Raw genomic sequence first — 224,955 nt, 5'->3', positions numbered from 1 at the left:
TGTCTTGGTCTGCATTGCTGAAACGGAAGAGAATCTCAACCCAATGACTCACTGTCAGAGGTTAAGGCTCTAAAATGACTTGTAGATGAATCACCTCAAGTGTTGAGTAATCGAAGGGCGAAGTGAAAAGAAAACGGCCCGAGCAGGTCAGAGTTCTAATCTTTAATCTATGTTCCATGATGCAGTTTCTTCAAAAAACTTTTTAGAAGCATAATATGGGAGAATACTGTAGGAAGCACAAACTGATATGTTGGGTCAATGCTTATTTATGTTTCTTGAGGTAATGTTCGGTTCTGACTGTTATTAACGATTTTGACCAGTAGGAGATGCTGTAAAACAGGCTGGAAAAGGTCGTAGTTAAATGGATCACTACACATTCAAATTTAATCCACATAAATTAAAATGCATGGCACTCCTTTATAAGTAATCTGTTTCTTCAACGTTGCTCTATTTTTGTCTTCATCCATGTGACTTCATGATCTGCAGCATGATGAACCGTAAACTTGTGTTTTTGCTTCTGTGATGTGAAAAGCTTGATTCTTTTAAAATGTTTGTCTCCAGAACCGAGGGAAACATTTCTATCCTACTACACATACATTATTCAAATGCATTTTCTTAAACAGAAGACATCTAAATACATTTATTTTTTATTTTAAGTAAACCCATTCAAGAAAATCCCACACGTTGGGAGATTTGTTTTCCGGATTGACAGTAAAACTACACACAAGTCCAGAATTTGTGACCGGCAATCATCTTCAAATATGATTTTACATTTCAGACACAGAACATGTTTTATTTCTCTGATGCTCTTTCAGCTCATGCTTACATCTGTTCATTCACACAAACACAATCACACCCAGCACACAGGAGAGCACAGTGACCTGTCATCAGATATCAGCACAGTCCTCCTCTCAAGTGGTCTGTGATGATACCACCACCGACCACCGGCCCCTGAACATCCCTCGTCTGAGTGATGCCCAATCTGAGAGCTTTTCCTACATGAAGGGAGAATGAGGTAGGTGTCAATGTCTACAAAGCACAGCATTTAAAAGTTGTAGATATACTGTGGTATGTGAATGCTGAAACTGGGGAGAGGAGAGCAGGCATCAGGACAGTCCAGCCCTCGGTGGGTGAGGATGATCGCCGTCCACCATGATGAGTTCCAACAGCCCCTGTCTGTCTCCGAGCCTCCCTCGCAGGTCTGTGCAGGTTTTCACAGTGGGAGAGGATGAGACAGCTGGGTCATCATCCGGCTGGTGAGTCAGTGAAGAGGATTTGCTTTTGCCTTTCACCACATAATATATTTAAAATTGTGTTTTTTTTAATATGACACGATTTTTAGATTTATTTGATTGTTTGAGTGATTTCATGTTTGGGATTGATCAAATTATTTTACACAGATTTGCTTCATGAAAACAGCAGAAGCAATAAATGTATAATCAGACTAATTGTCAACATCTGCCTCCCCCTTAATGTTGAGGCTTGTTAGTAAGACTAACTACCTCTGATAATATGCAGATCATTAACGACGGGCAAACTACGTCTCTGCTTCAAAGTATTATTTATTATACAAACGCTGCAATCTCAGTCTAATAAGAAAGAGATTGGAAATAATTATTTTACCTCAGCATTATTCAATTTTTTTTTTCTTTTCTTCATTCTAATCCATTTCAATTTGGACCATTGAATGTGATGTTTTCATCCATACTTTTCAAATTGTGTAAAAGTACCATGACCGATAACAATGTACTAAAAGTTTGTGGAAAAACTTGTAGAAACTGAATTTTGCTTTCAAATTTTTTTTCCAATTTGAGCAAAGCGCTATTATATAAACTAAAAAAAATCTGCCAAAGCTTAAAAAGGTGATAATTTCTCAAAACAACGGTGTCATCACATACTTCTTAGTACCTACACCTTTAATCTGATCAGGATTAGTTGAAGGTTTTGAGAGTTTGATTGTTATTTGAGTCATTACCTGTTAAACTGTGGATTTATAAAGATGGACGACCCGTCTCCACATCAGTAAAATGACAGAAACTATTAGCCTTCCATGAAAAACATTATTTGATGTGTACTTTGACTTTTTAGTTTGATCCATGGCCCCTGAAACCCTAGATACAGTCTATATAATGTTGTTAACACACAAAATGGAGGAAATCATTCAGTGTTGGAACCAACCTTTTGTGGTTTTTTGATGATGGTGACTCAAGAAGTCAGTGTCGTCACACTTTGCCATAAACAAAGGTGACACACTGTACATCACAAAAAGTGATGTGTCCAGTCCTGTGTCTCCTGCCAAGAAGAGTCACAGGGCTTTTATAATGTCACAGTAGTCCACAGGATGAGCTGATAGCAGATAAGAGGAAGAACAAAAGCGCCACAGTAATTGCTTTCTATCTGGGAGCTGTAATTCACCAGATCAAGGCGCTTCCAGGCCGCGGTGCATCATGTGCAACACTGACCAGGTCTGAGCACGTCTGTTTTCTTAACATCAAGAATACGTCCATGTGCGTCCTGATTTTCCACCTTTTCGAGGGGTCACAGCGCTTTGGAGATGTTCCAGTAAATTATGACAATCAACAAAGAGACGTTGTGAGAGTCTGGGAGCGAGCGTAGGCTGCCGGAGGGGAAAAGAGAGCAGCAAAAACAGGATGGACAAAAGAAAGGAGGCCAAACACAATCTTCTTCCACTGAGAGACAAATTCCTTGATAGAAGAGGAGTGGATTTAGGGATTAGACTATAAGAAAGTGCTTAGTTGATGGAGGTGAATCCCATTTTGGTTGGTCACATCTTTCCAACCTTTTAAAAAGTGATTATGCAGCGTGAATGTAGCCGAGCAAAGTGTCGGCCAGGTGGTACATTAAGTCCTTGATATTAACAAGAGCAAGTGTGTGTGTGTGTGTGTGTGTGTGTGTGTGTGTGCACTGCTGAGGCTGTCAGCAGTAGAGAGCAGGTGGCTCTCTGAGAATAATTATTGCTATTTTAGATAATTGTGGGTATTTGGTTGCCTCATCTTCCTCTGTCCCTTTCTCTTTCTTTCTATCTCTTGTTAAGTGTATTTACTGAAAAAAAACAGGAAGAAAAGGTCTGGCAGCCTATCCATCCATCCATCCGTCCGTCTGTCCGTCCATCCATCCGTCCGTCCGTCCGTCCGTCCATCAGATGGCGGTATACACCCAGGACAGGTTGCCACTGCATCACAGAGCCAACCTATGGTCAAATGTAATGTTCTATCAATCTCCATGTCTTGAGCAAAGTGAATGTTCTACAGATGCTTGACTTCAACTGTGCATTTGCTCCTTAAGGCCAAACTACAGTCTCTTCATCATGAGGAGCATCTCTCACTCCCCCCCCGCTCTGATGGTTGATGTCAACAGTTTTCACAGCAGCTCTCTGACACGCAGCAGTGGAACAAATACACTGTTTATTAGACCCAGGGGTGTTTTCCATGTACTTACCTACCTCGCAGCAGTATATCGTCTGTCCAGAAACCAATGTATTGAACGCTGTCTTGTGTTCCAATGAGGCCTCAGCAGAGTGAGTGTGGTCGGCTGTGTGTGTGTGTGTGTGTGTGTGTGTCAGCTGCTGCCTCTGTGGCTGTAAGCTGTCATATCTGCTTAACAACAGGCAGCAGAGAGAGATTATGTATGTAGCCGGCTTTCATAGTTTTCCTGAGCTAAAGGAATCTTCATGTAGCCTTCCATCCCTCAGGGTTTTCAGATTAAACACGTAAACTATTTCCCTTTGCTCTGACCAATTACAGATGTAATTGTAGATTCATTTCTGCACTGCCTGATGTTTTGATGCAAAGTCATAACAAACTGTATACCCTTTGCATGGTTTTAGCAGAACCCCTTCCCCTCCTGTGAGTCTGACGAGCCTCTGGGCCAGACAGCTTCGCACAGTTTCACTCTGCTTGCTTTGCTGTCTGCCTGTTTGCCCAGCTGCCCCCTGAGGGTCCCACCCACTGTCTTGCTGCTGTATATCCCTGTCTGCCTGGTTATATTCTTGCTGGCTTGGTTTCCAGACAAAAAACTGAATTCACCATTTATTTAGATTTATTGATGTTGGACATTTTAGGAAATATGTCAAGTGTTAAATGAGATGATCGATATATGTCCGAGGAGGATTATCTTAGCTCAGGATAAAGACAAGACGAGTATTAAAATGCAAAATGAACACACACAGGTTTCTTTTATCCTCACTAAAACTGGAGAGTGAAAACAAATAGAAATTGTTTTAGGACATTTAATTTGGACGGCTTCTTTCTTTACAAGCATCCTCACAGACATGACAAAACTCCCAGAAGTCACTGCTCCTGGATAAGAATGGTTACTAGATATTGAGTGAATTTTCATTTTTGGGTGAACTATCCCTTTAATCCCCACAAAGCAAATACGTATATATGCAAAACAAATAAAAATTAAAAAAAGTCTGACACTGAACCAGACACCAGGAAAAAAACTAAAATCTCCAGTTTCTCAACATTCACCAGAACATCCAGGTGTCAACGCTAGCAAGCTAGTTCTGGCAGCCAACTCAAGCTGCGCTGCTCCAATCATGTGACATACATCATGTGACACACATCATGTGACATACCTCATTCTCCACAATCATCTCTGATACACACCCACCTTACCTATGACAGAGTGTGAATCAGGAGTCCAGCATCTGCATCATATCTCCCGCAAATCAACCTCTCGGCTGTGTGGCCTGTGCACCGCTTCCTAGAAGAGCTGTGTGCCCGCAACGTTCATCCATCAGGCCTCAACTTCTTGAATCCAGAAAAACTTAACAGGGCGTCTTTCTCTCTGGGAAGAAATATGATTCCTGAAATACTTTTGTCCAAAAACTGGATGTGATGGGCTGAAAATCTGGTCTGATTCAAATGTAATCATTGTTCAACTGTCTGTTCCAGCTGCTCGTGTTCTGTTCCAGGTCAATATGTGTATGAGGGAAGAGGCACATTACCTTCAGTGTGTACATGTTCGAGTCTCTTCGGTCAAGATAAGACATTAACTCAAAATGTGTTGTGTGATTTCTCTAAAGAATCAACAGCACAGATGCATTTTCTCATAACTTCATCTCTCTGGGTGTTTTGGTGAGCTCTCTGTGTTATTGCGGCCGTTGTTCGCCATATTGTTTTTCTTTTAGCTTTGCAGTGGAAAATGTACTGGCCACTGGAATCAGACATATAAATGCAATGTGAGTAATGTGATGTTTTCTGTTGTTTGTCTGGACGAGAGCCCAGAGCTGAACATGTTCCACGAGTTGTAAGAAAAGGCGGCAGGCAGAATCAGCAGTAGTTGTCCAGAGGGGCGTCTCATGAGGTGCACACTTTGATTTGATTTGATCAGTCCTGATGTTTGTCATGCAAAGCTTTAGTACATGTGCACTGCTCTGCACTGTTTCACCCATCAAACTGTTCATACAGCACAGCAGAACATCCAGAGGTAACCTTCATTTCATGTACACATGTGCAGTGACTGAATTAACAACTTGCAGCCCCATCCATTTTAACAAGTGCTTGAACAATCTAATACCGTGTAGCATGCTGAGAGTTCTTTCATATTGTCACATTTCTTGCTGATTTTTTTAACAATCCACTGTAAATTAAAGTGTTTAAGTTAATACATATTTTCATTACAATCACAATGGTAAAAATATTTCTTATCTGTGTACCTGCTTATTGCAAAGGGAGGAAAACTGCTGTGCTTAAAGCACCATCCCTTTAAGAGAGTCACAGAGACACAGTATGTGTAGGCTGAAGCAAAACGGGCTGGAATCGAACTGTGGGATTTCATTGTGAAAAGTTGTTAAGATGAAGAGGGACATGTGGACTAACGGAACTTTCGAAAGTTATAGAAAATTGCATGAGATCAAATTAAAAAAAAAGATTTTTGAAAAACATCAGGTGATTTTCGGTCCCTTGTGTATGTCAAGCTGCAAAATTGCTTGATTGTACATTTCCCATAATGCAGTCGTGCACTTGTGTCACTTTTTTATTGGACCCTTCATGCCTAATGAAAGCCCACATCTGTCAGCTTTTATGCCCCCAGTTTGGAATCTGTTGTAAATTGCAAGTCTTATAAACCAAGCTGATGACATCAGTATGACATCACCAGGGACATTTAAAGACCAGCTCCGCCAGGCCACACAGAAAGTCATTGGTAGCTTCACTTATCGCTATGGTGACATGGTGTTGTTTTGTGGAGCTTTCATCCAGATTAACACACTTATTTGTTTTATGGCAGCGTTATGAGGGAAGACTGTTATGACAACAGCAGATAACTGACGGCTGTAGCTTTATATTAAACAGACGTGTATGAGAGTAGCATCGCTCTGACCAAACTCAAATAACCAGCTGTGGTCGTCATCGCTACAATATGTCATCAACATGACCGGCAGATAACCTTTGGCATGTTTTTCATTTTAACAGCAGCTAATACATTTTCTGTTAAGATGAGTTACTGTTGTTGGTTTGTAGTTAGTCAGTACCAAATATGATGATACCGAATAATGAAAAATGTGTTTGTGGCAAATGATCTGATCTTAGAGAACAAAATGAGTTTTATTTATCGTTATGAAAGATTTTCTGGTTATATGTAGGTTTATAGCAGTTTATTGATTGTGGTTTACAGTGACTTGATTTATATATCATGTGTTTATTTACATTTAAATAAACCTCAATCTCTCCCTGATCTCTAAAGTTGAGTGCTTGAGTCAACTGTTGCTCAGGAGGAAAAGAGGGTCGTCCACTATCTAAAAGCGGATTAGTTTGATTCCCAGCCTCTGTTCTACATGCTGAAATGTAGTTGGGCATGACCCGGAACCCCGAATATTTCCTGGTGGCCGACAGTGTGTGAGCGATGTGTGATAGAAAGTGACAGATACACTGTATGAATGTGTGTGTGAATGGGTGAATGACAAAATTGCACGAAGCAACTTTCAAGACCGAACTCAATCCACCACCTAACTCCACTGCTGATAGTAAATGTAGTGCTTAATGGGCTGCAGCACTTTTCTAGTCTTATTGATCACTCAGAGCTCTTTACTCTACAAGCCACAATTACTACTTCCCACATATGTTCATACAAGACTGTGCACTTTTCTATCACACACCAGTCACAAGCTGTTGGTTCAGCTGTCAGGGGCAATTTGGAGTTCAGTATCTTCCCAAAAACACTTTGGCATGTAGGCTGGAGGAGCCGTGGATGAAGCCATGATGTTCTAGTCAGATGACGACCACAAGAAAGTTTAGAAGAACATGAACACAACTTTATGACAGACACGACTGGCTAATGATGTCAAACCTGTTATCAAAGTGTTGACCAGTAAAGGGGAATAAGTGTGTTATCCAAACTATTTAAGATTTAGTGTTTTCTACATTTGTTTTTTTTTACAGTGCATTGTCCGAGGTTAAGAATGAACTGGTGGTCAGCAGTTGTCACAGATTTAATATATTCTAAGTCCTCACGCCAAGTCATCATCATTATTGTGCAAATATAATATTCAAACAAAGATTTGCGCACAATTATTTCTCTGATCGTGATCCAAATGTTCCAGATACATTTTTGTGCAGCTCAGAGTCCCGCCTCTCTTTAATTCACCTCATGGCTGAGGTGAGTATCTCTCTTGACCAAACACTGTAGCACCAACACCTCCAGGGTGAAAACAAAGGCATCTGACTCTGTGTGTGTGTGTGTGTGTGTGTGTGTGTGTGTGTGTGTGTGTGTGTGTGTGTGTGCGCGTCACTTCAATAAATAAATATGAGTTAGTTTCAGCAGTTTACAAGTTGAGCAAATATCCACTGGCTTAGAAACACAAACCACATCTGCCTCATCAGTGTGTTGTTACACACATAGACCATTAAGAATTCATCTCTTTCTCAGGGTGCAGTGGTATTCCTCATTATCTCTGGGAACTGCAAATTCCTTTGCGGGTGTGCGACTATGCAGACTTCTACTAATATGTCAAACCACATTCAGTGTTTATTCCTCTGTGTGTTATGTTTCCATTTCTGAGTATTTTTTCCATGAATAGATCCAAAAATTGGATAAACACTTCAAATGAATCTCTGGATATTAATATCTCCAGAAGCTGAAGTTGGGCAAGAAGCAGGGTACACCCTGAACAGCTCACCAGCACATCAGAGGGCCAAAGTACAAACACAAGTAAGCCTTCACACTCAGTCAATGTTGAATTAGTCTTAACTGCATGTGTTTGGACTGTGGGAGGGACATTGAGATAACCCTTGCAGACACGAGGGCAACACGAACCCAGAAGATTCGAACCCACATTCATGTTTTCATGAACAAATATGAAAATGATATAAATGTTCATATCTTTATATTGATAAGAAAGACAAAACAAATGTTTTTCTATTCCTTAAATAATTCTGAAAGCAACTTGAATGAAGTTGAAGTTTCCCCCACTTGTGGATATCAGTCCCCTAAATATGCCTGATTCTTCTCATCAAGATCCACAAATTATTTCCAGGCATAATAAATGTTTGTCCCGATCCTTGTCATAAGTTTGGAAGTGTCTTGGCCCGTGTCCCATCCTTCCATCAAGTTTCAGACAAAAAACAACAAAAGAAAGAAAGAAACTAAACCATAAACTTGATCATCTCAAAGAGAGATTAAAAGCACATTGCTATAATATTGATATTGTTTAATTGCCCAGCTTCACTGTTCCACTGTCACACTCCTCTCCTCCTCAACTGTGGAACTTCCAGGAGAAGAGGGGTGGGACGGTGGGTTGGTCTGTGGGTCGGGCCGGAGCAACATGAGGCACACGATTGGCCGAGAGGCAGGAAGCACACTGCCGTGATTGGCTGTGAGGCCTTGGAGCTCAGAGCTTTGTTCCCTCCTCCTTACTTCCAGAGAGCATCATCAGTCAGTGAACAGCAACGGAAGAAGAGGAGGAGGAGTGGAATCTCTGTGTGTGTGGTGGTGGGAGATGAACAACACACACTTAAGTTTGTTTTGGTCTCTTCTCTGATTGGGAGCAGACAGGGACGCAGTGGAATAAGTCAACTCTTTCTGGAAGTTTCTCCAAAGGACATAAAGTAAGTTCACAGAGTCTCTTTATGAACTGTCAGAAGTAGTGTGTGTGTGTGGGGGGGCTATTGGAGGAAAAGGGACACATCACTGTTTTAACTGTGACATCAGACAGAAAATACACACATCAGCTCCTCCTCTGCACAGTTTGCATGCACACACTCAATGTGCAAGTGAGAAGTGTGTGTGTTTACATGCAGGCAGCATGTGATCAGTCAGAGTACGTGTACGTCTTTCAAAGTGTCTTGTCTCTGTCCATAGCAGCCTTGTGCTTCAGGGGTTTGGAGGGAGCGGTGCAGTGCGACTTCAAGGTGACAAGAAGCTCATCAGCAGCAAACTTCTTACTGCAATGCTCCTCACTGACAAACGAGCTCAAGGACCCCCCCCCCCCCCCTCACCTCCCTTAAAAAACTCTCCTGCTGGTGTGACTTTCAGGCTGCAGGCTGCTGCTGCTGCTGCTGGTGATGGCAGTGGATAGTTGGCTATAAATAGGCCTGCTCCAAATTGTGCTGCAGTCACGCATAAATTCAGGGAGAACGAGACGTGACACAGCCATTGTTTGCATTAGAGTCTGACTCCAGTGTAAACAAAGATTAATACATCCTGATGCCCCCTCTTTTATACCCTGAGGGGAGGGGAGGTGATGGCACACACAGAGAGGGGGACAATAGAAGTAGGCGCGCCATGTGTCCGTCAGTGTGTGTCTGTTTTGTGTGGAGGTGAAAAGTGCTTCCATGTGTCACTTTTTTTCATGTCAAACTTCCACACGTGGCAGAAACGGTTCCCTTTAAGAGGGTTATCACCTCTGCTGATCAGTCAGAGAGCAGTTCCCCCCCGATTTCCACACACGCTCTTATCACACCAGCAGTCAAAGCAGCTGGTTAATTCAAACAAGGAAACAGGCTTTTGCTCGTTGTGATGTATGTGATGGAGAGTGAGTTTAAAAAGTTCTGTGACGCAGAATTGGCAGACGACCTGATAACAAACACATGGAGCATGTTTATATTTCAAATGCCAGCCACCCTCTCAGACGTGCTCAGATGCCAAAGCTATGAAGTTTGTTTCATAAAAACCAGTTTGCCCCGTCAGCTCTTCGAATCACATTTTTACCTCCACAAAGGAGGTTATGTTTCCCCCTGCTCTGTTTGTTTGTTTGTGGGTTGGTTTGTTTGTCAGCAGGATTACGTAAAATCTACTGAAAGGAATTCCACTGAACTGGGTGGAAGGAAGGGACATGGGCCAAGAAAGAAACCATTACATTTTGGCAGGGATGCGGACAAATGGGCAGATCCAGGAATATTTTTATCTCTTTCTTTTTACAGGAAATAATTGATAAAAAAAAAGTCAGGCATGTTCAGGGAACTGAATTTAATTTATATGCACTCAAACTTCTAGTTAACATCGGTTTTAGTCAAAGAAATAGTTCAACATGTTCGACACGTTTTCTTCCTTTCTTGCCAAGATGAAGATGTGAGAAACTCTCATGTATGTTCCTTGTATCACAGTACACAGGAGACAGGAGGGGATTCCTCAATGCGATGGCAAAAAAAAAGATAAACTGATTAATTGAAGATACATTGAAATGTATTGCAGGGGTGTGGGTTTTCTCAGCTTTTGTTCATTAACAAATATGTTTCAAAATCTGTAGCCACCATGTGTGTGTATGTGTAGCTGAGATGATGTGGACTCAGTCAGGAATGGTTAGTTTATATAAGATAAGACAAGATAAGACTTTATTCATCCCACACTGGGGAAATTTGGACATTACAGCAGCAGAAGGGCATTAAAGGTCCAGTGTGTAAGATTTAGGTGAAAGGGAATCATTGGTAGAAATTTAATGTAGAATAATCCTCATGATCCTCACTAGTTCATCTAAATTGTATGAATAGTAGTTGTCTTTACCCCAGACAAGACCCTTTATATTTAAATACTTTATATTTACATCGAGGGGGTCCTCTCTACGGAGGCCGCCATGTTTTTTACATTAGTCCAGACTGGACAAACTAAACACCTTTTGAGTTTTCATGACAACTGAAGCTACCACAGGTTCTTTTTCATGTTTGGAAGGAGAGGATGAGGGGTGTTCAGCTGCAACATTCAACTTCACCACTAGATATCACAAAATTCTACACACTGTACCTTTAAGAAAGAGAGAAAAATTAACAAAAATAAGAATAAAAATATACATATATATATAGATATAGATATAAAGAAAAAAGTAAACATCCATGTTCAATAGTTTTACAACTATGTCTAAATGAACAAGATGGATTTGGTTTGGAACCTATGGGGACTGGGTGGAGGTGTGTGCTCTCCTGAGTGATATTCTATTTTATTTAACTCAGATTGAAGAATATGCCCCAAAAAAGTTGGGCCTATGACGTCCATCATAAATGTCCAAACAAGCATCTTTCTCCTGTCGTTTGTTCCTCAAAGCATCAGCCAGTAGTGTCTATAATCTACCTGTCCGCCTATCTGTCAGCCTGCTCATCTCAGAGCTGCCTTATTGCAGTGTACGACACAGGGAGCCTTGTTTGGACCTGACCTCTACTATGCAAATATATGCTGTCAGATTGCCAGCCTGCACTTCGAATCCACGTGGATGAATCTGTGAGAGCGGCACACTGAGCTCATTGTTTCACCTGAGCATCACTGGCTGTAATCATGAGCCATGAGACTGACCCTTGTGACAGGGTTCGACTGTGCTCTCCTCCTCAGTGTGTGAGGAAGGGTCTCCTCTGCAGAGATCAGACCGTGTTAGACTGAAGTCTGAGTGAGTGACGTGTGCTGAGTCAGCAGCTTCTTTAAAAACCACACAGCATCAGAGAAGAGGAATCAGGAATCAGGGAATCTCAGCTTGTATTGTTGGTTGTTTTTCTGAATGAGTGTCGCTGTTTGCCTTTGTCAGTCAGTGGGAGGAGAGAGTAATGAGCTTGGCTCCATGTACACTGTGTGTGTGTGTGTGTGTATTCGTACAGTTATCTTTGTGAGGCCATTTTGGGAAAAGTCATGACATTTTCACTGGTCCTCACTCTCTGACCCGCTTTCAATGAGTTGTTTGAGGTTTGTTTATAGGTTTTATGGTTAGAATTAGGTTTATATTAGTGATAGGCATTTAGTTGTAAATGTTAGCGGTAAGATGTAAGGTTTGGTTAAGTTTGAGTTGTGGTTAAAGTTAGGGATTAGGTTTGGTTGAGGCTTTCCAAAATGAGCGACACTCAATGCAAAGTCCTAACAAGGATAGCTGGGCAAACCTGTGTGTGAGTGTGTGGTCCAGGTATTTATAGTGTTGTGGGGACCTACATCTGTGTACGCAGTGACATTATGGGGACTTGTCTCATGAGAACAAAAATAAAGTCCCCATTATGTAAATCATTCAATTTTAAGATGAAGACACATTTGAGGTTTTACAGTTAGATTGAGATTAAGGTCAGGTTAAGGTTAAAGTTAGGCAAGTAGTAACTATGATTAAGGCTAGAGTAAGTCTCCAGGAAGTCAATGCAATGTCCTCTGAAGTCAAGGAGACGTGTGTGTTTGGATAAAAAGCATCTGCACTGCAATGCCTTAATATCAATCTGCTGAAAAAGCATCTCTGCAGCTGCATGTCTGTGTTTAAACACTGATGTTTAAACTTACAGTGACAACTGCCTCACAAGTTTTTATCAGGCTTTGTCGTGATCAGATCCGTAAGCAGCAGTTATGACTGATATAGTGAGTGATGCTGTGATGCGAGCATGTTGAAGCTCTGGGTCAGGGGTCAAGCAGCAGCAGAGGGCTGCTGTGTTTAGTGCCCAAAAAGTCAAATGTCACAGGTTTCCCTGAGCCATTCCTGGCATTCTGAGTGGGGGTCAATGGAAAAATTATATAATTTGCTTCTCAAAGCAGATTCATTACTGTAATAAAGGCAGTGTTTGTTTCCCCCTGTTTTTTTCTGGCAAGGGAGAGTATGCAGAAGTCCTCTAAAGCTCTCGTGCAGAGGCACACACACACACACACAGACACACACGTTTAAGCAAACAATGCCAAAGGCATTTAAGTATTTTTTTATTGGAAACTCTGTTCTCATAACAACAAGCAGGACTGTCTCCATGCGCTCAGGGCTTTTAGAGGTCATCCTGGGACTTTGCTGCTCCTTCCAACTTCACTCACTTACTGGCTTGTTCTTTGTTAAAGTCAAATCCCGCTCTGTCATCTCATCCTTTTCAAGAGGATCCTCACTTTCACCGATTAGTTTAACATCTGTTTTTACCTTTTAAAGTGACAGGAAGCAGATTTTCTTTGGAATCTGCCTGGTTTGTTGCTGAGGTAAAAGATGTTCCCTGCCATCAGATGTTTGGGGAAATTGCCACAAATCCTGTGATGGATGTGCTGTTTGCTATTAAATCCAAGGACATGTGTGACTTTTGAACCTTTTAATGGAGTGTCTTCCCTCTGCAGACCCTTAAAAGGCAGCGTGCTGTCATGCCTTGAGACTGTCCCATGATATGAACATAATGAGTTACATAGATGTCCAAAACAGCACAGACAACAACGTCCTCCTTCCTTCCCCTCTGTGTCTCCTCCACTCTGCTGCACGGCCCAATGCACCATCATTCTGCATAGCTGGACGGTATCAGGAGAGCTGCAGCAACAACAATGTCTCAGGATGAAGCCACAATGTTATGGTCAGCATCGGGCAGATTTAGATTCTAATTGATGTCATGTACAACAACATTAGCTGGGACGTGACGAAACCGATGAGGATGCCTGAGCGGATCTCGGCTTTATCTGCGTGTTTGTGCGTCCTTGTTACGTTAGGCAGGAAGAATGATCTGCGGGGAACATGAGGCAGGAGTGGAAGAAAAAGCAGCTGTGGCCTGGGGTTCACTTGTACTTCCCTTTCCATTGTTTCACTGGAAGTCCTGCCATTGTGTTAAGTTAATAGTAACAGCTTACACTGCTTTTACAGACACTTGAGCAAGTAATCTGGGATCTGAATTGTGGAGGCAATGGGTGTGTGGGGTGTGTGTGTGTGTGTGTGTGTGTGTGTGTGTATGTGTGGGGGGCTTAATTTTGTCCTTCGAGAGTGATGGTATGCACTCGTCATCGTTTGGTCATCTCGTGTAGCAGTGCACATCCTGGTGCCTTGTTTAACAAATATAAAATACTTTTGTTTTTCCTGTGCCATGGGAAAAACTTTCCATAAACAGTTGCTGACCCTTGTCCAAATTTCTATAATTGGACAAGGGTCACGCTTATGTTACTCTTAAAAACACAGGAAATCCTGAACTCCACTTAGAAAAGTTAAGGAGCAGCAAAATAAGAACATTCAGCGTTTCAAAGACCGTGTAACAGTGAGACAAAAAGAGTAACAACTGGATCAAGATGCACTGCAACATGTTGGCTTGTCTCTCACTGAGAGCTGGTTGCGTTGCTCGGATTGGGCACACATTGCTGAGTAATTGGATTTAAGTGCCATTGACAGCTAGTGTTTGTGCAAGGAAGGGTTGAATAAACATCAGGGGCGGGACATGGATTTTTCGACTCTTTATCCCCCTGCAACAGCTATTAGACTTTTTTTCACAAGTGCCAAAAAATGACTCACTTCAGCTTATAGTCTTTACAAAATGTACGTTGTGTGAGTGACATCTACGTCACACATGCTTTGTTGCCAGAAGGAAGTGTTTGCCAGTTGACATGAGGCTATATAAAAAGAAGGGCGTTTGGTCAGGTGTCCTGTTTAATTTATCAGCTCGAGGACCTGATAAGAAACCTGCTCATCCAGGATGTTGCAAATAATTCCTGCCACACTCATGTCAAACACCCTTCTCTCTGAAACACTTATTCAGTGCACCTTCAATACGTTTGTCTATTTAAACTCAGTCTGTAAACTCACCTAACAACAATCCAGTCATGTCAAAGGGCAGTTTTTGGTGTTTCCACTGTTGCTGCTTTGAGTTTTTTGCCTCCTGAAATAAGGGTGGAGTTTTGGGGTCGGCTTGAAAAGAGCTAACTCATGTTGTGTGCCCGTATCAAAAGGCCAAAGAGAGTATAGCCATTACAAACAAAAAGCCTGCTGCACACTTTCAAACAGACAGCTTTACATAGACATCGATATTCAGATGTTAACCTGATCAAAACAACAGTCTGAATAAGTCACTTCCAAGAAAACAGCATATTCTGACAACCTTAACCAGAAAAAGTACAACTGAGAATAAGAATAAGCAATAATCAAAATAAGACATGTATTTTGACCTTGGTCACATTATGTAGACGTGTATATCTTAAAGGTAGGGTTGTCTGAAAGAGAAAAAAGTTGCAGGACTGTTATAAACACAACCAATGATTGGTCTGCATACCTGTCACTAACTGACCTGCCTGTCTGTGCGCACCCTGCCTGGACTCTGCAAGTTAGCGAGCGAATAGTTGGCAGTTGCTTGTCAGTGCACGTTCATGGGTTTTAAGGGCATAACTTTGATGAGAGAGCCGATGTGAGGGGTTGGAATGTATAGTTTGCCTTATTTTCAATGTGTAACCTGCTTTTTTTTTTTTAGCTTTTCCAGGATTACCAACCTTAGCTTTAATCACACTATAAAGTCCAACGTTTCCGAGCATTTTAAGACATCAACATGTACGACAGTAACCAACTGCTTGATGACGCATGAGCTGGATTTGAGTGTAAACAACTCCTGGGAAATAATGTTGATGTGAGTCATAATCAGACTACGTTCTGTGACATCTAACTGGAATCTGAATGGACTTTTCTGTAAATATCCTGTGTGATAATAGAAATAATGTCTCAGGAAAAGGTAAATTGTCGGGTGCCTAAGCTGAGTCAATGTCTGTTCTGCCCAGTTAAATATCAATAAGGGAGACAACCCTCTGGACAGGTTCTGATTTTTTAAAGCCGTTTTTCTTGCATCTGTTATCTGCTATTGTCGCCGACTTTCAACATAATCTTAGCGATTTAGTGGCATCTAATGGGGAAGTTGGATATTGCAACTAACTAAATACCCCTCACCTCACCCTCTCTACCAGGCACATATAGAGAACCTTCAGGTAACGTAAAAACGCCCTCTCTAAAGCCAGTTTTTGGTTTGTCCATTCTTGGCTACTGTAGAAACGTGGTGGACTGCACAGAGGAGGAGCCGCTCCTGATGTAAATATGAAAGGTTCATTCTCAGGTCAAGAAAATACCAGAATTCAAAATTTCATTATGTTCCATCTGTGCTAATAGTTTTCCATAAATCCCCCACACTGTCCCTTTATTTATGAACTATTTTGGAATTGTCTGATCTTATTTGACTTTTTCTTTTCATGTATTAAGATGCTTTCATGCTGTTGACTTATAGAATATGATCATTCATGTTTGAGCACCAAGATTTAAAAAAACCTGAAAAATTAGTCTTGAAATTTGACATTTGGCACTTTCCTCTAATAACAATAACTTTATTTGTATAGCACTTTTCATACAAGTAATGCAGCTCAAAGTGCTTTATATTTAATATAGATATTATAAAAACATGTTCAAATGTTATACAAAATAACATCTGATCAGCTGTTGGCTTTATGCTGCTGCTACTCTGTCAGATTTAATCTTATACATGAGGATCTGCGTTCATAACATTGGTTAATGATTACCTGCTGTATTAGTGGAGTCTGTCAGCTGCTGCCTATGAGGGGGGGTTTCTGGATTTAGATAAATCTCACTCATCTCACTTTACAGTTAATTCTCTTCTGGGTGTGGAGGAGCTTTATCGGGGGAATGACGACATGCTGATGGGTGTTTGACACACAAATAGATTCCACATGTCTCTGTGCGTAATGTGGGATGAGGAGACAATTAAAATTGTCACTCCCTGTTCTTTTCTGAACTTAATGTGGTGTGTGAAAGATGGAGTCAAAGCCAGAGACATGACACCTCCCCAAAAGTGGTGCCAAGGATCACCACCTGGTGGCTGGCTGCAGTATAGGACAAAAATCCCACCTCCTCCATGTAAGTGGATGCATGGACCAAATTAAAAAGTCAAATACATTTTTCTCAATGATGGTTTCTGTCAGTTTGCTGGGTTCTTATCACACATCGTCATTTGAAGCTATAAAAACGTGAAAGGTCATGGTTGACAGCTGGGACTGACTCAAGATTGGTCGAGTACATGTATTAGCACGACCTTGCTACCACGGCTCCAGCCCCTGATCGCAGATGTACAGATTCTGGCTCCAAATGTTCAAGATGGCAGTGTTTATATCTCTTGGCCTAATTTCCAGACAGTGGGAGGAAGTAGAGATGCGTTGTCCTTCTCTATTTACAGTTTATGGTCAAAACCTATAAATATGTAACCAAATATTTCTTCATCTTCAGAATATTAACCCCTAAATTACCCCTGATGGCTCTTTGAGTGGTCAATAAGACTAGAGAAGCAATATATAAATAAATGCAATCCATATATCATATGATAGTTCTATTCCATGGTAAATGTACAAACACAATGTTTTTGTTTCCTTTTGAGAGCGGATTTGATGAGAATCAAATTGTCACCTTGCAATAATAGTTAACAATCACTTATACATTACCTTCTTATCCTCCTCCTCATCCCATTTATCTCTTATTTATCCATATATGGATATGAATTATAAATTGTTTTGATTATTTTTTGTCTGTTTGCTCCTGGTTTCATTTGTCTCCTGCTGCAACCATGATAAATGCTCTCTGCTCTTAAATGTCACCATCTTAATTTGCCATCTTACTCCCACTCCCTGTTTCTTCGTCTCACCACAGTGGGTGGGGGAGTGAAGTCAGGTCTCAGGGTCTAATTCTACGTAACCATGTAAGGATGCCGTCTCACACGCCTCAGGCAGAAACTAAATGAATCTTGTGTCCCTTAACATGTTGATCTGTAGCATGAAGATGGATGAACACTCGGCTCCATCTCATAAATCAGGCGCACAAATGTTCGAGCTACAAACGTATTGTACCGCGCGTAATTTAATGGATAGACGCATTTACAGTATGAGCTGTGTGCTGTGAGGTCAAGTTTCTACTGAAATGAGCTTTTGTGAAGTCTAGTGAACTTCTCAGTTGACTTGTTGAGAAAAATCCATCTTTACATTATTATGCACCAATTACATAGTTTAAATAACCGAGTGCATTCCAGCATCTGCTGGAAAACACTTGGTTTTATGGTCGTCTGTTATTGAACATTTCTCTCTGGTTTTGGAGCCTTTTCAAACCAACTAAATCTGCTCATTGCAGAGGTTCACTGGAGAAATCAGCCCTGCCCTCCCTCCTTGAGTTTCTGTCACTGGAAATGTTTTCATAAAAATAAGATTTCAGATATGGATCAGCTTTCTGGCTCCGCCTCGTGATGCAGGACCAAATTAGGGCTCAGAGGACACAGGGATTTTTTACATAACATGACGAGAGATCAGAGAAGACAAATCACCTCAGAGCGGCAGAGTGGTGACAGATTTAAGCTCATCTTATTGGTTTGTCTGCTTTGCTTACCTTTACCCAGATTAACGTCCACATCACCCACTCAGTGGAGGTAGCTCCTCCACCACACGCACCATCATTTCTGTGCACCATATTTTCCAGGACAGCTCAAAGGAACTGCAGTACAATTACAAAAGGTTGTGTGGTTTGCTGTGACTTCATTTTCCACACAAGAAGGTGGACAATGCTCAAACTCTGGCTTTGAACATGGTGTTGTTAATGTGTGTGGATCCCCAGGGACTGAAACACTATATTCTGCCCTCACTATGTGTAGACGCATAATCAGCTAAACACACTTAAAATAACGACAGTCGCCTCTGAAGTTCAAAATGGAGGCAGTTGTGAAACTGTGAAAACATTGTTGCCGCATCAAGTTATCAGAGAAATATGAAATACTACAAACAAGATGTACACAGAAAAATATTATTAATATGAAAACTGAATTTTAAAGAGTAATAATATTAAAGATAGAACTGTATTGTTTGTAGTGCATTTTAAAAACTGCCATTTCAAAGTGCTTCACAAAGAGGACAACAGAAAATACAAGAGAACAAAACATCGAACATAATAATATGATAGAAGATTAAAATCAAGGACAACAAATAAAATAAATAAATAACATCATTAACGTCAAAGGAAAAGGATAAAAGAAACATGCTAAAACCATCAAAAAGTAAAAGCCATTCTGTAAAAATAAGTTTTGAGAGATGATGTAAAAACAAATTATCGCCAATAAAAATTTGCTTTCTCATGCTCCAAACTCTCTCGTGTCTTGTTTTTAACATACAGGGAAATGAGTCCAGGTTTCTGAGCAAAGGCATGAAATATTGTGGGAGAGAAGAAAATGTAGCACGGACAGAACAGGCACATTTATACAGGAGCTTTTGTGCCGAGGGACAAATCTTACACGGTCACCCTGGCTGGTGAGGTTCTGATGTGCTAAGATGCAGAGTCAGAGTTTTCTGTGTGTGTGTGTGTGTGTGTGTGTGTGTGCGTGTGTGCGTGTGCAGGAAACCTCTGATGATTGGCCTGTACTGTGAGCTTCATAATAAGCAGCAAAGACACTTAACTAGATTTTGTCCTTGTTTATTATATGATGACAATGTCCTGCAGTTGGTTTTGACTTGATTGAATAGGAAGGGCTTCCAATCGTTCTTAAAGCCTGAATAATGTCATCCCCTAACAAAAATGCATCTCTCTTACGATCTCATATAAACATATGGAAAGAGATGCTGAGGCACCCAGCTTTAAATAAACTGCCAGTCATTCTCCAACCAGGTCATTAGCTGGGAAGAAAAACAGGTTTTCAAGACCTTCACGTTGAACAGCACAGGAAACTGCGTTCGCTCGGTCGTCAGCGTCCACGTTGAATCACATCTGATGGGAGAGATTCAGGCTGGGGTTCAGCTCACCGCTGCGTGCCTGCTGCCAGGCATGTGTGGAGAGTGGGAGTGACTCATCCCTCCAGCTCTGCAGGGCCTGCCACTGTCCTGGGTCACTGATGTCATCAGTATAGTAGGCCACGTTTAGGAGGAGGGGGAGAGTAGACAGTGTGTGTGTGTGTGTGTGTGTGTGTGTGTGTGTGTGTGGTATGGAAACAGAAATTCATTACAGTTCAAGATGAGAAAAACATTTTTTAGAAACACTTTAGAAATCCTTAAAACTGCAAGTTCAGCTGAGCTATAACTGCTGGATGTACAGTATAATTCATTATTATTAATTGTATAATATACATTGATCTGTGTTTGCGTCTCCTAATCCCATTTGTTTTACTTAGATTATTAACGTGTTTATTTATGACACATTATAATCTGGAAAGGTGTAGTGAAATGAAATTATTATTATTATTATTGTTGTTACTATTTATATTCTAAATCATCATTATTTAAACAGATTTTTTTTAATGTAGTATTATTTACCATTTCTTTATTGTTGTGTACTAGGAGTAATATCAAATATAGCTCTCTGGGGCCCCCTGCTGCAACTTCAAAGCAGTGCAGCCAATTGTTTTCATCCATCTTCAGAATTATTTCATTTGAACTGTGTGAGTCTTTAAAATTTAATAAGTACTTCGTTTTTCTGATGTTGAGGAAGTTGTTGCTGAGTGTTTGTTTGCACTCTAGTGTTGGTGCACAACGCACTAATTCTACTGACAGTGGCAGTGTGTGGTAATTTAGTGCAGGCTGTTCACAGCCCAGCTTCTGGTTTAACTGGTCCACGGTGACTAATAAGCTGCTGCTGACACAAAGACTTCCTTAATTTTCAGTCAGCAGTATAAGACACAAGTAGGACAGAATAGAGTCTTAAAGGCCACAGACAACAGCCTCTTTCATCCAGAGGGCTGTTAAATTGGCTTTTAAAAGAAATGGCAGTAAAATTTAATGTGGAATCTTGCTTAACGGGCAACACTTCAAGTCCAAACTAATTAAATTACAGTAGAATTGATAAATGGTTTTGTGTAATCCCCTATTTTTAAGTCTGAGAGTTACCTCTGTTAAGGAGGTCATGTTTTTCCCCTGTCTATATGTTTGTTTTTTATTAATCAACAGGATTATGACAAATCTACTGAGTAGATTTCCATGATCTTTGATGGAAGGTTTGGGCATAAACATGGGCAGGAAAAGAACCACCAAACTTTGGCATGGTCCGTACAAAGGGGCACATCTAGGAATTATAACAACATTTTTGGTTATTTTAAGTGGACTGTTATACTAAGTCTGATAATATATCAGAGTTACAATATATTGGACTGATATTAACCCTGTTTTTTTGCCCATGTATCTTGAAAAGGTTTTATTGAAAGTGTTGACAGCTCGATGGTTACACATTCAGCTAATGTGGATCAGCAGTCATTTGAGCTTGTGTCCATCAGGCCAAGGTTAGGTCACATATCCAAGATATATCTCCTTAGGTGCTGTGTTGTCACTGTGTTGTTGGTGCAGTGGATGTTGTGTGCGACTGGTTTACCTGAGAAGAATTAAAGAACAGTAACACTGACAGTAACACAACAAACTGTGAAATCTAAAGAGTCATCTGTAGACCTGCATCATTTCTGGAGACATTCATTGGTGTTAAAAATAAGATAATGCTTCTAATCAATGCATCCGATTCTTAGATATTCTGACTCTAAGTATAACTCCAGAGCCTGATGAATGTTTCTGTCTTTTAAAGTCCAACTCTGGAAAACTCCATCCAGAGTCCCAGAGAATATTATACAACTGTTTCCACCTGATGAGTAATCTGAACTTCATGTGTAAAACATTGTCAGTACAATGAGCCTTTGATATTAGGAGGGATTTAATAATGAAGGCTTGTGTGTGATTAGTTGTGATACAAATTGCCAAGATATGGTGGCAACAAGAGATAGAATTTAAAAAGTGATGGCACAAACTACATGACAATTAGCAAAACAGCTGTAGAACTTTCTTTTGACTTAATTCATGAATTCCAGTGTAAAAAAAAGTTTCAAGGAAAATGTCCACCTGAATGTGTAAATGGTCTCAGTAAGTGGTGAGAAGATGTGTTTCTTTCTCGAATCTCTATTATGGTGATGATACAGGTGCAGCGTCACCACAATTTATTCATTGCTCAACAGGTGGTTTGTGGGAGTTGAATACTGAATACACAATAAGGTCAATGTGTAGACAAAATAACCCAGCAGTCATTCTCAACAATCATTTTTATTTTTATAGTCTTCCTCCTTGAACTATTTATTTTTCAAAAGACAACAGCGAAAAAACAGACAGTGTTTATTTCTTATTTGTCAGATTTTAGTGAGAATTACAGAAATTGAATCCATCTACGTTCCGAGTGGTCGAGTAAAATGTCTGAAGAAATTGGAATCTAGGTTATTTTACTCAGATCGAGCTTCATTATCGACCCCCCGACATCTGATGACCCCAATTTCACTGCACAAAAAAAGCAAACAATGAAACGCGTGACTCACACTTGTGTCTGTCAGACAATAGAAGGAATATAAGACAATTATTTTCAAGGAGCCTGTAGGTGCGACAGCCAATTTACATTTCAAGTAAATGTTATTGTGTCTTCATGCCTGGTCCAGTCGCCGTGAAATTGTTTCGAGTTGCTACAAAGGGCTCGTCACTGTCAACAAAGTGTCATTGGAGTGAATGGAGAGGAAATTGAGCTGTTCAGCCATTTTCAATTTGTGCACACTTGAGGGTAAATTATACAGCCACTGCATGTGTTCAAGTGTGGAGTTTTCAAGTGTAGAATAAGAACTGTCATAATTCTTTCCAATGCAGTGACAGCACTCATCTATTATTTGCAGGGTGCATTTCAAGGACGTGTGTGTGTGTGCGTCCACACATATATGTTGGTATGCCTCGGAATTCCAGTGCATGTGATTGTCTAACAGGAGGTGACAGTGGTCTGATGGCAGCTCATTTTTGTGATGAATGGATGGAGGAATTGCTGTGGCACCGAGGTGGTCCTCGGGTGTAAAGGACAGGACAAGGTCAGCAAAACAAAGGTGGCGGCTGCTAGAGATCGGGCTCGCGGTTCTCTCTCACCACACAGGAAAATATCAAATGAAGTTGAGAGTCCTCTTTTGTTTTCTGTTACTTCTACTGTCCTGTCTAGTGGTTGCAGCACCACTTGGAGGAGCCACCGCTGTTGTTTTGGGCCCAGTCGGTGGGCGTGCAGCCTGCCGCTCTCTTCTCAACACCGAGGCTTCTACACCCTTCTACAGAAGCAGAGTTCTTAAAGCTTCAATCAGCAGACAAAATACAATTAATGAATGTGATAATGATTTTTCGCTGCCATATTTAGATAAGTGAAAGAACTCCACGAATCCACTTCAGTGAAAGGCTGTGATGAATGAGGCTGATTGGATGGAGCATGGACTGAGCTTTTAGCGAACGTCAAACAAGTGTTGCTGCCTATTTATGCTGAGAACGCTGCGATGTATGGGCTGTAATTTATTTTAATTTGAAGAGTATAAGATGGAGCTTTACAGCGGCGTTGACTGATTTGTTTACCGATCGTTGCATTTAAGCACTCAGAATCTGAGCTTGTATGTTAATGTCGCTGATGTATAATTTTCAGGTTACTTTCCTCCAACCAGCTGCTTGACAAATTGAAAAATTTTTTAAATGCATCAATGGTTCATATTGTCTTTGCAGATCTGTCGACAGGGAGAACAAAAGTCTCTCTTTTCAGTGCGACGCCCGCTCATCTCAGCTGATTGAATGGCCACAATAAAAGGCTGAGATACTTTTTGAGCGATTATTCAATAAGCAGCTGTGGGAGCTCGACAAGTGGAAAAGAGACGTTTCACACGGCAGCTGAAATTTAGAACACATTAGACAGACCTGACCTTCTACCGCCGGGTGAGGAGAAGCCATTGCTCAGCTGATTTTTTTGCTCACTGGTCTAATGTGATCACACAGGATAAAGTCTCATCGCTCTCCTAAAGATGGCAGGAAGTTAATTGAAAAAGCCAACAGAGGATGTATCAAAGGGACAGGGTGGGGGGGGGGTGGCATCTGCAGCAGGCAGTTTTTCCCTGTAGTTGGATCGCTCTGCTGGGGGGGATCTCTGGCCCTATTGCTCGAGCCCAGACAGAAATCAACCCCCTGTGGATACCCAGTGGAACCACACCCCACCACACTGATCCATCACACACAAATAACTCCTGTCAGCACAGAAAGACAAAACCCATCTGCTCTTGAAAGAGAAAGTATTGTGGGACTGATTATTTAGTCTAGAAATGTGTTTGTGTCATTGAAAGCCCACAATTGCACAAACACTCTTTATCCACCTCACATCCCTCTGGCGGAGAAGATTGAAAAAAAACTTGAGCAGTCATCAGCTGCAGTTTTAATTGAGATTTTGAATGCCAAAGTACATTCATCCTCTGAGTGCACGTTCCAGGAGAAGGTAAAATAATATAATAATGGCTGGCTGAGATGAGGAGTGTGATGTTGTTTATTCATCTACCTCTCCCCCTGCAGTGCTCTCTGTATCCGTGCCGTGTCTCCAGCTGTTTTCGCTTATTATTTTAGCAGAATCGTCACAGGTTTTGGAGCCTTTGGCCCAATCATCGGTCATAGATGGAAAAGGAGGATATGAGTCGGCATTTATTTCATTTCCTTTTGTTTAATTCAAGCAACAATAGACCTTTTAGCAGCTGTCACGAGAATGAAGGGCAGTGTTGCTTAACTGAGACTTACCCTGGGTCAGCAAACAGCAGCTAGCTCCGATCGAGAGTGGCCAGCCCTGATGGCACAGGACATCAGTTTGCAAAAACTGGTTAAAGATAACAGCTGCTCCGATGTTGAGTTGTTTCTCTCTGTCACGGTTGTTCAACATCAGAATCCTACACTGGGTCACCTGGGTTTTAATTGATAACCCCCACCCAGTACCAGCGAGCCCGAAAAACAGGAATGACTAATCTGACTAGTAAAGAGCCTAATGCTCAAACCAACACAGCTACCAGGAATAACTTATAGCCGAATCACAACTCTTTGTTTGATAAGTGGCTTGTGTAACGACAACAAGGTGGTGTGCACTAAGACACAAAGTACCTGGAAAGTTTGCATCTCTGTCAGTTTCCTCATAATGTGCTCAGCGTACAATCCCGATAAACTGCCTCAATACTGCTGTCTGGACAAATTCTAAATAAACAATAGCACTTGTACCTGTGAAGGAAGTGTCAGGGACCTGCATTATTATTATTAACACTTAATGACTGCAGAGGGGTCATAAATGTGAGGGGAATACAAATGTACATATTTGCACTGATGTTGCATTTAAAGTACTTTTTGAGAAAAATCAGTTATGATTATAGACCCTGCAAATAACTGCAGTTAAGCATAATGATTCATAACTGTCGGAATATGAGCATAGAGCAAGGCTGTGGTTTGCCCAGAGGCCATCTTGTGCTCTATGTGCATAATTATCTGTCTTGTTGCATTAAACCTTTTAGATTTGTAGCTTTTTTTTTTCCGACTATGTGCACTCCTGACATAGTCCATAGAAAAGTGCATTTATAGTAAAAGACCAAATCGGTATATTCTCATTGTCCTCCCATGATTTTTTGTGCTCTCCTCAGCCTGAATTCATCTGTTCTCACCAGCTCAAATCAGCAAAACTAAAGGATGAACTGCTGCAAACATGAAAAACAAAACATGAAAAACAAAATCTTGATAATCAGTGGAAAGTCAATGAAACAACAGAAAGTATGTTGAGTAAGAAACTCAAATAACATAACAGGTAATGCAAACATTATTGCCAATGTTTAAGATGTATAAACATGATGATAATAGTGCATGTGCATGCATCTGTGCATTGCATGTTCTGGCTTCTCTACATAGTCATGCACACGATGCTCTTTCAGATGAAACATTTCTCATGATGAAAGACATGGCAACATCATGCGGAGCCCGTGCCAATCTCTCCTCTTATCTCCTCTCCTCTTCTCTCCTCTCCTCTTCTCTCCTCTCCTCTTCTCTCCTCTCCTCAGAGCCCAATCGATGGATTTCTGTCTGTGGTAATTACCTGGCCACATCTATTTAGTGGGGATGTGCCTGATTCAAAGAGTGGAGAGAGGGAACAACGTGTGACCTGTTTGGCTGATTTCTCATTGAAAATACATCCAGTGCTGCTGATCAGTCCTGGGTAGAGGGATAGAGAGGTTGGTTTCGTTTCCAAGCTCACGGACCTAAATGACGGCTTATGTAGTTGATGGCAAGTGGCATGCAGCTGTATGTGGTGCTTTGCATGGGATTGGCTGATATAAATCCATTGCTTGCCTGTGCATCACGACTGTGGAACACAGACGACCTCACTGTTGTCTGAAAACACATTATACAAGATAAAAATAGGCCTATATAAAGAAGACAGGGGCCATTGTTATAAAAAGCAAAATGAGGATTCCTGAGTTCTCTGCCTATTTCTCAATACTTGATCACAAGAGAAGAAACTTGAGACGTGACAGGAAGGCTTAGATAGACGTAGACTTCCTGTGTATGGTCCAATCACACCACACACAGAATATGATTATTTATCCCTTTGAAGCTGGACAGGATTTTCCATGTGTCACAATATTTTACACTGTGTGAAAGGTTATGAACATCCAGCTCAGCACAATTGGTCTTGGCTATATATCTGTGTGTCTCTCTCTCTCTCTCTCTCTCTCTCTCTCTCTCTGTGTCTGTGTGTGTGTTAGTGTGTCTCTCTCTGTGTGTGTGTGTGATTGTGTGGCAGGGCTTTGGGTTATTAGGCCAGATAAACAGAACAGAGTTGCGTAACTCTGGCTGATAATTCACTGACCTTTACCTTTTACACCCTAATGCACTCTAATGAATCAGTGAATCCCAACATGACACCTGTTTAACAACACACACACACACACACACACACACATACATGTATTCACAATTACTTAGTTGTCAAGGAGATCAAAGCTTTTATTTTCTGAAACCGTAAAACCCGTGAGAGGTATAAACATACCTCAGCCTGTCAAGGTAGTTCTAGTGGAAAATAATTTCAAACCCTGCAAATGAATTCTTCTCTCTCTGTGTTTCTGTTTGTTTGTCAATTTGTGCCAGAAAAATAAATGAAGTAACTTAAATCTATATGCAGCAGACGTATCGATATGCTTTTCAAGTTTGGCTAAATAAAAAAGTTCACCTCCAAACAACTGTTATTATTATTATTATTATTATAATATATATATTTTTATTTGTTAGTTTTCTTTCTGATGAACTCTCTGTCCATTGCCTGTTTTAAAGGTGGCACACACCATGCAAAGAAATGACCGGTCCGGGGACAGCCAGCGGGAAAGTGTAAGTTAAAACCATCTCTTGTTCATCTTCTATTTTCCCTTTTACTTTCTTTTAGCTTTTTTCTGTTCACAACTTCATCACCCTGAAAGCCTTGTTTTGTGTTATGTAGTTTGTCAATACTACTTTTATGTTATGTGTTTTTACGTTATATATTCTATTGTACAGAATTATTCATATAATTATGTAGGGCTCTGTGATAATGTATATTTACACAACTGTGTAAATCTTGTGCGTCTTCATTCATATTATGTTTCTGGCATTTATTGGTAACTTTAACATCTAAGCTATGATACAGATAATAACAGAACTGTTCGGTCATTTCTGGGAACTCAGAAATTTACACCAGTGTCAGTCATTAGTGGTGAAATTCGATGGAAATCCCCCAAACTTGACACATAGAGAAGAAGAATCTTATTTGGAGCAGACTTGGAAATACACCTGAACTCTCTCTGCTGCTCAAAAGGAAACTGAGATATTCTGCATGTAGATCACTGCTTCATTGAGGGGAAGTCTTCATTTTGCATGGTTATCATAAAAAAACCAAAACATTACAATCTTGTATTGATGCGCAAGAAAAGATGGTCTGCACAAAGTTGGAATATGATCATATTGTCCCTGTGAAGAGACTTCGAATTTCATGTGCATGGTTAACGTATCATTACTTAATCAAACAGGCAGGATTGTATTGCTCAAAGGAAAAAGCTTTATTTTTATGCTTCTTAGTAAATTGTCTTTTATTTCTGATAAATGTTCTGTTGGAATGATTATAAATACCTTCAGTTGTGTTTTTTGAAGCACATTATTTTTTCTGTCAGTTTTTATTTGTGAAGCCTGAGACAGATGCTCTTTGTTTGCAATTTAATGTAATATGTAAAAGGTTTTGCTGTTGTCTGACAAATGTCCCATCACTACAACAATATTTTCTTATAAATCGCCTTCAGTATGTGATTAATAGTTTGGTCTATAAGAGATACGGAATATCTCAATTTGTCAAAATCTTATTTAAATTGCTTGTTTAGTCCAAAGCCCAAATTAATTATTTCACTGTTGAGAAGCTTAAAGGTCCAGTGTGTAAGATTTAGGTGAAAGGGATCTATTTGAATATAAATGAATCCTAGCAATGTCCTCACTAGTGTGTTTGATCTAAATTGTACACATTGCTGTTTCTTTACCCTAGAATGCCCCCTTTTTAAATACTTTATATTTAGATAGATAGATCGATACTTTATTGATCACGAAGGTCATTCAACAATTTACACAAGGAAGGGGTCCTGTCTACGGAGGCCGCCATGTTTTGAACGCTACCACAGGTTTTTTATGTTTGGAAGGGGAGGGTAAGGTGAGGGGTGTTCAGCTGCAACTCACCACTCACCAACTCACACATGGAAACTTTAAACAAGTCAATGTCTGAAATTTTTTCTTGAAAAAAGCTGAAAATATAAAAAGATTATCAAAGGCTGATTCATTTTGTGTCAACTGACATATTGATTAATTAGCTAATCTTTGCAGCTCTGCATGACAAAATCAAAAACCATCAACAAACTACATCTCAGATTTTTGCTGTGTTTTCTTTCTCATTAAGAATTGCATGACATGCATACATGGGGTACCCCGATTTGTTTTAATTTAGCACAACACTGTTTTATAACAACCCCACAAAAGTTCCAAAATGATATTTTCATTTCATTACATTCTGCATCTCCTCCATCACCCATCCCCCACAACAGCTACACCACCATCAACATCATACTGACTGTATGTGGGCTTTCACACGAGAGTTGAGTGCAATCTGTCCGTCATCCGCCACTATCCATCTGGATTTAATAGGCAGGTTCTCACAATCCTCCCATGCATGAATAGGAGATTCAATCATACACTATACGGCTGTTGACCTTGAGTTTAAGTTCAACAGAAGGGCCAGTGTTCAAGTCTTTTAAATGGGCTGGCATCACGGAGGAAATAAAAAAAACAACTTTTAATATCAATCAAAATATGAGTGACAGAATGAAATTGGTTTTGTGTAGGTTTTATTTTTTTTCCTTTTCTACACAGCCATCGTTAACATTAACAGCTGTTTACTTACCGATCTAGCAGAAATGATGCAAGTTTGGAATCAGTTTCTTTTCTCACCAAGAGCTGTCTCCATCCATGGAAAGCAACTCAAATGTTAGCTCTTCTTACATCGGCCCCAGCCACTTGGTTTGTTCATTGGTTTATTTGTTTGTTTGTCAGCAGGATAACATAAAAACTCCTGAGCAGATTTCCCCGACGCTTGGTGGAAGGATGCAGCGTGGGTCAGCTGTATGCGACTGAAAGTTATGAGTCTTTGGAATTTGTGTCTAGATCCAAACAAAAATGTAAATCTAGTAAATTTTAACAAGGGGACTGTTTGGCCTTGGATGAGTTATACGTTGACTGTCTGTTGGTTGGTTTGTTTGTTTGGTGTAATTAGGATTACGCAGAAGCTACTGAATGGATTTCCACAAAAGAACTATGGGAAAGATTCAGACAAAGGGGCGAATCCAGGAATCTTTTATTTCATCGATCTTTAACATTGTGAGATATAACTCATTTTCCTCAGTTTCATTTTCAGCAGTTTCCCAGGTAATACTGGATGTATCTTGAAAAATCAGGTATATTTAGGAGCCATATATCCGCGGAATGTTCGTGACATTAGTTTTGCTTCTATTTCTATCATGTCTTTGCTTCTGCTGCTAACCAGTTAGCCCTGGGCCAGTCTCGTCACTTTCCGATATTGAATCACTGTCGCGTCCAGTTCGCCCTGAAGACGTGCTGCTGCTCAGTTTTAACCTTTTGTATTGTAAATGCAAAGATGGCTGACGGCACTCTTGGCACGCGACCATCACCGCCACCTGCTCCTGGCGACAAACTGCTTTTGGCAGCATGGGGAAATTTACATTTAGCTTCTTTTAACAGAGGGAAACAAGTAGATGTATTTTCCGTTCTGCTGTGATTCTGTCACATGATCCACATTCCTGCGTGAATCATTGTGAAGGAACAGACAGAAATGTCAGACGGGCCATTACAGCCTGGTGCTGAGGTTCCCACACATTTTCACTCTGTCTTGGTGTGTACAGAGACCATATCATTATCTCTTGTATTGTGCAATGTTTTGTGCAGTGGGTTGATATAAGGTAGATGGTGGGCGTAGCAGGCAAGGTACATTTGTTTAAGATGAATATTTAGAGTCCACGTTTGGACTCGGTGCAGGGATCAGTGAGCATGAGGTTGTATTTAAAGGGACTTTAAATACAACCTCATCGCTAAGAGAATGGGCTGTGATTGGTGGGTGACTGACGAGCAGCCATAAACCTATCAGTAGCTGACAGCTTATGACAGCTCTGTGTCCTTGAATGCAATGCTCCATATAGAGATTTTCACTGATGACGCTGATGAACTCTGTGTCTCCCATGGGGAAGCACTAAAGCCAGAGGTCACCATGCAGGAGGAAAACATCCAAAGAAAAAAATAAACCAAAGGAAAACTAGGCTACTTTGTCCTCGTATACACATTATTAACTTCATAAGTGTAAATCGTTATTCAAAAACTGAAAGCGACAAAAATGGAATAAAACCACTATTAGAGTAACACATTGTGACTGATGATTCTCATCCATGTCTCTGAACAGGCAAGGCATTCTAGAATAACACAAAAGTACATCACTAAATGTCCTGTGGGAAAATGATTGAATTTTAAACTGTAGCTGAGAGATATGAGATGTGTATCAGAACTAGATGTGATAAGGTGAGCAAAGGTTCATGTCAGATGTGCTTGCGATTATCGTCTCCATCAATTATGAGAGAGCAAAGAGAACAACGTGAAGAGTGGAGAGGAGAGACGAGTGTTAGTGGAGGTATGGGTGGAACGTTAGGAGAGAGCGGGTGGGGGGGGGGGGGGGGCTAAGACAAGCGTGAATGTGGAAAACAAACTGAGAGCAGCAGTGACGCTCCCTCGTCGTCCTGGGGGGCATATTGAGGTGGAGCGGGGACACAGGCTGTGCTGATGAATAAGTTTTGCAAGGCTCTCTGGGGCTGTCCAATCAGGCAGTGCCGTTGATGAATAGTCATGAGTCACCTTATCAGCATCACCATGGTTACGCAGTTGTGACTGTGGCCCTGTGAATGTGATGAGGGAATAGAAGTGGGCCAAACGCCGCTCCGTCTTCTTCCCACACACATCTTGATCACCAATTAGAGCCCAGCAGAGGAGCATCTAGGACTAGGTCATATGTTTGGGCCTCTCTCAGAGAGTGAGTTTTGAGAGAGGTGATTGGACGTGGGGAGGATAAGGACTATGACTGGGAATCGTTGTTGATTTTTGCAAAGTTATTCAATTTTGATTAACAAGGTCCTAATTTGATTCGATTTTTGATTTGATTTAATGTCGATTCAGGATATTTCAGCTTTAGTTCCAAAAATAAATAATAAAAAGATGGACAACTTTTATTCACTTCCTCTCACGATTAAAAAATGAAGCCGAAATATCCTGGATATGATCACTGCCATCTTGCTTATTTGGAGCCAGAGACTGTGCGGTAGCGGTTGGGTGATAGAGTTGTGGTATCAAGGTCCTGCCAATACACATGCTTGACCATCAGAACTAGCTAGAATGACAGAAACCATCTCGGAGAAACATTTATTCAACGTATATTTTTACTTTTTTATTTTTCAGTTTTAGGTCATTCAAATGAACAGAGTTGAATCAAAAAGTCAATGTTTTTACACTAAGCCATAGAGATGAAGGGTTTTATAGAGGTAATGCTTATGTAGTGTGCATGAAGAGAGGAGGAGGAGGAGGAGGGTTTTAGATCTGGTTTGAAAAATTTGATGATTTAAATTCACATTAATCACCACTAAAGCCAGTCAGTGCCTGGCACATGCAGGTGAGGGCGGGGTGATGGGGAGAACGGAAGTGGATGACAGGATATTAAATGAAAAGTGCTGGGAAATTAGATTGAACAGGATCAGAGAAGTGGGGGGGGGGGGTTATGAGAGAGATGGAAAAGTGACTGAAGGATGAGTAGGACATCAGACGGAGATAAAATAAAAGGGATAATGTAATAAATGGCCGGGACAGCACGTAATGATTCCCCAATTCCCAGCTCTCTCTCTCACTGATGTTTCACTGGAAGAAAAGCAACGACACAAGGTGCAGGTTAATGATATGACCAATCCCCCAAGAGCCTCTTCTCCAGCTCTAAACACTTGTTGGAATCCTCTTCAGGATAGAACCATTACAAATACTCATCTAAAAACAAACATTGCCAAACAATATGTTTAATATTTTAGGCAGCTCTCCTCTTCATCCACCTTCCTCTAACTTTTCCTCACTTTGTTCTCAAATGAACATTTTACTGCATCACACAAACAGCAGAGGTCATTGTTATGATACCTGATGTAATAATTGCTGCCATTTTTTGGGCCTAGTGCAAACAATGTTAATTGTATCTGAGCTACTGCTTATCTACCTGTTTATTTATTTATGAGAGTGCAACAATCTCCTGCATATATTAACCATGTAATTAGATTAGCAGGCAGCTCCATGCAACAGGGACATACTCAGGCACTCAGGGAAATCATATGTCTTTTTTTCACTGCCAAAACTCAACTGGTGCAAATTTGTTTTATCTGTCTGGTGCCATGTACTTGTCAGGGTCTGCCTGTCTGTTCCATAGTTTATGTGGAGCCTGCACTTTATAAGGCAGCCAGGTGCACAATGATGCACACACCCAGGTAGGGAGGTAGACAAGCTTGATATTTATTTATTCCTATACACCTTGTATAAAGAAATTACCAGCAGCTCACCATTCTCATTTCACAGCCTGTTGACTGCATTTAAAGTGTGATTAATCTTGCATGAGGCATTTGGCAGCGTGCTCAGCATGGATGTGGAGTTGATGCATGAAGAGTGATGTGTGAACTCTGCCTGGGAAGGTTGACATGAAGGATTCATCCAAGGATGAATCTCTTGCTATCCTGTTACTGTCAAAAGTTATTCAAATCCATTTTTAATTCATGGATGACACATGTAGTTTATTTTTCTTTTTTTTTGTTATAAAACAATCCTGACTCTAATGCTTCATCTTCAGAGCAGCTTGAGGCTTGATGTCCACACTGCTATGTTTTTGTTAGAAAATTAATCTTCTCTGCTACGGACATGCCTGGCGTCCACAATACTGGGAATTTTAATGTTGCTAAATCTGAGAAGTTTGAAAACTCTGTTGGCCATGTTTTAGTTTGAAAGGACTGTGCATTTTAGTCGGGCAGAAATGGGGATGATTTGGAAATGATGATGTAGACACTCTCACAACCAGGGGCGTATAGCACAAGATTCTGGGCCCTATACCTGTAAAAAAAACTCTCTCTCTTTCTCTCTCTCTCTCTCTTGTTGTTGTTTTTGAATGAGACTGAACTTGATGTGGAAAAATAAACGGACACCGGTCACCCTGGTTCAAGTCCAAAATGTTCAGTTCTATGAGCTCTCAGTAAAGGGGAATTAAACACTCGACTACATGAACATCAGACAACTGACCACTTTGGGGCCCTTGGAAATCGGTTCCCATCACATGACCCCCTTCTGGAAGAAAACAACCAGAAGAAAGCATGAGCCTCAGCTACTGATGCTATGATGATGTAATGCTTGTGTAGGAGCTGTTATTCAAGCACCTGCAGCCAAATGCCATGTGTACGTGAGCGTTCAGACGTGTGGGTCTATAGACTGAGATCCAAACTGATATGAATTGTAAATGCTTGTGTGGACAGAGATGGCTTTGCACCAGGAGTGGTATGAATGTAGCCTTTATTTATGCATAGACCCGTGCATCACAGAGCTGCAACCAAAGCCAAGGAAGACTCTCTATCATGGCCCCTACTAGACATTTGTTCTCCTGCCTCAGGCTACTATAGGAGGGGGTGCTCTTTGAAACAAATTGATTCATTTCCCTCACCTCCAATATAACACTTCAGTACACAGCTGTTACTTTTTTATCACCTGTCATGTTAGTTTCCTTACACTTTCCACACATCTCATTTTTCCTCACATTTTCTGCTGAGATAAATATAGGAAGCAGAGGATATGTGAGTGTCTTCTGTGTTTGTTTTGCCTTTGCACTTACCTTGTTTTATCATGTCGTGAAATTGACGACAATTTCATTTTATCCAATGCATGTTGTGCCACATACAATAAACATGTTTATTCAAATTGTGCTCAAGGGGTCATGCAAATACAAAAATAAATGTAAGACAGCAATGCTTTAAAAAGAGGGAACAAATGGTATCATGTCTGTGGTAAAAACGTCAAAGAGCAGAAAGGTAATTTGCATATAACAACCACAGCAGATACCTACAGCTGAGGCAGGGAGCTGCTCGATATCATGCATAGCTGTGGGTAAATAACAGGGAGGATTTTGAATTTACCCAGTGTGGTGCAGCTGCATGCACGGTTTATGTTTCACACAGTAAATGTGTGATGACTGATGGGGACTATAGACCTTCAGAGAACCAACAGAAGTGTCAATTATTTACTGCTACTCTCAGAGAGGACCTCTTTGTTGTATATGGTGTGCAATAAAACAATCATCCAGGCATCACCGCCCTGCATTATCCTTTTCCTCTGCAATACTGTAAATCCCCAGCAATCCCAAGATGCTGAAAATAAACTTAACACATCATGTCACAATGCAATTTCCAAGCTTAACAGGTACTCCCCTATTTTTTATTTATGCGGTGTATTGTACTATGTCTCCAAAGCGAAACACTGCTCCCATATATGGAAATTATCAACCGTAATATTAACCTTTCTATCTATTCATAGATTTGGGACAAAAAGAGGAGTTAAACATTATATTATTTCCAGTCCAAACCCACCGCCCTTCCTCTCTTCATCATTTGACCCCGAACCACGTGAAAGCTGCTGTGTACTGTAGGAGATGAACTGAGTACATTTTTATGATAGCACTGGATGCCGTGTTTTACAGCTACGTGCACCACCAGATCAAACAGTAAAAACACACAGGCTGGCTGTAAATACCAACTCTCACCATGGAGTTACAGATAAACCTGTGTTGTTGCAGCAACTGTTTCACTAAGAAAGCATCTGCCACACAAACCAGTGACTGTCATTTGAAAATCGGATTGTGGTGTAACATGAGGTATGCATATCAAATATTCCTGAATAAATCAGGTTGCGTATCACATCAGTCTTATCCATGCAGAGGAGAGTTAGGAGACAGTGAAGGAAGCTTTCAATGCCTATAGATAAAACCTCTTTCTCTCTGTTTTGTTTCAAATAAAGTTTTTGCTTCCAGAAAGACAAAAACTGCCTATATACCGACTGATAAATGGGACGACTAAATTGTTTTTTCAACCTTGTGATTTACTGCATCTCACCAGATAGCAATCTTTCTTTTTCATCTCCTCCCTCAGACCCTCTCTCTTTTCCTCTCTTTTCCTCCCTTTGTCTCCGTTAACTTCTTTGCCAGTCACTTCTGTTGTGGCTCCTGGCCTCTCCCCAGAATCCATTTAAGATTTATTCTCTGATAAAAATCAATTGCTGAATTCAGAGCAAAGAGATGAATGATGGCAATGCTGATGAATGGATGCGCATCCCGAGTGTGGCGCAGATTGTCCCTGGCTTGGAGTGAAGATGGTGCATTCCCTCAGTTTAATCTAAGCCGCTAAACATTTCAGGATCATAGCAGTTTTGTTAAGTAGCTCATGGTGAATCCACTGATGAGTTTAGTGTTGGTGCGATACCATGTCCTGATCCAAGATCAATTCACTCTGCTTTTTGGAACATTTTATCATCATCATCGTCGTCAGATTCTTGGCACTGTAAAATTATTTTATATGTAATTATTATAATATCATCAAATTCTGAAATAATGGTGACAGTTTTGCTTAGAGACAAAGTAAGGGAATGCCTTTCATCTCACCTCAGGTGTTGCGCTGACTCTCAGCAGATGGTGTTAGAAAGATAAAGAAAGATGCATTATGGAGAAGAAGCTATTTCAGATGTCAGCACGTGCTCTGCATACATCACACCATTATTTTCCTGAACCTGTTCTATATGAGCATCACCACAAAAAGCACTGACAGGGCTGAGGTCCTGTCCAGATGTGACCAAAACTTGAAAGGCCAAGCAACACCCAGCTAATGTTTGGTGGTTAATCTCTCAAAAGGTCAACAGATAAAAAAAAGGGCTAATGAAAAATTCTGTTTTTAAAGAAAAGGGGTTGGATTCTTCGTTGCTAAGAAAATTGACTTATTGATATGGATGGTAAAATATGATGGAGGGAGTAGCTTTCAAACCTGTAGCAGTTCAACCCCCCAGAGATGTAGCTTGAAAAGGGAGACAGGTGGTAAACAGAGATACCTGTTTGATGAGCAGCAGCACCAGTACAAGGTGCAGCAGTGAAAAGGTTTAATCACAACATCAATGCCGACGGAGCACCACCTGCATTTTTAAGAAGCCTCACATTACCAGTCTTTATCAAAGGCTACAACCCCCAAAAGAAAAGATGGTGAACACTTTTCTTTAGTCAAATAAATTAAAATTATAAATAAATTAAAATAAAACAGAGCAGAGTGTGCACTGGTTTTTCGATACTGATAAATACCTTTTTTATAACAGGTGCAAATATTTCAGTTGTGCTGTCATGATCAAAGTATCCTCAGACGTCTTTGTCTCAGGGTAACTCATCTCTTAGATTCTTTCAACGAGCAAACACATGTCAGCTAACGGCTCAAGTCAAAGCAAGACACATTTTGAATTGATACCAAACCAAAACCAAAGTGTCCACCGAAACCACATCTTTCTAAAGTTAATGAAGTACTTCTTCACTATGTGACATAGAGGTAATTACAATGTCTGAAGGCTGATTGATAGACCTGAAGTGTTGCTTTACCTACACCATGGAAATTTAAAAACTCTGAAGAAATTCTGTTGAAATATGGGATTATTTCTGTCTGTTACAGAAAGGAAGCAAATTTGACTCAAAAGCCTTGTCCCTTTTCTGTGATTTGTGTCACCAGCGCTGCCCCTATCGCTGTCACCTAGCTACAGTGCAGTTGGACATGATGAGAAAGTTTTAATGGCCCTAAATAGTTATTCACAGAAGTGCAATGAATCCTGGGATAGTATTTTAGCCCCAAGAAGGATCCATCTATTGGAGCCTTCGTTGCCTGGGGGTGAAAGGCTCTTTTGTTGACTGGATTTGAAGGGGCCTTCAAAGTGGGATAGCTGTCCTCACATGCAGCCTCCGAAGTAGGCAGCTCCTGAAGTGAGACTCAACATTTTAGGAAACTAGCTTGCCATGCTAAATTTACAATGTGCCAAACCCTTACTCCAAATAATAGTTGTTAAGACATAGCATAAATCCAGCTCTGGATTTCGCCAGGTGGACTTAATACTTCGTACCGTAAATAATTTGGACCAACATGTTTTATCATGTACACCTCCAAAATAATATCCTAAACCCAGCAGTATAGCATGTGATAAACACAACTGCAAACAAAACAATAGCATGCCATTCCAACTATAGCATCCAATCTACCCTAAAGTTACCAAACATTATTTTCTTGGTAAGGCATCAAAAGCTGACAACCTTACATCATTTTGTGGCCTTTTGTTTGAAAAGGCCTGTTTAGGACTGGAACCTCTACTGTATTTTTATTTACAGTCCATGATTTGACCTGGATGCTACAATATCAAAGGTTAACAAAAATAGATCTTGCATGTTGTTGGGTTTGATCATTTTACTTTCATCGGCCCTATCGATAGTTAGATCTCATGTTCAAAGCTCTTTCCTCTTTAAATGCATACTTTAAATGCATACTGAGCATATTGTTTCAAAATACATATTGTTTCAAAATACATATTGTTTCAAAATACAAACAATAAAGTTTAAATCTAACCTTGTGTTTCCATGTTTTAACCACATCACAGCTGATTAGAGAGAAAGTAGCAACAGATGATTAAATTAGTCGGCAGCCAGTTAATAGTTGAATAATGTCTAAATTGTCTAATTGTAAACTGCATGTCAGGGCTAACAGCTTGAATCCAGTTTGTTTAAATACGGAATAAATAATCTCATCCTTTGTTAACCTTTATGCTTTGCCACGAAACTAAAGAATATTTAAGAAACAGATTCATTATATGTTAGTTTTTTACCCTGAGGGAAAATCTGACCTGTGCCCAAAGAATAGGACCCCGACCACCGCTGGATTGGCACATGAAGTAAACAGAGCGCACAGGAGAGTCACAGCAGACCAATTAACCTTTCACTGATCCCACTTATCATAAAGAGCCACTTCTGCCATTAGGAGAGACGGGACGACTGAGTGAAAATAAAGGATCGTGTGTGTTATCGACAGTGGAAAATCAGACACTCACACACTTAGATGTCCTAACCTTTGTATCCTCTCCAGTCTCTCGTGTCCTCACCCATGGTCCTTGATGTGACTGAAATCTTTTTTATTGTGGCATCAGTTCATTAATTGAAATATCATAATAACATTTTTCACCACAGGACACAAACAAACTAAATCTTTATTTTTGACGGTTTGTGTGAAGCAGAATTTGGTTAGCTAAAGAAAGGTGAAGGTGGATGTGTTTTTCCTTCTCTCTCAGTCAGTTCCACTTCTACTGACATAAGGATACAAATTCAAGTAAAAAGCAGAAAGGGGAGTAATTATGATTTGAAGTGCATAAATGGAGTGATCTTATAGAGTGGTGTAATGTATTATATAAGATAAAGAGTGTAAATATAGCATAAGTGTCACTGTCAGGATCACAAAAAAGAACAAAAAGCCCTTAGATGAGTTGTTTAGTTGTCTGTGAAAATTGTTAATACAGACGTCACTGAGTCGTGATCGTATACCTGCTCCCACCCCCCCCCCCATGAGCCTCCATGTATACAGCAATGAGTCTAACACAGGTAATTATGTAGGAATGAGGCTCGACGGCTCGATGGCTTCCTGGATGAAGATTGGCATTTTGATGGATGCAGGTGTGGAAGGGAGGGAAGGAGGGAGGGAGGGGTGCTGAGGTGTTTCGGCTGCACGATGGAGGTCGAGGCATGAACAGTCACGACAAAGAAGGTGAGGAGAGACTCTCATGCATCGTACGCAAACAGGACATTGCATTGTTTTACATTAATTTCCTGCAGACAAGCCAAACCTTAAACCAAACATAACTTTAACTTAAATTATGCCTTCACCATGAAATTGGAAGATTTACTTTAAGGAGACTTGTCCCTTGAGGAAGACAAGTTTAATGTGACTATATAGGTCCTTGCCACAAGACCACACACGCACACACACACACACACACACAGCTGAGTGCTTTAAAACGTCTTCCTGGTCTAACAGAGATGTATAATGCTGTAAGGGCCAGCGTATAGTGCTAACTGCCAGGATAATTCATTTGTTATGCACTTGGAGGGTGAATAGGTGTATTTATCCAGCAGGTTGCCCCAGGCTATGCATTCACCAATTGAGCGCCTCTGCTTGCCACAGCAGATCAATCGACAGTATGTAAACCTGCAATACATAAAAAAGGCCCAGAAATCTAGAGAAAACAGGGAATTAATTTTAGCTCACTGTTAACTTGATTATTATTGGTAAAGCTAAATTAGCTAGCACAAGCCTAAGGGCCTCAAACAGCCTAAATAGCTCCAAGTCCTTTGCATGTCAAATGGTTTTGGTCATTCGATTAACTACTGCAGTGCCTGGTTGAAATTGGCCTGTCAGGGCTGATTACAAGGAATCTTTTCCGGACTGCATTGTGTGTGTGTGTGTGTGTTTGTGTGTGTGTGGTCAGTGGGTCTCATGTGTTGCTGCTGGAGTTGGGTATTCTGCTCCAGTAGTGCGTGGATGATGGAGTAGAAAGCAGATGAGTTCCACAGTACATACATTACACAGCTACAGTCATTCTTTTTTATCGTGCAGGAGCCCCTTCAGGTTATCTCCACCACGATGCTATTTGGCAAAGATACTGTGCTCTGTCTATCTGGGATTCTATATGTGGAGCAGGGTGAAAAGGGAGGCCCTATAGCTCTACTCAAACCAGTTACATATAATGTGGGCTTATTACCTGTAAATGTGGAACTTAAATGTCAGTGATTAACCCTCAGTTAATGGGAAAGCCTTGTTATTCATGCAGAACATATAAGAACTCCTTATAGTTTGCGGCAAGATTAATGACTCAGAGTCTGTCTCTATATATCATGCTGTCTCAACCAGCTCACTCCATAGGTGTGCGGTGCTTGTGTATTCAAGTGAGTCCTGAATCAAAGATAGTCCTGCAACCTCTCAATGCACAAATAACTGATTACCTTAGAAACTGAGCTGTCCAGCTCTGTTCAGCAGAGTCTTAGGTGTATTGTGTGTTAATTAAAAACATGGTAATGGTGAATAGAGTTTATTAATGTTGTGTTTATCCAGTCTCTTCGTCACATTCACCCATTCATACAACGCTATGACCTAGTCAGTGGACAATTCTTTTAACCTCCAAATCCACAGCTGCCCACTAGATATTTTTTCAGCATATCAGTTTGGATAAAACAAAAAAATACAGTAATCTGCACTAGGTATTATCTTTGGTCTTTTTAAAAATCAGATCGATATCGGCAATCTTGATTTACAGATGCAAAATAAGATCCTCAAGCGTTTGATTACAGCGTTGGAGACATTGTGTTGAAGCAGTCCTGTTTTAAAAGGAAAGGCTTTTCTCTGTCATCTCTGCAGCAGCATCAACTTTTTTCTGGTACATCGACCCCCTGGTGTGTTTCCTCCAGGTTAACGTGCTAATGTAGAATGAGTTTCTCTCCTCTCACTGGTTTCACAGTCTCAGCTTTCTCTTTTCGTTGTCTCAGTCTTCAGCTTTCTCTGAAATTACTTCTGGTCATTAGATTTTTTCTTCTTGTCTCTTGACGTGATGAGCCCTGTCATTATCAGATTGATCCTCATCCTTTTCTCAAGCTGGTGACTTTAAGTCCTTTGTGCTGGTAACATCCAACAGTATGCCAATCATCACTTCTTTTTCTTAATGTCTTATTTCATTTGATTGATTGATTTTCTAATGTTAATTATCACTTACCATCAACATTTTTCCTGTTTTTGTCTCTTTTGGGAATCCGCGGCCCAGATGTTTCACAGAAAAATCTTCATATAACATTCATAAAGATGCATAAAAGATTAATTTTGTTTCTGTGCACTTGACAGCAGATATGTAATAAAACTTGATGGCCTAGATAGGATACATTCAAATAAAGATTTACACTTGTTTTATTTGTACCATCAAAAAACAACATTACAAGGTAATTTATTGAGGGCTCTCCTCTTGACTTCCTCTCTGTCTGGAACTAAGGTGTCATCTTATCATGTACTGCATCTCTTTGTTGAATGAGTAAACCAAATGTGTGAAAACAACCAGTGCTGTAAAATGCAGTGTGTGTGCTGTTGATCAGTGGCACAGTAGTAGGCTAAAAGTGTGTTTTTTAAATGTGTCAAATAGTACACGGTCACATACTAAAATGAAAAAAAAGAAATGTTATCAAGAGAATTGCTATTTGATCAATTCTACAAATAATTTTAACATGAATCAATCGCTTGATCAGACCAATCTAATTTTGTCTAACAGCTAGCTAACACTGAACAATGTTAGCAATTTATAGAGTAGTTTCTTTGACTGATCGAGCAATATATACCATCATGAACTGTGCTCTGGGCGGAGAGACGAGAGGAGAGAGGGCAGCACGAACAGTCCGACTTGTCGTACAAATGGAAACACAAGCATCACGCAGCACAAACTGAGACTCTGTTAATTATGGCCATTCAACATGATTTTTACCTAAAAGTATTAATACTTAAAAAATAAACCTTTAAAATATATTATGGGAATTTTCACAGGCTGAAGCTTATAGAAGCTTATAAAAGACCCATGTAGTGAACTAGGCATCAATTCTTGAGAAATGTGTATAATCAGGTCTATATCTGCTAAATGCCTCACTAACAGGTAATTGTTAACTTTGCTGGTGTGACATTTGTTTCTGGGAACATAGAGTTTTTTTGTCATTGAGAACAGCTGAACATTATGTGTATTTGATTGGTTAGATTGAACAAAAACAATGAATTTGTAAAACTTGGCTGTAAAAAACCAAAAGGCGATTGGTTGGTTTTTTTACATTGAAGTTGCAGCTTGACTGAATTTAATGGGACAGTTGGGTCTTGGAGGAAATATGCGCTCGAATGAGTGTAATTCTCTGCTGGTTTCACCAATACACACTGATGAGCAAGCCCTTTTTCACTTTCCAGCTTCTGATTTAATGACCTTTAATTTGATTTCAGATTTCATCTGCCCTTCATTTGTCCTCATCCAGGTCTCAGATGATTCATCTGACTCTCCCGAGCCGGGGCCGATCACCTGCATGGAGCCCTTCCTGGTGCGGAGGCTGTCTTGCCGGACAGTCCAGTTGCCTCCTCTGGCCTTTAGACAGGCAGAGCAGTACTACTGTGATCGCAAGCTGGAGCCAGACACAGTCACAGTCCCACCACGGCCCACCACACTGCCACTACGCACCCCACCACTCATCGCCATCACCTCCGCCGACACCAGCAGGTAGACAGCTATGGGTTTGTGTGCTTGTGTGTGTGTATCTATCTGTGTGTTCTCATGGACAGAATGTTTTTCAGTGGAGTGGGTAATTAGAGTTAGGGTAGCTGAGTAGAGTGGACTGGTTTGGTGGATCAATACAGTAGCTGTCTGAAGGGACTGAGGACACATCACACACTAAGTACCTGACACTGTGCTTACAGGTTGGAATCAATGTGTTTTCAAGATAAAGGTGTTTGTTCAGCGTTTCAACTCATCTAATACTTTGTGTAGTTTACAGGATGGCAATCATTATCCGAAGCATACCACACATTTTGACATGTGCTTTTTGTTTCCGAGTCATGTCAGTTCAGTATAAAAAATGAGAGAGCCTGTTTTAAACTGATCTGCAGTGTTTAGGTAGAGTTCATTTTCCTCTTCGATTAGTCTAATTGATGTTAGAAAGTTTCAGAATATAAAGTCACTATAGTCCCAGACTAACTCTCGACTGTAAGAGCCATGTTTCCCTGGCAACAGTCAGTGACACATGACCAGTGCCACCAAATGACAGAATAATAAGAAAATGTGTTATAAATGTTATAACAATGTTGTGTAACAAGCAATAAGGAGGGACACCTGTGGACACTGTTTGTCCAATGAAACCATCCTGACCTAGACTTATAAATTAGTATAGTAAAAATACAGCACATGCAGTCGTGTCCCATTATGAGCTGCAGCATCTCAGCTGATGAGATTTCATGTTACTTGTATTGTTTTTGTATCTTTACACTCTTTGTTGAACATTACCAGTAAAATGTGCTGTAGCTGATAGGGTCGTACATGGATCATAATATTGGTAGTTCAGTTTCAGAAAACATTTAAGATATTGTGGCCAAAGATGTCTGCCAAATGAATTTTAATGTGATATGAAAGGTAGTTAATCAACAGTCAAGCCTCATTTTGTTGATGTCCTCACAACAGCACAGGCAGCTCGCTGTTTTTATCTGCCATATGATCTTAAAAAAACAAAATGAAATCCTATACTCCCCATACAGGCGGCAGAATGTTCATTATGATGGATTACCTACACCACACAGTTAATTTAAATGTCTGTACAAAGTAAGTTTCACACAGAGAAATAAACAGAAACAAATGGCTTCCTGAAAAGGTAGAAAATCAATTACATTTAATTACATTTATGGCTTTATTTCTAACTGTAATTATCTAAGCTTTTGTGTGACATTTTGTTGTGTGGTACAGGCTGCAGATTACGAACACATGTAAGAGATGTGATCAGCGCTCACTGCCTCTCTGTGCACAGAAAACATGACCATACTGCGACTGAGAAAGAATCACACTCTGTCTGGAGAGTGCTGCAGAACGTATCAGAGTGGTTTAGATGAAATACAGTTTGGCGGAGAGACGGGCAACTAAGACTTCGACCGGCTTGGCTCTCTGAGGAGTGACAGACACAAACATATACCAAACAGCATTCTGTATAAAAAGCTGTGGTCCAGCAGGAAAGTCATAATTCAGCGTAGAGCGAACGGCTCAGGAATAAATGGGGACAGTTGGAAATAGCTTAAATATTCAGTGGTGAACCAGATCCCTCATTGGAAAATCCCCATCATACCAGGTTAGTATCGTTCACAGAAACAAATGATAGAGGTCACTTGTCAATCAAAGAGAAAGCCCAGCTCCTGTAACCTGTCTTTCAAAAGCCACCATATCTCACTCATTGCCGTCATGCTGCCTTCACAGCACTGTTCAAGAGTTCGTCATGTGCTGGGCGAGAAACAAAAAAGCGCCGGCTTCCTCTTGAGCTTTTTCCTGTCTTGTCCTTCTCTCTCTTTACCAAAGGAGGAGGGGACCGGCTGTGTCTCACCGAGTGAATAAACAATAGAGAGAGGAGAGGTGAAGTGCAACTTATTAATAAGGCCTAAGCTTGTTAAAAGAGCTTTAATTAGAGAATGTGTCAAAAGGCACAGACTTTAATCGAGAGAAGTGTTATTGACTTGTCAACTTCTTTATAGAGAAACAAGAAAAGCTGGCGACACTTAGTTTTAAATTACATTTTCAGACAGATCGATTCTGAAGCCAATTCGTGTCTTCTGATTCAAACGTACTACTTAGCATTTTTTTTACCTCATGTCATGTTGTCATGCCTGTCAGTTATGAAACATGATGGAGCAATGTGGTAGGAGTCGGGTCAGATCCAGATCAGGGGGCAGATTCTGGATTTTCTTTTTTTAACATTGTCCACAGGGAATATTTCATGGATCTTGATAGAGAAAAAAAAACAGGCATGAATGTGTTAAGGTTGGTACAGCTTGATTTAATTTAAGGGGACTGTTGGGTCTTAGCGGAGGTATGTGCTCCACTGAGTGACATTCTAGTTGACTTTTGTTCCTCACATTTCTGTCTAACTAGGTGTGTCGCCCATTGTTCACAACCTTGTCTACTGTGTCACAAAGAAAAGCTGCCACCCATGAGAAACACAGTCAATACTGAATAATATACAGGCACTCGTTGTGATAATGCCAAAAAAAAGGTGTCAGGCATTAGAGACGGAGGCAGCTCGTCCTGTCTGGGTAACTGTCAGCAAACAGCAAACGTGAACTTCTGGAAAGAGCAAACTATTCTCAAGAGGGCACAAGTGATCCCTTTTTTTGAAAACCGTGTCACAGTGGCTGGATGAGGGTGAAGCAATTTGAAAATGGATTGTGTGATTAATTTAAGTAAGGAAGACAAAGGCAGAGCAGACCTGTCACCGACTCCTGATATTGACTATTTTCAGTGATGTGACTTTTCTTGTCTCCTCTTGCTCTTTAAGGATCACTTCAAAATGTAAAGTGTTTTTTACCACTTTACATTTCAGAACTATTGCCTGCTGCACCCAAACAACAACACCTGATGTGAGATCGATGCGTTTTGCTGTGTAATACAGTATATGCACAAAAATGTATCGAGGCTTTACACAGATTAATTGTTAATCAGCTCTTTCAAACAGTTACAATACATTGTGTTACCACCACATTGAGCAAATCTGACTGTTTTCACAACAAAACATACTAAGTATGAGCAAAAAAACTGCAGGCGAGGAAACGGGGGATTTGTAACAGGTCGTACATCTCAGCTTTGCTTCGAGCCTGATTCATGTATAATTCAGCACATCGGTGAGGGAGAAATATGCAGTTGCGAGGAATTACGGATGAAATATGTATGATACTAAATGCTGCAACTACAACTTTTGTGTGAGTTCGCTGACATTAACTTTGTAAGTGGCTAAATGAGACTGCAATACAATACATGAGTGAAGACGTAGAGTAAAAACAGTGCTATATACGTACTCTAATAATGTGAAAACAAAACATTGATTCTGTCCATTAAACTGTGGCAGCGCTATTGTCTTTCTCTGTGACCCAGGGCTCACATAAGAGCACAACTCATTACCAAAACACCAACAAATCAACTGACTGATGCTGTCCACAGATGTTCACTCGGATGTTAATATGTGACAAAGTGTTCAGATTTAAATTTACCCTGACAATGGCAGCACCAGTATCACAGACATGAGGGAACGTAGCAAGATATTTCTTATGTTCAAAACGGTGATCCCAGGAGTCTCATGTAGTATTTCTATGGTTGGAATTGATTGGTTTACGTGTGCAGGGTAACATGAGGCTACAAAGTAAAGACGTGTGTCTATATTTAAAACAACTGTGTTGAGAGAGAGAGTGTTTAATATGAGTTGACCACGTTTGATTGTTTACCTGCTCCGGTAAATAAGGTTGGTGTTTGCGTCGAAAGCAATCAGGTGGAATCTCTGATTATTGAACGCTCCTTATCTCAGCCATTACTCTCTCATTTCAAATTAAGAGCCTAAGTCAACACAAGTAGAAAGGATAATACACCTGAGATTAAAGAGCTCACATTTTTAGATTTACATGTCAACAGTTGTTTAAGGTTCACTGGGGTAAGGATTTATACTGGGTATGCGAAATAAATAAAGTTGTACATGTGTGTTGTCTTGTGTATTGTTTGGTGAAGGTAAATCCCAGTGCATGCTGGGATGCAGTCCTCCCGATGACCTTGTGTCTGTATCACTGCGTCTCTGTCCACATTTTCATAAAAAAACAATCTCAGATTCAGCCCTGAGGATGAGTGTGCGGAAACGAAGTCGTCAAATGAGGTTGAACATCGAATGCGGTTCTATTGGTTTCTGTTGCGTCTGATGGCTCAAATGGGAGAAAGTCAGCAGGTCCTCAGATTTGTTATCGTTGTAGAGTAAGGGCCTGGTCACACAAAAGCGAAGCCCATAGCGTGGGTCAAAGTTTAAAGTTGAATTTCAATTCCAAGTTTTTGGAAATTTGAACCTTGTAGGAACTGTTTCAAAATATCTTTTCCCCTTTTTTTCAGCCCTGAAAAGTGTATGGTTAACATCATTGTAGGTAAAGTTGGACCGACACAAAGTCTCTCACTCACACCCGCGCACATGTGCAGGCATGGGCTCCGAATCTCATAGTGTGTGTGTTTTGTCCGTCCACCGTTACACTTACCTGCCACTTCTGTTTTCAATCACCTGGTTTCTGACAAGATTGCATTTCTGCTGTTAAAGCTGGAGAGATTTAATTCCCCACACTGTTAGTGTCCAGAGTAATAGACTTGAGCTGCGAGGGAAGTGTGGAGGAGAGGAGGGAAGGAGAGCACTCCTCTCTTCAATCACAACCGAGGAGGAGAAGTGTAACAAGGCAGCTGGGTGTTTGCACTCCTATAGACATCACAGCCACAGACACACAACATGTAAAATACACTCAGTTTAATGTATCACTGCAGAGATGAGCTTATTTTACCTGCAGTGTGTTCAGTGGTGGAGCAAGTACCCAAACATGCTGAGGTAAAAGTACTACATTATTTTTCTCCTTAAGGCGATATACTGCATCATTATGGCTGAGTCTCAGCGGTGGCCTCTGTGCTTCTGCAGGTGTGTTCTGCTCTTCTTGAAGGAAGTGGAGTCTAATGTTACCTGTCTTCACTGAATGGATGAGTGGACCATGTAAAGTAATTGTTTGCAAAAATCTAGATGAGTAGAAAGTACAGATATTTGCTGATGTATGTAAATCAAGTACAGTAACAAAGTAAATGCGTTTAATGTCTCATTTTGAAAATACAGTCCTAATTTGGACAATTCATCCAGTGTATTTCCACTTCTACAGCCCTACAAACCTTATATATTGGGATAAACCTGGATTAAATTGGGATGATTGGATCAGACGACTGGTTCCATGCTGTTATGGCTCTCCACCCACTCCCACCTCCTGCTTTACAGGGGAGGTGCTTTGGGTGGGTCCCTCATGTTTAATGCATTATCCTGTTCCCTATATCCTGTCGCCGCCTGTTCCTGCAGGGGACTGGAGAAAGGGAGGGACGGTGTTGACATGACTGGGCGGTTTTACACATAGCCCACCGTGCATCAAGTTAGGTGACAGCCGCGGGGGCTTCACGGAAGTTTGTGTCTTACTGCGTGAAAGGACCCATCCCGCCGCGTGGACTGTCCTTTGCACTGCAGCACCAGGACCTTGCTGAAATGGGCGTGCACGGAGAAAACTGGGAGCACTTGGACACCAAACTCAGTATTTGAGAGTTCCTCTTCGTCACGGAGGCTCTAGCTCGTGATGCCTAAGTGGACTCCTGTTTGTCTCTGTGGGACAGAGACGATAAAGTTGATGGAGTTGGAGTCGGTGCGTGATTTACAAAAAACAAACTGGACGTGAAGCACGCAGAGTAACTTATAAAAAGTTCTCTATCACTTCTGCGGTTGTACTTTAACCTCCGGGGTGTTTTAGAGGTATTACGCACGCTTCGTATCACCTTTCCCCCCGGGGTCACCAGATTTGAGAGCCTTTAAAGTAAAGTCTTTATTTAAAAATAAAAAACAAACAACGTGGTGAGGAGGATGGAGCCGGTTTGCGGGAAAGTGGGGTCGGGGTCTTTAGTCGCCGGCGGGGGAACCGGCGGCGTGAGTGGTGCGAAGGCGCCCAAACATCTGTGGCGGCAGCAGAACCAGCCTGCGCTCTCTCCGCTCCACCACCACGCGTTGGTAGTGCGCAAGAACGACCGCGTGAGACAAAGAGGCTTTTCGGACACCGAGAGATATCTCAACCCGAGGAACATGGATCGGACTTACGCAGTGGACACCGGGCACCGACCCGGGCTGAAGAAATCCAGGATGTCGTGGCCGTCGTCCTTTCAAGGTCTTCGACGGTAAGGGCAAAAAAGGGAAACTGCCTCTTCCTCCTCCTCATCTTCTTTGCTTAATTTCCCTCGATGAAGATGGGCGTTGTTTGTATGACTGACGCGCGACAGTGGTAAAGTGGTTTGGCTCGTATTTAGTCCTGTAACTTTAAAGATTAGCTTATTAAACGTATTTGTCTTTGCCTTTTGCTCGACCTCTGTTTTTTCATCACTTTTTTTGCATCACGGAGGCAAAAGCGTTGACTGCGCGCACTGCTGTGGTGCTGAGGAAGGATGGATAAACTATATGTGCTCGTCAGTCGATGATAAACGATAAAAAAAAGGAATCATATTCATAAGAGCACTGCCTTTGATTCCTCTTATCACACTTAAAACTCCTCATACTGCAACTTATGTGTTAATGGACCCTTTTAATGTGGGTCAGGAAGGTGTGAACCCGAAGAAGATGGCTTTTATATCTCAAACAAGGAAAACAATAGAGCAAAGTCAAAATAGTATCAGTCAGGAATATATGTGCAGTTATCACAGGCTTTTATGTTCATGCTCATGTCTGTTCATTAGGCTGTATCTGGCAGCAGGGGCAGAATTTAAATTTCAAAGCAGTGTGTGAGTGTGTGTGAGTGCGTGTGTGTGTGCGGGGGGGGGGGGGCAGTTAATACAGACACACATTCTCTAATGGGCATTTTTTCTTTTCACCTGAGGTAGAAAAAAACAACAACCATGTATTTAGATTTTTCTACATTTTTCTCATTATTATCATAATTTATGTAGTGATATTGAAATGCATGAATGAAAAAAACCAAACCAAGAAACTACTGCTGTTCTCTGACTAATGTAATTACAGCCTACATAGGGTTTCTGCTATCTCTTCTTTAATAACATGGATCTGCTAAAATGGTGAAAAAGCCCTACATGCTATATATTTTTTTACAGTGACAGACATTGAAACTGTAGTGCAAGGGGTCAGTAATGTCATCCCATTCAGGCCATTATTATATCATGTTAATAAGTGAACAGAGTATCTGGTGTAGCCTTGGCCCTATGCTCAATGTGGAGGTGCAGTTTCCGGTGCACTCTCTTTCTCTCTTGCTCAGTCCGAATAAGAAATAAAATAAATTGGATGAAATGCCCTATTATTATTCGCCAATATCAAGGCAAAGTCCATGTAGAGAGACGGGGCCGGCAGTGCTGTCAGTGTGATCACCACATACTGTATGTGCGAGCCACAGTAGCTTTGCAAAGTAGCAGTCACACACAAGAAGAGGTAGGCGGTGTGGCACAAAGCTTTCATATTAGTGACAATCAATTAACCAACTGAACTCCCCATCACAATAGGATCACTGGTGTGTGTTATTTAGCAAGCTAGCTTGTGAAATATGAGGAAAACAAGTAGAAAAGGCAAGTTTTTTTATTTTTTTAAATACCACTAATACTGCACAAAGTACAGAGGTCATGCCCTCCCATTCCCCCTAGGAATTACACCCCTGCCAGTTGATTGACAAAAAGACAAACTGAAGTTAGAGGTAGGTCCCAGAAAATTGACCCTCCTTGTTGATTGTGTTCAGTGATCAATACTTGGTTTTAGTGTGTCTGGCTAGCCCTGTGTTCATGTTCCCAAGTGAAATTAAACTGCTCTCTGTGAGGGAAGGATACAGTACATCAATGCTAACGCACAGTGACCACATTTTCTCAAATGACACTCACAATATTATGACTCACTGCACATGGCAACATGGATAATCTTAGCGCATGTATTAAGATCGCCCGGTTCCTCAGCTTTTGCACACGAGCAACGAAACCAGAGCAAAAGCTCTTAAAGATGAAGACGGTAATGTTTGCAATAACAGTTTTATTGAAGCCTGCCTGCATGCAGACAGGCACAAAAGCAGCTCTGCACTCAGACAGCCTGGGTGTGTGGGGAAATGTTTCTGCTCTAATTACTCACTTGTTCTGGGAAGAGAGAGAGTGAGAGAGAGAAAAAAAGACCAACTGAAATGAAATCTGAGAAGGTCACCTCAGCTCCCTGGCTTAAGTGACTGTTGTGGATGTAAGTTTCTGTCAGACGGCTCCTCGACTCGTTTCGTCTTTTCATATGTTTTTGTGTAGATCTGAGCGACCCTCACCTGTAGGCAGCCAACTATATGTGCTGTCTGTCTGTCTGGCTGCAAGACAGAATGGTCCCTGTCACAGTGGCAGAACAGTCACATGAAAGAGAAGCGAGGGAGGGACGGAGGGAGGGAGGAGAGCACAGATGGAAGTGACATGGCAAAGTGGTTTGCTGGACTAAAACACCCATGTGATGTTAAAGTATTGAATTTAATGCTTCATCCCCGAAACAGTCAAGTGTAACAGGAGATGCTCCTGCAGTTTAACCGCAAGGATTGTTCAAGCATGTTTCGCGTTTGCTTCAGGAGAATAATTACACGTAGATTAACCCAAACAAATCACATTTCACACAGGAGGCTAATCACGTAAGGGCCACATTGCACTCCAGCATATATACAGGAACAGTAACACCAGGCTAAATCAAATTTTGCTCTTTGTACACCGCAGCTGAGCACACCGTTATACGCAGTTGTTCATTTGAATGTTTTTTATGTGCGCCTGAGGTTTGTGTTTGCTGTTAACAGTCACAATATAGATGATTATTTGATGCACATCATATTGCAGGACAATCTGAACAGCAGCTGTTAGGTGAAAGCTGAGCAGATGCAGTTGAAATTTGTGCTGTAAAGGGATGCACCTCTTCCTTTTTAAATAACATTAATCTGAAACCTATAAAGTAGCACATTAGCACCTAGAGACAAATGTAAAATCCATGATCCAGTCACAGTGTTTCATAAAACAATATTTCTCAGTGTAATTCCTTATTGATTGTACCATCCAGACTCCAGTGAGTTTACCCTCCTGGCATTTACTCACATTGCTGTGTTAAAAAGCCTTTCAACAATATTTGCCACCGTGATCTATAGCTGCTTAACAAGGAAAACTGCTAACTCCTCCTCTAGACATGAACGTTTAGGTTCTCAGATACTCTTTACACAGAGCTGTAAAGTTGAAAAGTGTAAATGCTCATGTCAGTCCAAACAATGACTGAAATATCCAAACGTGGATTGATGGTTAGAAATCCATTCGTCCATGGAACCAAGACCAAGTGAGGTCGATAATGGCCCAAGAATAAAGGCCAGAGAGTTAAAATACTGATGGATCAAAGCAGAAAAACGGTCGAGTACCATACAATACAGTGATAACCTTTAAGGTATGAACAAGAAACCATGTCACTTAGCCATTTTAAAGCAGAGGAGGGGAAAATGATTTCCATTCTCTCCGGACAACCCTTCTTGCTGTGACCATACCAACCCTCAGGGCTTATTGTAAGGGGGAGAAGAGCAATTGGAGCGACCCGATATCTTAAAGACACTTTCAGGGATTGACTGTCTGCTATATGTTGCTGTACAAATGAAAAAATGTCATTGCAGTAACTCTTAAGCAAGAAAAAAAATGACCTGGGGTCCTGTCATGAGACTTACATTTATCAGAGGTAAAAGAGACAGAAGAAAAAAATTAATTTAGTCTAGGAAAATTGCAGGCAGTGGATGACTTTAAACTGAATAAGTTGAAGTGTGGAATTGATAGATCACGCTTTGAACCCATCCAACCCTTTAGCCCATAACTCAACCGAATTCCCCTCTTCAGTATTCTTAATCCATACCTCTTTAATATAGGGAGCTGGGCTTGTCAAAGAAAAAAGTGAAATTAAGTTTGGAGAAAGGGGATCTAGTCATAAAGCCATAAAAGTCATGCTCTTTGGGAAACCTATCAAAGTAAGATTTTGACATTTCTAATTCGTAGATGGCAAAAAAGTGACCAAATGATAAGGCGATAGAGGTAATTTCATATCCAGATAACGATACACATCCATTGCTCGTACCATTTTTTTTGACCATGTAAATTGTAGTCATGTGTTTGTACACAACAGGGGCCACTATCTCCTTCCATCTTCGTGATTTGTGCTGTGAGTTTGGAGATTGTTTTGTTTTGTGGCTAACATAGACTCTACATAAAGTTGGACATGATTTTCATACCCAAACTATTTCAATGAGTCGTCCTTCAGGAACTCCTTGTTTGTCTTGGCTGGACAGAATGCTCCTCCCGTTGGGACTTACCCCAGCCTGTGTCATGTTCACTCTCCTCCATGTTTGTTTGGTTGTCTTGAAGAAGCACAGTCCAAAGTGCAGCACTAGCAGAGGGATCAGGGTTAGGACATCGTCCTGAATCGTAATACGAGATGTGTGTTTGAATCATGGTTTCTATCTTGGTCGCAAAATCGGTGCATTCCTACAGGAGAGAGAGGAAACTGAAAATGAATTTGAGTAAAACTGTTAATGAAGAGATCCTTGATAGTATGTAGGTCTGACCAATGAGAAAAACAATGCCCATCAAGCCAAGAGGGGTTCTCAAATATAGGAGCATAAATGGACTGTTCAGAGATGCACAACCTTGATGTGGCTTAGAATATAAAATGAGCTACACAATCTAGTCATTCCTCAGTTTTTGGCTGGGTAAATTTGATTTGGGTAGTAAAATGGCCATTAAGGCTCTTATAAGTAATGCTGCATTACAAAACTCAATTTCAGGCCAACTGGCATAGAGGTAGTTCATCTGCCAAAGCTGGAGCATGACTCCAGAAGACAGTTGCTGTAGGCTCAGGCCAACTTTAGGCGTGGGTTTCTGGAAGTGCACCTTCGAGACATGGGGGTGATTGTTCGCCCTGATTGAGAGGACTATGATGGAGTCTATGGAAAAGAGGTTTCAAAAAAAGAACAAAAAAGTTTAAAGGAATACTGCCAACTTAGAAATATTCACATGACCTATTGAATAAAGCGGGAAAGTAATTTTATTCTTACTTATCAATCAAATCCAAATAATGAAGTTTAAAATTTAATTTTGTTTCATGTCATCTTAATCCCATCATACAAAAAATTAACAATGGAAATTCTGCAGTGTAGATTAACAAGAGTTTCAACATCAAGGCCACGGGGTTTTAACAAACTTTTTCCCCAAAATGTCCCAGAAGTTTTATACGATCAAGAAGACGAGTGAAGGGTGTCCTTTTTTCTGTCAGTAGCACATCATCCTTGTACAAGAGACCTATCAGGACAAGTCAAAACTGAGGATTTGGGACCAGCATCAAAAACAGAATTATGAATAAAGTAAAATTTAAAAAAGTAGAATTTTCCAACTGGCAAACATGTATCGATTCTCTGTCAAAGACATGCAGACTATCCACAGAAATGACGACACAGTAGAGTGGATTTGTTCAGTAGACAATAGGGTGAGTGACTCCTTTGGTGATATGAGTGTTAGAGAAGGGGACTCTTTGTGGAATGAAACCTGTCTGGTAGGATTTATGTAGAGCTTAGGGTCAGTCATCAGCTGTCCGTTTGAAGAAGAAGTGTCCTCCAAGGTAGATGGATCAGTCTTGACGTCAGACACCTCAGCCTGGTTCTTTAACAAGCTCATTGGAGATGGAGTGAATGCTCATTACAGCTTGGAAGGATTACTAAAAGATTACATTTGTGACTGCACCATTTCGATTGATAAGTCTGAAATCTGCTACTTAATTCTGAAAAAGATTTTCTGAATACAGAGAGTGGTAAAATTTCCAATGGTAGACAGAGAGAACTTTTGATCAACGTAATCAACGTAATCAACTAGAATATAATAAATTCTGGAAAATCCAATATGTATGAGAAATAGGAGGTTCTCAGACAAGGGCTGAAGCCTCTAGATGTCAAGTGTTTTCACAAGATTATAAACAACTGGCACTGATTTTAGTGGTGGGGCCACTTAAGATGAAGATCTGTTCAATCAGTGGTCAAAATAACAATTAAAATCCCCAGCAGTAAATGTATTATAATTATTGTGTCCAGCAACAAAATTAAAAAGTAATTGTTGGCTGGATGTGGGTTTTCTGTGAAAAATAAACTCTTATCAGATGAGATTAGTTTATATTTTAGCTGTGCCTTTGATAGACTTTTTAAATTAACAAGGTTGCAGACTGTCACATATCCCTGCATGAAAAATTTTGCAATCAAGGGTTTGCTGATTACAACAGACATAAAAACTTCTGAGGAAGTGTCTCTGTAGAAAACTAACAAGAAGAGCCAGCTACTTGCTCAAAACGTCCACTTGATTTTAATATTGCGTATAGGGAGAGACAGCCGAGACCTTTCCTCAGAGGATTGCAGACGTTGCTGTGTGCCCGAGCAGCTGGTTTGGCGCAAGGTCCAGCAGCCCCAAGGTAAAACACATCACCCAAATGTGTCACAGTGGAGGCTGGGCTTAGATGCCGCTCAAGGCTTCTGTGAGACCTCGGCAAGAATCTGGAGCACACTTTGATGGGGAGATGGCAGATCTCCAATTGCTCTTCGGCTGCTTGCCCGTCTCTGCCATGGGGACACTGCAGGGGGTGGGGGTTTCTTTATCTGTGGAGAGGTTAGTGAGGAGAGCGATCAAGATTTTGGCGTTGAAGTGGAAAGTGAGACGGAAAACGAAATATCAAAACAAAAAAACCCCATGTAAGCAGGGAAGAGTTGGAAGGTGCTCCATCTGGACGTTTTGGCCCATCAGCAGCATTCGATTGGAAAAATACCCCCTGCCCTCACACTCTGCATTGTATTGGTTGATTTACAGTTGATTTTTCTGTGGATTTTTCTCCTGTGTCCTTCTCCTCCTACTCTGACTGCCATTGCCAGAGTAAGGTTTTTGTACGGTATGAAGCGTGAACCCCCTGGCGATGTCATTAGATCCCAAGGGTGCTAGTGAGCGAGGCAGGAACTGACATTGGGTATGTGGCTATATATAACCCCACTCACAGCTATAATCACCGTCACTGCATAGGCCGCTATAGAACTGGCACAATACATATCGACTCAATGGCTTTACTTGCAGGAATCTGAGAGATATCCAGAACCTGCTAATGAATACATCGCTGACATGACGTGCTAAACTTTCCATCATTACCAAACGTCATGAAGCTCGTGTAATGAAAAGGGTCATGAGTAATAATTTCAGACTCTGTCAGATATCGTGTCTCACACAATGGAAGGTGGGAAGGGCTGCTAATTACATGAATGCTGGTCCCTTGTCTGGGTCTTATTGACCTGCTCATTCACATAGAAAAAAGGAAGGTGTATTGACTATGTTCTTCAGGTTTGCTCTGTGACTGATGCAGGCTTTGAAAGATGAGCATGATCATTAGGAAGTTTTATACATATTGAGGTGGGAAGTCAATTTTTGTTCTGGCAAACATGGATTAAAGCCACAACTATATAATGTCATCCATCATACAGAATGCGTTAGATTTAAGGGGAATCATACTGCAGCCGTGATGTTGATGTTGTAAGTATCATGGCAATAGCTGTACAGTTAATATCAATACTGAGGGGATGAGGATTTATATTTAATTCAGAAATGTATATAACTATGAATTTCTTTAAAGCTGGGATTATATTCATTCTATCTCAGGTTATATACACAAACAGTACTTAATCATTACATAGAATTTCCCAACATGCATGCAGAGTGTGGTCACATAGTTATATTCCCATCACTGAGTGAATGCAACCTTACCAAAACACTCTTGAGGAAACCATAAAATCCCTTTAGCCACTCGGAATCCATTAGCAAGTCCATAGTGTTTTACTGTTATCCAGTTATGAAGTGACATTCTTTAGCTGTAATTTGATTGAAAAGTTACCTATAACCCCTCATCAACACCCAGGCACGCACATAAACACTACACCTCTCTTAAGTGTCTATTGTTTTGTGTTGAATTTACTGTGTACTATCATTAATGACTGCATTTGATCCATGGGTTAAATGAAGATTTTAGACGGTGAACGATTTCTGGAATTAAATATTATAATACATTGTGCAAAGTATAAATAATACTTGCCATTTTATGTGCATGTACATTGTAAGTATGTGGAATTAAGGTTGCTTTAGCTGTGTTATACATTTCTAGTGGCTGTTCTTATTCATTTGTATTGAAGTGGGTCAAAAGTATTGGTAATTATTGTTATGGTGCCAGACAGAACACTGTATTTCTGTACAGGTAAGCTACTGTATGGTAGCACTCCAAACATTTACAAGGCCGGCACATTTAAACATAAATGTAGTGACAGTTATGCAGCTAGTTCTGTTCTTTTATGGAGCTTGAGGCGACAACACAAATCGGTTTCTCTGACTGCCAGCAATTTCACTGTCATAACAAAGACAGCGGCAGCAGGAATAGGTTCTTCTGCTTTCAGGTTGAGACGGATGGTTTTTCTGTGATCACCATTACATAATCCAGCCATTTAAAAATGCATAAAGAGGCCAAAAATACAACTTTGAAGGAGTCACGCCTTCCACCAAAGCTTATACTGACAACTGGGAAAATAAAAGTTGTAGATAGGTGAAATGGAGAAATGTAGACAGCAGAAACCTCAGGCTGGTGTGTGTGACAAGCTCCTTTGCTTCATGAAGGAGACTAGCTTGGCTGAAATGTTGATACCTCGAATAGAAGCAGTGTTCCAGCAGCATTTGCGTATGCTGGTATATATATGCTTTTGTTTTTTATAGCATCCACCGCTCCTTTTTCTTTGCTGGTCTTATCTGCTCGGCTAATAAAATGCATGAAAACCATTTCTGAAGGACAATCTTGTAAAGGGCTTTGAGCCAAAGCCTCTCTAGATTCCCTGCTTGATGCTGGGTGATTCCCTGAGCTCTTGCCTGCCTGTGTGTGTACTGATCATATTACACACAACAAAGATTCTCGCTGTGGTAGCAACTGGCTGCTTTACAGTTTGCCAGTAGTTTAAAGAGCGGCCATACAGGTTTCTCAATTAGATTTTGTTTTGTTAGGATATGTGTCAAACCTGGGGAGAGAACTGTAAAAACAGAAATTTCCCGTAAGCATGTATTTACATTTTAAATGCTTGTGGACTTGACATGACAGAACTCCACTGCATCATGTTTCATAGCCATCAATGTTACAGCTGTGTGATGCCATAAATTAGGTCTATATTTCATTTTTGTTGAGTTGTTACTTGATGAATCATGGAGTGGAATCAGAGCTTTGAAAGGTTGTTTTTGGACATATTCAGGCATGTAAATGGTTGAATTTATATAGCGCTTTTCTAGTTTTGATGACCACTCAAAGCACTTTACACGATTCACCCATACATACAGTGCATCTATTTGTAGCACTTTTTGTTGTTCTTTGGGGCAGTTCAGGGTTCAGCATCTTGCCCAAGGACACTTTGGCATGCAGATGGGAAGACTGCGGATTGAACTTACGACCTTCTGGTTGGAGGACGACCGCTCTACCCCTCAGCCACAGCCACCCTAATGTATGAATGTACCACATGTACATTCATACATTATTAAGTTTAATAAATCCAAGCTCACCAGGGTGTTTCTATAATTCTTTTAGTGTCAAGTACATTTTGTGAGTGTATATTTTTTACCACCAAAGCCCAATAGTGTCCTTATGAAACCATGTTTAAATCCCGTAGATCTGGATTTTTATCTGTCATCTAATGAAAAATAATGTAATTATCTAGAGAAAGTAAAAAATCTGCTACAAAAGTTGATGGGTTCTTCCGTGGCCTACACCTCACCTTTCCACCAAGTTTCAAGAAAATCGTTTCAGTAGCTTTCTCATCACTCTGCTATCAGAACCAGACAAACAGCAATGAGAACAGATCCTCCTTGTCTTATTTTCCCTGCAGGAATCCGCTCTACAACCGCACGCTGTGTTTCAAGCGGACAGGGGCGAGATTGAAAAACCATGTCTTGTGCAGACCTCTAATGTATGCTGCCTTCTTTCAGGGACAAGCTTATCAAGTGGGAACAACATATTCCTTTACATCCACTGACATCACAATTAGAACATGTGGTTTCACCGAATTGCTGGAGCTGAGCAGTTTAGTGGCAACGGATATTAGGTTATGTCAGCTAATGGGTATCACATGCTTGAAGAGATGGCCTCATACTAACAACATAACGACAAGTTGCAAGGCTCCATCAACATGATTGGGATCTCATGTACTGAGCTGTGATGAAGGGTGCTGCTGTGGGAGCTGTCACTCACGTCAGGCTTCAATACATAATGCATGATGTTTGGTTTCCCTGATTATTCACCTCAGCTTTTGATTATACCTTGCCTATTTTCTTTCCTTCTCTTTCAATCAACGCGTTCTTCTGAGACAAATTTCCTCCATCTCCTGATTAACTGACACAAACAGGGGCTCAGGTCACAAATAACAACATTGCTCAGTGCACACGGGTTCAGTATGAACCCGTGTGCACTAACTCACGCACTCACGCACTCACGCACTCTCACTCTTGCTCTCCCCCATGCTGTTAACATTATTGATTTCCCTTCGCCTTTCAGCTTCTTGGTCCTGAGTGATTTGCTTCTTAGGCCCACATGTCTCCTGCCACATCTGTCAGCTCTCATCTGAAGACCTGCCGCTCACACATGAGAACCAGCCCGCTCTGGACATGAAAATGTCGAGTTTCTTTCCCACCACATGAACAACTTCTTTCCTCCAGCTCTACATCACTGCATTGTCATAATTACCAGTTAACGTTGGAAAAAGAGAATTAACTCACAGCAACTTTTCTTGCTGGAGTTGACATTGTGAATCCATCAATATGACAACTTTCACTATTCCATTTGCTTTTTCATTGGCTCTGTTGCGTGATATATGCTTTAGTGATGACGGAGTCTTAAATTTAGTTGGAATAGCATTTAAAGACTGACTCACGAGTTAATGTCACATCACTATGGGATATGTCTGACTAATAAATCAGCCCAGGACCATTTGCTTATTAACATGAGATGGATTTCATGATAGACCCATGGGGAAGGATGGGTGGGGGGGGGGGATGGGCTTGATGGCTCTTATTACAGAGCCATTAGTAGATCTCTACATGTTGTGCGGCAATCTTTGTTATGTCATCATCAGAGACGATCTGATGTGTGCAAGTCAGATCAGAGTGGCCCACATTGATTATCCAGTTTTACTTGGTTTATCATCACTTATAATTATCTTTACAAATTTTTTTTGTGGACAAAATTAAGTTTATAACATTCACTATCATTTACAGTCATTGACTTCGGCCGGTGAGGTTATATTTTCTTCTGCATTTGTTTGTTAGCAGAATTATGGGAACACCACTCAACTGATTTCTGTGAAACTCTGGTAAGTGGTGGGACATGACTCAAGGAAGAAACATCACATTACTGCAATTCAGCCTCTGTGTAAAGTTCATGGGAAATCCTTTTCAATTGTTTTTTGAATCCTCAGTGAGAATTCATGTATCATTATGAAAACAACTGGCATATTTAGGTGACTGATAAAAATCAGGATGTAGTGAATTTAAATGTGCTTTCATAAGGCGACTGTTGGACCTTGGATGAGGTACGTGCTCCACTGAGTGCCATTCTAGTGACAAGATGGTGAATATCCCTTCTAATGTCTTCAGCAGTAGCTTGATGAGAAGTTGCCAACCACCAGCAGATGTTGGTGACACATTATTTTTGTACCTCAGCCTCATAGCTTGTTTTGGCTTTTTAATCACAACACACCCTTTGCCAAGGAAGGCCCTCAACAAACTGATCAATCCTGGGTGTGGATCCCTAACATCTTGGGGCCCAGTTGGGGTCTTTCCTTCTGATCCAGAACCATTGGCTCCGGCCCCCTACAGTCCCTGGTGTTTCTCTTATAGTCTGGTGCAGGGTTTGTCCGTGGATTTTTGGCTCTTTGAGCAATCTGGTGGTGGATGTTGCAATAAAGCCCCCGCAGCCAACCTCCACTGGGCCAACTTTTGCTCTCCAGCCTTGTTGTTATGCCTCAGATGCCTCTTCCTCTCATTCTGTAGTCTTGGATTTTCAGGTTCAAAATTATATTTTTTTATTGTGTTATTGTATAGATTGTATCTTTATTGTCACAAGTATTTGTAAAAGCAAAACTCTTTTCACAAACGCTGAGAAAAACAGCCCATTTCTGTTCCATAATGTGCATTTTGGGATCAAATCTGTCCTGTGCCATTACACTGCTCAGGGACAAAAACTAATATATTAGCATAGTAATGTTTGTGTCTGAGCAGCTGCTTGTTCCCTGATGAGTCACACATGCATAAAAATAACATTGAATATATTCTTGCATATAGTACAGTGCAAGTGAATCATAGCTGTGTGTCCTTGAAACTGTAAAAATGTCAAATGAAACAATGACATCAGTAAATACAGTATATCAATACACTGTTTTATTTGGCTCATTTAACTGTGTTTTAATATCAGTTCTGCTAAATTGTTCCTGGTTGACGGACAAATACTGTTAATGGAGTTTTCTTATAGGCCTCATATTGCTGCCCCCTTTGAACAAACATCGCAGGTTATTAATGTCTCAGTATTTTCAATGTTTTCTTTTGGTATTGGTTTTTCTTTAGGTGTATGGTTACTTTGCGCACACACACACACACACACACACACACACACACACACACACACAGAGAGATATATTCAGAATCCCTCTACAGCTCAGTGGCTTTGGACTGTTGGTTAAACTTTTTGCTTTCTCAGTTTAACCTCTGCACGGCTCCGTCTTTAAGTTTCTCAAACAACCTTTAACATCATAAAGTGTGACAGAGTAAAGACTGTAGCTTTCACCTTTTAGTGCTTTGACACTTGACTCCATCTGTCAGTGTTTGAGAATGGCAGCGACAACAGCTTTGATGGCCAATCTGTCAAAACCGGTGCAACCCCCGAGACCCCATTGGACAACTTAATGTTATCAAAGGCTTCCCCTCTAACAATTCTATGAACCCCTTTACTTGTACTGTTAATTTGCATGGCACAACTTGAAGGTCAGTTGTACATTATATTAGATTTATTAAGTATGAAATAGATCTGTCCTCTTTGAGTGGATCATAATTTGCTTGCATTTTCCCTGAATGCATTCACAGAAGGTCACCTTGCTCATTTAGAAATAGTCTCCATGGCTACATTAGTTAGATGGGTGCACTGATTTCATTAGTGATGAGATCTCATGAGGATGTTTTGAGGACAGTGAGGATAGGAGAGCATGATCAGGGAAATTGGGGTTTTCATTAAACTCTTACTTATAGGTGCTATCAACATGGTAGTTTACACTGGCAGCTGTTTTTACAATTTATAATTTGATTTATAATTCCTCTGCCATCAGCATTTTAGAAATATGCATTTATAAATCTTCCTTTTTTTCAAAGCTGCTCATTGCCAAACATTGTGATATTTAACTGGAGTGATGTGAAATGCTAGTGTTGCTATAGTGCAATGTTTTTATGTGGTCGGTCCCTATTCCTTTTTATTGTGTGTGTCCTCAAGGGTGCACTTGCATGAATTCTACACTCCTGCTGCCAGTTCAGAGTTATCATACTAATCCACAGTTAGTGGTGCTAACATGCAAACAAGTGCAGCAATGCGAGAAGTCTGCAAGTTGAATTTTTAGAAAATATCTGTCAGAGTACCTTTAAGAAGAGAGGAGCTCACATGTTTGTCAGGCAACATGGATCACACATTACATGAAAATATGTAAATGATCTTTGTTTCCAAGATAACACAACAGGGAGCCTTTTAATTGGCTGAGTAAATCACATAAATACGAGGCCAGAAAGAATCAAAAAAAGCTTTTGTTGGATTGGCAGCCACTTGATTGCAAAATGTTGTGAGCTTGGCAACCAATGCAGCAGGCAGAGAAACACTGATGTGTGCACTAAACATCTGGAAAATTATGACACGACTTGACCAGTGTGTCATGATAACAATGTGATAATTATGAAAAATTGTTTGCAGTTGGCTCATTCCATAGCAGGGTCATTGATAACAGACCTGGTTTGTCCTTAGCCTGATATTTGCCACACACCTGATGGGTTTATGAAAAGAAAAGATCGTCCCTCAGCGGGAAGAAGTCAAGGAAATGGCCCACAGTGGAAATATGGAAGCTATGGAGGTACTTTTTAATTTGGTTATATATGCACACAGTGAGGTTGGGTTAGGGAAAATGTGGTTTTAACATGTGAGCTGTATATTCTCTAGTTGCAGCAGTTATTAAAAAAATGTGATGTGTCTGCAGGGCATCCTCACTGGATGGCTGTGCCCTACTTCCATGCTTTCCCTCTGGCATGCCCTACCTGCCTGTGTGCATCCACATCATTTAGCCCAAAACCATTCAAGTCTCAACTGTCACGTATCAGATATTCATATTTCAGAAGCTGCAGGGTAGAGATGAACAATTCATCAAAATATGATTAAAATTGCAATGTGGCTAAGCGGAATACCCAAAATGCAGGAGCTGCAATTCTTTGATGAAAGCAAAATGAGTCATAACGGACGATCATAAATGAAGCATGTGTGGTGCTAACAACACAACCTGGCTGAGAAATTATATTGTCATGACATGAGGGAAGATGCTGCTGATGTTTGTCTGTATATTAGCAGGATTAAGCAAAATATACACAACCATTTGTATGAAACTAAGGGACTGATATGATAAGTGTGTGCAATCTGCAAATCTGGATCTAGTGAATTGTAATGTGGTTTCATAAGATGTCTGTTGTGCCTTGGTGGAGGTATAGTGCATTTGGGTTGTAAGCTAGTTTTGGGTAACACTGCATCGTGTACTTTCTACAGTATATAGGGTTAATATAACTTAAAAGTGGCACTGCAGTATGTCCTCCTAGGATTAGCTTTGCTCAAGGAACATGCTTTTGCTTGAGGTCATGTAGGAGGTTGTACAGCTGTGCACCATATGGGACTGAAATCTCACTGAGATCTAAACCTATTTGTCTTCTCTTGTCTTGTTCCATTTATCAAACACACCCACTGTCAGCACTTACACCATAGCTACAAATGAGCAAAGCTAAAGAGGAAGCAGTGCAGAGAAAGAAAGAGGGAGAGGGAGGAAATTAGTTTGATTTCCATCACATTGTTAAAGATCCAGTACATTTAAATGGAGAATATAATGCACACATAATTAAACAAGATATATCTGAGAACTTGCTAAATGATAAATGTGCTTTTCAAGTCTGCACTCATCCACTGTGCACAGTTGCCTATAAAATGTGAGCTGCACAATTGTGTGTGTGTGTGTGTGTGTGTGTGTGTGTGTCATAATGAGTGAGGTATGCCCTCAAGTATATTTCCCCAGAGTCAGTATTTAATGAAACCGCTGGTCTGTCTATCAAATTCAGTCACTGTGTTCTGGTCCCAACTCTGATTCTATATACGCTGTGAAATCCATCATACTCCTGGACTGAATGACTTTTTTCTTTTTACTGTGACTACCTTCCATGTTAAGAACCAAACTGAATCCTTTCTTCAGTGCAGTTGTATCTGAAATATGTATAAACATAAACAAAACACATTTTTCACTGAAAAATATCTCATATTTCTTCCTATATTTTTAGTTTGTCCTTGCTTGTTTAATTAAACTGTCCTGATGCAGCTTGTTTACTTTAGAACATTTCTAAATTCTAAAATTGTATATGAAAAAAAACATGTTATCAGAAAATGTGCCATTTACCTAAGTGCACACTGACCTTTATGAATCATTGGGCTGAATGGGAAATATAGAGAGAGAGACAAATGACATTATGGAAAGATTTTTATTTCATTAAATGTTGTTCAGAGTGTAAATCTCTTCAGCTCAACAAATAAAGTAAGTCTAGTCTTGACAATCTGCTGTCTCTCACTGCTCTAAGGTCAGATTTGTGTGTGCGTGTGTGCGTGCGTGGTCTGGGGGAATCTTCACATTATCTCTTGGCCACAGTGTTCAGACTGTCCGGGTTTTGCTGGAATCTGAATTTAAGTCTTCAATACATTACATGCTTACTATAAACTGCCTTAGACTTAGTTATGTTGATGCTCACTCAACGTGACTTTAAAAGTTTGTATTTTTTAAAAGAGAAATGTTTTGGCAACATGCATAGTTTGTTTCTCAATGAGATTAGATATCAGTAATAACACTACAAACAGGACCAACACGGAACTGATTACTAATTGTCCACTAACACATGGTCAGAATTTATTATATTTGGCTTGGTCGTGGTCTATGACTATGGACACCTACAGTCTCTGCCTGTAATTTGCAAGATGTATCAAAGGTTATTCTGTTCTCGGCTACTATACCTTATAGAAGTCTAAGTAATTATGGGACTCAAACATCTGTCGTACATGACCCAGATCTTAAGTTTCATTCATTATGGTCTTTAAAGTCTCTCTTGTTGAAACTCTGGAGTAAATAAACCCAAATGAATTGATAAATAATCATTATATGCAGTATTTACTTCATAATGAATCATTTAAAATTAATTATCAAGACCAAACATATTGAATGAACTGTTCTAGTTCTGGTATGTTCACACTCAAAGCGTGAAACACAAATTTGATGGAGCATTCTATAACAGAAAAGTTACCTACCTTTTTTAGAGGATATGTCATATTGGCTGTTGAGCTGTGAAATGCTAACTGCTGTTTGCCAAGTTTGACTTTTTAAACGAAATGCAGCCACACTGATGACTTCTTTGACATGATGGAAATTATTTGGAGCTGACATCAAGCAAACGTTTATCCATCCGTGCGTCTCTCCTATCCTCCACGGGTCTGTGGGTCCTGGCGCTAATCCCTGCTGACATTGGGGCGAGAGAAGGTTTACACCCTGGACAAGTCGCCAGTGTATCACAGGGCCAACATACAGACACAGTCAACAATACAAACGCACATTTTTTTTCATGGGCAATAAAAAATCTCCATAAGTTAGATTTAGAGGCCGCCATTAGGTTGGGCAAATTCAAAGTTGAGTCATCAGGTAGTCTGTCCCTGGGAGACCACAGCAATAATGGACACTGACGCAATGATTCACACACATTTCCTATAAGCCACAATTAAAAACATGAGCTCTACACTCTGACCGTGAAGACAGCACCTCTTACTTTCCTCCTGTCACTCGAGTGAGAATCCTCAGCAGTGATGAAGGGGTGTCAGAGGTGGAGGATGTGCTTCAGTAAGATGAAATGCTTCCAGACTTGTGATATCCTTTTTATATTGTGGAGAAATCTACTCTCTTCGGACAACATGTTGAAATTAGCTGCATTAGTATGCTGCATGTGCACAGAGTTGGATGCTGAATGAGCTTTTCTGTGCTCAGCAAAGCTCGATCCTGTGCATGTGTGTAGTTTCCGTGCCTTTGTGTTTTAATCTTGACTTTGGCCTATGATTAATATGCATGATTTTTCAAGTTGATATTTTTCTTGATCATTTTTCATCTTATGGTGGTTTAGAAATATTTTGAAAGTGTCGTGGTTTTGGAATAGAAAGTGGTATATAACGACATTGCCATACTGGCCAATCAGGGAGACCAATACAAATCCCAGTAGGCCACTGCATTTGTAGGCCATTGGGCAACCAGGAAGTTTGTCTGTCTGTTTCTTTACTGACCCTCTGAACATCTTTACCCTTTCTCTTTGTTCTCTTCCGAACTTTATTGAAGTGGTTGTAATCTTTCTATATACCTCTGATATTTACTGACCCTCTGCTGCTCTTGCTCCCTCTCTGAGCAACCGACTTCTCTGCCTCTGATGTCTCTTCCTCTTGCTGTCTGAGAATCTCGGGTTCTCTCCAGAGAGAAGCTGTGTGTATAACTCTTCCTCCAGTATCCGTGTGCCTCTGCTCCTGTGACTCTGAGCGCTCTCTGGTGATAAATTGAACTCCGCAGGTCTGAGAGGAGTCAAGATTTAAACTGCACCAAATCCTCAGCGGCTTTAAACCACTGTCCCTCTGCTGCCGTTTTGAATAGTGATGTGGGTCTGACTAACATGTAGAACATCTACATTGCTCATACTTATGATATGATTATGATACTCGATATACTGTATTTGATATAGAATTTATTTAGAAAATCCATCGTACAGTGATAGATGCTTACAGGAGCTAATTTCTATCTGCGGTGCAATGGCTGGAATAGGGGTTGCATATTTTTGTTGGTTTCTTTATCTTTATGGTTCCTCTTATTGCAAAACCAAGTTTTAAAGTGTATTTTTTGTAACTTTTGTAAGTGATGAGACAGATACAGACCTAAACCCAATAAGAGCCTGTCATGTGTCTTGGGTTTTTGCCTCTTACGTAAGTTCTTAGATTTGTTGATTAGCATTTTGTGTCCTCAGGCCGCAATTTTCTGTCTGGACCTGACTGAGCCAGAGAGATAACTAACAGAGGCCAACCTGAGCCAAACTGGACTTCTTGTTTTCCGTGTCCCAACCTGACCCAAGAACAATGTTTTTCCCAATTACAGACACCTGCAGCATAGAAAATCAAGTAGAGGTCAACCAACTCGACCAAAGCCGACCTGAAGCTGAATATCATTTCAAGGTCCTGACGGGCAGCTAACCCGAATAGAAACATTTAAAATCACAGAAACAAACAAAATGACTTGCTGGAGCTTTGTTGTTGTCCAGTAGGATTCAAAATATAGAAACATGTAAATTATATTTGCTCAGTAAACGCTCAAATGCAAACACCAAGAAGCAGAATAAAACAGCCTTGAAACTTCATTCAGTTTACAATATCTGATTATTTTGTATGTTGAAGCCACTCAGGTAGTTTTGTGTGATTTGGAGAGAAAAGTTGAGTGGCAGCAGTGTTATGTTTGAACAGTGAAACCTCAGAGTGTGCTCCCACCCTCAGAGAGCTGAACTATACCGGAAATTGAGAACTGGCTGATATCAAAGTTGACTCTAATAAATGTGTTTGCTGAATGATGGTAAAGTGGAGGAGCCAGTGGACCCGTTCAGGGAACTAACTTTCTCTCTTTGATGAGTGTCTGGCTTCTGTAATTGGAAACTGCCTCATCAGTGGTGATGGTCTGCAGAGGGAGGCGGTGAATTGTAGCTTTCTTGTTAGAAAAGCTCAATAGAATGTGTTGCTTGGTAAATCATACATTGCTATGATGGAACATTGATGTGTCTTATGTGAAAGTATGTGAGAATTAGAGGCTTTATAATTTAATAATATGATTAAAATCTTTATAATTGTCACCTTGTCACTAAGTGTTTCTGTAGATGTAGACACTTTGTTAATCAAGTTTGCTAGTAAAAGCTAAAACATTGAGTTAAAGGTACAATATGTAACTTTGGCCACTGGGGGTCTCTCGATCAAAACTATAACAAAACACCCTAGTTTGATGAACTGGTGAAGCAGCAAGGAATCATGGGAGTTGTTGTCTTCACCACCATCGTGGATGAGGTAATGTTTTATATGTTTTATTCACATTACACAGCAAATGACAATAATCGTGATTCATTACGAGTGACCAAAACAAACAGTCCCATGAGGCAAATTGGGTTTTCTGAATACAGGAAGGAAAAAGCAGCTGAATGGCTAACGGTGTGTTTTCCCTTACGTATATGTTGTTTGCCCGAGAAATTACAGAAGAGATGATCAGAGCCACAGTTAAAGCGGATATAACGCAATCAAAAGTCACCCATAATGGAACTTCCCTTAGCTTGAATGAAATTGGAGATTTCTTCGGTTTGAACATTGTTGGAAAGGTCAAGAACATATGTTACAAAGGTTTTTAGACCTTTTAATGAAGAATTGTTACTAATGATACCTTCAAGTGATACAAACACCTCCCTCAGATGGCATTCAGTATATATTTAAAAACTATTTTACATTTTCACTTATGTGTTTGTTTTGTTCTTATGGTTGCGCTATCATTTCATTTGCCTCTGCTGCTGCCATGGTTGTTGCTGTGACCGTATCCTCACCCAGACGTCCATTACCACTGCAAGTGCATTCCAGTCATGTCCAGGAAAATGGACAGTTAAATGCTTTTAGAGGCCCCCCCCCCGTTTTGTTCTACTGTTCTCGCAATCAAAAATACGCTTCTACAGTTAAAACGTGGAAAGGTTGGTCTCTTGATGTCTCTCAGTATGTCACATATTTTTGCTGCTGTTTCTAAGTGGTCTCTGCGGGGTTAATCCTGTCGCTGCCATCTGGCCTGAGTAGCTGAAGTGTTGCGAGGTTCACTTCTCTGCAGATGTCTGTCGCCTGATATCTGCTGCACTAGTGAGAGGGCTACCTGTCAGTGATCAGCCTCACTGCATGCTCGCAAAGCCAGAACGAAACGCACCAATGACTTGATTTGTTTTTTTTGTAATAAGACATATGGACTGAGGAGAAATCAGCTGCGGAACTGTGTCTCTGTGATGTGCTTTGTTTCACATGGCTCTAAGTTACATGAATACTAATTACTTTATGCTAATGAGTTCAAACTCTTTTAAACTCTGAGTTCTGAACCAGTGCAGCACAATTACTGAACACTTCTAAGATATCATGTACACTAAGTCCCTAATGGACTGCACCGCAACACACAGCACTTGTGTAACGTTGGATCAATTTGTTTATGGCAACAGCAAAGATGCAAAGCCAGTTGCTGATCTAATTGCAGGCCCACATAAACAGGCAGCCAATCATGGGCCAGCCTCTCCCTCCGCTGATGACCTCAGCTGTCTGTCATTGCTTTGTTACCGATGGTTATTGTTGATTTGGTTGTGAGGCTGATGGATACCTTCAGGGACTGCAGTTCTAGATTAGAACCCCTCCGGGATATAGTTGTTAAATGTTGTCATCAGAGGCAGCTGCCGAGCTGAAAGCTTTGTGGAGTTTTTGAAAGCCAGTGCTTCCCCATAGCAAACAACATGTGGTAATTAGGCTTGATTTCCTCCAGCAATTATTGAAAGAGAAATGTATTAGAATCAGTAATTTCATTTTATGCATCTGAGTAAAACACATTACGCAACTGCATCAAACTTTCTTCTGAGAAGTTGATCATTTATATGATACTTTTAACCAATGCAAACTTCTGCAAGCTACCTATTCAAGTTCCAATGTAATCATATATATACTGTATACTGTCTCTCAATTATTCCAAGGTTTATGTCCATTGACTCTTCAGTGACGGATACACAAACTTTAAGCTGTTCTAGTTTCATGTCTTATGTTGCTTTTAAATGTGACCTGCACCATGATCTCATATAAACTAAAACCTGTATTATGGAAGTGACAAATAAAGTGAAATCTGAATCTTTATTTCATGTTAAGTGCTTTCAATGTTTCAGTGCAGTCAAACCCAGTTCAGATGATCCAGAATTTGGCCACACATCTGGTTTTTGGATCCACCACAAAGGCTCATCAACCTCCACTCACTCCCCATAGCTTCCTGTATTAAATCCACTAATATTTACCCACACACTGACTTCTGCATTTACACCCTTATCCTATCTTTTGGCAACCGCCATCCCTGCACACAAGGCATTCTCAGCCTTGACTGAATGAAAAGATGGAAGACATGACACCTCCCTAAAAGTGAAACCAAACTTTCTTGATCGCCACCTGGTGACTTGCTGCAGTATAGGTCATAAATCCCACCTTCTCCACATTAAGTAATTTTTTCTCAAAGATGGTTTCTGTTATTTTAGGTAGTTCTTATCAAACTGATGTGTCCAAATGTCCTTTTTTCCTGTAAGTTTGGATTTAATTAGTCATTTGATCCTCTAAAATTTGGGTGAAACGTCATTATTGACAGCCAAGACTGACGCGTGAATGGTTGTGCATGTTTATCACCGAGACTTTGCTGTGGCGGCTCCTTCCCCCTGATCCCTACTGCGCAGACACTCGCTCCAAATTTGCAAGATGGCTGCATTTGCGTTTGATCGTTTGGCTTCATTTCTGTATAGTTGGCGCTACAGGAGACACAGAAGAGCTTATTATAGAGTGGTAGTGTCAACGTGTTGTATTGTATCATATGCAATTACACGTGGTGCACACAAACTCATTTGTGAAGATAACGAGGTGCCCGACGCTGGGATCGCGAGCAGGATCGTCCGCCAAATTAGAAAATATAAGGTTTTTGAGATGCCCTGCTGACAGTTACATCCACACAGTCCAGGATGAAAATATTAATCTAATTGTATGGAGGCAGTTCTTACAATTACTTTATTCACACCTACAGAGCATGGCTTCACTTTGTATCACCTCTTATCTCAGGGAGAAGGTGACATTCACAAATGTTATATGATAGTGATGAATAGGGGGATGCCAGCATTTGTGAGGAGAGAATGGCTTTGTATAGGTTGTCCTGTGAGGGCTGGCTTCGAGGTGAAAATATGCCCGTCATCGCTACACAAAGATTGAAGTGAATGGACACGTCGTCATGGGAGTTAATGTCAGATGAGGTCATTGTAAAGAGCTTGTGCAATTCTTCGCTTCGGGTGATCAAAGCTGTGTGAGACACATTCGCGTTTATTGACCAACACAGATCAATTGTGGCCATTGATCATGTTAGGGCTGCTTGAACACTTGGACCTCTGTGTTTATTACAGATAAATGTTGTTGCTGAACACAACTGTATCTACTGCAGCATCTCTAGGGTGCAGATTATTAACAGTGCCCCGGGGAGCTAATGTATACAGGGTATAGTAAAGGAGAATGAAGGGTGTGTGTGTGTGTGTGTGTGTGTGTGTGTGTGTGTGTGTGTGTGTGTGTGTGTGTGTGAGTGTGTGAGTGTGTGAGTGTGTGTGTGTGTGTGTGTGTGTGTGTGTTTCGTGGCTCCTCTTGGTAACAAATTCCCCAGTCGAGAAGAGAGCAGAAACACCAGTCAGCCACCTAACAAAACACATACACACATTCACTGAACAAGCTGCCAGTCAGGTAATTCACCATGTGCCAAAAATCTTCAACCGTTCAACAAGTGGCGTTTTTCCCCGCTCTTTCACTGGGCAATGAAATAAACATTTCTTTCTATTTGTGTTGTGATAAGCTACATTAAATGCCTCAAACGATGGAGCCACCGTTGTGCTCTTTTTTTCCCCTCGGCTCAGCAGCCCCGTCCATGTCCGTGCATGCTTACATCTGCCCTCGTATCATCCCAGTGTCACAAATATAGACGCTGCAGCTTTTTACGCTTCTGTTACTGTCCTCGCTTGTGTCTCTATTGATCTACAAGGAAAGCATGGCCCAGAGTCTCGCTGACAGTGTTGAATGCTACACACATCAGTGCTTTCAGAATGAAGAACAGTGACTGGTATATACTGTATACCTTGTCTTTTCTCAACAGATATTATTGATTGTTATTATTTATTTATTTTTGAACAAGGCACTTAAGATCTAGATGTATCCAGGAAAGCTGCCCAGTAGCTAAAATATGACGGCTGCAAGGATGAATCCATCAGATTAGACGAAGAATAATTGCAGATTAATTTGTTTAAATAGGGAAGTTGCTTTGCTGGAGCTTTTCTTTCATCTTTAACTCATGTAGTGTTTTGTACTTTCACTTGATCAATCTGTATTTGATTTCCCGTGTTTTTATAGTCACAATTTTATTGAGATAATATTTCACCCGAGGCTAAAAGTTAATTTATGAAGGGAAAAAAACCTAAATTTGTACAAGTCTGAGAGATGTGATCAAGCTTGGAATATTCTCAAAAGGGGTTAAAAGCAAATCTTATGAATAAGTTATGCACCTAAACTAAAATACTGTACATGCATTCACTAATAGGTTATACATCAGAGACACCCGTTAGAAGATGTGGTTGTTATTTGAAGTGGATGAGAGACAGTTAAATGCCTTATAGCTTTACACCAATAGATGAAAGCGCTAGTGCTCTTAAGTGACTCCTCGGTAACAAGCACAGAAAAATACATCTGAGCAGGTTGGAAGAGTCTGTAGAGTTTCTCTATACAACACCAGTAAGTGCACTTGATTTCCCCCTGTGTGTGAAGATTAACTTTCTGAGTCTCCTCCTTGATCTTTTGTGCTTTTGTCATTTTCTGTTATCTTTTTGTAACTTTTAGAATTGCTTTCAAAATGGGAATTTTAATCTCAAATGAAATATTCAGTCATTCAGAGTGTATTTCTTAACGCTCTTCTGATTTCTGTTTTCGAACGTCTGGTTTACCACTCTATAGAAGTCATTGAGAGCTTTTCATACAAAGTGGTTCAAATGAGACTCTCGATGGTGGAAGTGTGTTTGGGAGGAGACCTTGAGACGGTCCTTGGTTTGACAGGAGAGCCTCAGCAGCAGGATGTACGTATGTGTAGTAAAGATCCCTGCATTCTCCTGTGAATTTGCAATGAGATGATTAGGCCCAAAACGACTATGCACACTAAAGTTTGACCAGTACTGCCCGGAGCAGTTGCTGAATTTTAAAATGTGCTTTATTTATGAAGCTAATTAACATTTTGGGAAATATTGTATGTTTATTTGCTTTATTGCAGAGAGTTAGATGAGAGCCAGCAAAAGACTGAAAGTAGGTGCAACCACTACTACAACCACTCCGAGTGTTAAACCACCGTGACGTCGCCCATTGGCTTCTGAGCGGCTGTTTTTAAGCCTCAAGTTTGACATTTTATCTCATGACATCTCGGTTTTTTGAGGCCAGAAGTAACCATAATTGGAAGAGAAGATGGTAGGGTCTAATTGAGTGCTAGAGGACACTTCACACCCACTTACACCCACCGCCTGCACCCACTGGACTGTATTAGCTGTCAATCAAATAGTATCCACGGCCCAATGCAAAGCTTTATCTATTTAACTTCAAACTAATAATAGAAAATAGAAATATCAGGCTGTGTTGAAGAAAACTTGAAATTGGATTGGGACCATAATCTCTTTAGGAAATGTTTGCCGAAGTCATAAATCAAATGAGAAGTAGGGTCTTTTTGCCTCATAGGCCAAACAGACATCTTTTGTCAACCAGTTGAGTCGCCCTCTGCTTGACATTCAAGAGAATAAAAAATGTTTCAGGCCCTTCTTCTTTGGCTTCACTTTCAGGACCTGAAGTCCGGTTTATGCTGGAATATAAACAATCTGGTCCAAACCAAATCTGCCCATCCTGGAGTCTTACCTCTACTGTGAGGGCTTTAGGAAACTCCACAACTTTAACTTTTTCCACTCATGCTTTTTTATGATTTAACAAAATTCAACAGGAGAGAGAAGATGTAGTCTTCAGATGTAGTAATTGGCAGGTTTTTTTTTTAAACTGAGTACATCGCCAGGCTAGCTATTCATCCCTTTCCAGTTTTTTTTTCATATAGCTGTTGCGTATGTATAACGCACAAACATGTTGTGGTATTATAGTATTGGTCTTCTCATCGGCCACCCTGCATGCAAGAAAGTGTGTTTTCAGTACAATACAGTAATCGAATAATGATATGTTCGACACACAAAAATCAAGGACCCATTTTATTTCTATTTTTGATAATTATGACCTTATGAGGATATTTTATATTTGGAAAAAAATAGTTGGAAAATTGCTAAACTACCTTGATATTTTTTCCGTAGTTGCTCTTTGTTCAACAGCTGACATGATTCACAGAATTTCAAATAAGGTTTTGTTGCTTGATATTTGATGTTTACTTCATTTTGCTATTTTGGATCATAAAAAAGGCTTTTACAATTCATTTACCAACTGTAAAACAAAAATAACCCTTCCATTAAAACTCGTCTAGCTCAGAACTATGAGTGCAACAGCACAGCAGGTATAAACAGCAATTAGCCTGTGATTGTGGAAGGCTCGTGCACATCTGAGAAGACTGTGGTGTCAGGGGCGGCTGGCATGTTCTCTGCCTAAAGGGAGCACATAGGAGTGAAAAGGGACAGCGGCGGAGAGGACAAAGAGCCCCATCCTCCCCCACATCCACATCCACCGCCATCAGCCTTTGAAAGGGTCACACCAGCCATGTTCTCTGGGGCCACTGGAACGACAGACTGCATGATGGGAGGAAAACGAGTATGAGGAGAAATGGAGAGGAACGGTGGGAGGTAGAGTGGATGATGCTGCGCTTTGAGGCTCCGAGGAATCAGGGGCTAGAGAAGACATTGTTGCGCTCACAATGAGACGTGGTTAACTAAACAAAAAATTAAAATATGACTGATATAAAGCGATCCCGACTGTGAGCGTGTGTGGTCAGAATTAGATTAAAACCTCTGCACTGTCTCAGAGATGGTATTTATACGGGATCCGGTATAGACTATCCCAGAAGAGTTGATGATGCTTGATCGTGCTGTAGATAATCATTTCATACTAACTCATTTCTGCCTAAGGAGAAATATGATCTAGACTGGGTGGAAGAAAACCTATTTTCTTCAAGGCGCCCCAGAGGTCCCATTCATTTTATGGATTATTCTCATGGCGGCAGGCATAATGCACACAGCCAACTATCACCTAAACATTATACACTTTGTGGTTTGGTCTCTTACATCTTCCTCACTCGCACAAACTTCTCTGTTTGTTTGACTTAAACAAATAAATGAGTGCAATTGGGAATAAATTGGAGCTTTGATGAAAACAAAACTAAAGATATTGGTCATGGCCAAGGTCATTTAAAACAAATTTATTATTTTTCTGTTTACTCAATGGAAAAATGCATAATTCTAAGAATGCTTATGTAAAATCCGTCTGTCCTTGATGGTAAACCAGTGCCTCGCCACCAGCACACAGGTCTTTCTCATCAAGGAAAGAAAATATATCAATTAATCTACAGCCACAAGATGTGGAAGATTCAATTAATCTAAAATGTTCAACCCCTAATGTTCCACCTGCATTACTTTCCTCATGGCTTTTAACAGTCCATCTCATGCAGTGTTCATAAGAAATAAATTGTGACTGCTGAAAATGATTTAACTTTAATCGTAAAAACACATCTTTGCACAGTTAATTTAACAGATTCAAGTCGTGTGTGTAGTCATCACCAAGTGCAGCCGTGTTTCCAGAAATATTTTTACATCATACATTTTGCATGATGGTAGAACTTGATTCTCTTTTTTATTTATGTTATCAGGCTGTGGTATATGCACAGTGCCATAAGGCCTAAACTTTGAAATGAACATGCTTTCAAATGTTGCCAGAAAATCTATGGAGACACTGAACAACACTGCTCTGAGATTCAAGTGTTTACAAAGAAAGCTTTTCTCAAGGTGACTAATTATGTACTTGATTAGATAGAAGATGATCCCATGTGAAATGTCTTGATCTCAATGCAGTTGTTCATTATCAGTGTAATTATTTCAAAACATTAAAATTAATATGTGTTTTTGAGACATGGGGGTCTATAACACCTGGTGCAAAACCGGCACCAAGCACAACACAAGTTTCCTTTTCCCGTCCAGCGCCCACGTTGTTTTAACACCAAATGCATTTGGGCCCACTTAAGCACCCATGAGCATGTTGGTCTTAAAATGAGTTGTGGTCAGGTGCATTGTTGAAGCAAGAAATGAAGCAAAATATTCTGGTACGAACAATGCCGGTCTGTGCAGTAGCGTTCAGGGACGGAGTGGTGGTAGTGAGGTCATTGGGACAGTCTCATTAAAAACCAAAGTCACCCAATATCACTTCTCAATATGCTAAAAACAAACTGAAGTGAAGAAAAGAAAAAATGATTTCACAAGTACTTTGACTTCTTAGTTTGGTCCATTTAGCACTTTGTAGTTGTTTTCTTTAAACAAGTTGTACTTACTTGATTCTTGTTGTTCTGAGTTGATTCCCTCATGGTTGATGCACTTATTGTAAGTTGTTTTGGATAAAAGCGTCAGCTAAATGAAATGTAATGTAATTTCCCATCCATGAACATTGAGAGGGTGGGATATAGTATGGGCTATACTGCAGCGAGCCACAAAGTGGCACTCAAGACTCTTTGGCTTCACTTTAGGGGAGCACTCCTGTCGTTCATCTTTATAATCAGTTTATGATGCATAGTTATCTTAAGGCAGCAGAAGATGATTGTGTGTCTGACCAACCAAAACCTGGTCTGAAGGCAGTGGTACAGTATTTTAAGGGCGTATTACCAAGGTCGTGATACATAGGTGGGTGCACAACACATATACAGTCTGCTCCTTACACACACAGGTGTTCCGCTCATGCACTTTCACTTTGAGCAAATGTGTAAGAGAGCCTTCTCTCTTACTGCAAATCCCCCTTTATAATATCAATCCACCTTGGTGCAGGCTCCCCAGACCTTTACAGAGAATTGATGATGGCGCTCTGCTTGGTTTATTACACCAAAAACAACCCATGATTAATTAAGAGACTAAGCACAACCATTTTGAACCATGTGCCTGGTGCAGGGACCTTTTCTTTTCCACCATAAAATGTGCAAAAAGAAGGTCATTGGGAATAACATAAATAAATTGGTGTCGGTCTCTTTGACTGGCCTCATTTTCTCCACTGTGATGAGATCAGCAAAAATAAAATGTCTTTGAACTTAATTTTTCCCATTTGCTTTACTTCTATTCCCATCACTTTGCAGTTCTCACAGTCCTCAGCTCTGCTCTTTGTTATGCCAGTGTGGCTTGGAAACTGTTGGTGAAAGTGCTTTGCCTTGCCTCATGTCAAAACATGTGACACACCATTACATGGCTGTGTGAGGGACTAATGTGTTTGCTTGATATTCAAGGTTTCCCCTCTGTCTCGCTCTGACTGCAACACAGGAGAAGCAAGAGACATTTAGAAGCTGGTGGCTGAACTGGGCAGTGAAATCGTTTGAGGTTTGAATCCATACCAAAGCGATGTGTCTTCAGTTAAGCCTCATTGAAAACGGGAATAATATGAAATTAGTCTCTCTTAGTGAGAGGCTCTTTACTTCATTCACAGACTTGTAGTCTCTTGAAGAAAAAGATCATTAAGTGCAAAAGCAGAACCCCTTTTAACAGTTTTTATTAAAATTCAAGAAGTTGAAATATTTTTTTAAATTGAGCAGTTTACAGCTTCAGCTAAAATGAAAAAAATATATATTCAGTTCCAGTCGGAATGATTTAACAGTTGGTTGATATAAGCCTTTCAGAAACATGTCAGCATCTGTGTTAAGATAAAAGTTGTCCTATTGATGCATATTGGTAAAAATGAAGTGAGTAATTATATTTTGTGTTAATTATAGTAAACTGTAAAATATTGAACTTGACTTCCATGTCTTTGTCTGATAACGACATCTTAGGAATCATTGCTTATATCAGCTGATATATCGGGCAAAATGTTTTATTCCCTAATATCAACATTGCCTCTAAAAATCAATATGGTTTGGGCTGTACTTTCAGCTGAAGAAAATAAAGCCTTGAAAGTGAATGCAAACAATTCCCACAGCTGTCTCCACTTTTGTAGACTTACAAAGCCTGTCTGTGTAAAGTGTTGGAACAAACTGTTATGTACCCTCTCATGCATCATGAGGACAATACTGTGCTGCAGGAAGTAGTTCTGTCAATGGCTGTCAGGATAGTGAGAGAAAGACAAGTAACAGAGGAAGACAGATTGCTTGCTCAAGGGTTCATTGTACAGCAAGATGACGAAAAGAACAAGACAATGACTTCACATGATGGACGATCAGCAAAGTCTCCAGAGTTAAACCCATGGAGCTGGTTTGGGATGAACTGGCAGAAGGTGAAAGCAAAAGTGCAAGTGGCTGCGGATCAGGATTGAAACTTAAATTCAGGATACAAGATTCGATTATGACTTATTATGGTCTGTGCTTTAATTCATTAGAATATGGGATATTTCAGTCACTGGAAAAGATGAAGGATTTAAAATGAGGAAATAAGTTATTTTTAAAGCACATTTAAAATAAGGGATAAGAAAATGCTGAACTAATAAATGGGACAATAGACAATGTTTTCATGATATTGCTCCTTACTTCATGTGATTATCACTCACAAAATCACGTTATTTAGTTAAAATATCTGATTGTCTTTTGTGGTGTGCCATAAAGTGTTCTTTTTTAAAGGTAGTATCCATTTATCACTACAGTGTTGCCTGAGTGTAAACATCAGGGTTAGGGTTTAATCTTTAAATCAAGACACCAAGATGACCTTGTCATCAAGAACTTGAAACGAAATATCTTAGACTTTTTTTTTTACAGCGCTTTGACTTTTGATAATTGGAAAACCACAGGTGTCTCTCACAGCATCGACAATAGACTCTGTTCTATTCAAGTGTCTCAGTCAGTCAGTGCCACGACCGTTGATTGTGAGCCAGCACCAAGAAAATATATAAAATGAAAAAGCACTCTTTTGCAAATCCTGAGACTCAGTCTGGTGTTATCAAAAATGATTCACCGTCGTATTTTAGGAGTTATTCCCTCTGCAAATTCTCAGTATCATCATCCTATTAGTTCCCCATGACATGAGCCAAATTATAATACAAAGTTTATCGGTAAAGAGTGCAGTATTTTTCTTGTGTTGACCTTAAATACTCTCTCTTGCATATGCGTGTGTGTATTATCTATCCAGTATAGCCTGTGTATTCCATGAGCAGTAATCATTATGTGGTACAACAATGAGATGTAAAGCTTGCTGTCCTTTACTGAAATCCCTTAGGGACAGTGTTTCTGCAGCCGCTGCAATGTCGTGGACTCACAATTGCACAACTCTGCAAAGTGCTTTTAATTTGAAACAACGTGCACAGGAGGTCAAGGTTGGCAAGTTTATGCAGCCGCAGCTCAAGGCGAGAGGGGGGAGAGAGAGAGGGAGAGTGCATACAGAGAATAAGAAAGAGAAAGTGAGAGCAGGGAAGATTTAAACATCAGGTTAGTTATCTTTTTATTACATATTGATGTTTACTCAGACCGCAGCAGCGTGGTTACCCAGACTGCCCATCGGGACCAATACCAAACAACTCTGTGAAGGTGTGTCAGAGAGTGAGGACCTGCCACTGGGATCACTTTCTCTGAACGCCTGCATCCACACAGTTATAACTCAAACTGGGCTTCTTCACAAAGATGAGGAAGGGAACAAGTTGTGGGAGCACAGGTGCACACACACACACACACACACACACGCACACACACACACACACACACAAAACACCATGTTTACAACCTCAAGTTATTTCTGGTGCCACTCTGTTCTTAGTGCCCATCCCCCCAACCACCGCGCCCCTGTATCCCCTCTTAACCCCTGTTCCTCATCCCTATGGTCATTTGTATTCATCCACTTTCATTTACTGTCACCCTGCGTCAGTTGCAGGCTGCTCTGAGCTCCTTCCTAGCTTGGCAAGCTGCTGCGCTTGTTTTCTTTCTCTCCCTCTCTCTCACTTTCTCCTCCTTCCCTCTCTTCTGCCTCCCCTTTGCCCATTTCCTCTCATCGTGACAGGCTGTGTGCATGCCAAAGTGCTGCTCAATAAATAACAACCATTGCCATGCTCCAAAATAAATGCAACTGAGCATAAGACATATACTTGAAGGCCGCTTGTGAACGACAAGCACGCTCACGTGCACACATTTAATCAAAAGCTCCAGCAGAGTATTCTAATGGATCCTGGCCAAGGTCTATATTACTTCTTTCCATGGCAGCGAACCCAGTAATATCTGAAGACTCCCTGAAGTTTTACCTTTAGTGGGTCATTGCTCAGTCTTGACGCACATTGGGTTTGACTCATAATGCAGTGCACATCAGGACAGTGCAAATTAATTGTAACAACCATTGATGCTCTTTCAATATTTATTTTTGCACCATTATTTTCTCTTTGTCCTCATTGGTGTAAGTGTACATCATATATTAAAATGGTGTTGCTGGTATTACAAAAGCTTCCTGATTTAATAATAACCAACGAGAGAACACAACCCATGGCTTATTTGCAGCCTGCAGGCAGAAGGCACCTAATAACTAATCTGATGTGTAAATCTACACGTCAGTGGCTGCCCATTATTTATAGAATAACCCAGTTCCACCCCAGACACCCTGTCAGTTATATATCATCCTTTTGTTTGTGCCAGTATGTGAGTGTGTGTGAAGCAAGGGTTTCACCTTTGACCACCAGTGGGAGGGAGGGAATTAGACCACAGTCCCCATCAGGGTCACTGTGACAGCTGTGCTGGCCAACTAACTGTCCATATTATAACCTGTTTCTCTGAGAGACCAGCAGCACAGGACAACAGGAAGATGTACTCATAATAGAGGAGAGGAGACATAACAAGTAGAAATATGAAAAATTGCTGTGAGCAGGAAAAGTAGGTTAAAGAATGAGTTTTACTCAGGTAGGGAGAGAATCAGAAAGGAACATGAGGACAGATGTAGGTGGTGCCGAGCTTTCAGCCTTAAAACAAAACCACGTCCCTCAAGTACAGGAGAAAGAAGAACGAATAGATCTGTTCATTATAGAGCGATACGCTGTATCCTCAAAGTCAGCACTGTTCGAGTGCATTTCAAAGGGCTCTGCTTTGATTGTATTCCTACATGCTAGTTTTGTTGTTCTCCCTTCAGTATTCAGCTTTCTCTCGGCAGGTTTGTTTTTCCCTGTAGTTGAACAGCGGTGCAGAACAATTACTCGCTTGAGGACCACTGCCCCATCTTCGTCATTTTCTTGCACCACACTGCTCCTCCATAAAACCTGAGAGAGGCGCTGATAATTCACACTCGTCATTTCAGTTTCCCACTGTTAGACGGGTTCAATTTTGCATTTACAAGGCAGACTGCTTTTACCACGGGTTGTGAGTCATCCGAAGTGAGCTTTGCTTAAATGTTAAAACTATAAAGAAGATAATAACACAGTGAGACACAGTTTCTCAGGCGTACTGCATTGTCAAAAATGATAGTCGACAGGGCGCCTAGTACGGTATATGGAGGCTTGACTCCAGCTGCAGTGGCCACATGTTTCGTTCTGACCTGCTTGTCTTCCCTGCTCTCTCTTCCCCCTTTCATGCAAGATATTTTTCTAACCTTTTACTTTCATTTAGAGGACAATGCAAGCAAGAGAGTATGGAAAAAGGCGGGAACCAAACCTGAGGACTTACACTGTCTTATTAATAAAGTTTAACACCCCAAGATACCTTTTAAAAATGATAGAAGATACAGTATTCATGTTATTCTCAGAAAGCTGTATTGAGGTCACATGGGCTAAACTAGAGATGAGCCCTGAGTAATGTGAATATCATATCAAAGACTGATGGCACGAACGGCAACATCGCCGTTGACCCCAGCAGGCTGGTGACACACTCACTTTCCTCTGCACATCAACAAGTATCAAGTCAGAGCCTGAATCTTTCAAACAGCTGTTTACCACAAAATATTTCAAAGCAAATACTGCCACCTATTGGTCAATGATGTAAATTCAGTACTTGACTCTTCAATACGACCTGCTTTCATGGTGTTCCCCAGCAAGAGCATGTTGAGGATTGCTACCACATATTTACATTAATGTCTCATAATTCATAAAGACTAAGGCCATTTGCAAATTGAGTATAAATATCAATTAAGCCTTTTTATACCCCAAAAAAATCTGATGTAGGGGAGATGACTTGGTTTTGTAGATAAACCTTTTGGTAATTTACAGTTGAATATATATTTCCAAAGATGTGTACTAAAACAAAGTCTGACTACTGTTGGCATGCTCAAGTGTCACTCGTCTGTGTTGAAAGTTACACTTCAATCCAGCAATCTATTTATAAGAAATTGTTGTGCGTGGTTGCATTTGAGTACAACGGTGCAGTGTTATTTTTATATTACATTTCAACAGCAAGGCAATTTTAAAGTGCTCAGCATGAGATGTTAAAGGCATCATGACAAATTACAAAAGCAACATAAGAAAATACAAAAAGTAAGAAAGAAAAGAAAGAGATAAAATGAGATGTAAAGAAATAAACAAATAAAATAACAAGAACATAAGTACTGTAGTGCAAAAATGAGTAATTATTTGATTTGATAATAGGCTGTGGTAAACAGGAAAGTCTTCAGCAGATCTGCAGTCTCAGGAAGTTTATTTCGAATAAATAACCAACTTTTTTTTCTCTAATAATAATGTATTAAATCATTTGCATTAATAACCTCTTGTTAATACCACTGTGAGTTTTAAATAAGCAGAGATGTGAAACAGTCCATTTGTGAAAAGGCCTTTTACCAAGAAATGCCTCCAGCTTGAGACAGTGCACATTTCTAAATCATAATCTCGATGAATCGCACAGTGGCAGCAGATGTCCACTTGAGGGAGGCAGAGCTGCATCAAGTCTTGTTGGTAATATTTAAGCCTGTGAGGACTTGGGTCAACATAGAGCTGTAGAGGAATTCTCATTGACTCCGATGGTTGAAGTCCTCCTGTTTTCTGCCAGCTGCCCCTCTTCTCCTTCTTAATCCTCTTTGAATACTATTTCATCAGTCTCCTCACCATCCATATACAGTATGTGCGATTCATTTTCAGTAAGCAGGTGGAACCTATAGCAACAGGCCCACTTAAAAATCTTAGCCATCTTGAATATCATCAGACATGACATGAAATGAAGTAAACTGATTCAAGTTGAGTGTCACGCAGAGAAACCTTTTGCCAATAACGCTCTAGACTCCAGACTGTGCAGTCAGAGGTGACGGCATTCTGTGTGCTGCCAAAAGAAAAGCGTCCAGTCTGTCAAGATTGAATCATATCTCGCAAGGAGCCTGTGGGCAACGAGCTCAGATCTACATAACGTACGATCAGTACCCTATCTAAGCTATCTATACAAAATGAAATCTATTCAGCAGAGCGTTAGAGTCTCTATTTTGTCACAAAGAGTTGTATACAAATAAGAAAATACATAAATAATTTATAATAATAAATTTAAGTGATACAAAGTATTTGTAGCAAGAGCTCAATGACTGGTTGGTATAGCGTTATTATAGAACTAATATGGAGGTGAGAGCAAATACTAATCTTAACCTTCCTTCAGTGTTCGCTGGAGTGTATCCTATGTGTCTAGTATTTTATTGTCTGGCTATCCAGTATGAATCATACATCTCTCATCCTTTAGGCTAGCACACAATGTACAAGGCTTGAGACCATATCATCAACTCCTACACAAAATGAATTCAAAGCTTTTCTTGAGACACTCAGAGAGACATTCATATTTGAGCCCTTGATGTGTATTTCTTTCAGATTGGACTCTTATATTGGACAAAGTATTTTTTTGGAGGGCTGTTGGATTAGATTTCACTGATGTGTGTTTCTACTTGTGCCCGCTCTCAGGAAATTTGTGTGGCTCATATCGACTGTTAAGTATCAGACTGGTCAGGGGTGAATTAAAGGTTTACATCATTGTTTTCACAGAGCATGTCAGTGGTTGTGAGGTGTTGGTCTGTATGCGTGTCTGCCATAAACACAGATACAGTTGTGTCCTGCAGATTAGCTTCCCCTTTCTTGCTTTTGTTCCTCCAGCCCTCTTGACAGATCCATGTGACCCTCTCCCTCCATGTTGCCCCTGGTTACCAAGGGGAAATGCATGTAGACGTCATGCGCAGCAACAGCGAGAGCTCAAAAAAAAATTGTTTTACAAAGAAAAGAACACAAAGAGACAGGGATAGGAGAAAGGAAGGCAAAGACGGAAGTATATGAGAGGACACGTAGTATATATATGTGTGTTTATATGCCAAACCTGTTCTGAAAGGACGGCGTTATTATCCTTTGTCTGTTGTAAGGTGATGATGAATTGCAAGCTGTCAAGTGAAGGCCAACCACCCTCCATCGCTGTCATGGCTGAAAGTGTCTGACTGACTGATTGTGTTGATGACAAGGCAACTGCAACAAACAGCCAAATCTTCAGCAACTCCTATTCATTCAGCAAGGTTCAACACCCCCAATCAATTTCAACCTCTTCCTCACTTCACCTTCAGATATATGTTTCTGGTTCATCCTACATTGAAGTGGCAGTAGCTGGAGGTGAGGTTTGTCAGTAGTGGCTGTGTGAATCAATGAGCTGTGCACAAGTCAACTGATTATGTTGACTTGTGCACATAAGCTTATGATGAACAGGTACGGGAGTGGTAGTCCACTGATTGCAGATGCTGTTGTTCTCTCAAATTTTCTTTGGCAGCTATTGAACTAACTGGATGTTCTACCCAAGTAAAGTCTTTAGCCGTGTCCCAATTTAGGGATTGCATTCTTCAGAGGCTGCATTTGAAGACCGTCCCACTTTGAAGGATCCTTTCAATGTGGCCGAGAAGTGCGTCCTTCAATTCCCAAGCAATGAAGGATGCAATGGGTGGATCCTTCATTTGCCAAACTATCCCAGGATTTATTGTGACAAATTGCTTCATTGGTATAGCTAACGATAATGTTTACAAGGGGCCATTAAACCTCAATTTTTGTGAAAATATTTTTGGCTTTACGCGAAAGTGATGTTAGCTAGTTAACTGAGCAGGTGACTGAGCTATAGTGCAGTAATGGCAGGAAGTTAAAAAAATAAATCCTTATTCCAAAAGGAACCTGATAACATATAAGCAATCTGCAAACTCTTCAGGTACTGAGCCGACACATCTCCTCTTGTCATCTCTGGTCTAATTTATAACTTAGGAAAATTGGAAAATGTCCATACTATGGCATTCCTGTTAATGATATATCCTCATTATGTTGATAATCCATTTGCAAACATGCTTTCTTCAGAATGCATTAGCTTTTTCAAATGAGAAAAAATGTAATTTCTATGAGACTGAGTTGTGCGAGGAGCCATTACAGGTTGCTGATGCGGGCTGGTATGTGACTTACATGGATTTCAGGACATTCTAAGTAGTTGCTAGGGTGTTACTAGGTGACTGCTGAGGTCTGTAGCTAGTTCTTGCGTGATGGTGCTGAAGTGGTTTCTATTGGTGAGGTTGTAACTGTATGGTTGCTTGGGTGGAAAAAATCTTACCAGCTTTCCTGAACATTGTAAACTTTGTGTCAAGTTTGTACTGTATTGTGGCGAAGATATTATTATGATTTCAGTTTATTTGAAGTATATCTTACAAAATAAAATGGCAAAAAAGAAAATGTAATGTATACATTACCTACATCTTTCCTAGTTTAATGATAATTGGAGAACATTACATGCATGCTAAAGGTTTTGATAAAAAATTGCAAAAATGCCACATTTGTTATTTGGCCGATCCACCGATCAGACTGCAAAGATTGCCTTTCTTCTTTCATCTAACACAAATCCACAATGAGAGATAAATAGGCACGATATTTGAAACTCTGATTTTTGGTTCCCTAACAATGTATCCTATTGACATTCAGTGCCACCCACAATTTGATATTTTCTGTTTAAGAGTGAAATTTAAACACCTGCAAATGATGCCACTTACAAAACTGATGACACTCCCACCAGACTGAATTTTGGTAAAGAAAGTTTAGCATGCCAACATGCTAAACTAAAATGGTAAACAGTTTTATTCCAACGAAACAACACCTTTGTGAGACAGCTACAATTTGAAGGCTCCTCCGAATGTGTCCCTCCACTGCAGAGCAACGGAGGCTCAACTGGGTGGATCTTTCCCTGCCCAACATATCCCATGATTCATTGCGCTTCAGTGACAAAATGTTTGTAATGGTGGCAAAAAGTGAGGCGAAAACGTGTTTTTGTACTCAACCGTACCAAAGGTACACATGTTAAAAAAAACAAATTTTCAACATTTTTGTTCAACCGAAGAACGTTGCTTTGTTGCTAGGCGACGACTGTAAAGGTGGGACAAGCTGGTGATGCAATAGGAAGACCAGACCTTTTCATTTGGGTCCAGCAGAAGTCGTCCAGGATGTGGACGATTTTCCTTAATGGAAAACAGCTAACTGTTGGCTAGAACCCTAAATTACCACATACTAGCGTGCGTTGGCTATGCTTGAGAACGCCACACTAACAAACCAATAATGAGTTTTTGTTGTATTCATGTTTTCAAGTGGATGATTCAGCCATTAGTTAGGCGGTTGCGCTGCAGTGCATGTTTAGGAGCTGGATATATATACATTAAACCGACACCTAGATAAGTGGTTAATATAAGAGCTGGTTAAGGCTCCAGTTTTTAAGATTTAGGTGAAAGGGATCTTTTAGCAGTAATTGAATATAAATTGATGTTGACAATGACAGAAATGATTTTCATGTTTGGAAGGGGAGGGTGAGGTGAGGGGTATTCAGCTGCAACACGTAACTTCACAAACAAATTCTACACACTGAACCTTTATGGCAGATAAGCTGCTGTTTGCTATGCTGAAGAGGGAAAAGGCTAGAGCGTTAGCATATTAGATTCAGCAGCCAACGTGTCTACCCTCATTTGAAAAACTAATACAGCGAGAGGGAGTGGCCGACACTGGAAGCAATAGCGAGGCTCCTAGGTTTTCAATCATATGCTCGGATGCTGGTAAAATGCAGATGCAAATTTGTGCACATGAACACTCATCGGTGTACACGTGACATCATTTGCCGTTTCTAGGGACGTCATCTCAGGCTGAGTCTGGATTCACGGTTACTCAATAACTAATGGGAGCTTTTAGTGCGGTCTGCTGCATTTAGAAATGCTCCCTCACAGCCGCATGTGCCTCAACTTTCAGGCGCATGCATGCATACAACAATTTTCACAGTGTTACTGGAGCTTACCATATCTCTCCTCATACCTCCTTGTTTTTCTCCTCTTTTGTACACACACACGCACACACACATACGCACACACTCCTCAAACACTCGCTCACGCTCCGCTCAGCTCCAAAGGATCAGTAGCTTATAAACTGGCTGCAGTCAGCAGTCAGTCTCTCTGCAGAGGGAGGCAGGATAAATTGCTTCGCCTGGATGAAACAAAGCTCAACCGAGCCTATCTGGACTGAACCATACTGGACTGGGGCTTTTTGCTGGAGAACCACCTCTGGTTCCTTTTTTGTTTTTTCACCAGACTGGGCTCCAAAAGACAGAATTAGTTGAGCTAAACTCATGTTAGGCTTGCTCTCACTGGACTGTGTTTAAGTTTGCCTCCAGGCCTCGGGGGAGAAAGGGCTAGAATAGATGGAATTCCCTGTTTTTTTTTTTGCATCCTGCCCTCCCTCTATCCTTCTTCCATCCTCCCCTTATCTTCTCTCATGCACTTTCACAGCAGACATCCAGTGTTGCAGAGCAGACAAAGGCAGCAGCTCTCAGTTCTTCTGTTCATCTGCTGCCTCATTAAAAGACGCTGACGGAGAAAGAGATCAAGGATTTTTATTCTTTTTTTTTGCTTTTGCGTAGAAGGACCTGCTGGTGTGAGGAATTACTCGCAGAGCGTTTCAGTTTATCACCCACAGGATTTTTTGATGTTTTTTTTTCTGTCAGATTACAAAATCTTGATGAAATCCTGGGACTCTCACAGAAAAGAACCAGGTTCTTAGTGTGCGTATTGCTTTATTTCTGATATAACTTGGCTTCCTACTGTTCACTCATTCGGCTGGTGCTGGTGGTAGTGGTGGTTAAGCCGGGGCAGGCATGGCCCAGCAGGCAGGCATGGGGGTGACCCACCAGGACACCCTGGCAGTGCCCCCCATGCCCAAACACTCCGGCCTGAACGAAGACCTGGTGAAGATCCTGCGGGAGAACCTGCTGCAGCCGGAGAGACCACGGGGACACCGGCGGTCGCCCTCCTCCATCTCCCCCCGCCTGTCTCCACGCAACTCTCCACGTCTGCTTCGCCGCATGCTGCTCAACAACAACATCCACAAACAGAGGCGCTTCACTGTCGCACACACATGGTGAGAATCAGATGCGTAAGATATAGCGACTGGACTGAAAGATTGATTGCTGCTGAATAGGGGGAGCTGAATACACAAGTGCACACGTGTTTGTCTTTTGTCAGACAACATGTGGTTTAAACCACACCCATAGCAAACTTTCAAGGTCAGCACTGTGTTTGTTGAGCGCTGAGTGCAAGGGACGTGGCGTTGTGATAAGCCAGCGTAATTAAACTTTATTTGCATTATTTCTTGAATGCTTTTTTCGCTCGGTGGCAGGAGTGTGCATGAGCAAATCTCCCTCATAGGTTATGCATGTCATATCTCCTAGGAAACCCTCTTCCCGCCTTGGATAATGAGTTTCTTGGTTGCTCTTCCTTTCTGTCCAGCTTAATCTGGTAATGTCTCTCCCCCTCCGTTTCCCATTCTTACTCTTCTCATTCCCCCTGTTTTCTCTGCCCTCCCCCTCCCGTTCTGCCTCTGCTTTTACCTCTGTGCGATGTACAGTAGTGCAGTAGCTGCCTGTCTTGTTAGATAGAGTAGAATCCATCCATCACTGTATTTCTCCCTGTTGGCTGTGGTTTTCTCTCCACACCTGCCTGCATTTTTTGACTATTAATTTAATCTTCTATTCTTGGCTGTCTATCAGCCTCCGTTGCACTCGCCCACGCCTCACGCCCTGCCTCTGTCTCATATCTATTCCCCGTTCTCTCTCACCCCCCTCCCCATGCTCATTTTCCCTCCCCTTTCACCATTTTAGTCCCCCCCCCCCCCTTCGCCCAGCATTCTCATCGCCTCCATTTTTTTAAATAACTCATCTCCCTTTCTATTCCTTCTCCATTTCCCCCTGCCCCTCTTTGTCTTTGAATTTCTTGCATCCCACTTTTTCTCTCCTCTTACTCCTCATCTCTTTCATAACACATCTTCCTCCTGGCATCTGGATCATCATCTCATGATGCAATTGAAAAATTCACATGCTCTCTCTCACACACACAAACACACACACACACACACACACAAAAACACATTTCCATTTCTCTAATTTATTTTACTTTTTGCTTCTACGTCAAGGTTGTGCATGTAATTCCAGTTTCCTTTCATATTATTCTTTAGCTATTCTCTCATGTTTTCTCAAATTTTATTACCCCGTTTTCATTTTTTATTTATTTCTCTTTTTGCATTCATTGCCCTTTACTTCTTCTAAATGATGGAACTAAGTGCAGGGGGATAAACAGGATGTCATAGCACCTATAGATTTTTGCAATTGCCTTCTGTTTGCGTGTTTTATTCAAATTATCTGTGTGCAAAATTACAGGGTGCCTGTGTGTATGTGCAAAAGTGTCGTTTTTTGAATGGTTGGTAATTCAGATTATATAATTTCACACAGCTCCACCACCATCATTCTCTTTTGTGCTGGTATTAGTAGAAAGCTATTTCTCACAGTTCTATATTAAGAAGCAGAACACTTTGATTCTGGAGATGGATTCTCCCTCTTCTGTTGTGACGTTGAGCCTTTCCATCAGAGAGACAGTGAGCCTTCTTTTCAAGAAAGCAGCAGGGGTGAAAAGAGCAAGTAGTACTGAAGACATGAAAATGCATTTATCATAGAAACTGTAGATAAGAAAATAGCCATGATGTGGCATATGTCTTTGTAGATATAACATGGGATATCAGGCTATTCTAAATGTAGAATACATTGTTTACCCACTGATTTGTCATATCATTTAATTAGGCCACACTTGCTCTCTCATGGGGATCTACTGTTAATGTGATTTTCAGAATGATGTAATATCAGGTTGCCTCAAGAATTTATTCCAAGTATGTCTGCTTTTCTTTCCTATTCTCAAATATCTTCATGCACACCATTGCTTTATATAATATCCCTAATACTCTTTGTGAAGAATTTTACCATGAATGGACCAAACCAACAATGAATTAATTCTGCTAACAAGTATTGTCTGTGCTGCCAATGCCAGATAGTGATTATGTCCCCGGGCCCTAGAACGCTGCTTTCATCCAAGAGATATTAAAAGGCACATAAAATAGCCAGACTGAAATTGCATCCTGAAGCTTATTAATTGACATTCTGCCACAAAGCTACGCTGTAGAGATTAAAATGCAGTTGCAGAGTTCTTTCTGAATAATCAGCACCAGCTGTTTTATCTGTATAAAAATACTTTTTTATTAGTTTGGGCAAACGTGGTGTTTCTGGTACACAGATTGGGGCTCCACAAACAAAACCTAAACTCCTAAGCCTCTTCTCCACTAAACAACAAAAATCATTTTTTGTCTGCAATGAGAAAGCATACAATCGGCATGATCAAATGACTGCACACGCTTTCGGTTATGGCTTCGATTGTCAGTGATGTATACATGAGACCTGGGTGAACGGGCACATTTCTTCTTCACGCTCTTTATTTTGTCAGTCTCGAAGCTGAAGCTGGAACTTGTCCTGCACAGTGTTATGAAGCGTATTGAACTTCTGGGCGTTGGCCCGTAAGTAGCTACAAACGTTTGTTTACTTGTTTTTGACGTATTAGAACAGAACAGAAAGGTAAACTCTTCTACTGGCAATGGTAAAGGAGACAATCACCATTACCATCATTTTTAAAAAGCTGCGTATATAGCCGCTAATTTTGGTTTCCTATGCAAAACTAAAGCCTCCGTTAGACTTTAAATCTCCATTTAAAATGTCAGTGTTAAATTATTGAATCTCATTGCCAACACTCTCACTCTTTCTGGTGCTTGGCTACAAAAATTCAATGCAACACTTTTCTGTTTCCGCTCACACAGTCCTCGTCGTCAATGTTTGATGCTGTTGGCCTTCACATGTGCATGCTGAGCAAAACCTCTAGAAAGAAGAAATGTCTTTGCCTCTGTCTTTGTGTATCTGGATGTTATATCCGTATTTTCTTAAACAATACAGGAGAGAAAGGGTAGAGAAAGGCAGCAATAAGAAAGAACAATGAGCACTTGATCACTGTCTAACCTGTTGGTCATGTACCCGTTCTGGGTCTTGACATTTGGAGAAAAAGCAAAACAAGTGGCAGACAGAATACCAGACAGAGATAAAGAGAGAGTGGGAGGTTTAGAGAAAAATTGTTGTGTTCATGCGCACATGTGTGAATGGCAGAGACAATTTGTTTATAGCTGAGAGAGAGAGAGAGAGAGAGAGAGAGAGAGAGAGAGAGAGAGAGACCATCAAATGCCTGTAAGCAGTCGGGAGCTTGACAACTGCAGTGTAATTTACTCCAATCACCTCCTCATTGTTTTACAGCTGCAGGGAATCACAGGGCCGCTGCGCTGTAAATCTGGTGACATACACAGCCCTCATTGGCTCCACTCCACACTTCATTAACAAGACAATCCTTCTCTGTGGACCGACTGGCCTGGTGTAGTGCCTCGCCTTTCTTATGGGAGCAATGGCGTGAAAACCGTACGCAAATTGTTTTACAATCACTTTGAGGACACTTTGGAGAATGCGTCCCAATTGCTGATTGGCGTTTTTGCTCTGAATGAATTTGGGATTGTTTGCAAAAACTTAAAGAAGGTAATTATTTTTGGGGGGGAATTAATAGAATGTAATGATTTTCTGAGTCCAGCGCTTCTGCTTATACAGCAAATGATTTAACTCCATATATTCCCCATTGTTGACTAAATGTAAATATGGTTTAATGGAATTTTTGAGCTGGGCTTCATTTGGCAGAGGGGTTTAGCGGGTTCTTACTCAGTTGTTGCCAGGATTATTCCAACCTAAGCTGCAGCACTACCAACACTCCAACAGCAGCAGAAGCATTAGTGTGGCTTTCTGCATTGGAATTAAAGGGGGTGCCTGCAGAACTGGGTGTGTTGTCAACAGATTTAAGACTCAGTAAAAGATTGTGCCTCACTATGAAGGGATATATTGAGGATTTGTGCTGGTTTTAATGACAACTACGGCCCATTAGAACAGGCAGATTTGGAAACATGCAGATTTAATGGTATTTGATATTTAAAATTCATATTAAGTCATTTTCAGACATGTCTTATATATATGAAAAACACTGTTGCAGATTGTTTGTGTCAGACGTGTTCACAACAAAAGGAAAATGTCCAGAACATTTAGGCGAGGAGGGGCATCTGGATAGAGCATGTAGGAGTAATAATGAATAAATTCCACTGCAGAAATCACTTGTTTTTGTTTACAGCGTGTTGACACAGCGTCAGCCAGTGTCTCTCCATTTCGACAACTTCGTCAGCTTCTTCTATGTGCATGGCGCTTCTTTTTCATCATAATCAACACACCCACCACTCACTCACTCCATTTTCCTGCTGTATTCTCACCTGAGCTCACTTTTTCACATTATCTGGACATTTACCAGGGGGCTGGCTGGAAAAAGTCCAGAAAATATCCACAGCAACTGACTCACACATTTGAGTTCTCTTATACAGCTCCTATGTCAGGAGTTCAGTTCATGTCTGTAAGCAGCTTAAGATGTGTGTCTCTTTATTTACAGTTTGAGTATTTGTGTTTTAGAAATTGTGACTCTTATATTATCAATATTCCATTATCCCTAACATACATATTTAGGGCTGGACCACAGAATGTTTTTCTGTATTTCAATGTTTTTTTAGGACCTAAACACACTCAGGAACCCACAAAACTTTGCACATATGTGTGGTCTGGTGAAAACTTGTGTATTCTCTGTCTCTCACACATGGGCGTGGCGGAATGGCTCGATTCTGCCCCCTCTACTCCCCTAATTATGAATCAGTCTTGTGATAGAGAACAGCAGGAGGTTAATTTGCTTTTACGAGTCATGTCTGCTTCATTAGGGCGGCCATGTCGCACATGAAAAGCGTTTGCTCTCCGCTCGACAAAGGCACACTAAAAATAAAGCTGGGGCTGAATGGCATACTCTCACCTTCAAGTAACAGACAGAGTGACACTCGCACTGAGTCTTTTTTTTTTGTTATTCTTTCCACCAGAATAACTCTGTTGATATCCTGTTTTCAACTTTCCTCCTCGCTGACCCTGAGGTATTTTTAATGCTGTTGCACAACAGCGTCTGATGCTGCATTGCAACAGTGCAAGTGTCTCTTTATGTAACAGGAGAGGGAGATTTTAGCAGGGGGAGAACAGGTGGCTCTGACTGCTGGTGCTGATGCCTGTGCTTCTCCTCTGGCTGAGTGAACCAACTGGGAAAGTTTTGGTAGGGATGTCTGCAGAGTTGTGGAGAAATGGAGTGATGGATTGATGTATAGCAGGATGAGTGATTGATAGATGGATGGATGGATGAAGGAAGGAAGGGTACGGTGGAGGTAAGGAGAAAGGGCACAAGAGAGAGGGAGAGTGCAGGAGTAAAGAGGACCTTAAGCTAATCTGGGCTGAGCCCGACTCCCTCTTCTCACTTTGTTATATAATTCCTTACTGTACGTCTTTCCTGCTCCCTCTCTCCTCTCTCTGTGCCCTTTATTTATTTAAGGCTGCTAGTGTACTTCTTCCAAGGCACTTCTTTAACATGCCCTTCAGCGAAGCCCTGAAATCCCAACTGCCCCAGTGGCTCAAATACAAGATGCTTTTTCTGTTGATACAAATTAATTAAGAGGTGATTTGTCCATCGAGGTGTTTACAAGTGAGTTGAGAGCGAGTACACAGAGTTTTCAGCCATTGCTAAGTACATATTCCTGGGGAAATATTTCTGTAACTACCTCTGGCTGTCTTTAGACAACATTTATATTAAAAGTCTGTGCCATTTTTCCTGCAGTGTTATTTTAGTATTCCCAGCCTCCCAGTCCATGGTCCATATCTTCATGTCTTTTGTTGACAGTGCATAGCTTTGTTTAAATAATTACCTTTTGATCCATTTGAGGTGGCCTTGGTCTGCAGCTGTCATCCCGCTGTGCAGCAAGGAGGATTCTCCAGGTTTTATCAGCCCAGACACGGCTCTCCACCCAGGAGAATAGAGTGCTGTGATTTGAATACATAAGAGCGTTTGAGCAGTGCTGCTGCCGCCGCCCCTATGCTAACCGTGCAGGCTACAAGACGCATCAGCACAGACATTTTGATTTGAAAAAAAAACCACATCCACATGATTTTGCATGCGCACACACATTATGTGCACTCACACACACACATTATGTGCACTCACACACACACATTCCGCATGATTCCCTCACTATTAGAGATTAGACAGGACACTGGTTATATGACTCAGCTTTGACTTTGTATTCTGAGCTAGTGGCTGAGATGAATAAGAAAACTGAGATTATATAACAGTGTGACTGAGAGAGTCTGTGAAAGAGAGGAGGATGAGTGAGGTAGAGGGGGATTAAGGAAGAGTTTTTGTTATGTTTTTAGATTCCATATCCAACAGACTAAAACATTTCACTGGGAAGCCCTCCACAGGATTACAGCTTTAATCCAATCATCACATTTAATGTGCTGTTATAGAACAACACAGGATTAATGTGGAAATTATAAATACATCACTGCCTCACTGCCACATAGTTTTACAAAAACTCCTGATGCTATACACTAAGATGTACATTGTATTTGAGTTAGTGGGCAATGACTGACTTTGATTGACTGCAGCCATCAGCCATACATAATCTGAGGTAGGCCTCTGCACAGAGACTGATGCTCCACGTGTAGTGCACACCACCACAGAAAACCTTTAACAGAAACTCTTCAAAACTCAGTTATATCAAGAAGTGTTTATTGACTTTAGAAAAAAAATATACCAAAATAAAAGCATCATTTCCTCTAGCTAAAAAAACACTAATGGTGTCTTTATGAATACATTTGTGTAATTCTCTGTAAAACTTCAATTTAATGCTACATCAACTCACATTCAGTCTGAAGTATCACAGTTTCTTCAGTGATAATGTGTTCAGATACATTTACACCCTGGTCTTAAAGCTTTATGGTGCGTACGTTTTATCACCAGGTCTGAAGTCCTGGGAACTTTCTGACTGCCTTTTGCACAATATCACTACTCAAACATCCATCATTCATTATCTAAACTTCTTATCCTATGTCTCACAGGTTGGGCTACCTGAGGTGAAACTGAAATTTAAATTTTGGTAAATATCCCAGGGGATAATATCATATAATCAGGCTACACATTTAGTTTTTTTCTATAATTAAATGTGCTTAACTGAGTGGAATATTATTGAAACCTATTTCAACATACATGTATTTACATGTATGTTGTGAGCTACCGAAATAACGTGTACAGACATCCATCTATATAGTCTTGACTGTGAATACTTAATGTGCTGTCAGATGGTCACGGACACAAACCCACCGCTTGGAACTCTGTGATTTTGAAAAGTGTTTTAAGTGGATGTTTCCAAAATTCTTGCATGTGAGTCTGACCAAGCTCCTGTGAATCTCTGTGGCCTTTCTGCTCAGTTTCCTTCCTCCACTCTTGAGTTTTTTCACACTGTGATCATCAAACCGGGTGCGCTGCCAGAAACACTCAGGCTCGCTTCCATTTCTTGTCAAATTTTATAACCCTTTTGAAAACCGGTGGGGACACGAACACTGCCTCCAGTTCTGCTGGCAGTTATTCTTGTTTTGTACCCACACTAGTAAAAGCTGTGATACTACTAAGCAGGGTTGTCATTTTCCCAAAGCTCACTGATTTGTGTGACAGCTTAGTTCAGCAGGTTTTCGGTAGTGAGCTGAATAAAAGTCTTCTGTGCACATTGATAATCATTTGCATCTAACAGGTCCAGACACATGAAGGTGTGTTAGCAGCAGTTACTGCACCACCAGATTTAATTAACGGATGATCAGAATGAATCTGAGTTGAAGAGGCCACAGCTGCAGGGCCTCATCAAAAGCCTTTTGATATGCTGATTCTTTTTGATTCAACAAAAATGATTGAAAGATTCTGCTTCAACGTGTCAGCCATTCATGTACCTCTGTTTTAGTTTTTTTGAAGTTTAATTCTCATCTATATGTGCTGCAGAACACAACAAATAATATACTGTAACTTCATATAAACCCTATTCCATTAAGTTGTGAGGTTGCCTTTGACCATGGTGCGGACCAACAGACCAAAATTTAGTCGGACCAAAAGAGATGGTCTCGGTCTGGATCACACTGAACTCACAGGCTTCGCCTCGCTGACATCAGACACATGCCCTTCTATGAACCAATCAATGTCCAGTTTATGTAGACGTGGCCCACGTACGACAGGACGTACATGTCATATAAAATTCTTTGGTGAGCTTCCGAAATTGCAATGTGAAACCAAAACTAACCAGATAAAATATATACTATATAACAAATACATGAAACGCTTTGAATGTGCTCGCATGGTTACGGAGGAAGTAACACAGAAAGATCATATCCCTGTTCATTTCAGTGGTTAACCATCATTTCATTCATTTGGTGAGGAAAAGTGAGAGAGTGTGATCTCATCAGGAGAGCGACATATCACTACACTAAATACAAGGTTTCACTGCAGTCTATAGGTGGATGGTTCCTTCATCATCTTTTTTCCCACCTTCACCCTCTTTTATTTCTATCATTTGAGTCAAGAGTTGAGATGATGGGGTGCATTAAGGAGATGTTTTAATAATTGATGGTATGTTTATAATGGACTGCAGATGTACTCTTTTGTGCATGTACAATATGGCCACTGTGGAGGTTAAGAGGTGCCGGCTTCATTTTCCGTCTTTTCAAAGACTTCTCAAGATTCTGCCCATTGAGAAGACGGTGAGAAAAATAGAGAAACAAATCACTGCTCAAAATGATGGTTTGATGTGTCTGAGAGTCATTATCATCTTCTCTGAGAGAGCCTTATTAGCCTGAGGTGAGATCCATTAATGATGCATGGCTGTGGCAAATCCATTGGCCATGTCTGATTTTAGTTGGCAGTCTCATCTCATTAAAGTGAAATTGAAAGAACAATCCTCTCAAGTCATGATGTCTATTTACCTTTTTTTTTCTGTGCTTAGACTCCATTAGGTAGGTCTTTTTAGGTGGACATAAAAAAATTGTAAAGTAGGCAGATGGAAGACTTAAAAACCATCTGTAAATAGATGTAAGCACATGTTGCATATAACTGCAGGAAAGAAATGATTTAAAAACAATGAACATCCATGGTATAAATGCCTTCGATACAGCTGGAAATGCCAGCATCTGCAAATATACAAATATGTGCTCATCCGATTCCATGTTTTTTAATATTAGGTTCACCCAGATTGCAATGTGCTACCAATGGCAAGTACTATTTTTGGAGCGGTAGAGAAAAAAGGGGTTTCTGGATGTAAAGCGAGCGTAACTTTTAGGAATTCTGAAATTCAAATCCCTGCAACATCTCCAGTCATATATGATATATAGATTTTTATGTTTGACGTTTTATCTTCTAAAGAATGCAGAAAGAAAGATTTGTGTTTATCACAAAGATGAGAAACCTGTTTGATACATTTGTGTTTGTGCTTGTAAAGAAGATTTCTGGATGCGAAAAAATAGACTGAGGAAACTTGAAGTCTTTCTCAATTAGAAATAAAAAAACTCTCTTCTTGCTCGGAAAGTCGAGAGATTGTTTGACCTTTTCTCTACATCCTTCTCGACATCACTCTTTCACTCTTGTTTTCCTCTGACTATACTTCTCACACGAAAGCTTTTCAGTCTGCACATTTCCAGGCTCAGTCTGGTATTTAAGAGCAGCAGCATAGGGGAGCATTTCTAAGTGTATGGTTCCTCTGAGGTCAGATCATCTTCCATTATCTAACAACATCCCCAGCCCCTGCTTCACCTCTCTGCAGGTTTTGATGGCCACCCTAAGCTGGATATGTAATGATGTGACAAGCTGCATCTTGTCTTCTGGGCAGCACTTGCAAAGATGATGTTGGACAGGAGGGGGAAGAAGACAGGACAAACGGACTATAGACCCATAGCCGTCAGATGGGTTTTATAGCCTTCCATCCATCTATCATCCATTCTGTTAATTCTTTAGAGGGTCGTGGTGAGGCTGGCAGTTTTACTTGGGAGCTGGAGTTCAATGCATGTTTTATGTCTCAGCTGTAGAGACAACCAGCCATTCATGCTCACATTCAAACCTATGGACAATTTAAGAGTCTCCAGTTAACCTGACCTTAATGTGCATGGGTTTGGAGTGTGAAAGGAAGCTGGAGAACCCAGAGAAAACCTACGCAGACACGGGGGAGAACATGCAAACTCTCAGCCCAGGATTTGAACCAATAATTTTCTTGCTATGAGGTGCAAACCACTGCACCGGGCCACTCTCCGAGGGTAAAATAATGTTGAAAAAAATTCACGTTTTTCAGGTAGTGCAGTACTGATCACCTGAAACAGTGAACTAGTGAGTGACAGGAAAAGCAATATGAATCCCCTCCTATATTTTAAGGGTTTGGTAGCAAGGTCTCAGCTGCTGCAGTGACCAGACCAGCTCCTTCACTCCAACCCCGTTTGTCCGAGTAGTGCCTGTGTGCAGAGAGACGTGTCCACCTCCAGCAGGTCTAATGAGCTGCATGTTCAATTAAGATGCAGCTGCATCCTGTGTAGGGAGGGCCGTCCTGTTATTGATGTCATCCCTTGATCATTTTTCACAGCTGCCTCCAATATCCTGCTCTTTATGAGGGTGTTTTCATCTTTTGTGTGCTCAGATTCGTCTGCGCACGTTTGCAAACATACACTGTGCAAACACATCTGCCCAATTGGTCCGTGCCTTTGTGTGCGTGTGTCTCACAAAGCCACATACACACCGACTTGCTTGTAAAATATTCATAATATACATTATGTGTGTGTGCATGCCTGTTGGTGTGCTCCATTACAAGTATGTGTGTGTGCTCTTGATTGTGTCATATCCTGATTACCAGCCTGTCTGACCACTGGGGCTGTCTCCTTTGATTGCATTGATTCAGTGCCGCTGCATGCAGTAATGAAAGACGAAAAATGAACAGTGTGCTCCGAGCATGAGGTAATTGGTCTGCACCTTGTTTCTCATGGTCCTCAGGAGGCAGGGGCTGAGGTAGATGGAGGGAGGAGGGAGGCTGAGACTCACAGCCGTGTGTGTGTGTGCATGTAAATGTGTGTGTGAAAGTTCTTTTGAAGGGATGATCTGCTTCTTCTTCTGCGTCATATTGTGGCTCATACAACATTCCAACTGAGTTCCCATCTACAGTTATATGTTCAGGCTTTTCACCCTCAGTTTGTGATGCTGTTGAAAACTATCACAGAGGTGTTTCTTTTATTTTTATTAATACAGACTAAACAACAAAAACACCTCTGTAACATTATGAATATAGAATAATCAGTTATTTATATATGACCGATAATAAATAAATTAGACTTTCACAGACATATCTTTATTGCTTTATGTAGAATCAACAATGGATTTGGTTGTATTTGTGTTTTCTTTTTATTTACACAGTGCAGTTGTCACCACATTATAAATAAAGACGTTCAGCTTTAACGGGCTTCACTGTTTACACCAGATGTTTGGGAGGCAGGTTTATCAGTGAGAGGGCAGGTGTTGTTTTTAGGAACAAATATAAAGTCTATAGGTTTTCTACAGGAGGTAAAGTTGAGTGGATAATGAGAGCTTGGGTAGACGGTGTAATTTTCCGTCAGGCTGCTCAGCACCAGGGGAATTAGGTGTGTCAGACTTCATCAACAGCGGTGGTAAACTACCTACGAAGAACACTGTCGCAATTAATCACCCCATAGTTCTACCACTGTACATACATAGTCCACACGTGTTTTGAGTAGGGCTGCAACTAATGATTATTTATAATTTTTTCATCAGCTGCTTCATAATTTAGTTCAGGGCTATTTGATTAAAATGCACAGAGGACCAGTTTGTGAAAATCTCCAGAGGGGGGAAACTGCAGGAATTCTTAATGATAAGCACTCTAATAATAAATAAATGTAATGTTAAAGATTAACTCCACATCAGAGAGAGCCTTTGGAATATGTCCATCTCTTTCTCCTTTTATTAAAAACTACATTTCTACATGATATCGTAGAAAACTATTTCCAATGATATTAAACAAAGATAAGCAGAAAAAAGGAAAGATCTAACAGCCTGGATCTACAGAATGAGATATCAGTACATTGTGCATGCTGCTATCATTTGAAACCTGTCCCATGTTTTATTGTGTGCAGTCAACAGCATCTGTGGTTTATTCACCACTGAAAGAGGGTTTCTGTTTACATCAGGCCCCAGAGGAGAGGATGATGTTTTCATTCTCACAGGCAATAAAAACACACGGTTCAAATTATTAATAATGATTCTGTTGTACTGTGCGGATTAATAGAGTTGTAATTGTCTTTGTAAAATCCTAAGTGTTTAGCAGCGAAGCATTTGTCTTTGCGATCTGACGTGCTCTACATATTACATGATTGTGTGTATTTCTTATACATTTGTTGTGTTGCAGTATGAGCTCTGTGTTTTGTGCCTGGCTGCTTTGAGGGGGTCTTTTTTCTTTGCTAGCTTTTAGTGAGTGTGTGGATATTGGCCTGGAGTGGAAGGATTAGTGCAGGTACAGATCACTTCCTCAGATCAGCTCTCGTGATTTTAAATGGATGCTCCTGGTCAGAGCAAGGGATCCTGGGATCAGGAGATGAATATGGCCCTATTCGCACCTGGTATTAAAAAGTTAAAGAGTCTCCTGCGACCACTTGTGATCGGATCTCACTTCCCTGCTCTATATATGGAAATAATCACCAGCATAATTCCTGTTTGCGGAGACGATGATGTTGTTTTTAGCCACTCTGAGTTTGCAAATGTGTCCAATGTCAACATGCTTGTGCATGTCGGTGTAAGCGAGAGAGAAAGCAAAGTCAGGAGGGACTGAATTAATCGATTCACTATGCACATCTCTGAAAGAAGATTATTCATACCAGGTACCAGAACTATGAATAAACCATGATTCACTCCACACATATACATTTGTCCTCCCTATTTTCCAATTATATTTATAATATCTGTACGAACAACTTATTTCATACTAGATGCTTGTAGATATCCCAGCTGCAAACACCCATCCGAACCAGTTTGTTTTCTGTAAATTCACACACATAATACTTTGGCAGTTTGCTTTGCTTTCACCACAAGCAGGTGGTTCCGTCATTGCTTAATAAAATTGGCTTGAATTGTTGCCTTTTGACATCTCTTATTACACAGTGAGCTTTTTGGAGCTCTTGGAACTGAACAGTGTCTGCTCTTAAATCCCAAAGGCTCAGTAGCTTGGCAATGTGCACTCCAGTGGTGCCTACACATAGTGTAAACAGGAAACACACAGGAAAACTGTTACATCATCAATTTCCGCCATAACATGTACAAGCGCACACACACACACACACACACACACACACACACACACACACACACTCCTACATGCACACACCCCTAAAGTTTGCATACATAAAACCAAACTGCAATATTCTGACTGTAGTGTCTTCCTCCGTAATAACATGTTTACAGGCTCTTTTTCAGACAATACATGGAAATTGTCTCACACTAATAAGAGATTTATTTGATTAATTTAAGATGTTGCTGCTGGCAAAAACAAAGAAATATGATTTTGGCTTTGAGTTCGACTACAGTTTTTCCAGTGGGATTTTGAGGGGGATCCATTAATTCAGTGTGGTCAGCAGCAGCAACCACTTTTGATAGAAAAAAGACAAAGAAAGTTATTGATTGCGGTTATTCAGCTGACCTTTGGTTTTACAATGGCCAAAATTAGTTGATGCCATTACATGATGTGGATTTTCACTGACTTGGAAGCTTTGAATATTCGAGCACACTGGTGAATGCACTCTTCATTTTTCAGCTCAGTGCTAAAAAAGGATAAAAGGATACCCGGACAAAAAGCTGTATTTCATTGATGGTGGTGTGATGCATTTTTGCTGCATGCATTCCAGTTACAGTTATAATGTTAAAGTTCCATCACCTTTGTGTCGCCTCTGTGACGGCTCCAGCTCATTTTGCACACACCCAAGAGGAAAAACGGCTTTCTAGGTCTGTGTAAAAAAATGCTGTACATCATTAAGATGTAGCTGCTGTACATTGCAGTGCACAAACAAAAGGTTAAGGTATGGCAATCAGACTGAGCCTGATCTTCTCAACTTGTAGGATTTCTATTTAATGTGAAGACTAAGGATTTTCACCTATAGTCTCTTTTTGAGATACAATTAAGAATTTGTTCTCTATAGGATCATCCACGTGACTGATACACCAGTCTTTCACATCACAGAAAGCAACTGATGAAGCTAAATCGTTTTTAGCATCATGCTCCAAAACATAGATCTGCAAAATTCTTTGTCATCAACACTTAAAACATGTCAGAAGAAGAATATTCTCATGATCTGGTCAGACAGGGACTTTGTAATAATACTCGACCCTGGACGTAGATGCTCCATTTTGTAATCAACAAGTTGAGAATTTATGAACTCTGAAAGACCCGGTATGGCAGAAACTCTCCTGCACTTATAGCAGCCTACGTTCTCAGTGTTTATGACACTTTATGTCTTATATTTCAGGGCTGATGTTTTTGACATGTCACTGTTTTAAATAATAAAATGAATGATGGCTGAATTCCATGAAGCAGTTTCAGGGACCTGGTATTGTGGGACCTCCAACACATTCGTACTTCACGATGCAGGAAGACTCAAGAAACAGAGCTGTTTATTTTAAAAGCTGCCAGAGAACCTCGTCACATCTGGATTGCTCATTGATTTCCAAGAAATGGTGCTTCCATCCGCCATACTCATTGGTTTCCTTGACAACGGGCAGCTAACCTGGATATGAACTCTCCGTGCCAACAGCTTTAAGGGGGGTTGCTGTGTCTCCAGGCATGTTGAAAGGCTTTGTGTTCAAACCCCCTCTGCTTTCTTATCACTTGTGGAAAGATGACCTTTCGGTATCACAGTGCAGCCTCACTCCTCTCGCCATGGAGTTTGATTACGGGTCTTGTCAACAGTCTCTTATTCGAGGGGCTCACACCTCAAATTCATTCAGACTCTGTTTGTGCATTTTATAAACTTGGACATTTGAAATATTGCTTTTCTTCTGCCATGTTGATTAAAACCTTGTTGCCACAAATCTCTCTGCAAGTCTCTCTGTATAGACATTAACTAAGCTTTTTCCTATTAGATTCTGCAAACAATTATTTCTAGTTTTTGCTAGACTGAACAAAAAAGTAAAGTTTAGCCAAATAATTACATTGAAGGGAAAAAATATTATTTTTCCTTTTAAAAAGACATGCAGTATCACAATGAATGCAATATCATTGCAATATCATATTCATCCAATAATGTAAAAAGACCTTTGTTGGACCAACTTAAATTAAAAACTTAAATTGGTAACATGCATTTACATTTTTGTATAAGTGTAATAATCAATTGTGTCAATATAACTTATCTTTCATTTGAAAAAAACAAATTGTATGTTACCAATTGAATAAACTGTATTCTAAACTATCTCTGTCACTAAATTCATGTATTTCTTGTTTATGTACTATTATTATTTTATAATTCATCTTTTGTTTTGTCTTCTTAAATGAGCTGGTATGACTGATTTTTACAACTAAATTAAAAAAATCTATTTTTGCAAAAGCCACAGAGCTACACTACAGGCGGCTTTGTTGTAATATTGTTGATGGGCTGGAAACAAGAAACTAATTTTAGAATCTAATGTTTCTAGATATTTGACTGAGGAACTAATCATGCCACTGCATCTCTTAATTGCTTGTGGTGTGTGTTTGATTAAGCCACTGCGGTGCCTTGCCTTGGTATGAGATGTGCGTGCAGGCACTTGCATGTCGGCCTGTATGAGTACACTCTTGATTCATGTTGAAGTAGGGGGTAAAATTGATTTGAGAGCCAGAACTGCTTAATTTTCTTTTAAAATTGGTATTCGACAGAAAGCTTATCTCAAAAGCCAGAGAGGAGGAGGTGGAGGAGGCGCAGAAAAAGGAGAGGGAGGAAAGAAATGAAAGTGGGATCGGTGTCTTGTGCGTCAGCCGGCCTGGTTATGTATTGACTTCTTTGTGCGGATTTAACTTGTTTTTCGCTGCATGAAGAAGCATGGGACTTAGGCTGTAATTTGTGGAGAAGAGCCCACCAAAATTCTCCTCACAGTGGTCACTGTAAGACACCTGATGATCTTGTCCCTTCCATTGCACAGGGGTAGGAAGTGGAGCAAGATCTTTTAAATAGAAACATCTACAATGAGAGAACACAGCTACCCAAGAAGCAGAAATAGATGCTCTCCTGCACATAGAAAGAGATATTTGTCTGCTTTGAGCGTACAACAAATCTGAATTTACACTTGACTGCAAACTACACAGCTGCAGAAACATCTTCTGACACTTAGCAGTAATAATACATCATTCAATCATGGTTATGAGTTAAAATGTAGGACACAAGTCTGTGGTGCATCTGGGAAGTAGAGGATTACTAATTTTGGCTTGGGCATCAGTTGCTGCTCCAAGCCAAAGACTTCAGGCATCTTGAGGCCTTCAGATCTGTGGGTAAGACTGAGCAGTAGATGTGTGGTTGTGGTATCAGCTGCAACAGAGGCCTTAGAGGGTTTATTATGGAGCCTGAAGCCAAAGCTCTCAATTTACCGGTAAATTTATGCTCCACTCTTCCAAATGTCTGGTCCTGCGGGTTTTAATTGGTTGAGAGACCAAAATGAAGGATTTCAAACATACAAATGACTGAAATAAGTTTCCCTGGCATCATGGCAGGAGTCATCCTCAGCGCTACTGCACCTTTGGATTCATAAAGGTTTGGGCATCTTGTGCATTGCACTTGGTCACTGTCCTCCAGGTTATTGGGCATGTTCAACTGAGAGGAGACCCCGAGACCGACTCAAAGGAGAAGGGGGGATTACGTTTCCAGTTTGCCCTGGGAATCTGATTCATGCTGCGAGGGAAAAGGATGTCAGGGCTCCTTTACTTAGCCTGTGCCTGATGCATTAAATAATACACTTCACTTTCTCTTGCTTATTGCAGTTACTCATCAAGTTGTCTTTCTCCTATTCCTGACCCTTGTTCCTTTAAACAATTGCTGACTTATTTCTATAACGTCTGTCTGTTTCAGTTTTTTCTTACAGAAGCATTTAATTTTCCATCACATCTCAGTTTCCCTCACCTCTCTTTGGTGAATAGATGGGGCAGTTTATGTACAGGATATTTGTTCTGCCTTTGAAGGTGTCTTTTGATCTGCTGCTGTATCCTGCAACCGGTGATATGAGATCTGTTAGAGCAGAATGGAGCAATAATCCAGCCCCTCTGGAGAAAATCATTTCAGAAATCTTGATATTATGTTAAGTTCCATAGTCCACTGTTAGCAAAGACATAAACAAAGTAACCATGTCCATTTATCTTTGAGAAAAGGGCTGAGGCCGCGAGCGATGAGATTCGCCATTAATCAGTGGATTTTAGCAGGCATCAGCAGGCATCAGCAGGCACTACACTGACCGTTTTCTTAAGTTGCTGACCAGTGTGTTATGGTGTGATGCAGCAAAATGTGTTTTACCTTGAGCAATGTTATGTGATACAAGAGTTGCAGAACCTTTGCCCCACACTTCCATTTAGTAAAGAAAAAAGAAATTCCATTAAGGGAAACTATTCCTACAAACAATCCTATTTCAGACAACTCACGTTCAACCATTTATTGCAGCAGTAGAACATAGTTTGTGTTTGGCGTATAGGCTCCGACTTAATCACTCCGCCGATATGATTACACAGATATGATGGGAGTGACGAGTAAATACTTGTAACCCCCTGTCGGAGCAGGTGGATGCTGGGGTGGTGCAGTTGGAAGCAATACTGCAGCAGCAGTGCAAGCAGAGGGGGTGATGGAAAATGTCTCTCTGCTTAAATAGGTCGCCTAATAAGGTGGGAGTGTATAATGGATGATTGTGGAGAATGAGGTATGTCACATGATGTGTGTCACATGATTGGAGCAGCGCAGCTCGAGTTGGCTGCCTGAACTAGCTCGCAGGGATTAAACTTTAATATTTGATATCTGCATTTTCTATTGAACTAATTTCCAATGTTGACACTCAGAATGATGCCACGAGACAAGAGAAGGTCTACATTATTCATTGAGCTGGAAAATGCTGTAACAAGCTGTGAGAGTAATCTGCTGCTGATGATGATGATACTTTAATTGTCCTCTTGGAGAAATGAACTGCATGTGACAGGTTATCAGAAGACAAATTACAATCCTTACATGTAATTCATAAACATTTGGTGATATAACTGAATGCTACTGTATTCCGACAGACAGAATATCCTCAGAATGAGGCTGAGAAAACTAGCACAGCCTGCAGCAGCAGCTTCTGTGTTTTAAAGAATGAACTTGGCCATTCAAAAGAATAAATCCCTCCCTAAATACACAAGTCTGAGATGTACAATTGAGCAATAAAACAACATCCGTTTATCCCTCTCGACGACAGCCTGACTGAAGTGGATTCTTGGGAGGTAGTGCTGATACTGGGGTGTAAAAAATCCTTAGTACCAACATATTGGCCCTGCACTTTCTTCGTTGAAGGAAAACAACACAAGAAAAATTTGATTATAGTTGAATATGATTAAAATGTATTGCCTATGGACAAAACTACTTTAGAATAGTCAGACCAGTCAAATAAGGTATATGTGTTTACTTACCAAGCACTTTATTAGGGACGTCTGTACACTATGCAAATAATCATGTGACAGCAGTGCAATGAATAGAATCACGCAGGTACAGGTTAGGAGCTTTTTTCAATGTTGACATCAAACAATTATCAGAATGGGGAAAATATGATCTCAGTGACTTTGACTGTGACATGATTGTTGGCATCAGGCTGGTCTGAGTATTTCAGAAACTGCTGAAAGTTGGTTTTCACTCAGAATGGTGCAGAAAACAAAAACATCCAGCGAGTGACAGTCTTGTCAATAAAACGCTTCGAAGATGAGTGAGGTTAGAGGAGAGAGGCCAGACGGGCTTTACTCAAAGGCCTGAATGTTGAGGAGGACAGGCTACGTCTGGTTCCACTCCTGTCAGCCAAGAACACAAATCTGAGACCGCAGTGGGAACAGGCTCAGCAACACTGAACAGCTGAAGACTTAGAAAATGTAGCCTGGTCTGATGAATCAGATGGTAGAGTCTGTGTCTGGCGTCAAAAGCATGGAACCATGGCCCCAGCCTTCCTTGTGGTGGGGAATGTTTTCTTGGCACAGTTAAGGCCTTTTAAGATTGATCATTGATGGTTTAATCACAACAGCTTGTTTGAGTATAAGGGTTGGGTACTGTTCACATTTGTACCAGTACTGGGAATTCTGCACCAGTACCCAATGATACTTTTTTTTGGTACTTTACTCTCTTTGTATAACCAAAAAAAAATGTCCAACCTTAACCAAGAAGTGGCATGATCATTTAAACAGGTTTCCACTGTATTGGTTTTGGCCACAACGTTACTTAAACAATCTTGCATAATATTAACATTTACCTCAGCATGCTAGTCAGGCAGCCAGTAGCTCAGACTCACGTAGTTAACGTCATACAACCCAGTTAAAAAAGCTCTGTTTTCTCCAAACAACTTCTCCAACAAGCGAATTAATTACTTGACGATGTCGATGAAGTTCTCGATGCCACACTTAAAGTTTCTTCATCCATCACAGGTTCAACCTTTTCAGAGCTGCAGCAGGGGCCTTAGCTTTCAGGCTATCAAACACGGTACACTCAGTATTGAGATATATGTTACGTTTGACCAGGTGTTCCCTCAGTTTAGAGGTGTTGCCTGATGGCAGGTAAGCATTTTGCTTTCAAAAATATAGCATTGAGCGTTGTCTCCGTCAATTTGAGTCATTGCTCTGACTGTGTGCACTGATCAGAAATGAGCTTGGCCTTATCATGTTCCAGGGGTGAGTCACATACTCTCTCTTTATCTAACATATTCTCTCTCTTTCACTCTAACTCACATAAATAAACTCTCTCACCCAGATGCATCAGGCTCTGAAATTTGGCACCTATTGATTTAACGTGACTGGTTACCCGGTAGTACCGACGTAATTCGGTCCGTACCCTTAAAAGTACGGAGTCAGGTACCCAACCCTACTAGTTATTGTTGCTGACCATGCTGTATCGCTTTATTGCCATAATTTACATCTTCTAATTGATTATTACAAGATGATAAAACAACATCAGGCAAAAATCAGCTCAAACTGGTTTCACGGACATGAAAATGAGTTCAGTGAACTTCAGTGGCCTCACCAGTTCCCTGATTGCGGAACATCTTTGGGATGTGGCAGAACGGGTGATTCGCTGCATGAATGTGCAGCTGACAAAAGCTGCAGAAATCATTGAATACACATGTTCTTTCCTGTATGTTTGCATTTTCTTTGCATGTGTAAAAGCCTGCAGGATGTTGGAGGATGGCAACCCCTGCTTTGGTGGGAAAGCAGATATTGGTGGTTTCCAAATTATAGACAGTGTTGGGTATTAAGCTACTGCGATTAGGTAGCTTGCCCGTCTGGTATCTTTGTGTGTTGTAGAGCTTATCTTCTTAGGCAAGTCTTTCATAGGTGAGGCCGTCTTCAATCCATCCTCCCTCTCTATTGCATTTCTCATATGTCTCATAGAAAGCAAGGTGGACAGATGAGATCTATTACAGGAAACTAACAGGTTTTTAGTTAGTGGTAAAGTGAGATGCGGCATGAGATCTGTTTGCGTCACTGCTTTTATTGTTTGTTGCATTCAAGGTGGAATTGCCCATAAAAACAAGTGTGTTTACTGGAGGAGAAGGTGCTCGTGCATATTTCCCCTATTTCCCAGTTGATTTCATTCTCTCATTATGCATACACTCACACACATAAACACATGCAGAAAAACACCCACAAAGGCACATCATCATGCAAATCTCCTGCGCGCAGTATCATCACACGCAACCTGCACATACAAGAAGTACGCACATGAAAATCCTGAAAACGTATCAAGGGCTTGTGATTAAAAGCCATCATTATCTTACCATGGCCATAATGAGAAACACACACCTGTTTCCTGCAGCTGCTCTCCAACACAAGCTCATCGTCCTTCACTGTAGTACCAGAAGCTTTGGAGGTGATGAATATGTGATGCCATAAATCACCAGCTGAGAATTCAGTCACCACAGAAACAGGCCTCGTTGGAATCGGCTAAGTAGAGTGAGAGTCGTCCTTTTACCCCTGCAGTCATCCACGCACAGAATGGGATTTAGTCACTACAGCTCTGAGCTTAGCCTTTGGCACCAAATGTATGCAGGGGAAACATAGCATGAGCTCATCGTGTGTGTGTATGTGTGTGTAAGCCCCTGATGTCCAGCGCTATGAGTCATGGTGCTTTCACAGAGGTCACATATGGGTCTAAGCATGGCTGACATTTCTCCCCATTCTCTCTATAGAGCACACACATGAATTCATAACACATTCACACACACAGCTAAGTTTGCAATAAAACATTTTGCATTGCTTCTCTGTAGGTGATATTTTTTACTGTGTTTTGCTTTTTAAGTAATACACAGGTCTGTCAGAGATGGGTCTGTGTATCCCTGAAGCTGGTGACTTTTCAGCTCATGAACCTTTAACCCCTCTCTAAATGTCACTTCTGACAATTTGCAGATGGATGATGTGACATCTCCACCAGCTACGCCCATAAAAGTCTATTTGCTACTCAAACTGTGCAGTCCAACAGGCTCCTAATGAAACCAAATTAAAATTCACTAGACCCCCAGATCTTTATTTGGATCGACACCAAACACACTCAGATATCAGTCCCCTGAACATGCCTGATTTTAGTTTTTCATGAAGATTCATAAGTGATTCTCTGAGAAATCAACAAAGTCATCTTAAAAAGTTAAATATGAGAAAAGAAAATCCTCTGTCCGGCCCCTGATCCTTATCACCTCCACAATTTAATGTATTCTTCCTCAGTTCATGCTTCACCCCTCCAAAGAATTCAATGGAAATTGACTCAGTCGGTTTTTTTTTTTTTGCGGCTAACAAACAAACGTAGGTGAAAACATGACTCCCTTGGAAACAGTTCAGTGTATTTGGATGTACCGTACGTATTTTGAATATGTGCTTCTTTGCATGTTCTGATGAGCCACAGTGTCACAGCAGGTTTGTAAGAGTGGTTATTGATATAAAGTTAACAGTCAAATAACATGCTTAAATAAGTGAGTCATTTTCCATATCCCGCTTGACTGTGTTTCAGACCCTTTTATTACACCACTGCTCGTATCTATATTCCTGGTTTTCCCTCTCTCTCTCTTCCTCTGTCTCACTGTTTGGGTTCACAAGTGGCGCACGATACATTTCAGCTGCATTTTCTTATCAAGTCTGCCATTTTGATTGTCACTACATTTATTTACCTGGGCCAGTCTGCCTGCTTGACATTTGAGTCTGAACGTGTCATCAACTTGTCCAACCAACAGAGAGAAGAGGAGGAAAATAGTGCAGCGAATGCAGCCGGGTGGGGATGAGCAGGGAGGTGATGAATGTAGACCTAAATACCAATACTGACCTCTGTATTGAATTGGAAGGGTTTTTGATAAAAGCTAGAATACTAATCAATATAGAGTATATTGTTAATATGATGATACATTCCCTGGAAACTCAGTTGAGATGTTATTAATCGATAAAATAACCAGAGAGGAAAGTTTGTTTTTGTCTGTCAGCTCATTGCTTCCACAGATAAATAATGACTAAAATAATGACTACAGTATCACAAAATTAACTTTAAATATTATACTGTACTGTTAGACTGTATGTTATAATAGTAAACAAAAAACGTAATCGCTAAGTGAACACACTGTATGGCACAACATATATCTTGTCATGAGTCCTTGTTTCAGGACTCCAAAAAACAATAATTTTATTGTACTCCCTCCTCAGATTGCCTTGAGGACTGTCTCCTCAGACACAGGCGTCAGTTGATACATGGCTGGTGCTTTGCAAAAAACTTGTGAAGATGTTTTTCTGGACGTATTTTTGGGTGTTTGTCTCGTCAGCACTGTTCTAGACCTGCAGCCGATCAGACCAATGAGACTTGACAAGCGGGGCCAGCGTTTACCAATCATCTCTGTAGTGCGACAGAGGAGTTGAACAAAGAGCAGCTGTTTGATCTTCCATTAGAGAAGATATACCAGTTCTTTTAATATTGTCATGATAATGGATTCAGTAGATGTCTCTGGTTTCTCTTTGGTGGCCGTTTTTTAATTTCATTAAAATGCTCCTAAATCACTCTCCTGTCAGTCATACACGCCCCATTTTAGATAAAGGATTGTGATTGGCCTAGTGTCTCAGCACAGGTGGAAATCAGTTTAAACATGAGGGGGGCCAGACATGTGGGAGAGTGAATTAACATGAGCTCACAGAGTGGTCTGGTTTGCAGGATACGTTTCATCAACAGTTTTATAAAATTCAATATAGACTTGCAATTATATTAATGTAAACCTTTTTAACACAGTTTCTTAAAACTATTCATCCATTCACCTGTAAGATACTTGTCCTGCACATGGAGTGATGGGAATGGGTGAAGAGGAATAACTGAAAAGATAAGTGTTCTGAGGCTGAACCCCTTCAGGTCACCACTGACTCAGTACCTCTTTTTCACTGTGGGCATTTTTGTCGCCTTCTTCTCCGTCTGTGCATATTTTGACGTCCTCTGTGACATCATTATAACTTTGCATAGTTTTTGAGGACTGAGAGATTTGCACATGGATAAACAAAAGGTGGATGATATATATTATATATATATATAGAGAGAGAGAGAGGAGTTAAATATGGGAGGCTCAACTCTAATCAATAGGCTCACATTGGGATAGAGAGAGAGAGAAAGAGAGAGCGGATTTCTCACCCCTGCAGTATATTGATATACACTCCCAGCCTTTCTCATTATTCCAGTGCGTGTGTTTCCACAGAGCAGCAGGGGAAGAGCGGGTTTCGGGAGTCATACATATTGTGCCCCGATGCTTGTTTAAGCGCAAATTACATCTCACTGCAGTCAATAGATTGTCCTGATAACTTCTGTCTCTCCCCCTTCTCTCCCTCCCCCATCTCCCTCCCTCCCTCCCTCCCTTCCTCCCTCTCTTTTCTCTTTCTAGGTAAGTAACAGAACAGCAGACATTTAATCTGAGCATGAGGTTCCTCCAAAGGTAATGTAATATGGTTTCTGTTGAGCATTAAACCATCTTCAGCAATATGTAACTGTTTATCAAGTACATGCATCATAACTGTGGGGTCCTGTAGAAATGATGATGATGATAATAATAATAATAATAAAATACTCATGTTTCAGGAAGTAGCCTCGTCTACATAATGAGATCTCAGTTTATTATCACCAGCAGTGAGTTTGCCGCTGTGTGGCTGGAACGGCCCAGGCCTGATGTGTGTGCTCTGCTTTCACCTAATGGTGATGTTGTGTTTTGCAGATAATCTGTTTATCTAATCAGATGCTGAGGTTAGGGGGTCTATCTCATTAACTTGCAGGATATTGATTTCCTGTGTTTAGAGCAGAGCGCTGAGCATCAGCCCGTTTTTACATTCCCAGATGGGAGGAATGCGGGTTGCTTTCCTCATAGCTCATCAATCGATCCCGCCTCTGCTCAGGATTGTTGTGCTGCTGCTGCTGCCGCCGCCGAGAGGGGGAGAGAGAAAGAGAGAAAGAGAGAGAGTTTGTGAGCCTGCAGGCATGCCTTGGTGTAAAAATAGCTACCAAAGCAGATTGATTGTTGGAGAGACATGTTTTATGTTCCAAGGCAGCTTGAGAGAAAGATGGAGCGATGGATGGTGTCTTTAGCCCTTAGACTAGCAGCATTGTTTGAGCTGTCTTTGTCGAGATGGGATACAGAAACACAACATCAGTTGAGCTCTGTGCGTTCTGACTTTAGGGCTACACGCCAAATGTAACCTGGATCTAAGCATAGGCTCAACGTTTCACCAGACTCTTGCATGTTGTTTTAACTCATGACAGTGGTTCTCTTCTCCTGTGACTCCAGGCCTCTCCTCAGTTTATGGATTAAATCGTTTGTGCATGTTGCATTTCTGTTCTTCTGCTGCTGCCAGGCAGAGCTGTAAAAATTACACAGTCACTCCTCCTGCCCTGCGATAGATTATGATGAATGTGTGGGAGTGGCTTCTTAAGCATGGAGCACATCCGTGTGTGTGCCATTTGCTGCATTGTGTGTGTGTGTGTGTTTGGTGTCTGTGTGTCTGTGTGTGTGTGTGTGTGTGTGTGTGTGTGTGTGTGTGTGTGCGTGTGTGTGTGTGTGTGTGAGCAATGCGTCATCCTGCGACTTGCAGAAGCCCAGGAGCTCCCCTCTGGTAGCTCCCATGCTGCTTCTATCCATTATGTAACCGTGCTGTTCTCTCACATCCCTCTTTCTCTCACAGCCTCCCTTCCTCTCCTCATCCCTCCCCTCCTAATTTTTTTTTGTTTTTGTGCATGTATGTGCAGAGTGTAGCGATTATTCAAGCTGTGGAGTCGTGCGTGCGTGGGATTTAGGGGATCTTTTCTGCTGATGTGTGGTTTGAAAGTTTTTCGCAGCAGAAAGCCAAACTCCAATCAGTATTCTGTTTGTTCTCTCATTTTCTCATTTGTCTCTGTGCTTCCTCCATCTCTTTCTGTCAGTGCCTCTCCTTGTAGTTTAACCATATTCTCTCTGTCTGTGTACCCATGCATTCATCCCCACCCACTCTCTGCAGCATATATTTCTGTGATACAGCTGGAGCCGTAGTTGGAGACAACAAGATTTTTTTTTTTTTACAAGTATTCTCTTTATACACAGTAACTTGTGAGAGAACTCACGTCTGGGAGTTATTTCATCTCTCATAAAGAAAAACAGACAGTGGTTTGGAAAGTAGGCACGAGGGAAAGCATTAAATTGAATCTGCTAGAAATCTACTCTAAACATCAATTTGGTCACATTTTTTTTCTGATCAATTATTTCCTTTCACACGAGTAGATAATGTGCTGCAGGCCAGGCTCGGACAATAGATGGCCCTCTGCACATACTGTAACTGAGCAGCAGCTGTTTTATAGTTAGTGGGAGCAGGTGTCTGTTAACATGGTTTACCCATTACCTTTGTGGACAAGTGTAATGAGTAGTAACAAAACACACACACACACATTATGTTTTTATATTGAGTGTCTATCAATACTCTTCATTTATGTTAATTAAATAACCTTCGTATCCGACACATAAAAATAAAAAAGCAGATGTGGATGAGTTAATCCGACATTATGTTTTTTATGAACTTATTTTTCCCAATACTCAAAGTCCTGATATGTGTGAATATGAATTTAAGAATGAAAGTTTAGTTTGAGGAATGCCATCCAAGACAGTAATGCGACATAAGAAGTCTCACTCTGTTGGATTTGTTGGGACTATAGAAATGCTCAATTCATGTGTGGTTGTACAGTTAGGTTACAAAGTGGTGACTCCTCTTTTACAAAGTATCTTTGACAAGACAGGGTGTGTGCAGAGAACACACAAAGTGACAACAGCCAAAGAATCAAGTTCATTAGTTGCAGACAAACCATCACCAGCATGTTTGCTATATTATTCTGAAAAGCTTGAATGCTTTTTTACACTGGATTGCTAATACTAATGTTGTTCACTATTATAGACAGTAGACAGTGACCAACCCAGCTAGTAACTATGGGTTTTACACATCTCCTTCAAAATGTGCATTTAGCAGAGGATCTGGTTATTGTTCATCCTGCAGACCCTAACGTGCACCAGCCTCACACAGATGTCTCACCAATGGAACAAGCTTTACACATATTGCTTCTCACGTCAACCCCCACACTGATACAGACTATTTTACACATCTTAAAACTCCCCCTCCCCTCCTCATCCCATCTGCAGTCGTACAACACTACCTCTTATAAAACATTTATCGGAGGTGTCTCCTCTCTGTTCCTCTCCTATCGTTGTCCTAACCCCGTCTCCTCTTTTGTCTCCGACTCGAAGCCACAACCCTCCTCCCTGGGGTCTCCAGTGGGCCGACAGGTTTCATTTGGTCCTGGTGAGGTGTGGAAGAAAAGGGGGTGAAAGTTTGACTTTTAAATGTCATGGGAGCCATGACAGAAGACAAGGGTGTCAGGGCGATCTCTGTCTGCTCCTCAGTCTTTGCTGTCAAATCTGGTCAAGAAGAAGAACATGCAGTGCTTTCATTGCCGTGACAGTCGGGCAGTGACATACTGCTGGTGAAATACCAACACATTACTGGTAGCACAGGTAACAATAACACGAACACCAACAACAAAAGAAATGTGATCATAAATAAACTTTTTAATAGAGCCAGACTAATCGACACTGCATTAATGTTTATTGTACAGAATAATAAATATAGAAAAAATTGGTTATATATATTTGGTCCTGTTATTTATATTTGATATAGTTTGCGGTTAAACTCTAAAATATCCAGCCTCAATTGCATTTCTTTGTCATATTGGGATATCAGGACATATTATTAATCATTGCCAATCAAAATGTATATATCTTATATTTTATTTTATTTTTATATCGTTTGATTTATTATATATTTTTTAGTTTATCTTTATATGTTTATTTTACAAATGTACACATATATGTGTGTGTGTATCAGCAATTTTTCATTAATGCCAGTATCAGCCCCCAAAGGTCCATATTGGGAATTTAGTTAATATTCACAAATGTTTAGTTTACTCTTTAAATTGAACAATTAAAAGACAAACTATTGTTGAGTATGTGATTAATCAAAATACTTAACAATTTAAATTTTGTTGTTTTCTCAACCCTTTTAACATATGAACACTGCTTGATAATATAGCTACTGTATAGTTAATGGTCTAAGCTCCAAAATGTGGCACCAAACCTCAGTACTCATCAGAACACGTCTGTATTCACATGCATACTTGTTTTTAGAGAGATTGTCAAGTTCAGTTGTAGAATAATTAATGATTTTACCAGACTTTTGAATCAATCACACTTTAAATTGCATTACAGGCTTTTAGGTGGAAGTCAGAAATAAAAAGAAATCAATTTAATTGAGGATAAGTCTGTTTAGGTGACCAGTATTCTATTAATGAATCTATAAAAAAAATTACAACCCAAGAGTAGCTCTTTGCTTTGTTGCCTTGTAACCCAGCAGACGACACTTAATAAGCGTGATTTTATTTCTATGTTTCCAACTGGTAACGCTTTTGTATTCACGCTGCCACTTTACTTATGTTGTACTGCTGTGCATGTAAACATGAAGCCATGACGAAAGCCTTTGGAAGGGCGTTTTCTGTTCTGTGTGACAGAGTTTGGTGGTTTTTTCTCCCTCAGTTTGCAGACACAGTGTCACAGACTGAGCTGTTTTCAGACGTAGATAATTTTACAGCCTGCAAACCTCCTGCTAACGTGTAATTACTTTAACAGTTTAATGTCACACAAGTCCCCCACAATGCTTCCTCCTCCATGCTGCTTCTTCTTCATAATTCATGGCCCTTTTAATGGAATTTAAGGCCGTTAGAGGAGGAGAAAGAAGACATGCAATGAATTTCTATTACACAAATTTCCTTCAGTGTTGTTACTCAGATCTCTAAGTCTTTCACAGCCTTTGTTCAGTCAATGTGTTTTCAGGTAAATGTTTGGTAAAGGTTTGTCTTGGTCTCGTCATTCTTCTCTCTGTGACGTCTGTTAGCCGCGAATGTGTCATGGCTTTAGCGGCGCCAGTTTGTCGGCTGGTTGTTCCGCCACTCTGATCCATATTAAAATACCTCAAAAACAGCTTGATGGATTAAAATAATTATCACAGACATTCATGGTTCTCAGATGATGAACCCTCTACATTTTCTTCTAATCTAAAGGTCAATGTTACTTGTTTGCTGTGAAATGTCTCAATATGTATGAAGCCACGACACTTTGCATTGGTACTAATATTTCTTTCGGGATGAATCGTTATCGCTCTGGTGGTCTCTTGACTTTAAAACTAGTGCCACCAATAGGTCAAATCTTTACATTTTCCAATACTTTCCAAATACCTGTCATTACCGCCACCCTCAGCTACACTTTATCTTTTGTGCTAATTGGCCAACTAAACTAAAATAGTGAACATGCACATTATCCCCTAAAGTTTTAGCTTCAAAGCAAAACCTCAACGAACTGAGCATGTGACTCACTTTTGCTCTGTATACATACCTAATAAACTTCACACAGACCGGTTATACAGATTTATGCTGTTTACTGCATCATCTCTTTCTCCCAAGAGCATTATAGGAATTCAGCTGCACCAACATTTGTCCACATGCAGTGACAAATGTGCTTTTATAAATATTAAATTGTGATTTCCCATCTTGTGACCGACATCTTGATGCCAAGTGAAATCAAACTTCAACTGGATTAAAACAGTCTGAAAGACATATGTTTAAATCTATCCAGCGTCTGTCAACATTTGTCTTGGGTTTAAAAACAGTTCAAAATACTTAAAAAGTGCTTTCAATGATGGGATATGAAATGTGTTTGTGTGGTAGATATTGTAAATAAGGCATAACATCTAGGGAATGTAAATAACTCCAATAACTCAGTTTTACATGAAATGTAAAGATTTTTCTCCACTGCTCTTAATAAGATACTTCGCCTTAAAACAAAGTACAGCGAACAGGATCTTCGTGAAATTCAGCAGAAAAGAGCTTCGTCCCCTGACCCGACGGTAATTAGCATATCACCGGAGGTCATCAGCAGGTCATATCATCCCTCAGAGGAATTACTAATAACACCCAGATAGACACTCAGGCCATCCAGCGCAGTGATTAAGGCTCAGACAAATCGGCCAGTGCAGGGGGGAGCCAGTGGAGCTGCAACAGTGACACAACGTTGGTGCAATGCAGGAGAAGTCTATTTTTGGAGGGGTTGAGCAACAGAGCTGACACCATGGCTGGGGATGGAGGTACGGAGACGACTGGGTGGGATGGATACAGATATTTAGGGAGAAGAAGTGGGTGCAAACAGTAGATCTGCACGGAGACTGAGACACGGGTTGCTGAGATTCTGCATGACAGCGGCACGACACTGATGGAGAGCACGGATCTCCATCAACTCATCTGTGAACAATATCTTAATAACCTGTCACTTTTCTACATCTTTAACGACCTCAGCTCAGAGAGATGTCCTCACAGTTCACAAGTGAAAACCACAACGGGCAAATTAGAGCCAAACAATTTATCATGCTAAACTAATTACGCTGGTGTCCTCCTGAAGAAACAAGCAATGGCCCGGTACGAGCCAGGGCAATTAATAGCCTGGGTAATGCTTCAAATTAGGAGGACATTTTAGGCTCTTGGGATGCTGTTATTCACTTTGAAAACGACACACATTTTAATTATAGTCTCACAGTTTGTGTTGCTTTATGAGGATTTAAGTCTCAGTGCTCAGAGATCTATCTAAGATGTACCAGTGGGAGATTATTGCAAATTTAAGAAAAACCAAAATCCTGTATTTTTGGACGTTTTTATGGGCCTTTTTCCTCACAGGACATGTTGACTACAGCTCTATAGCAACAGTGCAAAATGGTTTTTGGTGGAAATAGTAACGAGCCCCTCAATTACAAGTGGCTACTATACAGCACAGTGACTGGTGAGAGCTGCAATTTAACAACATTCGAACTCGCATGTTCCCCGAGTCACAGTCAAAACATACTCGTCCTTGCTGGGTGAGCGGGCACGGATGAGTTTATTTTAATGACTTGGTTACAGAGCTTTCACTGAAATGTGCAGCGCAGCATCCAATTGGTCGTATTTACGCTCCAGTGGCAGCAGATCTAGAGCACAATGCTGCCAATTGACACAACACATGGGAAATATTGTGAACTTTCCCCTGCACATGTGCATTCGTTTATCCAAGACGGTCAGATGATGAGCATGCAGGTCAGGTTGGACGCTGGATGTATGACCCCAATCAGGAGTTTTTTTCTATAGCAGATTGTTGCCATCAAGCCGTTGGATGCTAAACAATATTTCAACTATTTCATTGCGTTTCATTATGTTTTCACCAAAACTATTCACAGACGGGGAATTAGGATAAAATACTTTAATCAAAAAGTTTATTATAGCTGTAACTCGCCGATCACACAGTATCTAATGAGGTTAGGCATTAATAAGGTAATACTGTATTGCAAGGTTTAAAAAAAAATGCAGTGGTATCCGTTTACTTATATTCATTTTATTATTTTCAAATATTCTGCTGCACAGTCTGGCCAGATATACATTTAATAAACATGGCTGAAAATGTAATAGAAGTGAAGACTGAGCTTTTTATAAACAATGTTAGAAAAGTGAAGATCATTATTGTGCGACAAAATGGAGAAACGTGTTCATTAACATGCTCTCATGTTTGTTGTTTTATAATTGTTGTCAAATTTTGTTACATCACATTCTAGCTTGTGAAAATTGTAAAAGTAAACAACTTAATTTGTATATCAGGATTGAAATAGGAAATTCAGCTCAAAATCTTTTACAACAAAGTGTTTCACTTAAAAATAGACAAAAAAAAAACATAAAAATGTTTAAAAACCACAGTTTTAGTGCACTAGAGACACTTTGTGGCAGGAAACGGCATAGCAGCAAATTGCCGCCCTACAATGTGATTTTTTTTAATTAGCTGGGGATACTTATACCGCAGGAAGGTTTCAGTATCAGTATGAAACATGTGCAAGCCTGTCTTTTAATGTATGGCAGCTATCTTCATATATTCAACACTGATTGCACATTTTCACATTCAGCCAGTTGAGTGAGAAAATATTTTTTTTTATAGAAAAGCCCCCCAAAAAAGCCCCTCCTCATTGCCTCAGCTGTTAATCTTTTATGAGTTAGTTCACAAAAGCGTTGCCATTCAGAATCCCAAACAAAACACTGTAATATGCAGCTTCTCCATTTTTTATTGCTTGTGCAGACACACCTATGCAATTTGTGACGTCAGGTGGGAAATACCAATGACTGTAATAAATCGTGCAGCTCTGCAGCGCTAAATGAGTGCTCTATTGAAAGCAGGTGCACTGGAAACCAGCCACACACATAAAAGAAACACATGGGAAAGTGGCATTTATTGCACAACACATTCACAGTTTGTCGTCTGCTACAGGTACCTCATCACGCTGAGTCGTAGAGTTAATCGTATTAGTTTTGTATTAGAAATGATTATGACCTCTTTTTTTCCCCCTGTTAGCTGCCGGTGTCAGTGACTTCTCCACGCTGAGTTTATCACTGTTGGGGCACCTCTGAAATTTGTGATGTCAAGGGGGGATTGAAGTTGCATGTTATAACCAAGTGACTACCCCTTCATCCTCTCACCCCAATTGCCCTCTACAGCCCTTTTAACAGATAAGCTGTATCCATAATGAATGGATGGAAAAGGGACAAACAATTTAAAAAGTATTAAATAAACCCTGGGTCTAACTTTAGTGTTGCATTTGAGCAATATTTTAATATTTGTCCCTCCCCCCATTAGTTTTCTACTGTGCTTTTCAAATTGGTGGGTTTATAACAGTTATCACAATGTGCCATTTGCATCATGTTCTTTATTTCACTATTGGCTATTTAAAAATAGTCAAAGTCTTTTTTCTTTGTCAGTGTAATTGAATAATGAAGGTATTGGAGGGAAGAGCAGGTCGATTGCGAGACCCGTCCTCAACAGATGGTGCTGTAGTAGAGATTGCCTCGGGTTATGGCCCACTGATACTTCCCATCTGTACCTGGTCTCAGGAAAAAAACGGCCTCATTAAGTAGTCAAAATAGGTATTAGTGTTTCACGGTGATGGGCTTTAACTGGGTATTCATGAAGCTTGTAACCATTTAGCTGGGCTCGCAATCTCCTTGAGATGATTTGTAAATGAGGGAGAATTAAGTCTTGTTTTCCGTCTCAATCGCTGGAAGTGAAAAGCTGCAGATTCTGACATAGATTTGCTTTTGAACGTTGTTGCTGTCTCGCTCTATTTCTGTACGATTCTATTCGTATGTTATTGGCGATGAGTTACGCCGAAGGAATACACATTTTATAGAGGGAAGTAATGAGGGCAAACATAAATAATTTGCAGCATTTCAGTGTTTTATTAAGTACAATATCTACCTTATGAGAAATCTAAATTGATCCATAGTGTTGTATGTACTTTGGAACAGACAGGTTGGGGCTGTTAGTCATACTCAAATGTCTTTTTCTCTGTATTTTATTAAATTGAGTTGTGTCTTGCAAAGTGCATTTTCTGTCAGTAATTCACTGAACAGCTGAAAATGGAAATAACTGAGATGCAGTAGGAATAGTAAGGTATGGTAATCGCAGTACACTGTATACGTTCTGTACAGTATCTGTCACCACTGGCTGTAGCTGCTCCGTTGTTATGATCTTTTTTTATTTCTAATGAATGACGTCCCTTCCCTTTGTCTTGTGCCTGGTCATAATCAAAGAGTCGTATGAAAACCTCTCCACTCCTCAAGTGAGCAATTTCTTGGCCACTCAAACATTCTTCAAATTCTGCCAATGGCCCTCAAAGCCACTGTGTCCCCAATAAACGTGGGAATCTAATTACAAACATCTAATTTGAAGGGGGAATGAGTTAACCTTTGCTGAAATGCCACTGCATAACCATCTGTGAATAGTAAGGAGGAAGATCAGAACCAAGGCATTTCCGCAGCGCCACACAGAGTGATGGACAGGTGGCCCACCTCAAAGGAACAAAACATGCACAAGAGCCGGTTTCTTTCGAGATATGCCTCCTTATTTGAATGTAAATGGGGATTGACCCCAACACAGCCAGAATCAATGACAATAGGCTAAAGCAGCCACTGGCAGGCCGTGCTGCCTCACCGGCCCTATGATACGACTGGAGAGGTTGTTCAGACTGCGTTCTCTGGACAATCTATCTGTGGACAAATGAAGAAAAGTACCTTGCTAAATGTCAGTACACATGAAATCAATACGGACTTGTTCCGCTGCTTTATCCGGCCGCTTAACCTCACTGACGGCCAGTTACATAGAATCATGGCCGAAAATTACAGATGATACTGTGCCATAGCTGTGATATGTTATCTTATCAACTTTCTGCGCATCGCATATCGTTGTTTCAAACTTTTCTGTGTCCCTGCAGCTCTGCCACGTTTCATCTTTGGTTTCATCTTCATCATCCTCTGTCTTTTCTCCTGCCCTCTACCTCATCCCCCCCTCTCTCTATCTGTGTTTTTCTTTTTCACTGTAATTCCTTCTCTTGCTTTCTATATCTGTTTGCCTCTGCCTTGGAACTCTGTTTATTTTTCCTCTCTCCTCCAGTCTCTCTCTTTCAGGTTGCAGGATGAGTCGTGACAGCTCACCAGTGTTGAGTAGAGCAGGGGCCAACAGCCCCCAAAGCAGGGACAAAGATTATGCAATAGCACCACACACATGCACGCACATTTGCACAGGGACATACAGTGTATAATCCATTATTAGACCGCTGTCTCCAGTTTTCATTTGTAAGCAAGATGTCTGAAGCTGCACAATAGTTTTCAGAATAAATCTGAGAGACACATGGAGACTTGATGATTTCCTTCATGAAGAACAGGTTTTTCAGTGCTCTCTGAAATCCCAGAAATGAATTTTTTCTCCTTGATGCTGCTTAAACTGTCAAACCTGCCCCACACGTCCCCCCCCTGAGAGGACTGCATTTCTGCCTTCACTTCCCCCCGCAGAGCAGATTCCTCCACGTTCAGTGCTCCTCCGCCCGATTCCTGACTGGCTGCTGTGGCTGAAGGTGCAGGCGCACAGTGGCTGTGAGGTGGTTTGACTCTTGGCAGGGGTTGAGAGGCTGCTGACGTGTGTGTCGGGCAGGATGTGTGTAAGAAGCAGCGCTGGATCCTGTTTTTCAGGCCGCAGATACTGGAGCTTAGCCACAGCTTTGACTTTTAATGCAAAACACACACGCTCATACACATGCTCACACACACATGCACACACATGCACACACACACACACTGACACACGCACTGACACACTCTTAGTGTGCTAACCTCAACCTCGACTCATAACTTCCTTACCAACACCACTGGCTTACAAGCGCACAATTTGACAAGTACACATTGCATGAAAGACTTTTGCATGAGCTCTGAAAAAACATTTGATAAATTATAGTTTTACTGTTATTTTTCTCATTATCTTCATTACTGGTTGGATATAAAAGACAGCTTGACATCTACTCCTTTTGATTGCTGTTTGACTCTCAGGCAAATTACAGCCACCATGTGTAGCCTGAAGCTGCTGGTGTAAGAACACAGGAATGCATTATATTGCTGTAAGGGCAACATCCTGTATAACAAGTTTCTTGTAACAAACGTGCCTTGAGAGTCCCCCTGCACGCTGACGCAGTCACACGCACAAACTGCATGTCACATTTGCACACACACACACACACACACACACTTGCAAGGAAAAATAAGAGTTTGAAATGCCATGGCTCGCTGACATGCACACAGCGACAGACAGAGGGTGTGCTCAGAGTAGCAATAACAAAAACAAACCTGATGGGGCAACGGCAGCCCTGCTTTGTTATGATGGAGGAGGGCTGTAGGATGTAAGGGGAGGAAATGAGGGGGGACTTCTTCTGTCAACACGTATGCCCATATTACGTCTCATTCCTGTGTGTATGCTAATTGTACATGCGCAGACTTATACCTCAGAATGAAGTGGAACAGCATGTGGTAAGAGGATCAATAGGTTTAGCTGACGGGATATGGGAGGGAGCAGGCGGACCTCTTGCACAGGGTCAGGACATCCCACTGACTGGAGCGAGGGAGGAGGGAGAGAGACGAGCGAGACAGAGGGAAGATACTGAAGAGACTGCTGGGCTGTTTTTTTTTCTTTTTTCTCTCTCTCCCTGTTTCCTCACTCCCTTTCCTGGGAGGTTGTGAAAGGGCAGAGCAGAGAGGGAGAAAAAGAAAGAGAGGCAAAGTGTGGGTGTGTGTTTGAGCGGCTCTGTGTGTAACATGCTCTGTCATGCTGCCGTGACTACCGCTGCCTCTCCAGCCGGTGTCTTTGACTTCTCAGGAAAAGGAATGTTTTCCGAAGTAATGAGTCCCTGAACCGGCTCACCATGTGGATGTGGGACAGTAATATCCAAACCTTTGCTGGAAGAATCCCACGGAAAAAAGAGCAGCGGCCGGAGAGTGTAGCTGGTGCTGCTGGGTGGCCGCCTGTGTGCCTGTGCTGCTGAGACAAGAGTTCACACCGGGCTGTTGTCTGCATCCACTTTATGTTTTTCTTTTTTTAACTGTCACATTTGTTGGAATACATTTTTATTTCTCTTCTGGAACTCAATGGATTTTTTGGTGCTATATATTTTCATTTTTAAGAATATGTTTGTTGGACATGCGCTGGAGTGATTTGCAGTGATGCTCTAGGACTAAACCAGTGAGGTTGGAAGTTCAGAAGTGTGGATCTTTATCTGAATGGGTGCATCACAGCAGTGGACTGTAGTATGGGTCACTACACATTGTACTGTGGGTCAGTGCCTGTAGATAGATAACCAGGTAGATAGCGGGGGGGGGGTGAAAGGTTAACAGGTAGGGGCATCAGCATGAAGCCTGGACAGTGTCCAGGTGTTCCCAGTGACAGGTCCATGATGCACCTCAGCCATTTCCCCGTCAGAAGACACTCCTGGATATGGTGAGTAGTGGTGATGGATTAAAGACACTTTGTTGTATGTTTATGCGTTTATCTAGCTTTATTGACGTGGATTTACAGCCTAGTTAAAGGAGCATACGCATGAGTTAATTAAAAATACATAAACTGTGAATAAGCGTGCAGATTCATTTGTGGGTGTGTATGTGTGTGTTGTTTTTGTGGTGTGGTTAGAGCTCCCTGAAGGCAAACCCAGCCAAACCCAGGGACTTTTTTTTTCTTTCCCCCTGCTCAGCTCAGATGTATTCAGGGAAATTTATTGTTAAATGGGCCAGACGTTTCCTGTCATTTTCTCCCACACTAACTGCTGCGAGTTGATCCATAAACAGGAGGGCCAGCTCACGGAGGTATTCTAACACTGAAACTGCTTTTCAAGAGCATAACTAGTTGGAAAAGAAAATATCTCGAAGAAAATGCTGTGTGGTTGGGCTTCGCTGTCTTGTTTTGATTAGTCGTGCTGTACTTCGGGCCGTGGATCTTCGGGGAATAGTTGTCTCCCAGCTATGTTATAAAAAGGGAGGGACACGGAGGAGTCAGTGATGTCATCAGAGTGGGCTGCTGGGATATGAACAATGCTCATAGTTCCAGCAAAGTTTTTCCAGTTGTTTGACTTGTTCATACTAATCAGGCACAAGAGTTTAACCCCATTCAACAAGTCACAGCCTCAAACAAAGGGATTCTGTTGTTATTTATCTGGGCTATTGTTCTGTCAACTGTTTCTTTTCAGGACTGCTCTTCTCTGTGGTGGAACAGCACACATGCACACACATGCTTTGCTCCACCACAGTCTTTTTGTCTTGTTTTTGAGGCACAAACATCCCCAGGCTCTGGGTATTCTCTGTGCTTTTCTGTTATGTTTAAAGCGCAGGCATGTATCTCCCCTGTTTCTTTTAGTTCCTCACTTCTCACACTGGGGTTTGGTGTAAAGGCAGGAGGGTGTAGGGAGATGAGCTCTAGATCAGATGCACCGCAGTAAGGAGGTCACAGTGTGGAACTTTTCCCACCGGGTAATAACTCGTCGTTATATCTATAATCTATTATATTTTCACAAGAAAAGATGCGTCAGCTCAATGTCTGTGGAGCGCTCATTGTGATCTTTATGGGTAGATTTCACTTTGGGCTGCCTCGCAGTTGTGATGCAGTGGAAGGCGTGTGTGTGTGTTTGTGTGTTACCTCATTGCCTCATTAATGTTATCAGGTTTCCTTTTGGCACTTGTCTCTAATTAGGAGCTTTTGCATTTCACTTTGACACCAACTCTTCCTCCTTGTCAGTCAACTCTCCTCTCGTCACAGAAAAAGACTGTGATGCACCTCTATGATTGAGCGGACAGTTTCAGTTTATAGGTGTAGTGTCTAACTAAGTAGAGATAAGAAAAAAATGACTTGGGTGACATGAGCTTCACCACAGTGATGAATTTTATGTCTGTGAAAAATGATACAGATGTGTTCCTGAACACTGTAATAATGGTAACACGACAACCCTGCTCTACATTATGTGGCACAAATTGTACTCATCGATAACAGCCATTGATTCAACTCATACATCTGCCCATATCGCAAAGGATGAAAAAATGCCATGGAATAGATTTTACTGTGTAATGTATGTACCATATTGTATAAATCTGTAATTTAGTAAATCCCTGTTTTAATCAATCCATATAATCAACATCTCAAAGTTGCACAAACTATGTTTTAGTTTTTGGTCATGAAATGTTAATGTATACCACACACTCACTAAATGCACTCTCCTGCTGTTATAATTAGAATTCACTTGGGCAGTGCCTTTTTTAAAACAAGCTTCTTATCCCATTAATAATTCAATAGTTGTACTTAATCATCTAACCATCATCACAACTCCACACCACTGCTATGTAGTGATATTGATGAATATAATGTTTTTCAGAAACCAGATCAGGAAATACTGGACCACAAATTCAGAAGGAGGATTTGTTAGCTGTACTCTATAGCAACCCTTTCCCTGAACTGCAGAATCTATATTTTGTTCTGAAGAAATTAACACACTGCTGCTTGATCAATGACAATCAGTTGATCGGATGTCTAGGAAATCTGACAGAATTTTAGTAAGAGAATAAAAAAGTTGATAATATTTATCATAATTTTGTAAGAGAAAGAGAAATCAGGCTACCTTTAAAATGCATCAGCTATGATACAGTCATCCCTCGCTGCTGCAATTCCTTTATTAATTTGAGAGAAATCTTACTAAGATGTAATCCACAGTCTGCTGGAGTGTATTGTGTAGCTGTATTGGATGGGTGTAGCAAATCTACTGAGCAAATCTATCAGAGTTGAGCATTAGTGTCTGAAAATCAGAGACCAGCCTGTTAGAGTCAATTTAGACCTCAGACAGGGATTTCTTTCTTTTCCTCCTCGCTCCTACTCAGTGAAGCTATGCACGACCTGAGTGTATGTGTGTGTGCACGTCCTCATAAGCTTTCTGGAGCATCTGTATTATTCATTGTACCTTGATAATGGAGCTGCACCCTTCTTTCTGTATCAGACTTACACAGAGAGAGTAAGGCTCATGATGATAAAGCAAAGATGTGAATCAGAAAAATGTGTGTAGAATATTAACATTTTCACGTGCACCCCTTTCCAGAGTGCATCTAGGCCATGGGAGAACATTATTGACGAATGCTCTTGTCCGTCAGCAGGCCCCACTGCGTTACTGTTGGGTCAGCATTCGTATCGATCCAGTCTGCATACACGCAACCGTTAATGTATAGGGATTCTGTGAAGCAATGTAATAACTGGCACGCTGTTTCATCCTGCAGTTTTTTTTCAGCGTGCAGCAGCATGTTGCCTTCAGCGCCGCAATGAAACACTGAGATGGACGATTCTATGAACTTCATTAAACGCAAACCGGAGAGGAAATGAAAAGTGTGTGCATGTGTAGCGCAGTGAAAAGTGAACAAAAAGTGAATCCTGCGTCTCAGAGACCGCTGGGGGGGAGGGGGAGAATAGGCTGGGCTATTTTTAGAAAAGACTGAAAATGCATCGTTGCATCACTTCTGTCTCTCCCTCTTTTTCCTAAGCCTTGGACGTGTATAGTCTGTGGGTCTAACCGTATTCTTTTTGTGTGTTTCTCTGTTGTGTGTGAAAGGACATCAAGTGTCATTCGCTCAGCTCCCTCCCCTTTCCTTCTCTTCCTCTCCCTCAGTGGGCCCAAGGTTGGCTTCCTGAGACGTGCCACATTTTTCTCAGTAAGATAACAAGACACAAGGCACCGTTATCTCGTGTCTTTTTTAGACTTTCTCCCGATGCACATTGTCATTGAATCTAGCAGCAGTGGGTCAGTCTCAGCCAAACCTAAGATTACTTTCTATCACCCCCAAGTTACTTCGCTGGGACTGAGGCTTTTAAAAGGGGCTTTTTAGAGGCAGCAGAGACCGGCTGTCAGTTTGGAGGAGACCAAGTCATCACTCATTGTTGTCCCCGAAGCCCAACGTCACTGCATGTGTGTGATTGTGTTATGTATTGCTCCTCCACAACGTCAGCCTTACCTTTGTCTCCTGTGCATGGTGATACTGCTGTTCTAGCCTTTATTAAGAGCCCACTCCATTCACTTCCCCTGAAAGAGCCACATAGTCTAACACTCCCTTCTTCTTCTCCTACACCTTTTTTCTTCTACTACATTCTCTCTCAGAAACCTTTGAAAGCTTTGCGAGTGTGTGCAGTACATGAAAGGGACGCAGGCAAAAACTGTTCATAGTATGATCTGTTCCACTTCCTCCAGAGACAGCATCACCTCATTCAATGAGTGTAATTTTACACCCGATCGAAAGCAGCTCAATAACCATTTGTGTACAGGATAGTCTATGCTTTTTAAAAGGCACAGTGCAAACCCCAGCCTCCTGAAAAGAAAATTACCTGTGATATTTAAATATTTGCTCATAAAAGCTGCAATATAGCAGCTCCCAGGTATAAGATCACTGTCTGAGATCCAACGAGTTGTGTTTTTAGAGAGAGGGCCCTCCTGAAGTTGTGTTGTGTTTCTCCACAAAATCCATCTTGATTGTTTAAGTTTAAGTTGATATTTAAAACGTAATTTTGAAAAAAATAAACTAAGCTTAACCACTGATTTTTTAAAATAAAAATCATGGACATCGGTCACAAAAGTGCAGTGTCATATCTGGTGATACATTTTCATTTGTTAATAATGATTTTAGAGCAAATTATTAATTTAAATACTCATTATTAAGTGTAGAGTAAGTCAAGTGTTCAATCTTTTTGCTGTTATTTTGGTCTCCACCAGCTCCTCATTAGCTTGCTTTTGAGCAGCTCCACTAAATTGTCCAACTATCCCCTGACATCTATGGTGTCTCGGGCATCTTATCAGGATGTCTCCCGGGCGCCTTCAGTTAGACATTTTCTCCGAGCAAGGGGTAGACCCAGAACTCACTGAAGGGGCGACATATCTCCTCTGCCCTAGGAACACCTCGGGATCCAGGAGGGGCTAGAATGCATAGCTGGGGGAGAGCGATATCTGGAACACCGCACTTAGCCTGGTGCTCCCACGACTCAACTGTGGATGAGTGGAAAGTAAATTGAAAGGTGTTGCTGATAGTGTGCAGTGAGTTTATCAGAGCTACTTCACTAAAACTAGCTGCCTCTTGATGAGAGCCATGAGAGTAAAACTGTAAAATCCATGGCTGTAAAACCAAAACAGTTCTTTCTGTGGAGTTGAGAGTACTTGTGGATTTATGCCATCACAAAGACGTGACAGAGAGGTTACGTATCCAACCCCTTGTTAACATGAAACTCTTTCTTGACAGTTTTAAAAGGAAACGAAACATAATAATCAACTTTCTGAATAATTAATCCTGCCATGTTTGTTTGTTGTAACCATAGAAATCTCTGCTCTGACTTGCCTGCACCGCTTTCAGTTGTACAATCACTCAAACAGCTGTGTCTGCTGTGACAGCCCAGTCCGACCACAAGACGTATGAATAATGAAAGAATCTTGTGCAATAGAGAAGCCGATCCTGTGACACACGCTCTCTCTGAAAGGGACGTCTTGGTGTATTATTCACTTGTTTCTTCACTAGTTTCAGGTTCAGTTATCACCTAAGTCTGGGCTGCAGATTATGAGCTGTGCAGTGATAGTGGGAATTCATCTATTCAGCATTCCCACTGCACTGTTAAATAGATTTTTATGTTAGTTGAAGCAAGAGATATGTGTTGTTTCTGTTCTGCCAGAGCGCCTCTGTTTTATTCTACATACAGGGGCAGACGCTGTTGTTTGCAAAGACTCTGTGTCACCTCTCTGTGTTTGTGGAATTTCAATCAGTCCCTCTTTTTAAAAGCTCAATGCTCAGTTCATTATTTTCGCATCTATGTTGTGGGACTTCATGTCATTTGTGTGTGTTTGTTTATCTCTCTCTCTCACACACGCACACACACACACGCACACACACACATACACACACACAGTAAGTCAATCAGCACTGGGTTTGACTTTTCTCCTTTTCCCTTCACTTGCTTCATCATCCGATTTGTCCTTCACACATTGCCACTCTTGGATTTCTTATTGTGTTATTCTGCCACTTATTTCAGGGTTTTCCACAAGTGCATGCAAGGTCCAGCTGGGTGGAAATAGTAGCCAGCTGTGTGTGTGTGTGTGTGTGTGTGTGTGTGTGTGTGTGTGTGAGTCTGTCTCTATGTGTGTGTGTGTGTGTGTGTGTGTGTGTGTGTGTGAGTCTGTCTCTATGTGTGTGTGTGTGTGTGTGTGTGTGTGTGTGTGTGTGTTTGTTTCTAGGTTAGTGTTCATTGTTCAGGTTTTTATTTTGTGGGGAGCCAAGTTATCCGCAGAGGTCTCCACCTCTGCAAAATAAACAGACACGATAATTAAAACCACAGACTAAAGTGGTTTTACGTTAAAAGTCTGTGTTTCTCCATCGCTCTCGGGCGGTCACAGGGCGTCTGGATAACTTCAAATCCAGATGTGTGGTGACTAAAATCCTTCGTTTGGTTATAGGTTACAGTTATAACGTCATAAAAAAGTGACGGTGACGTGACTTGACTTGAAACATTAAGAATAAGTCGGATGGAAAACGTTTTAATGTCCGGCCATCCAGCTGACAGACGGTGGAAAACTATTATTCATAGATTTTTTTCCCTCTTTCTTTCTCCAATGTGTTAAACAGGAGCACCTCCTGTGTTTTTTAAAAAAAGACACCCAGGCACGCACACGCACACGCACACACACACACACACACACACACACACACACACACACACACACACACACGGCTTCCAGATTCCCAAACATACGCAGTAAATTCATTTTATGAAAAGCATTGATCATCTTCATCGTAAATAAACCAGGTAGGATGAACACAAAGTTTTCTAACTTCACTCTGGATCATAGACTGTTTTTAAAAAGCTCTGCTCACAATGTCCAGCAGGCAACAGTAAAAAAGTGCAAATATATTGTAAAACTGTTTGAGGAGGTCTCACTAATGACAAGGAATAATTGGAAAGTAGCTCCAGACTGCACTTGTGAATAAAAATCGTCTGTATTCAGGGGTAGTTTGCTCATGACTTAACTAATAGATATATTGACTGTTTTTCCCTTTAGCCGTTAATAATTTGTGATGACTCATTAATACAGAGCAAAGGGACGGAGCGAGACAATGCACTTTTTACAGCAATGGCACTGGCTCAAACAGATGCGGCTACGTGATACCATAGTTACATAATTCGCTCACTGGAGTACATACGAAATGCACATGCAGGCCACAGCGCCTCACGAAGGCCCCAAGGTAACGTTGACAACACATTCGTTTTGAATATCCATTTCATTTTCAATCTAATTCATTTCACCCCTGCACTGTCTCTCACCAACGTCCACACAGCAGCTGCTAAATAGGGTATTCAATCTTGTATTCATCTCCAGGACAGAGGCTGGAAGATGGACAGATCAATAAGAATACAGCGTGGCATCCAGACATATTGAAGACAGAGGGGGGAGGGGGATGGCTGCAGGTGCTTTTGTGGGCTCAGCATAAATCAAAAATAGAAATGTTACAAGATGAAGCTACGGGGGCCGGGACTGTCTCTGCAGTGACAGACAGTACGCAGATCTTTGTGTTAGTTCAATTTATAATGAAAAAGGAGGTAAATCCTTATTCAATTTTTGCTTGTGTTAATGTGGTCAGGTGGCTGCTGTTTTCATGACTGTAATAGAGAGTTAATGTGTGTGTTTCGTCTAGTGCTAATATGTCTACATGATTAATGGAACTATAGTTCCTACCTCTTAAATATTAAAATTTGCTTAATAAGATCTGCGGGGGGGGGGGGGTTATGAGTTTTTCTGTTAGTTTGCAGGATTATGGAAAAACTACTTGACAGATTATCACGAAAACTGGTGGAAGGATGTGGTATGGGTCAGGGAAGAAGTGATTCAATTTAGGTACCCATTCGGTCTTGGATGCAGGTTGTTTTCCCCACTTTCTTTTTTATTGCAAGAAAAGGTGCTTTGTGACATTTCCCTTGATTTCTTGGGAAATAATTGATGGATCTTGATGAAACAATTCAAGCATGATTACTGATATTTGATTGTGTGCAATTTGGTGCAGATCTAAATAAAAATCTAGTGAATTAAAATGTGGTTTTCATTTTTTTGTCTGAAAAAAATGTGCAATCTGAAAATATTCCTTTGGGCTCATGGAAACTGCTGGCTATTTTTAACTGTGTTATAACATTTTGCATCAATACAAGAGACTCATAATTCAGATAAATGTTAGTTGCACCCCAAAGGTCCACCACAAAACTCTGTCCTGGTCCCTTTGAACCATAAAGTTTGTGCGATTGTAGTGAGAGAAGTGGGATCACGTTTTGTCTCTTAATTTTCCTGACATTCAAATGTCACTGCTGATTCAATGGCAAATATACAAAGAAATTAGGAAAAATCTTTACTCAGTCTTTGGTGAGACACAGTGCCGCCCTGAAGCCACGTACGTCACCGCTTGACCCAAACAAAACCTGCGGTTAGCTAGCAGATGTTATCATGCCCGGGCCCTTTCCTGCAGGAACAAAGCGGTGCTCTGTGAGCAGCTTGTTATATTCTCCCACCACAGCTAAAAAACAAACAGTTGTAATGAAACACAAAGATGTGGAGAATGGCGTTTCAAGGAAAACAGTGCAGAGGCCTAGCGTAGCGGTTTTCCTGACTGAAGGGTTTATGCGTCACTGTTCTGTCTGGGTGTGTGTGTGTGTCTGTTTGAATGTGGGGGGTCGTCTAGCTTTGATTTTCTTGGCTGCAGATTTTGTGGCAAAACTTAATGGATTATCTTTTGTTTTTTAATTTAATTTCCAAATGCATGTTGACTTCTCCAAAAAAACTGCTCTTGCACGGCAAACCTCGGTCAGCTGTTTTTAGGTCAAGCGGGTCCCTTGTGCTGCAGACTCGGGACATCATCATCATGTTATGGGAATTATCTCTCATTAGCAGGGAAAGCATTATGATGACGATGTTCGACTCAGGAGGGAATTGCTCGTGACGGTGATGGTGATTAGGATTTCCATGATGACGACAGCGTTTATGAGGAGGCATACAAACAGATTAGGAAGGTTTAGGCAGGGAGGGAGAGGGAGAGGGAGTCCCCCCCCAACACACACACACACACACACATCCTCACATGCATGCTCACATACCTGGCTGGATTTAGAAATATCACTTACTTCTATAGTAGGCTATTATATATAATGCATGTTGCTTTGAAACCTGTGTTGGTAAAAGATGGTGATTGACTTGTCAGCTTGTGTTCATTATTAGACTTTTATTTTGGTACAGACAATGCTGTATTATAGATTTAAGTTGTAGAGTTCAAATTCATACAATTCATACGTATTTTAAGTCTTCCTTGATAAACTGTTTGTTACTGCTTCTCTCGGCTTCACTGGTCCCCTGTCAGACTTCCTCTCCAAAAACTCCACGCTCCTTTCATGACCAGTGTTGTCTACATATTTCACCTTCCTCTGTATTTTTTGCATGTGCTGGCATATCGTAAATGCAATTGTACAGCGCTTCCTTACAGGAAACACACTCCCACTTGCACAACCCCAACTGCTACACTTCTCATCCATCCGGTAAGACAGACTCTCACATTGCAAGGTGTAGAATAACACTGTCTCAGCAGGACAGGAAGACAATGACGATGCAATTGTGATAACACACAATAAGTACACTAAATATCCTCCTAATTTGGTACATGTAACCAGTATTTATCCCCTTTTATTGAGGGTTCCACTATTTTTTTTTTTCTTTCAGTTTCTGTGTTCTGTCCTCCCAAATGCATTTTATTACCGCCTGGGGGACTTATTGCATTGTTCTGAAGGACACTGAAGCTTCATCTCAATAATGTAAATATAAAAAGGCCCTATGCATTTCTATCAACACCACTACCAATCTGTAATTTTGACACCTTACAGGATGGATTCATGCTTCTAATGCTGAATTCAGATCAAAAAATCATATAGCATAGTAATGCATTAACTTTTGCAACCAATAACATAATATACAGTCCCCATCTTATTTCGATTAAGCAATCGTTTCTCATCATGTGGTATTATTAATATTATTAGGATTATTAAAATATAAACAAGTTATTATTGATTGGTTGACATACAGCACATGCACGACATATGCATCACCACGCCGATGTCTTTCTTTAAGTGACTGTGATGCCGATGTTCCCTTTGTGTGTTTGGAGGAGCAGCTTAACCTGGATTATCTGGCCTGTGGCGATGACACCCCTGGCACTTACTGGCAGGGTATCCCTCACACACACAGACACACTTCTTCATAAGCATGTGTCCTCAGCTCTCACACACTCTCACCAGTGTGTGGTTATGTCACCAGAGTTTTAATGAGGGATTACTCTGACATCAGTGGGGCTGCTGCCAAGTTAAACCTATTAGTTTCCCCATGTGCTTGTGGTGCACAACAGCTAGAAGTGTGTGTGCGTCCATGTGTGATGTGTAAGAGGCTGAGCACATTTGAGAAAGCTGTGCAGTCAATGGACGTCTGTATCCACTTACCATCCGTCCTTTCATTTCTCAATGAATGTGTCCATCAGAAAACGGTCTCAGTGTGCCGGCCAAGACAATGTCTGATGTCCTCATCTGATGGTGCACTGTGTGGTGCTGGACGACAGCCTTGAGTATGAGAAGCAGCCAAAGACCCAAATCATGATATTATTACTCATCAGTACACACTTACATAATGCCCAAAGACACACACACAATCCCATTTTTGATGCCTTTCACTTTTTTTTTTAGGAGGTTAGTCAAACTAGATTTGAAGAATTCTAATAGAAATTTCTGTCATTGATTATCATGGCAAATTCAAACTTTTGATGTCAGGTTGTTGTTGTGCCTAAACTGGGACAACATATTATTGTATAATTATTTTATAGTATTTGTCAGGAACCTCGCCTACTCCGTGTTAATGGATGGGGCATGGGCAAAACAGAAGTGCACGTTTTATCAATGTTTTTGGCTCCAAATGCAAGTTGGTGGCGTTTGTATTCACGATTGTTTTGGCCTTATTTGTAGATAGATAGTGGGAGGAAGTGCAGACATGTCATCCACCTAATATAAAAACATTGTCACAATCACAATGGCTTCATGTTTGGATCTTTTTTTTTTTTTTTTTCATTGTGGGTGTATTAAACTGGGTTAAGAATCATTAACTCAAGAAAACCTTTTCCTCGTACTCTGGCATTTTTGAATCCCCATTAAATTGTTGTCACACTCACACTGTCCATAATCAGTCAGCCTTAACATATCACAGGACTCATGTTGTCAGCAGCAAGACACACACACACACACACACACACACACACACACACACACACACACACAAACACACACACAGACACACACATACACACACACACACACACACACAGTCCATAAATGAAGAGCACAAGTAGGACAGTCGTTGGTGTTATCTCCAATAGTCACACATCCCCGGGCCCTTTTCTTTAATTTGGCACTGGTGTTTTTTCTCTTCTCTTTTGTGCTCTGGTGAGTCTCAGAGACAAACAATAGTTCAGCAGCACACATCTCCTCGCTGGTCTGTGAGTCAGCTGGGGATATAAATAGAGCACAGGTAACTCATGCATGGCTGCTGTGAAATATTAAGTGGCTGCTGTGAATGGCTAATTTATTCGCCTGAGCCACAGTCACTTCCCTCGCTGGAGTGTTTAGGCTGATCCTTCCTATGATTTGTGTCGAGCGTCCTTCATAATTAGTCTTCACTTCCAGCCTTGACCCTCTGACTAGCCATCGCTGTCATTTTCATTTTCTCTCTATGCAATCTGCCGTCGTGTCCTCAGCAACTGAAGGCTGATTGGCTGTCAGGACCTACCTGTCCTTGTTAAATTCTGCCGGGTCACCATGGCAACCACCTTATAAACATGAATGTGACTGTAAAGGCAGGCAGAAAATGAGGCGAAGGAGACGGTCCTTGACACACATAACAACAGCTGTTTTCAAGTGTCACGACCGGGTGAGAGCCATTCCATTTCCCCAACTACATGAATCTTAATCACCATGCTATTGTTGTCCCTTAATTACATTACCTGTGCTGATTTACATACTTGAAAACACATATGCAATAATTGCAATCATATGCGGAGCTGTTTCCATGAAACTAAACTGCAACAGCAGCTTCAAGCCCCAGTTATACGTTATTGTAATATGGCGATATGGACAAAATCTTATCACAGTTTAAATGTGCATGTCAGTTGATTTTAATAATTATCAAGGTAAACGTCAAATAATGATTTATTTTTAGTTGAATGATTGTTGCAAGAACAGAGACAGTTAATTGTGGTTTTAAACTCTAGAAGCAAATGACAAACACTTGTCAAGAATGTTTAATACATTATTTTATATCTCTCACTGTGCTTGATGCCTAAACATGAGTTTGACTATATCTTGTTTTCTATTGCTATTGGAGAAAATTATGTAAAGATGATTATTAGAGTTTTAGTGGCTTTTATCTGTATTAGGAAGTTAAACATTTCTGATTCCAATGTATATTTTAAAAAATGACAGATTTTTCCTATGATATCAATATCAAAACCTTACAAGATGAAGGGTGATATGACCGAGTCAAGATAACAAAATATCACATCGGTAATTGTTTAAAATAGATGTCTACTGTCTGTGTATGTCAGCAAACATAAATGCCGACACCAATTTGTCTCTGAAAGGCTCATATTGGCTGATATTATCAGATATATCGCTCCAGCTCTCTCGTTGTGTTATCACCTGGCCCTACTTTATTGTTCCTCGTGCCGTATCACACTGTTGCCTCTTGTTTTCATATTAAAATCCGATTACTTTTATCTGTTTTTCACAAGTCATATTTTACTGAATTAACTCAGCATTCAACTGGTCTCTTATATCTCTCCACTGTCAATTACCCATCATCCCTGTGTCTGTCTGTCAGGCTGCTTGGTCCCTAACACGCTGACCCTGACAGTCACGATAGGAGAGCGCTTCATAAAGATATTTCTGTCTCTCTGGCTCACAGCCAATCAGTTATCTATTTATGCACTGTTGCACTTAACCTGTGGAGTCCTGTGCTTCCGTGTCGGCTCGTTTCTATCACTGATTACTTGTCTTACAGTTTTCCAGCAGGTAAAAGACATATACAGTGATACCTCTCGTGCCTGTGCAACAATAAATTATCTTCCTTCATTGTGTATTCGCTTAGTTTCCTTTTTCTTTCCAAGGTTGAATCATAATGAAATCCCCTCCCTTTGAAATACAATTTGCAACATGTGGGGAAATAGAACATACGTGAAGTGTGTAACCCACACCCTGCCATTGAAGAGAAGACGCAGCTTGTATGTGCACGTTTCAGTATTCAAGTACAGTTGTTCTGCTGTCATGGCTTTGTGCCCCAGGGACAGCGAGTGACGACAGTCCCTCGTCACCTGGCGCTCTGTCACAGCTCGTCGCTGCCTCTGACAGTGTGTGTCCGACGCAGCAGCTAGTCAAACACACGCTTTGTGTTACAGGTTGGTGTGTTCTTTTTGAGAGGGAGCAGATGAACTGAAGGTCTCTGATGCCCTGTTGATCTGAGAGCATATTATCTTACCTGTGCACACTGTGGTGTTTGGGCCTGGAACCAGATCTGATGTGTGCGTCTGTGTGTGTGGGTGTGCACTTGCGGTGATGCTCAGATGTTCAGTGTGTGTCTATGGTTGCGTCTGTGTGACTTTGACAGCCTCCCCATCCACCCAGGAGCTGTTGTCACATGCTGGCTGCCTCCGTCAGAGTCGAGCAGAAGGCGTTGCTCCACAGGGATTCATGGGTCTGTGTGATTGTCCTGCTGCTGGTTTGTGCTCAGGTGCCTGTAGCTTCCCTGTAGAGGAGACTGCCCCCTGCTGGTTGTAGAGAACGGGGGGGATTATCAGCAGGGGGACTTGGAATTTATCTTGATGGTGTCTGAAAATTATACAACATGACAACAAAAGACAGTAATGTCAGTTTTAAAGCACACAGATCTTCAGTCGGTCCTGTTCCACTTACAGCTCTCAGTGCTGTGACACCACATCTTTACACTCCATTCTCTAAATGTAATATTATACACATCTGCTCATATGTGGTGAGTCAAATTGCATTTACTGCAGTTTGATGTATAAATTAATCATATTTATTATTTATTTCATTACACATTTTACTGCTTGTCGTAGTGCGGTACTCTGCTTCCCCCTGATGGTAAAATGTAGCAATTACAAGTTTGAATCATCAATACTCTTTTTGTTCTCGTCCTCCTTATAAGTCATACATTGTTTCTAAGTTAAAGTTGATGTTGCAATTTGCAGTTTATGTTATAATCACTGAGAAAATGGGAAGATGAAAGCTGAAAGAGAAAATGTGGTAATTAATATATACATCTCTTTGATAAATGATACTCTTCTCTCTCCATGTTGCAAACTTGGTCTTCCAAACCTGGATTAAATTAATTAATACCTGTTGAATACTTGAACTTGTAGGTGTGTTTTGAATTCTGCGAAATGACCCCTCTACTTTTCTTTCTCTACTTTTGAATTACAGATCTGTTGATTAAGAATAAAGATAGAAACATATATTTCTGATTGTTAGATAATGTTCTTTCATCAGTATCTGTTTTTTTAACAAGCAAATAAATCCCATGCACACAAAACCCCACCCAAGATTGCTGAAGGGATTTGATCATGCTTGTTTACCTGCGGTGAAATTACTCTTCACTACTGGATTGTGATGTTGCCACAAGAGAATTCAGCACCAAAATAAATCAGTTTCTCTGCTGGTCACTATGCAACAACCGAGTTGGGGTTCTGGTCAGTTTACAGAAGATAAAGCAACTTTATCTTTAAAATGGTTGACGTGTTTCAGTTTTAATCTGATGGTTGTTATGTCATTACCCTCTTAGTAATCTTTACTTTACTATCACACTAAAACACTTCATAAATTAAGTGGAGAAGTTTGGTGCTATATGATTATGTAACTCTGTAGTAAGTCTTCAGTGAGTCTGCTCTTGTTGCCGTCAACACTGATTCTAGTTATCTGGTAAAAGGTAAATTAGAAGTTGATCTACCTCTGCAGTTAGCTCCTCCCTCCCTCTCTTTCTCTCTCTCTTTCTCTCTCTCTCTCTCTCTCTCCATCCTTTTAACCATTCAAGTCACACCCATGCTGAGCCCTCTCCTCTCACAAACCTCCCTCCCACCAAGTCATAGCTTTATCAGGCTTATCACTCTCTCCATCCTCTTTCTTTATCTGTCTTCACACAAGTGTATGAGTGGTGCTCGTTGAAGAGCCTCTTGCCAAAATGAGTTTGCCGGTGAACTCAGATTATCTGTCTCTGGAGAAGATAGCCCGCTACCGCCACGCCTGCTCCAACGGCTCGCCCTACGCCACCAACAAGCCCATCGACATCAAACCTCGCGGCAAGAGAGGGTATGACCGGAACTGTTTGTGGGAGGGCATGTCAGGGAAGGGACATACTTTTTTCTGTCTTTTTCTTTTTACCACTTGTTTTCTTTTTTCTTTTACTTAAAATAAAAAAATGATTCGGCAGCTTCTGCTTCCAACCCTTGCTTGCATGTGAAAAGTTGATATGGGGTGACTTTAGACGTAGTAAGATATCGCAGGGGGACAATGTCATCTTTGACCTGACTCGTTCTGTGTCCACTGTGCGTGTGTGTGGATTTACTTGTTTTGTAGGACTTGTGTTCTCTCTTATCAGAGCATTAGCTGATGAATAGCTTCGTCTGGACAACACTGAACTGGGGCTGTGTAAAGGGCCGTTGCTTGGTGGCCAGTTGTGTTGGTAGAGCTTTGTCGAAGCTGTAGTTCTGCTGTTTACTCTGCCAGAAGTGTGTTTGATTGTGTGTGTGTGTGTTCCACAGGGATCAGATATTATGCTTTTTACAAAACATGGTTAAGAGCGAGGTAAATTATTAATAATCAGGTTCCCTGCAGTCATCATCTCAAACATCAGGGTGTACAAGAGGACAGGTCCGCTCACTAACCTGAGCAGAGTGCAAACTAATCATCACAGCACTCTCTGTCCATTAAAGCTCACCCAGACAAATTTAAAACCTTGTCGGACCCATGTTCATGCAACGTTTCTCCGATTAATTTGTCCCCTGTGACCTCAGTCAAAACCAAGATGTGCTATCATCTGATGTGCATCTCTGCCCTCTAGTCTGCTTTTTGTGTGTGTGGGTAATGAAGTTCAGTTGTGTATGCGTGTTTGAATTTGAGCGAAGGTAATGGCTGTAGACATATAGATATGCACAGAGCCTTGTCAATACTGTGGTCCAACCATCTGTCCTCTCTACCTGCTCCTCAGTTAAGTGCTATTTATATCAGCATTCACTAAGTATGTTTATCTGCACCATATACTCAACCTGCCTCGTGGAAGAGGTCTTTTTATATATATATTTTTTTTTTAAACAAAATCAATACTTTTGTCAATGACTTTGGTCACTGACTCTATATGCAGCTCATTTTTATGATAAATGTAGTATTTGTTTTTACCACTAGGTGGGAGTGTTGTCTCTGAGTTGTGTAGAATTGCATAGAATTGTTGTCTAATGTGATTTAAACTTGTGGTTATAAAAGTTCAATTAAGTCACTGTTAAAGTAATGTATTTAGCCGACAATAATTGTAATAGCAGTTACCCGTTGTTACATAAATGCAGCCTCCATCTTGCCTAAGAACAAACAAAGTATATATTCACACATTCAAGTCTTATATTCTTATATCCATTCAGTTGTGCATTGGGTTGTATTACTGACAAGGGTTGATTTTAGTTTATATTTGAAATAATTTGACAGAAACAGAAATCAATTAATATTTGAATGTCTTTGGACTTGCGACCTACCCTGATCTTTGTGTTATACCTGCATGAACCAATGCTGTGGCTGCCTCACTGTAACAACTGTAGTTAGTTGTAAGTTGTGAGCTGTGTTTATTATCTGAAATCACTGCTGATTGCTTCTATGTAAACACTTCAACCAGAGTGTGTTCACTTCCTTAAATATTGAACTCAACACGGTGACATGGGGTTCAGTTTGTTTGTCCTTGGCATCATGTTGTCTGTTTGTGATGGGATGTGGTTTCCAGTAGAAGAAACACTTCCCCCAGTTTTTCTTCGTCTGTCGTCTTGTGTTTTTCTTTCCTGGACCCTGTGGAATGTGCAGACTGGTAATAGGATTAGTTTCACCACTTTGACCTACGTGTTGCCCTCAAAGAAGTAGATGTGTCTACTTACCTTAGCGTAACTCACTTTGATCACCTGACACACAGACGTGTTTTCTAGCTGTTTCCAGGGCCGGCCCGTGTTGCTCTGACGGAGGCAGCAGGACTTGATCAAACCAGTAGAATTAACTAGAGAGCGCTTTAACATGACATAACATTGTGTTGTTGTATGATTACGAATGACATAATATGAAAACTTTCTTCTGGGATATTTCAGTCCCTCATGGGGCCTCCTAGTGGCCACAGGTGCCCCATGCGGGCACTTAGTTCTGCTCTTACAAAATTATTATCAGTCTAAAGGTCCACCGAGCAATTTATTTTTCCTCATGAGAGCTAGACATAGATGTGTTCTGCTGCTTTCTATTTCTTTCACCTTTCCTCTTGTAATTTTCATCTACAGCCAGTTGCATTATTGATGACATGGATATATTCTCACTGCGTTCAAGGCAAAAAGGCTGCAGTATAATGTGCATGCTGATGCTTCTGTGTTTATTTCTTCTTGAAGCTACAACAGGGAATAGAGCTAATATATCTGAGGTATAGATCAATAATGGGTTAAACCTCCTCACTGTGCTTACACAATGCGAAAGCATTAAACATTTGTTATAATGATGGAAATTATGTTCTGGTAATTACTGATATTGTTTTAACAACCGTGGTTGTTTGGTTGCTGCAGCACTGCTAAAATATACTATTTTACACCATCATGAAATCAGAAATGAAAATGATACAAACCACAATAACACAAAGCAATATTAAAACGACCAGAAAAGCACTTAGTAGAGTTCATACCTCTGCCAAGGTCCAACTGTCTCCTCAAATTCAATTAAGCCACACCAAATTATACACACTCATAGAACTCAGTTCTCTAAATATACCACATGTTTTTTAATCTAGATTCATTAATTGGTGAAAGTGTTAAAAAAAGAAAACACTTCCAAACATAACTATGTTAAATAAAGTGAAAAAGGTTTTGTGGTAATCAAACTAGTAGTTTTTGTTTTATGCTGCTAACAAACTAAGCTATAACCTCCTTAGTGGAAGTTTGTTTGCCCCACAGTTCAGTAACCTGTCAAGATAGTTTATTTACCACTGGACTATTTCTAAATGCTCTGGCACTATATCTCCTTTTTTTAGTAGCTTATTACAAACAAAATTAAAATAAATTCTCTCCTTCTCTCCCTTCACATGCACAAATCTTCCTGATTCACGTCCACACATTCTCGGCTTTAACAATACTACTTCATTCATATACCTTATTTACTGTAGTTCTAACTCTTGCAAAAGTTGACGCTCATCCATCACCATCTTTGCATACTCTCTCCAGATCATCTGTATGCTTTAGCTGTTGTTCTCGGGTTACTGTGGCAGCCGAGTGATTGACACCGTCAACTTTTGTTAGGATCGCTGGGCGATACAAGTCCCACCCTTCAAGGAATTACTACAACCAAAACAACCCCTCCCACTCCAGACATATCTAAGCTGCAGCCTGGGGAAACAACGAAACAGAGAGAGGGTACGAGAGTCACATAGCACAAACAGAGAGGGACACAGTTGTAAAAAAGAAACAGAGGGACAGAGGTAAAAAGGGAGGGAGGGAGGGAGGGAGGGGAAGGAATGCAGGAGAAAGACGAGATCCTATTTCCGGCAGCCAGGAAGAAATATAGAGGCACTTGTAGGCGAGAGTCAGAGTGAGAAAGAGTAACAGAGTGAGTGCATGAATTGATGAGGAAAGAGAAAGATCACACGTTGATCTGAAGAGAAAGATAAGCGCAAGTGAGAGAGAGACGGAGAGAGAGAGAGCAGGGTTAAGAACCTCCTACTGTCAAACGAGGGGGAGCAGCAACGAGGAAAACTGTCAGACGACAGTTTGATCGGACTCAACTCAGGTTTGCATTCGAACAGCTCCAGCGTACAGAGGAGAGGAAGCTGCCACTGGATCACCACAGCAGAGAGGGCTCCAGGTTGCATAGAGGGTGTGCGGGGGCTTTATGTGTGTGTGCGTGCCTGCAGTGTGCACATGCAGTGTGTGTGGATGAGGACGGACAAGCCAGACCATGAGTATCATTCTAAAGCCACGTTCTCGCTCCACCAGCTCATTGAAGAACACAGAGGGAATATGGTAAATAGACGGGGAAACTTTGTCCTGTTGGCAACATGTGCATGTAAATCCTTTCGTGTTTGCATGTGCATGTGTGTTCTATTGTTCTCCATCTGCCTGCTTGTTGCTTTCTTCTCCTAATTCTCACCAGCTTCATCCAAACTTCAGCAACATCCCTTTTCAATTTTGTCCCTGGTTGGTTTGTGCATCTTTCTGCTGTCCGTCTTCATCTCCAATTGAAACCTCTTTCTTGACTTTTTTTTGGGGCTGCCTGTAGATATGTCAGGTTGTGGTTTTTGAGTAGTTTTTTCTGTGGTAAGCATGTTCTGAGGTCAGTAGCTTAGATTCACCCTGTTCTTAACTTCGACATTACACATGACATAACCACACAGCTGTGGTTACCCTCGATGTTCTTTCATGAGAACTCACTGTCTTTCCAGAAAGTCCAACAGGTTAAAACGCAAGGTTGTCAAACATATCTTGGGGAATGTTTTGTGTTTATCCGTACGTTCTCGTGTCTGCACATGGAGCTCCAGATCAATGCAGTTTCCAAGGTTGCACTGCCAGGGGCACAGCTCACCTTGGCCTCCCCTCATGTCTTAACTTGCCCTCGCCTGTCATCACTCAAAAACCTTCCTTAGCTTTAAGAATGAAAGTACATTTTTACACTTCTTCTGTCATGACCCTCTCAGACAGAGCTGCATGAGGCTCAGAACAACCCTGGACAAAAACACAGTGTCCGTGAGGTGGTGGAGGGGAGACTGACCAGCAGTGTGTGCTTGAACCCTATCAGACCTCCCTGTAGGGCTCGCAGTGTCTCACATTGTTAGTGTGTTAATCTGCTCTGCGACGTCCCCAGCAGGAAGTGACGCTGGTGTGAAATGAAGACGTTTTAATTAGGTCTCTGAGGGTCGTTGTGTCTCCGATCACAGACAGTATATGATGTGGTTTGATGGCGTTAAAAGCCATAAACCTTCGACTGCAGAATGTAGCTTTTTCCCCCTTGTGTTAAAAAGCTGAGAATCTGGCAGCGTTAGGTTTGTATGAGCCATCTTTTTTGAATGGCTACCAAAAGCAAGTGCTCAGCTGGACAAAGCATACCGCCTCCTCCATCTGTCCTGCCCTCCTCTCCGTGCTTTATCAAGGGTTCTCTCACAAATTCTCATCACTGCTTTGTCTTTCATGATTGTCATGAGTTTTACGTAAAAATGTGTGACTGTTGCTGTCGTTTAAAAGACCCTGTTGACGCAGCTGTTTGTGTTGGGGTGGGTGTGTTTGTGCAGTGTGTGCATGTGTAATGCAGGAGTGTTATCTCCCTCCCTGGATGAGTTAATTTTAATCAAAATAAGTACACTAAACACACGAGTTAATCTCTGTGTGCGTGTGTGTATTTGTTTTTGCGTTGTTTGTGTGCTCATGCATATTAGAGTGCACGGCGCCCAGCGCGTGTCTATAAGGCGGTGACGTGGCCGGAGGGTGTGCAACGTGTTTCCAGGACTAAAGCAGACCCTGCCCACCCAACCATGTAAATGCAGGTTTGTGTACGGAGACGTTAAAGCATCCATCAGAATGTTTGCTCTGTAAATATGGCTTGACTTTTGGAGACAATGTTGTATTGTAGTTGCACTTGAAGACCTATATATCTCCGCAGCATACACTGTGTCAGCAGCGGAGAACTCATCCTCACTTCAAACCCAGGAGTGATGTTAGGGGGCGCTGAGATAAAGCGTGGAGAAGTGAGGAATGTGTGACTTTGAACTCGAGTGGTCGCATCTGGTCTTTGTCTGTCCTCAGCTGGCTCTTTGAGCCAGGCAGCAAATCTTGAAGGTTACACTTTAATCTGGCCTCTCATAAGGCTCCAGCAAAGTTATTCAACATATTTACCAGATGTGACCTTTAAGTAAAGCAGACCTAAGAGGAAGAGGAATAAGACTAAATATAGCTTCATAGTTGAGTGGACCTTTATGTATGTGTGGGAACAGAACTGGTTGACTCTGCTTTGTTTTGAACCACGGGATCCGAGATGTGAAGCTGCATCGCCATGGTGACCTTTTTCGACATGTCTCACAATTGACTGAGTTTTCTGAATGGAACAGTGACAACACGGATAAAAACAGTGTCAAGACTGAAGTGAGGGATTCACTTTGCTCATAAGAGGCCAAAACGTGTGGGGATCATTTATTAACAAACGGCAAAATGTGTACTTTAACTTTCCTCTCTTTTACGTCCTGTATGTTAATTATTAGATACACATCTCTAAAATTGTTTGTCCCATGTGACATTAGGTACCTTTTCGATTATTCTGCCATTGATAGATTTTTGTACCATTCGCTGCCTGGTGGGTGTTATTTTTCACTTGTGTGTATTAGGGTGCTTCTGCTCATGTGTGAACGTGTGACTGTGAGGGGGGGTATGTGATATATGAGCCAGATAGAGGGAACTGTTTCAGTTATAAGTGAGTTGTCGTGTTGTCGTTATAACTCATGTTGTCAGACATTTGGACATTGTTTTGCCTTGCTGACTTGTCGTACAATGAGGGCGGGGTGATATTTAAAAGTTCACGAGCACTAACGTCACTGTGAGAGTGATTTTTGTGAACATTAGAGTTTTAGGTGATTTTAACTTCAATTTAAAGTCACAAGTTGCAAGCTGGTTTGCATTTGGAACGTGGTCAAGGTTACTGCATATATGTTCAGGATCACGTATCGACGTGCCTGCATCCAGGGTGAACACACTCCTCCCAGTACTCATAAATAGACACACATACACACATACACACACACACACACACACACACACACACACACACACACACACACACACCTCAGACATGCCTCTTCTTGTCCTACCTCCTATGACTGTTCCCCTCTGTGTCCTCTGCAGCCTTCGAAAATAAATCTTCTGTCATCTTCCCTCTGTGTGCTTCAGCTCACAGCTCTGATCCGATCCACGCTTCTGGTTGGAAAGTGCTTCGTACAGCTTTCGTAAATCTTTCTTCAGTTTTATCACAGTTTTACGTGAAGGTGAAGAAGAAATGTTTTGAGACACTCTGCACCTCTTTGAAAACAGACACAAACATGACGTATTGTGGTGGCATTGATGGAAATTTTCTGGTACAGCAGTTCTGAATAAGCACTGGAAAACAGAGCCTCACTATTCGGCCCTCAGCTGATTATTTATCAAAGACGCTTGTACCCTGACCTCTTTCTCCAGTACGTCTCCTAACATCTCTGTCAAGTCAGCTCCTCCAGTGTGTATAATTGCTCGAGTGACCCAGGGCTGCAAATGAATGAGTCATTGATTTATGTCATCTAGGTTGTGTGAGTGTGCATGTGGGCCTTTGTTTGTGTGTGTGAGCCAGACAGATGGAGAAGGAGAGAGTAGATGGAGATAGAAGTGATAGGGGGGAAAGAGAGAGAGGGGTGTGCGATGTCTGTAGGCACATACTGTATGTGACCCTGCTGTGTCCTACTGTTTAAAGTCACATCAGCCACTTCTCATCAGCGTCAGTGCTGTTACAACTAGGTGTCCAGTGTTAAAAAACACAACCCTGCTGTGTAACAGTGGATCTGAAAGGTTTCCTACCAACAAACAATGCCCTTTATTTTCCATCTGCTCAAACTGAAACATGAAACTCTACTCTTGTGGGAAACTATGTCCCTGTAGGTCATCCTCTCCGTTCACTATTGTAGTTAAATAAACTTACCTCTGCCTTTTTTCAGGGCTGTGTGTTGCTTTCATCATTATCAGTTTACCTGTTTAGTTTTCATTTTCCAGAGAGCCAGCTTTGATTACTGCAAAAATAGTGATCAGCTCTTCAGGTTCTGTAACATAATAGTCTGCAAAATGTACAGAGAAAATACACTCACTGCATAGAATATTCAAGTTGAATATATTGGTTTTACACTAAATGCATGAATTCCTGGATATGTCACTTTATCTGGATCTGCTCTAAAATGTAAACGGTTCTTCCCTGAGTCATGTTCCAACCCCTCCGCAGAGTTTCATGGGAATCGGAATAGTTTTTGCGTAAATCCGCTGAGTCAGACATTCTCCTTGGCCGAGGTAATTATTACATTACAATTTAGTGAAAGGATTTTGTCAAAGTTGATGCAGTAAATAATCTGAAAGAAAAGTGATTTGGCAGCTGGAGTCAGTTTAAAAACTTCAAAATCTACACATTTATTAATCCATATTCATTCAACCATATCTACAGATATGTTATCCAAGTGTAAACTCCACTTTGTTGCTCTAGTATGAAGAAATATGGAGACGGAATTGTGAAACTAGCAATAGTTGGTGTGAATTATTTTGATGACGCACAAGACCTATAGAGGACAAGTGTTAGCTGTAATCTTCAGCAGATGGGATATCTGGAGCCGCCTGACAGTGCTCTCCGTCATCTGACCAGTGTTTGCACATCAAATATTTTCTTCCTTTGCCAGTTATATCTCTGTTCAGGGTCATTCCCTTTTTGGGTAAACTGTGTTTTGGGTAAACTGTTTCTCATTATCTCAGCCTCTTTAAGGGATGCTGGTTTTTTTGTGAGTTATACTCGTGCTTTTTGTTGACTCTCACCACAGCACCATCTGGGTGTTGCCATTCTGACACTTTTGTTGTTCCTGCTGTGATGTCAGCACAGGTGCAATATGCTAGTGGAGATGATGGTTTGTGTCTTTTCCCAGAAGGGCGTGTCGCACACGTACACACACTGTGAGGGGAGTTACGCGTTAGAGGTTTGACAGAGATTCAGTGTCAGTCGTGACGCCAGAGTAAGTGTGACAATGATTCAGTTGTTAAACATATGCTTGGTTTAATTATTCTGCATTTTCACTTTCTCTCTCCATATCTGTCTGCTCGCTAACATGCACACATCCAGACACACACTCATCCCACAAAACTGCAGTAGAACAAACTGACCCACACCTGGAACGTCTACTTATAAATGAATTGTGTAATAGTGGGCTTTCACACCTGCAGTAAATATAACAGATGGATCACTACATGTGATAAAGGGGTGTAGATTGGTGGTTTTGTTTGAGTGTGTCCCCGTGTGTATGAAGATGAAACTGGTTTAGAGTGACATGTTTTGGTCTTGTGCTAAATATAGACACACAGTGAGAGGACTCAGGGACAGTGATTGTTATGACGTGTGTGGGATCGGGCTGTGTGATATGACGTCAAATCAATACCTGGATTACAATTAATGAACCATTGTTTTTACTCAACGTTGGTGAACAAGTGATTATGCTCCTCTGCTCTTTTCAATCACTCACATGTAGAACCGATATCTATAAAAACCTGCTGAATTAATATTTATGTTCATGGATAAACATGGCGTTGCTTCTTCTGCAACAATGAAGCTAAAGCACGGCGTTGCGTCATAATCTGTGTCTGTGTGCTCGTCTCTGTCGCTCATATTTGTTAAATTATCGTTCCATGAGGTCAGATCGTTCACGTCGCATTACGTTACGTCTCGTGTTGTGTGTGCGAGTTGTGTGTTGGACTTTTTGTTTAAATATTTCATAAACTGTCGAGCAAATCAAGGGAACACAAAGTAAACTTCACTAGTGTGCGTGTCCTTATTACTTGTGATTAGAGTTTATTTTTATTGTTATTAATGTGTAAATTAAGATCACCTGTGGCAGGGTAATATAGCCAGGTACAAGGTACCGGGGCTGCCGCTGCAAAATCAACGTAGCGGAAACGTGACAGTTTGTGAACGCACATTGGAGAAAGTATTAACAGAATGAACCAACATGAGCAAGATTAAGTCGGTTAGAGGTTAGAAATGGAGAAAAATTGCTGGAGTCATCGTAACATATTACCTCTCTCTCTGTCTGTGTGTTTCTAAGAGCTAGTTCGACAGAAGGGTGAAGACAATACGATTGCCCTTTCCACAGTCATCAGGCAGACTGCCAAACTATCCCATTCCACAACTAAAGCTCACTCCCTCACTTATGTCCTGCATCTCCGAGATCACAGAGAGATAGCACAGAGTTTAGCCAATTATTTGTTGTGGAAAATATGTCTGGCATGTCCTGTGTTTACCATCGTAGCTGTAAATGTAGAGTAGAGTAAGGAGTTAGAAGTTGTTCCTCTTACCTAGATTGTTTATGCTCCAAGTAACTAGCTATTAACAGGTTTAATATTTGAATATTTATTTATAAAAATATATCTAAATATATTTTAACCATTCACATATTCAGGTTCAACATTTTAATTTGCTATAAACGCTCTTATGTTATGAAAACACATCACTTTCATCACACTGTCCATTGCTGCAGCTCCTCTTTTCAGCCTCTGTCTGAAACCCTTGGTTTTAGCTCCTGTCTCTTTAAGGCCCTCCTCCCTATAAAGCCGCATTGCTATGATTGGCTAGTTCTCCCACTCTGTTGTGATTGGTCAACAGCTTCCAGCACGTGGAGGAAATGTCGGCCTCCACTCTCACTCTACCCGGCTTTGTTAATGGGTGTGTCAAACTAGCTGCTGCATGAAAATGTTGGGTATTGTGATGTTGTGGTACTGACGAGGTGTTTCAGGAGCTTCACCACACACAAGAGCAAAGGGAAAAACTGAAAAGCATAATATATGTCCTCCATACTATGGCAATGGGACTTGAAACTGCGATTCAATCTCATATTGTGATACAGGATGGAGGAACCACAACCTCAGATCCCAAAACTTGGTAGAAACCAAACCCAAGCTAGGTTGAAACTAGACTGCGTTGAATGGCCATGTTTGATACACTGACTCACATAGATGGATGGGATGATGAGTGGTAACGATAGATCCCATCTATAATACATGCTCATAGCTCAGAGTGTGTAAGGCTGAGCCGAGGACTGTGTCAGCGATATGGCAATGGGGACAGAAAAACTCAATGACTTCTTTTCTTCTTCCTCTTAAAATTGCTCTCACATAACATTCACGTTCACAAACCATGAGCACAATCGCTTATTTTCACACAAATCAAACTTGTTAAACACATTTTAAAGTGATAATAACTTGCACCTGTCAGTGGTCGCCTATGGCAGAGAATGTGAAACACCCTGAAGAAAATGTACAAACTCAAGATGGAGAAAAGGAATTGAACAGATAGCAATTTGAGTCATCTCTCATTGTGTAATGACAGTGTTTAATTGGATGTTTTAGTTTGGCAGTGTCCTTCCAGACCATTCAAACACAAGTGTATGTCCTCCTCCACTGTTCGTAGGATGTCCTCTTCTTTTTCTTTCAAATGAACATACAGACAATGGCAGGAAAGCACTAACATGAGCAGGGTGTCATAGATAACACTATTAAATGTGTGGCTATAGTCAGGATGATGATGACAAAGGGGACGTCATCCCTGTGAGTATTACGCATCACGCTGAAGGGAATACCCCTGACCTTAGCATCCACCACCAGACGGGATTACAGGATTGCTCAGGAGCTCTAGCAATGAGGCAGATATCCCTAGTGACGGGCATTAGTCATCACCTGAGCGAACTATCACCTAGGAGACTAAGGAACTCATCGTGACATCACAGTGGGAGATGGTGTCAGTAGTTTAGAGACAAGGTTCAGCCGTGATCCGTGAAGTATTCCCTGTGGATCCCTGTGGATGTGCTGCTTTGACATCAACGTGTAGCACATAGCACAACGTCTACATCTATGAATTTGAATATTTCTGCATTCGTTCTGAGTGTTGATGATGTTCCAATTAATGCACCGCCACTCATAATCATCCAATAATCAGCCGGATAATGAGTGAGTGGCTGATTATAATTGGAATGCATCGCGCTTATGAGCAAGTTTACGTCAGCGAACTAGTGCGTGGAGCCAAGTATTGGGCCCACAAGCTGTGTACGTCATGCACAACATAGGCAGCTCATGCTGTGCTGTGAATTTACTGTACGTGTCGTGAGCACGGAGCAAAATCACAGCAACATATGGAAATGCAAGATGAAGCCTGTGCTGCTGCATCATCAAGACCTTTGATATGTGATTAATGTTTGCATAAAACCTGTGATTTATTTTGGCATGAACGGATGAGCTACATCATATACAGCACTGTGAAATCTATTGCAGACCTCACTTAGTTCATGAAGTTGAAGCATTAATTCATGCATGGGGTGCACTGAGACATGTAAGAAGTAAGTCTGGAGAGGTTGCATCTTTAAAAATCCCCAGGAAAACAGGGCAGCTGTATCTTTCCCCTCATATTTTCTGCTTCAGTGTCTGTATGTCAACGTGATCACACATGTTACTCAACCTGTCAAATATCATCAAAACAATGTTTTAATTCTATTTCTGCACCTTTCTCTTTCTCTACATGTGCAGTTTCGATGTGGACAATGGCACGTCATCAGGTCGCAGCCCCCTGGACCCAATGGCCAGCCCGGGCTCAGGCCTCATCCTGCAGGCCAACTTTGTCCACAGCCAACGGAGAGAGTCGTTCCTCTACCGCTCTGACAGTGACTACGACCTCTCGCCGAAGTCTATGTCCCGAAACTCCTCCATTGCCAGTGACATGTGAGTGCTTCACATGTTTGTTGCTTCCACCTGAACCTTCATGAAATCCACACCGATGCCTCCATGTCGGGCCAAATGTGGATTCTGCTGTTTTTCTGCCTCTCTGGGGCCGCGTGACATAGCTGGATGTTTATCGCACCCGCTCTTGAAGCTGCTGCGCTGATTGCCTTGGTCCTGATGGGAAGTGTGCATGACCAACAGCTGATTGTGTAGTGTCAGAGCTATTTTTATCCACATCCAGTAGCACAAATGAGGGGGTCAGTGACAAAGTATCAACAAGCAAAGGTCATGTGTCTGATATTTTGTTGCTTACGTTAGTATCATTCATCACGGAAATTTAGTGTATTTTTGGGCTGCTTTTGATTTGTGTAAATTCTGATTTCAAATGTAAACATAGTAGGCATCTTCGTGGACAGTGTATAAGATAATAGATCCGTTTCTCACCCAGTGGAGGTTATCCGGTTACATCCACTGTATACTGAGTGCTACAGGAAATAAAATATTGACTGAAAACCTGGCATTTCGATCCAGTGTGCTGCAGGAAGACAAGACAAATAGACAAAAGCATGAAAAACATCATCCTGCAGTAACCTTAGACTTCCTCCTCACTGCTGCTGCTTTTTGCTCTGCAGTAATAAACCAGTGACCCTTCATCGACCTACACCCACGATCCAGTTACCGTGTTAAAAACCATTACTGCAAGTTTTCATTCATTCTCCTTACGCATCTTTTTTTTTCCTGCTCAAGGAAACCTGAGATATGCAGCGTAGAGCAACAGCTCTCTTTATGATATTCGTGATAACTAGTGCAGGGCTTGTTCTAATCCTGCCTGTTTGGAATGAGTCGTTTGATTGACATGTGGATGCTTGTTGCAGCTTTCTTTCTGAAACTGTACAAGTGAGCCGCAGTAATTGAGTCACGACGAGTGGAACCTTTGCCGCTGCTATGCTGGTCACCTGTTTATTCAAAGTTTATTGATATTGAACGAATCGCGTGTCCTAATCGCACCAAAATCAATGCTGTGCTTCAATGGGCCGTTAACAAAACACTTATGAAGCCCATAAGATGAATTGTTATTGAAGTATGTGTTCCTCAGACAGACAGACTGATCTGATATTATTATAGAATTTCAAGACAAAGAGGAAGATAATCTAGCAATGTACATGTTTGTGCCCCTAAAAGACTGTTGGATTTGGATAAAATATGAGCAGCCATTATTGAACACATCGTGTTCTCTGTCTTCTCGTCCCTCTTAGATATACAGTATAGACTGCCACCTTTACTCTGAACATGCTCTGTTTGTCTTGTGACAGGACACATGACAAGCCTTTCATGCCACATGTCAGTGGGTGTGTGAAATACGTGGCTGTGGTCTTGTACAACGTAACAGGAGACTGGGTGACACTAACACAAGCCTGTCACCTGAGTAAATGTCGAGTGTTTACAGTCTGGGCAGGAATCAGACTCTTAAAATCCCTGAAGTCTGAACACAACTATGTTACTTGTACATAAAAATGTATTCATTAAATTTGGAAACCGTGTCAAACTATTTCACCTTGTGAAGTTCGGCCTCGATTGTTACCTGATGTTTTGAGTAAACATGTCACTGTGACTAAGAGCATCAGAGCCACTGAAACTAATTTGATGCGATGACCCCCGCTCCCTTCACCCCCTCTCTCCCTCTTTGACCTTTGCAGAAGATCATCACACTACTCTGTTATAGAATGTCAGTGTCACATTAAACTGCATCGAATATTAACGCCGCTCTCTTTCTTGTCTTTCAGTCATGGTGACGATATGATTGTAACGCCATTTGCACAGGTGAGCTCTTGCACCAGTTCTTCCCTCCATGTTTTATATTGATGAATGAACCCTGTATGATTCTGTCCTTACTGTGATCCCTGCAGGTTCTTGCCAGTTTAAGAACTGTACGGAACAACTTTGGTGCATTAACAAATCTACAGCAAGACAGAGCATCCAATAAGTAAGTTTGCCACTTTATGACTGAGGTGTTCTCCTGAATGAGAGGCAGTGAGTTGAGGTCATTCACATACTGCTCAGAGTTTGGCTTTGCTCGCCACCTGCTGTTCATATTGAGTACTACAACAACAACAGTAGTTATGTCGGAGCATGGTGCTCCTTGTGGTGCCACCTCACTGCTTGAGTTTAAAACCAAATATCTGTAGCTAAATTATTGATTGTTTTGTTTAAGTGAAATAAAATTGCTCAGTGTGTGTTTTTGTTTCAATCATGACAGGAGATCACCCATGTGTAACCAACCACCCATCACCAAGACCACCTTCACAGGTATGTGGACAGCCAGAGTGGAACAATGACGTGCATCCTCAATGTGTGTGGGTCTTTGTGTACATTTTAGGACATATCTCAGACTCAAGACTAGTTAATTGGGGGTTACTGCTTCAGTTACTTTATCGAAAATGCTACGTACCCAATTCAGAGTTGATGGTTGTTTTTTTTATTACCTTTAGTGGATGCTTTTATCCGATGTGACTCACAATTAGTGCATTCAACATCTATGAGGGGCCATTTAGAGGTTCAGTATCTTGCACAAGAACACTTTGGCATGCAGATAAGGAAGACTAAGGTTAGAACTGCCTTCTGGTTGAAGGATGAATGCTCTACCACAGCTGCTGTGGTTGAGGGGTTAAGGTTACATTAGGTGTATGTAAGTAGTTGTTGTAGTTATTAAAGGAAGGGTCTCCTGGACATGAATGACAGTTGGGGTAATGTCCCCAACAGTGACCAAAGCAAACATTGGTTATGGTTATTGCATCCACACATGCTTACTTGTGTCAGTGTGTAAGATTTGTGATGTATCAGCGATAACTTTTCCCATAGCTGATGTAACCATTATTAGTATTGTTAGGATTAGCGGTATCATTGTACTTTAAATCCACCATGTTTTTAAGGTAATGTCTTTGTGTATTGTGAGGTGTGGAGGAGATGCTGGCAAACATAAACATACTGTGCAGGAAGCCAAAGAACATGAACATAATATCCAACATGGTCAGAATACAAACATGGCTTGAGCATATCTTACAGAGAATTGGTTCTGTTGTCTAAATGATGGACGTTTTGAATAGTGTGGCTCTGAAACCGGTTTCATCTTTCATAATGCCATAACCGTAGATTCATCAATACTTCAGTAATGTATATTCAGGCAGTACATACAGTATATATATAGTCATACGTGACTTTGAGTATGATGTACTGTAAATCACTAGACAGAAAGTGAACACTGCACCGTCTGTCTAGCTGAAGTTGTTCTGAGGAGGACATTGCACAGACAGTCTCCAGTGGATCGAAACGAATTGTCCTTGACAGTTACTTTTCTTTTAAGAGTATGAATGACTGTAACCTCGCTGATTCGTTTCCAGGTGACACTATATAACCTTCAACATTTATAAATTATTTCAGCCTTGTTTTGTTTGTAGGAAACATTATATCTATATTATAAATAGCTACCTATAATATATATAATATATATATATATAATTATATGCGTACAGACAATAGGTAGAAACATTCAGGCAGATTTGGGTTCTTCCCCATTTGAGGTAGATCTTTCCAGATATTCCTCCCAAGAATCACATTCCTGATACACAACATGCAGGTACTGTATATGAGGAGGAAGTGGGGACATTGCTAAATTTAGAACACAATCATACTGGTTGCACAGCCATAATGGGCCATGTCATAAACAGGTGACAGCTGCGAGTCATTGGATTGTTTGAGAATATTGACTGCTTGCAATGCAAGGACTTACTGAGGCTAAGTCATGCAGAGAAAGACAATAAAGGAAGTATAAATAATAGTAACTCAGTCAAATCAGTCAGGGAGAAGATATTGGTTGATAAAAGTGGATTTGCATTGAGGCTTCTTTTCCCTTCCTGTTTTTCTTTCCATCTTCACCCTCATGGTTCTTTATCACTGATCTGTCTTCAACTTGATGTTGAGATAAAGAAAATCTATTTTTGAATCTTCTCGGGACTAAAAGGGAACTTTTTTTCGTCTTGGATGAGAATAGATATAAAACTGAAGATGCAAAATATAAAATGCTTAAAATAAAAATTCTTAGTATCTGCTAAGGGGGATTAAGAGACATTGACAGTTCTGTCTCTCTCCATATGTAAGTGTAAATTCAGCTTTAGCACTGGCTTTGTCTATGTTACAACTTCTGATATCAACAACGTACGAAGAAGGAAAACTCACTGCTAGCCAGTTAGCTAATTAGCCAGTCAGGTTTTCACTGTTTGTATCAGTCACTCGTAATGGATCAGAATTATTCATTGCTGTTTGCTGTGAAACGTGATTAACCCTTAATACATGATATGTCATCCATGGACATGACTAGCGCCTGAGTCACGTCGGCAGTGGTGGTGAAGATAACAACTCCCATGATCCCACGCTGCTTCACATCATCATTAAATATTTTGTTATTGTTTTGATTGAGGGGACCCCAAGCGACCAGAATTACCTATTTAACACAACACAGTTTATTGTATATGCCATAACATCACATTTAGATGAATGAAAATAAAAATAATAATAGTCATGAGTAATATTATACACGCTTAGTTTATTCAACTATAGCTTAAATTCAACTTAAATAATATTTAAATACTTCTTAAACTGTGATCAAAATCAAGCTACGTTAACATCAAGGCATTAAGAAATAGCATAAGAATTATAAGTAATGGAATCGCAATAGTGTTTTTTCTTCTCCTTTCTGCATCTCCCTGCCTTTCTATCCTTCCTCCTCCTCCCTCTCCTCTCCCTCCTCCTGCTCCTGCTCTCTTCCTCTCCCGCTCACAGTCCGACTTCAGTGTCGAGCTGCTCCGGAACGTAGTTTGGTTGCAGCCGTGCATCTGTGCAGCAGAGTGGCCTCTCCGAGCGCCGGTGTCTGATGTCGCACTAAGCATGAGAAGAATGTCATTGACGTCAGTGCAGTTGCTGTCAGAAAGAGTAGCACCCCAGCCACTGACACCACACCAGGGAGAGAGAAAGGGAGATGGAGAAAGAAAAGAGGGGAGAGACAGAAAGGAGACAAAAGAGGGAGGAGGAGGAGGAGGAGGAGGAAGGATGTTCTGAGATCAGTGAAGGAGACGAAGCATGTGGGAGTGGAGGGGGACTAATGGAAGGAGGGAGGGAGAGATTTGTCAAAGACAATGAGGCAAGAGAGAGAGAAGGAGGAGTGGACACTGTTGAGAATATGAGGTGACAAAAGAAGTTGAGAGATTGTTAGAGGTTGGGCTCGTACAGCAGGATGACCTGCATGGCAACAGAAAGGACCGGCATGTTTCTTTTATATTATTTTATAATCCATCACTATGAACTGTGAAAGATGCAGGAGCTCATGCAACCTAAACTTTGCATCATTTACTTTCAATTTACAACATCTCACAGTGAACTTAAAGTGGCCAAGCTGCATTTAAACTTAAATGAGCAATGTGTTGCAGAGGCTTTAGGACAAATCTAAATACTCATTTCTTGTTTAGGGGCATCAAGTGATTAAATTTGCTCCTCGTGTATTTTAATCAGCTACTGTTTTCTGTGTCTGCGTAATTGAATTACAGGTCAAGTGTCCCCTCCACCCACCCCGGCCCCTCCCTGCAGGATCACAGATCACATAGCACTTAGAGCCCCGTGCTTTCCCAAATTAGTCAGGGCATCAATATTAATCGGCTTCTGACAAGGTGACTTTTTCTGTTAACGTATAGGGGCCCGACTCTGAGAGAGGTATGTCTTTTCAATTTCAGATTCAAAGAAAGTGATTTGAGCGAGGGCTTACAGCTGTGCTATCATTACCCTATCTGCAGCCATCTGTTTTGTTTACCTGGGTATATTTGTATGCTGAACACATATGTGCATGCATGCACACAGTATAGGAGAGCTCGCAGCCCTGGCTCCCCCTCCTCCATCACTCCAGTCCATGTCTTGTCACTCCCTCTTCCCCATCCATAGTGCAGTCCTCTCAGGCTTTAGGTACAGCTTGGGGAGAGCAGCACGTTTGGCTACCAGGGACGCCAAAGCAACAGCAGCCCACCCCCTATACACACACAGCATCTATAGGAAACACTGGCCAGCACCGGATTATACTTTTGCCTCCTGGATACCATGGATGTTTTTATTGGCAGAGAGGCTGGGGAGACAAAACCATGATGTGTTATGGTTAGCATTTTGACTGTGTGTTAGTGTGTGTGTGTGTGTGTGTGTGTGTGTGTGTGTTTGTGTGTGAGTGTGAGTGTGTGAGAGGGAGATGTCTTTGTATTTGTTAACCATGTCAGGATGCTGTGAACAGTCTCATGTTTGCTCCGTGCCCGGCACCACTGACATGGATCTACACCGGTTCTGAGCATCTCACTGGATCCTCTTTTCCTCCGTCCCTGTCTTCCCTCCATTCCTCCTACGGCAGACATGGGCCTGCTAAGCAGACTGTTGTTCATCCTACTACATGACTGGAATTACACGTCTCTTATAAATGAAAGAGTAAAGCTCATACACCGAGATCACTGAATGTTCTACATGTGCTGTGCAGGAGGGATAGAGAGGGAATCTGTCTGCGTGAGTTTGTCTGTGTGAGATTCTCTGCTTTTTTCGCTCTGTGGTTTCCCCTCTGTATTTTCTGCTGTGGTCTCCTCACTGTTAACACTCATCTGGATGCCCAGAACTGACTCCAGGTGGCTGTTTGCCATTTGTCACCTGCAACTGTACTCCCTGGGATTATATCTGGTTTATTCTTACCAGGATCTGAACTTTAGCACTGCAAGGAGGCGTCTTTTCACCAAGGGAGTTTTGCGATCATCTGTGGGTTAGGATACAGGACAACAAGGCCCGACCCCCAGGCCCGCACAGCTGGCCCAGCTGTCCAGTATGAAGAGTCACCCATGTGTCTACTCGGGGTATCCCAGCTTAGCTGTTTGTGGGGTGGGAGACCCCGGGCCTGGACCGTCCACTAGCCCTCTGAAGCGGGCCCTTACTGACCCCTTGCCCTCCTGTCTTGCCCCTGCAGAGGAGGCCTACCAGAAACTGGCCACTGAGACCCTGGAGGAGCTGGACTGGTGCCTGGACCAGCTGGAGACGCTGCAGACAAGACACTCAGTCAGCGAGATGGCCTCCAACAAGGTAAGAAGAACTACACAGTTCACACCAATGATCATCTTCAAGAAGTTATACTGTGGACTTAGTAGAACTGGGATGTCTGTTTCTATATTGAAACATGCTGAAGCTGTTACCCAGGATTCACTGTGGTGGGTTATGGCTCATGTGAATAGAGTTTGCCAAAAACTTTGATATAATGATTTAAAGTGTAGTCCAGTGCCAGAGGTATATCTGCTGATCTTTTCTAAAGTTTACACTATTAAAAACCTCATACAGTGTTTGTTACAGGTAACAGGAAGTAGCTGTGGTTGTTTCAACCTCTGACATAAGAATTAGTTGCAAACTATATTACATTCACAGGTCAACTTAATGAAAGAAAGGTCATTTTTTAATAAGTTGCCAGTAAATTTACCATGTCTACAGCCATTTTAAATCAATCCATGTGGGCAACCACAATTCCATTAATCCTAATGTGAAGATACAAAGATGTTCTGGGAGTAGGTAAATTCAGTTTCAGTATATTTGTCGATGATGTGCAGGATAAACTTGTAAAAATCACCAGTCGCACACAGATTTATTTTATTTGACTGATTTTAAGTGTAGTATAATAGTGTGTAGTATAATAGTATAAATGTTCCCTCCCAAAATTCCTGGGTTTGTGACCTGCACCTTTACCATGGAGTCTCGCTCCTTAGTCATCTGTATTGGAGCCTGATGAGCATATGAGTATGTGTATATATACAATGTGCTGTGACACCTGTTCAGCCCTCAGCCATTAAATCACACTCTGGACTGTTCGTGTTGTATTGTCTATATAATTTAATGATAGCATCGTCATGCAGGGAGGGAGATGTGCCGTGAGCATGCTCAGTCGCTTTTAGTGTGTGTGTGTGTGTGTGTGTGTGTGTGTGTGTGTGTGTGTGTGTGTGTGTGTGTGTGTGTGTGTGTGCGCGTGCGCACGTATATATATATATATATATATCACCTATGGTGTGTGTGTGTTTGGAGGGAAGCTGCTGTGCTGCTCTGAATGCTGATCAGCTTGGCTCTGGTGATGTCACACACTGTGATGTCACAAGAGGGGGGATGGACCAAGAGGAGCGGCAGGGAGGACAGACAGACAAAGGAATCACACACACTCACCGCTGATGGTACCACACTCACATGCATGACCAGATCATCAACCTCATTTAAAAGTTAAAAGATTTTTCCAAAAAGAAAAAAAGGACCTGTAACATGCTTCGCCTCACCATTGCTCACCAGGACAGCTATCTCCGGTTGTCCTGGCAACAGCCACGGGCCCAACCAGCACGCTCTTTCACTCCAGGAACACACTCACACTCGCATCATAGGTAATACAGTCACTACATCTGCCACACAGCCATTACTTGGTGTCTGTATCCTTCAGACTTTCATTTATCAACCTTCATGTATTAATCAAGGGAAGAAACTATAACATGGAATTCTCTTGAAGTAAAATGAATACAAAAACAGTCATTTCCAGTCAGTGTGTAATGTCTGTGACAGTCACCATCTGTACTAGTGCTCAAGTAGTGTCCCTTCCAGTCACATTGTGTAGTTTATGCATTTCACCTCTGAATGTCAGTGTTATTCTATAAAGTTGAACAAGGTGACATACCTGTCACACCCAGGAGATGACGTGTATATTATTTTAGCTGAAATACATAATGAACATTAAAATTCTAATTTCACTATGCAACAATATATTTTTTAGAGTATAATGGGGCCAATAAAGTTCATTCTAACAGTGTCTTTGAGATGGTGACAGTTCTCTTTAGCTGATCGTTGCACTGATGGCTCATGGTTCTAGTTTAGGATGCTCCTGTGGTTACACGTCCACTCTTTGTTTGGGTGTTGATGTTCCTGGACTCAGCAGCTCCGACTCTGCTTTAGGGAGAAAAAAGTGCTGATCAAATTAATGCATTGTGGTTAATTTTGCGAGTTCTTAATGGTGTAATCATGACATCATATATATTGTTGTCCACAGTCGGATGTGTGTTGTATCCATTTGTGAGTCATCCAGAACATCATCAATACTCGTTTGCTTCCTTATCTTTCCCAGTAAGCAAACATGTTCAATGCATCGGCCTTTGCATGTTGATTTCCTGGCTGTGCACACTGTTGTACTCATACAGTCCATCCAGGAATTGGCTTCTTGGATTTGAAAAAGATATGATCAGCTCATGATCAATACAGATACTCAACTGACACCCAATCAAATCAAATCATTTTATTATTTATCTTTATATTTTATAATTTTATATTTATATACTATTCTTTAGTAGAAGAGTAATGGATTTCAGCTGCTTTTGATTCGATAAAAGGCATGATTATTTGTTTTGTTGCTTAAGGATCTTCGGGGCAATGGGTTAATAGGTATTTCTTTGACTATAAGTCTTGATGTCATTTACATCTGTTGAAGATTTGTTTTTTTCTGAATGAAGTGTTGAATCTCAGCATCAAATCCACCACCCATCTCACCTTATTCTGGGTAAAAGTGGACTTTGTAATTAGGTTTGTTTAGTTATTATTCATCTGAATCAAGTGCTGCTAAAATGTAGTAGGCGTTAGAAATCTGTACACTACAAAAAGAAAGACATTTTGTAGTTGTTTTCGGGTTTTACTGGTTGTTTTTGTTCTTTGGTACTTCAGTTGATACATGTAGGTCAAAGTGTCTGAAGTAACTGAACACGTTTCTTGTCAGGTTTGTCTTTTTTTCTTAAGTTTTCTCATTAGGCTGTATGTCACTTCCCCCACTTATGAGAGTGGCTCTTTGTGTATGTTGGGTTGTCTTTTTATTGTTATATCTCACTCTATTTTTGATTACCCTGTGGGTCAGCGTATCAAGCATATTGTTTTAATTCAAACATACTTTTGCCAGGAATTTCTTTATCCTAAAGAAACCTAAAGCTTATATACATCAAAAGTAATGAATAGACAAAAGGTAAGAATCATAGTGCCATCATCGTGACTCATAGAATGACATCATATAGTGTAATAATGCATTCACTTTTGCAACCTATTTCTTTAGAGACTGGATCTACAAGTTATAAAAAATCGTTCGATATGAAAGACATCTTGATAATGTCATTATTAAGTGGTATTAATACAATATAAGAAAGTTTGCATTGACTCATTGGATTATATACAGCACAGTGTTTTTCATCATTCAGTGTATCACACTGGTATCTGACCCTTTAGCATTACTGTTCATGCATTCTAGTATTTCCTTCTCCACATTTGTTGAATGGACAGCAGACTTACATACTGTTCATAGTCAGCAGTACATTCATTGAAAACAGTCGCGGCCATTAGCTCTCTGTGTTCTGCAGAGAGGGGGTGTCTGCTCTCTGAATAAGTGTGCAAAGTGAGAAAAGACACAAATGCAGCAGAGATGTGGAGGCGTCGTGAGCTATATACAGCAGGGAGCAGATATTTTTGGTCATTTTGCCGAACAACAAATTACACACAAGTCACAGCTATACTTGGTGTGACACTTTCCAATTTTTACCCAAGAGTTTGTGTTCACACCTCTTGGCTAAGCCATCAATATGTGTGTGTATTGTGTGACAATAAGAGGGAGTTTGTGTGTGCGTGGGTGTGCGTGCGTGGGGGGCCTGTGCTGTCCTGCTTGGCTCTGAGTCAATCAAAGCCATTGGATCTCAGTTAGCCAGTGGCCTCATCTGCTCCAGCGTAGCTGTAAATTACTCGCAGTGCCAGGCTGGCTGCAGGGGTGGGGTGTAAAGTAGGAAGAGACAGATTTGGTCCCTTTTGAATCCATGAAGCCACTGGACCATCACAGACATGCACATGTTCCCTCACATGCAAAGCAAAAGAGAGAGAGAGAGAGAGAGAGAGAGAGAAGACCTCCTCTAGTGTATATGCCTGCGATCGTTTTAAAATTAATGCATGTGTTCTCTATAATAAGTAATAGTGAAAAGCCTCTTTACTAAAGCATAGAAAAGATAATCCCTCACAAATGTTAACCTGAAAATATAAACATTTTTACCTGTACATGTAATTCTATAATCTTTGTTTCCGTGCCGCCTCATCGTTAATCAGTTAAACCGTGTGGATCACACAGTTTTATGCTTTATCACTAAAGACTCCATCATTGCTTTCTGTATTTCTAAGTTAGATACTTCTTTACTGACAGAAAATTATAGTGAAACTACCTTACATCCCAAATATTGTAACCAGAGCTGCGTATTTCAGAAATATGATACTAGTGGAATCCATTTCAAAACAAAAGATTAAGAAAGTTTCTCTATTAAACAACGTTTTTTTATTTGTCAAAAAACGCCTCAAGTATCAAGTATTAAATTCTCAAGTATTAAATGTTTGTTTTTGATTTTTTTGTAAAATTGTTAACTGCTGAAAGGTTGGTCTGCATCAAGAACCATTTCAACAAAATATTATTGTATTGTTGTCCTTAGCTACAGCATTGTCTAATAGCCTAAGATCCATGAATACAGTGTCCATATTCAAAGTTAAAATGTTTGTGTGGGATGGTCTTGATAATCTCCTTGGAGGATTGTAAATGTGTTTATCAGATTTATTTTTAATTATCCTATAATGATTTTTGTCACTTGATTGGCTGTGAGGGTGGTTTTATATATCATCTGATTTAAAATATTTTGAATAAATATCTCTGAGATTTCAAATAAAATAAGATTAAAGTAGGATATGGTGAATTTGTAGCTTTAGAAATGGTTGTTTTCAGTGTTTTGAATTCGGGACATCTGTGCCGTTACTGATGGGAAATGAAGAGTCCTCCTTCAGTGAGGTATTGATCCTTGTTTATAACTAAAGCAACAACCTCTTGAGCTCAGTGACGCAGCCTGTGTGGACAGTTTCTTTCTATCTCAGCCATCATCCAATGATTGTGACGCTCATTATTTTTACAAGGTGAATGGGCTTTTCATGTATTAATATCATCTGTGACTCAACCCCCCCATGAATAGTGAGGTGACTTTTTAATATTATGTCATGTTGGATGAGGTAACCATATTGTACAGAAGGTTAGGTCACTCAACACAAAAGCACACACACACACATCCACTATGAATGTATCTTGCACACACACAAACATGCACTGTACTGTGTGTGCATGTGTATGCGCACACAGCGTCACAACCCGCTGCACTGCAGGAATCGAAGGAAAGGGGGGCGGGCAGCAGCCGACTTCAGGTCTGTTCCAATCCAAGCCAATCAGAGGTTACGATGAGCTCACACTTCTTCCGTATCTGGGCCCTGATTTGCTGCTGTTGTGTGACACGGTGAGGGAAGCAGCCTGTGCGCTTCACATGGGAGCTTGTGTCATAGCCACAGATGCAGGCAGGCAGTCGGGCAGCCAGCCCTGTTTGGGAGCTGTTGATTGGGGGATTTTTTTTTTTGCTGTCCTGGTGCTTTGGCATCTACCAAGCATCCGCTCCATCATCAATTATTCACAACCTCAGCAGTGTGTTCCTGTATCTGAGTGTGTGAGTGCATGCACATGTCGCTGTGTGTCACAGTGTGTGTGGTCACGATATGCTCTCGTCGGATCCTCGCCTTCCTGCAACTCCTCTCGACTCCATGGGACATGGGCTTGTTTCTGTGGATATTTGCAGGACAGGAACATGATGTTTCATTTCTGGACTACAGCGCTGTTACTGCTGATTTACACTGAACTGAGCTCTGAATCTTCTTCAGGTTGAGGTTTTCATCAAACAGAGCTGCGGACTGTTTTTGTTTCGCTAGCTGACGAAGGCTTTTGTCACCTAAACTGTATTTTTTGGGGCTCATTTGTTGATTTATCAAAATGCCTGAAGCAAATTATCTGCTCTCTGTGTCCTGGGGATATATAAAGGTAAGATGTGGTGTCAGATCAGTGTATGTTGTTTCATTATTCATGTATTTTCTTATACATCTATTTTAATGTGACATGCAGAAGGGTCAGGTGTATCACTATGTTGACACAGATGTGGGTGCTGGCTTTTATGACCACAAATAGAAAGAAAACTGTGTATTGGTGATTAAAATCACGTAGACATAGCAGCTTTCACTGAAAAACATATGCAGATATTATATTTAATGTATTTTTAAACAAGTTTTTTTGAACAGTTCTTTAAGGTTTTTCCACACAGGTGTCATACATGAAATAAAACGGAAATTCTTAGAGCTCTTAGAGCTTGTTGGATCAAGAATCGTCTGAGTCGTTGGGTCACTCTGTATTCTTTATGGAATGATGGATTTATTTTATTTTCAGGCATCCCACATTTATAAATTAAAAACAAAAGATATTTATTTTTTTGTTTAAGTGTTTTTTATTAGTTTTGAAATAATATCTTTCATAATATCTCTACCGGACTTGCGTCACTTATCCACGCTTCTGGCTCTTATGACCCCTGAATAGCACACTACAGATGGCTGTTTGCCTAATGTGTCTCCATTTTAAAAAGCCTTGCACTGAATACCTGTGGGAGTTATTCAATAGCATGTCAATACACATTGTGCAGTAAGCACTCTGCACTGTTGTAATGGTCTATTTCAAGTGATCTCTATTGATCTGTACAATTAATCAATAAATGTACATAATGCATTTGGCCTGGAGGCAGAGGGATTCAGACAATGCAGCGGGTATGTTCGAGAGGTTTTTTGTTTCTCAATCGTTGTTACATTTGTTTTGCAACCACTTGAAAAGATCCCTGATTTTAAGCGTTCTCCTCCACATCAATCAGTCTGGTTTTTAAATCAAAGCCGAAGCTAAATTTGGGTCTGCCACTTCAATTACGTACAGGGGAGAGAGGGGCAGACGGTGTGTCAGAGGAAAACTAATATGGGGAAAAAAAGACAATGGGTTTCTGATTACATACATTTCTGGCAGTAGCACTCTGAACTGCTGTGTGTGTATGTGTGTGTGTGTGTGTGTGTGTGTGTGTGTTTGGTGACTTTCCTGGGTACAGCTTCTTAGATGTGACTGGAAGTGTCCTAGTAAAAGGTCTCATCTAGCAGGATGATCCATGATGTTAAAATAATTATTTTTAATAAAATCAATGCTTCTGTTTGACCATCGTCACAATGATGCTATCTCACCTTTTTCCCCTCAAATTCAATCAAGTTGCATTAAATTGCACAAACACACAGAAATCAGTCTCCTAATTGATTTTTTTCCCTTGAAGATTCATGAATTAAACCCTGGATAACATTGTTGTTGTATAACAATGTTAAAGAAATAAAAAAGCCACACCAAAATTGAAAGGGTTCTTCCCTGTTCCATCCCACATCCAGTCACCATGTTTCATGTAAATCTGTTCAGTTGTTGCTTTTAGATAATCAGACTATGCTCTGTAACATAAAAAAATTATGAAAATATTCTTTTAGCAACTCGTGTTCTCATTCAGAATAATAGTTATTATTATTGAATATTGTCGTCCACATGTTCGTCGATGTTATTTTTTTGCCCTGGTTTACAAACTGTTAAACCATCATCTGCGTGTGTGTCCCTTTTCCAGTTCAAGAGGATGTTGAACAGGGAGCTGACTCACCTGTCAGAGATGAGCCGCTCTGGGAACCAGGTGTCCGAGTTCATCTCCAGCACTTTCTTGGGTGAGTGACGACACAGGATGATATCACATCAGCCACTGTTCACATTAATAAAACAAAGTGCACCACAAATATTCACTTTCCAAAAATGTCTTTCTGCGAATCTCCAGACAAGCAACACGAAGTGGAGATGCCATCCCCTCAGATGCAGAAGGAGAAGGAGAAGAAGAACAAGCCGATGTCTCAGATCAGCGGGGTGAAAAAGCTGCAACACTCCTCCAGCCTCACAAACTCCAACATCTCTCGCTTTGGAGTAAAGACTGAAACTGAGGATGAACTCGCTAAGGTGCGTTTGCGTTAAAGGAAAAGACGGAAGTCAGAGGAAAAAAAGTACATGTCGTCTGTAATTGTGTCTCTGATTCCCTTTTTCAGGAGCTGGAGCATGTGAATAAATGGGGCCTTAATGTTTTTAAAATCTCAGAGTTCTCTGGGAATCGGCCGCTAACAGTCATGATGTACACGATATTCCAGGTAACATTCGACACTTTCACTCCAGATAAATTCTTGTTGAATCCTGAAACTGTTTTGACTGTAAACTCCCTCCCTTCTCTCTCTTCTGGTTTGTAGGAGAGGGACTTGTTAAAAACTTTTAAAATTCCACTCGACACCTTTATAACATACCTGATGACCTTAGAAGACCATTATCATGGCGATGTGGCCTACCATAACAACATCCATGCTGCTGACGTCACCCAGTCAACTCATGTGCTGCTATCCACCCCTGCCCTTGAGGTGAGGTCCTCACACACACACACGCACACGCACACACACACACACAGTGGACCCGATTACACACATGCACACACATGTACACATACCCACGCCTCCACAATCAGCTTCAATCAAACTCTTGCTCCAGGTCCAATCAATGGCTCTTACTTTCTTACTTGCAAGGATATTTTTGTCCCACGACCTGATTCTCTCATCAATGCCCTCCTTTCCTCCCATCCCCTCTGTGCCTGGTTCTTTGGTTCTTTTTCATCCAGGCTGTGTTCACAGACCTCGAGATCTTAGCTGCCATCTTTGCCAGTGCGATTCACGACGTGGACCATCCTGGAGTCTCCAACCAGTTCCTCATCAACACCAGTGAGTCTAAATTTGGTGCCGTGTTGACAACTACGTCAGTGGCTCAGTGGTGCTATCAGTGCATATTAACAAACAGGAACACACACTCCCAGGCTGATACGCAGGTGGGAACATGCACACTGTAGCCTCACACACACACACACACACACACACACGCACGCACACGCACACACACACACACACACACACACACACAGTGGTCTTATGCAGACAATTCAACTTTCTCTCCAGAGTCAGTTTCCCTGTTACACAGGATCAGCCACTGTTTTTTTTTTATAGAATCATGTGGGCTGTGATAGAAAGATGTGATTAAAGTGTGATGTTGCATTATTCTTGCGCCCGAATTGTAAAGTGGAGTCATAAATACAGACCGATCCCTCAAAATCTTGAAAAATACCACAGTGGAAGAACTGAACTGAGCCTTTAACTGTGTTGTTTTGGTAAGTGTCCTCAAGCCAGAGGTGAACCCCTTCTATATCTGCTCTAACTGACTGACTCAGTCGTGGCTGGAGGTGATTCACATATCACCTTACTTTGGTCATATAGAGGAAAACAAACAAAGAGTTCACACAACCGCTAGGCTTCACCTTAAACAGAACAAATGTGAGTGTTACATAAGAGCCTTAGTAAAACCTTATAAGAACAGAAAACAGACACTGCACAGTCTCACACACTGAACACACAAAATCTTTGAGTGTGTGTGTGTGTGTGCGCGCGCACGTGCATGCGTCTTCCCATAAGCCCAAATGGGGAATCCCTGAAGTGAGGGCAGTGTGAGTCATCCTGGTTATGACGGAGCCACCAGACTGATCCAGTCAGCAACAGAGCAGGATCAGCTTTCTCCTCTCTGCTGCTTCTGTTCCACAGTGGCCAAGACTAATGCATCTTAATGGAAAATCTAAATACAGCTGGAGGACCTTCAAATGACCCAGAGTGGGGGAAACCTCTCCATGGAAAACATGCTGGGGCTTTCTCTTGCGAGGGCTGGATGCTGTAGCACATGTAATAATGACGACAGAGATGGCAGAGAAAATGAGTTCCTGGTTCTGTTGAAGAGCCCATGTTGCATATGGGCAGAAAATACCCAAATTCTGTCAATATCTTGTATTTTTATCAATTTCACTTTCCATAAACTATAACGATCCCTCTTGTCTTCCCTGCAGATTCGGAGCTAGCGCTGATGTACAACGACTCGTCCGTGTTGGAGAACCACCATCTAGCAGTCGGTTTCAAGCTCCTACAAGAGGAGAACTGTGACATCTTCCAAAACCTGACCAAAAAACAAAGACAATCACTGCGAAAGATGGTCATTGACATTGTGAGTAAAAAGATCTAGAACGTCCAATATATGAGATATCATACTTCTTGAATTCGTCAGACTAATGTCGTATTTCTTGGTGTCCGAAGGTTCTAGCAACAGACATGTCGAAGCACATGAATCTACTGGCTGATCTGAAAACTATGGTGGAAACAAAGAAGGTGACCAGCTCGGGTGTTTTGCTGCTGGACAACTATTCTGACAGGATACAGGTCAGAATACAGCTGTTTGAATAAGTTCCATATCACTGTGTTTTTTGATTTTTCTTGCACATGTATCCCTTAAAGTTTCCGCATCAATTTAAAAAGTTTGTATACAAAAATGTACACTTGGTAACTGCAGAAACTGAAAATTCGTATGGTGCTGAAAGCATCTACTGACACTGGTTTGCATCAAAGTTTAGCTGGATATTTTGCACTTTTGTAAATTAGAGTGTAGATACCCGACCTGAGCTCATCGAGAACAGGGTTCGGACCAAAATTTTGAAATAGTCACATTGGCTGGGTTATCTACTACATTCTTTCCACCACTAAAGCCTGTTATCGCTGAAAATGTCGGGCTCTAGTTTGGACAGTAAAATCTGAATGCCTGCCAGGTTCGGACAGATAATTGTGTCCTCGGCTACCCTCTATTGTAAACCATGCTTCAACTGAACCCTCGTGCTTCAGCATACCTTACACAACGGAACGTGTGGCGTCCACTGGTTCCGTGTTTTACACCTTGCTGTTTGTTATTCTCAGGTTCTCCAGAACATGGTGCACTGTGCGGACCTGAGCAACCCCACCAAGCCTCTGCAGCTGTACCGGCAGTGGACGGACCGCATCATGGAGGAGTTCTTCAGCCAGGGTGACCGGGAGAGGGAGCGGGGCATGGAGATCAGCCCTATGTGTGACAAACACAACGCATCAGTAGAAAAGAGCCAGGTAGTGCACACAGACTCACAAATGTGCTGTTAATGCGTATGCCAACTGCGCTGAGACAAGCACTGAATGATCTTTCTTGCTTCTTGTAGGTTGGTTTCATAGACTATATCGTTCACCCTTTGTGGGAGACGTGGGCTGACCTGGTCCATCCGGATGCCCAGGACATCCTGGACACGTTAGAAGACAACAGGGAGTGGTACCAAAGCACCATCCCCCAGAGTCCCTCTCCTGTGTTGGACGATCCTGAGGACGGCACTCGACCCCCAGGAGGGGACAAGTTCCAGTTTGAGCTCACCCTGGAAGAAGACGGGGAGTCGGACACTGAGAAAGACAGTGGCAGCCAGCCGGAGGAGGAGGAGGAGGATGAAGAAGAGGAGGAGGAGGAAGAGGAGGACAACAGCTGTACTGACTCTAAAACACTCTGCACGCAGGACTCTGAATCCACTGAGATTCCATTGGACGAACAGGTGGGGGAGGATGAAGAGGAGGAGGAGGTGGTGGAAGAAGAGGAAACACCTTGCTCGCAATCGTGCGTGGTGGAGGAAGAGGTAGCAGAGGTGAAGGAGGATGAGGAGGACGATGAGGACAAGGAGAAATCCCCAGACACATAGCAGTTTATAGACAGCACCTGATTAACTGTTCTTAGTAATTACAGATGATTATTTATAGAATATTTTTTGGGTTTTGTGGAGTCTGTCTGTGTTTTTTATACATCTATGTTTATGGTTCCAAAGCGTTCGCTGCTCTCCACCTTGGCCACTCCTCCCGTCAGCTTTGTTTAGACACGCCCACCGGTACTTCTTCAAGTTTTTTTGCACTCAGGAAAACACCTTTCCATTCCCATTCGTACTGAGGTGGTGTGTCTTTATTTCAATTCTACACCCCCCCTCCCCTTTTACAATCTTTACCTTTAGCACACGGATGAACAGTTCAGATACATAACCTCACATTTTTCTTCCCTCCGCTTCATCTCAGCCTTGCCTGAAAGTTTAGCAGTGTTTTTTATCAAGTGCCCATACTCCACAATGACGTTACCGGCGTGTTCAAGGAGAATCTCCTTCTCGATTAGGTCATTTCCTCCACGCTACAAATTAGGAGGCGCACTCCTGGTGTTCTTGCTGAAAAGCCGACGGGACGCCGCAGAGACGAAAGCTGCAGCGCACTGGGGGAGCTTTTCAAGACACATCTCTGATGTGGTTGTCTTCCTAGAAAACCTGACTGACACAAAGCTCAAATCTACACAGCCATCAACGCTGTCCTAGACCTCTTTCATTTTTTTATTGTACTGTATGTACTGTATGTAAGAGTCAGATATTTTCTAGAATTTACTTTTGCAATCCTTGGTTTTTTGTTTGTTAGCGAGGATTTTCTTTTGGAAACCAACACGGGGAGAAATGAGTCTCATACATCCGGTGTTTTTGAAGGGAGGTATCTTTACAGCCGGGTTACATTAGGAGTTTTCTGAGGTGCTCCAATAGCATTTATACTCTCCCAATACCACTGTACTCATATTTGGTTTAGTCCTGTGAGTGGAAATTTGGATTTTCCTTTTAACCTTTACTTTTGGTGAGTTTTCACTAAGCAGGAAGCAGAGACCTGAAGTCTCGTGCTTTGCTCTCATTGAAATTGTTTTCTGATGTGGATGACGCCTTTACATTTTCCTTATTGTTGCCTGCAGTTCTTTTTGAACACATTCTGAGACAATGCAATGCTTTGTAGTCGATACAAAAAGCACCTTTTTTTTAGACGCTTGATTAGTGCTCCGAGTATACAGAAATAGTAACATATTAATAAGAAAAAAATGACTTGGGTGATTTTATACCAATGCTATGAAAGTCTTTTATTGTTTTTTATTACATTTTTCTCCCACATTTTAATTTGAAGTATGTGTCACCAACAGCCTCACACCTGTTGTGAGGTGTGAGGCTGTTGGTCATTTTTCCTTATTCTCCATTCATTTTATTTTCATCTGAATTACATTTAATTTGCCATCACAACATTAAACTCAATGGCTGTCTTTGTTTTCGACAAGACAATCAGCCTCATTGCGTGGTCGTCACATGAGACTATCCTAGGTAGATACTCTAATGCACTGATATATTCATATATCACCACTTTCATCTTTTTATACATTTAAACACGCCAAAACACTCATTCATGAGCAATGCTGTCTTACATCTCGGCCAAGTGACTCTTCCTTTTTTTTTTTTTTTTTTCTATCATTTTTCACTGTACACCTGATGCTATTATTTATTGCTATATTTTTCTATTTGTCGAATTGTTTGTTTTTTTGCAATATAAAGTTGGTACAGTTAATATCTTACTGTAGCATAGACCAGTACAGGCTTACCAGTTACAATACCCAAATATACTTTTATTTCTCACTTGTACATAAAATATAGAAAATCAACAAAAGAAAAAAAAACACTTGAAATTCTGCACACTGCTTTTTTTTTTTAAACGAGTGCTTGTTTTAATTTTGTGTCATTTCAAAACTTTTTATTTAATCTTTAATTTTGTGCCAAGATTTATTTTCTCTCTTTTTTTCCATCCTCACCCGATGCCCTTACCTGTACTAAAAAAAATTCTGGTTTTATCGCTGTTTACAAACATATATTTATTGTGCTGTATATAATATATAATTATTAATGTTATTACTATCATAATGCCGTTTGTTGTAAATGGTTGATTCTTATCATCCCTTTTGGTGATGGTGTGGCTGTATTTACGTACCTCTTGTTGAGAGAATGTTTATTACACATGAGCTTCAGTATAAAAAAAAAAGATCCATCGACATCTTGCTTATCTGAGAACTAGCTCAGCGAAGAGAGGGGGAAAGCCAAATTGTTTTTTAAAAAAAGAAGCTGTTCCTTGGCCCATGGGCTGTGCCTTAAATTCAACGCATGTAATTTACCTAAGCTTTTGATTTCTTTTTATTTTCTAGTTCTCTCTTTTTGCTGCATTAGTGAATCTCCTGGCTTGAGTTGGCCTGGTCTGCTGTTGTGTGGGGGGGGGAGGGAAGTTGCCTTTTACCGTCGCAGCCAAACACAATTTTGCATCAAAAAGTTTGGCACTGGGTGGAAACATACGTTGTCGGTGCAGAGATTCAGGTCAACTGCAAGTCAGAGATTTGCTACTTGAGTGACGTGTGGCCGATAGCTGGATGTGGAAGAGTCATGTTTGCTGTAGACCTGGTCGCAACAACTCACGCCTCCTTTACACCCCGCCACTATACGCTCAAAGACGTGACTCAGCAGGTTGGATGTGGACAATATGGGAGCAACTTTGCCTCTTTGTCAATTGTGTGTGAAGTTGCTGCAGTGTTGTCCACATCCAGCCGGCTGTGTCACAGCTACAAACACTGAATGGGGCACTACAGGAGTGTGCAGTTGGACCGCGGCCTGTGAAGCTGCAAGGCTTTGAGACGCATCTGCATGTTCAGCCACTGCTGCATTAATTATGGCTGAAACACTGACGGTGTGTTGCTTGTCTATGCTCGGCCCACACTTCCACTCGCATTACTTGCAATATCCAAAACCACTGACATCCTTCTGCCTGGACAGGAGAAGGGTTTAGTATATTTGTGTAGTGAAGGGGACGGGGGGGGGGGGACGGGGGGGTCTGGAGGGTGGGATTTGGGGGGGTGAGCGACATCATTGTCCCACAAGAGAGGGACTCTTATTTTGACACACATACTGTAGATTCTAAACAGCCCTGGACCAATGGAAACAGTGGGTTTTTTTCTCATTATGTGTTCTATTTTTTTATGGTATGAAAGGAAAACACAAACTGTAACTTAAAAAGGTCTTCAGGACAATTATTTTTTGGGTTATGTCTTTAGAATGCCAACTTGTCTGGAAGTTTCACAGGACAATTAAAATGTTATTTTAATGGATTCCTTGTTAATTGCAGTCTATTGGATAGCACTGTAGATCATACAACTTTATGTAAAAAACTATTGAAAAATGAAAAAAAACAGTTTTTATATGCAATGGATTAAATAAAAGCATGGGTCGATTCTGCCTAATCACTTGCTTCTTGTTGTCTTTGATACAAAGACTAGAACTGTCCAGTGGGGGGTGGATGTTGTGTTTTATTTTATTTCTTAAAGAGATGAATCCATGAGGAGACTTTCAAAAATCCTGGTGGTTGTTTATGTATTTGGCATTTTAATTTGTCCACACAGATTACTCACTGTGTGGGGTTTGAAGTTTTTCTGCTTGAAATATTTGTACTGTATGTATCTTTATACTTCCACAAAATGCATAAATCATGAAGACAGTTGCACTTTTAAATAGTTATGTTGCAAACAACTGTAGTCCATGAAAAACATTACATGCCCATACATTGTTTGTGAACCACTGCATAACTATTAATCTACCAGATTGAGTGCTGTGTGACAGCAGTAAATCTGTGGCTAGAACTTGTTAATAAAGGATCATTTTATCATAGTTTTCCTCCCAAAGATTTAGTTTGTTCCTCAATAGAAGAGTAAATATTCAGGTTGATAAACAACTGTATAAATTTGGTACATCGATCAAAATTAAGAAAAGGTGTTTTAGTATATTTATAGAGTAGGGGTTATTTTTTAAGAAAAGTAATAGTACAAAGCTTCCCAAAGTAAAATACCCAATCGTATATTTAAAATGTTACTGAAGTAAAAGTACAGACATTTTAGTGGAGAGAATGTTAAAATATAGAAAAAGCAGCAGTATGCACTCTCAGTAATATATATTCAATTATTATATCAACTCTGTTACTACTGTTGATTAGTTTACTGTTCACAGTGCATCACAAACTCAACACGTGTGTCATAGGTAAATTCTAAGTTTTCCATGAACAAGTATCTTTCAGATAAATACTTTGTAAAAAGTATAAATATTGCCTCTGAATTAAAATAGAAGTGTAAAGTCTAAAGTACCTGAAAGTCCTTGAATACAGTACGTGAGAAAATACACTTATGGTGTCATATTATTAAATATTACTGTTGGCTATTTTTATTTGAAACAATCATAGTTTATTGACTCGTCCAAAGTCTTAGATTTTAAAACTTCATATGCAAAGTAACATGAATGTAGTAGAAAGTATAATATTTTCCACACAGATTGTAGTAGTAGTAGTTATAGTAGTGGTGTGGTAGAGAAAAGTGAATAAGTACCGCCAATTTCACTACAGTACTTAGTTACATTACACCACTGGATTTGCCTCTCTAATATTTAAATACAAATACTGTCAATGTTCATTCATCAGCAACCATCACATCTCGTTGTTGCAGGCACATCGATGACACACTAGGTGGCGTACAATCCCTTTAGAAGAGGAACAAGACTCCTCTGCTGCCTGAGCAGAAACACAACACAGACTATTAATACACTGAGCAGCTGAATCCCTCCTTTTGGTTTCCAGTCAGCAGAGCCTCAGAGAGAGAGATCAGACAGGGAGCCACTGATAGAATCTGATTTATTTCCTATAATCTCAAAAACATACTTCTTACTTTGCTTGCACTCCAAGAAACAAATATACTCAGTTACATGTGAAGTCTTAGTTTTCTAACATGACATTTTGTGACTTTTTCTGAACAGCTACATGAACTCTTCCTCTATGAAATGAATCTTGACTTTTGATCGTTGCAATAATTCATTTCATGGCTATTTTAACAAAATTCTATCACACACACGTACACAGATGCACACGCACCGAGCACGTGTACACACATATGCGCAGGATCTCTGAACTAGTTAATGTGCATCCCCTTGTTTTTTTTTGTTGTCATTTCTTTTATTATTATTACATCTGTATGGCATATGGCATGGTATAAGTTTTCCTCCTGACTAAGTTATCTTTCACAACACTGCATTTTTGACATGATAACACAACTTCAATCAACACCCAACAGTTAGCAGGAACAGCATTTAGTACGTGAATACATTTGTACAAAAGGTATACACAAAACAATACAATATATTACGTAATTTGTCTCTTCAATATGGCAGGTACACACACTCACACACACATTCAGTGGCTGCAGTTACTGCGTGAAGCACACACTCCTTTATCCTTAGAGGGATTGTACATCAGTTTCAGAGCCACACACTCACATCCTGCACACAGAGTCGTACTCTAGGACGGGAGAGACTATGTACAGGGTTTTAATTCATAAAATATTGCACTTATTGGCCCATTGCATCTCACAGCGAGCGCCATGACAATGCTCCTAAGATCTGTAACATAGAGTGATGTATATACACTATCTTATTATTATTATTGTTATTATTATTATTATTATATAAATCTACATAGATAAGTCAGGACTGACCTCATGCAATTTTTTTTTTTGCTTTTATTCAACTATGCAACAAACAACCAATGATGCTAAAGGAACTGTAATGATTTGGCACTATTTTCTTTTTACTTGCAGGCCTGAAAGTCATTCTGGATTATAAATTAAACTGTAGTTTTTTACTATACGGACTTAAGTTATTAAGATCTCAATAGTATCTTCTCCATTGAAGCTTCCAATTTTAAACTACTGTATGTCAGAGCTATGTTTTCTGTATTAGGGCCATATTGAAGGAAAAAAACAATTGTGATTTCGAGAATAAAGTCTTAATATTAGGAGAATTTTATGAGGAAAAACTCATAATACTACAAGAATAATCTTTTAGGAAATAACCAGCAAGGAGAGTTTCACTCAATCTGGATCCAAAATGTTGATTGCCAGTCTCGTCATTTCTCGGGAAAACACAAAATCTCTTTGAACATCCCACAGATGTAAAGTACAACTTAACAAAATGCTCCACCTTCCTCATTTTGACACAGCTGACCAGCTGATCTTCTCATATTCCCTGTCCAACATGACACATAGCCAGAAATGACTTTATTCTAGAAATCTCTGATTTATTTCCCCTTGAAGTGGCCTTAATTCTCGATCATTGTTTCTAAGCAGCTTAGTGAGATTTTTCTTTCAGAAGGGACTTAAACAGCACAAACATGAAACTTCAGCATGCGGACTGAACAATGAAATAATGCTTTTTAAATATATGGCTGTTTATTCCATGCCAGAGCATATTTATGTATCAAACACTGCACTGCCTTGTGTAGTGTGATATTTATTTTTATTTAAATGCTGGGTCATTGCTATCACGTGGAGTTGAGGATGGTTAGATTCGGGTAAGGCTTTTCTTTAGATGAAACAGCACAGACAGTGAGTGACTTTTTGGCAGCATGCTCATCGCATCAAACTATAAAGGGGTCGTCTTGGAGGCTAAGCACATTTTACTTACCAGAGATATCACACATCTACGGACAGCAAAACATGGAGTAGTACTTACATCAACGTTACACATACTGGATTAATTCCAAAAAAGTAAGAGGTTAACGGAGGGACTTACAGAGGCCGTGTTGGAGATGCTAAAAGGCCACTTTTTTAAATTCCAAGGTAGATGATTTTTAAGATGGCAGCGTTCCACTCGTTTGTGACTCAGACACGGTACACACTCATGCAAACCCACACTCACTCACAAGAACACACACTCGTTACACAAAACAAATCCGCTACGTCCTATAGTGCACTAAATCACTGATTTGGCAGCTTTAGGAGAAAATAAACCTAGAAAAGGAAAAACGAAAATACTGTACAAAAAATAAAAATGAAATCATTATTAAAGCACTCATTGATTTTATCCCTCATATTATAATTATTTTAGGTCTTAAAGATTTTAAAGGTTTTCTGGATTAACTGTACACTATGAACTATATCCAGCCTTATCAAACATACTTGGCTTATAATTGTACTAACTAGCCAAAGAATGCCAATAGTGTCTCTATATTCTAGATATCCTGTAGTGTTACACATTTTGTAACAGCCATGTGTGTTTGTCTGGTTATTTTTCTCTAGATATAAGGTGATAAAGTTGAGAGACAATACGACAGCGTTTTGTTATTCTACTACTAAACTGGGTTTGAGCGGCAGTCCGGAGAACGTTACTAACAGTTGCATCCGGGCTGCTGCATGGGCGGAGCAGTGTCTGTGAGTTTGGCAGTGGGCGCTCCCGTGGTGACCGCCGGGTCCGTGTCCAAGCTCTCGGACATCTTGTCGCAGATTAGGTCGACGAGACGCTCGAAGGTCTGCTTCACGTTGACGTTGTCCTTGGCGCTCGTCTCGAAGAACTCAAAACCTTGGGATGAGAAAGAGTAACGTGAGAACATGAAGAGAAGCCAAAAAACTAATAATAAGATAGATATGATTATTTTCATCTTTTTAGGTTTCTTTCAGGTATATACATATTCGATTTAAGGACCTGTATTATAGACTATAACTTAATTTCTTATTTTATTTTGTTAAGTCTTCACCTTGTTAGTTATACTTCCTGCTGTTGTTCAGTTTCCTGCCAATTTTTGTTCACCTGAAATCCCATTTCCTATTTACCAGCTTGTCCTTGTTCTCCAAGCAGACAAGCCCTCCATCCATTTAATTTAATTTATATTATTATTGTCTTAGAAATTCCTTGTGTGTGACCTCTGCTTGTTGGACCTTGTTTGTTGCCTTATCCTTAGAGTCCTGACGCTTTGTGAGTTTTTGTTTCCTTTGGACTTTTTTCAACCTGTATTTTTGCCTGTTGCTCATCTGAATTGTTGGACTGTCAGTTTTTGTTCGTCACCTTATTCTGCAGGTAAATTTTGGAATATTTAACTTCCTTTCATTGTTTTGTGTGTTTTCTATCATATAAAGACTCCTTTACATATTCTATATGTACAAGGTGGAGAGAGTAGTGTCTTTGCTCAGAGAAACACATGGTCCACAAACAATCCTTCCATTTGAATCAGGGGGTGTTGCTCTTACCCAGCTGTTCTGCCAGCAGTCTGCCACTATCAACTGAGACCACTCTCTCCTCCTCCATGTCACATTTATTCCCAGCCAGCACCACCTGTGCATTATCCCATGAGTAGGTTTTTATCTGGGTCGACCTGCAGGGAATCAGAAACACACAAACACACACACACACACACACACAACCACACAACCACACACACACACAACAGTCAAATTAACACTGCTGCTCTGTTTTATGGAAAGTGTCACAAAACTTCCTGTGCCACTTCCAATTGGACGGGAGCCTTTGGACACAGACATGAAATATGGCAGATGGGGGGGACATGATATAAAGTTTTGGACCAGAGTCATTTCATCATTGTGTAATATTTGAGTCACTGATGGCAGCAGTGGGAAAGTGGGTCAGCTGTCTCTGTGTACTGAAAATATGTAATCACTGCTCTGAGGTTGGCATTTCTATTTTTTGACTATGATGTTTATCACACATTCCAAGACCCTTGAATTATAAGGCTTTATTTTCATCTTTTGTTCTAGACAAGTTCTATGACCTCTGTTAACTGTACAATGGACGAATGCTTGTTAGCCTCTGTATTATTAGATATTGTTGCTGCACAGCATCATCACTGAGATATTCAGCAGCATTACACAAAAGCTACTGGATGGATGCACTAAAATTTAACATGTTCGTCTCTGACCAATACCACATCCTTCAACCAGGTTTCATGGTAATCCATCCAGTAGATTTTACATTATCTTGTTTGGAAACAAATGGACAGGGGTGAAGACATAACCTCCTTGGCAGAGGCGACAGATATTGGCAGCCTCCTGTAAAGTAACATTTCTCATTATCGTGTGTTACAAATATGTAGTAGGTTTCAATGATTTAAGAAAGGTTTATTTTTACATCCCACACTAAAGTATTACATGCTATATGTAAAATCAGCTATTGCCAGATAAACATGCAGACACGGTATGCACTTTTAACTAATAATAAGTATTTTATAGCCATGTCATACGTCTCAGCATGATAATAGGACCATTACAACATTCATGTTTACAGGAATTTAGCTGTGAGTCAGTGCGCTAACCTCTGCCGTTTGTACACACAATATGGGAAGGAATTTAAGGAACACATTTTCCTCCTGTGGTGTTGCAGTTTGAAAGTAGGGCAGCGAACATACTACGGGCTGAAAACAGGAAGAGGGGAAGAAACAATAGCTCAGAGAGAGAGAGAGAGAACAGAACGAGGTTGGTGCTCCTCTCTCTGTCCAGTTCTGGCTTGTTGTAGCAGGTCAGATGTGGAACATTTAGACTCTGACTTCAAATAATATAAACCGACAAGAAGCCTCTTGTGTCACATCTCCCAACACGCAACACATGCAGGATGTTGTGGGTCTGTGTTTACCAGTGGTAAAATGACAGATGGTGAATTAAAAAGAAGCAGATCCTTTATCATTGTTGTAATGAAATTTATCTTTTGCAAATGATTTGATAGATATTTCTTTCCTTTAATGCCAACGTTATCATATTTCCCTGTTTCGTCTCTGTCACGGGCAGGAAATGAGCACGTCACAAGCTTAATTCAGCCACAGTCGAGGAAGGAGCCGTTGTCATGGAAACCTCTTTTCTTTTTCTTTTTTTTGCTCCAACCTTGTCAGAAGGAACAAGGGAAAGAGAAAGTGGAATTAAAGCCTGTGGCAAAATAACTCAAACGAAGGATTTTGGTTTTTACGAAGGGTAAAAAGACAAGACTCCTCACTGATTTGTGCGCCGTGTTGAAAAGCTCACAGGTAACTCTCCAGGATTGTTGCTGCCAGTGACACACTTGGCTCCATTAATTAACATCTCCATCACAAACAGACGGCAGAATTCCATTAAAGTGTCAAATGGGTCTTAAAAGAATAATAGCTGTGTCTGGCAGCAGCCTCTTTTCACCAGAAAGCCCTGTTTTCCTCACTTATAAATTCATTTCATAACAAATACGGCTGCTAATGTCAAGGATTTCAACACAGTTAATGCAAAAAACAGAGTCCAATCATACCGAATACAAACGGATGGTAAATTAAATATTGGTCTTATCAAGCTGCAAGATTAAAAGGTGGAAAAATGTCTAACAGCAAAAGAATAGATTAATGAAATGATTAAGATTTCATCACATGAAGACGTGTTAGGTAAAATTAATTATGAGCAAAAGGCAACTGAGACATGGGAACACTTCTGGTTTCATTTTAAGCTGAACCTAAAATAAAATTCATGTATATTAACTGATGGCTATTTTTACCCGTAATGTCTTCAGTGTAAACGGGGGTTCATCCTCTGTTGTGCAAATGATCTGTACTGTATCTGCTATTGGGTATGCTGCACTGTTTTGTTGCACATAACATTTTTTGCAGGATTCCTGTACCAGTATTATATTAAACATTGCATTGCTAAACTCGGAATACAAGGCTTTAACTGTGCTCAGTTGGGGTAAATGCAGCTCCGGCCCTGTCAGGGGCTTGTTTAAGCAGCTGTCAAGTGCTGCTAGGCAAAGTGACGAAGACTGAGCAGACACTGGCCTTAATCTCCTTTGTCACTGTCCTACAATCAGTGCAAACTCAGTGACATGCAGGTGAAGAAAAAATACCACTTTCTCTGTTGAGTCTGGATGAGTCATATCATTATTTCCCTGTAGTTTGCAGATGATGATTCAGAAATCTTTCCTCTCTCGTTCTGTGCTCCGATAATCTCTCTGCAGCAGGGGGGGGGGGATTACTGCAGGATGGTGGCAGGGTGTAAAGAAAATGGGAAATGGCAGTTTTTCACCACAAGTCCTGTGCAGAGTCCTGGTGTAAGATTATGGCAGAACTGTGTTTCTGCAAAGCTGTTGTGCTGTCCTGGTTGTTCTGATGAGAGCATGTTTCTTACAGTAAAAAATCTAACATAGAAACCCAGTTTCTGCAGCTGATCGAGCGCCACCTACTAAGCCATGTTTAGACATGAATGCATCTTCGTAATTCACCAAACAGTTGGACTCGGGCTCAGGGTCATTGTTCAGCCCACAGACGCTGGGGTGACTCATGAATGGACCACCGCCATGACCTTTGCAAGTTTCCCTTTGATCCCTCATGTCTGAAATAGATTCACAGACAAACACGCTACATAACAAGTCTGTCAAACAAATATTAGAGACAGACTGTTGGATTATGACATGTGGCTTGGTTTTCTGGTCCACTGATGCTTGGTTGGTCAGTGGTGGGATTTTGCTTGCCCCTGCTCTGTTTAAACTCTCCTCAGTCTTAGCTGCTGTTACAATGCATCGCGTTACATTTGTTTTTATATATTTTTAAAAATAATCAATAACGAGAGGGGAAATGGTCCATTGATCCAATCAGAGCGGCAAGGTAACTTTAGACCCCGCCTCCTGCAGCAGCACACATCATTGGTGAAGGAACAGATGGATTCAAGAGTCAGACATTAACTATATAACAATGTTTTCAGTTGCATCGTCTGCAGCACAGTTACTGATGTAGTAGATCGTTGAATTAGGGAATAGGCTACACTCAGCAAGTACTTTTACTTTGAATATTTTGACAATTTATTTGAACATTCACTAATGGGTTAAGGGGGCCACTGCGTCCTGCTGTATAAAGCCTCGATCTTCACCTCCTTTCCAGAACGTCTTCTCTCCTTGTGCTGTTGCTGTTCAGCTGAACTTTACCAGTCCTCTTCAGAATTTTTTTGTGGGTGATTTTTGTATTCCTGCCTACTCTTCACTAGCCCAGTCTCCTCCTCTTGCCGCAGGATCACCGGCTTATACCTGCTTCCCTCAGTCCCGCTCAGCCAACTCAATCGGCCACCCTGCTCCCCAATATCCCCCTGCTCATCAAGTTTTTTTGGGTCCCTTAATATTTTCTCATTGCACATATTTTTTTGTATATACATCTCTCACCTCTGCACTTATTGTGGTAATAAATATCCTGTGTGTGCTGACTGTTCCTGTAAAACTGCTTCCAGCACCATAGTCTTTTTTGACACACACACAGACAGAGAGTGTGTGTCTGTTAGGATTATAGAGTTAAACAGGAAGCTCTTTGGATGGATCTACTGCTCATAACAGTATAACCCATACTGGCCCCTTCATGCAAAACTGTCAGAAACAGACCAAGATGACTCACCAGTCCTGCACGGCACCGAACGACTCTTCATTGGTGATGTCGTACATGAGAATGAAGCCCATGGCCCCGCGGTAGTAGGCGGTGGTGATGGTCCTGTAGCGCTCCTGGCCTGCTGTGTCCTACACACAGAAAACATGATACAGCATTACTGTTAGCCAGCTGACTGATATGTGCACTGTCATGCTGAACAGCATCAACACAGCTCTGCACTTTATTGGTAAATGAATAAGGGTTGATTTTGGATTTCTTCATTTCCTCGTGATTTCATTTACTGTGAAAATAATCAATATGCTAATTGACTCACTGGCTTCGCAGTGATAAGGTGCCAAAACCAGCAGTTCAGTTTTGGCTGATGTGATAGATTCTCTCCTCCACTCGGCGCTGTGCTGCAGCGTTCAGAGCTCAGCAGCTTTTATGACATGTGTGCCTGATAGGAGAAGGTCTAAAATTAGAAGTAAAATGATGTAAACACTGGGAATCTGCTCATTGTTCATGATAAGGCTGAACGAATTACTGTAAGGCGAAACAAGCGAGTGATTACTCAGTAGCAGTGGTACATTGTAAACACATGCAGATCACCCTGGAAACAAGTGCCCACTGCAGCGCTGCAAGATTTAATGAAAATGCTAATGGTTCCCAGCACAGACAGACGAAGCTTTTCAATAGCAAGTGTGTTTTAATATGGAGGAGAATATGCATCTGTTTGTTTGATCTTTAACCTGCAGGTTTTCTATAAACCTTCCTGTAATTGTTGTGTGGATGTGCAGTTTTATGATAAGGCACATAAATCCCACTGACGTTCATTCTGTTTGTACTGTTTGTTTACTCTGCTGTTGTTTCGGGGCTTTGTAAACTTCAGTCTTCAGGGGGCATCATAGTGGGAGGAAAAGTGGGACTGACTAACCAGGGCCCCAAATGGTGGAGGGCCCTCAACAAGCCTGGAATAAATGTGGACTTGTTACCTTCCTTTGCACGTTTTAAAATCTTTTAAAACCTGTTTATATAGAACGATGTTGATTTTCAAATTTGCTTCATATTCTCCATAATTACTTTTTTGCCATTGACTCCTGTACTTCAATGTCTGTGCTCCTGTGTCTGTCCTGTGCTTTAGTCTGTTTGCTTTGTATATGTTATTTATATATATATTATTTCTATTTTTTATTTGCTGCCCATCAGGACTCTTTTTAATCTGAATGGGACCTTCAGGATAAATAAGAAAAACAAATATTAATACTAAAATTTAAAGATTGTTTTGTTTGCAATTATTTTGATATCTAAGAAAATGACTATCATATGTAAAATAAAACTAACTGGGTTAATCAGTTGAGAAATCTACCCTTTCCAAAATGGATCCTCTGTGTTCCCTTTCACCCCCCTACAAAAAGGCAGGACAATGGTTTAGTCCACCTGAGCACTGCTGAACACAGCTCATGAGCAGAGTGAGGCCTCAGGGCTCGAGGCTGCAGCACATGTGCTATTGTTATATCTTCCTCCAAGCAAATAGAGATACCACAAAAGCTGGGAAAATAAAAGAAGGGAAAAGGAAAGAGCGATAAAAGCCTTAACAGGTGTTTCTCAATAGAGAGGTGAGCATTACTAACAGTTTCAATGTGTTCTATTTATTTACATTACCTGGAAAAGCTCAACGTCGTTAAACACCTGCCCTCAGTTTCAGAAACAGCCCCTGAGACTTTAACAGCTGCTCCCTCATTTGTTGCTGAGGACGTGAATCAAGGTGAGTTCATGAGGTTTTGAGTAAAAGTTACTAGCAAACATTTTACACTGAGGTGTGGAGGACATCACAGTAAAGAACAACTCAGCTCTTTCTCTTTAAACTAGCATAATATGTTTGGTATCAACAGATTCATTGTAACCTCAAGATCAATATGATCCCAACCACTTTGTTTTAGTTTAAAAACTGAGCCTGAAGTGGCCTTCAATAGAAGAACAGAAATGTTAAAGTAGGCCAAGAACTAAGGAGGAGGATAATTCTAGTTTTGAGATCATGGTGATCAGTCAGAGTCTAAATAATCTGTTATGTTTTTATCTTTCACTTTTATATGGTTAAAAGAAAACAGTGCATATTCACTTTTGAATAACTCCAACATCATCTATGTCGGTTGAAGATTGAAGTGAGACAAACTTCACATAGATTGATCATCTCATTCTAAGCATAGCACTTAAAAAAATGTGCTTTTGTAAGTTTGAATCATTTTGCTTCTCTATGCTCTTGATCCACTATGCTTTGTGCTTCAAGAACTTGTAAAGACTGCAATGTACAGAATAGTGCTTATTACCTGCACCAAGGAGGTTATGTTTTCACCCCTGTCCCTTTGTGTTTTGGTTTGTGTGTTTGTTTGTGAACAAGATTAAGAAAAAACAGATTAACACGAAACATATTCAATTTGAGACCGGATCCGGATCAGTGGACATTTGCCCTTATGAGAAAAATCAGGTACATTTAAAGGACTGATATCTGAGTGTGATATTTTAACGGGGCTTGATTGAATTTACTTGGACTGTTAGGCCTTGGTGGAGGGATGCGCTCTACTGAGTGACATTCTAGTTTGAAAGTGGCTTCACTTAGTTTCTACAAATAAAATATACTCAGTTCAGTTGTCCTATAGCATTTTGTCAATGTGAGGGGTTAGAAAACCAAGATGTTTTTTTGTTTTGAAAAATCTCTTTGGCATGATACTGCCAGCAAACACTGTGCAGACTTAAGCACACATGTCTGATTACTTGTTTAAATGTGTTAGTTCATTGGTCACTGCTCTAATAATCACGACAGGTCCACGAGTACAGCCTCCGCTCAATAAGAAAGAAAGAAACACTCAAAAGATGCAAAAGAGGGATTTAGCCCACGGAGGCTGCTTTAATGTTGGGCCGAGCGTTTTGTTCAGCGTTCCTGCTTTAGTCTTGTTAAACACAAGCCCGACAGGCAGCACTGGATTGTTATCTGCCGCAGTGGTTTTGCTTTGTGTCATTCTGCACATGGCTTTAACAGTGTGCCCGTTATAGCCAGAGGATGGCTCCGACCTTCACTTCACACAGAGCTCATAGCCTGCCAAGCTTACACACACACACACACACACACACACACACACACACACACACACACACACACACACAGCTAGCTCTGACCTGTTGTCAGTTCACAATCAGACTAAAATACATGATACACAATAATATGGTGTGTATAGGCCACTTCAGGGCTTTATCACAGGGCATTAAGTCACCAGTTGGAGTTCAACTTCTTTATTTCTTTTGCCAAAGTAAAAAACTATATTAGCTATAACATGAATTCTTTTGTACTGGAAAGCTAAAGCATCTATGTTTCTCTTCATCACATTGTCTGCTTGTGATGACATCATCACGTTTTGTTTCAAGCTGTGAAAATTGTGTTGATATGCGCGGTGATGCCACAGAGTGAGTAGGAGGAACAGGAAATAACTTCATCAGTGTCAGGAAATATTTTTTCATGTTTTTATCTTTTAGAAAATGTTTTGATCAGTGTGTTTATTCAGCAAAATTTGCCATCATTACAGATTTTTTCTTTTTTAATTTGTAACACAAATTCAGTACTTTTCTCATTTATTGTGGTTTATTGACTCATATAACATTTTAACTTGTGCAGAGTCTGCTTTCGAAAATATTTCAAGAACCTTTTCTATTGCAAGGTTAAGAGGGTTAAACAGGCAGTCATGAGCTGTAGATAGTATTTTCAGAAATAAATACATAGGAATTCTTTATTAATATCACAGCTCTGCCCATAAAGAATTTTAAACTACAACCTTTAGCCTTTGAACTCAAAACTAATAATGTGACATTTATCTTGATAATTATTGATACTGACTGATATGAAATTGTTTTTATCTTGATGTACTTTTTGACCATATCACACAGCCCCCGAGCTGAAAGAAAATAGGGTCCAATCGAATTATGTGACTGTGCTTCCACTGAAATTTAAAGAAACAGAAGACACTGTGAATGTTTGGGATTTAATAGGTGGAAACTGGATTCACCAAGTCATGATGTAGTGTAACCTATGCTTCTGTCGTCTGAACAGCCTTTTGTTCCATTCTGAATTCTAAGTCTTGGACATTTTAGTAGCTTATCGATCTTGGGCTGTGAGCTTGACGAGGACCTCTGCATTTCCAGGCTATTTTAGTGAATCTCTTTGCTTGTTCTCCATTAAAAAGACAGTGGGGCAGAAAAAACAAACAATCTGCTGAGTCCCGAGAATTGGAGCTGCTTGAAAAGCTTCGCTTGTAGTCCACAGCTGAGCAGAAATCGATCCCAGAAGCTGACTACCTCGAGGGGACGTGAGTGAGGGCTGGCACTTGACAAAGAGTTTCGGTTTCCCACAAGCTCCACACCGGCGTCTCACTTGCTTCGGCCTAATATGACAACAGGGACGAGTCTATGATGCATTAGGACGCTTTATCTCTCAGGAGATAAATGGTGCGACGGCCACAGTGACATGAACCAACAGCCATCACCTTAAATGGCCACTTAGTGTAGACTCAGCTCTGCCTCAGCCCAATTAAAAAAGACAGGCCAATTAACTGGATGCAAGGCCAATCCTTTTTACCTCTGAATATGCTTGTCTTTGCTAATGATGGAAACACATTATCCCGATTGGTCTTTTGACTGCTCGAAACTCAGTTTTCACATTCTGCTGGCACTTCTTCTCTATCTTTTTTGTGTGATTAGCAAACAACCAAATATCTGGGGATGGCCCATTGCGGCAAACGGCAACTACTATGACAAGAGAGAGCAAACGCTTCTTAGTAGAACTGGCATTTGGTGTATTACAGAGGAAACTGACGAGGAGAAGAAATGAAAGAAATCCTCCTCCTCAGTATCTCAGAGGAATTAAGAGACAATCTGCCTCAACAGCTCAGATGAACTCCTAATTAAACAGCCTCAGACATTTTTCACTTTCCCACACATTGTGAGGAAGGTGTTGCTTCATTGTACTTCCCCACCGCGTGCCAAAATAACACTTACTAGTCTCCTGTTAGTAATGTTGAGACTTCCATCTGTCTCCGTCCTTCCATCGTTGAGTGTTAAACCTAGAAAACCCAATATAACCTTTCCTGGATCTTTCTTCTATTAGTTAGGCATGCAGCTGAGGTGCCACATGTTTTTCAAGACTGAGAAACAAATCACTGAATGTAATTATTTGATAAACACTCGTCTATCAAATAATTCTAGGAATCCGTCCATGGTCGCGATGGTAAAAAAAATCATTACTTCATGAGTTCAATCATCGTTTTTGTCTGAAATGATCTTTAAAGATTGCTTTTAATGACATGAACAGCTAAAATAGTGAAAGATGTAGGTTTGGCTTCAAAGATACTTGACATAAGTATCCACAACATTGAGCAAATCTTTTCTGCAACAACAGATGCAGAGAAGGGGAAGTGTGTCCAAGCATACCAAGCAAGCATGCTCCGACCTAAGAGCCAAACCACGACCAGATTGAATTAACCCATAGGTGATCCCATGTATGCAGGACTTGTTTCTAGAGCAGAGCACATCACCATCAAGTCACAGCCTGTCACAGTCCTTGAATTGTATTGATCAACACAGAAGGACATGGGCAGAGGTCAAGAGAAAGTGGGTCTCTGGGCAAAAGATTGACAGCCCTTTATGGACAGGAGTCTCTCTGCAGGAACACCAGAGATGAAAAGCACAGGAGTAACAAGGGGGCAGGGCGTCTCTGAAGAGCCCCTTCCCCCCTATAGAGCATGGCAAGTCCTCCAGGAGACCTTGGAGGACAACTGAAAACAGATTTCTCCCAGACATGAATTGTGTTTCAACATGCAAATGTCCAGGATTGAAGTGGATTAGATGGAAATGTGTGCATGAAAGGAATGACAAAGAAACAGTGAAAGGAAAATGTACTGCTGCAGTTTGTGGTCCATAAAATTACCTTCATTCAGTTATATGCTAATCCGAGTCAAGCGTCCTAAATAGATGGATTTACAGGAGGAAAGTAAGTTATTATCTGGAGTTGACTGGCTGAGGAATACATGATTAGCAGAATTAACTGATCTTTGATGCTTTATTCCACTTGTTGTATCTGGTTTGTTCTGGGATCAAACATTTTGTGGCTCGCCTCTAAATCTTCAATAGTTGGGTTTGTATATCACTTACCCAGATCTGCAGTTTGATCCTCTTGTCATTCTTGTACACGGTCTTTACTTTGAAGTCGATGCCCACCGTGCTGACGAAAGCCGAGGTAAAAGCATCATCGGCGTAGCGGAACAGGAAAGACGTTTTGCCCACGCTGCTGTTGCCGATGATCAGCAGCTTGAACATGTAGTCAAAGTTTTGGTCCCCTCCCTCTCCCTTCCCCTTCGCATCCTGAGTGGCAGCCATCTGCAAAACCAAAACAAGAGACGCTGAAAATAATCAAGAGATTCACCTTGACAGTTAATAGGAAGCTTTTCAAGATAGTTAAGCACAAGAAAGAATACGAACATGAATAATCATACGTTTTTCAGTTCTCATTAAAATAACATTCTAGTCTATATGAACACAGGCCAGGAAGTGACAGTAAGAGAACTAGCTGAATGTAGAGAGCAGTAAGAGCTTGTTATACAGGCCACAGATCAGAGGTGACAGAAGGCTGTGTCAGGCAGCACAGCATGACCAACACAGCATGCTGTTGTATTGATGAGTATAAGATTACAAGGATTTGAAAAAGCTGAGTTTGTTTTCTCCACGAGGATTCCATCAACTAAAACGACTGTTATCGACGTTATTACTTAAAGAGCAATATATTGCTCATAGATAGTATTTTATGTGCTGGCATCTTTTAAAGGTGGTGTACCATTTTTAAATTATATTGACATTTCTGAGTGAGTTTAGCATCAGATTTTGGTCCATAATGAAACTGCTATACATCAATGTTGTATTGATGAGGATAAGATATCCATGAATCTAAAATAGCTGAGCTTGTTTTCTCTAAACCTTTTGTTTTTTCACTAGGGTTCCATTAATGGAATTTACTATTATTTCTGTTGTTACCTTAAGAGAAACATAAAGCTCATGGATAGATTTTGTATTTTATGTACTGGTAGAAGTGGATCTATATTGTACTGGAGAAAAACCTGTCAAGCTTCACTCTTCTCTCCCTTTCAAATATATTTTCATTTGACAGTCCATTCTTACTAAACATGAAATCTTTATCTTCTTTAAAACAGCTTTAACTCCCTGTTATACAAATGCTAATATAAGTGCATCTTTCACCTCCAACGACGCACATACACCGAGCATTTCCGTGCAAGCTGTCGGCAGTCAACGACCCTAAGAGGACAAGTGCACTATAATCTGCAGGATGACAAGAGCACAGTCATCTTTAGCTCCAAGGTGATTGTATTTTTTTGACAAAGCCACTGCTCTTATATGACAGACATGTGCAGCCGACTCTCCCCCTCTCCCTGTTTATGCGGTTATAAAAGATGCCGGACATTCATCCTGCACATCCTGCGCTGGATTTCCGGAAAAAAAAAATCACCATTGAGGCAGCGTTTGCAAGGACACCGCCGAAACATCAGTGCACGGCTGGCATCACCACACAAAACACGATAAAACCCTCGACCTGATCTAAAACCGCACTTGGAGGATCAAGGCAGCTGCATGCATGGAGAATATAAAACGAGGATATTTGTGCAAGAGGTCATTTTGAATCTCTGGCTGAAATTCTTGCACATTAAACTATACCCGAAACGCGTTGAGGACGTTGTGGTAACAAACCTGATTTGAAGGCCTCGGCTCTGGTCTGTTTCTGCCTCTGTTTTGCAGAACTCGGTGTTTTTTAATATGTAGATGTAAAATGCAGTTGATGTTCCCCCCTCCGTGTCTCAGTTTGGAGCGCGCACCGGTTTCAGCACTTGGGAGCTGTCCCCTCCGCCTCGGATCTGGCACGCGTGCTGGCTGGCTCGCGTGAGATGACGAGCACGAGCGAAGTGCGTTACGTCGAGGGTCTCTGACGTTAGCATGGGGGGGGGCTCGAGATATGGGGGTTGTAGTTTTTGCTCGGTGCCGATGCAGAGGCGGAGGGCGACATCCGAAGTGCAGATTCGACTACATTACTCGGCATGCAGCGCAGCCAAGATGTTCACAGCTGTAATTCTGTTAATATTCTTGCAGAAATCCTTGTGCACAATCTCTATAATGTCTATAATCTTTTAATTTCTCTAGCCTGCTAGTACAATCATGCATCTTACCTTCCCATACAAATCCATTTAATCCTCAGCAATATGGCCCCCTGCTTGTTTTCAGATTCACTCCAGAGGCGAACCAAACTCCCAGCTGGGCAGCATGAATTATTATTTATTTCTTTTCTTTTCTGGAAGCAGATATACCAGCCTCCTCTCCTTGTGCGTCACTGTCGCTCGGCCCTGCTCTCGTCCCCCTCCCCGCCCTGCAGGCTGCAGCCAGCTCCGCTTCACAGGCGGCTGAGTAAACAAAGGCCTGAGTGCCAATTATTATTATATTCATTGTTATTATTGTTGTTGTTATTATGGGCCTTTTAATGGGAGCAGGATGAAGAAGTGGGAAAAAAAGGACAATTTTTGCAACTCCATTCTCATCAACCCCTTTTTCTAGGTGGATTATAAACCCTCACCATTAATGGGAAACTGCAATAAGGAAATGAGGATCAGCATTCGGTATAATTCCTATTTCCTATCTTGCCCCTGAAGGCAACGTTGCTTCTCATAGACCAGTCCACAGACACATTCACATCGAGGCTGTTATATAATGGTGAAGTACAACTAGATATAAAGGCTGTGGCTGACATTTGATATGATGTGTGTATAAAGGTAACTGCCCTTTGAAGTGTGTGTGTGTGTGTGTGTGTGTGTGTGTGTGTGTGTGTGTGTGTGTGTGTGTGTGTGTGTGTGTGTGTGTGTGTGTGTGTGTGTGTGTGTGTGTGTGTGTATGTGCGCGCGCTTCTGAGTGCGCAGCAGCAGACTGGAGGGGGCGGGGCAGGTAGGCTGCACAAGCGTTTGTTTGTCTCTGCAGATTTTCTCTGTTTTGTGTCGCTACTTCACAAATGCACCAGAATATGTTTCATATATTTGTGTATCTTGCTCTTCAGAAAGTTAAGTAAGTATTAGTTCGTTCACCTTTTACTCAACTCTGCTTTGGAATAACGTGTCCTTGTTGCTCCTCTGATCCAATCTTCTGGAGGGCTTCATGTTTACAGAGCTGCTGTCTCACATAGTGTCTTTACATAAACCAAAAAAACGTGGTAAACAAACTACTTTCTAGAAGTCTCCATTGGTAAATCATATGTAGCACCCCCTGCTGTTGGAAAATGTGCTCTGGTGATATTGAGTAATATTTAACAAAAGCTACAGTATATTGTTAGAAATAAAGAAAGTGTTGCTTTATAACTCCACTCACTGACTTCTTGATGTTGAAGTGAGCTGTATATGTTTACAGAGTTAGTTTTAACCTCAGCGACCTTAACCTGTTTGAGTGCTCCAAATGAGATTCAGCAGTTTATGGCATTAAAGAAAAAGAAAACTTTCAGTTTATATCCAGTCCATTTTATTTACTTAAATGGACTGGATGGTTGTAGACCTCCACTTTGCAATACTCTTCCTAAAACGAAATATATTCTTCATTCGTAGATGGTTTGCATCCAGGCAAAAACACTTATGTACCCCTGCACCAGTTTAGTCGTCGACCAATAAAATGGATGCTCCGATATATTGCACAGTATCACATGTTGGCTTGTTGGTAATCACAAACTACAGATGGTACAATGGTATGTTTGATTTAAAAAAAAACTGTCTACATCACATAGGTTTACCACCAGGGAGCACTGGTGAGCCTATTATCCAAATAATCAGACTGAATTTTTATTCACTTCATTCATATATAGTTTGTGACGTCATTCTCAGTTGCCAGTTGTTGTCTGGAGCAGGACATTATTATATAAAAGTGTTTTTATTTCTGCAAGGCAACATTCAAATTAATTGTACAACAGCCTGTTGGCTAGCTATGTACAATGTCTCCATCCTCCACCCACTAAACAATGATTGGTTGACTCTCACTGCCAGAGACATCCATCAGTGAGCACTAATAATTTATCAAAAGACAAATATTAATAATCCCGATACAAAATGTTTCTATCTTTATAAAACTTCACAGCATCTGTTGTGCTAGAGGAGACCTTTCTTTCACTTGCTGTATTTTGAATCACATTGATGCCAGTTTACAATGGAGGACACCATTGAGGTGATTCTGCAGCACCAGAGCAGCGTCCTCCCCACCAACAGACCTCACTCTGTGCTGTCGGCCTGCACAGGTGCTCTGCTCACAGGCCTGTATGGAGTCTGGATTCTGTTTGCGATGCCCGGCTTTCGTCAAATCCCCTGCAGACTCAAGGTGTTTGAGGTTTCCTTTCTTGTTTTTGATTTTGTCATCAGCCTGCTTTGCCTTCTTTCATGCCGCAAATTCACGTAAAACCAAAGAAAAGATGATAAGATGGAACCTAACTTGCACATTAACAATAATTTGCTCATTCTCCAGCTTTTTGCTCCATGCTAGAAAAAAATGTGGGAAAAGAAGAAAACGCTAAGTCTAGAAGTGATTTTGTTTCATGGAAAACTACCCTGTCTTCTACTTAAGTGCATTTCCATTGTTGTGAAATAATGACTCATCACTATTTCTTTTACCGTCAGTTTAAGATGAACAGGGAAAGAGAAATGATGATCAGGAGATTGTCAGAAGTTAAGTCATGATGAAGATATTTATTGTTTATTTATTGGAAAATTTAAAGCAAAAATATAGGCTGTTCATAGCTGATGCAAATGCTGATGCAATAGATCTATCAAGCTTTGCCTTTGCACTCGAAAAAAAACTATAACGAATTTTGATTTGTTTGATTTGAAACTATATGATGCTTTGTCTATCTTTTATTCTTTGTTTTTGATAGGAAACAGGTGGAGTTATACATTATCACAGATTAAAGAGAGAGTGCTGACACATCATTCAGACATATTGTAGCAGTGAAAGAGAGTGGGGGATCAGATTTGAGTTTGCAGACACAGCACTCAGGAGAATGGACCATTTAATATGCTTAATATAAAGCATATCCATAGATATTTTACACCAAGAGCAAATTCATCCTTTTTAGTGGAAGTTAATGGATGTGTCCATCATAGAGGGATAGATAAGTCACTCATGTTCAAGCTCTGATTCATCAACTTCACAGTGAGGAAGTTTTGTAATAATACAAATATTATATCACATGTGTCCACATGTGTTTATTTGCACTGTGGTCCAGGTCCCTTATTTGCCCTCCAGCAAAAATCAGACACAGAACATTATGAAGCTGCTTGAAGGACGAACAGGTCGCTTAGCAGATCTGGGATCTGGAGACGGACGACTGGTTTGTGAGCTGCATTGTCTGAATAATAATCCTATTATGCTGGAATTTAAACATGAATGCTTTTTGTTGGTCTTACGCATCTCGTACTTGTATTTTACACGATGCTGTTTGCTTCCCAGGTGTTTGCAGCCTCTTCTGGTGGTTTCCAGGGCACAGGCTTTGAGATTAACTCCATATTAGTGGCCTATGCCAGGAGCAAGGCCCGCTGGGCAGGAGTGCCCCCCCACCAAGCAGCCTTTGTTAAAAAAGACTTCTGGAAGGTGAGGTATTAACAGGAAGTTCTGCTGTTCTTACTGATCTGAGTTGTTACATCACCACAGTTTGTGTCTCTCTTCTTTTACAGACTGATTTGTCTTCGTACAACAATGTGACAGCTTTCCTTGCTCCAGGAGTGGTGAGCTCCAAATTTATGTTCATGAAGAATTATTTCTTTACCTTCCTGTTTATGATGTATAAGTTAAACTGTATTTCAAGTGCTTTTATTGCTTAGCATGACTGATCTCTTCCGTTTACAGATGGGAGATCTGGGCGAGAAGCTGTTGAAAGAGCTTCCGGATGATGCACGTGTCATAGCTTGTCGTTTTCCTTTCCCCAACTGGCCTCATCGATCATCCGCTGGCTCCGGTCTGGACGAGACTTTTTCTTATGACATGGGCACGGTGCGCTCACACCTGAGAAAAGTATCAGACACAGTGGTGTGATAAGTCACAGTCTCTTGGTCTCTCAAGCAACAAAATCCTCCAGACACATTTTCAAGTTGAGAAAAATGTGATGTTAAAAGGAAAACCACTGTAGGTTTCTGTAAATTGCTGATTAAAGTCAGTTGCACTCACTGATCAGCAGTGATGCTTTTCAGAAACCTGAACATAATGAGAATGAAAGGGACTCTGATTAAACAAGAAGAAGACGTGATTTCTACAGCACTTATCCCCACAGTGTTTGTTCAGCCTCTGCACCTGCACAAAAAATGAAGTCTACCATATTTGTGGAGGCTGCATAAGAAATCTTCCACTAAAATTAATTTCCACATTAACTCTAATAATCCTCCTTGGTTGCTTGCTACAAGGAGGATTGTGAGTTTAGTGTTTGTTAGTTAATAGTTTTCTCCTGCTTTGTTGGTTTGGAGTTATATGCATAAGTGGCATTATTAAAATCACTGCAGCTCTTTGCTGTTCTAAAATCCTACTGTGGGTCCATGAGTCAGCCACTGATCTTTAGACACACCTTAAATACTGGAAATATCGGTATTACCTGACCATAATGAATCATTACGTGTGACTCCGTATTAGGATACGCAACTCAGTCTGATAACCATGGTTACACCTGCAACCCTCTGTTTTTATTTATTAACACGAGTGATTTTCATAAAATCTGCTGGAATGTCCAGCCCTTTGTCACTGAACAGGTGTTTAGTCTTTTGTGTCATATTGATATAATTTAAACATGAGTTGCTTAGAATTAAGGTTTTAAGCTCGATTCTGAGAATCTGTCCTATCAGCCATAATGTCCCAAAAATCTTTTTAAAAGAGCATTAAGGTTTTATTCACACTGCTTTCCCATGAGCACTGCATGGCTCCATTGATATATAGACTGCAGGTTTCTGACTATTCATTCACATGAGGGTTGTGCAGCCCTGATGGAGCAATGTGCCACTGAATCCATCTCATTGTGGCACCTGCAGTTAAACAGAGGATGATACAAATCTTTCTAATACAAATACCTGCCTCTGCAAACCTTTCTACTCAGACAACTGCTCACAGCCTCACATGTCAGTGTCCTATCTGCCATACCAATGGTTTTTGGTGAACATAATGTCAAGGGCACAACAGGTCTGATAACCCAACACTCCACCTGAGGGTGCTAGTGCTCCAAAATGAGCTTTGTGCAAAAAAACCGGATGAGATGAACCTGAGCAGAATACAGAGAACATGCATCCTCTGCATTGTGGATGTTCCATCAGTCAAATGTGCCTGAGCGACACCACCTTTAACTACATCTTGCACCAACGATATAAAAGTTCCAGTCAACTTTCTGGGTTTCTATATAAAGAACATTTTCAAACATGACATTTCTGTTTTTGTTGTTATAGCAAGTGGTGCAAATCCTCATTAATCCTCATACATGGTGTTAGATAGAACAGAAAACACGTTGCTTTATGCTCTTTGAGTTTCATATTGTTGCCATCATCATCATCATCATCACCGGTGGATAATCAATATCAAGCAGACCTCATGCTCTCGTTTCCCACCGTGACGTCAGAGGGAGGGCGGCAGACAGGGGGTGGGGAGGGTGCCAGAGTATAAAGCGTCCCAGACGGAGACGCTGCACTCAGAGTGAGAGACGAGTCAAAGCCCAGCTCATGGAAGCACAGAGGAATATCGGGCCCCAACAGACGAACAGCAGCAGCATGTGTGAGGCGACGCAGAGGTCCTGCGAACCGCGCAGGAAGAGGACGGATGAGCGCAGTGCGCCCTCGGAGATGGCGAGGATCATCACCGACCCTGCCACGGGGAAGTGTTACTGCCGTGGGAAAGTTTTGGGAAAGGTACAGCCAGCATCTAGTCTTTATATTTTTTTTATTTTGTAGGGATTTACCTGCAAGATGCAGCATGTTAACAGTGTTTTCCTTCTTCTTTTTTTCCAGGGAGGGTTCGCAAAATGCTACGAGATGACGGACCTCTCCACCAGCAAAGTTTACGCAGCTAAAATCATCCCACATTCGCGCGTCTCCAAACCGCACCAGAGAGAGAAGGTAAGCGCGCAGCTCCGGTGCCTGTGCGCCCTGGTGCCACAGGAGAAGTGATAATATCCAAACTCCCAGTTACAGTGTCTGACCTTTTTGATTTCTCCCCCTGACAGATTGACAGAGAGATAGAGCTGCACAGAGTACTGCACCACAAACACATAGTGCACTTCTATCATCACTTCGAGGACAAGGAGAACATCTACATCCTGTTGGAATACTGCAGCAGAAAAGTAAGTGCAGTTTATTACACTAGTCTATAACTCTTATACTTGTATCCTTACTAATGCTGTGGGTTATACCTGCATTGCACCCAATGAGGCAGCACATATATCTTATTCAGAGTGTGCCACCACTGTAAAATAACTCGAATGTATTGAATATGAATCACTCGCTGCAGTTTTGTGACATTAAAAAGTCATATTTGTAATAGGTAGGAAGCAGTTCTTATAACTCTCTTCCTTATGTTTTGTGTCTTTGCAGTCGTTAGCTCATATCCTCAAAGCTCGCAAGGTGCTTACAGAGCCAGAGGTGCGTTACTATCTGAGGCAGATTGTCTCTGGACTGAAGTATCTGCACGAACAGGAAATCCTCCACAGAGACCTGAAACTTGGTAAGAAATCTTTTATGCTGCTGAGACATTGTGTCCCCAAGTGTAAAGATGCCTTCTGTGCAGCGAGGATATCATTGTTTTATTCCAGCGAATACCTTTGTCCTCTGGTTTTACTTTTAATCAATTCATCAAGGGGACACACGCTCTTTGATGCTGGGTTGAATATCACATGCTCACCATCTCGCTCCCTTTCTTCCCCCCTGCAGGTAACTTCTTTGTCAGCGAGTCGATGGAGCTGAAGGTCGGGGACTTTGGTCTGGCTGCCAAGTTAGAGCCGGCAGGAAACCGGAGGAAGACGATCTGTGGGACTCCCAACTACCTGTCCCCTGAGGTGCTCAACAAGCAGGGCCACGGCTGTGAATCAGACATTTGGGCCCTCGGCTGCGTAATGTGAGTAGGATAACTGTAGATTCATCATTAGGGAACTTCAAAACATTTTAATATAATTTTTTATTACATTGTGTAATAGCATGAACAAATATAAAAATGCAGATGAGAATCATGTTTGGGCTAGTCACATAGAAACTTGGAAATCAGCTCACGTTTGACCTCCATCCTGTTCCAGGTACACCATGTTGTTGGGCAGACCACCGTTTGAAACCACCAACCTGAAAGAGACATACAGGTGCATCCGAGAGGCGAGGTACTCCCTGCCCTCGTCCCTGTCGCCACAGGCCAAGCAGTTAATCGCCAGCCTGCTCGCCAAGACCCCAGAGGACAGACCCAACCTGGACCACATTCTGAGGCACGACTTCTTCACACAGGTTGGACACAACACTAATCTCTCTCAGTCTGTTCCACTCACTGTCAGTCTTTCTCTAAATGTCACCATGTGGGAGTAGTGCAGTGACCCTCTTCCCACCAGCCACACACTGACCCACTTTTTCCCTTCGCCACAGGGCTTCAGTCCAGAGCGTCTGCCTGCGAGCTGTTGCCACTCAGCACCAGATTTCCATGTCTCCAGTCCAGCCAAGAGTTTCTTCAAAAAAGCTGCCGCTGCGCTCTTTGGTGGGAAGAGAGACAAGGTCAAATACTACGAGACTCTGAGTGAGTATTAGATGAACGAGCCAGCCAGTTATCTTTCACTGCTAAACCTGGTGTCACATCTCATGTGGCTGCTGGTAGAGAAAGGCCACCCTCAGATTTGTAACGTGCAGTTATTGTCTTTAATAGATAAGTTAACCAAAGAGGAAGAGGAGATCTACAAACTGCAGCATGACCTGGAGAGAACTGTCATCAGCCAACAACAGTGCAAAAAGATTTCTGAGGTAAGAGACAATTTATTCAGAATTACAAATTAACTCCAGTCACGATGTTTACAAGAGTGTAGGTGATGATGCAGGTACCTTTTCATACAGCAATTCCAGAGATATTCAGAATCGAATGAGTCAGTCTAAAGCTTTGCTGAAATCAAAAAACAAGCAATCGCTTATTTTTATCCTTAAAGCCGAACACTTTGCATCTGTGGGTAGCTGCTGAGTCATAGTAGGAAGAGATGATCTAAACTTGCAGACTCTGAATTCTGTCGTCACTGATTCTCACCTCAGAATGGAAGTCTACTTCCGCCATCTGCAGAGAGCCCCGTCGCCTTGGCAACAGAGAGCCAGTCCCCAGCAATGCGAGATACCATCCGCCTGATCGTCAGGGGGAGTCTGGGGAGCTGCAGCAGCAGCAGCGAATGTGAGTTTCACGCACACACACACGCACACACACACACACGCACGCACACACACACACACACACACACACACACACACACACACACACACACACACACACACACACACACACACACACACACAGCCTACCAATTCCAGCCTGGTGTGAATAGATCTAATGTAACACCAATGTAATTGGAAATTACACACAGAAACCTTTAAGTGTATGAATTATAGAGAGATCTGTGACGGCGAGCGAGTAATTTTTTGTGGTGCCTCAATGTGATGCCAAACTAAATGACCTGCTGTTGATCCTTTAGGTCTGGAAGACAACACAACAGGGTGTGTGGCTGAGACGGTCGCAAGTGTGTTGAGGGGATGTTTGGAGAATATGCCTAAAGGTGAGTGGACTCTTTGAAAAGTCATGACCCATGCACTGCGTATTTCATTGCAGAGATACAGCTCTTTACTGTATTTCACAGTGTGGATCAAAGTAGTCAGACATTTTTGCAGATTCATTTTCCATGTTTCAGTTTGTAAAGAGCAACATTTCCTCCCAGCCCATTACTGATGCTTAAAACCTCAGCACACTTTATTGTTGCACTTCAGTGAACTGGGAGGACATTTTGAGTTCACTCCAGCCCTTGAGTGCTTCAATAAAATGAACAAGGTTGCACAGATAAGGTTTTTCATTCCTTTTTAAATCGTCCCTGCAGCTTCATCTAATCCTCTCTTCCTTTGTGCTCCCACCCTGCAGCAGACAACGTTCCTCAGGGCTCACCAAGCTGCAGTTTCCAGTGGGTGACTAAATGGGTGGACTACTCCAACAAGTACGGCTTCGGCTACCAGTTGTCTGATCACACCGTGGGAGTTCTCTTCAACAACGGCACTCACATGAGCCTCCTGCCTGACAGAAAGTATGCACTGCCCTGCGCTTTCACAACACTCCGCCTTCTCATTGAAAGTTATTAGTTACCACATATAATGTGGATGGCTTGTTGAAGCATGCTGTGGTGTGTGCAATTTCTCTTCGGGACCTGTTAGTGGTTTAAGTCAAAAATTAACTTATATAATGCGAAATATTTATTTTAATTTGAGTCAATTAATTTGCCTGGTTACATTTTAGGCTATGTCTGTATTTTTGTCTGGTGAGCAGTTTAATAACTCTTTATCTCCTTCTCTCCATGTTTTTAGGACCATCCATTACTATGCAGAGTTGGGCCAGTGCTCTGTTTTCCCCACCTGCGAGGTCCCCGAACACTTTGTCGGCCAAGTCACTGTGCTGAAGTACTTTTCCCACTACATGGAGGAGAATCTCATGGATGTAAGCAAATATCTCTGTTCCCCCACTCCCTTTTTGCATTCCTGTAATCTATCCATCCCTCTTGCTGTTGTGTTACTTTGGTCTCTCCACGCCCTGAAGCATTAGATGTGGCATCGTTCATGTCACAGCCTGTCTAAATTCTGATGTGTTACTCCTTTGCTTTCTCAGGGCGGAGACCTGGGTAGTATGACAGACGCACACATGCCCAGACTTTACCTGTTGCAGTGGCTCAAGTCCGACCGCGCCCTCATGATGCTCTTTAATGACGGCACTTTTCAGGTAAACACACAAACTACCACAAAAAACATAGCAGTTGCTGGGCATGCTTAGAAGAACGTCATAATGGTGCTTTGCATAACACAGAATTCAGATCAACAAAGGAAGAAAGGAACAACTTGCAATTGTCTAATAAACAACTTTCTTTCTCCAAAGGTCAATTTTTACCACGACCACACCAAGATCATCCTGTGCTGCCAGAGAGACGAGTACATGCTGACGTACATTAACGAGGACCGCGTCTCAAAAACCTTCAAACTCAGCTCCCTGCTCACGTCCGGCTGCCCCACCGATCTGCGCGAACGCATGGTGTATTCCCTTAACATGCTCCTGCAAAGATGCAGCTAAACCTGCAACAACCTGTTCCTGGACAGTGTGAAACAAGTCGAACGCCAGTGCTGCCGCAGTGGAAGGATGATTCAGAGAGGATCTCGTTTGAGACCGGAGGACCAAAGATGGAATTGTGCAAAGTTAATTAACATTCCTACAGCACTGCACCTACGTGACTCAGCAGGTGCAGGTGGAAAATAATAGCAAGGAAAAGACTCAAAGAGATGGGGACAATGAAATGTAGCACAATGACTGTGGATGGAAAAGGGCTGATTTGTATGTCAATTGTTGTAAGAGAGGAAAGGCCGAGGATGTTGGTACGAGTGTGAACCCCAGATGTTTGGGGGAAAAAGATGGATATTTGGGAAGTAAAGACCAAAGCTGGGCTGGCTCCAGCTTCATTGTGTATAGAATAGTTGAAGCTTGTTTGTTAGAGGAAATCTCAGTAAACTGAGGCTCTGAATGTCACCAGAGCTAGACTGTGGAATATTGTAAATGTTGTACAGTGTATGTCACATCCAACTCAGCAGTGCAAAGAAACAATTTGACAATTTGTGTGAGTGTGCGCGCGCGAATGTGCGAGTGGGATGGGTGTAATATCACACTAACTTCTAAACTGTGATTTGTTCTCCTTACTGACAGATGGACTCAGCACATTGAGCTGGGAGGCAGAGAGGGGGAGATGAAAATGTAATCTAAATTATTGTGTTTAAAAAGTGCAGTATTTATTTATTTAATAATAAAGAGCATTTTCTAAAAAAAAAAAAAAGTCTACTCTGCAGTATGTTGTTACATTTTCAAAACAGATGTTGGGTTTTAGACACGAGTTACATCTGCCAACGAGGTTATGTTCACATCTGTGTTTGGTTTTGTGTCCGTCTGTGTGTGGATCAGGGAAGAACCCAAAAAATGTTGGTGTGGATCTAGATCAGTGCATTTTCACTGGTTTCTCGATGAAAGAAATGTTTAGAAGTCACATGATATTTAAGAGTGTGTCAAATCTGGTGCTGGTGTATTGAATGTGGAGGGTCTGTTGGGCCTCGGCAGCGGTATACACTCTCCAAGTTTTCTTAGTGCATTTAAACAAACAGAAAATGAGCCGTGTCATGGTAAAACAGCTCCCTGGCTCATGTCCTTCACGATGTGGTGCAAAGTAAATTTCAAATGTACCCTAGTAACCTTCATATCTCTGTGCTGGGCCTGAATCAAAACTAGCATTTTATCTCTCAACTGCAACAGGAAATGTGCAAAGATCAAGATGGGTACATGATAGTGTTTATCTTCTGGTTCAAGGCCTTTGCTGAGGTTTCTCCCACAGATAAATGAATAGAGGTTTTCAAAGATGACTGTGTGTCTAACCTTGTCTCACACAAACACACACATCCCTTAACACACAGGCAGCGTATAAACTGAAGGGTCAGGTGGGTGATTAATAAACATGGAAATAAAGAGCCAGTGACATCCAGGTAAAAGGAAACACAGACAAATAAAATGACAGAGACGGTTATAATATGCCACTGATTGCGTCAGGGGCTTTTGAGGTAAAGTCATTCTTGGACATCTTTTCACATTTACCGACTGTAGCCATGGAAACAAGCAACCACTGCCCTATTTGGTGTGAGTCGGAAATCAGCGAGGGCTGCGTAAAGAGACATCTGACGTGGCTCCTCTTTGCTGAAAGTAAGAACTCATGTCCTGAGACACTTACTAAAATTATAACTTGTGTTGTTTTTCTTTGCTCTCCCTGTTCTCCTCCCGATTATTTGATCCGTCTTGTCCGACACCTCTTCACCTTCCCAGATTATGTAATGATGGAAGTTGAACATAGATGTTTGAGTCATCCCTTTAGATGTTTCGCTCAGAATATCTGTGCTCTTCTGAGTTCAATAATGAATGGCTCATGCATAAACATACCCACACAGACAGAAGCCGAACAGGAAGTAACTGACGAGAGGAAGGAGCAGGAATTATTCATGACGACACCTCCAGGTCTGAGTGCAGGGACTTTGACAGTAATGGGCCCTGGAATGGATGCTTCAGCGAGATGGAAATAGATTCTGTTGTTGATGTGAAGTTTTCTGGCCTTTAAGGGTGTTTTTACCCGTTTCTAGCATCAGAGCAGAAGTGTGCGGCGGCAGTTCTGAGTGAAAGCATCCCCTGTTCCAACACAGATTCAGCTCCTGTAATGATGAGTGGAAATCCAGGATCTCTTTCTGTGAGTCAGCAGATCGGCTTTATTGGCCTTATGGGAACGTCCTACACGTCTGTGAGCGTGACGTCAAGATAAAGTCAAAAAAAACCTTAGAGTGCGAGTTCACTTCATCCTCTTAATTTCAAAGTGCTTTTAACATGTCGAGTTTTCTGGATGGCCCAAACAAAGCTGTTGCTCTGCTACTGTCACATCCACAGAAAAGTGTTGTGCATGCAGGCCGGCTTAGCTGTGGAGTGAGTCTAAGCTGGTGTGACACGGTGGATAGTTATACTTTGTGTTCTGTCGTGAAGTTCTCTGCCGGCAGAAGAGTGAGTCAAAGTGATAGTCGGCACATTCTGCTAGAAACATAAAAACATGCTTTGATATGCGTATACACACTGGGATGCACTAAGGGGGTTAAGAGGCCTTCGCTTATCAAATGTCAGGGATGAGTGTAGCTTCGCCAATTCTCTGCTGTTCTCTGCAGCGTCAGTAATGTGAGAGATGAGCAATGCAGAGCAGTCAGACTTAGTCGTCTTACTTAGAAAAAGTATCTCCTGACTGTGTGCAAGCAGGTGTGTGTTCGCTTCTCATTGATTTGGTTTCCTTCCTGGTGTTTAAATACACATAAATTGCAAATGAGTCACCACGGTAAGATGCAGTGGCCACTTACTCGCTCAGTATTGTGACGTTCATGCTCCATCGTCTGAATCCTGTAATTTCCTACAATCAGCTCCCCTAAAAGATCTTTTTTCTTCTCCTGGCTGAAACTAGGCGCCCTGGGATATTATAGTTCTTTGGTTTATTCGTGGTTTAACGTGTGCTGGCAGGTCAGAGACTAACGTCATTCAAACAGGCAGCTCAATTACATGTTGCATATCAGTGTCACGACATCAGGGAGTTCATGTTAACATTTGATGCTCATTCAGTCTCCAGCAGTTTGTCACTGGAATTACACTACAGCCTCAGCAGTTCCACAGCCTTTATTTCTCTCTGTTTGCTGTCTCTATATGCATTTATATTTGTGCAAAAATTCTTTAGCTTTTGGTTATTTTGTGTTCATGTCCTTTAAAGATTATGGCCATGTCAGAAAGGTTGTGAGTCTATCCATCCATTCATCCATCCATCCATCCATCTATCCATTACTGACTATTCTTTAAGGTTGGAGCCAATACATAAAAACTTAAATGCATATCATTACTATTATCTAAATACAATTTGCGCAAACCTTAATCAATGCATCTGTGTCTGGACTACGTGTTTTTTTTGGATGCATGTAATTAACCCATGACTTCTTGGAGGTTTTCTTTAACCAGACTTTAATCAAACGTGTCAGATTAACTCAGCTGAAGTGAACTGAGAAGAACCATTGCAGACGGCCTGCGTCACGTTGTCATTGGATTGTTGCAAAAGTTGGATGAGCGTCACAGGACAATCATTTTTTAAATCTTTTTTTGTCTCCTCTCTCACTGCTCCACCAACATCACCACCCTCCTTCATGATGTCAGTAGAAAATGTGACTTCCTGAGAAAGGCCTCCTGACTCCTTTGATAAAAACATCACATGTCTGTGTGTGGGCAGCCTCAGACAAAAAGCAAAGATAAAACTGGAATGAGCTCTGCCAAAGGTTTCCACAAAAATAAAATCCAACACAATCATGAAAATACAAAGACAAAATAAAATAAAAATTACAGTATTTATGAATATGATTTTTTTTAAATCCAATGATACTGAATTCACAGATATCCAATACTTCCCCTGTAACGATTGTGGAAAGTTTTCTCAGGCAATCTGGTAATTTAGGACATATCTACTTTGCATTTCAATTTTTGTCGCCTGCAGTTTCTGTAGGAAATAAATCTTGTTCAAAGGTCCTGCAGCATCAGCATCATTACCATCATGTTATTATAGCAGAGTAGTTCTTCAGATGAGATGAAGTTGGATGGAAGACAACTACTGTGTTAGCTCTTCTTTGAAAGTAGCTGCAACAAAGTGGAAGCATCATTCCATCCATACCAGCAAACGAAAAGGTGTGTTGTATTCTGAAATTCCCCTCTCTAGTGTTTCAACCAGTCTGAGAGTTTATCGCTTTAGCTGACATTTATTTTTATATAAAGCTGTAAAACATCTACAATCGTTTGAATAATAAGAATACAGTGCTCTATGTTTCTTCAGCAGCAGAGCATTGAACGTCATACATTTTGACTGTATCAAATAATAAGTAAGCTCGATGTGCAAGTTAATGCTTGATCCTCTTGTCACTCCACCACACTACACCCACTGTGGTTCAGAGGCCGTTTAGGCTGAGCAGTTGTTGGTGTCACTACATCTGGAAAGCAAAGGCATTTAGCAAGGATCTGTGAAGTGTGGCAAGTGTTTAAATACAGCTCTGCCTCATGGAGGGAGGAAACTCCAGAGGCTTCAAAGCAGCATATCAATCCTGTGACTCAGAGCAGAGCCAGAAAGACAAAGCAAATCCTACGCAACACGCACACACACACACACACACACACACACACACACACACACACACGCACACAAATAAATGAACAGACACACACCATCTTCCTTCGGATTTAATTGGGGCTGAGTTGCTCAGCATGTTAGGAATGAATGTTCCTTTCTTGGGTTCATGCTGGAGCTTTAAAAGCTAGTCACCAGTAGATATGTTCAAATGTAATGATCATACAGTATATAAATAATGTATTGTCACATGAATGTGTCCAACTCATTGCTGTAATATGCAAAATACAGTGTTGGTGCTTTGCTTCAGTGCTACACATTTAGTTGCCCACACATCTTGCTAATGAAACGAGTTCCATCCCTCCATTATCTGTAGCTTACTGCTTATCCTTTGAGGCGTGGGACGAGGGCGGGAGTCAATCCCAGCTAACCTTGGGAGAGAGGCGGGGTACACCCTGGACATGTCATCAGCGAATCAGAACCAACATACAGGGACAAACTACGATTCCCGCTCACATTTACACCTACAGTCAATTTAAAGACTCCAATTAACTGAACCCTGCTCGCAAACCTGACACAGGAAGATCCCAGCCCAACCAGGGTTTGAACCAGGGGGCTTCCTGCTGTGAGTGATGGCCGCTGTAACACCGTGCCGCATGAAACAAGTTAGTCTGTGTAATCTAAAAACTCTGCAGATGCTCTTGTCCTTTGCTGTTGGTGGATTCAATGTCATCACTTATTTCATATGCACCCTCGTAGATTCCAAGAAGTTTTTCAATATTGAGTCAGTTTTAAAGTTTGTTCTGAGATTTTCGCCGAAAGGTCAGTGACACAACCTGTGCACCTTTGACATTTCTCTGAGCCCACGGTAAGAAGTCCTCCTCTGGTAAATGCCACGTTATCCAAATTGCTGCTCTCCCGGCACGCACTGGACAGATTCAGGGGCGGACGAATGGACTGTGGAGCTGCATGGAGGAGGAGGTGGATTGGCTTCATGATGTCGGCCGGAGGAAGATGAATCTCCCCACAGGGCCGACTCTTAAAACTCAGATAAGGTTTTAAACTTATCAGGACACAGGCAAAAAACGATTTTCAGAGAAAAAGGATGTGCATTGTTTTTTTTTGTTAGAGTGCAATTTATGTTCAGCTGAAAGATTTCTTTGGCACAATAATACACATCTGCTTCCTCAATGATGTAACCACCTGTCTGTGCAGAGGATCCATTCACCTCCTCTCACTACAGAGCAGAACATGCTTTAAGACTAACTGAATAAATGAAAAGTGCTTTCAAATCAACCCAGACAGCAGCTCCAGTTGCAATCATTTGCGTGTGTGTTTAACATATTCCCACCCTATGTGTGCCTTGTTGCTCACATTCGTTGAAAAGGAAAAAAAACTTTGCCTGCTTCAACCGAAAATACAGGACATACAGTACAGGAAACAGGAGCACAAGGTTAACACGGTCAAGGGTGCGTTTGCGAGGCCCATCAATGAATCAATCAACACATCATCTCTGATAATAGATCGACAGTCTCCACTTGTTCTACCATTGAGCTGAGTGGGAGACACACTGCTGTTTCCATGGCAACTGGTGTTCTCAACCTCGCTTGCACGTTAACATGCAGCTGCATTTCATTTGGCTGCTGCCCGTTTGTCGTCCTGGTTTGCGTGCACACTCCAAAAACGTTTTCATCATATTATGTCATAAAATAACATTATCATAAAAATTTGTCACGCACATTACACTTGAAAAATTCCTCAGACCAGATGTACATCATTCAAATCCTCCACCACCTTGTTTAAAGCTGTGATGTTTGTCTATAATCATATTTTAGAGGATAGTGTCATATAGATTCATATATAGGTATATGCATATTTTCAACTTTGTGCTCATAGCAGCTCCTTTTTGATTGCATTTCTAGTGGTTTAGATATGTTTGGGGTGAATGTTTGATATGTTTGAATCTTATTTCCTTTCCTTATCACTTTAGGATAAAACTGCATTTTTGCACATTAACAAAGTTTTTTGCTCTGTCTTTCTTCTTCTCTCCCTCTCTCTCTCTTTATTGTTATTCCCCTGATACCTCCAGGAAGTATCCACCCAGATAAAACCATTGCAAAAACATGTTGCTGTAGAGTTTACTTTGACTATTTGATAGCAGCTCATGCAACAACAATCTTTATGCATTTTATTCCAAAAATATGAGAACTGTAAAACAGCCAAATGACAAGAAATTTAAACCACTCAGTGTTTAGTTTAAACAGTGTTATTACAGTTACATTTGATCATTTCAAACAGACAATGCAATAATTCATAATTTTTAGAAATGAGAAAGTAAAGTTACATAGGTTGTAAGATAGAAAGTAATAGGAACTGGTTGAGGGCTTGAGCAGCTGCTATGGCACTAATGAATAAATTATTGTAAATGACTGACGCAGGACAAACAGTGACAGCCACCACAGTCCGTGCATTTAGGTCTTAACCTTCCACCGGCCCAGTGTGACACAATAGCTGTTGAAAAACTGTTTGTATTCCCCTAGGGGAAGTGGACAGGAACACATCCTACTGGATATCCTCTGTTTGGCTCTGCAGATGAGATGGGAACAATAAGCTTAATGTATTTAGGTTTGAAAGGATCAGGAGGATGTGGAGAACTATCTTCAGAAGAAGCCTGGTCTGCTAATAAGTGTCATATTACAAGGGTTTTAAATAAAAGACAGGCTGATATGCCACAAATCCTTAAATTCAAACAAACAAATGGAAGAGAAAACAACGTTTATCATGTCATTTATCATTTATATTTATTTTCAAGTGTCATTAGGTGGCATTGGTGATATTATACAGCTGATGTCATGTCTGATGTCACAGTGTAAAACAGTGGATCCCTCAAGGGGTCTCATGATAATTAATTTGAGAGGAGAAGAAATATCGAATTTTCCCGAGAGGAAAATTTGTTTTGCTGTCATGGTAACTAGTTCATCACAAATCATTTAGAAAACCCACTAAATTATGATGATTTTTCTGCCTGATATTTGACATTAAAGCTTTTGGATAATGTTTTGCTTTTTCTTGTATTAAATTGAAACATATCACCACTTCAAGGCTTAAAAAACCTTTCAGGAAATAATAATGCTTTGTTTAAACTGGTCGTAAGTTACGTTGAGATTTCAAAACCACTGATGCTTTTAAATGTTAAATGTAAGATCACTTCAATATTGAAAACAATTAATACAACAATCCCTCAGATACATAAAATAAGATTCAAAGACACATAATAAAATAATAATGATAACTTCATTCATTCATTCATTTCAAAACAGTTACAAACTAGTTTATAAGAATAAAGACAACAAATCAATAAAATGGACAGATGATGAAAATCACAAACAGTGGCAGATAAATCAAGAAAGGCTCTCTGGTAAACAACTCCGGATAAAATAAGAAAAGGGCTTCTAAAAGCATTTTAAGAAGGAACTTAAAAGATGACGTGCAGGTTGTTTCAGAGCTTCAGGGCCGTCACTGTGAAGGCTCTCTTTCTAGTTTTTAACCTGGTCCGTGGAACAGTGAGAACACCTTAATATTTTAAAAACAATTTCCCGATCTATACAGAATATATGTATGTAGATGTTTAAGAGGCATGAAATAGAAGCACAAGCCTATGTTTTGGTTTTGCAGAGTGTGTTTTTATCTCCATATAAGGACTGACTGCTGTTTCAGATGAGTTTGGTTTCTGTGCTGAGGAGCAGGTGTCATCACGCTCCGTGAGGCTCTTCAGCGTTCACCTGTGTGACTACCCCCGGCTCAGTGCAGCAACTCAGACAAACAGCCTTACTCACCTTCAGTTCAGCGTTAAGTGATGACAGCCTGTGCTTGTTAAAGTGTATCTGTACATCTGTGCATGTGTCAGCTGAAAGAGCACCTGCAGAGTCATATCCATGCAGGCCTGACTAACACCCTTTTAATGTTTATGGTTTCACTGTGGCTCAGTGGATAACAACCTCAGCCTCGTCAGTGTGGAGTTCCCCCCAAAGCTTTGTTCTGCAGCCAATGTGAACAAAAGACTCAAACTACAGAGTGTAAATTAATTCTTAAGGATGATTCTTGAGATTGAAGCCCAAATGCCTCTGACAGCTGTGCATTGATGTATGGTTTAGAAAATGCTGCACATGTATGCACTCTATGAATATGAATAGGTGAATGCTCAAAAACAAACACACTGCACTGTAAAGTGCTTTTGACTCAAGACTGGAAAAGAGACCATTTAGCATTTTACATATGGTTTTGCTTCTGTATCTGAGCTAAGGTTGAAATGTAACTGTGTGTAGTAACATTTTGAGTGCAGGAATGTTTATATATCTATTTGGTATATTTAGTTTGGTACTTTTACTTTTACTTAAGTATAGAATGTGAATACTACATCCACCACTGAGTATAATGACTGTGTATCCACACAGGAATGACTGTATTGAGAGAGGGGGGGAGTTTCTGGTTAACTGGGCGGGATGAGAGACAGTTTCGAAGCGACAGCTCACCTCTCTGTCTTCCTTCAATATACACGCACATGCTGAGCTCGACCACCCATTATCCTGATGAGTAATAGGCAACTGTCTTAAACAGGAGAAGGAATTTATGTCCATTATCTGCCTGTGGTTTTGCTGGATGCAACCTAGAGCACCTTGAAGAAACAAAGTCTGAACAAGCCCAGACACGCCTCAGTCCAACACGCGAACCTCCCATATCAAGAATGAGGAAGATACTTGAGGTTGTTGGGCAATCACAGGGTTTTTTTTATCTGCAATCTGCTCTGCAGTCTCTCAGCAGTAGAAGCTGTTGTTCATTGGCCCCCTGTGTTTCTTAATGTGAGGATCCATTGTCCGGAACCAAAGGAAGATAATGAAACCCACATTCCATGTGGACGTGCAGTGTGTGTGTGTATCTGAAGTCATGAGGTGGGCGCCGGCTATCTAGAAACACGAGGGATTCGATCTCTAACAGCTGATACATTTGTTTCTACATGCAGATACACACACTGAGAGAAATAAATATGTATGTACCTAGAGACACGTGAACCTTTCAAACCTTAACCATCTAGGAAGCTACATAAAAAAAACAAACCGAAATGAGCAAAGTAATTATTGTTTTATTTCTGTCTCTGTCAATGACAGTCAAGCAGAATACCAAGAATAGAGGATAGTGAGGATTCTCAGTGATGTTATCTCTGTCACGGTAAGAATTCTCATCCAGTTCACCGAAAGATTCTGTCAGGTATTTTTATCGTTTTCTGCCTTTCTGTTTTTTTAAGGCTTTTTTTAAGAGTCAGCCCTCAGGCACTTATCTCAGAAAGTCTGATGGCACGATAACGCTGGAAGAACTGTCTCTCTCATCTTCCTCATCTCCTGCATGAAGAAGAAGTCATTGCTTGTCAGTCATAAGACACACTCGAGATAAAGTGACATGTTTACATGTGCGCTCTGAGGAGGCAGACAAAATGAGATCACTCATTTAATCATCAAGTCGGCTGCACACATGTTTTGTTCTTATTTTTCAGCCGGGTAGTAAAAGTCAGTCTTGTAATTGTAATTGTAGGCATATGACGGTTCGTCTCTAATGTGTTTCTCTCTCCTCCCTCTTTGTTACTCAAAATACATGAAGTCTCTCCTCTGACGCACTGGCTTGATGTCGTTATACGACTAGACGGACTTCAGCATCACTGTTTGTGACACAGGCTCGACCAGAGACATGTTGCTGCTCGGGTTGTCGGGGGAAGGATATCTTAAAAAATACACACAGATTTTACTGCTCACAGATTATGAAACGCAGAGGAAACAAGTTGCGTTTATAACCGTACTGTAATGTGTTGTTGGAGTCCAAGAGATGTAAAACAACATCAGCATCATTTTAACTGCTCTGAAAGACAATGAGATGGACAATACACTTCCTGAGTGCATTTACTGTGAGTGTGTATGATCGATTATATGTCTGCATGGGTTCACTCACAGTAGGGATTGTAGAATTCAGAGAACATGTGGATCACGTGGAGGTGGAAGCTCATTCCCAGAGACCGAGGTGCAGTTTTTTCTTTTTGTTATATTTATTTTGGTCTTCTGCTCTAGTCCAGTCCTGAACAGAATTTGTACTATGATAAGTATTATGATAAAAACTATTATGAAAATGTAATGCTATGTCAACAGTGATGTAATTCTATAGTAATATTAGAAAATTGTATAAATGGTATAGCTATTTAGAATATATCATATCTGGAGTTCCACAAAGCTGATTATTAGGCTCAATGTTTTTTTTTATTTTACATATGAGTGATATTTCTACTGTTTGCAGTTGAAACAATATTTTGTTCCATAGTTGATTTTTCCATAAGATTTCTGTTGTTTGGTGGTGTCAGGAAAAATGTTCATCACTGACCTATAACACACCGTTCACATTAAAGAGAAAAACAAGAGGAGGAATGTTAAGTTTAAAACTACCTATAGAAAAAGAATAATAGGTTAATCTGAATATCAATAAGAATATAGTGGTTATATTATTTGCATCGGTTTTCTTTTGAAGCAACTGCAACGTTTGGAAAACTGTGCAATGCCATGTCTCTGAAGGAGGCATGTGAATTAAATACCTGAATGCCTCCTGCTTCGTATCCATGCTGAATGGGTGAGCCATGACTTCACCTCATTCACAGTGCAAAGTGGCAATGGTTTTTCTTTGATTAGCATCTGAGTCACAGTCACAGGAGAGAATAATAGAATGGGGGGGGGGCTAAGTTCATAATAGTGTTATGTTTTTAGCTACGATCGGTTGAATGTAAATGTGAGACTGCAGTTAGAATAACAAGATGAAAAGATTGGAGTTTGGGTCGGGGGAAGGGGATTTGTCAGGACTCGACAGGGGACTGGAGTGACGAAGAGTTGACGCAAGAGCCTCACAGCAGGAACTGTGATTTCCGGTTGTAAGCAATCAAGTGTCACAGCAATGGGGGAAACTGCAAGCTATGTTTTTTATAAACATTGCATGTACACACCCTGTATGCATGGATAACAATGTTTCTGCACGTGAAAAGAGATCAAACAAGCTGCTTCCACAATTCTCAGTGTTCAGTGGGCAAAAATATTTTATGTGACATTTGCAAAAAGGGGAAATTACTGAGAAGAGGTTTTAATAGTTTGCTGATTCCTAAGAAATACCACTTTGTTCATGATCTCATTAAATGCCGATTAAGATGCCCGCTGCCGATAAGTAAACACAGCCAAATGACCAGAGAACTAACACTTGCTTGCCAAATTTCCACTAGAGTGGGGACTCATGACATAATACAGTTTTTGAAACAAAGGGGAACATGAGAAGTACAGGTTCAGAAAAAGTGCAGCTGCGAGTAGCCTGTGCGCGGCTCTGAAAGACGTCAGCAGAAGTGACAGTTCATTATTCAGCTGTTGGACCGCTGTTCAACTCTTCTTCACAATGGCTGTTTGTCATGTTTATGCTGAATCATTTTGACTGCACAGGAATCGGGTGAGAACTGAATAAACAGCCAACTGATAAGAACTTTTTCTGTAGCACTGTCTCAGGCACATGAGGAAAGTACTACTTGGCTTAGGAAAGTCTAAATAACCATATTCTTATTTCCATATTTGGTCAAATGAATAGGTAGTCAGGTGGTAATTGAGGGGAAACATCTCTTTCGCAGAATCACCAACAAAAAGAATATATTTTTTGGTGCTTTGCAAAGACCAAGCACCCCCCTTATACTCCTGTGTGTGAGACATGCCTGTTCCTCACTCCCATCTCTTACCCTGCCACTGCTCTAATTACCTTCAACTCAAGCTGTAAAAGAAACATTTATTAGGTGTATTACAGCTTATTGCCTCTGCGCCTGTGTCCTGCTTTCCAAGGCCAAATTGACCTAAACTGAACACCCAGCTGGTAGAACAAGACAAAAAGGAAAAGCTATGTATATTAAAGGTCCAGTGTGTAAGATTAAGGTGAAAGGGAACTGTTGGCAGAAATTTAATGTAGAATAATCCTCATGAGGTTTTCACTAGTTCATTTCATCTAAATTGTGTGAATTGTAGTTTTCTTTACCCCAGAAAAGGCCCTTTATATTTAAATACTCTATATTTACATCGAGGGGGTCCTCTCTACGGAGGCTGCCATGTTTTTTACATTAGTCCAGACTGGACAAACTTTTGAGTTTTTATGACAACTGAAAGCTACCACAGGTTCTTTTTCATGTTTGGAAGGAGAGGGTGAGATGAGGGGTGTTCAGCTGCAACATGACAATTTCAACACTAGATATCACAAAATTCTACACACTGTACCTTTAAAAAGTGACCCTGGAATTGAAAATTAGTTAATAGTTTGCCGCTGTTGTTTCAAGTGGTTCTGGCATGTGTTATTGATGACTGTGGTAGGTTGCTGCTCTGTACAAGTAACAAATAAAATGCAGCATCCAAGCTGTGTTTCTCTGGTGCTCTTCCACCAGCATATTTTATTATGACTATTGACGTGCTGCTGATCTGCTGCAGGGCAGATTCAGGTCCTTTCAGATTGGATGGGTCTCATATTTCTTTGGACACGTCCCAGCCAAATGTCACCGTGACAATTTCCTTCCTTGGCCAGACTGAAGATTAATTATTAGTTATTTTATGCTGCATCGTTTTTCTGTGTCTGGTTGCGTTCATGTGTCATACTGATGTCAATGCTAGATAGTTTATCAGCATGAAGAAATGCATGTTTATCGTGAAGTGGCTTGAGAATTATTAGTGTTTGTGGAAGCCAAATTCAGTGTCAAAAGTCTGGGGCCAATGGGGATGAATACTAATGGATATCAGTGTGTTTACTATATGAACAAATATATTTTCTCTTTTTGTGTGTATTTCTGTCACAAGTATGGTCCTCAATTTAATCTCAAGTGGTATGACAAGGTTGTGTATAGCTGTAGACACCCTGCCAGGAACTGACATATGCCTCTGCTAGATTTCGGTATGCCATTGCTGTGTGTCACTTAAGAGCACACCGCTTTTGTTTAACTTATTGATAGGACTTTTCTCCTGCAGCAAACCATATAAAAGTATAGATTTTGCTGTAAGGTTATAATGGAAAATAATCACTACTTGCAGGCAGCTGTTGCACATGAAAGCCGGGCCTATATACAAACTCTTTGTTGGAGTGCAGTGGAACATGATCAATATCCCATTTTGAGCCATATGCCAATGAAAAAGCAATGGAGAGAGTATAATTTAGAGTGGTGCAATACCATGATCAGTATGTTTGTGCTATTTGATATACACAGTAGATTGGTGTGAAGTGGTATCATCCAGCTATATTCTGTATGTAACATCAGTAACATGGCACCAGAAACCATATGCCACCAATGTAAGATGGGGATACTATTAACTACTCTTTATCTCAAATCTGCTCTTACTTGGGCTCAACTTGAAAACGATTGTTGTGTTCTTACAACATGCAATATTTACTTAATACTTAATACTAACATGTATTAACATATGCATTGTGTAAAGTGATACCTATAATATGGTTTAAGTTAGTAGTAAGAACCCTTACTCCACTTCCACTAATAAAAAATCTGTGACAGGACTGTTGGTGCATCAAGGGGGCTGCAGCTGCAGATCAGTGAGTGCGTAAGCAATCACACCTTTCCTTCCAGCAGGAAAGAGTTGGCTGTCTAAGCACAAGGCTTCCTGCAGCCCAAATTAACCCAATATATCGTTCTTTTCTTGTCACACTGCTTCCTGTGGTAATGAGCCATTGGAGGCCTCTCACAGTTGAACTGTGCAGCTGCAGAGACTTTGCTTCGTGTGTTACGTTTACATCAGCTTCATTGCACCAATTTTGAATTTTGCTTTTGACTTTAGTTCACGTGTTCACTGAACACCACTTAGTTATCATGAGCCTTGGTATATTTAATACTCAATCACTCATCCTCGCTCTTTATCTCGTATCACCATCCCATGCAGTGTTTACTCTGCGAACCAGTGGGTGGAGCGGATTTAGCTTCGCTTCCTGCACAACAGGAAACAGAGAGCAGGGGAAGAGAGATGGGAAGGGCTCAGAGGAGTTGATGGATGAACTCTTTTACCCCATTGTCTCTGCTTTCCTCAACAGGTGCACATGAGCCTTTAAGGCAGGATAACAAACATAGTGCAGTTGATTTTCTGTTTGTTTTTAAGAAGATTATTTTGGTTCTGGACCGGTTTTACTGTGTGCACAAAACCATCATTACAGTTTCAGAACAGAACTCTTGGGAAAGGACCATGAAACAGCGCTGACAATACTGACTGCTGCTATTATCCTTGCTACTTTGAACAGAAAGCATTGATCTTTGTGAGAATTCTGCCCCCCTCACATATCACAATGTGTTTTAAAATGAAAATGAAATGTGATTTGTTTGGATAAGAGTATGTTTTCTCAGAGCTGACAGCAAACAGGACACAGTAATTATCAGAAATTCACCTCAAATGCAAATCATGAATATTCACAAAGACACATAAAGCTAGATTTGTTTGTTTCTGACCACACTTTTCATTTTATTTGTTGAAATCCTCTTCAATAAATGAAGTGATTGGAAAAAAACCCAAAAAAAATCAAGACCGATTCATTCGGACTGATAGAAATGATTAGCTGGCAAACTTCTGTCACTAACTGGCTCTCCTGCCTGTGCACACTGGGCCTGTGCTCTGCAGCACAGCTGAAGCAGGGACAATAGTCAGAGGTTAGCGAGTGAGTCACAGAAAAGTTGGCTTCTAGCAGTTGTCGTGTGTGTGTGTGTGTGTGTGTGTGTGTGTGTGTGTGTGTGTGTGTGTGTGTGTGTGTGTGTGTGTGTGTTTTTTGGTGTTTGTGTGTTTGTGTGTGTGTGTGTGTGGTATTTTTATTTATCCATTACTTTTCAACAACTAGCAGTGTTTCACATATTCATGTTCTATTTTGAATGGGCTCCCCTTTACTGTGCCTATAGTGGCTGTTGAGCTAAAATATGAATAATACCTAAACATGTATAAAATGTAATGGTGTTAAAATCAGATCAACGTCAAGCTAGGTTGTGTATTTGAAGTGGAAATGTCTGTTAGTGTAAGTGCTGTACCAACGCATCAGGAGTTGTAACGCTGATGTTTGAGATATAATACAGTAGTTACATGTGTAATATTCGTGTTTGTTCCTGTGTTGTTGCAGGTTCGGTTAACTGCCTCTGCTGAGGCTTCATTTTGATTTGTAGCTACAGAAAATGTCTGGGCACGTCTGATGTGCCCTGCGAGTATAAAAGAAAATCAACAATGAATTCCTCAACTAATTGTTTGGCAGCTCAGAAGTTGTGTTTATTATCCTGCTGACAGCCTCCACTTTATACTGTCAGAGTCAAAATATGTTGCAGGTTCAAACTTATCCAAAAAAAAAGAAGAAGAATGCAATATACAGACAATTATTTCCAAACTCAGAAAGCAAATATTTAAGTTAAAGGCAATTTATTGGTTGTATTTCTTTTAAATCAGAAAACTTGAGACATGCTGCAGATGTATTTGTGACGCAGACAGTGCAGTTACATTTCTGCTCAAGTATTGTATTTCCTGTATCATCATTACTGTCTTGAAAGCTTTTAGCTTGTTCATACCAGTCATCAGGTACTCACTGGCATACCAACAATACCAGGACGGACTCACTTGTTTATGCCCGACAGAGAAATGAGAATTAAAGGTCCAGTGTGTAAGATTTAGGTGAAAGGGAACTATTGGCAGAAATGTAATGTAGAATAATCCTCATGATGTTTTCACTAGTAGTTTCATCTAAATTGTATGAATTGTAGTTTTCTTTACCCCAGAAAAGGCCCTTTATATTTAAATACTTTATATTAGGATTGAGGGGGGTCCTCTCTACGGAGGCCGCCATGTTTTTTCCAGACTGGACAAACCAAACACCTTTTGAGTTTTTATGACAACTGAAGCTACCACAGGTTCTTTTTCATGTTTGGAAAGAAAGGGTGAGGTGAGGGGTGTTCAGCTGCAACATGACAATTCCCTGCTAGATGTCACTAAATTCTACATACTGTACCTTTAAGGTGAGGTTGCAGCAACTTTTAGTATGAAGGTAAAATGTGTGTTTCTGCAACTGATATTAACACAAACGGTCAAATTAACTTTTTATTTTGCAATGTAAAGTTTTCCTTTCATTAAGAGGACAATCTGGATGATTTGTCCTTAACTGTCACTGAATCTTACTGAGAGCACCATGACTTTGAAGCAGGTAAGTAAGTCTTTATCTTAGCAGGTGGTTTGATTGATTTGTTCATAAGCAGTTGGAGGTTTGAAAGGAAAATCTCTAACAGGAGATGTTTGCACAGCTGTTGTGATCGGGCTGGTGATGTGAGTGTTTCTGTCGTCTGTGCTTGGTTTTGCTTGTGTGTAACAGTGCATGCCTCTCCAAGTACAGAGAAGGACAACATGCACATACAGTCGCAGAAGCACTCCACTTGAACTTCATGTCTTATAATGAGTGCAGGAAAGTAGCGACATTTCTGAGTAGATAAGCAACAAAGTTTACCCGGTTCATCCCTGATTCATCTGCAGAGAGCGACGTTCAAAGAGTGAGAGATAATTGATGAGGTTGGTCTGATAACAGTGTTGCATGAGCAGAAAGCAGCCAAAGATATCATCAAGTTATAATTAGTAATTGTTAATATTCTTATTAAGTTATAATCCATGAGATCTTTGTTCAAAATAGGTTTTTGATTCGAACAGAAACACACCACTGAGTCTGTGAATGTGGACACTGGGCTTGACCACGTTACAACAAGCAGAAACACTTTCTTTGCCGTATTTGGTTGAGCAACATGAAAAAGGTTAGAAAAAACAGTGTGTGACCCAGTTTGCTTGGAGCATGCACGCTCGGCGTGCTCGCTGTGTGCACAGAGTGTGTGGACATGCAGACATGGCTGCCAAATCAACCAGACAAGGAGCAGAGGAGGGCAGTGGTGGAAATCTCAGCCGACAGTAGCATCATTAAGAAGGAGCCCGAGAATATCGAGATGTACCAGGAGCTGGAAGGACAAGTGGACCAGAGGTGGAAGGTAAATCCCAAAACTGGTCCCTGCGTCCAGAAAATGGCTGTCAAAGGAACAGATGGATAGACTGCACAGAAACCCCTCAAACTCCCAGGTCTCTGTTAGAAGACAAACACTACATGTGACATCTAGAAGACTCTGGATGCTGCATCTTGGGCCAAACACTAAATTCTTTGTTGGCTGCCCATAAGCCATGAGTCCACTCTCCATTCATGAGTCCAGTGAAATTGGCCACTAAGCACACAATCAGAAGTACAACAACAACAAAATGTTATCCAGTTCATTTGAGATAGAACAAAAAACAGACAAGCCACAACTAGTAGGATGCTCAACCATTTCATAGTATTGGTGACATCAAGGTAACTAACTTCACAATCCTTTTCTTGTTGCTAAATCAATGTTAAAAACCTTTTGGATTATTCCTTTCACTTCCTTGAACTCAGGACTATAATCCATCCAAATGACTCAACTGAAAATATATCTCTGAGCAGCAAGCTGGCAAATTACATTCGACAACTGCAGTGAAAGTGTTGCGTAGCAGACTGAGATCACACAGTTTGTGTGGTGACAAATGTGATGTCTGAAAAACTGCGAAGAGGTGAACTTGTGCCTCATGGGAAAAGAACAATGAACAAAGTGGCGTGTGTTCTATGTTTGTACAGCATGTCCACACACTGTCAAGACACATCTCGGTGATAACATCCAAACTTACCCTTCAAGGAAAAGGCAGGAGGGTCAGATCTCTACCCTTGGATGCTGCAGATGTCCTGAATACAACAAAGTGAAAAACATAAGAGGTCAGTCTCCTGCAGCAGCACTGATGTTAACATGCTTCCCAAGCAGGAGCTGTAGCATCCTGATTTGCTTTGGTTGGCATTGAAGTGAAAATTAGCATATTCTGCTCCACTGGATATTTGAATGTCTTTGCACATGCCATCTGGGTTACTAAGATACAGCATTTTTCAATGAAAAACACAGTGCATCTCAATCCTCTGGGATACTGGAATACTTGCATGATACACATTCAGCATGAAGATGTTGCTATGTTCCAGGGTGGTTATCAAGCTGACATGTTTTCCAGTTTCTTGTTGTGTCATGCTGTGCTGTTGAACGCCCTGTAGTGTGTTGTGTTGTGTCGTGATGTCTCTGGTCTGTGTAACCCTGAAGGACTTATCGAGGCAGACGCCGAGACAGGCAGCGTTATGGCTCTAATGAAATCTGTCAGCGCCGACTGCACTCAGGGGCAGCAGCTCGGCTCTCAGTGCCGCTGCAGTATTTACCACTGCACCGGAGAGAGAAAGAGATGGTGGGATATCAGAGGGCACGGTGCAGATACAGAGATGGAGAGAGATTTAGCAGAGAGTTTGTGCCTGTGTGTGTGGGTGTGTGTGTACGTCTGTTTGAGTAATTATACACTGATGTATAAAGCACTCTGCTGTGCTCCTGTGGTGCTTCACTCCAGTGGCTTCAAACCAGCAGAGCAGACAGCCACAGACTCCCTGCTTAGATGAACTGGGCCTGAACAGAATACTAATGTGATCAGGAGTCAGAGAGAGTGAGAAATAGAGGAGATGGAGGGATGAAGGGAGCAAGGAGGCAGAGGAAGCCAGTACAGTATGAGAGGAAAAGCACAGAGAGGGGTATTAAACACTGAAGGTGTGATAAGAATAAATAAAAAGAAATGGTAAAATGTGGGGGTCGTGAAGGTGAAGCATGACTCACAGAAGAGATAAAATACCACAGATGAGTGAGTAAAGAGATTATCAGAGAATCCTGCAGCGATTTGACGTTGAGATCCGCTCACAAAGGCTACATCTGTCTTAAAAACACCAGTGACAAATATCAATATTACAGCTCACTAACATAACTTGAGTTTTATTTTTAGCAAGAAACTGCATAAATCTTATGCGTACAGGTTAGAGTCAGAGTTAATGGAACATCTATGGCTCACTGTGGAGTCATTGATCTGGTTTAGTTACAAGAACAGACAGAGAACAGACAGAGAGAAGTAGTTAAGTGTATCGTGCTGAATATTTTCTGTCTCCCTTACATCGACAACCACAGAACACAAATCAAGTTCAGAATTTAATATCTAAACGAAATAATGGATTGTTGAGATAATTTCAAATATTCTAAGTAGTGAGGATGGTTACATATAAAGGAGCAAGATGACATCATGCTCACTTCTCACACCACATGATAATGGAAATGTGGACTATTAGCATTCCATTCATTTTTAGGACACAGAGGGAAGTAGTTGAGCTGCATTACGCAAATACCAAAGCAGGTACTTTGGCCGCTAATGGTATTTAAACATTGCTGCTATTCCCATGCAGGGAGTTTTCACAGAAATATGTATGTTGGACGGTATTTGAATTTTATTCCCAGGCTGCCCTGACATTTTATGCCCTATTACAAAACACTTCACATTCAATTAAGATTTCTGTGATTTGTCCTGTGCTCATCCCTGCACTGTGGCCCATGTCTGAGTCGTGTAGCACCTCTTGCGATGATCAGTGGCCCCCAGGTTACGTTGCCGTGGCACACGTTATGCAACCCCAAAGATTTGTTCTTCCTCTTGATCTGTTTGTTGCTGTACTTTCCCAGAGTCCAGACGAGGCTTTGAAATTCAAATGCACATTAACCGAAGATCCCCTTGAACCACGAGGGTTTCATCTTTTAGTTATTCACCGCTATCGGAAGCTGACGTCACTGTTGTACCTCTGATCTCTTTTAAATCTTTAATAAAAGAATACAAAAAGACTGTTTGGTGAATCAGAGGTTACAATGGGACACAATGGTCCCTGTAGCTGTAAAGATTGTGCAGTGCAGCTTTATTTTGTAGAGGAAGAGGAACAATAAATATAATAAAAATCCAATGTGCATCATATCAGTCCACAAAATTTTTAAGAAGCAAAAAATGTGAACGAGGAGTATTAATAGCAGTTACTTCAAACAGAAGTCTGGTTTTGGGGCCCCCAAGAGCCCGCAGACTGCCGGGCCTGTGTCTGGTCGTCCTGTTCAGTAATCCATGCTAAGAGAGGGCTTATGGCTTTGTGGTTATTTAAGGCTTTCATCAGTAAAACTGGCATCTTTAAAATGCATTTCTTCTGGTGTGACTGCTGATTCCTGCTCTTTGACTCTGAGGGGCTGAAGTAGCACTTCAAAGAATTCTGCATAACATCACAGTCACAGTTTTCAAAGTAAAGAGAGAAAAACATTTTTTCCCTAATTTATGGCCAACATTTGCTTTTCTACAGCAATATATTAATCAAATCAATTACAAACAAAGAGAAGATTCGCAGTGTGTTTACGGATCATCATGATCTGATTTGACTTGGCTTCCTGTCACTGTATCCATGGTGACACACACTGACAGATGACGTATCAAGGATCCCTTTATTCTTGTCGTCACCTCTGTCAACTCCAGCTTGCCATGCTTATATAAGCCATTACTAGCTGCTGGTGCTGCAACATTTTAACACAAAAAAGGAAATGAAATGAAATTACATACATGCTTGACAAAATAATTTGATTACAGAATAAGAATAAGATAAGAATAATTATATGAAAATGATCTCAACAGTAAAATGTGTATAGGCAAAATGATGATGATAAAAATTTAAACAGTACAATAAAATACATTACAAACAATAAAAACAGTTGATCTGAAAGTCTCTGACTTGGCTGTGATGAAAGTCCTGATTATTATGATATATGTAGTTTAATGACAATGTGAAAATATCTTAAGAATAACCATATTAGAATAGACACTGATAATCATAATGACAATGATTATAAAGATGAAGATATTAGTATTTATTCCATTGTTATAAGCGTCTGCCCAAGCGCTGGATATTTATGTATTCAGTATGTGAGAAATATAAAAAACAAATACAAGTAGTAACATATAAATGTGTTTAATTCACCGTGGAAAAGTTACCCAGCTCCTTTAACTGGCACAGAGAAGTGAACACTTTGTGGTTGCCAGTGTTTACATGTTGGTGCAAATATGTCGACTGGTGCCGGGGGGTAAAGTTCAGCCTGCAGTTATTGTCTGTTCCCACTGTTGCTGTCACTCAGTCCCCACAGCTGCACACAAACACACTCAGATGCACACACAAAACACACAGACAGATTCATCATGTCCAGCCACCAAGCAACACCAGACGCCCTTGTCCCATGTGGTAATTTTTTAACACATTCAGTTGACACACGCAAACACACATACACATGTGTGAACATGTGCTCACACACATTCATAATGTGTCCTCCCTCTTTTTTTTCTTTTTTTTACACCCACACACAGAAATCCACATTCACAAACAGAGGTGGAGAGTACAAGTGCATTTACTTAAGTACTGTATTTCCAGACAGGCTTGAGGTAATGGGATTTCACTCAACTACATTTCAGGAGGACATATACTGCATATCTAAATCATGTATTAAAACATGATTGGTTGATTTCTACATAGATTCAACAGCAACTAATCAGACAGAATCCCCCCCCCCCCCCACCGCCCAGAATCCTCTCTGACTAAAGACAGCCTGAAAAGATTGTGCCGTTCTTTCTAACCGTAGTTTGTCTATGAAAGGTCACACGCTCTGTCTTCCTGTCTTCTCTCTCCCTCTCTCTCCTCCGTCTTCCTTGCTTTTGTCCTCACCACACCTTTCTGTCGAGCACACATCCTGCATAGTAACAACAGACAGACAGAGGCTGTTTGACCATGCATCCGTTTTCATTTGTTAAATAGAATTTTCTTTCTGTTTTCAACATTACAACCACATTGACTTTTTTCCAGCATCTCCTGCATAGTTAGAGTAAGAGTTAAAGGTTCAGTGTGTAAGAATAAGGTGAAAGGAATCTTTTGGCAGGAAATAATCCTTGTGATGTTTTCACTAGTGTGTTTCATCTAAATATAAATTGTTGTTTTCTTGAGCAGGTCCTCTCAATGGAGGCTGCCATGTTTTTTACATTAGTCCAG

The 224,955-nt window shown here is 40.9% G+C and overlaps 4 protein-coding genes and 1 long non-coding RNA gene across 13 annotated transcripts; 4 read left to right on the top strand and 1 right to left on the bottom strand.

Moving 5' to 3' along the window:
- Window positions 1-8,891: 8,891 nt before the first annotated feature.
- pde4d (phosphodiesterase 4D, cAMP-specific) lies at window positions 8,892-174,909 on the top strand. Of its 6 annotated transcripts, XM_069523627.1 has the most exons (18): window positions 8,892-9,071; window positions 26,022-26,192; window positions 27,292-27,345; window positions 42,746-42,984; window positions 152,634-152,825; window positions 154,610-154,646; window positions 154,733-154,809; window positions 155,083-155,132; window positions 159,859-159,971; window positions 167,465-167,558; window positions 167,666-167,841; window positions 167,928-168,026; window positions 168,123-168,287; window positions 168,542-168,641; window positions 169,805-169,959; window positions 170,049-170,171; window positions 170,700-170,882; window positions 170,972-174,909. In XM_069523627.1, exons 3-18 carry the CDS (start codon window positions 27,304-27,306, stop codon window positions 171,491-171,493), a joined length of 2,367 nt encoding a protein of 788 aa, XP_069379728.1. In that variant the 5' UTR covers window positions 8,892-9,071; window positions 26,022-26,192; window positions 27,292-27,303; the 3' UTR covers window positions 171,494-174,909. The 6 variants fall into 6 exon arrangements, with proteins under 6 accessions (XP_069379728.1, XP_069379727.1, XP_019958302.2 ...); XM_069523626.1 differs by lacking the exon at window positions 26,022-26,192; XM_020102743.2 differs by lacking the exons at window positions 8,892-9,071; window positions 26,022-26,192; window positions 27,292-27,345; window positions 42,746-42,984 and adding an exon at window positions 48,380-49,221.
- A 1,416-nt stretch (window positions 174,910-176,325) lies between these two features.
- Window positions 176,326-192,264, bottom strand: rab3c (RAB3C, member RAS oncogene family). Of its 2 annotated transcripts, none has more exons than XM_069523630.1 (5): window positions 192,116-192,264; window positions 190,038-190,262; window positions 183,873-183,991; window positions 179,725-179,849; window positions 176,326-179,059 (listed from the first exon to the last, which is right to left on the bottom strand). In XM_069523630.1, exons 1-5 carry the CDS (start codon window positions 192,131-192,133, stop codon window positions 178,869-178,871), a joined length of 678 nt encoding a protein of 225 aa, XP_069379731.1. In that variant the 5' UTR covers window positions 192,134-192,264; the 3' UTR covers window positions 176,326-178,868. The 2 variants fall into 2 exon arrangements, with proteins under 2 accessions (XP_069379731.1, XP_069379732.1); XM_069523631.1 differs by lacking the exon at window positions 192,116-192,264 and adding an exon at window positions 191,643-191,779.
- Window positions 184,771-190,021, top strand: LOC138407477 (uncharacterized). The gene is made up of 3 exons (XR_011240884.1): window positions 184,771-185,458; window positions 185,542-185,607; window positions 186,241-190,021. It is a non-coding gene; the product is annotated as an uncharacterized lncRNA (long non-coding RNA).
- A 561-nt stretch (window positions 192,265-192,825) lies between the features above and the next one.
- Window positions 192,826-196,996, top strand: LOC109639338 (ATP synthase subunit C lysine N-methyltransferase). 3 transcript variants are annotated; one of them, XM_069523634.1, is made up of 6 exons: window positions 192,826-192,881; window positions 194,115-194,288; window positions 195,190-195,294; window positions 195,414-195,554; window positions 195,638-195,688; window positions 195,810-196,996. In XM_069523634.1, exons 2-6 carry the CDS (start codon window positions 194,121-194,123, stop codon window positions 195,993-195,995), a joined length of 651 nt encoding a protein of 216 aa, XP_069379735.1. In that variant the 5' UTR covers window positions 192,826-192,881; window positions 194,115-194,120; the 3' UTR covers window positions 195,996-196,996. The 3 variants fall into 3 exon arrangements, with proteins under 3 accessions (XP_069379735.1, XP_069379733.1, XP_069379736.1); XM_069523632.1 differs by having other exon boundaries at window positions 192,871-192,998; XM_069523635.1 differs by lacking the exons at window positions 192,826-192,881; window positions 195,190-195,294 and having other exon boundaries at window positions 193,009-194,288.
- Window positions 196,997-197,597: 601 nt separating this feature from the next.
- plk2b (polo-like kinase 2b (Drosophila)) lies at window positions 197,598-203,007 on the top strand. Its single transcript, XM_020102735.2, has 14 exons — window positions 197,598-197,839; window positions 197,939-198,046; window positions 198,154-198,270; window positions 198,521-198,650; window positions 198,857-199,040; window positions 199,216-199,414; window positions 199,550-199,697; window positions 199,824-199,918; window positions 200,198-200,330; window positions 200,629-200,709; window positions 201,066-201,225; window positions 201,503-201,632; window positions 201,801-201,911; window positions 202,065-203,007. The coding sequence occupies exons 1-14, from the start codon at window positions 197,654-197,656 to the stop codon at window positions 202,254-202,256; spliced, it is 1,974 nt and encodes a 657-aa protein (XP_019958294.2). The 5' UTR covers window positions 197,598-197,653; the 3' UTR covers window positions 202,257-203,007.
- Window positions 203,008-224,955: the final 21,948 nt, after the last annotated feature.

This window comes from Paralichthys olivaceus, chromosome 4 (genome assembly GCF_024713975.1).
Source record: "Paralichthys olivaceus isolate ysfri-2021 chromosome 4, ASM2471397v2, whole genome shotgun sequence".
Lineage (NCBI taxonomy): Eukaryota > Metazoa > Chordata > Actinopteri > Pleuronectiformes > Paralichthyidae > Paralichthys > Paralichthys olivaceus.
Note: the sequence above shows the minus strand (reverse complement) of the source record. Positions and strands in the feature narration are given on the sequence as shown.

Coding starts and splice junctions, on each gene's coding strand:
- pde4d (XM_020102743.2), top strand. CDS start 48,914: ATGGAGCCGGTTTGCGGGAAAGTGGGGTCGGGGTCTTTAGTCGCCGGC. Junction 152,826..154,609: donor TCCTCCATTGCCAGTGACAT/GTGAGTGCTTCA, acceptor CTTGTCTTTCAG/TCATGGTGACGATATGATTG. Junction 167,559..167,665: donor CATCTCCAGCACTTTCTTGG/GTGAGTGACGAC, acceptor GCGAATCTCCAG/ACAAGCAACACGAAGTGGAG.
- rab3c (XM_069523630.1), bottom strand. Junction 183,992..190,037: donor GGATCAAACTGCAGATCTGG/GTAAGTGATATA, acceptor TTCTGTGTGTAG/GACACAGCAGGCCAGGAGCG. Junction 179,850..183,872: donor TTCGGTGCCGTGCAGGACTG/GTGAGTCATCTT, acceptor GATTCCCTGCAG/GTCGACCCAGATAAAAACCT.
- LOC109639338 (XM_069523634.1), top strand. CDS start 194,121: ATGGAGGACACCATTGAGGTGATTCTGCAGCACCAGAGCAGCGTCCTC. Junction 194,289..195,189: donor AAATCCCCTGCAGACTCAAG/GTGTTTGAGGTT, acceptor ACTGTGGTCCAG/GTCCCTTATTTGCCCTCCAG. Junction 195,555..195,637: donor TTAAAAAAGACTTCTGGAAG/GTGAGGTATTAA, acceptor CTTCTTTTACAG/ACTGATTTGTCTTCGTACAA.
- plk2b (XM_020102735.2), top strand. CDS start 197,654: ATGGAAGCACAGAGGAATATCGGGCCCCAACAGACGAACAGCAGCAGC. Junction 197,840..197,938: donor GTGGGAAAGTTTTGGGAAAG/GTACAGCCAGCA, acceptor CTTTTTTTCCAG/GGAGGGTTCGCAAAATGCTA. Junction 200,710..201,065: donor TTTGGAGAATATGCCTAAAG/GTGAGTGGACTC, acceptor CCCACCCTGCAG/CAGACAACGTTCCTCAGGGC.